We start from the raw sequence: 269,251 nt of genomic DNA, 5'->3' as shown, positions 1-269,251 counted from the left end.
GACAGAACATATGCTCTACCTATTCTCAGGGATAGCTCGGGACCTCGAAGCCACAGAGTTGAGTGCTCTTGAGTGGGGCTTGAGACAATTCCAGACACCATTTCGTCAGCTGGACTTTATACCTGTTGTTGAAGCTACTCTAGGCAGCAAGATGCCTGATTTGTCATTACCAGGCGCTACTGCTCAGGTTACTCAGCTCCTTGTTGAACATGGAATACCGATTCCTACAAGGCCAAACTTACCGCGTCTACTCGATCAGCTCTCTTCTCGTGTCTTAGAACCTCAATGCGAAGCTCCCACGTGGATTATCAATTATCCAGAGTGCATGTCTCCACTCTCTAAATCCTTCACCCATCCTCAAAATGGCCAAGTCGTGGCTGCCAGAGGAGAGCTCTTCATTAAAACGCAAGAGCTTGTCAACACCTACGAAGAAGAGAACTCGCCCATTGAACAACGTCGCAAATTTGAGAGCCAATTGGCTTTCAATGACCCAGAGGATCCACGCCGCGACGTCGATGAGGACTACATCCGAACCCTTGCGTGGGGAATGCCACCCACAGGCGGATGGGGCTGCGGTATAGACCGCTTGGTCATGCTTTTTGCGGGCACAAATCGGATTGCTGACACGCTTTCTTTTGGCACGCTGAAGAACGTTATCGCGAAGCCACAGAGCGACACGAAAGTCCTTCCTCATCAACAAGACTTGATTCTTCCTGATAAGGGTGCACAGTCAAAGGGCCATGATAAACCTGTTTCTCAATCCCTCCTGAGCAGGGTGCAAAGTTAGAGGGCTTTGTGTAACTTCGTTTTCTGGTGTCGCATTAGAAAAGTCCCTCCCAAGCTTTGATAAGAGCGACCGATGACAAATCAGTATTCCAGCATCCCCTACGCCATAATGGCTTTGCGGCCCTCTGGCTTAAACAATACTTCGTGGTGTAAGGCGCCCTTGATCACGACTCGGCTCGCTGTCAGTCCAGTTGCCTTGCAAACACTCTCCAGCGTCTGACCATGAGACGGAGGAACTAGCTCATCATTCTCAGCTGACACAATCAAGACTTGGGTGCTCTTGCCCTTGACAGTCATCTCCTGTAAAGCTCGGCAACTGTCCCAGTGGTTCCAAAGGAAAGGATACAAGTATCGATAAGGCAGCCATTTTTGCGGGTATAGCGTAGCCAGCATATCTCGGACGGACGTGAACGGTGTCTCAAGAATCAACTTGTCAATTGATGGTCTGTGTTGGCTCTCCGCTGCCGCAGATGTCGCTACCCCAGCACCAATACTCTGTCCCCAGAGTGTCAAAGAAGCGCCCGGATGATGTTCCGCCGCCCATTCTATAGCGGCGGCAGCATCGAGTTTGATGCCCTTTTCCGACGGCCGCCCCTCGGATTTCCAGAAACCACGATAGGAGAGCGCGACAAGCGTGTGTTTGACCTCACCTCTCTGCCTTTCATGCAATAGCCTCAAAACCTGCGAGATGGCAGGAAGCCGTGGTGGAATGGACCCACCGTTTCTATGGCTTGTAAATACTCTACTCCCTCGTACATAGACCTTAAGAAAACTCACCCTTGAAAATAAACAATAACCCTTTCCTCCCTCTCCTTCTCACCCTCCCCCTTTCCTGCCCATTCTCTTCGCCCGTTCTATCCCCTACCTCCCCCACCACCAACGCAACTTCCACCCCATCCCTCGCCCGAACCCGTTCCTCCCTCCACTCCACCCCTCCAATTACCACCCTCCCCCTCCCCTCTCCCTTGCCACTCCCATCTCCTTCCACCTCCACCCTCGCGCCATAATCCTCAATCCGCTCCCGCCGGCTGAACGGCGGCATATTAGGCATATAAATGATATGATTCTGAAACACGATCATCATCAAACATTTGTACGCCCAGAGGCTTAGGAGGAGGGATGTGAAGATCAGGGGGCGGAGATTAGGGGGGATACTGTGCTGAGAGGGGTTAGAGAGAAGGAGCGGGTGTGTGTGAAGGGCTGGTAGGGCTTGTGGGGATGGGTTTCTTTTTGCCATGGGGTCAGACTCTGCTGAGGTTTCGTACTATTGTGGCGGGTTGAGGTTGAGGGTTGATTTTTTGATGCCCGACAAAGGATTGGGATGGGGCTGGAGAAGTGGTGGCGTTCAACCCGGCACCGGTAGCGCAGAACGAATCTAGAGCTTTGTTGGAGCGTGTAGCGAGACATTGGTCATTGTTGCAGTCCTAGGCTTTGTCGACTGAAGAGTTGGTTGGATAATCCGGCAGGTGAGGAGCGGAAGTAAGCCTTGGAAAGTGCTATTATGGCATGGATATTCTTTGAAGCCATCTAGTACTTTCAGAGTCTGTGTCTTGCAGGATTTTGAATGCTACGTCTTACATTTCTGAGATTTGATTAGAAACTTTAGGGGCCTGTTTGGAAGAATAGGACATGAAAACGAAGGCGAGAGATCAGGTCAGCATCTCAGTGCCGGGCATTCAAAGTGCACTCCCAGCGGTTCTACACCTGCCAGTGGGTGGTTAATAGGGGCATCAAATAATTATATACAGTTAAGTTGAAGATCATGTCGTTCAAGTACCTCCTTTCTTGAGAATATGGTTGATCTTCCCTGGCAGCGTAACCCTCGTCACCCCATCCGGCCACTGGAAATTCTTCTTCTCCATCTCTTCCTCACAGCGATGCCAGAAAGTCTTGAAGTCGAACAAGCCTGCTGCATTCGCCCAGTCCACCATGTCGCCATCTCCGTTTCCTTAGACGCGCGATTAGCTATCACCTCGAACGCCACAAGGGGTTGGGTAAGACTCACCACATAGACAGGGCGGAAATTCATAAGTCTGCTCCCGCATGCTTTTGTCGTCGGCGTAATTCCAATTCCAAGCAGCTCCCCAAGTTCCCATATCGCAGACAGGTAGGGTCCAAGAGCCAGGATATCGACACGCCATCTCGGTGATTGCTGTATCACCTGGCGGACCGTCATAGGCCTCGCTCAGGAACAACGATGAACCTTCTGGGCCTGGGAAGTTGTAAGGGTCGAGACCGTGCGCCTTTGCCAGCCGGTAGCTCTTGGCTGAGGATTCCGTAATCCACTTGGGTATATTAGCAATGACAACTGTATGTGGGAATTGGTCCACTCACCCTCATATCTATGTCGTGCTTGGACGCGAGATACTCTTCTGCCCCCCAAGGGAAGTTGACCCCACCTAGCTCGTCAGAGTTCACAGTGGCTGCCTGAATGAAATTGTAGGTGTAGTAAACGCCTCCACCTGCGCAGTACTTGAGAGGTTGCGGGCCACTCGTATCGGCCTGACATTTGGTACCTGCAGCATCGTCCCCGAGATCGAGGAAATTGACCCACATCTTATTACTTGGAGCCGTCTTCCACATCGCATTGAGCGAGCGACAAAGTAGTTCCTTGTGCATAAGCTTGCTCATGTCGCTGACCTTTGTTAGAGCTTGATCGCCTATCCAGCCGCCCCCTTTCATCATGCTTTCAAGGCTGAACGATACGTCGCCCTCGCCAATAGTTTCGCCATTGAATATCTTGACAGCTCCATCGTCCAAGCGCTGCACTAAGTCATCATAGAAGCCGCCAATCACAGTGGCGAAATTTTTCTGCGCGATATCAGGGTCCGACTGTGAGGAGACAGAACTACTGATGAAGCTACCCGCTGCAGAAGCTATAGTTCCGGCTGCGGCCAGAAGTTCACCGCCAGGGACGAAGCCTCCAACAATACCAAAGATAGTGCTCATACCTGTGATGGCGTTTTGAAGTTTGAACCCCTGATCCGGACTGGGAAAGAAATCACCAATCGTAAAGGTATCAAGAGCCAAACGATTGAGGGCGTCTTTTAATTCACCGTACTGGTTAAAGAGCTGTTGACTTATCTTCTCTAAAGCGAACAGAGCGTAAAATCCCCATTGTGACTTAGCAACGGCCGTGGGAGTGGTCCCTAGTGCGATCATGGCACGCGAGCCGATTTGGTTGCAATCAATTTGGTCGGTACATGGAGATTCGATGTTGCATTCTAAGTCGGGGGAACCCTGGAGTTGCGAGCCCAAGGCCTTTGATAGTGTTTGCTTCGACAGGTCGGCGCCTGGCCACCAGATACCCTCAGTGTCAATGCCGCCTTTCAAGAAGGTTTGCAGATTGTCATCAACGTGGTAGTCAAGCCACTTTTGGGGTACTAGACTGTATTGATCACTAGTGCAAGCATAGCTCTGCCTCAAATCCTTCTGAGCGTTGTAGAGTTGTAGTGGACAGTTTAGTCCTTGTGCAGTGTATTGGGTGGCAGTAAGGGTTTGACTGACGCAACTGCCAAATCCAAGGTTTTGGTCCGATGGCGTAAAGAATTCCTTGAAGAGACATTGGTAAATTACCTGGCAAGCGGCTGGATCGGAGCACTTTTGGTCTGGGAAGGTGCACTGGTGAGGCTCTTGGAGGTAGGGCATCCTCGTAATTACGTCGGCTGAGCCAAGCCATGGACGAAGTGTGGAAATCATCTGGGGAGTTTTGTTGTTGTCGGGCAGAGGTCCCTTCGGGAAAGTCCATGACAGAAGCACATCGAATGTATCGAAGGGAATTGGTTTCTCGAGCGGCTTTACCTGTGAGCCTTGGTTGACCGGATACCGCCCTGAAACATTCCAGATTACATCCCATGAAAGATCGGTCGTAGGAAGGTCTGGGACTGGTGAAGTGATGATGAGTCTTGAAAATAGCAGGCTGATTGCCCAAGTGGTAGTCGCACGCATATTGAGCTAGTGAGGGAAAGGTCCTTTGCTGTAGATTGGTGGTTCGATATCTCTCGTACACGTTCTTTTCGACCAAGAAATAGAGATCAAAACAGATCAAGGACAGTAATGATTGGCTTGACAACATGCAAATAAGTCGCCGATGAGTTGTTAAAGAAAGACACCGCTAGCTGGTCCCTGAGCTCCGGTTCCTATAAGGATCGTGGAACGTCGAAGATGCTCGTATGCCACGGGAAACATGGGATGGTAGCCTTCTTATGCTTCTGACGCTGGTATAGCGTCGCGAAGAAGACTCTCATACCCGTACTGAAGCCTATGGCCTCGGTCATTCCACTTCTTGGCTGGTGATGCGAAGAGGTGGTCAAAGTCCGAGACATCTTGGCAATGAAAGTATATCCAATGTTTTTGGTCAGGTTTGTCGTACCAAGTCGTGAAGAAGGGGCATAGGACCAGGCACTTCGGGGCTGTGTGGCTGGATAGCGGCTTTGATGTTGGTAAAGACGGGAAGTAGGAAACACATAAGTGGTCTTCCATTGGCGTGCCGTTTATCATGTGTGTGGCAGCTGGGGCATGCTGGCAGTGGGAGATTTGAGTACCATACATTGGAGTACTGTGTGACCCGCATTTCCCCAGAGCGGACCTTACTTCGCCTCCCAATCGGATATTTGAGATATCAAGAGCGTTAGCAAGGCAATGTGTCAAGAACTCGACTGGCTATGTTTCAGACTCATGGATCCATTTAACCTTATCTTGGGACAGGGCGCCCGAGCCGTTTCTTAGCAAAGTGCACCTTTTGGCTATTAATATCCGAGTTGGTGCCAGAGTGTGTCAGAAAGGCGGATCGCCCCGCGACATTGGATTCATGACGAGGGAAGATGTTGTAGCTTTCTCGACGAGAACGATGCGCTTCAATCAAGATTATGGGTCTTGTAGATTAGGGTGGAAGACACCTAATGTTAAGGAGAACTCTGAATATGCGCATAGAATGACGCTTTGTTGTAAAGCTTCGAACGATAAGCCCTTTGTAACAGAAGGATAGAAGGGGCTTGAGGGGTATGAAGCAGTACATGCAGCGCACGACTGATTCCTGTAAACTTACCATTACAGGTCGTACTTCTAGTACATCGAGTCGTGAATCTGGTCGTGGTTCCAAGGTCAGATGTAATCTCCGTGCAAGAAGGAGATACAGTCCTATTAGTGCAATCTGAGTTCTGAGTGGTCAAGTCAGGTCGGAGAGATGTGCCGTCGTTACCACCTTCCCAATCATCATCGCGATCTACAAGACAGGGAAGACATAGACCAGTAGAGCCGCCAAGGTTGATATCTGGACGACCGCATCTAAACACAGATCCGGGCTCGTCAGGATCAATAGTTCCTACCTTGGAGTCGCAAGCCTAGAAAAAGTCCGGGAAGTGGCCCATATACGGCACATCCAGCTGGCAATCTAACAATGTTCAAATAGAGCCCAAAACTGATTGTGTGGTACTCTTGGTCGTGCCTGTCGCAGTCTCAACGATGGGTGTAGGTTTTGTAATTTCCGACCCGACCCGAGTCATCGTAAGAGTGTTTACCGCTCTTATGAAAGGCTTGACATTACTATTGACAGCTCATCGCAGTCCTCATGTTGTTGTACCCTCACAGCAGCATCTGCTTAGAATTTCTCGTGCACCTGTCATTAAGACAATTCTGAAGGCCATGCTGAGGTACTTAAAGTCCTCCAGACAGACTCACACTCATGATTATCCTGTTGAAAGATATTCAGTCAATGAGAGAGTGTGTTATCAACTAAAGGCATTGAGTTTTATCAATATTATGGCAAAATTGCCGGATGTGGTTCAGCCGAGGTATAGCCGATGGACAACTGTCTTGGCACCCTGTAAGGCTGAGGTTAGGCTCGCTTATCAAGCCCGCACCTCAAACCTGAACCCAGGCCGACGACCGACCCCAAGACCATCACTGTCGTGTCGAGAATTGATATAAGCAAAGGTAATTGCATTGGCACTCTCGTACTTGGGAATGACTAACATTTGTAGATGGGTAAGCCGATTTTCCTATGCCGTGTCCTCATGATGGGGAAACGTTTCACTCTCCTATCTCCTCAATTAGAGGATTCGTCTCTGAAGGCATTCGTGTTATCTCTACGATGCCTAACATGTGGAAGAGAGAAAATGCAATATACCTGGAGCGGGAGCGAGAGAAGACCGCGATTTGCGATGAAATCGTTGCGTTAGAGACAGGAGCAGAGTCATTGGTCCTTTTCAGGAGCATAGCTGACAGCGCTTTATCTAGGGCGCCTCAATGAGTACCAGATCATTGGCCGCCATCTGCCTACCGAGACCAATCCCACTCCTAAGCTCTACCGCATGCGCATCTTCGCTCCCAACACAGTTGTTGCCAAGTCAAGATTCTGGTATTTCTTGATGAAATTGAAAAAGGTCAAAAAGGCGAATGGCGAGGTCGTAAGCGTCAATCAGGTACGGAAAGAAAGTTCTAGATTTCGCTGGCCGATATTGACGGGATCAGATACACGAGAAACGACCTACCAAAGTGAAGAATTTCGGCATATGGATTCGCTACGATTCTCGCTCGGGTACGCACAACATGTACAAAGAATATCGAGAGATGTCGCGAGCAGAAGCTGTGGATGCTTTATACCAGGATATGGCAGCAAGGCATAGAGCGAGATTCAGGTCGATTCATGTATGAGGTATCCTCCGTTGATAGCAATATCGCTTACTCGCACAGATCTTGAGGGTTGTTGAAGTTGAAAAGACGGATGACGTGAAGCGTCCATACCTCAAGCAATTACTCACCAAGAACCTGAAATTCCCGTTGCCTCACCGAGTGCCCGCCAAGACGAAAGGGAAGACATTCGCCCCTCACCGACCTTCGACATTTGCATAATCTAGGAGGTGATAGAGGTGTGGACAGACTTATTAGGTCATAAGAAGTACTTGACTGGAACGAAGCGATTTTCAGAGTCATTCAAATGGGATGATACAATAAATCTTGCTCATTCGACCGTGCTCTCTGTGCTTTTATCGATTTTTTCCACGAGACTGTAAACTTCCCAAACGATACCGTTCCAGCTAATGATCTCGCGGATATATTCGTTGCTTAAGCGCCTTCGTGAGATGGTGTCCTGTCTGGGCTGGACGGGAGTACATTAAATGCTAGCGCGTCTTGGCGCAAAACCCCTGCTCCTGCCGAAGTTCGTGGTGTCCTTTTCAATGTTTCGTTTCTCACCACACCTACTTTCTCAACGTGGTTCTTCCTTCGTGATCAGGCAGCAGAATTCAATCGCACACTAGCTGCCTCTACATCCCTACATAATAATCATCATGGTTGGATTCCCTCACCTCGTCACTTTCACAGTCCCTAGAGCTTGCTGCAAGGCTCCTGCTTCCCCCATCATTTGCCATTGAAAGATTCAATCAGACTCTCCATACTAAAACGTGAACCTATAGTCTTCACCCCGCCCCTCCTCCCCCACATCACCATCAAACACAGGCTCCGTGACCTCTGGCCGGCAACTTTCACCTCCAGGTGGTCCCAAGACAGCGATACGGCGGAAAGCAGCAGCAGATCGAGCAGACAAAGTAGCAAATGCGCGACCCACAAGCACGAGAGCTGCAGGCGCGGGCGGAAGTTCAAGTACAATGTTGAGTATGCTACCCCACACTCTCATGGAAGTCGGTCTGCAAGGGTGGGAAAGATGACAAGACAAGTTAAGGGTGCAAAAGGCAGAGGCGAGCAAAGGGAAGTAGAAAGAGAGAGGAAGAGGCTGTCAGAAGGGATAATGAGGTTGGCTGAAGAGACGCTGATCAATTATTGCCCAACAGGATTGTACACAGATGAGTCGCCAGGCTTGAAAGTCGATCCGGTCGTGGTGTTCGTCTTGAGCTTAGGATTCATTTTCAGCGTGGTCGCGCTGCACAGTACGTTCCCTAGCTAAAAGGGAGATTCGATGTGCTGACGGAGAAACAGTCATTGCTAAGATTTCGAGGAAATTCTCATAATGATACAGGGCGTGTTCGAGAAGTGTGAACTGGGTTTCAAAAGCAATATGTGTGTGATATCAGGATTTGTTCATGCCAGGGGAAGCCACAGTATGATCTGAGGCATTTGGAGGTGGCTACGGGCGCTCGCATAGCGGGGGTAAATAGATACCCATGTACTATTAGTGCGGCTTGATATATCTCAAATCATACATACCGCAACTACTATCTGCCTCGATCGATCGTCACTTCAAGGGCATTCTGACGATAATGCGCGCTGACAAAAGCATTTTCGATTTTGGCATTTCCGTTTCGGGAAATTCAATATTTATTCCGCCTCTGACCGTCCAGCTACAACTTCCGTATCTATTGCCTTGATCTGCCCTGCATTCCGATATTTCCTGCGTAAGCCATGGCAGATGCTTCGCAACAGGACAAAGACAATGGAGAAGCACTCCCAAAGGATTCGCATCCCGCAGTCAACGGGTCAGGACCCCGAGACAGCAAAGGATGGGACGGAAAGCTACGAGTCGAGAAGCAAGCTGTGCTAGCAAATCCCGAAGCTCTTTCAGATCCAGACTACTCGGGCGAGGACGCTCCGCCGGTGGAACAGATAGATGCAGACGAAGGTGGGTCTTTTCCAAGGGGGAATGCTCTTGGGGCACTGAGCGCTGAGGTCGAACAGACTTACTGGAGGATTACGAGGATGATGCCGACGTACAGATCACTTTTGAGCTCACATGTTACAAGGAAGCTGATGATGATTCTCTAGGAGATTGACCTCGTCCATTGCCGCATATCCTCCATTCCTGCATTACGATTAGACCGCTTCAGCAAAGTTGAAGTACGCTAGAAGCCTCCAAAAGTGGTACACCTTGGCTGAAGATTGCACATAGAGACTATGCCTCCGACAAAACCAGATCTCGCACATTGAGTATCCCTCCAACATAGGACCAACGTTAAAAGAGCTCGACCTCTACGATAATTTAATATCTCACATCAAGGGTCTAGAAGAGCTGTCACATCTTACGAGCCTGGACTTGAGCTTCAACAAGATCAAGCATATCAAGGGCGTCAATCATCTGAGAGATGTCAAGGACCTCTACTTGCTTCAGAACCGAATCTCGAAGATTGAGGGATTGGATGGCATGACCGTTGTGAGAAATCTGGAGCTAGGTGCGAATAGGATAAAGGTGGGTCGTGAGACGATTCCACAGGACCTCGTTGACCAGGAAACAGGAGATAGAAAATTTGGAGAGCCTTGCAGCGCTTGAAGAGCTTTGGCTAGGAAAGAATAAGATTACAGAGATCAAGGTTTGTCCGGTCCATCTTGACAGAGAATGCGTCTAAGTTTCGAAGAATATATCGCATCTGCAGAACCTCAAGATCCTCTCAATACAGTCCAACCGCTTGCGACATATATCAGGACTCTCCGACCTTTCAAATCTTGAGGAGCTCTACATCTCACATAATGCTCTCACGGAAGTATCTGGACTAGACCAAAATCAAAACCTGCGCGTGATTGACATATCAAACAATCAGATCGCACACCTGTCGGGCATGAAACAGCTCTCGAAGTTGGAGGAACTATGGGCATCATCGAATCTCCTCGCTTCATTTGAGGAGGTTGAGGATGAGTTGAAGGACAAGAAAGAGTTGAACACAGTGTACTTCGAAATGAATCCTTTGCAATTGAAAAACCCAGCGTTATATCGGAACAAGGTCAGGCTTGCTCTACCGCAATTGGAGAAGATAGATGCCAGTAAGTTTTTCTGTTCGGGAGACAGCTCGAGAATGGGTCCAAGTCAGGAAGCATACTAACGCAAGGCAGCGTATGTACGATAATGACTCGAATGTATGGTTATCGAAATGGAGCGAACACCTTTCTTCCCACTATTCCCTTGCAAATGCGGGCCATATCTGTGAACATACAATTGCGACGGTGTCGACCTGGATGAGTTTGTTGCAGTGCGAGCCTCTGAGCCGGAATCAGGAGCCGACCATTTGCCGCGTTCCAGCCTTTCCTGTTCCTGAATGATGCACGTCATGGTGTTTGCGGGGCAGCATTCGGGCAAAAAAATGTTTTAAATGCGGGGTTGGTACCAGTCTTTTTTCGTCACCTCAAATCCCCAGTCCATGAACATTACCAGACCTTTCACTCGGTAGGCAATCATACGCAATTACTGGAGTGCAAGCAATGACTGAATACTGGCTCTAGTCTATCTCCGCCTGCGAGTAAGCCAATCATCACTTTTACCTTTCGTTATACAACGCGCCCGTCAAGGTCTTACTCCAGTATGACTTCGCCCACTGTGAAGCTTAACAGTGGCCATGACATGCCTCTTGTAGGCTTTGGGTATGTAGTCAATCGTTGTTCTACCTCAAACCTCGTATCGAATCTGACTCGCCAGCCTCTGGAAAGTCAACAATGACACCTGCGCCGACCAAGTCTACAACGCAATCAAGGTAGGCTACCGTCTCTTAGACGGCGCATGTGGTACGTGCGACCCTCACTCCCACCTCACCTTACCCTACCATTCCTCAACCCTCACTCAGATCCTACCATCTAGACTACGGCAACGAGACCGAGTGCGGCCAAGGCGTCGCTCGCGCCATCAAAGACGGCCTCGTCAAACGTAGCGACCTCTTCATCGTCTCCAAGCTTTGGAACTCCTTCCACGACGGCCCGCGCGTCGAGCCCATCTGCAAAAAGCAGCTGAAGGACTGGCAAATCGACTACTTCGACCTTTACATCATGCACTTTCCCATCTCGCTCAAATACGTCGACCCAGCCGAGCGCTACCCGCCCGGCTTTACGGACGGGAATGGAAAAGTCAACATTGGAAAAGCGACGATTCAGGAGACATGGACGGCCCTGGAGGGGTGTGTGGATAAGGGTTTGAGTAAAAGTATTGGAATCAGTAATTGTCGTGGGCAGCTTATCATGGTACTCCTTTCCCCTGCCCCCTTCCCCTCCTGCTCATTTCTCCCCCCTGCCCTATTCACCTGCGAGCCCCCCTTTCCTAGCCCGTTATCCCGTTTACTTACTTAACTAGGACATTCTCCGCTACGCCCGCATCCCGCCCGCAACCCTCCAAATTGAGCACCATCCATACCTCGCCCAGCCCGGCCTCGTTAAATACGCGCAAGCCCAAGGCATGGCAATAACAGCTTACTCGTCCTTCGGCCCGCAATCCTTCCTCGAGCTCGACATGAAGGAAGCGAAAGATTGCCCGCCATTGCTCGAGCACCCCGTCATCAAGAAGATCGCGGAGAAGGTGGGGAAGAGCCCGGCGCAGGTGCTATTAAGGTGGGCCACGCAGAGGGGCGTTGCGGTCATTCCGAAGAGTAATAATGAGGGGAGGTTGAAGGGAAATTTGGATGTTGCCGGGGGGTGGGAGCTGGAGAAGGGGGATGTTGAGGAGGTTGGGGGGTTGGATAAGGGGTTGAGGTTTAATGATCCTGTTAATGTGAGTGACGCTTTTTGTGGGTTGGGGAGGGGTGCGCGTGCTGACAGGGTGGCAGTATGGGCTTGACTTGCCGATCTATGTCTAAGGCCAATGAATGGCGACAAGGAGAGGAGGGTATAGGAGGTCGATTGACGGCCTTGAGCGCGCTTTAGATTTCAATAACTTATGGAGAGAGGGAGAGCCGGAACCTGTCTCTCAAGGGAAGGATGAGATCGCCTGACGCATCAGAGACATGAGACGAGCAGAGTATATCTGATGTAAAGCTCTGAAGCGGGCGAGATCCTAGGCGAGATAGCAGATATATTAGACGATCATTTGTCTCGGCAAAGCATACTTCCATTATTTCATACTACAGAAAGTCGTGCTACAGGCTAGAATGCACTTATTTTTGGCTCTAGCTGACTTCCATCCATCATTTCACTCATCTCGCTAATTCTTGTGTATGAGAGCTAGAAAGCGACAGGCTTTGTTCACAAATTCAATGAGATGATGTCCAGATGAAAGATCTTTGGCGTTCCACCTCCCAGTTCATCAAGACAGCCATATCAACCCACCATTCCCTGCCTATTTGATGTCAAAGACATGGTAAAATGCTAGCAAGCGGATGCTTCTCTAAACATGTCTCCTTGGGCGTAAATATGGCAGTCCGTAAGATAGCTTCCCCCTAATGATGCTCGTACATCCCTTCTCGTCCTCGTCGTCTGCATCAGATCCCTCACATCTGGCTCTGTCGGCTTAAAGCCTGATCTTTAGCCAGCGCATCAAGCTCAGGCTGACACGGCCGAACGGCCAGCCCTTCATGGCGAATAGGATCTTGGCCCTCATCACGTTCAAGGCTGAAGCGGTGCAAGGCAGTCGCTTTATCAATAATCTCGAATGATTTGATGGTGTAGAGACCATCGTATCTCAGCCCCTTCTTCGGACGGTAGGTAGTATTCTTGCCTTTAGCTGACCTAAGAACTCGGAGGGATTGGTGTTCCTTGTGGGCCGTGAGCATGAGCTTGGTGCTGGATGATGGTTCTGGAGGGTTGCTGCTGACGGTGCCGCAGTATTGAATGTGGTCGCCGTCATCGATGTCTGCGTAACCGGCACCGGATATCACGATGGAAAGGGCGCCTGTCTTGTTGAGGCCGTGGATACCGGCTTCGATTTCTCCGTGAGCTCCGTCGCGGCCGGCGCAGATCATTAAGGGCCACCATTGGCCGACGTGGAGGTCGCCTTGACCGACGTAGTTGCACGATACGCGGTGTTGAAATTCAGTATCGATGGTGTATGTGGTATGATTTGCGTCTTTTTGAGTCTTTGATGTGGCTCGTTTGATGCCGCGCATGAGGTCAGGATCTGTATCTCCTTTCCACCACCGTTTCTGCAAATATTCTGCGGCCTGGCGGATATCGATTGGCAGCGTACTATGATTCATAATGTTGTGAAGGGAGCCATCTACCAGTAATCTGCTTTTCTTGATGACCCCTTTCTCTTTTCCCTGAAGATTGAAAAGCGCCATCTTTTGCAAGTAGCTGCGGAGAATATTCTCGGGTCCATTTTGTGGCACGGGAGAATCAGTATAGTTATTGAACAGTGTGTTGACTCTTCGTAAAGTCACGCTCTCACTTCTGTACGCGTTCTGAGGAGCAACAACGGTCGGATACCAGGCTGGTATGATGACCGAAGCTGGCGCCTCATCTTGCAGTATTGTAGATTCGGTAGCCGCAGGTCTAGTCTTTGGAGCAGTGAGAGAAGCACCTGTTTTTACTGCTGTCCGTTCTGCTTGCTGCTCAGGGACTTTCCACTTTTTCTTTGCTGGCGCAAGGGCGAATACAGCGGATAATTTCGGCTTTTTAGTCGTCGCTCCCAAGTCACGATTCGTATCTGCTGTTTATTAGAAATGCTCACCATCACCATTGACTTACTTACCAGGACTTTGGGTATTATCAGTACTCTTATTCTTGACTTTCTTGACTTGATGTCCCTCTGATTCTGTGGATCTTGCACGCTTTTTTGTCTTCGCAATGACGCGAGAGATTCTCCGTGACGATTCTCGATGCTCGGGACTTGGCTCGTCTCGTGTAAGCACAGGAATCCTATCTTCATCGTGTTGGACGGCGTGTTCGCTGTATTCGGAGCCGAACAATTGCGACGAAGTATCCGTACGATAATCGACTGGAGTATTTACCTCATTTGTCAGCGATTGAACAGTGCTCTTGTCCGAGGCTGGGACAATTGGTGATGAAGACAATTGAGGCGGACTACTATCGCCTCCATCCAAATCTACAATTACAGGGTTGGTAGCCGGCCGTAGCCCTCTTGAGAGGCGACGGCGGACTGGGGGAGCCGCATCAGGAATATCAGGAGCATCATCCTGTGCTTCGTCATCAGAAATAGGAGATGGCGGCAGCCCTTTTGAGAGACGGCGGCGCACTCGAGGGGCTGCATCGACAGTATGACGCTTTGTTTCTTCATCGAGGACGGCAACCGCTCGCTTAGGGGTCACACGCTCTGTATCGTCGGTAGATTCTGTCTTCAGCGCAGGGTCTGCTTTTGGCGATATGAGCTCTTCCAATCCTACTGTAGTGGAAGAAGAACCTTTAACGTTAGGAGAGCCATTTGAAGATAGACAACTCATGCTCAACTTACGGATGCTGGAATAATCCTCAGGTACTGCGGAGTCTTCTGGCTCTTCACCCCTCTTTTTGCCACGATTGGCCCAGTACTGGGCCTGCTTAGCCCAATGATCGACTTCACAAGCCAACTCCTGAGCTCTCTTGGACCATTTTTCGGCTTCTCTGAAAAGCGATTGGTTGTGCTCACGAAGTAGCTGGACCTCTGCCAAGTTTGCTTCTCCCTTAGAGGTATCTGCGTAGCCTGACTCAGGGGCTTCAGAAGATGCTGCCATTAAATGAAGGCGTGAATGTCTTACCTCGATGTGAATGAGGGACAAACTTGTCCATATTGACTCAGAAAGAGTGGCTTGCTAAGATTTGCGGTCAATGAATGTGTCGGTCTTAGGTGAAATCTCTGTCACTTCTACCACTACATCAACTAGCCTTCTTTGCGATAGCCTTCAAAGGTAGAGCGGCTAGTGCTTTTGATGCTATGAATTTCTTGACTGGACTTGAGATGAGATAACGAACAATTTGATTGGGAGAAAAGCCGGAGGAAGAGAAAGCAGGAAGAGCAGGAGATTGCAAATTGCACGACACCAAATGAGGGGCTAATTTGGAGACTCTGCACAGCGCTTGCGTCATTCGCCACTATGCAGCACGATCCTGAACTTCGTACATCAGAAACATGCTCGTATCTCAACAAATAGCAAATGCGACCATTCAAAGGAGCAACCAGGTAGTAGAGTTAGATAAGTTTGCATCTACAATTCGTCCTGATTTAGAATGACTTAGACGACATTTGAATCGCCTGCCGACATAGCAAGCCTTTCGGCACACTGGAAGGGTGCGTTTTCTCACGAGTAAGAATGCTCTGATTATACAACTATAGTAGACGCATTTGAGAACGAAAGGCGCAGGACGCGCCAGATATCGAACACCAGCAGCGACGCTAAGCCTCCTTTGGCTGCCTCCAGATGCCTTATCTAAGGTACAACCTACAATTCTCCGCAGCCAGCATCACCTAGATTAAGGACTCAGGTGCAACAAGGCTTCGAGCCCCAGATCGAACCGTGAACAAGGCATCGCTAGAAAGACTCAGTACGGTTTCGTGTCAGACGCTATTCTTCAAGGATTCAATGAGGCACGCTTGCGCCAAGCCCTCAACCGAACATCGAGTGAAGCTATCGCAACTTCAGTCTTATTGTTGATACTTTCGATGCGCTTCTTAGCATCTTCCTCTATTTTTTCAATCCTCTCAACTGCCTTTCGCTCGACACTTCCCGTTGCCTGGAAGCCATCAAACCCTGTTTGCTCACGCTTTGCTTCAAGTTCTTTGATTTTCGCCTCAGCTTTTGCGGCCCATGAGCCCCGTGCCGAAGCTTGAGTGACTTTGGCGCGAGAGGAAGCTGCTTGAAGAGGGAGCGTTGAGGATGTAGATGACGCGTGACTAGGCCAAATAGGAGAGGCCACAACTGAAAACGGGCCGCTTGGTATCCTAGTCATTGGAAAGCATCCTTCCTCTACTGTAGCTACTACGAATATCAGCCTGTATTATTGGTGCCATCAGAATGAACAACCAACTTGGCGATTGCTCTTTCGCGAGTTGCGCCTTAGCAATGCCAAATAATCCGTTCATCCGATGCTCGGGGTGTTTCTTTTTGAACTTCTCGAGCCGTTTGATGTATGATTCGGCAGTTTTCCTGGCCTTTCGCCGCTGGCTTTTAAGAGTTTTGAGGTTGGCGAGTAGTCGCTTGTGCTGGGTTTTATCTCCGTCGTTCTTTGCTTTATCGGCTGCCTGACTCAAACGACGAATCTCTGAGTTACGGTCCATAGTATACTTGTCGCGATGTCGAGTGTTGTTGGCTTTCCAGAAGGATGCAAGAGAGATCAACAGCACGAAGAAAATATGAATACCAGTTTAGATCCCCTTCAAAGTAAGGAGATAATTTGAACTTGTAAATGCAGTCACTGCGGACATTCAGCGCTGACACGCTACGGTAAATACAGATGCTCGAAATAATTTCACTCAGACCGTTGCGTCGATGTCAGATGTATGCTAGAGAAGGTGGAAGACGGCGAAGGGGATCTTGGAAAAGGAAGTCGCAGAAGTCTTGGCAGCGACAACACCTGGTCAACAACGACCCTGGTAATTACAACGCCGCATATCACGGTCCCAGATACGTCCTCTCTTGGTGGCAAAAGACAGCTCTGATTCCTCGGGGCTCGACCAACTAGCCATGGTCTTTCAAAGATGAAGAACCCCGACTCCGTTTGAAGGTCCACCCCCATTGAGCCCTTTGAGAAGGCCGTCAAGAAAAGCATGCTGCACAACAGGCAGGACGAGTAGGTAGAGCCCTTCTTTGTGGCTCTGCTGAATCAATCTTCGCGTACGTGGTGCCTCTGCCGAACCCGCCGTGTTGAGGTGAGGATGCGAACCACATTCTTCTTCAATGCTTTTCGCTTGGTTTGCCTCCTCACAGCAACACACGGGCCGGAAAAGTACCGTGAGCAGGTCTCAGAGACCTCGTTTCAGACCCCAACATCCCCTGATTCCTTCATATGTCTTGGTCGGCTCGATGAGGAGGTAGGAGCAGAGGGTATTGTATGAGTTCAAGGCAGGTGGCTTACTCCCGAGTGTTCCTAGGAAGACATCAGTATGCTTCACTTCGAGGCAAGACTCAAGCTATTGGGCACACCTCGTTGGGTCTTGATGGAGCCTCCATGTGGAGGCTAGAGTTGAGGTGCGCATTTCACGAAGAGTCATGTCTGGAGATGTCATTGTGCTCTATGCTTCGTTGTGACAATCTGTGAAGCTTTTGAGATCATGATGTATGCTAGGCGCGAAGAATGATATTGCTGAACACGATCGTTTGTCAAAAATTGTGATGCAAATGGCACTTCAATACCCCCTGTGGTCTTGGCGTCGTTGACGGCGGGATCTAGGATATTATTTTTAGTTCCTAATATTCAGCCAACCTCTACTTTTTGCTTTCATTTCCTTTCCTTCCCTTCTAATCATCGTTTTTCCACAAAACTCCTCTCTACATGCGCATGCCATTACTTTCTTCCCTTTACCATCACCATCTTCCTGAAATTTAGGTCGCTCAAGGGATCCGAATGTTTGTTGCCGATTCTTTGATTGACCGTCAATGTCGAGGCTGCATTTCCGAAGAAGCAGGACAGGATTCGGGAAAGTCAGTGCTGTATTAGTGACAGGCGAACAGGATAGAGTGTCTACGGTCCATCTCACCACCGACGATGACTCGATGTGCAGACTGTCGAGGGATAAAATTGGTATTAAATTATGATTACCTGGTGGAGCGAAGGGGGTGTAATCCCAGAATCACACCACTAATCATTACGGAACGAATATTCAAGCCACGATGACTTCACCAACCCAGTCGTTCATTTCCACCATCACTTTTGTCCCGTCGACCCTCTTCCTTCTGACGCAACCATAAGCGATCCAAATCACTCTTCCTCCTCCCAATATCTCACCATCATAGCGGGCCGAGTTGATAGTACGCAGCTTTCGAGGGATCACCACCAGCTGGCTGGGCGTTGGCTGGCTGGCCGGTGGCTGGTTGGCCGGTGGCTGGCTGGGCGTTGGCTGGCTGGCTGGTGGCTGGTTGGCCGTTGCCCTGTTGAGTCGGATCGCCACCACTGGCATCGCCAGTTTCTGCTTTGTTCTGGGTGGGTTTGACGGCCTTAAAACTTTTGAGTTGCCCGGCTGGCTGAGGTTGCTGGGAAATTTGTGGGGCGGGCTGACCAGTAGCTGCTGGTTGCTGCACGTCTTTAGGTTGCGCGGTGTTATCACCACTACCACCGCACTCAGGTGGTAGAGGTTGGCCATTCGTCTTGATGTGGGCGCACATCTCCCCAACCGTTTTGCAGCCTCTGAAAGGACCGCCTCCATATCCGCAGACGTCGCTGCCGTAGATGTCTGTGCCACCTTGATTACTTGGTTGAGTAACCGGTTGAGCACTGGGTTGACTAGTTGCTGGCTGAGCACCTGGCTGGCCACTGGGTTGACTATTTGCTGGCTGAGCACCTGGCTGGCCACTGGGTTGACTAGTTGCTGGCTGACTACCTGGCTGACCGTTCACACCAGTACCTTGTATGGCATTGACAGCATTACTATAGTCAGTGCCCTGTTGTGCCGTACCACTGGATCCACCGCGCTGGGTACGATCCCAGTCAGCACCCTGAGCCGTCTGCTGTTGGTGTTGACATTGCGTCGCCAGCGTATCGTCGTTGTTCAAGGCATCACATCCTGCCTGGTTGAAGTCACCACAGAGCCTGCTGTCAATACCACAGCAACTGCCAGCAATGTTGGCCCCTGGAGAATAATCATCAGTCCGGCGATTTGCATTCGACAATGGCTGGGGAGTACATACAGTTGTTTTTGTACGTTCCACAATTTGCCGACGGGCCAGTCTTGCCATCGCCCGCTTTGTAAGAGTTACCGGTGCCATCACAGCCGCTGTTTCACCAGTTAGTCTTTCTTCTGCGACCGGCAAAAAGATGGTCCTTACACCTCCAGCTGCTGGATAGACAGATCTGTATTTGTCGGTCAACATGCAAAGCTCCAATAGTTGAGCGGGTAGCTTTGATCTGGCTCATACCTTCAGGAGTCGCGCCGTCACTCTGGAGCGCAGCTTTTCGCGCTCCGCCATCCGGACATGTATAAGTACCGCTTTGTTGTGGGTTACGCTTTGACATTATGGCAAATGACGTTGGCAAAGCATGAGTAACACATGCTTGCAACGCGAGGATTGCAAACAGGTAATGCATGGTGATTCTCAACCTTGTGGAGTACCTTGGAGGAGAGGAAAGCTTGGCAAGCTTCTTGAGGCTGGCTTCGGAAAAGTGAAGTGTCTATCAAAGACTTACTCGGGCCAGCCGTGGTGCACAAAGGACGTACAAGGGCCTGTCTTTATACAGACAGCGCATGGGATTTCATCATCTACTGTCTCGGTAGGTGGGGGTAGAGGATCCCCGTTCTACCCCTCAGTGTATCGTTTCCAGGGGCACCTTGAAAACTTTTGTGATGAGATGGCATTCGAGCATGGCAAGGAAGGAATGCGGGCCAATTGAAAATCTCCGCTCCCAGATCCATAGCTTGTGTAGGGATGGTTCCCGTTTGACATGAGCGGGATGGTCCAGAGGTAGCCACTATCAAGGTTTCCCGCGTGTATCCGAGACAAAAAGCACGGAAGCCAGTGCCTGCAGGTCACCATTAGGCCGATACTACCCTAGTGACCAGCTCGCACTGATGTCAGCAGGAAAGACCGAGGTGAACCACTTTGGTTTCCCTTATTGGTTTGAAACGTGGAGGATGGTAACATATCCGAACTGGTTTGATGTGACAGCACGGTCCATGGCTCTTGTGGGGCGAGCAGACTTGCATCAGACGCGCAAGCAGGCGGATCGAAGCTCCTCTACCACCTCTGTGAGGGCAGGCAAGTAAGATGCCAGGCTGCTCTGTACATTGTTTAGTCAAAGGTATTGCGTCAAGGTCTACTGAATATCGTCATGCTAGCTCAAACGGTCGACTGGCAAGTTTGCTGGAATAGGTTGACGTTCGAGACCTGTAGGCCCAAAAGTGGTCGTCGTTGACTCGAAACTGATTCTAGCCGCATCTGTAAGCGGCACAAACGGGCCAATGCGGTCAGCGCTTGCGCTTGAACGCTTTGATTGAAGCTCGTTTCAGCAGAGCCTTCGCTCAGCAGGGATTCATCTCTGCCCTTTTTTTTCAAAGATTGTGCTTATTTATGGACGCAGCCAGAGTCGCTTCTGTGTGGTCGCGTCTCTTGCGAGAGGGATTTCATTGAGACGATTCAAGAAAAATAACCAAGAACGGAAGAAAAAGCTCACTTGGCATGCGGGTTCATAAGGTGGGGTGGTGTAAAGGTAGACGGCAAGCAAGCCTGTTTCATATATTGGCTCTCGCATGCGGCTGATACGAGCTCTCTCTTATTGGGTCGAGATCAATGCTCTTTCACGTCATGGCAGTCTAAGAAAGCGGCCGCGAAGAAGGATGGCTTCCCCACAGAAATCCGGCCCTAGAGGCTTGCTCGTTAAGCAAGGTAGAAGTTACTTAGCCTGGCTCATCCACGAAGCCCCTTGACTCACGGACAGACTCCCACGCGGTTCATAGACATCAATCAAGTCTCTGTGAGTAAGAACAGAATTTAAGCAAACTTCCTCAACCAGGACCTCCCTTTCACCGACCTGCCGTCTTGGCATCAAACCCCCTCTCGCATTCCTCCCCCATCAAAAGACTGAGCTTTTACTTGAAGGATTCACAAACACCGAGTAATACCCAATTGAGATCCTGCAAAGAAGATTGTGGCTTGTCCAGCGTTTCACTGGATCAGATCCCGTCTCTTTTGGCGGAAGGAGCCCCGCTATATGGAAGCAACGTCTGAAACCTCAAAGGTTGCAAAATATCACTCTTCTAGCCAGCTTCGTCCGTGGTGTCATGGGCGGGGTCATGCGCCCTCCCGATGTGGTCGCTTCTGTGCACACTCACACTCACACCACACCACTTCAGAGAATTCAGAGGATCTAGAACCAGTCCCAGCCTTGATCAGAGCTTCAGTGTCTCCTTCTAGGGCGTTTCGCATGGCCATCTCTCTACGTCAGCGCTCGCATAGTGAGATACCTTCCGTCTTCAGCGGTGTGTATTGGGAACTCCTGATTGTCGCATCGTTCGAACGACGTCAAACCCGATCGCAGTGGCGTCATTGATCGACTCTTATGGACCGAAGCCTTGGTCGTCTGAGGGCCAGATATTGAACTATGTAGCAATGGCGTGCAAGAACAGTACTTCGTTTAGAAAACGTCGTGATGTCTACCTTGCATTTCTTCTCTCGTCGTCGGACTGTGAGAAATACTATATAACAGAGGGGATTTCGGTGGCTCCAAATGGGACCCCGCTTTGAGACCCGGCTTGGTAGTCAAGCTGAGCTGTTACAGCTTCTCGTATTCAGAACGAATGCTTTGAGCTAACATCTTGAGCCGTGATTGTTGAGGCTTTAAATGAAGTTGAAACGAGTACGATGTCATGTTCCCCACTTAATCCTCATAGCTCTGCCGCGAGTCTAAGGAGCTTCCGAGAAATGACACCACGACATTCAATTAAGTTGATAGCTGGGCTTCATCTTACGTGTAAGTGTATTCTGTAGCTATTGAGTGACACCCGCGTCCAATTTTGATTGCACTGGCCGCTGGACATTAGTAAAGGATTCAGACTGGATGCACTCTCTCGAAAGATAGAAGCTACTTGACTCCATCACTTCTTGAAAGTCACTTGTTTAGGGAAGGCCTTTCATCCGTGCTCTCTAGGTGCCCTCAGGCTCCTGATAAAGCCCTCGTGTAAACGGTAGCTGTGAAGCTCGGTCTCATTCCACGAGAGCGGGAGGCCGAGGTCTCGGATATTCAGCCAGAACACCCTCTGCATATACGTGAAGCCTCTGACGGTAGTAGCACTTCGTATTTCGGGCGTAGTTGGCAGTCCGACTTTACTCGACCAGTCTAGTGAATCTATTCCCTCACCAAAGTACACGAAGGACATCAAGCTCGCCTAAGGAGCTGGAAGCATTCTATGTGGTTTCATCTAACGAGTTGTGCACCAACGAGACACGCCCTCGTTCCCTTCGTTGATTTCTGCTCGCAATCATGCGTCTCATATCACGAGCAAAAATAATCTCAAAACTTCCTGCAGTATCTACCACGACAAGAGATTTACTTTCACTCAATAATTGATCTACCGACATCACAGCACCATGTCGTGTAGCGTTCCTGTCTCAATTCACACGAAATATCATCTGGCCGGAAACATGGTTCTATCCGAAGGGCATCGTGTGCGAGCGGCTACATTACCTTTTCGCAATATTTCGGCTTATGCTTTGATAAATATTCGGAGAAGGGCAAAGTATGGAGCTGCACTTTGACAGCTGAAAAGAAAAGATTGATGCAATTTCAGTGAAAAGGTTGTTCAGGAATGATGAATCCTGGAGCCGCTTCAATCTCGACATGCTGTGCTCATTGGCCAACGGTTTTTATTTCATTATTTGATACTTCGCGATATTATCAAATAATACCTTTCATTGGGCAAAAAATAATTCAGATGTATCCAACGTTAGGACCACCGGCCCCCAGACAGGTATGAACGACGCTTCCCTTGTTAGATTACTTCTTTGCATTCGCACCAGGGCCCATTAAGACATCTTTTGCCACATTCATAGCCAGGCCACCCATTGCACCCTGGAAGCCTAAAGCATTCGTTAGTTCTAGATTCTTCACATGTGATTCTGGCCAGGGAAAGAATCATCTCTCCATGCCATATACATACTCTGAGGCTTAGCTTGAGCGCCTGTGGCAGCCCTGGCTGGAGGAGCGGCTGCGCTCTTTGAGGCTGGAACCGCATTGACCGGACCACCACCTTGGGCTAGAGCTCATCAGTTCAGTTCAGTTCTTAGGGTAGTGAGAATTTGCGGAGAGACTTACGGAGGGCCGGTTTCGCCGTGGCAGCAGCTCCACTGCCAGGTTTCCCTATTGACACTGTCCTTTTCCAATAGTTCGCAGTGGACCAGACATCATCTGCACTTGGTTCGTCTGGATTTGGCTGTGCACTAGTAGTCTTGGTGGCTGGTGGTTTTGACGGCGCGTTAGCTGGGGCTGTCGGTACTGGTGCTTTTGCTGGCGTCGACATGCTGTAGAGCCTTTGGAAGAAAGTGTTGTATAGGGACTACAGTCTGCAAGAAGGTTTTATTTTATGTCGTTTCTAAAACTGGGTACACGTTCACTCAAGGCCTGACTAGACCATGTGGACCTCTGCCGAATGCTGACAGAGCTGTAAGCGAAGGGCCAAATTTGGTTGCGCCACTCAGCTGACTAAAGCACCTAACAAACCACCAATGGAACTATATAGCGAATTGATGGCCGACTCGGCCCATGCAACAAGGTAGCATTCGGAGTCTTGCTCAAGGCGCAAAATCCAACAAAACGCCACCGCCGGCCACTCAAGTGACTAAGGTCATTCCAACCAAATAGATAAGGAGGCAGCTTCTCGGGATTCCCCAATTCTAAGGTAGTCGAAGCATCTCCTATCCTACACTGTGGTACTGACTTACTCCTCCACCTTCAGCAATGGCCAACATCCAGGCCCGAGCGTACGCCTCACTGACGCAGGCACAACTCCAGCCAGCCACTTTTGAAAGAGCGTACCAGCTCTCAATTTTGGAACTCATCCGGCGTGAACTGCATACAATGCTCTCAGCCAACGATATCGACACTCTGGAGCAGCATCTCATCGACCCACTCGTAAATTTCTACACCAATCCAGCGAACGACCAAGGTCATCTACACCTCGCCGCCAATCAAGCCGTGACAGTGTTTCAATGGCCTGTACTAGGAAATCAAAGCAAACGGAGCTACCCCATGTTCAACGTCTATGATCGTGAGCTATCCCAAATCAGGAACAGAATTCTCATAACTCACAAAAGCCACCAGTCCTCGCCGTCGCCCACACCATCTTCACGAAAAGGTACGGATTTCTCCCCATAAGCGCCGGCACCCGTGCAAACAAACCAATCGACAAACCCATCCCCTTCGCTCAAATCCCCAAAGCCGGCAAAGAAGACTTCTCCCCCATCAACATCGTTCAAATCCTCGAATCCCTCCGCAACTGCTGCAACGCCTTCTCCTATCCCCGAAACGGCGGTAAGCCCCGCACTCAAAGCATGCCCGCTATGGCCGGCTATTCCATGCCGACACGCTCGTCCGCCGCGCGGCCCATGTTCCCCTCCTTCGGCGTTGTCACCGCCGGGACACCTCAGCAGAAGGCAGAAATCATCACCGCGCGACTCGCCCGCTTCAGTCAAGCTGTCAGAGATATTGCGGCAAACCCTGGCGGGGCGGCGCAAGCAGCGGCGGTTGCGAATTGGGTATGTGGGAACTGCGCGGAGCAGGCGTACTGGCCGATTCCGGGGGACGAGTTGACGGATTATGAGGGGATCACGATTATTATTAGAAATTTTGGCGGCGTGGATAAGATTGCTCCGGGAAGGTCAGCGCAGAATTGTGAGAATTGTAAGTTGTTGAGTCAGCAGTTGGTGAGGGAGGGGTTTATTATGAAGGATATTGCGGCTTTCGGAAGGCCGTAGTCGGCTTAGGAGGTTGGAGAGTAGGGTGTGAGGATGGTAATGGACAGAATGCTGTGATGAGATGAAAGTAGGGAAACCGCTAAGAGGATAAGGGGCTGGTTAGGAGTTGTGGGCTGAGGTAAGGGTGCGTGAAGGGAGGAAAGTGTGGTCTGAATACAAATGAAAAACGGATTTGGTCTATATATTCGACATTGACATGCAACAACGCTCTGTTGCCTGGAGTATCAACCTCTTGAATTGACACAAAGCTCGAATGCGTTGAATTTAAAATCGCCTTACTATGAAGATGCTGTGAAAGTCTGTTCCCCTGAATCTTCGAATTTAAGCCACTAGCCCGAAGAAGTCTAGTGGGTTGGTGACTAGAAAAAGCTGATCGGAGTCATTGTCAGCTTTGATCACTTCCTTGATATCGATGATTTACCATTTCAAATTATTGTGAATACATGTTAAATGAGTCTCACTCCTTGGTCAATTGATGTTCTGTACTTGAAGCCTGATGTGACAGCCATAATTTACGACGGGTGTCAGAAGATCGATGGCTTCCTACACAAGCATTCTTATCTGAGTGATTGACTCACTCGGTCAACAAAAGGATATTGCATTATCTCCATTGACAACGCACGCTTCGCATATACTACGGTCGCGATATCGCACTATTCAAGTTATCGAGTAGCGTTTCACCTGACTCCACCATGCGGCTCCTAAACACCTCGACGCTTCAATTCAAAGAATTCTTCGACGCCGACATACCCGAGTATGTCATACTGTCCCACCGTTGGGGATACGAAAAGGTCTCCTTCAAGCTGATGCGCAAAGGCGCTGCCCCACCAAACTCAGGCTTGGAAAAAATTGAAAGATTCTGCCAAGAAGCAAAGGTCATTGGGTTGAAATGGGGTTGGGTCGACACCTGCTGTATTGACCAACGCAGTAGTGCAGAACTCTCTGAAGCTATCAATTCCATGTTCAAATGGTATGCGAATGCAAAGGTGTGTTTGGTTCATCTGAGTGATGTCCAAATCACGCCCAAGGAATTTGCGTGTAGATCTGTCAACAGTTATGGCATCTTCTGGGACGACTGTGAGTCGCTATGGAGGCAAGTTCGCGCAAGCTCTTGGTTTGAGAGGGGTTAGACTCTTCAGGAATTACTCGCACCGAATGTCGTCCATTTTTATGACGCCAATTGGACAGGGATTGGAGCGAGGTACGAGTTGAGGAGCATTGTGGCGGAAGCAACGACAATTGACGTCAACTATCTTTCGCATGTAAATGTGTTGAACGCGAGCGTTGCAAAGAAAATGAGCTATGCCTCGCGCCGTAAAACAAGTCGTGAAGAAGACATCGCCTATTGTCTACTTGGACTTTTCAATGTCAAAATGCCCTTATTGTACGGAGAAGGTGCCGAAAGGGCTTTCAAGCGATTGCAAATTGAGATCATGAAGGAGTCACAAGATGAATCGCTTTTTGCGTGGACCTCTGATCAGCCTGCATCTGGCATGCTAGCGGACGACATAGCATATTTCCAAGGATCGGGCAGAATCGTGGAATATCGCGAAGTAGACAGTGTTGAGCCCGAGGGTCCGTTTGACACCTCAAAATCGCCGTTCGCTATGACTTCGAGAGGGTTAGAATTTCCAATTCCGGAATACCTTTCGAAAGAGAATGGCTTGATTTCCATTCCGTTGAAGTGCAGCGTTGGCCCTCCAGAAATGCAGGAGCGTGTTTGGATCGAACTTTGCAAACACGGTGACTCCGCTGTTCGCAGTCAATGTGGGTCCTTGAAAGTTGAACTCTACAGCCACAGTAAGGATTCCAGTGGTCCAGTTGCGCAAGCCCCTATGCAGATCCTCTATGTCAAACGACCAACTGAGGTCGACATTGAATACGTCCGTCTACACCACAGGGTCAAAGACGACTCTTCATTTGCCCCTGATCTAATGAAAACAGCAAAGAAAAAAATTGCTTATAGGCGTCAGGAAGAACTAGAAGGAATCACAGAGAAGCGTTGGTGGCGTTATTACTGACAACGAGGGATGCTCATACTTTGACTTAGCACTATGTACGCAACTACGGAGTGAAGCACTCAACTACCATAATTCCCACTCGGATTATTCCCAACATTCACTCCCGTCAACCCACTCTGCACGACAGCCCCAGGCGGCGCATAACCACCTGCACTCGTCACCGCAGCAGCGACATCCTTCCAAAAACTACACCGCCCCTTCCCCGTCTCATCATCCTGAATGACCGAAAAGCCAAGATCGCCCGCATTCAGCACCCCTTTCACCTGATCTCCACTATTGTCCGGTTTCGGCCAGGTGATCGCAGGCGGAAGATTGATTGTCTTCTTGTACGTGTTCGGATCTCCCGAGCGCGCATGGGACGTTAAATAGCTTTGATAAGCTTGTGCAAAAGATCCGAAGCCTGGAATCAGAGGGAATGAGACTGCCGAGCCAAAGACTGAGAGGTCTAGATTGAGGTTGTAGAATGTGGGCAGTAAGTCAGTGGCATGGAGACCGGGCGTGACGGAGTATTGGAGGTTGTAGTTCTTGCCGCTGTAGGCATCCGTGAGGTAACGGGTGTTGCAATAGAAGCTTGAGTCGCCGATGTATGCCTTGAGGCGATCGCGCTCGGTGGCGTAAGGAGAGCCTGGGTTGTTCATGACACGTGGGTAGTGGGTTTCTATTGCTGCAATCACGCCGGCTTCTTGAGCGTGGGCGGGATAGGTGAAGTTGAGGAGGTACGAGAAATCAGCATCCGTAATGGCGTTGGTGGGTATGAATAGGTCGGGTTCATTTGAGACATGGGAGAGAATGATGGAATCGATAGGGTGGAAATTGCCTGAAGCAAGTTCAAGACTGGCCAATTGGCGGACCCAAGCCCCGTCGGCGGCTATACCGACAGCGAATGTACCGCTTGGTCCTCCCTCGTTCAGCTTCACGTTCGCATTGTCGAGGGCATCGGCACTGGCTGCACGCAAGCAAGCGACACCCTGTCCAGCGCAGCCTGCAAGAGCGGTGAAGTTGTTGAAAGTGTCCTGAAGCTGGCCCTTGCGATCGAACTCCAGCGCAAAAGCTGGGCTTAGCAACACAGCCTTGGAAAACAAAGGGTCTTGTTTGCCTCCGAATGCTGTCAAGTGGTGCAAAATCGACCCGGCGCCGGCAGACTCGCCCCAAGCAGAGACCTTCGTCTTGTCGCCGCCCACAAGGCCGATGTAATCTTGAATCCATTGGAGAGCGGCACGCTGATCATACAGGCCAGCATTAGGCAATCCTTCCTTTTCCATCGTTGAACCAGCGAGAAATCCGTAAGCGCCAAGCTAAGGAACTTGTCAACTAGACTCTTGAAAAAGCTCGGTGGACTCACCCTATAATTACTGGAGACGAAGATCACATTACCACCTGATTGCTGCAGCAATCCGACACCGTCGTACAATGGCAAAACATCTCCGAATTGATCTTTTGCCCCAAATATATAGGCCCCGCCATAAAACCAGGATATCACGGGCAACTTCAGTGACGGATCTCGAATGGCTTTGCCGGGCACACGTATGTCGAGGAACAAACAATCTGATCTACGTCAGAGAGAGGGCACCTATTGATGGAAGTCATACGTACCCTCATTCGCAGCCTTGAAACTTGGTATAGGAATACCGCCCAAAAATTGATTCAGCGCTTGACCGATTGGCGAGCTGGCTCCGGGGCCGGTCAACTGAGGTCCCTTAATGGGCGCCTGTTTGCATATCGGGCCATAAGACCCATCTTGTACTCCTGTCTCTTGTGCTGGAGGGGCAGGCTTAGCCCAGCGTAGTGGTCCAACTGGTGGTGCGGCGAAACGGATATTTTTGAAGGTATATATCTGAAGAATGTCAGCCTTAATGTTCGAGGAATACAGAACGCTTCATGGGATCTTACATCACCGTTTGGGTTGTAGCTGGAAGCTCTATACGTTCCATACGGAAGCGTCAAGAGCGGCAGATCAGCTCTTTTCTCGAACTTCACTTCAAGAGGCGCCGGTGCTGCATTGCTCAGAACGAGGTTCACGAACACCACGAATAGGCTGAAGAACATGCTGAATCTCGTATCTGGTGATCCTGCGACAAGTTTCTTCTGGAGAGCCCTCAAGCTGGGCCTCTAGAGGAGCCATACCGCTCATATGTCTCTTCCACAGCATCGAGATGCCTCGGTCATTCGACGCCACAAAGAGCGTCCTCAAAGACAGGAACAATGCACATTTCGAGGTGCGGAGAAAGTCACGCCTTGATTGGCCGGAGGACTCGTATGCGCTCGACGATCATAGGCGATGGAGGGTCAAATGTTTGACTTTGGCGAGGAGGGAGGGGGGGCCAACATTTAACCCGGATCGAAATTGTGCCGAGATGGTACTTGCTGGCCAAAGTCAATACTGCCAAAGGAATGCTTGGAGAACAGACAGCATGCCATGATTCCGCCTCCAGACCTCCCACTCACACTTCAGCCTGTTCATGGCTGTCGCGACGGTTGAAGGAATAGCTCGGGCGAAAATCCATCCAATCGACGACCCCACCCCCCTAGAGCCTACCTATCAAATATCTCCTCGGTACTTACATGCCCGCATCCGGACACTTACTACCAATCCGCTGTCTCGGTAAACTCACGAGGGGCCGTTGTCACCCCAAAATAAGCTTCTCATTGACAGCATCTCCTAGATCGGACGACTGACTGGTCACGCGCGTCAGATCCCAGATGAACAATCTGAACAGCGGAACGGTAGCGACCTAAAGCGGTACCTCCGTCCGGTGCTAGCAGGGGCGGTGGGGGCGGCAGGCCCAAAATAGCGTACCCCGCATTCGCTGGGCTGCTGCTGGAAAGGGGGTGGCTGTGATATGGGCAGTTTAGTGGCTGGAGCGCTTGTTGTCTGAGTGGTGTGCCTCCAAGGGCGATCCATGGATTGAACTCAGGGTTGATTCGTAGGGAGGAATTTTCAATGTGACTTACTTATTGACGTGAGTATAGGAAGTATGCCAACGTCCCACCCTAGATGGCGGAAAACACATCATGTCGCGACATACGATGAAAACTTTGATTTCGAGCAAATATAAATCTGAACACACATAGTTTTACTGATGTGACATAGCGTTTAATGGCTACTTTGGAACATCGAGAATCTGTCCAACCAGTAAATCTCATTCGCATCATCGTCTGCTCAGCGGCTTTCTTCATGGTCTTCTTTCGTCGCGAGACAATTCTCATCCAGTGCAGCACCATTGTGAAGCCTTATCAACTCATCATTTTTTCACCATGTCATCCTCACGACTGATATTGAAGAGACCAGATCAGTGCGCTCTCGTCAGTCTTTACGCCTTTCCAGCGATTCTGTGGTGGACTTTGCGAAGCTCTCGGCAAATGTATGTTGGAACATCACCGGACGGAATGCTGGTTCATCTTCGCAAGGTTCAGGCCCAACGTCGACTTTGATGTCTAATTCTGGAGTGTATGGGAAGTTTCCTTCCTTCTTAGCGGAGCTATCAAAGGACTCATTTCCAACAGCACCCGAAGTCCAGGGCACGCCACGATAATGGCCGCTCATGGGACCGTCGGAAGCCCAAAAGGGATCATCAATTTCCCGCTCCGTCCCTTTCAAAGGACGTAATGTATTCTCATCGACCACATTTACCTCTGAAGAAGCACTTTGGTATACATTGGACATTACATACCCGTCTACCAAATCTGAATCCAATGTTCGTTCAAACGGTCGAGACGTTCGTGGCCGAGAGTCTCCAGCTTCTGGTGGTGGAGTTTGAAACCCGTCTACACCATATTTGTGTTCGTCCCAATGGATACAGCCGTCAGCATGTATACCAGCTTCTCTGCAATGTGTACAGGGTTTATGACCGTCACAATATTGTTTCTGGGCCGTGCATCGCTGACAACCCGAAGGCGCCTGAGTGGGAAGAGCATTCATCTTCGAGGAATCGTCAAAGAGGGGCTCCACCTGGCCGGCTTGTCCAATTTTACTCGAAGCTGTAAAAAATTCTGATATTTTAGGTAGAGGCTGTCCCTTTACTGGGGTCGGGTCGGAAGGGAGATGTGTAGTGAGAATGTCAGATTTTCCCACAGGTTCGCGAGCAGTTGAGAACTGCGAATTCATAGGTGCGCCGCCTTCTTCTTCTTCCAGAGACTTAGCCAGGCTTTCTGGCAAATTTTGATCTTCCGACAGAGGCAGCTTGTCGGGCTGGACCTGACGCGATTGTGGTAGCGCATGAAGTGGAGTTGGCGGGGTCTCAACCCAGAGTGTAGTGTTTCCTACCAAGCTCAGCACCGGAAATGCAATCTGTTCCATGTGCTTTGCCACATGTGTCGCCAACTTCTTCCAGGTATTCAAAATCTGTCCGCAGAATTTGCAAGGTTCTTCTGTGGGGCTAAGTGAATTCTCAAATCTGCATTTTTCAAGCAAATTCCAGACAGGGTTGTGATCAGTCACGCCTTTGCCTTTCCTGGGCATTCGTGGTTCAGGCAATTTGTGCTCTCGCACAAGATGCTGTAGAAAATTGTCTCTGCGATAGCACTTATGCAAGCAATCTTGTACATTGCACTGCCACCATTCCAGCTGACGATGTCTTTCATTCTCGTGCCGAGTCCAATCAGCCCTCCTCTTGAATGATTTGGGCTCATTACATGTCTCAAAAGTACAAGTGAAAGGTTGCAGATCTTCCTTAACATGAATTTTCCAGTCAGTCACCTTTGTGAATTTCCTCTTCTGAGAACAATACGGGCACCTAAACTCTCCAGGCAATTGACAACCTCCTGGCAATGATAGTGGATCTTGAGGATCTTTGAGTTCAAATGCTTCTCGATTATTGGACCAATTCCCTTTGTGCTGTCTCCTGAGATGGATCAATCTCCTGTAACGGCCTTTTTGCTCGTGCGCTATACGGTCAATGAGGAATGGAGGTAAAGTGAGATTCGACTCCTTCACGATATTTTGCAATGCATCTATATGAGGCTGATTGAGAGCAGACAGAAGAGCCTCAGCCTTATTTGGAGCGTTCAGTGGATCGATTACGTCTTCAAGGTCCGAACTAGACTCCTCAGCAGAGTCATTCCCTTCAGTCATACTTGCTGGAAGAGACACGAGAGCAATCTGCTCCAAATGCCGACTGATGTGAGTCACGAAAGAACGTCGATCTTTGAACCCACTTTGGTGACATAAGGTGCATTGTTCTTGCTTGATGTCGCGCTCAACAAGCGTTAACAGAGGATGCATAACGATCCATTCCCGAACGTCTTTGTTCAGGTCATAGTGTTTTGCTCGAACGTGCTCCTTGAAGCTATCGATCGTGTCGAAAGTTGGCTCGCACCTTCCACATCGGTAGATTTCACGATAGCGATGAGTCGTGAATTCATGCTCTTCCCACGACCTACGGGATGAAAAAGTATTAAGACCTTGCTTACAGTCGTTGAAAGTACACATGTATGACCGTAAGTCTTCGAACACATGTATCCTACAAAAGTTAGCGCTCATGTCAGAGTTAGGAGTCCGCAATGCTCACTTCCACTTGACTCTGGAGTCGATGTAGTCTATTTTACGATTGCACAGCTTGCAATGAAACGGAACCCCACTGAAAACTTCGTTGGGGGTTGGAGGCACTCGATGAACACCTTCCGTAGTTGACTTGGTCGACAAGAACGATGTGTGGGATGCGGCGGAAGCCGCATATCGAGACTGGGTGGCAAGGGAAGTACCCAATCCTGAATCATGAAACTTCGACGCAGGCACGAAGTTTGAAGGTTCATCCTCATCCGTGAAGGCCTCTCCATCCTCGTCCTCGGAACTAGCCTCGCCTAGGTTTCGTAACTTTTCATGTCGAGCGAGATTTCTCTGCAAGCGGCGAAACCTCTCCCACCCTGCCTCACCAAGACGCCTGGCTAACGAAGCATTGACAAGCGAAAATTTATCCACAACTTGGCTGATGAAAGCATCCGCTGCTGAAGGCGACTTGGTCGGCTGGATTCTAGACCTAGCCTTCTCTTGGCTCTCAAATACATGTTCGTCATCGCAAAAATGTTGGATAGTGGGCAACAGATCCATGAGACTAGTCACGTGGCCTTCGAGATGGCGGATGGCCTTACGGTGCTGATAGTCACCTTCGCGTTTAGCCTTGACGCCGAATGTCTGACAATTTGACTGGCCGTCATCTGAAGAGTCCTCATCTTCGCCCCCACTTGTTTCCTCGAATTCTTCTCCATTCGTTGCAATTTCTTTGTCTGGAGTGCAGGAGAAATCTAACGCTAGGGTTATTACTTTGTTCCTAGGGGTTTCAGAATCATTTACCGTAGTGAATAAGACGTCGGATCTTATTAAGTAATTGTATGACTTGTCGCTGCATCCCAGTACCCTCATCTACGTGCCGTTCGAAATGATTGAGGTCCAGACCTTGTGCCCACAAGTACAACATACTAAGCGACTCTTCCAAACAGGATCTTTCGTTCATCACTGGGCAAATGCAGCACTTCTTTGCCTGGTTGGCGGTGCAAAGTTCCCGAAAAATCTCATGGTAGAGATCGTGGATCGGCGGCTGCGCATAGGATTGCAAGTCTGATTGATATGGGTATACCTCAAGGTGCTCTTCTGCAGGTGTTGATGCTGGGCTGCTTTCGCCCGTCATGATTACTTAAGTTCTGGCCACTCACATGTAAGATGGAAACATTGCTTTTGAAATCTTCCACGTCGCATTCATGGTATACATTACAAAGCTAACAGCAATCGAAGGACACAGAACTCAAGCTGAAGTGCAGTGAGAGTGGAGATCCCACGAGGAGTCGGCATGCAGAAAATCTTGACTCCCGGGAGCTTTTTCAATAATGCTGTGCCTCGTACTTGCCTTCAACTTGATCGAGCTGGGCCGGGCGGAAGAAGAGGAGTATTGATTCAACAGCTTGGTACAGGCTGCCCCAGCTTCGGGCAGTCGGGGACCAGTCAACTTAAATCGCCTGTCAAGAAGCCTAGGAGGATGCCTAAGTAGACTTACTTGGCTTGCTGTGCTAGTGGGGATCTTCGGTCTAGGTGGCAACACAGCCCCTGTATTTCTCATCACCATACGTCCACCGTGTTTAAGGTCTCCAAGATAGCTGGAGCCAAGACTCAATAAATTCAGAGACAGTGTGCCGACTGCCTCCATAAGGCGACTATGAGGTCATATAAAGCTTTAATCTGTCATCTCTCTCCATGAGCTGGTGTGAGAGAAACCGAGATGAGATCGTTTGTCAAGCTTTGCCAAGGATTCCTTGGCTGAACGCCTCACGCTAATTCCTTTTAGGCAAGGTACTTGCAGAACACTGCCCCCTTCGACCTTGCTTTTTGCCATTGCTTGTCAATCCGCTAGCAACAATGAGGCGCCTGTGTGGAGGCGCTTCCGTGCAGTCGTTTTCTTGCGCTTTTGTCTCTTACTTCGATATACCATCTGGCTATTGCGATAGTCCTTCATCAGAGATGACCTTGGTTCACTACGCAAAAAAAGAGAGAGGAGCTACGAAGACTCGTCTTTCTGATCCTTAACACCTCTTCAAGATGTCTTTACAGGCATGAAGTCTCGAGAAGGGACCTTGCGCATCTCCTAAGTGTAGGGTTCGGCATGGAGATTGCGAGCCTGGCGTTGGGCGTGATGCCCTGCCTTGTAATGGCAATGGATACTTACTCAACTCTGCATCGGCTCCTCAAACGATACAGGAATTATCGAGATGGAGCTCACGACCTCTTGGAGTGTTTGGAGACGCAAGAAATCATCTTCAGTAACGAGACGGTGCTACTACTGACTCCCATCCTCGGTTCACGACAAGCACAAGAGATGATCCGGGATAGTGGTCACCCAGCTTGGAAGGATTCAGCGATCGATCTAGACCTTGTGCTTGGTGAAATGAGAGAGCCACTAACAAGTGCAGCGTCCCGAGTCTGTCGAAGGATGCGGGGCTTCCAGGAGGAATTGATGGGCTTGGACTCTGAGAAATCCCAACCATCGCCTGAAGATAAAACAGAACCTCGAAAGTCATTACGTCGACGTTTCAGGTATGCTTTCTCGGAGAAGAACTTATCGGATCTTGCAAATTCTATCCGAAAGGCGACCAAAGACTATCGTATCTTGCGAGCTCAATTTCAAGATCTGACGCACAGTAGACCAAACAAGAGGGTTGACAGCGAGAAACGATCAGCTGAGCAGTCAAAGCGGGTGGAGATGACACGAGCCGCCGCAAATCAAATGTACAAGGCTCTGTCTAAAGCCTGCACAATACACGTCCAGCATGAGGCGCACGTCAGCCTCAAACCCACGTACGGATCTTCCGAAAGAGCTCAAGATATAAAATTCAAGCTGGCTTTCCGGCAAACACAGCATACGAACACCAGTAGCTTAGATGAAACCTTGTGGTTCGTTGTTGAGACCCTATTCAGTAAACGCACGGAAGCACAGCTTGAGAACCAGCCACAAATGCTGTCCAAGCGTCCAGCATCTCCAGTACTGGGACTTCTACAGGCGACCACACACTTTTCTGCGAAGAGGGTAAGATTCAGTCAGTCAGATCCTGTCATCACTACGTCTTCTTCCAATATCGTACCAATCCCACTGTCTCCTCCGCATCTCCCTAACTTAACACTGAATCATAACTTTTGTACACACCTGAGAAGTAGTTGCGATCCCAAAACATGTCAAGACGGACTCTGCATCGGTCTGTTAGAAGACTCGGAAGAATGGAGACTTCCAGTCTACTCTACTAGAGGGCCTGCATCATGCCACAAACAAGGTCTCAACAAGCTATCAGCCATGCTCATCTCCAATGAGGGACAGTGTTCAAAGCTTGGTCGGATTCCGATCGTCCAGCGATTGCAGTACGCGAAACTTCTTTCTCAAGCGACCCTTAATTACTTTGCAACACCTTGGATGCAATCGCCATGGAGCAGTAAGGACATCATCGTCTATGACACAGCAACTTTCAGCGCAGTATCACCCGAACACATCCAAGAAGCCGAGCTATTTGTCAACTTTTTTGTGCGTGATCTAACATCCGACAACCCCGATCATTGCAGCAAATTCGACCCCCCTTTCATCCACAATGCCACCCTTTTCAACCTCGGTGTCGTACTCCTGGAACTCGCGCACGAATGTCCTATTCAAGAAATGGGCATCGAAAGCGACAACGTCCCCGGCTTACCTCCCGCCATGGCTGATTATTTTGCAGCCTTTCGGCAGACCAAGGAAGTGACCAGCTGCCTGGGACCTAAATTCTCAGACATCGTGCGTAAATGTCTTCATTGCGATTTTGGCCAGGGATGGGATTTGCAGAATCCGAGTCTGCAGGATGCGGTCCATCGAGAGGTTGTGTCGGAGCTTGATAGACTGGAGATGGGGCTTCGAGGGCTCGGTATTGGTTGAGTCTGAGGGCAAGCAAAGTTCTCTCTGCCTAGAGAAATGACCCCAGCCAATCTCGTGGTGAGCAAGCTGTAAGCTTGTATGCACGGATACAACCAAGGCACGCGCTGTCAGGGCGCAAATACTTTTGAAGGCTAAGGACTACTCTCTATCGCTAAAGTGCCAGTAGGAGAGGAGGACCACGGTATCATTAGAACTACCAGCCAAAGAATGGTTCCGATCGGCCATTTCTGAGCCTACTTCAGGCTCTTCAACGTCAGGTGTAGCAAGAGACGGAACCAGCCTTACAGAGAATGAGATCTCACTTGGCAGTCCTAAATGGAGACTCTAAAGCGAAAGCTATCTCCAGATCTGATGTCTTCTATCGTCGCCCTCCTGAAGGATTAGTGATGAGAGAATTTGCTTATCCACCTCTCTAAATCATCTGTCCATTTTCAATCTTTTATCTACATCACCCTCCCCCTTTCACCTTTCACCTTCCCCTTCCCTCCCCCACTCTCTCTAATAAAGCCCATCCCCACCCCCTCCACCATTCTAAAAGCATTGACCCTCCTCCCCCCGTTTCCCCCCTCATCCCCCCAAAATCTATACAACCCATTCCCCCACCCCAGCCTCCCCACGACCTGCCCCCCTCCCCTTGTTGCACCACAAAATGCATCGCCGTCGTCGCCCCCCGCCCCCTCACCCACCTCAGTCCTCCATCCCTCCCCCTCCGCCATCCTCATCAACGGCCTTAGAACCCTCAACAATTCCGCCTTCGAAATAAACGCGCCTTGTGGCTCAGGCCCATACTGCAAAATCTGTGTATTCGACTGGGCGTCTGGTAACGATTCGATCCCACTGAGGTCGATAGTATACTGCGCATAAGCCTTATTAGCATCCCCCGTATCAGCGACAAGCGCATCGATCGCCGTGGCGATGAGCGCGTACATGCTATTCTTCTCCACGCTGATGGTGGTGGTGTAGCTTGTGATCCAGAGGTCGTGGGTGGAGGGGATGAGATGCCCATCGCCATGGGGGCGAGAACGTTTTGCGATTGCGACGGGGGAGGCGGAGGCGGAGGCGGGAGGGAGGGAGGGGAGGGAGTCGGCGTATGTTGGGTTGTCGGGCGCTTGGGAGTTGGGGTTTGTGTTGAGAGGAGGGGTGGCGGAGGGGGAGATGTCGTTCGTGGAGAGGCAAGGGGTTATGAGGATGTCCGCGTAGGGGTCGTGGGAGGAGGAGAGGAGGGTGCCGACGAAGGTTGTGCCATTGGAGGGGTTGGCGAGGGATTGTTTTAGGAGGGTGGAGGCGATGTTGTGGTATTCTTGGAAACCGAAGCGAGGGCTTGTTGGGGAAGTTTTGTAGGCGATTGTCGACAGGGCGAGATTGTGGGAGCAGAATTGGTAGTAATTCTCATTCGTTTCATTTCCGGTGGCTCCGGCTGCTTGCTGCCCTTGTGCCCAGGTTTTGGCGTCTTGGAGGAGAGAGGTTAGGTCGGCGGGGTTGAGGATGTGGATTGGATATGTGAGGCCGCCGCTCGTGGTTTGAACGCAGCTGTCGGGGTCTGATGTGACCACGAGAGTGGTACCTTGGTTATCATTGAGAGCTCTTTTCGACCTTGGGCCTGCTGTAGGATTTGTCGGCAATGCAAGGTCGAGGAACGGCTCGGCTTGTTGCACTAATTGACATCTGTCGGAGCTTGTTTGGAATACGTTATCGAACGCTCCCAAATTATCTTCTGCTAATGTCTCGTTGGGTGTGCTCACAGTGTCTCGACGAGCTACAAGAGAACCAGAAGTTGGGGTAAGACCAGGTGCAGCGAAGGTCTTAGACAGGAAGATCAAAACCGTTACGAGATGATACCTGAGTGGCCGCATGTTCAGGTGCACTTTGCAGGAGCTATTGATCAACTCTATAGCTTGAGAAACCCGTTGAAAGTCGGTCTAGAGACTCTTGTAGTAAGGCAGCTCTTGTTTGCTCTGACGCGAGGGAGATAAACATAAGCATGAGTGCGCACGCGAGCGGAAATCACCAAGCAACAGCAGACTGAGATTATTTGAAGAAACCTTATGCTAGATGCCACGTTTCTGTGGGTATCTCCATCATCTCTCTCTCGTGGTTGGCGCAAATGGCTGTTTCAGGCGAAAGTTGTCTTGGGCGCGATGGCCAAAGTGGGACTCTTCCAGCAGACATGCGCGAAACAGATGTTTCCTTTTTATAGAAACCACAAGCGCTGCATATCATGTTTCCAATACAGTTGATTCCAGTAAGATGAAGCATTAACCGCGATCTGAGATACTAACTGTCTTACCTGAACGTTGATTCTGTTGCGAACACGTGGGGCTGCTTGTTGCAATAAGCCCAATCTGTAGAGTAAGATGGTGACCGTTCGTTTGCTTGACCACGTTGATAATGTCGAATGACGAGAGCTGATGATTGTCTCCATACAGTGGATGTCTCTTCGTTATTTGAAGATGGCTTTCAAGCAGTTGCGACTCCCGAGGGATCAGTTGCCTCCGCCGAGTCCGTTGCATTACCCCTGAGCAGTCAGGTTATCCTGAGCTGAAGTCTTTCTTCTTTTTTCACAAGCAAGGAAAGGAGCCAGGGTAGTCGGGTATAAGACAGCAATTCAGATGGACTTACGGTGATTGCTGATCCTTCAAACCAATGTATCCTAGCGTGTTTTGTGGGGTGTCAATTGTTACAAGCCAAAGGTTGAGATTTTTTGTTTTTGACCCAATATATTTATCAAAAGCTTTGAGTACGATCTCCGCAGTCTCATAGCTAAAAGTCTGTGTCTGTGTCTGGCGCCACATATCGAGCTTTGTGTAGCCAAAGTACCATTCTTGTGGAAAACGCGGGAAATCGTCATGAAAGTTGAACGGTTTTTGGCGCTCGCAATAGTCAATCGCTTGAGCAATGGCGCCTTTGACATCGGCCGGACGCACTCCGACTGGTTTGCCGGCTGTCGAGGAGAATGTGAGTTTAATAGGCGGATTCGTATTTGGAATATTGAGATCTGGATAGAGACTGTGATAGTATCTACATCAGTATGTCCTCGCCCGTACGGATGACGCGTGAACGTACGGTGGTGGGGCTGCAATACAAGTGAGGACATGGTTGAGAAGGACCAAGAGCAAAAGCTTAAGTCCCCAACTGTGATACATCTTGATACTCAGCTGTTGCTTTTCCACGGCTCAAGTCTGCTGAACGGGTAGACAAGCTATAGCTGCGAGTGACCTTGAATTTTGCCCGTAGAAAAACGGCAATGCTCTCATCTTTATATTCAGTTCGTCGTGTGACGTTAGCGGTTAGAAATGGGAATTGCGGGTCGCTTGATTGGCGATTTTGGTGGAGCACGCTCCAACATTCCCAGTGAAAACAGTCTAAGACCACCCTCAAGGCTCATAATGGTGTACATAGCGACGCATTTTGCTTCATGGAGAGCCTTGCGCAAAGCGCCTGGGTGAATCAATCACACGGGAATGTTTTACCTTCTGAGCCGTGGTGTTGGTACTTTCGTGCAAGTTTTATTAATGATCCGCGATTAGGTAAAGCTCAAAGATAGCAACTCTCTTGTATAAACTGCAAGCTGAAGGGTCTGAACCACTGGCTTAATTTGATTGAATATCCAGGCTCCACTTGATATAATTGTATGTCATAAGTGCAGATGGACCGGCCTACACTTTCTGGCGCATGAGGATGGGATCTTCGTCGAAGCGGAGAAAGGCGATAGTATGACAGAAGGGGAGTATTCATCATATCTGTCCATTAAGTGATATGGACATTTGTTGAGGATCTGTGCGGGGGCTGTGTAATTTGCTTCACATGCTTTTCAAGGTTTAGTCGAATTGTCTGGGTAAAGGAACCCTTCACGCCGCCAACTTAGCACCCCATTCTAAAGGTTTCCGATGTGGTGACACTAATTCCAGTAGCTAGGCTCGCTAGGTGGCACAAGGGTCGGCTCTGTGGAATGCCGGTCATAATGGACATCATCTGGCCACAACCTGTGGTCAGGCTGTCTAAACCCCCTGTAGGAACTAGCATACTCCGAGCTAAAAGGGCGGTTGTTCGAATTGAGTGGCTTTAAGCCTGCATGTTGACGGAATAAGTTGAAGCAGATCACATGTCCTTCATCGCCAGCAACATGAATCGGTTGTTTGCCGTCTTTGTTCTTCTTGAGTGGATTAGCGCCCTTCTCTAGCAATACCTTGATAGCATTGGGGCAATCAAATTTTGCTGCCACGTGTAATGCTGTATTTCCATCTTTGCCAGCTAAGTCACGATGCGCACCCATATCAAGCAAGATCCCAAGGGCCTGAGTAGCCTTTGGCTTTACGGCAAGGTGTAATACTGTCTCATCTTTCTTATTGATTGTTTTTATATCGGCGCCTCGTTCTATCAGCAATCTTATGTGCTGCGGACGATTACGCATTGCGGCTAGATGCAATGCTGCATTTCCGTCATCATCAGCAATATTTGTGTGAGCACCGTGATCGAGCAGCAGCTTAAGGGTGACAGGGTCATCGTGTGTAGCACACCATTGCAATGCCGTATTACCGTACCGACTCAAAACATTGACGTCTGCACCTTTTCCAAGTAGAGTTCTAACAAGCTGGGGGCAATTCTGCCGAGCCGCAGCAATGAGGGCTGTGTCTCCATTATGGTCGGCCTTATTGAGTTCGATAGAAGGACACGCAAGCACCATCTCGGTCATGGATGGATCATTGAGACGTAGTGCAACTTCAAGCGGTGGTCGGAGACATGGCTCTTCTAGCGAGACCATTCCAAGCGCATTGACATCGGTAGTAGGATGATCTAGCAAAATGGATACGAAACCTCTGTTCCTCCTCCATATAGCTGCTGAGAGAATGGAATGACCTTGGTAGCACGTATTTGCATCCATTCCGAGCCACAGAAGGGCTTTCAAGACCGCGGTCTTTTCGCTCTCTAAAGCAGTATACAAGACTCGCTGTCGATGATAAGGATTCAATTTTTGAAGTAGACCGAGTAGACGATCAGCGTCTACATTTGCTGCCACTATTTGCAGGTTGGGCTCGTACTCCAACAAATGACCAAGGAATGCTGAGCTCTCGGCGACTGCCAAGACTTGAGTGAACAAATTTGTGTCTCCTCTTTGAAGACAGAGATGGAGGCAACGGCAGAACAGAGCGGGCTCTGCATTTAAGAGACCATGATCCAGGAGGATGGCGGTTGAGCGCGTTTGTCTTTCTTCGATAGCCCACAGGATTGCGCTCTGTGAGCTTCTTCCATGTTGTTGAATCAGCTTCCGAGCTTTACGGGCATTGCTCTCAACAACTTTAGCGGGCTTCGAATGAACAAGGTCGGGCCCAGGACTTGCACCCTCGGGCGTCACAGTGCTCAATCCGGCTGTGGCCTCTGCGAATACGTCTAATGGCCATTCCGATCGAGCCGTACAAGCATAATCATCGTCCTGCGAGGTTGCAGTATGCTCAAGGTGAGGCTGCCACACTGTGGGTTCGACGACAGCGTTCTGTACTTCTGGAGTCGTTGTTGGTACGGTAATTTTGTTGACTGGCTGGGAGGAGACGATATCATTCTCTTGAAGCAGGTAACCCTTCTGAGCTCGAGCGTACGCCGCAGATACATGAGCCACTTTCGGAGACTTCGAGGTCTGCGAATGTCCAACCTTCGCCTTGAGCCATGTCTTCAGCTTTGCCATTGTTCCTAACGCCTCTCGCAAGTTTTTGTCCCTTGGCCTACGTGCCCACCTGTTTTAGTCCCCTATCCCAGGCTCTGGATAGAAGAATTGTCGCATTGTCACACACGACAAGCTCGCCAGCAAGATCGGGCTGAAGGTGGGGGCTCTTTGGGCCGTCTCCCAAGACATCTAGACCTGAGCCTCCACAGAAGCTACCCGGTGAACCCTTCCCATTTCCCCTCTCGCAAACTCCTGTCGTTCCTCTTCCTTCACCGTCCAATATCGTCAGCAAAACGTGATATATGCCTTCACCAAACCAATCAGGATCACATAATCTTGTGTTGGTCGACGTGTTTTCTTACCTCTAGGCCACATACTCACCGTTGCCACTTCGTTGGTCTCGAGCGTCGCCGTCGCATTGATGTTGACGACGCATGTGGACCTTCAAAGAGAAGCGCTGGGACTGGCACTTGTCCGTTCCACGTATGACAGCCCTCAAGTGAAGTTGTCAGCTGTTTTGCAGCAGCTGGGCAGGGAATCACCTCCCTTTCAACCTCCCAATGATTGATGTCTCCAGGAATATTACTAAGCCAATGACGTGCTTCTCATCCTTGCATGCGACCACAATCCATCAGATGTCGTGATTGAGCTCAGCTACCTTCCGCATCATACGCGTCTTTCGGGCTGATACAGCTCCGGCGAGTTTACAATTCTCCATTACCTTCATGATCCTTCTTCCCATTACCCTCATTAAAAGCATGTTTCTGTCACTCCTCGCTTGCTCATTAGCTTTCATCATTTCTTTGTCCATCTAAGGGCGTGCACCTCTGACTTCAGCATCAATGTAAGAACGAAAAGGATTTCATTCAATATGTCTAAGGTTCCCGATGAGCGACAGCCCCTCCTCCACCATGAGCCCGTCTCCCCTAAGCCTTTATCTTCAGCAATCAACCCTGAAGATGGTCCCATTCCGCACCCTACCGACCGCTCCGTCGAGCACGACACCCTACCCGAGACAGCTACCTTCGGCCAAAATCTCACCTGGACCTCCGCTTACCTGCTTACCATCTCCCGCATCGTCGGGTCCGGCATATTCGCTACGCCTGGGAGCATCTACCGCAGCGTCGGCAGCGTCGGCCTCGCTTTGACAGTATGGATCGTTGGCGCCGCGATTGCCTTCTGCGGGCTCGCTGTATCTTTAGAGCTCGGGTGTATGCTGCCTCGTAGTGGCGGCACAAAGGTATATCTTGAGTTTATGTATAGGCGACCACGCTTTTTGGCCTCGACCCTCGTGGCTGTCCATGCGGTGCTACTGGGCTTCACGGCAAGTAATTGCATCGTGTTCGGGGAGTACCTGCTCGTGGCTTTGGGCGCAGAGGTGAGCGCCTTCAATCAGCGCACGCTTGCTGTCGGGCTTTTGACCGCAATTACGGTCGTGCATGGGTGCTTTCTGAAGACCGGCATATGGATCCAGAATGCGCTTGCGTGGGTCAAGATTGGGTTGATGGCTTTCATGGCCGTGCTTGGCTTTGTTTCCCTTTTCATGCCACTCAGGTCCACCCACGACAGAGATGAAGCTCGGTCTTCCTTTACTCGACCTTTTGAGGGTTCGAACTGGGACCTCGTCACTCTGTCGACTGCTATCTTCAAAGTCTCTTACTCATTCGCTGGCTATGACAATGTCAATAATGTCCTCAATGAGGTCAAAGATCCTGTTCGAACTCTGAAGACGATGGCTCCGACGGCACTGCTCACGGTTGCCGTCTTCTACTTGATGCTGAACATAGCATACTTCATCGTGGTGCCTTTGGAGGAGATCAATCAAAGTGGTGAGCTAATCGCCGCATTGTTCTTCGAGAAGATCTTTGGATCAAGCGTTGGAACGACTATGCTAGCATTCCTCGTTGCTATCTCTGCTGCCGGCAATGTAATGGTCGTAACTTTTGCTTTGGTGAGCAGCAAATGTCGTGACCCCTTTCATGGGTAGAATTGATCAATTACTGTCAGGCTCGTGTCAATCAAGAGATCGCTCGGCAAGGCTTCCTGCCTTTCGCGGAATATCTCTCGTCCTCGTACCCGTTCGGTGCTCCCCTTGGCGGCCTGGTAGTCCACTACATCCCTTCGTTCCTCGTGGTTGTACTACCGCCGCAACAAGATGTGTACGCATTCATTCTCGACGTTGAGGGCTATCCCGGCACAATCTTCGTCATGGCGGTCTGCATCGGCACGTTATGGTTGCGAAAATCTAGACCAGACTTAAAGCGCCCTTTTAAAGCCTGGAAGGTAGCGATCTGGCTGCGGATAGCGCTCAGCTCGATCACCATTGTGGCCCCCTTTGTCCCGCCCAAGAACGGAGGAGATGTAGGATTTTGGTATGCCACCTATGCTGTCGTGGGTGGGGGCATGTAAGTTTGAATTTACTAAAGTAGGGCCGTGCATTATGCTGACTATAGATATGCATAGACTTGTGTGTGGTGTCATCTACTGGTACCTCTGGACAATTTTGTTGCCACGATTGGGGGGCTATCGTCTAGAAGAGGAGACGGATGTGCTTGCTGATGGTACAACCGTCACCAAAATTGTCAAGGTCAAGGATAAATGAGATAAGGAAATATCGACGAGGTACTGAGGGTAAAGACAGAGAGCGTGATTCTTTTAATGGTGGATGAGAAAAAGAATATCGTTGAGACTCAATAGTAAGTCGAATTCCGAGTCAATCTGATTGTAACGCCAACGCCACTACAATCTAGTCACTACCCTCAACCCTACAAAACCTACCTTACTCCGTATCGTCAGGATGAAACACCAACGCCCTGACCTCAATACTCTCCCTCGGCTCCTCATGCTCCGTACTCTCATCCACAAACGCACTATGCGGCACCCTCCTCGCCCTCCCATCCGTCTTACTATCAAAGCACTTAATCAACATGACCTCCCCCGGCGTCTGCTCCCTCAAATAAAACCAGCTATGCCCCCGTTCCCTCCCCTCTCCCGCCTCTCCCGCCTTCCCGGGCCTCACCGTAAAAGTCTCCCCAACCCTATCCGGATAGATCAGCTTCACAGGTAGCAAATCCTCATCAGGCACAGAATTCGCGTCCGCCACCCCCAGGGGGTCTTTGCGGATGGTTTTGATGGGCCGCCAGACATTGATGATTTGGAAGCGGCCTTTTAGGAGGCGCTCGGCTTGCTCGGGCAGGTGGTGCGTTACGCGTTGGGGGGCGGCAGTGTAGGATTGGTCGATGTGGACGCGTTGCACGGGACCGCAGAGGGTTTGAGCTGCTTTCGTTTGGTTAGGATCCGGGTTCCGAGCGTCAGCAGGTTGGCGGCGGATGGTGTGGTCGAAAATGAAGATTTGAGATGCACCGGTCCTGTGGTCGTGTTGTCAATATCAAGGTCTCTAGGGTCTTAGAGGGTTCAAGAGCGGTGCTTACGCAGTTTTCAAGATGTGTTCAATCTCGGGATAGTATACTTCTTTGATATGTTCATCGTCTTCGAAGGCAGTCTCGTTGCTGCTATGATGGAAGATCTGGAACCCGGTGGTGTCGAGGCTATACTTGTCCTCTTCGCCACGGATGTCGTGGACGAGTGCGGAGCGAGTATCGGCTGGGCGGAAGTATGTTTCTGGCTTGCCCACGTAGGTTGGTGATGGTTCGCTGCCATCACCGGGGTCAAGGTAGTAGTTGAAATCTGCGGTAACGTCTTTGCGCCCGGGCTTGGTTTTAGAAGCTTGTAAGGTGGTTTGAGGGGCGAGCTGGGGCTCGAAGTTGTTGAGATTGAGGAGATGGGGGGCAGTTGCTGGTAAGGCTGTTGTAGTCGACGCCATAGTAAGCTTTTGGGGGTATGAAATTGAAGGCGTCTCTGATACTGTGATAGCTAAGGAAACACGGTTGGACATTTATAGAGCTTTATGTACGTCATTTGGATGGTCGTATTTGTAATTTGGATGGTAGCATGATTTGAGCTTAGGATGGCGTGCGTGAGTGATTGACGAATCGGAAGCAGCTATAAAGGTACATTGATTACAGCAGCCAGTGAAAAGGAGCAAACATCAATCAATTGCACCGGACAAATAACATTCCACTGGGAACATCCGTCGGCTCAATGCGTGCGTGATAACGGTCTGACAGGCGTATACCGTTTGGTAGCCACATGAACGCACCAAGACGGACGAGTCTCCCCGCTCGAGACCTCGGAATCAGTGACCGACTATTCGACTCACTTTCGATCTCGCAACTTACAGACTTCCTGAGTATGCCGCCTAGTCTTATGCCATTGCATTTCACCGCGCTGTGCACCTGCACTCGTTCTTCGAATAGAACAAGGCTTGCTTATCCAAACAGAAGGATCTTAAATGCTGATGTGAAGCAGAGCAGAACGTCACTCGCGCCGCTAGGACACACCCCCATCGCAGTTCGCGACTTTGTCTTTGTCAAGATTGAGGGTCAGAGGGCTAGGTTCCGCAATCAACTGCTTTCGACGAAATAGCTCGCTCGCGACATGATATCATAGCTTCTCAAGAGTAAGAGTAACTGACATGGAATTAAGGGGTACCTGACCCCAAAAGCCGCAGCCTAATGCCTCGGCATCATAGGGGCGCTAGAGCGTTCTAGACCCCCGGTTTAGGTATGAAGATAAGGTCAAGCCGTCCCGCGCCTGTGAGTGACAACTGACAAGATCAACCTCTATTACTCCTTCCGATCTCAGGTCGACGTAGCCTTCGCCACGAGTGTGTAGGCGACGGAGCTCCGCGAAGCTTTGATGTGGCACGAATGACAAGCTTCATCGATGACTTCCCATGATTTGCTGGCTGCGACGATGGACAGGAGCAAATGGCCAACTTGTCCCGTGCCCGATTGTGGCTTGCTGCTTGAGACTAGGCTCACCAACGAATATGCTCGGATCTGTGTCAATAAAGTTGCACTCTATTTAGTGCGGGGTTGATATCCAGATACGGAGAGTTCTAGCCCTCTTGACTTCGTGGCCACTTCGTCTAAGAAGCACTAATGAGACAGCTTGTTCAATTCGGGCATAGTCTTAGCGCCTTTGATACAATGGCACGAGCGACCAAAATTCAAATAAAGGCAGCCATTGCCTCTGGTCCTGTGCAGAGGACGTTGCAATGCCAATTTGATTTTGTGAAAAGCTCGCTACATCATGCAGTTACTGGCTATACTGCTCTGCCTATATGCTACCACCCCGAGCGTGATAGCAGATCAGTGGCCATACCACCGTGTTGTCGGAGATATAAAAGACAATGGTGACATCGTGCCTATCAAGTCCAAGCCAGAGTTCAAAGAACACCCGGACAATCTCTTCGTGGGCTGGCTGCGTGATGTTCTCAACAACGCAAATGTCACCTCCGTTGAGCATGCTTTCGTAAATGGCACCCTTCCCGACGATGCCAAGTGGTTTGATGATGTGCTGGATTCCATCAAGATCCCTGCGAACTTTACACCAGCGCCAATCAAAGTCAGTCCTAATCTACCCAACTTCCCACTTCGAGAGGCAACGCAGCTATTCAGTCATTTGCAATATCCTTTGGATCCCAGGTGTACAGTTGATCGGTCGCGATGGTTCTATCGAACCGACGATGGATCTTGCAATTGGCTCAAAAAGGATGACTTCAGTACCGGTGCTACAGGGATGCCCAAGGTGAGAGATTACAATCAGCATTATTATGCAGACGGCATATCAAAGCCGCGTGAGGGTCCGAATGCCAGAGCCGTTAGCAATGCTTTCTTCAAACGGAAGAAGGAACTGTACTATGAGCACACACCTCTGCTACTGGGTTTGATAGAGGTGAGTCTATAGCACTGGGACCTTTTCACAGCCCTGAAGATGTACAGTTTATCATGCACGATGTCACGTATAGCCAAGACTCGCCCACAGAGTACGTTGATGTTCCTATGCCAGAAGATGAGAAAGACTACGCTCTAAACACGACGCTGAGAGTATGGCGGACTGCGGCAGTCCCTGGTACAGGCACCGATACCAAGAATCCAAGAGAGATCGCGAACATGGCAACGACCTGGTTAGACGTCTCTGCACTCTACGGAAGTACACCAGAAGTTCTGCGTGGTCTTCGCTCCTTCTCTGGTGGGAAACTTCTCTCACAAGAAGTACAGGCGCGGGGCACTAATGCGAAAGCTTCGTATCTGCCATTCAATACGATGAATGTCCCAACCAACACGCGACCTGGGATAGATCCAATGACATTGTTCGGTGGGGGAGATGCACGTACAAATGAAGATTGGATGCTTTTGGGAGTTCATACCTTATTACTCAGAGAACATAACCGTCTTTGTGATATCCTTGCCAAGCAACATCCTGAGTACGACGACGAGCAGCTTTATCAGACTATCAGGCTTGCTTTGTCTGCCAAATATGCCTTGATTGCCAATTCGTATCAGATGGCATATTGGACAAAGACCATGCCATGGCCTCAAGACGATGGTAAGACGCCCTCAATATTTTTCTTCGTGCTGTCCTACTTTCCAGAGGAAGGCGGTTGCCGTGACTCATTTCGTTAAACCCATGCTTCAATAAGCTTGTCAAAGATGCTCGACCCTTCCCAAGAGTACTTGATTTGATCAAATAAACGTGGCTCACTAAGCGCGCTGTAGGATTCCCTCTCTACCGTCAAATGTACGGACAGAGTGCTCTCAAGATCAATCCAGCCAACACATATCCTTGGCCACTAGTCACAAAAAAAGGCAAGCCAATGGTAGTATCTGCAGAGATGTCGGTTCTCTATCGATTTCATGAGTTCATCATTTCCAGCTTCAATATTACCGATGCTGCGAGTAGTACACTTTGGGTCCAGGATTTATTCAGCACAGGTTTCAACGCTTCAGGCTTCATTGAGGCCGGCCTTGAAAATGTTCTACGAGGCATGGCGGGAACCAATATTCCAAATTTCAAGAGCGGCGTAGACGAAAAATTCCGTTCTGCGGGAAAGTATAGGGGGAAAGCCTTTGATATCGTCACTTGGAGTATCATCCACGAACGCGAGCAAGGTTTGCCCACCTTTAACAACTACTTTCGAGAATACAACAAGCTAGGTACGGAGCACTACCCTCTGCCACATCCCCTCCGCTGATATCGTGCAGATCCTCAAGTAGAAGTTCATATTCGATCAACGTTTGAAGATTTCTCAAGTGATCCCGAAATGGTGAAGAATCTGCGAAAACTGTACAAATCTCCTGACGAGGTGGACTTTGTTGTCGGTGTTCAGCTTGATGAAGAGATGTTTCCTGGAACGACGGTACCGAGATCAGCCCTCATAGTCAGCCTGTTCAGTCTGTTCGGGATGGGAAATTCCGACAGGTTCTCCGTCGGGTTTGCCATGATGCGTTGCTTACTGGTTGATAAACCTTGGGACTGCCATCCCAGCAACGGGCTAGAAGATCTGATATGGGCTCGTAAGAAAGTCGACGGCTTCCCAGACTTCAGGTTCTACGACAAATTTTGGCTCACAGAGCTTGATCTTCAGTCGCACGGGACGAATCTTCTATGGAGATTGATAACAGAAAACACGGAGATCAAGTGCGTCCAGCACTCTCCTCTGTTCCCTGCTGATCCAAAGACCAATCCGATATTGTGCACATTGCCGAAGGCCAAGCAGGACCTCAAATTTCTGGCTCTATCCGTGCTACAACTCATTCTCGCTCTGATAAAGCAACATTATGTCAAAATAATCGTCGTCATTATTCTGCTGATCGCCTTAATTACCTTGATCATTGTTTGGCGGCGACGTCAACCGCGCCTTGCCTTGCCTCCAGCGCTCCAGGGTTGGCCAATTTTGGGCAACGCTTTGGCCTTCCAAAAGGACTCCAAGGCGCTTCTACTTCGTGGTTTCCACAAGTTTCAGCCATTTTCAGGATGCTTTGGTATCAAACTCGCATCATTGACACACTATGTCCTTACGAAGCCGGAAGATCTCGATATCATGAAAGAAGATAATGCCTATGAAGTCAAACTTAATGAGCACGCGTTCATGGAAGCCATCAACATTTCCATCATCACGAAGAAGGAGAATTTCGATTCTGATATCCATAACCGATTGATCAGAAACCATTTCAGTGACCCCTCGACCGTCGCGGGTTTTGCCACTACCATTGAGGAAGCCGCACAGTTGTTCGTCAAAACAAATCCACTATCCACCAGTAAGTCACACGACGACCTCAATGACTACTTCTCACGGTATATTGCATTCGTCGTATCTCGTTGCGTTGTTGGACCCAAGGAGTTCGACCGTAAGGAGCTACTTGACACGTTCCTGAAATTCAATACCGATGCAATCAATGCAATGGGACTTTCCTCAATGCTGCCCAAATTCCTACGATTTCTAGCAGCAATAAAGATCAACAGACACTTCAAAACCATACGCAATATTCTGGTCCCAATGATCGCATCAAGGCGAAGTGACATCTCCACTCGAGAGAAGGAATCAGCATTTGTGAATTTCATCATGGACGTGGTCGATAATAACGATCGCGTAGCAGGTGAATCTACCTCCCCCCGCCGCCCGCGTGGACGTTTTCACTTCCCCTGTACTGACTTCGTAAAATACAGACATTGTGGCAATAGTAGTCTGGGCCGGCCTCACAAACCTTCAAGCAACCTTCTCCTCCACCATCCTCGACATTATCAACCAACCTGGGCTACAAGATACCGTGTTGTCTTCCCTATCTAATGCCACGCTCAGCAATCTTGACGCCTTCACCAGATCCTCTTCCGAGTGGCAACTGCTCCGCAGCGCCACATTCGAATCGATCCGCCTTTCAGGTCCCACCACCGGCCCCGCCCGTATCTGCACCGAAAATGTCCAGCTCCGCTCAGATCCTAGCCTTACTCTCCCCAAAGGCCAAGCGGCAACACTATCATCATACTACACGCACCGGCAAAACTCGACCTGGGGCGATGATGCTGACAGGTACAAACATACTCGTTTCATGGAAGCTGATCCGCCGGTGGGCGAGCCCAGGTTTGTGACGTGGGGCTTGAAAGGTCCGCACGCTTGCCCTGGGCGCTGGTTCGCTGTGCAGACGATTCAGATTATGGTGAAGGTGTTGTTGGAGACGTATGAGTTTAAGCAGGAGAAGGTGCTGAGAGATGAGGAGAAGTATCTTTATAAGGGTGGCATGGTGGAGAGGGCCAAGGTCGGAGTTGAAGTCAAGCGACGGTGATCATGGAGTATGTGCCTACCAAATAGTCTCGACTTATGAGGTGCGATCAATGGTGCGCAGGTAAGTCGGGAACACGTCAGTTCAAAGCCATATTCGACTACAGCAAGCCGTAAAAATCCGCCATACTTTGTGAGTGTACGGTAAGCTCAGATTTAAGGAGGTTAAGTAGCGCAACAAGCCGTTCAAGCATGTATCAGCTTCGAAGTCTTCTTGTCAACCTTGTTCTGCTGGCTTCTCTCAATACGTCCCCAGGTGCAGAACCGAGACCGGTTTTTAATGACAGCGTCAGCAGCCCAGCCAATTCCGCCCTTTCCCTAGGAGGACGGGGAACCAACGTCCCCGCTGGCTTTGACGTCGCAGTCTGTCAGCTCAGTCCCCGAGCAGCCAATCGATGTGGATGACTTCTACGTTCTGAGCATCCAGGCCATAGCCCTCGCATTAGTAAAAGCATTCACAGAGCGTGTCGAACAATTCGCATCAGGCGATGGGTTCCTGCATGTATTCGAAAGCTCTCTAGAACAGCTTCAGGTACGCCATGTCGTCTGGGCTGTACAGCGAGTGGCTGAGCGATTCTTCGATATGAGGACTTACTATACTGTTCTTGGAAGAATTCGAAATGAGGATGGCGGGTCTGAACGAAGTCTTGGGTCTATTTCAATCCGACGACCTCCGGGGGATTTTGAGTCACGAAGTCAAAGAAATTGACGAAGTCAACCGTAGTGAGTCGCAAGACACTCGTTCCACAGGTATTGCTAAATCGGATGCTAGACACCTGAATTATACATTACCAGCAAATGCGACCGCCAACGACGGTGTCCAAGTCCGGGTCACGGGCTCAAGCAGGTCTATCAGTGCACCAAGCGAATACCTCATGATTCTTCGTCTAATGGTCAATTTAGCAAGAAGTGACTACACCGCCTCCACGAACAAACATATTGTCTACCAGGACGAAGAGCTGAGATTCTCCTTCGAGTATCAATTGAGTATATATGATCCGCGGAAGTCTATGGTGAAGAACAGTGATGTTGTACGAACTTTAAAGAGCATTGCGCAGAATATGAGAGATCGTCGACTGTATCCTGAATGGAATGCTCAGTTCTTTGTGAATGAGCCTAGCTTTGGGGTGTTGGCTACTCTTGAGTTGAAGCCGGATGAGCGGGGTGTGAATATGATATAGAAGGAACAACAGTACAGACTTCAAATGAAATTTCTCGAAAAGAGCCAAAAATATGAGAGCATAGTAAAGAAGTTGATAGAACAGTGAACGCTACTGGGAAACCGTTGCCGCTTGTCTCTGTTTGGTAAGGTGCAAGTCTGAAATACACAGATGTGTATTTTGATAGCCTTGTTGCGAAAAATGACACTTCAACCTCTCGTACTGGGCTAGTGTATATGACTGTTGGTAACAACAAGACCTTCAATATTCCCCTTTGAATTCTTCCAACCATATCATCATACATGTTGAGTCGAAAGTGCTTCTTGTAGACATCTTCGATGGGAATCTAAGTGGCGGCTAGGAAGTCTGGACTCACTTCACCATATCCTGTTGTGTGAAAGTCTCAAGCATTCACAAACTCGTATTGTTGTTGGCTTATCATGTGTTTCTTCGATCAATACAAGTACGCTTGCGGACACTTCAAATGGGGTCGATTCAAACAGCATTGCAGCAAAGAGTATCGTGTCGGTGAAACTTGCGGTTGTAAAATTGTGATGTCTAGATTTCCTTTGGATTCAAATTGCAGGGCGTGTGATAAGAGTAACTCACAGCTTCGCCGGCGCGAAGCGGAAAGGCAGCGAATCACGCAATGGCAAAAAGAAAGGGACTCAATCGGAGTTGACAATTTCATCAGCTCGCCTATGACGTCTATGATCAGTGTTGATAGTGGAGATGGAACGATGTCGCAAGTTCCACAGCATCCCGGGAATGCATTTGCGATGAGACCGTATTTCCAGGAGGGGATTCTCCTGTCAAGCACGAAAACAGCCCAGATTCGATCAGATAGGTATCTTGCTGCTTCCAGAGAGGTGCCTCATGACCTAGGGGTTCCTTGCAAAAGCCCATATTTGCACAATGTCAACGATGTCGCCCAATCTATTGCCACTACAGATACTTGCCATCGAGAGGTTGCTGGCAGTTCGGTCGTCCAGGGCGATCTAAACAGTGACAGTCATCCGCCGACTACACAGCCATTCGCAGCGCCTGGAGCATCATTAAAAGATGTCCCAAAACTTCAAGAGAAAGCAAAAAGTGGCTTGACTGATGCATTCATCATCGATGGACAGCGTGGTGAGGTGAGTGTCTCCAGGACACTTTCAACGTCAGTCGCTGATGTACAAAAAGGAAGCAGAGCAAGGGTTCATCATTCGAGATAGAGAAGGAAATTGGCCAGTATATCAAGATGAACGAAATGAGGGGATCATTGTGCGAGACAGGGGGGTACGCAATCGCGGTATAGAGACGGACCAGATGAAGAGATAGTCATCTGTGGGTCAGGAAATATTCAAGGAGCGAATGAGGAGAAGAGCAGATCGAGAGATGAAGGAGAGCAAGTTGACGGAGTCATTATCGCCAACCAGCCAGGCGAAGGGCGGACGCTCGAGGTAGAGATCACATATGATAATGTTGATACTCAGGCAAAAAAGAGAGCGAGATTTGGAGGGATGCGAAACGAGATGATTGATGATGAAGGTAGTAAAAGGGAAGAGGAGGTGCCTGGATTCAGCGACACATGGCAAGAGTACCACTGTCAAGAGGAGGACAGCTTCTTGTCGCCCGGGTCGGACGACATTGCCTTTGAAGATACGCAGACCTCTATTAAACCAACACGGTTCGAAAGAAATACATCTACGAAGGGCTTTCTTGCACCGTCCAATCTTGAGTATCCTGACGTTGCAGACATAGACCGGTTTCTAAAGGAGGGAGGCACATTGGGCTCTCTTCACGTCTCCTCACCCTCAGATTCTGCGGTTAATCTCTGCCAGACGGATCCATCTGATGAGACTGGAAAAGACTCACAGTCGTCGCATAATCCTATTGATTGCCTTGAGAGGGTGAAGCATACACTCTTAGTTACACTAATGAGTGATTTCTATGAGATGCTTAACAGCAAATCAACGTCTTTCGAGTGCACTGATGGAACGGGCAAAGGAAAACAGACCAAAAAAGCGCCGGTACAGATACAAAGCTCGATTGGGAAACAGCAACAGTATCAAGGACAAAAAGACGGGAAAAAGCGTTGGATGGACCGTGGACCGCCGAACGGTGACGATGAAGACGATAACGATAGCGACAACGAGCCACCAACTTCACGTCAAGGCCGAAAGATCCCGCGATACTCAAACCCTCTCGCGTGCCCTTTTCATAAATTCAATCGCGCGAAATACTCCATCAATAATGACACAGGCGGATTGTATCGGGCCTGTGCAGGACCTGGCTTCCAAAAGATCTCTGAAGTCAAGTAAGTCATCCAATTCTTCTTGGTTGTCAAGAGTGTTTAAAGCTTCTCTAGACAGCATCTTCGAAGGAAACATCAATCGATCCAATGCCATCGTTGCTGGACCGTCATGGGAAGCTCAGACGAACTTACCACCCATGCATCAGCTGCAGAGGCATGCCAGGTACAAATACCGCAGCCAGAAGGCGTAGACGCAGTAAAGATGAATCAAATTGGCTCTTGGGGTGTGTCTTGGGAAAAGATCTTTGAGATTATCTTCCCTGGCTGTCCAATCCCAAGTCCATGTAGGTGGCAGCTTTTGACTGAGCACTCAAAACCACACCGTATCAAGGCTTATACGATACAGATTTTGAACCAGATCTACCACAAGAAGAAAGATCAACCAACACTACCTCAGCATTATCACCAGGATCCCAAGAATTACTCGAATTTGAAGCCTACAATCGAACAGCGCTACCGCTTTTGGTAGAAGCTAATCTTCGAACAGTCATTGACTCACAGCTAAAGCCAATAGAAGAAGACCTGAAAGCCGCCTTGACGGACATCGTACGCAGATGCCAGACAATGGTCGCCGATAACTTCCAAGTCATGAAAAATAAAAGCTCTGACGCAACCATTGCTTCCGCAAGTCCGGACCTGAGAAGGGACAGCTCAAACCCCTTTGACGTCCATAGCAATATTGGCAAATCATCTCGACCATCAAATTTCTCACATCCACCGACTGCGTTCTATCAAGAACCACAGCTTCTCGATCCAGAAGCTGCGAATTTTATGCCGATCAACGCAGCCCAAAACGTATATAACGCTGAGAATGTAGACTCGGGCTATGGCAGCCTGACTCGAAATTGCTTATGTATATGCCATGATCTTATGGAATCAAGTAAGATAAACTCTCCCCTCCGCGTAAAGGGATTCACTAATTAGCCAAGACGACTGTTCAAATGCAGAATGCTTGTTTGACTCGTGCGATTGTGGCGGAAACGTAGGATTTCCACGTGATGCATACTAGGCACTTTGAGGCTTCATGTATAACTTCTGCTGTTGTCGCATATCGACCTGCTGGTTCTGAGATGATGGTCTCGAAGCAGGGTCAAAGAAGGGATATGGTGCAACAATGCGGAGGCTATCTCTTGAAGCTTTTGCCCGTTTTAAAGAGTTTGAAAGTGGCCTCAAAGTCCACTCTGACTTTAGCATGTTCCAGCCAGAAGAGCATATCCAATGACGGAGCTTCTCTTCACCACCCTAGGCTTCGAACGGCAATACGTTTGGTCTAGACCCATCATCGTCGTCAATGAGTTGTGACCAGGTTCTTGAACTGATGGCTCGGATACTTGCTTAACAAGACGCGAAGGGTATCTCATCATGTTCTGATCCGTTCTAAAAGGGCTGGATCACCTATTAATCTCTCTGCATCTCACCAAAGCCTAAAATCCTATTGGAGCAGAGGCTTCTCGCAGGTCTTCAAGTTAGCAACTGATTGCAAATTATCACGGAACGTTTCGTGTCATGGCCGCTGTTCAGCCAGCCACCATTCCAAGCCACTATCACAAGGCGACTAGTGTGGCATTAGTCTGGCATCAGTTCGCCAGAAAGGTAGCGACATGGTGAACTAACGGTAGCTATCTTACCCTTTTAGGCAATGCTGAGTTCGGCAACTACTAGGCCACTAGATGGTCAAAAGACGGAGAATTAGAGCGCGTACTAGTCCATCGATAGCTTGACGCCATAATGGGCAGAGATTCATTCGACCCCGCTACTGTACTGTTCTGGGAAGCTTTTCAGTATGATGCTTTAGTGATGCGGGGTGTTGCACAATGGTGCTTATTCCTTTGAGATCAATACCCCGCCTGTTAAAAGCCTCATCTGACCCCCATTCGCTCGATCACTGATGGCGTCCAAGCCTGGCGAGGCGCTGCTCAAGTCCTGGACCATCTGTTCAAGTTACGCTGTCTTATTGGCGGAACGTCTGGGTCAGCTTTTGTGCTCAGCTATGCGAAATCAAGCCATCAATGGGAGAAGCTGTATGCAAGAATGGAGAGCAAATTTTGAGAGCATGGGCTGCAAGCCACCTCGCGTATCACATGCCCCATGTGGAAGGGCAGAGTTTTTGGTCTCAACAAGGCGCGCTGGCTTTGGGTACTTGAAGTTGGCGATCTCCTTGTAGATTTCCTCTGAACTTCAATCTAAACCGATCCATCAAACGAATTCGTAGAGACCATTTGCCACTATTTGGCCCCTACTTCAATATCAGTCATACACATAGGCCTGCCTGGACTAATCCTCAAACGAAATGAAATTCAACGTCCTCGCCGCAGCTGTAGCTGCTCTTTCCATGACAGCAAGCCAAGCGGCTCCCAGTCCAGATTCGCTCCAATTGAAGCTCTCAATCAATGTCCCAGAGCCTGTGCCAGAATCGGAGAAAGAACCAGTGCAAGTCCTGCTAGTCTTTGTGGGGAACCACCCTGCGTTATTAGGCAATTGGTACTCGATCAATGCCACTCTCGACGGTAAAGAATTCATCATCCCTGAGCCGGGTAAGCTACCCTCTTGTGCAAGGCTATTTACACGCTGCTGAGATTGACACTCGTTAGAAAACAGCATGCCCATCTGGTCGGTATCCCAGTATTATTACGGCAATTGCACGTTGTACACCATCGAGGGGTTGAAATTCAACATGATAAATTATGGCGAAAAGATCCCTGTTACTATACATGTGAATCCTGCTACTCCGTTCGCACGAGGAAGCTGCACTTATCCTGCTTTTGGACCTGAAAGCAGCGGAGCCCAGCCTGGATTGTAGATGTATGCATGGTGAGCGCTGCTATAAGGCTGAACCGACGACTAGCAGGCGATCATTGAGTGGGCAGACTTCGTCATCCAGTGACAATTGAGGTGGTAATTGTTAAAAACGGAGAATAGAAGGAATGACTTGAGGTGAGAGAAATGAAACGCTCGTTTTAAATGAAGAAAATGTTGGCACCTGCAAGTAAATTGAATCATTAGCTGCTGGCTTCCCACCTACTTACTGTCCATCTTGATCATGAAATCGAGCAAAGTGATGAAGTAGAGGTAGCGTCGTAGTGACTGTGAGGCGATTTTAAGGAAGCTACCCTAAAAGGTGCCCGAGGGTCCCCGGAAGCATCAATTCCCCGCCCTGCCACAATGCGGCCCCTGCCCAGGAATGAAGATCCTCCTCTTCCATTGTTTTTCAACGACGACATCTTCCCTTTACATCCGCAAACCATGGATCTTCTAGCACGCGACTACCACGCCGCCCTTTCCGCCCAAAACGGGCACCTCCTCGCCGCTACCATCTCCCCTATAGCACCCGCCCGCTACCTCAACCGCCTCGAATCCATCTACCATTCCACAAACCACGCGTCCGTCTCCCAAGACGTCAGCTACGCCCTTACCAAGAACTTTTCGCGCTCCATATCTCAAGAAGACCGCCAGACCATCGAGGCTTGGAGCGACATCTACGTCGCCTACTGGCACGCCGTTGGCGCCCTGCTCGCCGCCGAAGAAGATGCCGATGACGGAAGAGTGTGGAGCAAAGTGTACGATACGTGGAAAGATGTGGTAAATGCCGTCATACGAGGCTATAGCTCGGGCTTGTTCGAGAATTGGACGCTGCCGGTGCTGTATCTGGTTGGCAAACACCTGAGGGTCTTTGGCATAAAGGCCGATGCGACGAAGAGCAGCGCGGATGGGCAGACGGCTGTGGATATGGGTGGGATACAAGACGATATAGCGGGCGATTTTGGGAAGAACGAGAAATTGGAGGATGCGGCGAGGGTGCTGAATCGGATGTTCACGCTGTGTATTAGTGATAGGTATGTAGAGTTGCAGCATCTCCTTCGTCATTTCCATACCTGCCTGCCCTTACGATCTTCACTCAATCTTGCCTTGTCCCTCTCAAGATGATCTTTGGCTGAGCGAGAGATCAATATAGAGCGCCCCTTCCCGAATCTCGCAAATGGGGACTCTACCACGCCGCCAACCTTCTCTTCAAAACCTACTTCCGACTCAACTCAATCTCTCTCTGCAAGAACATCTTACGCGCCATCTCTGCCTCCTCCACCGACATGCCTCCAGACTCCCAGTTCCCAAAATCGCACATCTGCACCTTCAAGTACTACGTCGGCGTCATCCAATTCCTATCCGAGGACTACACCGCCGCAGAAGAGAACTTATTAGCCGCCCTAGCTCTATGCCATCACTCTGCCAGAAGGAACAAGGCATTGATACTGACGTATCTGATCCCAACGAGACTGCTAACAAACCGGTCTCTGCCGACCGCGAGACTTCTGAGGACATATCCAGAGCTCGAAGGTTTATTCGTGCCGCTCATCGGTGCTATCAAGCTTGGCTCGCTAGCAGACTTCGACAGAGCATTGAGCGCAGGCGAACGGGCATTTGTGAAGCGCAGAGTCTATCTCACTCTAGAGCGGGGGCGGGACTTGTGTTTGAGAAATCTACTCAGGCAGGTTTATCTGCAGGCTGGGGAGGACGCAGAAGGGAAGAAGAGGACGAGGATTCGGGTTGATGAATTTGGTGCTGCGGTGAAGTTTTCTGAGGGATTCGGTGGTGCCGGGGCTGATGTGCAGATGAGGGATGCGCTGGGCTTGGGGGAGATGGGGAATGATGAGGTGGAGTGCTTGTTGGCTAATATGATCTACAAGGTAAGTCAGTCACCTTGGTCAAGTCGTCTTTGTCTCTTCTTCACACTGCTATTATCGAGACGGATTGGAAAAGGTGTTGATGAGAAGCAGAATCTAATGAAAGGCTACATCTCGCGCGCCCACGGGATGGTCGTCCTCTCAAAAGCAGGCGCGTTTCCTGGGACAGGTGTATGAAGCATCTCATCTGCTACTTGCCTTGTCGATCTCGTCTCTGAATGCTTCACTATTCCAGAGGCGGCAACAAGTCATGTCAATCGCAGCCTGACGCACCAGGCTCCAACTGCTGCCTTCCTCGGCCCCATCAAGGCATCAATCACCAGCGATTCCCGCGATACAGGCTAGCCGCGCTCATCGAAGACCAGACGTGTGCTTACGGACCCGACTGCCGCCTTGCAGTCATAGTGTGATATGGTGTGAGTCATGTTCACTACTTGGCTTCTCTCTACATGGCTTCCGCTAGCGCACAAGCGCTGTGCGGTCAGAGGGTGTAGTGCTCTGTGAGTCACACTTTTGCCCCCAATGTGTGCCGCTTTTGGAGGATGTCCAAAAACAGGTCACGCGTTTGAGGGTGATGGGTGTGGCCCACGGGGACGATAAAGTGAGGGTTGAAAAGGTGTAGGAAAACAAAGGAGGTTCGAAGGCGCTAAGACTTCATTTATCTCCATGATGGCGAGATGAGATAAGGTAAATTGCGAAATATTCACTTGACTAAGAGCCTGCATCTCAGTCTTGACATTCCTTCTACTTTCCTCGATCTATCATAGCATACTGCTTGAGCCTGCACCAAACATCCTCCACCAAATCTCGATTATCAGCAGATTACTTCCCCTATTTTCAATAGCTCTCAAACTTTCACAGTATATCTAGCATGAAAGAAATAAAATCAAGTCGCAGAAAAGTGAAGCGTCAGAACATCAGACAAATGAAACTCGTTGATGATAATGAAGCACCAACCTTCCGTACCCTGCCTTATAAGCCAAATTACCGTCACCCTCCCTCCACACTCCCATTCATCTTTTCCCCCGCCACTCCCCCGCCACTCCAACATGATGATCCACTTTTTGTGTCGATTTCTTCGTTTCTGGGCGGTTTGGTGTTCCTTCTGTCTCTATCTTGAGAAGGGCTGGTGGGTGGAGGGGGAATGAGGCGAAGACTCGCAGCAACATCCAAATAATTCCACTCACCCCTAAGCCCCTTGTTGATCTGCTGGAAAGTGATGACACCAAGAGCGTCGTGGTAATCGAAGTTGTCGGCTGGGAATTCAGTGGTTAGGATTGCGTGTTTGTGGCTCATCTGCTCCAGGAGGAAGGTTTGGCATGTCAGCGAATTTGAAGGGCCCTTTGTTGACTACTTGCTGGGAAGGTAGGGAAATGGTGTAGGCTAGTAGGAGGGGAAGTAGAAGTGTATTTTTTATGGGGGAATGAAGTTGGTGGTGATTTGGGTGGTGGTGAGATTGGTGGATGGAAGAATGCGAGCGAAGATGGATATGGGAAAGGGGAGGAGTGGGAGGATGTGTAGCATGGTAAGTGGATGCCCAGGGATGGTTTGTGAGGGAGGATCTGAAAGCATAGATGATACACAACTTCTGGCGTGGTTTGTCGCATAGGTCATTGATGTAGCTGTCGGGTTTTTTTTTTTGGTATCTTCTGCTTCCATTGTTGGTGTAGCATCGATCTGTGAAACTGAATAGCTTTGATTTAATTTAGAAGAGAAGTGGTTTGGTTTTTGCAAAGTAATCATTCGTTGTTGGTCTTTCTGAGTAGATAGGCAATCATGATTCACGAGAAGTTGAATGCTTCCAGTGTGTATGGTCGACAATGATTGCGCAGTGGATCGTCTTTCACCATGCTAACAATTTGCGAGAAGTGAAAGGAGAATAAGCAAAGGGAGCAACTGCCTCAAATCTTCCGTGCAGAGTCGCATTGCAGGTATCTCGACCATGACGTGGTGATAGGAAGTGAAAAGGCGAGCAGTCGTGCAAATTAAGTTCTGAAATCGAACAGCAAGATTATACATGCAGATTTTGTTGTCAAGTTGAGACAATGGTCCACATAACTCACGATCTTCAATCAGTCTGGAATGTGGGTCTCAGGATTGAGTACGGAGAAGTCAAAGGTTATCAGCATGAAGATCTTGCATTCTAATGCTATCATGCGACATGACAGTCAAATCACCTCTAGCTGAAGACCAACAAGCATTCCAACACCCAGCGAGTCCTCTCGCTCAACAACTCAGAGTAGATAAATGTACATGGGTAATCCGTTCTGCAAAAACACGAGTAGAGTGCCAGGGAAAAAGAAAACCGAAAGCCGTTGTCAATTTGACCCATCAGCAGGAGAACCAGTCTCTTCATCAACCGAGAAAACGTCGAAGTAGGTGATCAGAAGTGTAACGTGAGGGGTGTAAGTGTATCAGAGTGTACGAGGTGTTCGTGGGCTTTTCGCCACGGCATTGAGGTCGTCCTGTTTCCTATCATCAGTCTTATGCTTTACCATCGGAGGATAGAAGTGGAATATGGATGACGTATTCAAAGTAGGCGACAGCAGCTCAAAGCGATGACACAGAAAGCATCACAAGATCATTGAACGATGACGAGGACAGGGCGCAGGGGATCGGATTTGGTGGAAGCGAAGTGACTTACCAAATGATTGCACATTGCAACGAAGAGATCAAACCATAGCCCCTCCCCTCCCCCTCGCTCCATCTCTGCTTGCATCGTCCCGCTCCTCTTGAATGTTTGTCTTGACCGAATTATTAACGCCAAATAATGTGCCCTCAACTTCGAATCACTCTCGGGCGTATTCGCATACGCATACCTCGCACTGCCAAGTATAGTGCCCACTCCAATCCCACTCTGGAGTCCTTGTTTCCGCAAGGCCAACCTTTTCAGATCTGGCAGATCATACCGATCGGCGGCACAATACACCAGTGTATCTTTCAAGAGGTCTAGATTGGCACCAGCATGCCAGACGGTAGCGTTGGGTGCCGGTGAGACTGGTACTGTGGTGCTAGCGGGTGGGGGAGGAGCATCCTCCAACTCCCACCGATCTCGACGCTTGTTATGGAGGAGTTTAGGGTAGTAGTCACCCTTGTAGAGGTATTCAAGGACAGAGGAGAAGACCTCTGGGAGCTCTTCGGGGAGGGAGATGCGTTTTTGGGAGGACTCGAGGAAGGCGGAGGTGAGGGATTTGTTGAAGAAGGGGGAGCTGGTGAGGATGGACTCGTGAGCTGCGAAGAGCCGGGCGGAGGGGCCGATGGAGAGGGTGATTATGGGTGAGTTGAGATTGCTGGGAAGATGATGAGCAGGAGAGAAGTAGAGTGAGAGGGGAGTTTACTTGGGAGATGATTGTGAGGGCTGGACGGGCTGTTTAGATGTCTTAGAAGCCTTTTCCGTTCGTCGGCTTGTTGCAGTGGTATGGTCTTTGAATGAGCGCTGTGTTCGGCTCTTCGAGACGCTCTTGCCAGCTCGATGCTTGGAAAAGCTGTCGTGTGACTTCTTCGTAAAGCTGTCATTCTGACGAGGTTTCTTGACAAACATGTTGGCGGTTGATGGTTGATGATGTGAGGGGCATCAGCCTATGGGCGGGTGTAGGGTATTTATACCGGGACAGTGCTGCCTGAGTCCTCCCACTGAGGCACCAAAGAATTGACGCAGCATGTCGAAGGAAGGAATCGAAATAGAAGGGGGGGACGCAAGGGTCTTTTTGAAGCTTCGAAGCATCGGCAGCGGAAATAGGCAACGCATACAGCGACCGCGATGATTGGACGCGTCAGGGGCTGGCCGCATCGTTTGTTCTCAACACGATATCACGTGCCGCTAATTACTGCGCTTCACCAAAAGTTGTACTCACATCCATGCAACAAATGCAAGGCAATGCGCGCCATGGCCTGCCGGTTTCACTTCAGGTATGGTCAGAGACTTGGCTCAGCCATAGCACCAGATAGTGCCCGGGGAAGCGCATCCGGCATTGTGATAAGCTCCTGAGACTCATCGGCCTTTCAGGGCCTGCAACCGTCGATCGGCTGGGGGCGGGCTTGGATGTTGCCTAAGGAACAACATGTTCGTTCGCAAACTTGACTTAGCTGGATCAAAAGATACATGACTCATACAGATTACCAGTCGTATACATAATGATGGTCTGGAATCACCCATACTTTATGTGTCCTGCCAAGGGATAGGAAGCCGTAAAAGAGATAGGTCAGATTTCTCCCTCGCATAAGCAGCTGACAACGATCGACAGAAGGAGCGACGGCAGCCATAGCGTCGAGTCCAACACTAAAGCTAGCCAGGAACACTCTGCCGGGTCCTCTAGTCTGTGCCTATCTGTGGAGTACAGGCTTGCTTGTACCCCGCCACCACATGGCAATTCAAAATTGTGACGGCTTGGATTATTTCGGCTGCTCGGATTGGCTCCTTGACCCTGTCGTGGATGACCTGCCGAGATTTGATGGCTGATATCACACGTGGGCCCTGGCCTTAAAGGTGTGCGAGGTGAGACGATTACAAGATTGTATAGCCAGTAGTGATTGCATTGTCAATTTGCACAATGCGTTTGGAAAGAAGACAATGGATAACGTGGTCTCACAGTGCCAACGAACTTTTTATACATTCGTCTCACGTTAACTATGGCTCATAGTCTATAACCAACACCTCGCTTTCTATTACGCTCCGTCTAGCTCTGTAGATGATCGCTAAACTAGGCAAAAAAATCAATCGCTCATCTCCTTCTTCATGGCCTGCTGGCCTGGACCACCCTCTGCTTTGACTTTTGTCACACTGCCGTTTGCAACAGACCCATTTGGCGTCTTGATATTGGCGTCCCCATTTGCCGTCGTTGTCGTTCGACTCAAAGTTACGGACCTCTTTTGCAGCTCTTGATCAGGGTCGATGGCGATCCATCCTCGGATGCCCCCATCTGCAGCCAATATTTTGTGATCTTGCCCCATCATTGTAGTCCCCAGCGCTGTGTGCTCTTTTTGCTCCAATTCATCTGCTGTCTCCATATCAATTTGGCTTGTGTCTGCGACTTCGATGTCGTTTCTTCTCAAAGACTCTAGAATGGCGCGGACGTTGAGCTTCAAGGTCCTTTCTGGCTCCTCAACCTTCAGCGCTTTCTTCGTCAGCCACGGAAACAAGATACCAAAATCCGATTGCGACAAGTGCGCGGATTTTACTGGGTAGGAAATCCATGGTTTTATTGACGAGGACTCTGGGCCTGATATGGCGAGAATAGTCTGCCGAAGATTTGAGGACCACTTGTAGAAGCCTTCAGAAAGTATGGCTAAGGGAGGGGAAGCTGATTGCGATGACTTGGCGGAGAAGGCTGGCAGTCGCTTCGCCCAGAGCGAAGAGCTTTGTGGGAACAAGGGCATTGCCCAGAGGTCAAGCAAGGATATTGACGAAGATGGTGTGATCTGCTTAGATAGCTGACTTTCAGGAGGCACCTTCAACAAGTGTGACCCGCCGTGAAAGATGGACTTGATGAATTGGACGGTAGTCGTTGCTCCAAATGAATGACCTGCCCAAGCAATCCTGCCCGGTGTGTGAACATCAAGGCGACCTTGGAAGTGTGAGGCAACCTCTGTGCTTGCACCAGGAGTCCGAGTATTCGTCAAGGCTCTACCTACGTCAATTTCTAGCAGCGCATGATGAACAAGTGCCAATTCCCAGCACCTGATCCGCAATTGCTCATTTCGGCCCTCTTCAACCTCTGGTGTAGGCTGATGCGCCAGAGTTTTGTAATGTATAGGTACTCCCTTGCTCTTCGTTGTCTCCTTAATAATTGAGATAGGTGCGCTGCCATCTCTATGCTCGGGGGCGACCACAACAAGGCCATGACTTGCTAGCGATCCACACAAATGGCTATAAGTCGTGGTATTTCCTCCTAGACCGTGCGAAAAGATCATGACCGGCCATCTAATCTGGCTGGATGTAGGCTTTGAAAGCCGCGCATCTCGGATTACAGGAATGGTCGTATGTGTTATGAGTCTGAAAAGAGGGATATAGCTAGGACTGATCAGCGGGGCGAAAGGCGAACCTTGTTATGATCGCACCTTAGAAGGGTAGCAAGCCATGGAGTTGCCTGACAAAAGCGATAGAAGGCTCTCAAATGTTCTCCTTGCGGCTCTGGTAGCCAGTGCAGGGGCTTTATCTTTCCTGTTTCTCTCTCGCAAGGATAGAACAAGCGGAAGCGTATAGTAGTGATTGCGGGGTCTGGTGGTGATATCGACTTCGATAGCTCGTGGACTGGTACCTCATAGTCGAAGGTGCCGACCTTGTAGGGTCCTGAGTAGGCTGGGAAGGATGGGACGGGATTGAGCCGGGAAAAGAAGGTCATTTGGAGAGGCACGCGACCAAGAGCGGAAATCTTATGAAGGCGAAAAGCGTTCGTGATGGCGATTCGAGTATACCCTGGGGTGCAGATGACAATGATATGATTGAAGGAGAGTTGAGGGGACTTTTGTAGCCATCACTGGCGATAAAATCCCCTTTTGTTGTCCTTTAGATGACGTTCATCGTCAGAAATTTGCAAGACCTCGGCTTTCGAACGGCTTCTGACCCGACGCCACACCACGATTGGTTTTCGACAGTCATCGTCAACGCCGGCGTGAACACCCACAATTGCGCAACCTCGGCAGCATACTCCAGACGCATCGATGATGGCAGCTTCAGCCTCTGAATCAGGAAGATTAACACCCGTCAGCAGGCCGCTTGAGCTACGTGAGGATATCCACCAACTGGTGATATACGCTGAACTTGTTAGGCTCCCAAACCCCTCATCCTCGAGCCCATATGTGCTAGCACCAAAGGTCACCATTCCTGCTAGCATTTACATCTGCAATCAGGTTGCAGCCGAAGCACATGCAGTCCTACGACCTTCTGCCTAGCTCCAGGTCTACAATGAGTGCACCAGTACTCTGGGGTTCAGCCTCAATATCCTGTAAAAGATGCAGTGCGTGTGGGTCGGATACCTTGATTTGCGCCGGTTACACATCAGCGTTGGCAAAACTACCTCGCACGACTGGACAGCCATGGGCTTAGCTTCTGAGATGGCTCTCTTGAGGCAGAGACTGCCATCATTGCAAAATGCAACCATAACACCTCGACTATCTTTCAACACGCCCGATCTTGCTACTGTGTCGCAGAATGAGAGCGGCGGATCTTATACTTCGGCGCAGCCTGTGATTGAGCTCTTGGCGGAAGGATTCAGGCCTCTGGCGGATGGGCTCAGGTCATTTACAAATGAGTCGCTCGTGATGCACCTAGAACGCGCTCCAAAAGAATACGTACTTTTATGCGGTTGCAGCTGCAATTGTGAAACGACACATCCTATACAGTTGGACTTTGGAAGTCAGATTGTTGAACTTGTCGCTGGTGGGGCCCTGGGACACGGCTTCCGCTAGGAGCCTGAAGATTATGAGCTGCTCGCCGAGCGTATCAATACACGCTTGCAACTCATAAGGTCAATTGGAAGTTGATATGAGGATCTAGGGGCTATCGTGCAGATTGGGTGTCCAGAAATTCCTCATGGCATCTTTCATTATTCCGCACTTCTACAAGCTGACGCGCTCCAGGTTCACCATTGACGTTCTAATACAAGGCCAGTCGCGAAATGGTCCAATGAAGGCCCTCGGCACAGTTTCAAGGCTCTCGGAAGAAATCATTTTGAGTTGACGCTCATTCGTCAAAATTTGTCCACTGACTTTGGCGAGCTGTGGGCAGAAGGGTACTCTTGATCTCTTTCAGTCTGCCTGCCACGTTTCTCAGATCTTCTTGGTATTTTCTTCCGTACTTCCATCTGTCTTGGGTTCGACTTTCAATTGTAGGTCTACGAGGCTTGTCAGATCATTATTATATGTTTCTTTGTCAGAAAGTTTGCGAATCTCCAGCACCCAGCGTCGCTGGTCTTGCACTCCCAGTTGGATCCGCTGCTCCCGCCGTCGTATTTCCCTTCGCCACTAGTGGAGGCACCAGACTGATTCGAATCGTAGCCCTCATCTGATAATTTGCATATACTTGAAAGTGCATGACCTGTTTGGGCCCGCAGTCGTCATCGATTGTCACAATGGCGTTTAATGCCTTTGTAAGTAGGAAACCATGCAATAGTGGCTCTTCTGCGACGGTGGCTACTATTATGCGCATTGGTCCCTCGTTCCTGATCAGACCACTAATCACCTCCAAGGGCTTGTCCTGCAATTCGAGTAAAGTCTGACGAAGCAAAACTTTCAGATGAGCAGTATTCAGCTCGTCGAGATTCTTATTGTCGAGGAAAACGCCCCGAACAAATGAGCTCTCCTTGGTTAGCGGGATTCGGAAGGGAACTTCTGGCCATGGACTGTTTCTGCTGAGATCTCAGCACTTCCATTATCTCACTGTCAGAGGCGAAGGCTTACGCCGTCAAATTTTGGTTAGTAGTGGAGTCGTTGGCTATTACACGTGACACAGAATCTATCTGTTCCAAAGGGTGACAGGAAATGTTCAAAACGGATAGCAAGAGGCTCAGCAGAACCTGCATCCTTCGTTGCCACATTCCGCATGTGCCGGGGAAACAATCACAAACTCTTCCCAGTGTACGCGATTCTCAGAAACAAAGCCCCACGGGTCATCATTCTTATCAATTACATTGTCTCTCCAAGTGAGAAAGAATTGGTCATAGGAAACTGCAGTCCCAACATCACATTTGCGCGAAGTTGGTAATTGCGTCAAATTGGTACTCGACTCAAATTATCGGCAAAATGCCAATTGGTTCGGTGTTTTAGGCGTACGAATTTTGAGACATAACCAACAGCAGAATTTTGTAAGGCAGGTTGCTCCACGGAAGGGTTCAGAGTGACTAGGCACGGTCTTTGTCGTAATGGTAAGCATCTTGGCTTGAAGTCCCCCGTTGTCGATGTGCGATTTGTGGTAGCAATTGGAAATGTCTTGTATCAAACAGCAAGGAGGTTTCTTTCTTTACGATTCATGGACTACCTCATAACGAAATCCCAATCTATGTCCTCATGGCCTTCCCTTTGCTTGATCCTGACTCGCATATCCTGCGCAGGGGGGAAAACATTCGTCGCCATACTCTCCTGCTTCTGCTCCGGAATTATCCAACCCCCCCCCCCTCAACAGGCACCACGTCATACCTCATCACAAAACACGCAACTAGCGCCATCGCCTCCAAGGTCACGAAATGACGCCCTGGGCAGAGTGAGGCTCCACCGCCAAAGGGTCGATACGCAGTGGCATTAGTCTTGTACTCTTTCGCACTATTTGGGAGTTTGAAGAATCTTCTTGGCTGGAATTCCATAACGTCTGCGCCCCAGATTTCAGGGTCGGAGTGCATGACTGCCATTGGGATCTGCACGACCATGTCCTTTTTCAGTAGGTATTGGTCTTGAAGAAGAATGTCTTCGCGGACGTAGCGACTGCTGGTGCCAAGGGCGTGGAGACGGAGCATTTCTTGGAATGTGGAGTGGAGGAGCGTGCACTTTTCTCGCATTGTCGTGACCTTGAGACAAATGGTCTTGCTGCCTTCGTCTTGTCGCAATGATGTGGTCTCGATTTCCTCGCGAATGTCTCGAAGGAGTGTCGGGTCGGCTAGGATATGGATAAGCATATAAAAGATAGATGGAATCGTGTTGGCGAGGATGCCTAGCAGGACGCCGACTTCGAGACGCCCTGAGTTCTGTGGATCTACGCCGTAGTGTGTGTTGATCGAATGTCGTGTCTCAATTAGGGTGGCACTTCTAGACCGCTTTGGATCGTATTGGTTGAAGTACTTCTCGAAAGCAAGGCCAAGCTCGCTCCGAGCTCTGTAGCCTTTCCGGGCGAAGACTTGTGGTGCAATATCGACAATCAGGGTGTTGAGATTTTGATCGAACTCCCTTGATTCGCATGTCAGTCAGCTTGTGGATTTCAATGACGGCTTGAGATTTCTCAGATACCAAAATTGTCTAACAGTTTGCCACTCATCCTGATTGAACGGATTTTCTGGGCCATAGATAGCCCTCGTACTGCACATTGTCACCATATGCTTGATCCAGGCGAATAGGCCAATCTCATCGTCGGGCTTGAGCTTTGCGAAATGCACTGAAGCCTCTGTGAGCATAGTCGCAGTCATGTTCTCAAGGCTTTTGCCCGGAGCCAGGCTTGTGACACTTGCGTCATGGATGTCAATAACATAGCCAGACCCATTCTCACCATTCAGATTGTGCTGAACGATCCGACTGGTTGCCTCATCGTGGCCGGTAATACGCTTCCCAAGTTGGGCAATGAAGGGGTTGAATGATAGCACCTTTGAATTTCGATTGACCGCGTTGATCAAATCGATCGAAGTTACGACATACACTTTGCCATTCAGCATGGGCAGAGAGTATATAGGAAGCTTGCATTTGGCGCTGCTCGACGCTTCAGTACCATCACGGGCTCTCTTCTCAGCCCTCGAAGACCATACCTGAGTCTTTGATAATATCGAGTACCATAACGTAGAAGCCCAATGATATGTCCAACATATGGTATCTTGGAGCGCACTAGCGGAGGCTCGTTGGTAGCATGGCCAGGAATATAGCGATAATTTGCAAATGATAGCACCGCAAGTATCAGTCCTAGAAATAGTAGAAGCATGATCTAAATGAGGCTCAAGATGCAATAAGACCTCGAATCATGCATATAGACCTCTCTCTATCTAGACAAGCCACTGTCAGATCAGTCTGTATTTGCTGGTTGGTGATGGCTCATTATGCATCGAATGATGAGTAGTCATTTCAGGTGGAGCTAAGTTTGAATGCATTGGGGCCGAGGGGGCGGGAAAAGGGGACGGGCTAAAGTCGGGCCGAAAACGGCGGACTTTTTGGGAGTCAAGAAAGATCTCCTCGGTAACTTCTCTCAGGCATGTTTTATCCATAGACCAATAGAGCCGGCATTGCTCTACTTGAAGTCCCTAGACTGCCTCAATGGGATCTTTAATTGAATCAGAAAGAAGTGACGCCTTAGGGTCTCCAGCATTGGGAACTTCAGCAAGCTCGACTCATGATGACGACCGGACGCCATTGCTTAACTCGTCAAATGAATCCAGCCTCTCGTCGCAAAACCCTCTTATGAGTAGTGAACATTCCGAAAAGCCTGGGTTTCTGAGGACTATTGTACTATGCACGCTTTTGATCTTGATAGCCGATATTGGTGGCAGTATGCTCGTTGCGCCAGATGTTCGGGTATTAGAGTTGAGTCTTTGCCGGCAATACTACAAGCGTCATGATCCTACAGTCATCGGTCCACCTCCGTTTGCTCTTGTTGAAGAGCGGCTTTGCAAGATCGCCGACATACAAGGCCCTCTAGCCGAATTGCGAGGCCTGAGAGCATCCCTCTCCGTCATTCCGTCTATCTTACTGACTATTCCTCTTGGATCCTTGGCGGACATCTATGGCCGCAAACCCTTCATTCTTGTTAGCTTCACAGGATTGATCTCCTCGTACCTTTGGCAATGGCTAGTCTGTTAGTTGCCATGTGCACGCCTTGTTCCTCGATTGCTGACCTTTCTAGGCTGGTTTCACAACACCTTTTCTGCCAGATGGATATTACTCTCGCCCTTATTTTTGTTTCTTGGTGGAGGAACTGAGGTATTAGGCGCCTTGCTCATCAGCTCGATTGTGGACGTGACACCCACGCACTTGAGGTGAACGCTATGTGGTATATCAGGCTCAAGCCATCGCATGCTAACATGAAAAAATATAGGACTACAGTCATCTATGTAGTGAACAGTGCCGCCCTCGCGACCGTCATTTTTGCCCCTTTGATTGGTAAAGTTGTGATGGATATCAATGTCTGGCTTGCATTTGCCATCGCCATCCCAATAATTTTATTCTGCTACCCTGTCATCGTTATGCTTCCCGAGACGTTGTCATCAGCGCCCACGAAAGACTCTTCAATGCCACCTCGAGCCGATCGAGCTTCAGAAAATATGCCAGCTATAGTAAGCTGGCTGTTCTCACTGCAAATCATGTGCTGACACACGTTGCCAGAAGGCAGAATCTGCTTTCAACCAAATCGTCTCTTGTTTCTCGACTATGGGGACACGATTCGCTCAACTTACGAAGCAATCTGCAATTTTGGTACTGTTGATCATAGGTTTCCTGCAAACATTTGCAGTAAAAGTGAATGACCTGCTTCTACAATATACATCAAAACGCTTGGATTGGTCGCTTGCAAAGGCTGCGTATTTAATCTCTATGAGAGCGGCAATAGCCTTAGTCTTGGTACTTGGGGTCCTACCGTTGTCAACCCATCTTTTGGGGCGAAGGTTTCCTGCCTCTACCTTCTCTATTGACGTCTGGTTCCTTCGGATTAGCTTTGCCTTTTTGAGTGCTGGTTACTTGATCAATGGAGTAGCGGCCACATCGTGGTTTCTGGTTCTAGGTAATAACATGCATTTTTCAGAGCAAAGCTCCATCGTTTCTTGCCTGTCTTGCTCTGACTTTCGCTAGGTTGCGTAGTCGCCGCATTTGGGATAAATTCACCACTGACTTTGCAAGGTGTTACGGCACACTTTGTAACCCAATCAAATACGGCAGAATTGTACTCTGTCCTCGCACTTATGCAGCTCATTGGGACAATGGTTGGTGGACCTGTCTTGGCAGCTGCTTTCAAGGCTGGATTGCAACTCGATTCAGACGCTAGAATGATCGGACTCCCATACTTCATAAGTGCAGTGAGTGATGCGGTAATGAGTCCGAGAGTGTCGAGCTAATACAATGCGGGCAGCTTATCTGCGTGGCTTTGATGCCCTTATCAATCGCTCTTCGAAAGCCCCAACAGTAGAAGAAGCATATGATGTTTTGTACGTCATGGACAGGGCCTGTCACTTATTCGAGGACCAGATTGGGTCGAGTGATCGAGTCTTGAGTCCAAATGATACTCATGTTGCAGGATGTTTGTCGTCATAAGACATCTGTTGAATGATCCGCTACGGTAAGATAAACGATCTCGCGATCCCATGTCGCCCAGCCTTAGCTTGATGCTGAGCGAGAAAAAGTTTGATTCGGAACTCAGCACAGCTCCCAGGGAATCGCAACAGATGGCGAGTAACGTCAAAGGGGCCATCCTGTCATCACCATGAACAGTGTTATGCAGGTGGGGCTCTCTTGGACATATCAACAGCTTGTTCGTACATGAGATCAAGTTGCGGATGTTGTGCTTCAGCGTCGTGAGGTATAGGCGCTTGATCACTGTAGATCAAGCTGACTCCCTCATTAGACCTTTTGCCAACGGAAGATTAACGGAATTGGCACGGCCTAAGATTAGAACGCTGAGTTCAAAATCGTGACGACTAGCCTTAGCCTGTAGGGCCTCAGTGGGTTTCCCAAACGAGACCAGACGAGTCAGCGGTAATTTAAGTGTTCTGAAAAATAGTACCTTATATTTACTCCGTGCATATTGCCAAGCCTTGAAAAAGGCCCTTGCATTACTCGGTACCCAGCGAGGATGAGTTAATCTCAAAAGCGTTATCAAGATCAATTTCAAAATCAGGATCTCAAATAGCGCAAGCCGTGCCTAGTATCCAAAGGTTTCTTGAGCTCACATAGTAAGGATCGGCAGCCTTCAGAGCGTGGGCTACATCAAGCAGATCGTAACATTCACATGTCCAAATGGTCTTCAGCAGAACAGCCTGCGCATACTGCATCTCCATATCTAACAAGCGTTTCCCGAGCTACCTTTTATGGTCTTTGTCGCAGCATTATTCAAAGTTGCAATATATGATATGTACCTTCACATGTACAAAGACGAACAAGCTGAGGTCATAGTCAAGCAACTAGACTCGGAGAAATCCTATAGGCCCGATCCCAGCCCTTCAACGAGGACAATGTTACCGACCCAAGCATCGGCCCTGCGCCTGGGAACGACGCATACCTAGCGTCTAGGCTTCCTGCAGACTTCATCAATGCGCACCATACGTAAATGTGATCTAGTCATGTGGAAACGTGACTCTTATCGACTTGAGGAGCAGGGTAAGGCATCCTAATACCTCGAACAACCCTCAGAGGCCCCTGGTATCAAGCAAGTCAACTTAATGTTGCTGCTTTCATTACCGAAGATCTCAACACTTTTTCCCGATTTCCTCGAAAGATTCGTCAACGACTGAAGAGGAGGATTCCTGCCCACAGTGTGCACAGGGGACTGCACGCAAGTCGTGCATCATATTGACATCACTCTCTCCTGCCTTGAGCTGCTACAAGTTGACACCAATAGTGCAAAATCTCTCGTTTACCAATGAACCATTGCTTTACAACTACAGAGGTCTTCGACACTCGTGACCAATGCAGCTAGCGCTCTAGTCCAAACGGGTAGGGAGGTTTCAGGACACGTCACCAGCCCCCAGATCCGGCATGTCATGTCTCAGACCGGACATGCCAAGCAGCACGTACTGAGATAAATCGACGCGACGGTCCTAACTCTTCTTCAGCAGTAGCTGTGTTGTTCTCAAGACCAAGGTGCTAAGTCGAACAGAAAACAAGACCAGGTGGTGGGGAGGAATTGGGCTGCCGCACTGCTACCCGATCACCTACGTGGCAGTCCAGTCCGCCGTTCACTGTGAAAAGGCGCTTCGCAAGTTCTTGGCGGCACAGACATGGTACGTATACAGACTTGATATACACTTGGCTTGATTTGACTGGACTTTAGTTGTTTCCGATCAACACAGGGTGGTACGGAAGCGGCATGTTTGTTGGCCTCAGCCTTGTCCATTCACCAACGGCATTCATACCTCCATCACCCATACAAGCCTGTGGCGCTGGCTGCACTATCGACTAAGCTCTTAAATCTGAAGATAGTTCAGAGCTGCTACAATCTCTAGAAGGCTGAGCGTTCATACGACCAAAGATTTGTTCCGGGACTACATGGCAAGTCGAGGAATTTTTGTGGAAGGCACCCGATCGATCTGTTGCTTGAAGTAACCTACAAGTCACCTCAAAATGGGAGCCTTGTGTATCCTCATTGCAATACTCTCTGTTGAACTTGGGTACTACCGCTCTGTCCAATTCGCAATGACTTTGTCTGAGGCTTTTGCAGCTAAGCGTTCAGGATGCTGTCGCATAAAATGTCAGACGCGCCGCTAAAGCAAGTGACTATCACATAAGAGATCCTTTGTGGCGCAAAGAAGAGATAAAGCATTGAGTGAGGAGCAAAAAAGGTTTCAGGATATAAGCGTTATGGACTTCCCACTTCATCTTCAATGGATACTCGGAGCCTGTGCAACAGCTCAGCAGAGAAGCGACCTAGATCACGAGCGAGACATCAGCGAATATCTGTCCACGACCAAAAATCATCGGCAGCTGGTTTTGACAAGGCTCGGGCGTGAGTTGTGCAAATGGACTAGCTGACCATGCATTACTTTACAGACCAATATCGAGGTTTTCATTCCTTTAACGCCTTCCGTACCGCAACATGGGAGGTTCATGCAGCTTTCACATTTCTTTCCTCTGCAGGGTCCACGAGGTGGATTTACTCAGCCACTAAAGATCCAGCAGTCTCAGGCAAATGTAAGACAGGCTTGTACTACTTCGAAGTAAACAGGAAGATACTTGCATTCCTGGATCGCTCTCCTTACCTAGCGGAATGAGGAGGTCATCAGCAATGCTGCGCTCTTGATTGACAGTACATGGATATTATCGTCTTTCATATGTTGGAGTATCGCTGACGCATGAAGATTGTTGGAGTCACGCCCAGAATTTCGACGAAAACGGCTACTTGCATTTCATCCAATCTTGAACTCGGAGTTCGCTGCAGTATGCCGCCGGAGGACAAGAACTTCATCGGTGACACAAATACACTGCTTCGCTTAAGAGGGGTAAACCACTTGGGGCAGCCCATTATCTGCAGCTAAAAATTCTTCGCTTTTGGGCTAGGGAATCTAGTTCGAAAAGGTCTTAGCTGACTGCCTCCACCCACACCGACTGATCTCAAGCTGCTATCCTGATACCATTCATTTCTCTGAAGGCTACTATTCGCTTACATGTCGCAGAGAGGTCCAATGAACAGCCATCAATTAGAAGCAACCACGGAAGACGTTACTGAAGCTGACCACGAACTCGCATCGCCACCTAAGATTTCAAATGAGACGCATGAGGCAGGTCACGGAAGCACTCCTCCCCTCTTCGATCAGCCTACCTTGTTGAGACCTCAGCCTTCTTCGATAAGCGTGTTGGTCCCGGTGTGGCTCAGAAACCTTTTCCACAAGGCCCTTGAAAATGACCTTGAGTCCGCAGTTTCTCTTGTCGAGAGTCATGAGCCAAAGATGGATGCCGTTACGGCTAGTCTAACGGTGTCTGACGCAGCATTAAACTCGTATAAAGCAATCAAGCGTCGCTATGTTGACTACCGAGATGCCGAAAAGCAGACATTACACGCGCAGCGTCTTAGCGAGCAGCTTCGACTGATTCAAACACGCCTAGATGCACTTTCGCCAGCCATAAAGGAGCAGATCAAGCCATCTCAAGCTGCTCTCAAGGACTCCTGTGCCGTATATCCAAGCAAATTACAGCCGAAGGATAGAAAAGGTCGCTTGAAATGGGTCCTCCGAGGAAAAAGAAAATTCGAGAGAGTGTTTAACCAAAGTCTTCAAAGTGAGAGCCTTCTGAACACAAGTCTGCTATCATCATTGATTCATGAAATGTAATGACAAGCCCAAACTTCCAAGGCATGAGAACTGTGGTCTGATCTGACAATAGAGAGCAAACGAGGCTGAAGGATGCAAGCAAGAGCCAAGAGTTGGACAACGTAAAGAGGCTGCTCTGTAGCCTTGCCTATCCCTGCATCAAGAGACGTCAAGCTTCTCATATCCGTCAATGGAAATTAGTTGCTAAGTTTCTGTGCATGAAACTTGGGGTGATCGTCGCAAATACGCAGGACCGGAGTACTTATAACGTGCTGACACGATGGTCTTTGAAGCTTCCTTTCGGACTCAGCCGCGTCGTAAGGGCGCACCTTTCAATCCAGAATGCAATTCCATCGCTTTCGGCGTTGGCTTGTAAACCACAAAACACTATTGCATCTAACTCCGAGATCATTCAAGCTTGCCAAAAGAGTGACATCTCAAAAATCTGGGAGTTGCTCAGCACTGGACGTGCTCACCCCAATGATCGTACACCGGAGGATCTGACTGTCTTTCGGGTAATTTGGCTCTCCTCATTGCACATCACGCCTTCAAATGGTACTGACCCTCAATCTTAGTATGCCATTCGCACAGGTAATTTAACAATCGTGGAAGTAATGCTTCATTGCGGTGCAGATCCGAATCTTTCGTTTGGAGAATTCGAAACGTAGGCGACTAAATGCGCGAATTACTGGACTTATTCTAATAGAGTTCAGGAGTCCATTGAATAACGCTTTCTTCATTGGAAATGTGAAGATCATCCGCCTCCTCCTACTCGCCAAAGCCGATCTTGATTACGAAAACCTTAGATCATGGTCTTCGCTCTCTTATTTATGGGAGCCAAATCGACCGGTGTACGCGTGTTCTGAAGAGGTACTCGATCTTTGTGTGACTGCTGGCTTTTCCGCATGGAATATGACTGACCCAAGAGGGTGGAGTCTGTGCCACCGAGCCGGCGCCTATGGTCGTGGAGAGGACATTCGAAGCTTAGACTGTAAGGGTGTTAATTTGCGCAGCTATACGACAGATCATCTCTGGGGTCCGATGACTTGTGCCGTGTGGAACAGCAATGAGTCTACATTCAATGCGTTCATGACGCTGTTCTCCGAGCAAGAGATATTAGAGATTTATGATAGCAGAGGCTGGACGCTCTTGCATTTTGCAGCACAGAACGGCTGCCGACATATACTGACAAAGCTACTTAGCATTGGAGCTGACACAGCAGCGATGACATTAGGGACTAATTGGTGGGTGCTAGATGCGCTCGAAGATAAGAGTCTGACCGCAGAAACAATTGCACGAGCTTATGGCCATGGAGCCCTTTGGGACGAGGTCATAAAGTCTATGAAAAACAATTGAGCAACTTTTGGCTTACATCACCAAATTCAGTTCACCATTCCCAATATTTCACCTTGACTCCACGCTTTGCAAGTCTTTATCTAGGTTGTACATCCAAGAATTGACTATTCTAATGATTGCAGTCTAGCTTTATCTCACAAGACGAGTCTAAAAATGACGTCCATACCCAATTGGCATTCCTCGGTCACCCCTCGCTCTGGTGATTAGCCAGAATTCATATCTGGGGATGCAATCCGACCATCATTCAATGTCTGTTCTTGGGATCTATGCTATCACCCCGTCTTTGCCCCCGGAGCTATCAGTTGGTCAGTACCAGGGACACTTCAGCTATTGGAGGTTTAGACTGACCCTGCTCCGCCCGATTGGCAGCCTCCTTTACAGCCTGACGTTCCACAGTATTGGCACGCCCCACCATCAACCTGATGTTCGGGATCTAGGGAACGGTGTACTAGAACTTGGAACTTGCGTCTGGTCGCAAGATACTTGAATGACACGACACAGGGACTGGCAAAAGTCCCCAAACAGAGACTAAAGACTTGTCAAATCACATTCCGGTCGAAAAGCTACATCGAATCTCACCTGAAGATGATCGGCGCACTGAAGCTTCCGAAATTGCTATCCGTCCATATCTGCCCAAGGAGAAAACATGGTGAGACCAAAACTGGGATCAGCCATGGACGGACTTTGAGGTGCTTCTGAGTCGAAGAATATAGTTGAGAATCCAAAACACAAAGGGCACTTGATAGCAAGATTGGCAGAAAGAAGGCATTGATTAGCTCGGCTGTCCCGAACTTTTCCTTCTCAATGATCGCAATGACGGCTTGGAGATACCCGTTTGCACCGGCCACACTCGTCTGAAGAGTGGAGAAGACCAACACCACCCAGGCAAGTGCCAGTGACGAAAGATCCCTTCCGTTAAGCCAGTCATTCCGCAGCTGGCCGGTGTGTTTTTCTGTCATTGGCATGAATCTTAAGGCCACTCGCGACCTCAAAGCAGGAAATGGCGATCTCCCTAATGACCATTCGTCGCCTTCCTCGTCCGTATTTGAAGCCCGAAACAGTCCACCTACGCGATGCTTTTGACGGACCGGCTGGTCCTGAATGCCAGTACCATCCTTTCCTTCCCTATACGCGGGATAATTTGGACTATCGAAAGCCTGAGTACGTTGGAAGCTCGGCAGTTTCGGGGATTGATGTCCGTGCTGGAACCGTCCGTCCTTTCTTGCAATATCTTTTAATCCGGAATCTCCACATTGCTTCACTTCGACCTTCTTTTCCCACTCAAATGTCGGGACTGTGGAACCAAATCTTGGGCAAGGAGTGGCAGGATCGGAGGCTACGTTACAGGCGAGCTTCGAGCATGGGAGGGGCTAAAATCACGTCAGCTATTATTGACGGCCTTGCAACGTGTGGGAGACCGGAGCCCATCGTACCAGAGAAGCTGAAGGTGTTTCCTCGCCATTTCCAGTGCTGGCAGTGCAATATGCGAGGGAGTCCATCCTGAAATACGGACCTGAAAATCGCCCAGAATAGATTAGCCTCGAGTGACTGTGTGTGCGCCCTTGGAGCGAAATGGTGGGATGACTACATACGGGGGTGCGCTAGGCACATGCAATCCCTCGAGTCCCGCTGTCTAACGGCTTCTTAGCGTGGGGAACTCTTGGCAGCTAGCCCCTTACAGCAGCCCTAATAGCCTAGCGTCAGATCTAACATGTGTCACGAAACTATATCCGCGATGCATGACACCTGTCAGGCACGGGCCTGGATTCTAACCCTTTCCCCGCATGCCTCTTTGGAATGGAGCATATCTTGAGGCTAAAAGAGTGTGAAGTACGGTGCATGAAATGGAACTAAAGCTTTGGCTTGGAAACAACGCTCTAGCATTCAGACTTACCCAAAAAGAATCAAGTTCTTTATTTTGCTCTAGTAGCATTGTAGCATACATGTTTTCAATGCTCCAATACTTCGCCCATTGAGACGGCAAGATATGGTAGGATAGATTTACGCCATTCATCGGGAATTAGTCCTGTCTCTCTATCCACTCGCGATTGCTCACGGCAAACTTCACAGCCCATAAGATCTAAACATCCGGCCGTAGTCGAGAAATTTGTGCACTGTCGCACTTGTGACCAGTGTTGTCGTAATGATTCCGGGCAAGCGGTCTTTGAACGGATCCAGACTCCTCTCCTGGAAAGCCAGATAACCGCTCAATAGACAACCGCATCCCATCCCGAAAGCCAATATATAATCTTGATATCGATCATTTCTTCGCATGCCATGACACACTACCACAAGAGTCCCGAATCCAACGACAAGGTTGGTGAAGACGAGTGCTGGAGGATTGATCAGAATGCTTGGTATGGGCAGCAATAGGCGGCACGACGAAGACTGAATGAACGCTCGGAGTCAGCCAACTTGAAAAGATCCGAGGAAGAATTGAGATACTGACACGCTCTGATATACACACGTTGGTGAATCCGTCCTGAGAAGTGCGCCGTGAGTGGGTAGGGTCATACTGCTTTATCCCGAAAGCACAGACACTTTGTAGCGCAATCGCGGCAGTCCACGTATAAGTGACTTTGGTGGTGGCAGAATCTTGATCTGGGGAGGGCTCCGGCACGGGTGCCGGGTACGGCTCTTTCTGGGTTGGGTCCGTGGTAGTCCGGACATTTGACACTGGTAACATCTCGCTAGGACAATAGCATTCGCAGGCTTATGGCATTGTTCCTCAAGTGAACGAGGTTTATAGACTTGGTCGCTGCATGCTAGGGGTGATAGCTGGCCGATCGCGGCTAAAGGGAGGCTGGGAGATGGGCGCTGGAAGTGTGGCTGTACCTGAACACATTCTCAGGTTGGACAATTGAGAGTTGAGTCGAGTCCAATGGGGTTCAGCGGCCAAAGTGGACGTTGCCAAGCGCTGTCTTTCCCCACCAACCTTAAGGCCATCATGACAGGATTGGTTAGTAGCAACAGCTTTTAGGTAAGCAGGGGCCATCAGCAATTAAACTTAAAGAAGTCCTATTTGCTAAAGAAGATAAAGCGCGATAGCCTGACCAATCTCGCCACCGCCACCCGGCCAAAAAAAATTATATATTGCCAATACGCAACTCTCTCAGTACATACGACCACAGGACACGGACAATACGGGTTCCCGTCAGCTCACCCAAAGTCAAACCGTATACCGATCGAGTAGCAGTTGGGTCGGTGACGACCAGCGAATGTCGATTGTTGTATGTTTTTGATTTTTCTGGCTAGGGAAGCATATTGCTTGCATAGCACTCGTTCACAAAGCTTGCTGAGATACCATTTCTACGGAATGATGCTTCGATTGGGGGTACGAGAAGTGACTAGACGGGGGGAATACTGAAAAGGAGTATGTAAGATTCGAGGGCTTTTTACTTGGGGTCGAGAGGTTTTAATACGCAGTCCATCGTCGCCTTTTGCTAACGCAGGCTACTAGGCTTTGGACAGATAGCATTGCACTTTAAAGCACAGGAGAAACGACTCTTGTAGAGAGATCATTCATTAGTCACATTGGGATTGTAGAGCACATAGACAGTAAAGGTAAAGGCAAAAGTTATATAACGAGTAGCATTCATAAGACGTCATAAAGACGTGCCTATGTCGCTGAAGGCGAGATGCGAAATCATTCACCCACCTACTGTGGTTCAATTGAAGCCGTTGCTATCGGCTTCCGCCCAATTATCAGATCCGCTACCTGCTCAAACAGCTGCTGTACAGGCGGTAATGCATACGCAGGCCCTTGATCAAAGATTGCTGCCAGCTGTTGGGGCGTGACATTGACGGCATTCTTCCCATCAGTTTCTGAGTTCTCATCCATTGATATCAACGGTCTCTTCGCGTTTCCTTTACCGAGTATATCACTCAGGCCCTTCCGAGGTTTGAGCTCGGCTTTTGGTGGCTCAATCTGCATTATTGGAGCCTGGATCGGGCTCAAGGTGGTGATCTCTGCGGCGGTGTCGACGATGTAGTAGCCTTTTTGACCTACAGCGGGCAGGAGTGCGGTTACTGGATTCTGTAGAGAGCTGATGAAGAGGGGATTTGGGCTACTGACGTCGAAGATGGCGACTTGCGCTTTCAGACTTTTCTTCTGGCCACTGGAAGCTGATTGTGGAATTGCGATGGAGAAAGTGTTATGCTTGAGGTTGATGGCTAGATGGGTGTGAATTGCTTGATCAGCTGGGGAAGACTGATGAAATTTCAACGAGGTGGCATATTCTTGCTTGTCGTTGACAAGATCCCAAACGATAAGTTGTTTTGAGAGGACGATGAGGTATCTATCGATGATGCCGAGGCCATGCAACGAAGAAGCAGCCAGGCCAGTCTGGACCTTCTCTATTATACCCGTCAATGAGTCAATCAGGTATATCGGCGAAACGTTCTGTTGCTTCACTCCCAATGCAATCAATGAGCCATCGGGCGAATATGTTAAGCTTGCCGCCATTTTGTGTTCTTTAGATTGCCCAGTCGATCCAATGGCGGTGGAAAACCGACAATGCCAATTTTTAAGCGGCAACCCATCTTTGCCTCTTACAACGATACCACCGCGACGGCGGGTCACAGGTTTCCAAGCTTTCAAGTAACCATCCTCGCCGAGGGTAGCGAAAGCGGCAGAGCTGGGATCAGAAGCAATTGCCACAATACTTCCACTCTCGTGAACTTTACCTGTCTCCGACGCATGTGGCTGGTCAACCCTAGTGACAAGTTCCCAGACGTTGCCTTTGTCGCTCCAAATCCAGAACTTGAGACGAATCTCCCGGCGTATCAGAGTATCCTCTTGCAACTTTGCCTTGTCGAAAGCCAGAGGTTCCAGATCGCTTGCTGGTGGCATCCACTCATCTACCGTCGCAAGCCATTTTCCATCCTGACTAGTAGCCATGTGTGTAACATTGGGGTCCTCGATCGTATTTGACTCGGGCCCCATGTTTAGATTGGTGGTATTCGTTCGAGTAAGTGCTTGCCTGGCCAGCTGGTGGCCAGAAGTCATGTCAAAAGTCTGCAAGTAGGACGAGCTCTGGGGAGAACGCGAAGTCCGAGAAGATTGGTGGCTAGGAACAGCAAATAGGATTTGATGCATCTTTGTTGTACGGATGCATGCAGCATGACGTAGATCGCTTCGTCGGTGTTCGATCTGATTGCTGTTGTCGACGGTTTGAATTGATGGTATCATCTGCCTTAGGCTTGTGTGCCCATGGATTTGAACACCAGAAATGCTAAAGGAGGGTTTCATTTCCATAGTCGTGAGAATCATTGCAGAGTTGTCGGCCAGACGAATCCCATAAGAAGCTCCATCTGGCGACACAACAATACTCTCTATCGGAGCACCAAGATGCGGGAGCTGATCCTTGCTACCCGTGTCTAATTGCCACATAACAAGCACCGTTTCCAGACCGCCAGAGATGAGGTAATTACCGTCTGGAGACCATTTCACGGTATGTACAGCACTCCTGTGCCAATGCAGGTGGCGTGACATGATATCACCTGTCTTTTTGGTCTGCTGGCCGCTCTTCTGCGTTTGGAACAGGTTTTGCAATATATTGCTGTAGAGGTGAATGCTTCCTTTCAGACCCCCGATAGCCACGTCAATCGGTGGGTAGTTCCGTGATTGATGAGATCTAGCCTGTTGATCAGAATTAAGAGGAGAGGCTCTTGTATCGATGCTGACAATCCATTCAGGACATGCCATGATACGCCATTTGTGGTGCATACGTTGCGAATCAGAATCCTTGGAGGGAGCACCGATAATCAAATCATGTCCCGAGGTGAGAATGATGTGTCTACCCTTATGCAAAGGCTGAAGTGAGGTCAAGGGAGTCTCTGAAGTGTAGAGTGTTTGCATCTCTTCGATATTGCTCTCCCCTTCGGAGCAATTCCAGACGTATGACGACAGCTGCCATTTTTGGTTTGATTCCAACTTCTGAACAGCAAAGACGACCGCATCTATGTCCACGTCATCCTGCGTGACCAGTGAGATGTGGGTAGTTTCGTGCTGTGTCTGCTTGGAAGAGATACGTCTGCCCTCTGACCAATCCCAAGCCTCAATAGAACCTGAACTTAAGGCAATGTATAGCCTGTCAGGGGTGGAATCACACAACGCGACAGATGCGATTCGTTGCCCTTGATCTATATGGAGCTTTCGCAGCAGCAGTGATGTTGAGGTAGCGTAGACGGCAACGTAGGCTTGAAAGGGTATGAAAAGGTACCTATGGGTTATAAGCACATTTACATTGGAATCCAGCTGGAATGAGACTCACTCTTGGTCCAGAGAGAATGTCGGATCCAAGTCAAGCATTTGACCTCCAGTGGGTGGAGACAGCTTCCAACTTGGGGCTTCTTTGTTTGCAGCCACAGTCTGTAAACTTCTCTTCTGTTCGTCATCTGACAGTTTCCGCCTCTCCTCCTCATTCAGTCTTATTAGAGAAGAGGATGTCTGTAGGCCTTGCGGAAGTGGAGTCGCTTGGACATTCGCTGGATTCTTTTCCTGAACAGCGTTGTGTAGCTTCTTCTCCTTGCGTCTGCGTAGATCTGATTCGTCGTGGATTTGACTCCCATTTTTCATTCGTGCTTTTGCTTTGGCTTGAGTATCGTCCACAAGAACATCATCTGAGGCTGTCGAGGCTTGCATTTGCTCCTTCCTGATTTGCCTTTTCTCCTTCTGGAGCTGTTCTGTCGCCATCTTGTCATCCCTAGTCTCTGTTTGGTGCCCTGCAACACTCGAGACCCAGCCGTCCTGGTGAGATGTCTCTAATTGCGCGCTCCTATCATGCGGTACAGAGTCCAGCGCCTTCTGCTCCTCCTTCTTCTGCTTCTTGTTTTTCCTCTTCCTCTCCGATGAAGGTTGTTTATCATCTTCGATTGAACGCTGAATGGCTTGAGGTTCTTGACGTTGCGTTTTGGATTCAATTCCTTTCAATGCTTCTACATTGCCTTTAGAACGCTGCTCTTGCTGTTTCTTCAAAGCTTTCTGAGCCTTGCGTTCCGCACGCCTACTCTGATTTGCTTCGGCATCTTCATCGCCAAGTTTACCATCATGGTCTTTGACCGGAGATGTGAGCTTCGATTTCTTATGCTCCTGATGATCCACCTCAATCGAGCGATCTCCGCGTTTTCGTTTTGCCATTGCAGAGGCAGGCACTTGGAACTAGAGAGTTTCGTCTCCAGCCATGACATCAAGACTTACTGACTGATCCTGCACACTTATACAGTGCTCAATGACTAGCAGAGCTTCTAAGACATTGGTCAAAGGTGCAATGCGCCTTTTGTGAATTGCTCTTCGTTAATTTGAAGATTTTAGGGTTTCGGACATATCTCGGGGTTAACTTTTCCTTGAACTAGTGCGACTTCGAAGTCACAAAGGAAATCCACAACTCATTCATTTTGCCGCACGAGAAGCTCGTAGGGCAGCGGGCCTCGCACTAGCAATATGATCATCCCAGTGCGATGTTTCTCTTGCGGAAAGGTCAGTCACCTCCCCACAATACAGTAGGCTCAACATTTTCGAGCAAGCACTAAATGATCTTAGGTTATTGGGGACATGTGGGAAGACTTCTTGAAGATGCTGGGAGAAGGGATGAGTGATGGGTGGGTGCTCAGCTTCGACAAGTAGCTGCGGCTTCTTCCACAGCCATCTTGCATTTGACACAGCTGACATTGGCGCTTGAAGAGATGCTATGGACAAGCTTGGATGCAAACGCTACTGTTGTCGGAGAATGATCATGACGCATGTGGATCTGATTGAAAAGCTCTTGAAGTAACGCTTCAGAACATATCACGTTTGGCAAAGAGTGCTGACCCATGCAGGTACACGCCCGCGGAGCGAGACCGAGCTAAGGCTACCATGTGAAAGGAGGCGATAGATGATTTTGAGGAACAAAAACCTTGCTAAGTTCGATTAAGAGACCAAAGATATGAAAATGGCGGAGACAGCCTAGTCTACTGCGTTCGATACGAGGAATGTCCGAGGGCTGGCCTTAGACTTGAACATGCGGGAGCATGTCGTGATTAAAAGGGATAGTGAGGACGACCAGATATGCAGCTGCATCCGTGGCCGCGAGTAATCATGAAATTCGCGGAAGGGAATGATAGACCTTATGCAGAAATTTAATGCTAGGATTCGCCTCCATATATACTGCTAAGTTTTATGCACAGTTGATTCATCCTCTTCCTACATCAAACAACATGTCGAGCCACAACTTGGCTTCCACGGCTTTTCTGTCAATATTTCGATCGCTAAGCATGAGTACCTTACGCTCTGGTCCTGAGTATAGGTCAGATTTCGAATGACTTACCTCTTCTCAAATCAAATTCTTTTCCCCTTTCCCTCGGCGTCCGAATAGAGCTATATTCTGACCTAGGAGCCTATCGCTCCTTCATCTCCACCTTCATTGCCCGATCTTGTAGACTTGACTCTCGGTCTTGAGACCTAGGACAGGCTCAAGCTAGCAATTGCAATGTTCAGTCAGTCATGTCTTCCACGTAATCTCACCCCTCACCGCTGCCTTCATCCATTTCTTCCCTAGCCTCACCGCTCACAGTGTCTGCGTTCATTTCTTCTTGCCCTGCATTTTTCCTAAGCAATGGCCCCCTTGGCCGGCCAAACCTCTTCTTATTCTCATAGCATCTCACATCTGCGATGTCGATGCCCAGCGCTTGACTGATTGCCTTAGCCCTCCCAATGATAGTCTGTATCGTACTTCTTGCTATACCCGTCTCCTGCTTCACTACGCTCAACGTCTTCCCCTCGACCAAGTGGCTCAACGCCGCTTTTCTCCGCACAAATTTGTCTTTCTCCTTTCGACCTGAATTGTGAGCGGCACGGCGGGCAGCAGTCTTGCCTAGATTCGGTCGTCCCGAGCCAGGCTTGCGAGGCATCCCATTCTTGCGAAGCTTTAGCGTCTTTGTAGGTGTCGTGGTTGGGCCGAAGAGGCTGGGACTGGAGGAATCAGGCTGTCCAGCTTGAAGGTTTGTATTTACTTTCCAGGGGCGTGCCCAGCCGGTGAAGAAGTCGTATACATCATGTTCTTTGATACGTGAGATAGGGGAAGAGTCTATAAGATCATTGGCACGTAGGAACTCGACTGTGCCTTGGATCTTCCAATTCACTATTGCATCAAGATTGGGAGGCGGCGATTGCGCCTGGGGAGGAGATTCATCAGGATGAGCAGGCGTAGGATCGGCAGCATTGGGCCATCGGGGGTTGTTCGTCGGAGGGAGCGTAACGTGGGAAGGATGAAGAGACGAACTTGGCGAGGAATGCGGGTCCCCCGGCGTCTGTTGAGAGGATTGCGTTGTGTAATAATGCTGTGGGAGGGAAGATTGTTGAAGTGGGAACATTGACAGAGAATCGGCAAATGAAGGAAAGTCCATGGTGAAGCTAGTGCTTGATTAATTGATTAAATGTTAGGACAATAGAAGTGATGGGCCGGACTCTAATTCTACCCAGAATGTCTTGGCAGGGATCAGGGGCGCTCTACCTTATCAGGCTAGACTCAACTAACTTGAGCTGCTAGCGTGAACACTAGCGAAAGTCCATAGATTAGAGGTGCGAGGCAGATTGTGTATGAGCGAACGGGGCCTTGAGGCTGTCTAGCCGCTGCTGCCTCTTCAGTTCATTTACATGTATTGTACGATGGTCATGCCCGAGTCTCATGCAGCTCTTTCTGGTGAGCCATGCGTCGAGGTGCTCAGTGATTATCTTGCTTAGCCAATGGAACCTTTCTTGATGCCCCCTAGCGAAGATAAGGCTGAGTATCGTATAAGATCGCTGCGATCGCACGGTCGCGGTCCGCCCAAGAAGAGGCAAGCAACCAAATGCTCAGCTCTCCTGTATCCGAGAGGTTAGCGCCATATTTGCCCCTTGAGGACATACCTCAATCAAGCTTCCATATCATTGAAAAATGGCCTGGTGAAGAATCCAATGCCAAAACCCTTCCAGCCCCCGATAGCGAGACTCCTTGGGCTTGGGGACAGCACCCGTCACCTTATGAACGGAAAGAAACATTTCCGACACAGCGATTTCGGCGGACTCGAAATCCAAACATGACCAATAGTTCTTCTAATCCAGCGCTCAGCATCGACTTCCCCGTCCCCAGTGCTATCCAAAATACAGTTCAGTCAAGATACAGAAATGACATAGAATCTGGATCTGAAGAATTCACTCACGTTCGGTATACTGCCGCCACTTGCGACCCTAACGAGTTCACTCTTAAGAACGGTTACCATCTTCGACCAGCCATGTACAACCGTCACACCGAGCTTGTTATTGCCATTACTTATTTCAACGAGGACAAGTCCATGCTAAGCAGGACATTGCATAGTGTGATGCAGAACGCCCGCGATATTACTAATCTCAAACGCACCGAATTTTGGAATAAAGGTGGTCCAGCCTGGCAGAAAATTGTCGTCTGCCTTCTGTTTGATGGCATTGATCATTGTGATCAGGACGCACTGAATATACTGGCTACAGTTGGGTTGTTTCAGCATAGTGTTATGAAAAAGGACGTAGATAGCCAGCCGACGGTGGCTCACATTTTTGAGTACACGACACAGCTCTCTGTCACAGCAGAGCAAAATCTTGTTCAGCCTCATGACGATGGGCCCACGACTTTACCGCCAGTTCAGATGCTACTTTGTCTTAAAACACGCAATTCCAAAAAGCTCAACTCTCATCGATGGCTGTTCAATGCGTTCGGTCGGATACTAAATCCAGAGGTCATTGTCACTATTGACGTTGGGACTCGACCTGCCCCAAAGTCAATCTTGGCACTTTGGGAAGCCTTTTATAACGATGGAACCCTAGGGGGAGCAGCCGGGGAGGTTCAAGCTTTGTTAGGACGAAGGATGCGTAATTTGTTGAATCCTATTGTTGCGGCTCAAAACTTCGAATATAAGATAGGTAGTATGCTTGATAAGCCTCTCGAGTCTGTCTTCGGTTATCTTACCGTTCTCCCTGGGGCTTTCTCCGCGTACCGATTTCGTGCTATTATGGGGAGGCCCCTCGAGCGCTATTTTCGCGGAGACCCGGTGCTAGCTGATCAATTGGGGGGAAAAGGTCTGAATAGTATGAATATCTTTACAAAGAACCTCTACACGGCTGAGGACCGAATTTTGTGCTTCGAGCTTGTTACAAAAGCCGGCGCAAATTGGCATTTGGGCTACGTGAACGCCGCAAAGGCTGCGACAGATACCCCCGAAAACATGGCAGATTTCATAGCGCAGAGAAGGAGGTGGCTGAATGGAACATTCGCCTCGACTATCTATTCATTGCTTCACTTTCCCAGATGGTACAAAAGCACTCACTCAATCACACGAATGGGCCTGTTTCATGTGCAACTCGTCTATAATCTGGTGAATCTAATACAAGCGTGGTTCGGACTCGCGGCCTTCCTGCTTACGACGTTCATCATCACGGACATTACTGGCTCCCCACCAAGGACTCAGAGGTCGAAAGCATTTCCATTTGGATCAGCTACACCAGTCATCAATGCAGTGATACAGTGCTTATACATCGCGTTTGTTCTCTTTCAATTCATCCTAGCGCTTGGAAACAAAATTCGGTCGGAACGATTCAACTACATTATGTCATTTGTTCTATTCGCTTTCGTCCAATTCTACTTTATGGTCAATACATTATATCTTGTTATTAGAATATTCAAGGAAAATTCACGGCAGGACACTTCAAACAACGAGTACGCATACATTACCACCTTCTATTCATCCGTTGGTTCGCTAGTGGTGTGGATCACGTGCGGCTCGGTATTTGGTGTCTATTACGCTGTCTCTATTCTATACTTGGATCCCTGGCATATGTTCACATCGTACCCACAGTATCTCTTCTTGCTTTCAGCCTACACAAATATCATTAACGTCTATGCATTCAGCAATTGGCATGACGTCGATTGGGGCTCGAAGGGCAAAGAAATCTCTTTGTCAGAGTCCTTACCCTCAGCTACAAATGCAACGGTAACCACAGCCGAGCCAGAGGATACTGACAGAATCCAAGCGGATGTTGACGGCGAGTTCGAGGCGGTAGTAAGAAAGGCGTTGATCCCTTATCGCGGGTCAGTCAAAAAACACACGCGTACACTAGACGAGTCGTACAAAAGCTTTCGCACAAAACTCGTGGCAGTGTATATTTTCTCGAATTTCGCTCTCTGCCTGATTGTAATGAATGAGTCTTTCGACAAACTCTCGTTTCTAGTCAGTCATCGCCCCTCTTGCCATAGTGCTGTCACTGTATCAAGCTGACGTCGGTTTGAAGGGAGATAGTTATGCCCACAAGGTTTGGTTCTTCCGCATCTGGATGTGGGCCACTTCAGGCTGTTTCCTTTTACGCTTTCTTGGAAGCTGCCTCTGGATGGCGCGCAGTATGATATTCTATTATTTTGCAAGGAGATAGGATTGCCAAGTTGCTGACGGTTTGATTTCATCTGGCGGACCAACCCACAGTCCATCAACTTGGAATATCTTTGGAGAAATCTGTATCATCTGTTCAAGTCCTGATATACCAGCGAATATCTTGCTTCAGTGAAAGTAAGTACTGTCCGATCAGTCACGACTAGTGCGGCCAAGTCCGTTAAAGTAGTAGAGACACAGCTGATGTACTAGCTACAGTCTGTTTGTCTTAGCGTTTACATCTCGTCAATATTATCCAAGAGTGGTTCAGACTCGTAGCCTTCCTGTTTCTCGGTCAGCTTGCTCAGGAGAGTAGGAGCGATGCCGGAGGGACATACCTCTAGCTCGAGTCTTTTGATCCTTTTCTCCACCTTGCATCTCTATTCCTTCGGTTGACGCGGTGTCCATTATCTTGGGCCCTTAAATGCCAGCCAGGAAAATTTCCCGATACTTCCAATTAAAAATTCTCTGGAAATGAAACCCACGCCGAGTGGGCGGCCAAGGACCCTATAAGAAAGTAGACACCACTGATGCAAGCCGAAAGGATATCAGACCTTTGGCAGACATGGCTTACATCAACTTCAGGGATCTACGGAGACCCATGGCTTAGACAGAATCTTTCCTGTGGTGGAAGGTGGAATAACAAAAACTTGACCATCTTATTGCCGCTTTCCTCCTGGCTGGCTGGAAATTTTCCAAGAGTGGGTGGTGGAAACGGAGTCTTTAACGTCTTGTTGCTGCCTCTGGCCTTGGCTGGCTAATGCTCGCTTGAACTTTTTCCGTTTTGAGTGACGGCAGGTTTGAGCTGGTGCCGAAAAACTCTGAAATGCAGGTATGAAAATGAAGGGGATTGGCAGAGACCTCTTGGAACAACTTTTGTCCAATATCGACGGTTTCAGAGCGCTTTCGACATGTAATGCTTACCATGGAACCTAGTCCCCACTACCGCTATATCTCTTATGAAGAGGCCGCTAGCAACTCATTATTGAAGGGCAAGACGCACTGCAATTGTGGATAGGGGAAATTTTGCTCAAAGAAGGGAAAGATATCTACGCGCTGAAACAACCTTCCGGCTTTCGACAAAGTCGATGAATGTCGTTAATGGTCAAGGGTGGGTCAATTCAAAGGTGCCAGACAGTACTTCTTCAATAGCTCAAGCCTGGCCACCCCGACATGAAGTTAACACAACTCTCAAGCTACCCATTGAAGCTGCTTCAGATAGGGGCCACCACTGAGCACTGTGACTCTATAATGATCAAAACGGCCTCGGATGGTCTCGACTAGATCGTCTAAGGTCACTGATGCTTACTTGTAATCAACGAACGGCCCATATATGTTGACCCATCTGTCCAGAAACCCAGGGAGTCTCCATTTCAAGCGCAACCTCATCACCCTTGAGCTCTTGCCTCATATGTACTTGCAGAGGTTGATCAAGCATTTCGTCATGATTTGGCAACTCGAATTTAGCACTGTCCTTTCCCCCTTCAAGTTCGCCTCTCATGTCTTTCGCATCTAGCTCATATCTCCGTCTCTCCTCGTCCTGAAGCTCAGCTTTAGGTTGAAGATATGGTCGGCTTACTCCTGCACTTGAAGTATTTCTCGTCTTGAAATGTGATTGCAAATCTCTCTCATCCCCCCAGCGCTTCCACTTTGGATATATGACTCCCAACAGGAGGACTAGAAACAAAGGTACAAATACAATGATGAGAGTGATACTTATGGAGAGTTTCTGATATAGCGAAAGGCCTGACGACTTAGAGAACGAAGATGACTGATGAGTTGGTGATTGTGTGGCTATGCGTGTTGCGTTTCGTCTATCGATGTAGGGCATGGCTGAATCAAATTTGTATTTGGAAAAACGGGGTATGACACTTAGAGGATCTATGAGACATCTTGTTGGTGTGTGCTGACTTTCCCGAAATATTATCACAAAGTCAAGTGACATCATGTTGGAATAAGTGGTCAAGTAAGTGCTCAGCCCACGTATTTGCCGTCCATTTATCTGGATCGACCGCAGGTGGCTTGAAGATCACGCAGATCCTAGCTATTCAGACGCTTTCAATGCCTCGCGAACAAGAATACTCGAAACAATGACATCATTTCATCATGGACGTGGCCTTAAACAATACTTAGAATGACATCTACTGCGGCAACTCTTGTCCCTGCGCCGATCATAGATAGCAAAGGGTAGGTAGTACTGTCACTTACATGCTCTGCCTCAATACCTGCAGGTTGTTGGTATGGTCCGACTGGCTCAACCTGGGACGGGACTGCATGACATGCATTGAAGATCGCCGCGGAAACGTATATTTACCGAAAACTCACAGCATATCCGGTCAGAACACAGGAACCTTTAGACTGAGCCGTTGGGCTCGCCTATTCTGATTTACTCAGCTCATCGATCCGGGAAATCGCTTAAGTATGCATCAATTCCGGAGCTGTCGGCGCTCTACATGTCCGTCCATTTTCATGAGCATTCAGCTTGACGATCTCGATCACTCGATCATGGAGTGATACCTCTATGAGGCAAGAGGTAAGTTGAATTCTCTCTTATGGCAGCATGAAGATCTTCACATATCGAATACGCTTGAAATCTAGCGAACGACAAGAATGGACGGTACTCCCCTTGTACTCGCAATCTGAGAGTTTCATTGAATCAAAAAGACGTGTGGCAACGAACTTAGAATTTGGAAATGAGGAAATTCGTTTGCCAAAGAGCGCAATTCATCCAAAAAAAAAACATCATAACTACCATCAACATCACCCTCAAATACCCAATGTCTTCCGTAACTCAGCAGCACTCCCCTCCAACTTCTCCTCATAATTAACACCTGCCAATTCCGTCCCCCTAAATCCTTTCTCATCAAACATAGCCGCCACCCAAAGATACTCCTCATCGCTCTTCATCCGATGCACATTAACCGCCTGATTCGTCACGGCGGTAAAACCGCCCTTAACATCAATAACATCAAAAGACTGCGCAGCACTCAACTCCACATACTCAAACGGCTCCTTCGCCTCCACCATCAAATTCGCAATCATGAAATCCTCATGCCGTTTCCCCAGCTCTCGTTTCTTACGCCCGTACGCACCCCCACCCGACATCTCAGCAAACAAATCGCGAGTCGTGGTCTGGTAAAGGTTCGCGAGCAACTCAACCAGGTCCCAGGTCAGTGTGTAGAACTGCCCACTGGGAAAGACGTGCGGACGCGCATACTGTATCACCCGAGTGATGACGGTGCGTTTCGCGTCGCGGTGCGGGACTAGGAAATCATCTCGCGCTTTATTCGCGACGACGAAGGTGTCGTCGTCGACTTTGGTTACGAAATCCCACTTTCGGCCCAGATCGCGCAGGTAGACTAGCATGTCGAATGGTTTGAGTGTTCGCGCGAACTCCTTGTCGTTTTCGTTGTGGTTTGAGTTGGAGATTATGATTATGTCGCCATAGGTGTCGTTTTCTTGCTTTATGACAGGCAGCCATTCATCGCTGGGCGTGCTGATTACGAACCGGGAGGTGAATGGGGTTGTGGGGTGGTAGTAGCTCTGCCAGGTGGAGCGGATGACTTCGCGGCGAAGGCGGAGTGGGGCGGCGGAGCTTGTCCAGATGAGCCAGGATGGATGGTCGTCAGGTGAGGAGTTGAAGATGGAGAACGAAGGAGCTGAAGGTAAATTATGGTTGCCAATTAGTCCAGAATGGTATACTAAACTGCTAGCTGTGATGATTGCGACAAGGGATACTAGAAGAACACGCATCGTGATCAATTGACGCCGAGCCTCACTGAAATTCAAACTGCAAGAAGTACGCATTCATATCGAAAAAGCATGCTAAATGTTCAAAGGCGAAAAGATGAAGAGATGAAAATGAAATCACTTGGTGGGGAGATTGAAGGCGCCAGGTCCTCGAAAAAGGCTTGCAGCATGCTGGTCGTGGGTCCATTGCCTCGTGTGGAAGAGGGAACAAATGCATCAACTTCAATTCCCGATTGGGATGGGTCTCTGATCGATCTGGTTCGATCGAACGGGCCGCTCCCTTACGTGACAACTTTGACTGGACGGATGGCCATGATACCTACATCAGATTCCACTTTTCATGCAGGCACACAGGGCACCAAGACCCTGACCCCGAGTGTCTCCGGCTTGGGCTGCAGCGTGACGAAATCCTCGTAAAACTCCACATCTTCCCTCCCCATTTCATACAGACTGAGCTGGTGTCATCTCATCAGCGCCATCAACATGATTCAGATCTCATAACACGCCGTTTGCATGCTCAGACAGATGCCGTTCCCGCGTCCAAAGACTACCATGGAGCGAGACATTCTTTTGGTGTCGTCGGACCTTTTTGCATTATCCAGCCAGCGCTCGGGTTTGAACCTGTAGCTGTCGGGAATAGAAGCCTACTGCAGTAGGCTCGAGGTTGAGAAAAGACTCACGACTCAACGGCATACTTGCAAATCTTTCATGCCTGAGTGTACTTCACATTATTTTAGACCTTCAGCAGTGGCTGACGTGTCTGTATTGGTCTTGTATTGCGCAAGTATACGTTGCACTGCCGTCTCTCCAATCTAGCAAGCAATGGATTGGAGAAACATGGAAACGACGAATGTCTTATGTACCCATGCTGCATGCTGACCTTCCCACACCTTGTAACGGTAGGAGAATCCACTTATATTACACTAGAGAAGGCTGCGACTTCCATTAGCCAAACGATGTGAATGCTCTTCTTGAAATGGATCTGTAACATGAAAGCCGAACATCCGAGGTCTACGGTGGTACAATCTCTTTGATTGTCTTGGCCACCATAGCTGTCATTGCGCGTCTGATTGTAAGGACATTATCATCTGCTAGGCTAGGCTGAGATGACCTGAGCATAATAATCGCCTTGGTAAGAGAGATGCTTCACAGAAGTAGCCCTGTCATTAATGTGTCACAGATCCTGGACTGGGGGCTCATTTCATGCTACTGGATCGAAATCGAGTTGCTAGGCTGGGTCGCCATACACAAGCAGTGGGAGGTCCCGTGGATAAGAGGGAGCTTCGAACCTATTTCAAGGTGCGCTGAGAATCGAGGAAGCCTATGGATCATTTTGACGGGCCTTCAGATCTTCATGGCGATACAAATTCTCTATTTCTCGTCCGCTGTCGCAAAATCCCGTTGATCTTGCAGGTCAAGTAATTGTTGAGCTCCTTTCTCATTCTGGCGAAAGTCTCGGTCATTCGAGTCGAAAGAACGGTCTTCGCAGGTAGGGTTCTGGGTTGAAGCGTCGTCGAAGTACAGACAATCACGGGCCGACTAAGCGGGGCAAAAGCGAGGTTTCTGGAGGGCATTCATCTGTTGTCTATGAGACTGTACCAGATTTGAAGAGGAACACCAGATCAAAGAATGCCCCCAGCGGGATCCAAGAGACACCCTTCGTGTTCCACATCACCAATCCACACACCCGATGTTGGCAAGAAATATCACACGTGTTCCGCAATACTTGCTCAAACCCCATGCAAATCATTTCCTCCGTCAATGGCGGGCCAAATTACAAGCGCGCGTGGACAGCGGCGACAGAATGGGCTTCATCCAAGATTTGGAACTGACACCCGTGCAACGTCACGCGGTGATGGAGACCACCAACGCATTGAAGGCCAGCAAAACGCTTAGGAGACTCTGTCCAGTGGAAGATCAGTGGATAAAGCTTTGGATGCCGAGAGTGGGGTTTTGCTGAATGATGATTTGGATGGTTTGGTTCATGAGTCTGTGGAAGTGTGACAGAGTGGCCATGATTGGGATGAATAGAGTGCGCCTGAGTTTTTACTCTTTTGAGCGAAGACTATATTTCGATTTCGAAGGTGCCAGATATGCGGGTGGGATGAAGAAGGTCTACTTGTAATCGAGATTACTTTGAACCCCCCTCGCCCCTGGATCTTCGGGTCGATATTTAGGGTTCCGGTTACCGGGCGACCCCGGGGAGCGGACGGATCTCTCCGTAGTGTATTGATTGCCTAAAAAGTCTTTGTCTCTCTTAATTTCAGGTTGTACAGCAGTGGCGGACCAATCTGCGATGGCTATAATCGTTCATTGTCAGGAGGCGAGTTTCGGAATGGGCGATCATACGAGTTTGTTGCCTCAGCTGAAAAATTGAGTCTATGATTGCTATTGTAGGCCACGAATCGCTGGATAAAAGCTTTTTTTACCGTACGATGGAGTCCACGTTCAAAGCTTTGATTATGACACTGCTGTTCAATGAGCCCTGTTAAGTTTACAACATGCTCACACAAGACAAAATTCCTCACTATTTTCCTGAATATTTTCAAGGCAGTCAGCATACTCTCTCAAGCGTAAAACCTCACCATCCATCATGCCGTGAAGATAAGCCTCTCCCACAAGTTTATAGCCGTATCGTGAATCGTTAGCATTGACCGGACTAAGAATAACGGGCACGCTACAGCCGAGCAGAACGCATACAAAGTCGCCAATTTGGGCTCCAGAGGGACCAATACCGAAACAGTAGGATAAATCGCCAGTATCCTCAAGCAGGAAAAAGCGTTTATCCCATATGACCTCTTGTACTCGCGTCAAAAATTCGACCATCCATGGCGGCTTGCCTTGGCGGATCAGCTCCGCTGTATGAATGTCGCCATTCGGATTCCGCCGTTCCATGGCCAAGCTCAAGGCATCTAAGTACGACCGAGGAGGTGGATCACCTTCAGGCGTCTTATTTGCAACAAGCGTTCGCCAGAGTTCTTCGGGGATGGAGGTGACTTCCTCATCGTCATCATCAATCTCGTCTTTACACCCTCCCATGATTAGGCATTCGCTCGGGATCATGCCCTCGTACAGACGGTGCGTGATTTTCGTAATAGCACGGATCCTAAAGCCGCGAACATAGATTGTTCCATCTGATGCACGGCGACTGCTCGTGCTCAAGGTTTCTCTCGCACTTACTTTGTGGGTGGAAGGGTTTTCTGGAAGACTGCGCTTTCTTAGATCAAGAGACGCTTCATCTACATGAAAAGTCAGCCTTCGCGCAGAAATTGGATTGCAAACAGGAGCGCCAACCTTGAGGCTGGATTGCGTCTACTTCCCCGAACGATATCTCTGCTCGACTTCCTCCACACGCATTATATCTTTGGTTAGTGTCCACTAGACTATTGCCTCCAACACGTAGGGGCGGCCCTGAGCGCGGATGTCCAAACGCTGAATCTTGTAAAAGACCGATCCACGACGGAAGCTTGACCTCCTGCACTGGGGGCGGACGGCCACGGTATTTAAGACGTTCTTTGACTGTCAGATGCTTTCTATTGCGGTTTGGTGCCCACTTTCGGCAGATGATGTCTAAACGTGCCGACCCAATAATACAAAAGGCAATGAAGTCCTTGAAAACCTGCAATATGTTTTTCTTGTAGTCAACGACGAAATTGACCTGAGAAGTATTGAGTTGCCAGTCGGGCATTGGGCGCTGCGAATCATGCCGTATATCTCGTGCTAATGCTACTAAAGCGTACACTGTATCGCGAGGATCTCCAGCCTCGAACATAGTCAGCTCCGACACAAGCGCCTCCAAGGATTTGAGGCGGTCTTTAGATCCTCTAACAAACTCGTTAGTTACCGCTATCATTTTAGCAGCGCCAGCAGCTCTCATGTTACCCAACGCGTCTAACCGCTGCTTGAAGTCTGGGGAATCGCCATAAAGGGCAGCAATCGTTTCAAATTGTCGAAAGAAGGTTTCGACGGCTGCACAATAATCGAACCAATCGACTGAAGCATCACCACACATCAAGTACGCTTGCTTGGCAAGTGCAAGTTCTTGCACTACCCAGCGCCTGCGAAACCATTCCTTTCGCATTAAGGCTACGAATGCACCCCACTGCTGAGGGGTTGAGTCTTTGGCAGAGAACATGTCATCACGTTCGTGTTGCGGTACTCTGTTGACGAAATTGAGACCGATACTGCTATCTTCGCTCTCTTTTCCCAGCCAGATGCATACATCGGCTGCACGCTTGTAGATATCGGCCATCATTCTAACTTGTGTACTTTTCTCATTTCCATCGTTCTGGTTGATACATATCCAGTCAATCCACAGGACTATTGTTTGTGGTTCTCTCTCCGCCGGGTCGCGGGTCTCACCAGAATAATTTCTCAGATGTCGCAACGCTTCGCCCAAATTTGGTCTGACGTAGAAAGTCGCATTTGGCTTCAACTTCTGCTTTTCCATAATCGTTTCCCGGGCGTGGTTAATGAATCTATCGATCGGCGTTCTTGGCGCCCGGAGCGGTAATTCGGGTTTGCGAATCCACATTCTTTGGGTAGGCTCTTCATAACCCCATGTGTAGGAGAGTGCCAGATATTGGAGTCGCGTATCATCGAGTCTGACATTCTTAAGTTCGGCATAAAGCATATCTCCCTTGTTGTCAGCTGGCAATAGGTGCAGTAAACGGATCTCGTGAGGACCGAGAGGAATGTACTTATGTGTCGCTTGAGGGAGGATCAAGCCACGGTATAAGGAGTCAAGATTATCCTGCGTGCGCTCCAAGCTTGGGACAACATCCGTGAGTCCGGCGTCTGAAGGTCTGAACCTCGATTTCCCCGTCCGCCTCTCCGGCCTTTTTCCACCTGGAGGCATTGTATAGCGGTCAGAGATGTTGCCAATGGCGATTGCTTTACCTTAATTGGCAAAGTAGTTCCCTTTACTCTGCGGACAGATGAAGTAGTTTGGCTATTGCAGGCTAGAGACAACAAAATGAACTCTTCATCAAGCCAGGTGAATTAGAAGATTGCCGTCTTATCTTCCCTCTCGGCTTTTTATCACACCATCAGACCCCACTGACTTAAGCGCCACGCCCTGGGATGAGGCTCACCTTCAACCAGTCCGCTCACTGGAAAGGAAAGCCCAGGGGCCAGACGCTAGCCTCAACGAAATGGCTGTTGCCGGAAATGGCAGCGATCGCTAAGTTGACTCCATGCCACAAGACACTAGGTGTGCAGCTAGATAGAACGGCTCGAGCTGGCTCATAACTAAGATTTAGTGTAAGGCTCGCCGCCATTTCCTTCCGCCTTCCTCATGGATCCTCATACCATACGAATATAGGGAGGGAGGGGAAACGCCAAGAGCACTCCAACATCCATGAATGCAGATTGCAGTGGGCTTCCTGGCCCAGGTTCCTTTCGGAGCGCATAGTGAATCTGGCTCTCTTAACACCAGAACGTCGTCAACTGGAATATATCCGTTCCAGCGCTGCCACCTTAGCAGCTAATTCTGATAACTTCTGATCAGGCGCTTCCAAGCGCTCAAAGCATCAGGCTGACGTCCGTGCTTCCGCTAACCAAAACTCAGTAAGCCTTAGTTCTTTGACTGGAAAGCTTTAGGTTAGGGTGGATAGCATGTAGCCGCAAAAAGTATGGGTGATGCCATCAAAAGTTTTGGAGCGCTCAGACATTGTCTTGGCATTAGGCTTTCGATGGCTCCATCGCTAGAAGGGATCACCCTTAGATCGGATTTTTTTGCCTATAGGGGTGTAGCGGGGAGCATTTTGTAGATGCGCAGTCAAGATAGAAATTACGCCCAAAAATCCGATCTAGGGGGATTCCTTCTATGTCCTGTAAGGGTCTCAGCCGGAAGCAACCAGCTATACTCAGAGCTTTTTTACATGAATCATGAATTTGATAATTCCGGGGCTATCCCTATTGAGAGAAAGTAAAGGTGAATTCCTAGATTTAGCGTCAACTTAGAGCTTTAGTAGGATGTAGGATATATAGAAACAGCTTGAATATGTTAAAAGCCTATAAGACACCTTACTGCTAATGTTAACCTGTCGCTATTCTAGTGATCCCATTAGGCGACAGATTTATCTGTTTTATGATTCATTCAAAAAAGCCCTGAGTATAAGGTACGCCCCTCCCGCCAAGCACCCTTTACAATGGGGGTCACTCTTAGAGCTATCAGTTTCTGGGGGCCTTTGGTACAGGTCGGCCGAGCTAAGACCAGCAAATATCTCAAGATTTCCGTCTTTGGCCGCCTGGTTCAGTAGCAAAGCCAACTACCAGTAGGTCCAGAGATCTCGCTAAAGTCTCGTATATCCTAATCTAAAAGCTGCTTCCTTTCATACGCCTTTCCCCCAGAAATCGGGGCGTATGGTCTACAAAGACGCTTCAATGATCCCTTCCCCATATCCTGGCGGCATCCAGAATTTAGTCAATTTCAATCCGGCTGCCTCTATAATTGACTGCCATTGGCCTCTGGTTCGCTCCATGCCTGTAAAGGCCATCAACATCTGGATGTCTATCAATCCTTCATACAAACTACATCCCATATCTGGAAGTATCCACTCATTCAAAATCACCTTCGAATACCCCTTGGTCATCGCCGATGCAATTTGCTTGAGGATCAGAATGGACTTCTCGTCATCCCAGTTGTGCAAGATGTAGTGGGTGTGGTAAAACCGTGCACCCTTCACGGGCTGGGCAGTGAAGAAGTCGTGGCTTAGTTTTTCGATTCCCTGCACATCCGTGCTGTCCAAGGTATGTTGTTGGTCCTCCAGAACAAATCTGCCCGGAGCATCGGGGAATTGAGCTTTGAAGGCTGCGAGGTCCCTGCCTCGACCACCACCCAGGTCTACCATGAGTACAGCATTAGGATCGTCCCTGGCGCCCTCAAGTAGTTCTTTTTGGACAGGAAACCTTCCGAGATGCCAGTCAGCGTCTTCAAAGGTATATAACATCATGGCGTTGAGAAGAAGCTCGGAAGCATCGTGGATGAGCCACGGGGAGCCCACTTACCATTCCAGCCAAGTCCCACGTGTCGCTCTTACTCCACCACTGAAATTCTGCGCTATTTCTGGCTTCTTCTCCATCCTCTCGTAATAGGTATCCTCGGTATCATAAGCGTACTGAAACGGTGTCTGTTCCGACATCGTCGTGCTTCTATATCCAATCCTCCGGAAGAACTCTGGAGATTTTTGTGAGATCTGGATGTTTGTGCTGAAGCTGTGTCTCCTGCTCAGTCTCTTCATTCCACCAGAAGATCTTCATGTATACTCACGCATGCGAGAGACCCCTTGTACTCTGAGGTCTCGTCATTATCTCACTCTTGGGTGTAGAGGCGTATGTGGATATTCCAGTCTCTTTGGCGAAGCCAGCCGCCGTCATTACCCTCATGATTCGTACTGTACACCATTCAGCTTATCGTCATCGCCTATGAATAAACCGCTTCACTCGTCCTCTATTAATCGCCTCAAGTATCTGACTGAGCAAACAGATACACAATCCATTTGATAGCGATGAAAGAAGGGCAATAAAGGAAACTGACCGATGAGTTGGGAATCAGCATTCAACGGCTTGCCCAGTTGTGCCGCTGTCCAGGATTTGCCACTCTGCGCGGTAAGAGTATCGAAAATCTTCAGATCTGTTGCTATCTTCAGGCAGGCGACAAGGTTGTGCTGCAGCGCCATTGCCGGATCACAACCGGCTTCGACTGATTTGTCGGCCGCATTCATCAAGACCTTGGATAATTCGAGTACTGAATTCATGCTAGATTCGCTCAATTCACCTGGAGTATCGACAATCGCATTCAATCTCTTGACAAGCTCCCGAATGTACGATTTGTCCGCCGAGTCGACCTCCATCTTGCTTGCAGGTATTATGACTATCGGGTTGAATCTTGCACCTCTAAGTTACTTCAACCGAGTGGACAGTAAATCAAGTGCTTTTCAATTTTCCAGCCTTCTCGTAGCCTTATAAGAAAACCACCTGGCTCATTCAGGGTCGTTGGAGCACAAAATCCTCCTACGCTACCCGATGCGCTAATGTACACTCTACATCAGGCTCATACATGGAGGAACAGCCGACGTGGATTTCGAGCGTAGATCGTCGCAATATAGTCTTGATCTAGTGAAGCTCAGCTACTGGTTCCAGGACGATACGTTTGGATTACGAAGTCTCTGATACTTTCATGTGACACACACGGAACTCGATCTAATGTTCAATAGCAACAAAGCCGAGCGTGGGCGGACAAGTTCGGATCATGGCTGCAGATGTGCATGCCGAGCAGATCCAAAGTTTGGGAGAAGATTTGCAGCATCCCCCCAACTAGTTTTCCTGTTTGTGAATTGAATAAGTCTGCTTCTGCTTCCCTGATCAGTTGCAACTTCGATATTGGTGATGGAGAAAACCAATGTATCACCCAAAACCAGTCCCAGTACTTCCACTCCATCTGTCAGGACTACCAACGATGGTAGAATCAATAAGGAGTTAGACCAGGCATATTGGTTCATCGAGAAGTCTAAAGATGCAGCGAGTCAGAGCGCGACCGTCGACCTCACACATGTGTATCGCAAGGTCGATTGGCGTATCGTGCCAGTGATGTTTTTGTGCAACCTGTCCTGCTTCATTGATAGGCTGCTACTCAATGTGAGGACACCCGCAGATCTGCCTTGCTGTCCGCTTCAAGACTCAATGATTGATTAGTATTCGGCTGTTATGGGATTGAAGAAGGACTTAAGGCTTCATGGTAATGATTTCTCCAACACAGCAACGGCATTTTTTGTAGCATACCTGGTTGCAGAAGTGCCTATCGGTGAGCCTCGACGGACCAACACTCGCATTAGGGAAGCTGAATGACCGTAAGCCTATATATTGCAAGTGGTTTCACCTGGAAAATGGCTCGCGGGCAACGTGTACGTTGAAACCGCATCCTTTTCGTCGCGTCAAACAGCCTTCTGCGAATCTTTTGTATGTTAGATGCATTAGATGTTCGTGTATCTATCATATTATTCGACCCAGAAAGCACGCTCACCTCTTATTGTCGACAGGGTCCTTTGGGGAATCGCAACAGCTTGCACCGCCGCGGCGACTGACTATTCTTCCCTGCTAGCAGCCAGAATCGTTCTGGCAATATTCGAGGCCTCTTTGATTCCGACGCAAGTCACAATTCTAAGTCAATGGTACAGCAAGTCCGATCAAGCGCTGCGTACGGCCTTCTGGTGGTGCAGTGTCGGAGCAGGCCAGATCATCGGCGGTTTCCTCTCGTGGGCTTTTCAACAAGCTGATAATGCCACGTTCGCATCTTGGCGGATAATGTTCTTGGTTGTAGGCGTTGTCACCATCTTCATTGGAATTGCAGCGTATTGGGCAATGCCGGACTCTCCAATGACGGCAAAATTTTTAAGCACCGATGAGAAAGTTGCATTGCTTGAGCACGTGTCTGTTAATCAGACTGGGGTTAGGAACAAGTATTTCAAAGTGACGCATCTGCTAGAAATATTCACGGACGTGCAGATTTGGCTCTTCGTGGTCATCACAATATTGGTAAGGGCTCGCAAAGGCAAAGCTCTGTGATAATACTGACAGCTGCAGGCCGCCCTACCCACTGGAGTAGTAACACTATACTCGGCCACTCTTCTGGCGAATGCTGGCTTCGCCCCAGATATTTCAGCCTTATTGCTGATACCTCAAGGAATAGCCGGGATCACAGCTGCCATCATGTGTGGCTATGCCGTCCAGTACGCCTCACACAGGTGGGCATGGCTCGTGTTCCTATCTATGCTCGGCATCCTTGGCTCAGCGCTCATGTCATTCCTCCCCACAAGCAATCACGCCGGCTTGCTGGCGGGCATATATATTACCAGTGCTGTCACTCCGGCACTATTTCTTCTTTTCCAATGGACCGCCTCAAATGTCGCTGGGTCGACGAAGCGCTCTATAGCCTTACCTCTGATAGCGGGAAGCTTCAGTGCAGGCAGCGTGATAGCTCCGCAGACTTTTCAGGCTAAAGATGCTCCAGATTACCTGCCGGCAAAGATTACGACGATGGCGTCACAGGTCGCTGGTGCCTTGCTGACTTTTCTCCTGTTTTGCTATTATGTCTGGATGAATAGACGAAGGGATCGGCATGCTGCTTTAGAAAGTCGGGCTGTTGAACACAAAGAGCAGGACCTCTGGGAGGATCTTACCGACTCGAAGAATCCTAATTTTAGATATGTCTACTAGACCTCTGGCGCTCACCCAAGCATGATTGAATCCAAAATCATTGCCTAGGCCTACATATAACTGTCGGCTAGGACGATGTATGGTTGTATGCATTACTCACACAGACTCTTTCAATGCTTCTCATTTGTCTACAACTAATCTTATATCTTGGTAGCCTTTTAAAACGGTCCCTAGGGACAAAACGGGGTAGGCATCGTTTTCATCGGAGATTTCAGCCTGATTCGAAGGACTGGAATTCTTTGCACTGGTGTGCTTCCTTACACAACAAGAACACTAAAAGAGGTCTGCCATCCCAGTATAGCTTCCCCAGCACACTAGCCCCTCGATCTAGCGCCTCTTTTCCCTTTAGCCATCGCGCATTATGGGAATAACTCGCAAAGACTTCACTTCACTTACACTTGAGGAGCTCCCCAAAATCTTGCTTTTTGGATATTCAGCCAGTTCCATCCGCTTCGGAACTATAACGGCTGAAGAAACAGAGAGGCGAATTGAGGTAGTAGGCAGTTCAGACACGAGAAGATAAGGCCTTATGCCGACAGCCCTTCTCCCATGCCTGAGCCTCTCCTACCTCCTCATCTGCTCCCAAAAAGCCCCTTCCATGTCCACGTGACCAATCCAACCAGTGCCAATCAGAAAACACCCTGTTTCTACATCCGGAAAGTCTTAGCGGACCACATGCAAGACGTCTGCAAGTACCTGCACTGCATATGCCGGCGACAATAACCACAACCACCACAACAAGGAAGCATAAAATCGCCGATCTGATAGCCGACGTATTTTGCATCCTTATTCAACTTCCCTGAACTAGAAACAGACGATGCTTGGTCCGAGGTCGACCCTAGCCTTTACAGATGTCATCGTTTTGGGAACACGGGTGACTGCGCTCCAGATTGCTCACCACTGGCTTAAGGGTGGAGATTGTACTTGCTTAAGACTACGTAGGCATTTCAAACGCCAGAGATTGTGTCGACGACAAGTCAGTTTGCAACGCTCAACAGCATCAAGCTGATCGCAGCGTATGAGATTCACCAGAGGCCATGAGCGAAGTCAACAACGTTCATTTGACATCAAAAAGGGAAGTAGTAAGTTGAAATCGCTGGTATTGGATGGGGAGGCTAGAGTGGGCGGTATTGGGTAGAGAAATCTTTTCCAACATGTCATTTGCTTTGGGTGTGGCCCAGTAGAAACCTTTATATTAGTATTGTGTCAACATCTTGTAAGAACATGGTCCACATCAAAAACTTCTCGTTTGAGAAACCAGGAAGATGACAACACGAGCGTCTGGAAGTTCCAGGCAGCGCTGGGTGTAAATCTGTATAGTACTGATCAACCATATAGTCTCTACATCGGAGTTCTGCGTGCCGCTTCTGTATTCCCCTTCAGCTGGATAGTGATAATAGTGACCTCAAAAGAAGAATACAAACCTCAAAAGATATCAAGAGGTTTTCGAAGATCAGACTGTAATTCTTGAGGTGGTTTTAGGGGAAGAGAGGGACGAAGCGCGGCGTGTGATATGCAGCCACAGTCTTGATATGATAGCAGGTTTTGAGAGAGAAGATTGCAACAGAAGAATCTGAATCAAAGAAAGACCGATTCGCCGTCCAAGTGATCAATTTGTCTGTCTCGCTCGAACATTTCGACTTGAAGGGACTGAAAAGAAGCATGCTTTCAATTTCATTAATTCATATATCTCATGTAAAGACGGAAACATCCAACCGAGCCAGAACTACGTGCCAGTCCTGAGTATGCCTTGTGGCATTTTTGTGGCTTAGTATTCAATCTACAAGTGAGATTGAACGCAGCATCTTGACATTGATCAGACATTGCCACCAGCATTGATACCATTCTGAGTCAAGCCCGTCCCCTCACCTCTGCCTCCCTGGCTTGTGTCGGCTTTGGTGGTAATTTCGGGGCGGAGTGTGACGTCCGGCGCGTATGTTGGTAGCGCATTTGGAGAGGCAGGAACAGTAACCTCGTTGGTGATGACCGAGACCGTAAGGTCAGAAATCTCGCCTCGGTGCAATGCACTTCCATCGGTCTGATCGCAGTCAGTGGCAGGGACAAAAGATATAAATGAGACAGAGGACGACAGGGAGTACTTACCAAAGCGACATCCCAATGAAGGTTCTCTTGCAGAAATCTCTCGATCACTGGGACTGACAGATCTCGTACGCCGGGATAGCGGGCTAGATAACGCTCCACGAGCGCCAGAGTCAGAGGCACTTGACCGGTCACTTGCATGTCGTCGGCTGCATCAACGATGCATTTTTCGCATCCTGTGCTTTCATTGGCACCTAAAACAGTCAAGGCTCCCACATGGTCCGCATCGATGAGCCACTGAGCCGGACGAGTTTTGTCATAGTCGCCAAGGAAAACATGCACATTGTACGGACCAAGCCCATGCTTTCTCGTCTTGATATTCACGATCCAGTCAAGATACTTGCCATCGCTTGCCAGATTTCCAATATCCGGCGACGGAGGAAGCTTTCTCGGAAGTTCTTGCCACCATTTCGAGGTTGCATGGTGCTTCTTGAGAAATTTGGATTTTCCCTCAGGCTCCTGAGCTTGGTAATTGCGAATGAGCTTCCAAAACGTCGACGTCTTCTTGATCTTCGCCACTGCATCTTCTCTGGCTTGAGAACCCATTGCTAAGATGAAAGCTAAAGAAAATATGGGGGATCGTTCCCTCAAAGCCTTGATGATGGCAGTGTAATAATCTTTTTGATGCTGATATTTCCAGGCTTGCGTCTCTGGATACGCATAGCCAAAAGGCTCAGTCTTTTTGACTTGGGCTGATGTGTAGTACTCGCCTCCAGAAGCGCCGAATGGCGTGAGAGGTGTGTCTATGGACTCCACGCTATTCGGCGTGGTGATGAAAGTTCCCCAAGGATTGGGCTGGGTCGTCACGTATTTTTCAATGCTTTCTTCACCAGGGTTAAGTGCTTGCCAAATCGCGAAGAGACGATCAATATTCCTGCCAAGAACTTAGAGGCTTCACGAATGGGAATCAGTCCAATGTCTTGACTTACGTGTGGTGAAGCCAAAATACTGGATCGAAAGCGGCGTATGGGATCTGGCCCATGTGCCCCCCACCGCCAACATTGCCATGCATCCCATTATGGATATCTTCAAGACTTCCATAGGCGCCCGCATCCTGTCCATTTAAGGCCCATTTGTCGTTACTGAAAGGTTTGTATTTCAGATACGATGATAGCAACAAGAAGCTTGTCTCGCGTAGATTATTGACTGAGCCAGCAACAACATCCTCCACGTCCTTGTGGTTCGAAACGCCCTTTCCGTCAGGCCTACGCACGGTTTTTGGGACTGCTGAAAACTTGACGCGTATATCAGTAACATTTCTAGGCCGAGTTTGATTTGTATCCATAAGTAGAGAGAGAGCTGATGTGTGGTTTTGAATGACTCACATAATCGTCGTCGCGGAAATCTTTTTCTCGGAGGTCAGCCGACTTGAACTCGAACTGATACAATGGATTGCGCAAAGGTTTTCCGTCTCGTTCCTCAGCGGTCTTTTGGGAGCCTGGTACAGGAAATTTCACGAGCGTTTCCTGCGTTAAAATACTAGGAAAGTATGGTTCGCCTTCTTCCGGTTCGACAGTCCAGTCCCAGTAAGGGATTCTGAAACTCCTTGCCACGGCTTTGTACCGTTCACCACTTGCGTTGGTTGCAAATTCATCGGCAATCTTCTGGACAAAGCCATACAGAACTTCCTAGTATCTGGTCAGCAGGCCGAATGTTCCAAAGTCTACCATTCTGGGAGAAAGACGACAAGAACCAACCTCAAACAAGGCAAGATATGGACGATGCCAGGTCGGAAATAAGATTGAGCTATGGGTGCAATAGCCACTGGTCACTGTTTTTGTGGTGCTCGTTCTTTTGTCCCACACCTCCCACTCGACGCCTTTCCCACCGTCCCAAGATGTGTATGGACGGCCATGGATGCCTGCCAACAATATTGTGTTTGTCATTCGATCAAAATAATCACGAACGTAGGATTGAATGGATCTTACCTGCAATTTGGTAGTACGACAATTGGTCTTCCTGTTTGACTTCCTGAAATTCAAGCAAGGCTAGAATGTATAGGTGCCAGAGCTCGGGGTGATTCTTCTCCAGGTCACGGATCTCTCTGCGTACGGGAACAGAGCCTGTAGTGCCAAACCGTCAGCGATAAAGGCTGAGAAGGTTGATTCCATCGTCACCATCATGAGTCTTTTCCACTGGTACTCCAGTGACTTCACGTCTTCCGGTCTTCTGGCCGCTTGGGTGGAGGACCATTTTAACAACGCTTGTTCAAAGCTTTGATTCCTTGGGTTAGATAGGTCTACAGTCGACTGAAGTGTTCTTGGAAGCGGAGAATATCGATACCTTTATGTGTTCTTTGTAGTGAGATCTAGACAGTCGTCTGTCATGCCCCTCATACCCCTCATGCTCAGGAAGCTCTGCTACAAACAAAGTAAGTGGCAGTATGCAACTTGCCGGCCTCCGCGAGGGGATGTAAGGCCTTTGATTGGATAGTGATGTACTATCTTTAAGCCACAGAAGCCATTCCATGCAGCAGGCCACAAGCCCAAGAGGACTTTATCCATTGTGACTCGCTTTCAGCTCCGTGGAAGCTGCATTCATGTGGGGGATATGCAGGATATTTACAAGGGAAGGTGAAGACCAGCATGGTGGTCCATACGCCAACCAGCTCGGTGAGGGATTCGTCGTAATCGAGACACAGAAGGGATAATCAGTACTTCGCCGCACTCTTTTTTTCCTAAAGGAAATATTTCTCAGCTTGATATCGTTCGTGGTGGCTTGCTCGCTAATCTTCAGCCTGTTTGATTGGTAGAATATCAACTACCGAGGAGGTGAGGTGGAGGCTCTTGCATATATCACACGCAGGCACGCGTTAGCCCAGAATTAGAGCGTGTTCCAGATGACTTTCTGTGTGGGGGAACTTTCGACGATCGCCTAACCTACACTGGGTTAGAATGATGCCACATCGAAGATCTGTGGTTGTAGACCAAGCTGAATCTATGATTTGACATCAGCAAGCCATTCTTGCGATGCGTCTGAATAAGACCATTCAAGCACAACAGGATGAACAAGTGAGCCTGGAGAGTAGAAGCCGCGGCCGTTTGCTCGCCTGGGCGACCCATAGTGCCTGGTACCAGAGCCAACAATACTGTGTTGATGATGAGCATATGGTACACAGCCAATTCATATCTTCCAGCGATCCCCTAGAGCCGACGCCGCCATTGCATTCATCGCCATCGTACATCGTTGCAGGTCCAATACTAAACATTTAATCTTGCCTTATGCAAAACCTGCGGTGGCTGCCACTCCTCCTCTGCCAGCCTTGCCCTCGTGTCGTCGAACCATCCCTCCGGCTCGCCAGTGCCTGCACTTCTCCTCACACAAGCGTCTTCACTTTCCGCGCTCTTCCTCACTTCATTGCCTCCAGCATTATACCCCTGTAACGGCAATCCCATCTCCGCCGTTGCTTCTGTGTACCCACTCCTCCTTGTCTCCTCACTCCCACTAAAGCCCTCGGCGCTCTCCCCTCCATCTGTCGTCCCCCCAGTGCTCATCCACCTCGTTCCTCCCGGCCACAAGCGAACCTTGCTCTTCCCCTCTCTGCCCGGTCCTCCACTGCCCTTCGTAGCCACGTACGAACTCCCGTGCGTTGTGCCTTTCGTTTTCCGCTGCAGGCGGCCCCTCCACCACAGATACAGCGGCCGCAGAATCGGGGCGTTGGCACAGACGATGCCGAGATTAACTTCTGTGGCTCGCCACGCCGCGTTCGGAATCATGGCGTAGGTTTGGTCGATCTCGAGGATTTGACCCGATAGCGCGGTGCGGACTATGGCGCAGGCTGCAGTGATGTAGCCCGCGCCCATTAGGATCCAGAGAGCAATCTTTGTGCGGAGGGAGATTTGTAGCCCGCTAAGGAAGAGGAGTGGAGTCGTTGCTAGGATGATGTCGGAGAGGGCGGAGAAGACTATGGTTGTCAGCAAGGTGAGCAATAGATTTGAAACGCTGTGTTTATAGGATGTGTTTGTAGTACATTGGGTGCCGAGTGTGATTATTCCAGATGGATGACAGGCGTAAAAGAAAGCAGGTAGGGAAAAGGGGAAGACTTACTACCCTGCGCAATTACAATGGCCATCTCCCTCTTCTTCGAAACACACTTTCCTTCCTTCCCAACAATCCAATACGCATTTGGCGGGCTACACAGCGCCAGAAACATGAACGTAACCACCACCGTCAGAATCACATTTGCCGCCATCAGACTGTACATAAACCACTTGTTCCCCCTCGTATTCTTAATCCTCAGCAGAAATAAACAGATACTAATCTTACAGAAGCAGATTGTCATAAATGTCTGCATCCAATCGAGCCACCCTATGACCCCAAAATTCTCAATCATCCCTTTGGAAAGGTAATACATATGTCTTCCCTCGCCGTCTTGGACCTCCTTTGTCACAAAGCCGAGACCGACGAGGTTACAGATCATAGTCACGATCATCCACCAGTCATCCGGACCCATATTGCGGGTTAAGCGAGAGCGCACGAGGACGCGGACGACGCAAGAGAACAGCGCGGACATTACGAGGACCCAGGCTGCCGCGACATATTTGTGGCCTTGGTCCTCGTTGCCCGAAGGCGGCGGCGTGAATTTGATTTCCTTGGTCATAGTTGTGGATGGGTGTCAATTGAAGGCGCTCAGTTGGGAAATAGCGGAGTCGCACTTCGACGAGATACTTCTGCGGGAGACTGAATATGAACGCGCCGTCCGTGGAATGCTCCTTCAAGAAAGGAAATGGCCTAGGGCCTTGACGGCCGCTAATGAATTGAGAGGCACAACGTGAGACAACAGGAGTGAAGAGAGACCAAACGAGAAATGCAGAAGGATATGAGAGTCTCTTGCTGTATGCGGGAATTCTCGCAAATGCGAATGACGAAGGGCCGATCAACGCACCCATCACGCCCATGAAACATTGAAATGCCTACCTCTGTGCACAGGTTCATGCGGTATGATGCAGCCAACATAGCTCGGTAAAAGATCCTAGAGGCTGGGGCATGCACATTTCCCATCCTCAAATCGGAATCTCATGCAGGAAAACACGGCTCAAATGAGGTTGATGAGCTTTCGGACTTTTTTGATAGTGGTGGGGTTAGATATGCTCGAGATAGCTTGGATGATAATGCGGTAAGGTTCAAGCCCGTCCACATTAGCTTCCCGGAGCTGACAGATTGGTGCGGTTGAAAGCGAGGCGGTTGGGCATTGGATGCATGCTCACGCTAATGACGTCTTTTGCTGCTCGTGCGATCATGCTTGTGTGTCGATTGGTCAAACTCTGAAGAGAGAGCGTAGAGAATGATCCTGATGGAGGGCATCACACGTGTGAAATGTAGATTGCTGCACAGCTAGAGTAATAGGACATCTCGAGCGCAAGATTCAAGGCGCGTGACCGTTCATTCGGAGTATTGCGATCATACAATCTGTATAATATTCGCTATTGTAGAATAAATCTGTAGCCAAAAATATCTCGGGGCTAGACTTGATATTCCCTCTATTCAAGGGCCAGGTATCGATCTGCTTCCTGCGACTGGCTTGCCACTTATCGTCTCTAGCAAAGTCTGTCGAGACTTGTTGTAGGCAAACATAGCTGTGTTCTGAGGTAGGGTTCAGGAGAATCACAAGGGAGAGTTGCGCTGAAATTCTCCGCTCTCAAGAATGGGCCTCAATAAGGGTGAGATCCACTTTATTCAATTGGACTTATGGTCGTCATGAGTCTCGGCTTTGAGTGTTGTCTCATCGCTAGAACTATGAAGTCTGGTGACGCTGACAGTCTGGCTGTGTTATGAAAATCTTTTGGTGGATTGAAATGGTCAATCTCGGACAATTTACGCCTCTGTGCCGCAAAAGTACAATCCCCGTCGAGCTCGAGTCTGCAAGAAGAGACTCGAGATGCAGGAGCTTGCGAAGACCGTCAAAAGTTCTCAGTTTGCTTTGATCCCTGGAGCAGTAGAGAGGCCATCTATCCTCGGCTCCTGCCTGTTGATGTCGCTTCGAGCACGGTCTTCCACCTGTTGAATTTTCTGCTTCTCCACCTCCGCCTGTTCCGTCTTGATCCTCGCCAGTATTTCAGGATACCATCTTTCGCCAACATCAGGGTGGCTCTTGACGCGATTGCTCAATGTTGCTTCACCCAGATGTCCCCATTTGCCCTTGCTGAAAGTAAACTCCACATCATCGATTCTCTTGCCTCTACTCCGCATTCTCTCATCCATCAACTCCAGTATATGACCAGGTATGTCAACGGTCTCGAATGTGGCGTCGTAGCTCACTCCCTGAAAGAAGGGAATGCTGAATCTAGGACCCAAGCCTGCTTGTGGCGAGAGCACGCGATGTGTCGTACTCTTACATACCCCATGCGTGAGTGCCTCCATTCCCTGGCCGATTGCAACTACAAGAGTGCCAGGGATAGGGGGGCAGTCAACCCAGTCTCCTGCCAGATTCTGTGCTTGCAGGCCCTTATGTGGAGGTACTTGTAGAAGGTACGATGTCAGCATCGAATCCTTGTGTGGACCTACACCTTGACTTTGGGAGCCTGGTAGAGAGGATGCGTCTGGGTACTTGACGATCTTGAGCTTGTGTTGTTGGTCCTTGTCGAAAAAACTGTCAAATGCTGTTGGGGGAAGAGCGAGAGCTTCCGCGATGAGTGAAGTGAAGGATATAGAGAGGGTAGACATGGAACGAATATAACTTTCGTAGGTAGACTGGAAGGCGGGAAGAGCTTCGGGATCAGGCCATTGATTGGGAGCTTTGAGGTTGTAGTAAAGGGGATCTTCTTTTCCTGGCAAAGGATGTGGTGTGGAGAGGTCAATCTGCTCTCGCCAGTCTGTTGCCAATGCAGTGATCTCATTCCCAAGCTTATTGTACCCTGGAGGTCGGTAAGTAAGATATTGGGGAACTATTTTGGACAAAATTGACCAAGGAAGCTAGGTGCATTCTTCATCTGCACCTCCAACTTTTTCGCTTCAGAGAGCTTGAAGAATGCTTTCCCTTCATCGATGACATTTTGAACGAGTACCTCGTCTATTCCAGTGTTTTTGACGTAAAGAAATCCAACATCAAGTAATGCATTGCGCAGGGAGTCAAGGAAAGCAGGCTTCGTATCTATATTTCTAGAGAGGGAGAGATCAAGAACAGGAATGGCACTGAACGACATGTTGATGGATCGCAACGGATCGCAACTTGAGATCTTTGGACGACTATCATCGCAGATTTCTACATTTCATAGCTTGTCGAGGATCTTGAGTTTAGAATGACGTGCCATTGCATAAGAGAGTGATATGCCCACACGACCAGTGATAAGCCCACATCTTGAAGTGGAAATACTAAATCGATTCCTAGGAGCACCAGAAACCAAATCCAACATCATATATGAACTGAACGTACATCTTGACAACAACATCTGAACTCAGAGTATTCTTGTAAAAAGAAGCTTGAAAATGACCACAGGCGTGGTGGTGTGCGATATGACCGCCCTCAGATCGTGATGGCTCGAGAATTGGCCCGCAAAAACGCATGAAATCCGAGACATCGTTCAATACTCTGAGCTTCCTTTAGACTCCCACTGTTGCGCCTCGCGCCCCAAGCTTTACATCTCCAATCATGCCGCCTGCGGTAACCAAGAGCAAGCCCAAGGGTAAAGATGGCAGGCAGTCTCGCAGCCGAAACACGACTCCAGGTTCCGCCGTCAGCGCGCCCCTCACCTCTTCCACGCCTTCCCATTCTGCCATCTCTGGTAACACCGACCCAAATCTAATGGTCCCTTCGAACATTTCCTACGGTACCATATTAGAAAGACATGTTGCCACAACCGGTATCCCTGATCCTTCCCATCTAGAGACTATAACAAACGACCTGAAGACCTTGGCTCAGCTTGCCAGTGTAAGGAGTGATGCCAACAATAAAGGCATGCGTGATCTGTCCGAAAGACGTAAACTTGTCCTTGAAGAAGAAAGAGAGCGAGAGCATGCGCGTATACAAGCAGAAGCAGAAAAAGGAAGGCTGCAGAAAGAAGCGGAAGACGAGGAAGAGCGGGAGAGGAAAAGGAAAGAGCGAAGCATACAGAGAGAAGAGCGACCTCTTAATGTTGGGGCTCATGGGTTGGCAAGGCAAGATGGGTTGAACCTGCCTCTGGAAGGTATTACCCTCTTTCATCTACATCTGCCGTCATGGCAAGTTACAATCATACCCGAAGCTTATAATCTGTCTGTATTGATACCTTTTCTGTCTCCCTCACATTCCGAATCTTGATTTCCATAAGAGCAATATGCCACGGCATGTCAACAACTCCAATGCGCCAAAAGGAAGGCTTGATACAGAGAATGAGAAATTGCATATTCACACTATGCAGCGTCTCCTCAGTGCAGGCCATTCCATTCAGCGAGTAGATGCTATTATGCGCAATATATTTGGAAAAGATTACTACACAATAGCTCCTTCTGACATTGCTTTAGTCTCGCCAAGCCGTTCAGCAAAACATTCAAGCTCGCCAATACTCAAACCAGATCCATCTCATGCCAGCAGCTCTCCTCTGTCCGAAGCTTCGCAAGTGCAATCACCAGCTGTGCCGGCGCCCGCTGCCCCGATCATTAAAGCCGATTCCCCTGATACAGATGAATCATCAGACACCCACCAACCACCAAAGGCGCTAGCAGAGCCTCAAGCCTTTTCATTTGGCGCGAATCCGTTAACATTCGATGATCCAACGATCTACGAGATACGGGATGTAACGGACGATATGACTGATGAAGAAAAGAAGGAGATCTATTGCGTCGCTGCTTTTCCACCGAGCGATCTGCGTGATCTCATTGCCGGCACTCCACCGAACAAGGACTACAGCAATGCCGTCAAGCCAAATAATCAGGTGCAGGCTCATACCTTTGCGGGCTATCTTGATGGGTATCTACGCCCTTTAAAAGAGGAAGATATTGGATTCCTAAACGAGCGGGTGAGTACTTTGGCTTCGTCGAACGACGTAATTACTGATTTCGTAGGGTGACCGCATGAATCCATTTCTCATGCCTCCTCGGGGAAAAAGGCACTACAGTGAAATATGGGCTGCTGAAACAGAAGAAAATCACATCACTTTCGATGAATCCCGAACTGATCGCCTACCACCAAATCAGGCGCGGGGGAGTCTTGAGGATATGGACGATGCAGTCGCAGAGACAGATCAAGTATCCTCCGGTCCCCTAGTGAGCCGCCTCCTCTCAACTATGCGATTTGAGCACCGTACGCCCCCGGAAGAAAAGCCACAAACCAATGGAGTAACAAATGGTGACACGTCTATGACCAACGGCGATCTGCCCAACGGAATGGCAAACGACCCCGAGCCTTCTCAGGAATCTAACACCAATGGTTCAGCCACAAAGCAAGTTGCCATGCCTTCCGCGACATACCTCCCCGAAAATGCCCGTCCACCAGCCAACCTCTCAACGCACTCCCACAGCCAGATCGACGAGCGCTTGAAGACGGAGCTCCGACACATCGGAATCCTCCCACCAGATGAAGAACCTAATTTCGACGCCCACGAAGACGACGAGGTCGCCGAGCGGTTACGCTGGTTACAAGACCGGCTCAAAAAAGTCAGCGTCATGAACGGGGCCCGCAAGCGTCGGGTCCTCGAGCTAGCCGAAGAGCAACTAGCCTACCAAGAATACTCCACCATCCTAGAAGACCTAGACAGTCAAGTGCAGCAGGCATACTTGAAGCGGGCTAGGACGGCAGGGAAGAGCAAGAAGAATACTAAGCGCCCTGGAAGCATTAGCGGTACGGGGGTTGGGGCAAATGGGGCCGGAGGCGCGCCGGCGGTGGGAAAGCCGGGAATTGGAGATGTGGCTAGGCAATTGATGAATCGGCGGGCGAGGTGGGAGGAGAAAATCGGGCCGGTCTTTAGGGAGGATGTCAGGCGCGTGAGGGGGAAGGGGGAGGGAATCTTTGGGGAGAGGGAGTTGGAGAAGTTTACGAGGGCTGAGAGGGAGATGTTCGATGAGGAACAAGACGTGTGAAGGTCAGCTACGGAAGAGTGGAACGGGTTGGTTGAGGTGCCTTGATATTTAGCGAGGCGTTTTAGCAGAGGGAAAAGGGGGTAAAATTGCAGGATTCAGCTTTTGCTGTGCCTGGATGGACGTACGATGGTTCAGATATGCAATGAAGGGGTTGGGGGACTACATATAAGTGCTCTATGTAGGTATCATCGCTTAATGCATCAAAGGGTACTAAAACGTGTCCATCATTAATTTCGTCAAATCTTGTCGATTCCAAATTGAGACATTACTCAACGACAGATGATCTGTACATTCCCATATTTCTTCAACCTCGCCATCAGTTCTCGCTCACTGATTCCCAGGTCTGTGCATATCTTGTCAAAGCAGTGCGTACCGTCTAAAAAGGGAGCTAGGTTTTGCATCTCCCCTTCATCATGATTCTCATCATGTGCTCCGTCCCCTTTTCCCTGCTTCTTCTGACCCAATGGTTGCGTCTCTTGCCGGCGCTGTTGCTGTAGCAAGCCCTTCCCCTTCTTGACGCTCTTGTGTTTGCTGCTAGGCAAATTGTCGCTCGCAGCAGCGTACCGGTGCACCCGATACAAGAATCCCTTTATCACTCCGAAGGTGATGAAGCGTCTGATATCGATAGTTTTCACAAGGGTTTCGCCGCCGTGGGAGAGAATCCAGGTCTTGAGGGACTGGCCTTGGGAGAGGGAGGTGTAGAGCTCAATGAGGCGGGTAGGGGTGATGTCCCCATTCGTGTCGGAAGGAGAAAGAAGTGTTGGCGGAGGGAGGGTAGTGGTGGTTGAGAAAGAGGGAATGGTGATGTAGTGGAGACATTCGTCTTGCATAGCAACGTCGGTGACGAGATTACCGATGGACTCTGTAGGTGCGTAGATGGCGGAGAATGTGAAGATGTCCAGCAGGACTGTGCAGCCGTAGTATACGAGCTCCCTAATTGCTTTTCTGACGAGCTTGGAGTCTGCGTCTGCGAGTGTGGAGATTCTTTTGATGCTGTTCACACCATCGATGTGAGGGAGGACCTGTAGGAGGGTTAGGTCCCAACATTCTTCCTCTTTCATGTCCTCGAGGTTTACCGTTAGGAGAGGGACTTGCCAATCTTCAACTCGAGGAGGGGTGGGGTACAGGGGGAAGAGCTTGATATTTAGGGTTGTAGTCGTGCCGTCGACGGGGATCATGCATTCTGAGTATGTGTTCAGGTCTTCGAGGAGGAGCTCGCAGATGGCGTGGATGCGGCCGGTATTTGGTTGAGGATTGATCTTGAGCTCGGTGGAGAGGAAACGGGACTCTTCCTCCAGGTGGCGGAAGAGGGTTGCGAGTTTGTGGACGACGGGGAGATAGGAGTGGAAGCCGATGTTTTCGGCGAGGACGAGGCTGAAGTTGAAAGTGAAGGCATTGCGGGGATAGGATGGGGATTTGATGGTCACAGGATGCGAGAGAATTCGGTAGCTAGGTTTTCCTGGGGTGAGAAGCTCGAGTGGTCGATTGGAGAGGGCAGGGGCTGGAATGATGTATGAAGATAGCTCAGGGAAGTTGAACAGGCGTGTTGCAGAGGAGGGTTTAGTGGGATGCACGCTGTTGGGTGGGACTTGATGGTGGACTTTCGGGCCTGGAGAAGGAAGGCTAGTAAATACAATCAGACGTTCAGCCAACAGTCGTCATACCTTCATTGACATCGAATGTTGCAAAGAAGATGGCTTGAATCATTGGGCACAGTCAAAAGCAGAGCTTTAATGTGAGCCAGATGAATATTGCATGCTCGAGTGAAAAGGGCACAACAATAAGACACAAATGCAGACGCAGAATGCTAATTAGAGATGGTTGTAAAAGTCGGAATTTCTCGAGAGAGCTCTATCAAGCTTGGGATTCGTTGCTGTCAAATGAAAATGTACACAGAGCCGCACTATCAATTGACATTCACTCCACCTTACGTCATTGCGATATCGGCAACACTTTGAAAATCCGCTTTTCAACAACCGACAGAATTCAGTGAACAAACCAACGATCTGTACAATGGCCTCCACCATGCCGACTCGCACAGTAGTCTCTACTGACAAAGCTCCACCGCCATTGCCGGTCTACTCTCAGGCCATCGTATGCAATGGAATGGTCTACTGCTCGGGTCAAGTGGCTATAGATCCAGCAACGAAGAAATTCAATGAAGGAGGTATAGAGGGTAGGACGGTATGTATTCGACTTTGTTGTTCGTTTCATTCACATTAAGGGTTTTGCATCTACAGTATCTGAATCGAACGCCTGTGAATGCACGAGCTGACCAGACGGGTGTACAGAAACAATGCCTCACCAACCTTTCCGAAGTCCTTACCGCCGCTGGCTCCTCCATTGATAACGTCGTCAAGATCTCTGCTTTTCTCACGACCATGGACAATTTCGCTGCTTTCAATCGCGAGTACGAGAAGTGGTTTGGGAATCTGAAACCTGTGAGTTCCATTGCTTATTCCCATGGATCAGTATTCTCTTTCTTATTTCCTGACAACATCCAAGTCCAGGACGTGCGTGGCAGTTCATCAGCTTCCAATGCAAACGGATGTTGAAATTGAGTGTATCGCGCATTTGTAGGTAGGTGTGCTCATTCCCTCCCTTGCCGATGGGAGAAGGTGCTGATGAGGTGATGGTGGAGCAGGGATGAAGGTGATACCAGATCGATGCTTTGAACATATGCCGTTGACAGGCAAATTGGTCTATGCAAGCGATTGTGTAGCAAAAGATCTCTACATCTGGGATTAGATTTCGGTTTTCTAACAGCTATGAGGACATCTCGCGGCTTGGACTTTAATACATGGTACCATGACGCTACTTATTCATCCCTCATTCACAATAACAGGCGCAGGTAGATCTCTCGTCTTCGATTCACCATCTGTCCGAACCCAGACTTTCTTGAGCTCAGCTTCAATCTCCGACTTCCGGTCTTTCCACTCCTGTACCTTCGCCAATCGCTCCCTTAGACCCTCCAACTCCCTTTCCACGCCTTCCTCTTCTTCCCTGGTTCCGATGCGATCAAATACCCATTCAGTCCCATCTTCGCCTTGTCCAAGGTCGAGATTCCAGTAATGGTGTTTTTTGAGACTCACTCTTGTAGAAATTGTCAATAGAGTGACGCCCTTGTCTTTGCACTTTTCATACAAAACACCTTCGACGTCAGAGCTAACAGCACTTGTGCCTTCGTCCACCACAGCGTACGCAGGTTCATGGTATAATATCCTGGCGAACGAGATGCGCTGTTTCTCTCCACCCGAGAGAACTGAGGTCCAATCCTCACGCGTGTTCCAGCCGCCCTCTCGCTCCACAAGATAGCCTAGGCGGACATCCTCGAGGATAGTCTGTAGTTCAGCATCTCGCCGTCCTGCATCTCGCATGTCCATCTCTGAATGTGGGTAGATTACCTGATCTCTGAGCGTGCCGAGCGGTAGGTACGGTCTCTGCGGAAGAAAAAAAGCGCCGTCTAATCCTATTCTCCTCGGTCTTGATACTAATCCTCGAAAGACAGGCCATATTCCTGACAGAATTCGGGCTAGCGAGGATTTGCCGGCGCCGTTTGGGCCAGATACCAATACATGTTGCCCTGGCGTGATTGTGAAGGATAGAGAAGGAATAAGCTCGTCGCCAGACAGGCTGCACGAGGCGGCAGGCGCCACGATAGGGACATCTTCGAAGCGAATCCCGTCATAACCACGATGCAGTGTACCGCCGACGTCTGATAGTGAGTAAAGCTCTGGTGATGTACCTCTTGGCACTGGATATGCCCTGGCGTGGACGCGGTGGAGTGTCGATATCAAGGAATAAATCCGAGAGGTATAGCCAGCTAATTCCGAGAGATCTTTAATACTATACATTATTCTCCCACCAGCATCAGCTAGAGACAGCATCAGTCGCTTATTGGTAATGAACTGTTGCATTCGTGCGTGCGAACGGTGTGTGCCTGATGATGATGGATGAGATGAATCAGAGGCATTGTTTCTGGTCGAGCCAGCTAGACCACCCCACTCTGGTAGAAATACTGGAAGGGAGGTCACTAGATAGCCGAATGCTGACCACGAGTATTTCAGAATGAAATCCTCAAGCATATTGTAGCGGATTTTGAGATGATAAATTCCTTCCATCCAGGTTTCGAGATCTTTGAACGATTTATCGAGGTATACCTTCTCGATATCTGCGCCTCCGTAGAACGCAATTTCTTCCGCATTAGCGATTAGTCTCGCGTGTAGCCCCCGAAAGTCGCCCTCCCTACGCCCTTCAATGGCTTTCAATTTGCCAAACGGTGGGGAAAGGCGACGCAGAAATGTGGCCGTTGCAAAGTAATTCACGAGAAGGCCTGTCAAAGCGAGGGGGCCAAGGGAGCGGTATAATTGATAGTTGAAGACGAAGAGATCAACGAGTGGCTTCCCAAGGGAAGAGTAGAGCGAAGCCGCAGATGCGGTGAAGAGAGTCAGATCATTAGTGATGAATTGATCAGCGCCCTGACCAATCCCGCCGTCAAGATTGAGGAGCTTGTAGTAATTATGGTAGTCGTTGAGATAGAGGTCATGTATGTATCGGGTCAACCGTGTCCGGAAAGCTATGGCGACTTTGCTCTGCAAGAACTTGATAGCAGCATTCGTATAAGAGGCGATGCCTAAGAAAGTCAGCTTCATACTCTTGCAAGATAAGTTCTCTTCATACCGCCAATGCCACACCACTTCATGATCCCCCAACAAAAAGCCTTCCCATTCCCTGCAACAAGATCTCTGACAATCTCGCCGTCTAACCTGGTGACCACCAACGAAAGATATGTACGTAGAAGTAGAAACATTCCCTGGCTCAGAAGTAGCCCAGACTCCTTGCTGTTCCAGTGGGGTATCATAATGCTTAGAAGACTTAAAAATTGATGAATGAACGCAATGTTGAGGCCTGGCTTGATACTTGGTGGAGGTACCTCGCCTGCTACTGTTTCGCTCAGTCTAGCAGCTCGTGGAGGGTTGAGAAAGAGCCTGCGATGGGCGTCGAAGGTGGTCGGCTTCGTAGGATGTATTTTGACCTCAGCGGTTGAATCACGGTATGGCACAATGACCGTGCGTGAGCCATCCTTGCCGCGAAGACCTGAGTTCCGTCTCAACAACGTCTTCCTCTGTGCTTGTTTTGCGGATCTCTTATTCAACCAATACTTTCCTCCGTATGCGCCAGCGACAATACTGATGATGAATGCAAGGGTCGCAGCGAGTCGGGTACTCCTCGAATTGCGCCGATATTGTGAGCGAATAAGGTGAGCCCAAGGCCCTAATATAGAGAGTAGAGGGTCCTCTGCATGAAGTAACTTCGACTGAGCTGCCATGGTGTGTGATGTTTCACGTTGTTACGATTGGTATGTCATTCTCTCGGCCTCCCTCCCATCTCGGCCGCAAGATGATCCCAGACGTGCGATATAGCCTATCTGGCCTCTCACGAATAAATCATATACGTCGCTTGCACTGGCATATTCATTCAGGCTGCGAATTGGACTTTCAGAGAAGTTAAAGCGGATTTGACGCTTTTGCCGAGGCTCTGTCTCCTCGCACCAAAATTCCTAGGTTTCAACATAATGCCACCGACAAATCGACCACATTCACCACGAATAGTTATCTACCATCAAACCCATTTCAAGGCAAATGGAGATTTCGCATCGCTCCTACCGCTGGTCACTGAGAGCCCTGATACTCTAGGGGTAACACATATCATTATTGCAGCTCTTCATGTCAACGCTCAAGCAGGAGATATAACATTGAATGATGACCCGCCGAATGCCCCTAGGAATGAGCAGTTATGGGAGGAGCTTGCCATCTTTCAAGACATGGGCGTGAAAGTTCTTGGGATGCTTGGTGGAGCTGCAAAAGGCACCTTCCAACGACTCGATGGCAGTGATTATGAATTTGGGCTCTACTATCCTCCCCTCCGCAATGTGATTCGCCGTTACGCATTCAATGGCCTTGATCTGGATGTTGAAGAGCCAATGTCGCTCGGAGGCATCATCCGACTGATTGACTATTTGAAGGCTGACTTCGGAGACTCCTTCTTAGTCACATTTGCCCCTGTAGCCTTTGCTTTGCAGGGTATGGATCATCTGTCAGGGTTCGACTATGAAGCACTGGAGGTGATGCGTGGACACCAAGTAGCATGGTACAATACCCAGTTCTACAATAATTGGGGCTGCTTGCAATCTTTTGCCGACTATGACGCCATCTTAAGCAGAGGTTGGAAGCCCGAAAAGATTGTAGTAGGTGTCTTGACTAATCCAGGCCTTGGTCATGGATATGTTGATTATGCTGAGCTACAACGAACCGTTGCAGCCCTTTCACAATTCTATCCGGGCTTTGGCGGCATCATGGGGTAAAGCTGAGCTAGAAAGCCTTGAGGTTTCTGCCATCTGACATTCGCGTAGGTGGGAATTCTTCAATAGCAAGCCGGGTGACGAGCAACGGCCGTGGGAATGGGCACATGGTCTGGGACGCATTCTCAGAAATGAATAAAGAAGGAGCGAATGCATCACGACGACGTTTTGCAACGGCACCGACGGAAGCACGGACGCCCCCAAGAGTAGTGAGCAGGTGTGTCTCTACCCCAGACCCCAGGTCTTGCGCAACGGGAGATCGTCGAAGTAATTCACGCTCACAGGCCAGCAGGTCGACAGGTCAGCCCGCATGGCAGGCTGGACGAGAACCAATCCAGCTCGGCCTTCGTCGGATGCGATATTTCAATGTTGATGAAGCCGTTGTAATCACGCACAGAGTCACAGCTGGATTCGCTCCCATATACCAGATGCGAAATGCCTCGAAGTCAACCCAATACGGCCTAGAAGAGCCGATGCCGCTCTGACACTAAGGGGACCCGTCGTTGATACAGGAAAGCTTCGCGGAAACAGGCCCTGCCATTGGCCTTGATGTGCCACACCTAAATCTATAACCGCCGGGCGGAAAAATTTTGCTTTTCAAAGCCCATTATTGCGTTCCATGGCCGGCTGGTAGGATTAGGTCAGCTGAGTTGTCGTTGGACTTCACGACGAACAGCAGTATATAGATGTACATAGATGGGATTCAACCTTGCTTGCTCAACACTCCGTCTGGTGAAGGTGCCCAACTGTTGAAAATCGCGAAATCGCTGGCACTTTGGGGGAAGTAGAGCCGACGAAAGATTTTGCAGGGAAGCCCCAGGGTTATAGCGCCCCTTTGTGGCTTGTCCCGCGCTACTCACCCTCCTGCAACCCTGCTCTGACCGTGATCGTGACGACCTTCAATCTCATCTCCACTACCAGCATCCATTCTTGCCTTCTGGACAGTTGACGCATGACGAATCTCCCTCAAATCTGATCGACATCTTTTTCAGTATCCCCACTGTCGCGCAAGAGCCGTCACTAGCTTCTCTTCCAAGCTGCCAGACGGGCGCCGTCACAAACCTCTTCCATCACCGCCCGACCAGCCGATTGACCTTCGACTCGCAGAGCAAAAGTCAGACAGGAATTCATACGCTCGCGTGATATGCTTGGTCGCTTTAGAACTTGCTGGATTCAGTGAGATAGAGGAGATACGCGAACGCGACCACGAGGCTGGCTACCGATCAAGGTCCAAACAAGATCATTCAGCCTTTGAACAAACGTTCATGCACAGAACCTTCTTTCCTATCGGTTTTCCGCCAGCTCATGGTGGTTTGAGATGAGCGACGAGATTGCGCCAGCGCCGAAGGAGGAATACCATTCGACGATACCCAACTCTAGCCTTGACCCCGCTTCGGCTGCAAAAACAGATGCTCACGGTATGTCCAAAAGCCTGCTAGAAGCATCTGCGATTGTGGATGTAACGATGATACTAACAGCCTTTTTAGAAACCACCCCCTCCACTGTCAGCACGTTTCTTGAATCTACACACAACTCTCATCAGCCCGCTCAATCTACATACAGTCCTTCCTCTAGTACATTAGCAGTCGGCAACGAAAATAATTTGACATCAGCATCTAAAGCGGTCACGCAGGGTACATTTCTGGATCCGTCGAAAGCTCAAAATCGCCCTTCTCAGCCAACCTTTCACAGTGATTCAATGCCCGAGCAGCCTGTCATAGCTACAACTATTGGAAAGAGGGGGTCAAAGACCAGCCTAAAACCAAGAAGTCGCACAGGTAGTCCAAAAAGTAACAGCTCGAAGCAGGAGGGGCCCGAAGCCCAGCGACCAGAGGCAACAGGGGCTAGGCGTAAACGAAGAGGGGGTTCTTCTCGCTCTTGTTTTGCTGCGGCGCCGCGGAAAATGAAAACGAAGTCGAACTGGAAGAACAGGCAGTACCGACGAAAAGAACGAAGGTACTTCAATCAAAGCCTGTAAAGCAGTCTACTCCTATTTCCAAATCAGCTTCCAACCCGGAAGGAAGCAAGGCAGACGGGAAGAAGACTGCGGAAGACAGCATAGGAGGGCCCGAATACTCCGAAATAAAGTCTGCAGCAAAGCCTACAATGATTACACGATCTTCGAAGGACAAGATTTCGCTCGACAAACCTGCAAACCCGAGCACTTCAAAACCAAACGAACCCTCTGAGCAAGCAATTTCAAAGGAACCTCCATTGCCACCTCTTCCACCATCTACAAGCGCAGAAACTGATAGGCGTGAGGCCCCAAAAACGGCCGCAGCAACAGAGCCGCCGGTAGTCCTGAACGCGGATGAATCTGTGGCAACACAGGGGACTGTCATCAATGATCGGACAGTTCACCAAGAAGCTCAAGATCATGACGTTGCGATGCCAGATGCACCACCCGTACCCTCGGCAAGAGAAACGACGACGCAGGACACGGCACATGAATTAGCTCAAGTGCAACTGAATCTTCCTCCTCCCCCACCACGTAACGGCCACGAAGTCACAAATAGTAATAATCCCAATGAAAGACATCAATGGCTTCTGCCGCCGTTGCAACCAAATTTGAAAGGCAAGAAGTGCTTAGTCTTGGACTTGGATGAAACCCTTGTTCATAGTAGTTTCAAGGTTTGTCGAATTGTCCTGAGGCTTTAAATACCGCTGACTTGATAGATGTTACACCAAGCCGACTTCACGATACCTGTCGAGATTGAAGGGCAGTTACATAATGTTTATGTCATCAAAAGACCTGGGGTAGATCAATTCATGAAAAGAATAGGGGAGCTTTATGAGGTTGTAGTTTTCACAGCCTCGGTATCAAAGGTTAGAGGCGCTCAATACTTGTCAACATTCGGGGCTGATCTAGTGATAGTATGGAGATCCACTTCTAGATCAGCTTGACATACATAAAGTCGTCCACCACCGGCTCTTCAGAGAAAGTTGCTACCACCACCAAGGCAATTACGTCAAGGTTAGTCACCTTTGCCAAGGTCTGCAATTGTAACTCACATCTTTGCAGGATCTCTCCCAGGTTGGTCGTGAGCTCAAAGAAATAATTATCATCGACAACTCGCCAACATCCTACATTTTCCACCCACAACATGCCGTCCCCATAAGTAGCTGGTTCTCGGACGCTCACGACAATGAACTTCTTGACCTCATACCGGTCTTAGAGGACCTGGCCGGCGGTGCCGTCAGAGATGTCAGTATGGTCCTCGACGTATCGTTATGACACCAAAGTGGTCCAGCATAACGGTCAGCCATGCAAGCCCGTACCTTTCACCAATCACCATACCCTGGACGATCGGTTATCTTAACGCTCACTACATCTTGAGGCGTCTTGTTTTAGTATGAGTCAGGATTGTGTCAATTTACCTTCGGCCATCTCGCCATATCGCAATTATACAGTTCCCCTACTTTGACTCTAATGTATAGATTGGACTACTGAGCAAACGTTGCTTTCTCTTGCGTCGCAAGGTTCCAAAAGTGAAGCAAGTGGTATAGACTTAAGACAGCTCATTGTTAAGGGTAATTAGGAGGAAGAATGCAGCCAGGACAGCTTGGGCTAAATCGAAATGGGAAGTTCTTCTTGGTTTGGCTCACGGGGCTATGGGCCAGATCCGTCCTATCGCATGATCGCAAGGCATCTTCAAACGCGTGGGAAGACGCATAAAATCGATTTCCTTTGTTTTGGGCTGCACCGAGGAGAGATGAACTTCATTGCATACAAGCTCTGGCGTGATTGATCCAGTTCGATGTCCTCATTTTGGCTTAGAGGACTATTTACCATTACTAGTACATTAAAATTCATCATTCATGCCCTTATCCAGTGGATGCCATCGAGATTCCTGAGGCCCTGCGATACATGTAGTAGACAGTCGCTTGGAAAATGAATGCTTATACAGTTCAGCAGCTTACAGTTCAGGGGAGGCCTTAGATAGCTCCCCCGGGTGCTCCGTGAATAAGTCAATAAGGTACCACAATATATGTATGTAGGAGCCCAAAAAACTTTCCGGATCGCACCCTTCAGGTTGAATTGACTGGTAACGTACAAAGATTCATGGAACATCGACAACTAGCATTTAGATCGCGTGTATCCTTTGATTACTGAACATTCCGAGCCGGCCACATTGAGTTCAGGTCTTGCCTCTCCAAGCTAGACTAGGATCAACGACGCAGGTGGCTGACCTGCTTATCTAATTGCGGGCTCACTCATGGTGCTTGAAGCCTCGCCAGATGATTCGATAGCAAAGCGGATCGAGGGTCTACGACGGCTCTGATTTACAATAGTCGCTTAGTCCGCATGAAAGCTCAGGCCACGGAAGTAACCTGTCCAGGGCTTCGTGGATGGGAGTATGTCACTCGATCTAGAAGGATCGCGTTGGAACAGGTATGATAGGTCGCAGGTTTGGACATATAAAGACACTTCTGTCCCTTTCATGTCATGCTAGTCATTTGTGTAATGCCGGGTCAAAACAAGTGAGACCTTCAGCTTCTTCAAGCTAGCTAGCTATCTAGTTCAGCCCTCTACTTCTCGTCACCAGCAGAATTGTAAGTACCCAAGGTGGGCAACGGCTCCGTGGACCACGGGCGGTTTGTGGTTGAATTGCCTAACAGTTGGCCCAAGAGAAGGGTTGAACCGACTCCTAGCAATCCAGGTTGGCTTCAAGACCAAGTTTCGAATTATCGCTCCTGCCACTTGCAATCTACTTTGTGTCCTGAGTTGAGCGCTTTGGACAGTTGCCAGCACTGCAAGTGCCTAAAATACATCCCAATGGATTCCAAGAGACCACGTAAAGGTAATGGTAGAGGAGAAAAGCGTCGCAGCAATCCCGATGACGGCAATCGACAACGAGGCCGACCTCGCATTACACCAGAAGATCAATCCAACGTAGAGCGTCGACGCACACAGATCAGGCTAGCTCAGCGAGCGTATCGGGAGCGAAAAGAAAACAACCATCTCTTCACTAAGCCGCCGAGTCACAGATCTGGAAGGCATCATTGCCGACATGGCAAGCACGTTCACAAGGTTTGAGAGCAATATCAACGAACAGGGTTACCTTGGTCATCAGTTGACGGAGAATCTAAGGCAGACATCAACCCGTATGGCAGAGCTTACGCGGCGCGGAAGACACCAATCCCTGGAATTAGAAGAACCCGAACAAGGGCCGACACACTTAGAGGATATCTTGGGCGCTCGAGAAGCAATTTTGCCACAGAGATCCACCGACTCACCTACAAGCACAATACTAAGTCAGCCATGGGGCTATATTCCTCAACCCGAAGCCAGCGTGGAGGCATCCCAACCTGAAATTGAACAGCCCGTCTATCCACCTTTGGACTGGACAGCCGCCGAAACGACAGCCAATCTACCGTACGAAACTCCTGGTAATCCACCATCCGACTTGCAAGCGCAAGTTCCGAGCTTTTTCAGTGCTCTGGGACAAGATGCTGAGCTACGTGATCACCCTCAGCAGCAGACTCGGGACGAAGTACACGAATATCGCATACCTGATGGACAAATGCTAGCTGAACTTCCTGCGCCAGGTGACTATTCACACCACGAAACTTCTTTCACCCGGCGTTTGTTACGCTCTTCTCTTGAAGCCTCCCTACGCATGCTGTATAACCCTAGTTCCAGCCCCAGCGACGTGAAGCGCGTAGGAAGGTTTTCATTTTGCTATATGCAGGAGAGGGCAGGGCTGGGTGCGTTGCAATCCGTTTGGTCTCGACCCTTGCATGCCAATCTGGAGTACTGGAACGGTCCCCCCTTCTATCATGTTGGCGGAGCAGGCCTCCACTACCCACGCGAATTCTGGGATGTGGATGCAGAGCCCCCGCCATCGAATTGGGCGGCCACTCATTCAATGGGTCCGCAACCGCTGAGAGACCCAAAATGGGTAGAGGCGCTTTCTATGGGCGAATGCCAGAAGCTGGAGCTCGCAGAGGTGACAGGCGAGTGGTTCGACAGCAACGATGTCGAACAGTATTTGAGGACCAAAGGCGTGTTTCTGGACGCTCAAAGTAGAGTTGCCGAAGTTCAAGAGGTAGACGATGTACCTGAATTGGAACCAGAGACCATGGTGAGCCCTCCGGGAAGCACCGCTGGGCCTCGAAGTCCGCAATATTGGTCTGAATCGTTTCCCCCGGACCAGTATCAGCAGCGTGCTTCCGAACCTGGGCTACCAAGCAACGACCCCAATTGGTGGAAGACGATGAGTAACAGTGCCAACCAAAGCATAGATGAGAACGCGATTCAAGATTGGGACCCGACAAATTTCGACTGGGGCAGCGTTGATCTTTCGGATAATCTCAGCGAGCCGGTAAAGCCAAAGAAGATGGTTGATGTAGACGTTTTCCTGGAAAGTGAGTGCCCTCGATCTAAAAGATCTACCGGCGTCATGTTGACAAGCTTTAGATATCAATCAGACCACAACATGCCTTGGAAGAACACTTGGCTTTCGCCGGGTCAATGTGGACATGGCGTTGCGTCAGGCAACGCGGGAGGTGCTGCCAGACATTGTAGGGGCTTAGAATTCTACCAATCTTCTCTTGCCTTTGACCACTGTTATGTGACGATGAAAGGCTATGTAGGAAACAAGAAGGGAAAGAATATGTTGGCTTCTGCATCAGCTCGCAAAAGCATCAGGTGATTTTCAGGGGACGGGGAGTAGGGCTGAGGTCTGAGGATGTACCACCGCTAAAGGATGACTTGCAGACCCAGACGTGTCCAGGCTCAAGACAACGGACAAGGACCGCAAGAATGGCAGTCAGATGTGGGCGCGCACGCGAGCGTAAGACTTCCGGCAGTTGGATGGTGTTCACCACATGCAGCATGACGCTCGAAAGTCGTTCATCATGCGTAGGATCAACGTAATCGATATACATACAGTACGAAAGAATCTCTCCTTCATTCTATATATAAAGGCGGCAAAATCCGAACCTCGTAAAGTCTAATGCTGCAGCTCTGTTCTAGTCTCTGCCCTCTGGAGTAAACCTGAGCACCCAAGCTCGTGCATTGCAGTAGCCAGACCCAGCTTGGTTTAACCCAACTTCCCTCGTTTTCCCCCGCCAATGCAAGGCCTCTGCACCAGGCTGTGGGCATTTGAAGCGGTGTGTGACTCTGGATTCCCCTCCAAACATCAATTGATCATCATCCGATCCTCCATTCTCTTCTTCGCTGTCACCCGTTGTTATTTGAGGAATTGAATTGAGCCCAAACTGGTCGATCATGCACGATAATCGTCTTAGTCTGCTGTCCTGGCTGCCAGATTGGTGAAGATTGGGTCCAGCTTGTTCGACTGAAAAGGCAACTTAGACGCCCAACCCACCACAAATTATCACATTGAGGCTTGCAGTGACCTCTGATACTGGACAGCTGCACAACGCCTCCCTATTTCCCTTACGGCGGCCCTCCTCTGCCTGTCTTTCCTCGACAGCCTCTACATTCGTTATTGTCGGCTCGGCGCATGTTTACGCTCGGCACTCATCACTGGGATTGAAAGAGAAGGAGGCGAATATGCCCGCGATGGCAGCCACTCAGCAAGCAACAAAGCAACCAAAGCACCCGAAACACCCGGCGAAGCAGCCGCCTCGTAAAGTGAGGAACGACTTTTTGGCGAGAATGCTGCAATTAGAGAAACAGAGCATGGTCAGTGTCTCTCCCAGTGACTTGTTTGTTATCAAGCGCGCAGATTCACTATGTTGTACCCTTCCCTATCTAGCTTCTCAGCCTTTCATCCTGCAGTCATTACGACTGAGGAGTGGCTGACTCCCCTAAAGCACCACAGGAGCGCTTCAGCTAGCCCCCCTCATGGACACATCGAACAGCCGCCGCCCTCCAACGAGAACATACATCATCCGCCTTCTACGCAAACAGCTCATATTCCGTCCCTTGTTTCTCCCGATACGCAGAAAACATCGCCCCTCATATCCCCACGCGTGCACCAGACACAGACGCTATCACCCACAGCAGCTCAAAACGGCGTGAAAACTCATGTGAAACCGGCTCCGCTAAGAGTCGAGACAAGGGACATTCCTCAGGATCCACCTCAGTCAGACATATGCCTGTCACCCAGCTGGCTGGGTCATGCTGAGAGAGAACAACAGAAAGAGAAGAAGAAGCAAGATAAGGACCAGCGGGATCAACAACGAAGACAGCAAGAAGATAATCGGCAGCCCCCCAAAAGGTTGAGCAAGAAACCGCCAGCAGCCATGGATACGCAAAAGATGCCCGCTGAATTGAGGAAGCCAAGAAGGAACTCTCTCTTGTCGTTCGTGCCTAGCCGAAGCTCCTCACGCGACCGGTCCCAAGACCGCTCAAAAGATGAGAAGCGCAAGTCGGGATCTTCCATCACCTCTTTTGTCTCCAGACGACGATCCAACTCTACATCTCGCCGCCCGACTATTTCTCCGGAGGAAGAGAAAAGTCTCGAGCCAGAGTCTCCTGGATCTTGGAAGCCCGTGGTGAACCCAATTCCCCCGCGCCTACCTAGCCTCCGTTTCAGCCAGAAGAAGTTCACGTCAAATAACAGCAAATCTGCGACTCCAACTAGTACCGAAGAGGAAAGTGATGGTGAGCTTTTGGCATTTCCATACGGTTCTGATCGACCTATCGCAGAGAAGCTGCCTGAGTCGCCGAAGAAATCTTCCAGATCTCCAGCTGCGGAAGCAGAGACCAACAAGCTACAGCAATCCTCTGAGAAGCTGGCGACGACCAAAAGCTCAGTCCCGACCCCGCCAAAGCCATCCGACATTCCACAGAGGAAATCAGATGAATCAAAAATCTTGTCTGGGCCTCCACGAGGTATTGAGGTACTCCCAAGTCCTCCCAAGCCGTGGACACAACCCAACAAACAGAACAAGTCCCGTCAGAACAGCGATGAGGTAGCTGCGGAGTTGATTGCCATGCTGTCAGAGCAAAAACTCAGGCCTTATCAGCATGCCTCCCCTCCCGCCAGTCCTCAGGGACCGAAAGCTACCTCTCGGGATGGTGGTAGCTACGTCCACAAGCAACGAATGTACGAACAACAAAGGTCAATCGCTGGGTTTCAGGAGCAACAAGCACTGCAAATGTATCATGACCAAGCTGCGGTCGGCGACAATCAGGAAACGTCGAAAGATGTGCAATCTAGGAAGAGTGATGGTGGTACCTCACCTATGAGGCTGGCTAATGCGCACTCCTCATCGCCCTCAGCAGCTAGAAGTTGGAGTGGGAGTCGCAGTGCTTCGTCACCTCCGGCATCACCTTCCTCGAACAGAAGACACAGCGCTTCGCCATCAGGCCGAGCTTCGCTACCGCCAGCGCAGACTGCTCTTTCGCCGCTGAAACAAGTTTCTTCGGCCCCAGACGATGACTTGGAAGAAGAGCAATTCAAACTCCTGAAGAAAGCTGAAAACGCAGCACCGGACAAGGAACAAACGAAGAAGTCGGAAAAGTTCTTCGGCCTTCGACGCCGTACGAAGGAGCTGCCTGCTCCCATTCATGTGCCTGACACCAATGGTCACCTCTCTCCTGCGCAAAAGAATTCCTCGGAACGAACTAAGGAGCACGAAGCAGCGCCTAAGCAGTCGCGGAGAGATCGTATGTCAGCACACATACCTTTCACCAGGCATCGCGCAAGCTCCTCCAATTCTCAAATAGCAATTGTCGATGGTAGCCAAGCTGATACAGGTCCCGGACATTCAAAAACACGAGCATCTTCGCAAGCTCCTCGCAGTCCTTCGGCAATATCAGTGACTGAAGAAACAAGAAGCAAAATGATAGAGCAAGCCTTGGAGCAGAAGAAAAGCAGCAGCGAAAGCAATAGCACCCAAGAATCTAAAGATGGAGTCAATGGTAGACAGGCTACTGCTGACAAGCCTTCGACTAAGCGGCCTTCAGCCAAACCGAGTCAGAATTCGGAAGAGCTGGCTACTGCATACGGCGAACTCATTCATGGCTCTTCCAGCGAAGAAAGCGTGTATCACGATGTTTCGGAGAATGATGAACCGCAGTCTGCTGTGAAATTATCTAGCAAGGTCCGTACTGAATCGGATACACCGATCAAACGCCCGAGATCCGACCTCCAACTACAAAAGCAGAACATTGCTACCCAATCTTTGCCGTCTCTCGACTTCCTCCCACAGCTCAAGCATCAACCATTGACGAAGAACCCCAAGAGATCTCAGCCAGCTTCTGGCGAGCCTTCACCAACCAAGATCAAGATACCGAAACCTGCTAACCTTCCAGATACAACATATAGGTCACCACTTGCTTCTCCGCCTGATATCGCCCTACTACCTCGATCACCACTTCGATCCTCTAGCAACTTACCTGCCTTAATCAAAAACCAATCAGCCACTTCCATCACCTCCTTGAGCTCGTCGACCAAAAACACACCATCAGAGGGTGGTTCAGAAGCAAAACCCATCGGCAAACTCTTCGTCATCTGCTGCAAATGCAAATTTTGGCACGATCTGCCCGCCAAGCTGTACGAAGCGATGGCATTGCCAAAAGAATTGCATCGAAACGACGAAAAGTCAAGCAAGGGCAAAGCTCAACCAGGCAAAAACAAAGTTGCTACCGCAAGGCTGGAGACTGCGGTCAAGTGTCCTTGGTGCGAGCATCCCATGACGACAGCATGCTGTGCAGGCTGGACCACAGTGGTATACATGCACGAGCGACATCATTGATTATTACGATATTCTTTAATACTTGACGTCCTTTTTGGCTTTCGAAGAATACGATGAATGCCTTTTACCCCCTTCCCCTCGGAGGGGAGGGGAATACGAATCTTGTAATCAGACTTTGGAGCGGAATGGAAATGATGCAACGAACCCTTTGTACTATTTCATGCATACGGAGCGAGGGCAAGAGAAATATGATGGGATGGGATTGAAACACATACGTATTGATAATCGCAAGAACATATTGCTTGTTTAATCTAGGAAGATTTGGATGTGGCAACAGGGCAGTCCTCCACACCTTACCTTTTAATGATCGTCTAGAGATGAAAGGGGGAAAAGTGTACATGATAAGATAACATACAGAAATAGTAATATCATATCATCAATTTGCTTCGTTGCAAGTCAAAATATTTCGCTTTCAATATCCTGCGTCCTTTGCCTACCCCTTGCCTAGTGTTTGAAGGTTTGGGACTGGTTGATATTTGCACAAGATAGCGGCGGCGCCTCTGTATATATGGCTTCAATTCCAGCAGAAATGTGATAAAATGGACGTTTAGCTATTGGCCTGGAGACGAGGCGGCTTCCACTGGCGACATGAACTTCGTAAGCTATAGTAAGACGATAAGGGTTAGGGAGAGTGCTAGAAGTAGCAAGAAGAGAATCGAAGCAGCATATCTCGATCGAGATCAATATTATGCAACTAGACTGCTAGCTATTGATACGAGCTCGCGCTTGAGCAAGACGTCTCACATTCTCGAGTCCCAGCAAAGCAATCCTCCACACTCGAGTAGGACTCAATACGCCGCTCGCTAAGCCCATAACAATAGCAATAAAGTAACGACCCAGCCGCTCAAATCAAGATAGAAACAGCAGTAGCATTGGGATCCATGACCACGTACGGCACGCTCCCCTCATCCATCTCATTCGAATGCTTTGCAAACTCCCCAATCAAACTCCTCAGCTCCTGATAAAACGTGCGTGCGGACTGCTTGATGGCAACCTCGTCCTCCTTCCCCTTTTTCTTGTAAATATTCCACACGCTGGCCGCGTATGTGACGAGATTATATTCCTGCGCAACTCGGAAGCTCAGGAGCCAGGGGACTTGGGCGGCCAGGAGCCATTCGCGCTGACGGCTGATAGGGAGAGTTTTAACGAAGTATTTTTCGTCGATGGCGTTAAGGTCGGTGAGGGTGGTGGGGAGGCGCGTATACAGGGCGGGTGGTTTGGCGATCACAAAGGATTGGTAGAAGTTCTGGAGGTAGTTTACTGCTGTATGCTGGGGTGAGGCAATGTGAATGGACATGGTGAGAGCGTCGATTAATTGGGCTCGAGTTTTGATCGTGGGAAATGACGGGAGACGGCCCTTATCTTTGTCTTGGAGCTCTGCGCACCATGAGGTGATATGTTGATCTTCGGATACATACTGGCGATTGCCCTTCTTGTCTCCTGTTTCCTGCTGTTCGTCGGCGTAGTCAAGCGAGACCAAAGAGGTCACGAATACGTGGATTGCATCCCAGATCTGGACGATGTTCCGCCCGTAGGCGTAGTTCCTCAACTTGGGCTCGTCGAGCTTGCCAGGCTCAAAGCCGCGATTCTTGAGCTGCTCAGGCACGTAATTTTCTGTGAAGTTGAAGGTATCGTAGGCGTAGTTAACGAGAGATTTGGCTTGAACGGGCGTCATTCCAACGAGATCGAGTATGATGCTCGGCACCAACGTATTGCGAGCAGCGGCATTGAGTGACAGTGTTCTGAACCAATGAGGCTCAAGAATCCGGAAGACAGGATGATCGGGCGGAAGAGTACGGTTTGCAGCTACTATGACAGCCTCCTCAATCAGATGGGTATGGGTCAAATGGACTGAAATCTCATGCCACATCCCGTCCGACACTTGAGCACAAGTCTTCGCATAGCGCCACGGCCAATCGTTTTTCTCATCTTCGGAAGGCTTCGCGTAGTATGGGTTAGATGGTTGTAGGCGTTTGTTGAACACAACTACTGAGCGATCGATGTCACCTTTCCAGTCAATGATAATTGCTAGCGGGTGCAGTTTGCCGTCGTCGCTCAATGAGAACAGAGTCACGGAGGCACAAGCATAGCGAGTCTCGGTGTCCTTGTCCTGAGATAAGAACTCTGCGTCTTCTTCAATTCCCACGGCCTCGCGTAGATAGCTGTAATCCTGATAGTAGAGCTTATCACTGCTGTCAATGATGTCTACTACATCCTTCCTACCCTGCTTAGTAGCGCCAGCTTTAAAAACGTTGGTCCATTGCAGTGGCGCTACACCAATTGTCGTAGGATTAGTTCCGGTGAAGTACTGCTGTGAAAAACGGGCATCGGACCACCAATCCGGCAGTAATCCGATGTTGTCGCCTCGCATAACATCGGTGCCGGTCTTCTTGTTGTCTCTATTTGCTTTTTCGACATCGGAAATAGTCAGCCCTTCATAGGCCGTACCATGGATTTGGTCATTGGCAGCTTTATACAACCATGTGGAAAAAGCTCCTAGGAAACCTTTCTTAGGCACTATCTTGGGTAGCAGCGTCGCAGTCTCCACAAGCCCCAGTTTATCGAAGATTTCCAATTCGGAGTGCCGATCTTTTGAAGGTATCGACTTCAGGTGTGGCGGATAATCATTATCGGTTGACCATAGATACCGCGAAGCTTTTTGCTCCAAAGTGAGTACCTGGGGAATGATAGGCTTTCAAGAGTCAGCACTATCGGTCCATTTGTAGACCTCTCCAGAGCTTTCCCACCTCAATACCTAAAGTATGGAACCATGAGGCGTAAGATTGTTCAATGCGATCGTAATACTCCGTTAGAGCCAACTGCGTGCCAGCATAGGTGCCCTCCTCGATTTGACCGTCCTCATTCTTATCGTCAGAGGCGAGGGGAGCTATGACGGACTTGAGGAGCTCTTGAGAGAAGGCGCCTGCATCGAAGCGCTTCAGAATGAAAAGGCCGATGTCTTCAGGGACACCTTGGAGTAAGTGTTCGAGCTTGGGCGTCGGTTCTGGGGGAAAGGTGATATCGTTAGTGGCAGCTTTACGCTTGAACAAATTTTGAAAGGCTTGAAATAGGCTGCCGAGCACCATGACGAAAGGCAAAGGGGAGTCTTAGGGTCTACGGTGCAAAGCAGAGCGAGTGAAGCGAATTGGAAGAATTGTTGTTAATGAGAAAACAAAGAAAAGAGGTATAACAGTAACTGCCCAGGTGAAGGGGATGGCGTCAGCAAGTCATCATCTCCAGGTCAGCGGGTCGTTCCTTCTGTCTTTGTCCCATCTACCCCGGGGTCTAGGGTACCATACTTCTATCTCCACAATGTGTGCCCCTTCTCGCCATTCTACCGAATACTGAGAGCCGCACAGCAGAGGATTCGTCACTTGAGGCATTTACGGTACCATTAAGATAGAAGAGCCGCATTGACTCATCACGCAAATTCCTTGACCGCACGCACGGAATCTGACACTTTTGACCGCATTTGATGTGATTTGGTGCCACAACAGTGGGCTGATGCTTAGTCGAAGCACTATCACATGGCTTTGGCCAGAAGCTGGAGGCCGAGATGGACCCTCAAGACTCTGCTTAGAGGTTGGATATTGAGCGTTGGTGCGGTCAGACCATCACTTCTGCTCTTGAGTCCCCAAGGCTTAGCAGCAGGATGATGGATGTCAGCATTATTGAACGACGGTTGTCAGGAATAATCAGAAGAGAAAACTTGCACTCTGCTACTTCTAAGTTCTAATAAGCGACCTACGCGATTGGCCTCCCTGTCGCTGGCCAATGACTGTGACTGGCTTCAGGGGCTGCATTTAGGCTAGTCCTCTAGCTCGCACACCCCCTTTTCTCCTTGAATTGGTCTCCAAGGTATCGTCACCCATACTCATGCTTGCGTTCAAGAGATGAACAGATCCTTGCCTTTGCGATCCACCCTCTTTGCGGAACACAAGAAGGCTTGACTTGACTCAGGCAGGCAATATTGAGACAAATTTTGAATGTTTGAAGCTTTTTCTTATCATTTCGTGTACTCTTTCTGTAATAGCTTAGCGATAGTATTCAGCTGTATATTACTTGTCCCTTCATAGATTGCTCCGATCTTGCTGTCCCTGAAGAATTTCTCTGCGAGACCCTCTCGTACGAACCCCATACCACCCATCCATTCCACCGCTTGGCCGCTTACCTTTCCTGCTATCTGCGATGCGTATAGCTTCGCCATAGCAGCATCTCGCACAAAGTCAAGACCTGCCTCCTTCTTACGCGCAGCATTGTATACTAGAGCACGAGCGGCACAGATCTCGACGTGGGCTTGTGCCAGTTGATGTTGCATGCCTTGGAATGAGCCCACGAGCTGATTGAATTGCTTGCGATCATTCCAGACATAGCTGAGGAGTATGTCAATATCATGCTCCAGCTTCATCGAAAGAACTAGGCAAATGCAGTGCTTGAGGGAACGGGAACTTACTCGGCAGCGTTCTCCCAGGCACCCAGCGCCAGCCCAGTCATCTGCGCTGCGATGCCTATTCTACCCTCGTTCAGTATGCCAATGGCATACTTGTATCCCTGCCCTTCCTCTCCAAGAAGTTGATCCTTCGGTATCTCCACGTCGTCAAAAGTGACCACGCACGTACTGCTGGCCCTAATCCCGAGCTTCTTCTCTTTCTTCGCAATGCTGAAACCTTTCGTGCCCTTCTCCACCACGAAAGCCGAGATGCCTTTGTATCCTTTCTCAGGCTCAAGATTCGCGAACACGATGAATAGGTCCGCTTCCATAGAATTCGTAATCCACATCTTGCTCCCATTGATCTTGAACCCATCCCCTGTCCTCTCCGCTCTCGTCTTCAGCGCAAAGGCATCGCTACCACTAGCAGGCTCGCTGAGGCAAAAGCTGCCTACAGTCGCCGTCGCCAAGCGAGGTAACCACTTCTTCTTTGAGGTTTCCGTTCCGTACTTCAGTATTGTGGTGTTTACGAGGGTGTTGTGCACGTCTACTAGCACAGAGACAGAAGGATCGACTCGAGCTAGCTCTTCAATGCCCACGATCCCGGCTGTAAAATTCATGCCTGCCCCTCCATAATCCTCGGGGATCTCTATGCCCATCAATCCTTGTTCGAAGAGCTGCTCTACCAAGTCTTTGTCCATGCTTTCGGCTTCGTCCATTGCGCGGACTTTTGGAAGGACTGTTTCGACGGCAAACTTCCGGATTGAATCTGCCATCAGCACTTCTGTCTCCGAGAGGTGCGTTATGGGAGTCGGGGGGATCGTGCTGAGGTCCGTGGGATTGGCTGGAGTTTCTGGAGAGGCGGAGAGATACTGTGTTGTAGATAGCGGGCGAGCATTTGGTCTTCGATGAGACCATTGGGCGGGGCAATGATCATTATTGGTATGCCGTGACCGCGACAATGAGTTCATGTGTAAACATCGGGATGATGGTCGAGAGCTGGCGCGTGCAATTGGGTGCAGAGATCTCATCACAGACGCCATGATGGCAGAATCAAAGGTAGAGTCGTAGCTGGCAAAGTCTCGGATCAGCAATATGAAGGTTCATGACATACAATGCAGCATATATAGCGTTCCAAGTCAATTGACGATTTTATTCATAGACCTCGGTACCGTGAACTCCGCTGCTAGCCGTTTTTGCGGATAGTGTCAGTATGCTCACCGTAGAACTAGAACTATAAGTTTTATACCGAATTCGGCATGATTTTAGCGCTGGGCCAAACCTGGTCATGACGAGTCCAGCCCGAAAGGTCGAGCTGATCTGTTGCTTGATCTGGTGTGAAAGGTGGGCGAATGCTCGCGGCCTTGGCTAGACTCACTATCACCATGGTTCTTGCAATGAAGATCGCATTATCGATGCGGTGACCCCACAGATCCTTCTCTCTCCATCGTCTACTCGCATTGGGGGATTGCAATGGGTCCGTTGATCAGATGCACATTCTAGCACAAACAATGCTAATGGCAAGCAGCTGCCGACTCCCTTGATGTCTGGGTTCTAGCATTCACCGACCCTGCCGCAACAGACCACCAACCGCAGCGAGATCGACTCGGTGTATGCATGCGCCTCCACGCCACATGTAGAGCCTCGCTGACCATCTGGTGATTCAAGGGGCCAGCAGCTTTTCGATTGTCTACAGAAAATATACGTACATTATCTACGAATACAATCAATCAAGCCTCAGATGTCGAAGGCCTTCTCTATGTCCCTGACCTAGATCTGGCCGATTCTTGTCGCAACGCGTCCGCAGCGTACGTTCCTAACAACGTGACTCGCTTCAACGACCTGCCTCCCATACAGTATCAATATATATCATTTGCGCCATGGATCTCAGCCGCATGTACCAAGTCCTACCTCAATGCTGCTTCAGGATCGCAGCCAAGTGCTTTCCTTTTCTATAACCCCCTACAGACTACAACGGATACTCCACCCCCCATCAGCGATCAATTTTGGAATCTGAATGATGGGGGCCAATGGAAAAAGAGGAGTGAGTTCCCTGTTTACGCGATTTCTGGACCCAATGGTGCAGGTATCATGAATGCGCTCTCTCAGTATTCCGGTCCAATATCCAGTATACCAGGTGTAGGTCCTCAGCTACAACAATTCAATCCTAACGACTACGTCCGCCTATTCGCCAATTTCAATCTCGACGCCAGTAGCAACCTCCCCACACTTTGGGCTTTTCTCCTTATTGTCTTGGCCATTGTATTAATCCTGGTTGGCATCACTTCCCTTTCCATGCACATAGTCCAACGGCGTCACCGGCGCTCTCTCCAGCGCCGCGTTGAAAATGGTGAGGTGACGCTGGAAATGCTTGGGATCAAAAAGCCACGCCTAACGCAAGCCGACATCAACGCCCTCCCACTAACAACGTACACCGTCGACACAGAAAAGAAACCGCCACAGCCTCTTCCCGCCGATCCTTCCTCTACTGCGCCCGCGAATACCACAACAGCTCCTCCCTCAGACCCTCCGAAATCCCCAACGCCAGCTGCCCCCTCACCTCAGGACTTTTCCCAACCAACGTGCCCTATCTGCCTCGATGACTATATCCCATCTACCAGTCAAGTCCGCTCTCTACCGTGTCACCACATCTTTCACCCCGACTGCATCGACAATTTCCTCCTCACGACCCCACACCCTCAATGCCCGATGTGCAAAATGCGTATAAAAGCCTCAGCACCCATCACGTTCTCCTCCGCACCTGGGGCAATACCTTGCCCACCAATAACGAATGCGATGGTGCGGCGAGAGCGCTACGCGAGACGTCTGAGGGATCGAGGGGAACATCCCAGCAGTACCGACCCTGGCGGTGTACTGAGGTGGGCGAGTTTCCGCAGGCAGTTCAGACCGCCGCTCGCAGGCGGAGGCGGGGGAAGGAGTCATGGAGTGCCGGTTGCGGCTACAGGGATTACCGTCAGAGACAGGAATAGAGAACGCGGCAGTGCAGCAAGGATTGGCGGCAGTAATACAGAAGTCGGGAGCGGAAATAGCGGGACTGCGGTGGAGATGCAGAACGTGCCACCTGTGCCTACAGTCGCGGAACGGCCGCGGGATCTGGATGGAAGGAGAGAATGGGCAAGACGGAGGGCTAGCGCTCTTTTGGGACGGAACCAGCCTGGCGTTGTTGCTGCTAATGGTGTAAGTGAGGATGTGGAGGAAGCGGGAGAGGGAAGGGAGAGAAGAGGTGTGATGAGGAGGGGGCTAGGGAGGGTGTTCCCTGGATTTCGGTAGTGTGTTTGTGGTTTGGATACTGGAGACGTGTACACGTATGTCATTGCGATGAGATATAGTGAAGTCTGTATATATCGGCATCGATCGAGTGACTGGGTTTTTGTGTTGTGCGACGCGTTTGTGAGCATGGCGTTGGTGGAGCGGCATATGTGTATGTATATTGTGAGCATTTAGCAATTAGCAGTGCGAGTCTGCTGCAAACTTGTATATCACGATTATCCTCTAATAAGGCTCAAACCGTCCCTTTCTCTTTGTCTTCTCGCCTTCTCGAGAGCTCTTATTGCTCCCTTTGCCTTGTCTCTGGCGCTCCTCCTGACCATCTCCCTCACCTTTCCCCTCTGCCATTGTCATTTCGATGTCATTCTCCTCGGCGTCACTGAGCGAAGGCAATGAAGGGGCCCGCCACGCCTTTATCATACCGTCCTCACCTCCAGTGTAGATCTTCTGCGTCTCGCCATCCTGCGAAGGAGCGAAACACAGAGTACGGACGATTTCTTCGCCGTGTGCATTGGGGAGGGAGATGGTATTTGCTGTATCAAAAGTGTAGATTCGTGAGGTGGAATGGACCAGAGGTGTGAGTGTGAGGCTAGAGGTGCTGGGAGATGTGATGTGTCAGTTTTAGAGAGGCTTCCCCTTTGCTAGAAAAACTGGGGCTGATGCAGGGTTATGGGGTTGGGGGATGTTTGGTAGTGATGAGATCCAAGTCAGTGGAAATTGTGACACGAGAGTCATTAGGAGGCATTTGAAGAAGAAGGTAGCTCGGTGATCATAATGACATCGACCACACTGGAGCAGCCAAAGGACCGCAGAGTCACGAATTGAGGCAAGCCACCTTTCATGAGATTCGTGACTTTGAGGCGTGCATGTCGAAGACCAGGCGTGATGCACGCAACGACAAAGGGGAGAAATGTTTTATGCGAGATGAAATGGCAGGGCGCCTGACAAGGACGTCGGTCATACCTATGAGACCCGGCTGCGACATACTGTCTGCTTGCTGCCTTGGCAACATCTACCACATACTCGCATTTAAGGGTTGGCCTGACGTCTCCGAAGACGGTCGCGGGCCGATCATCGGTCACGCTGGTGTCGTTTCCGGGGGAATCCATGTGATAGACCGAGAATGTTTCGTCGTGGCTTAAGCCATACATCACAGTGGAGTCGAGATAGCCTGCATGGTGAATTGAGCTCTCATGATTGAACACTTCGAGTAGAGCATCATCTTCGTCATTCAATGTGCAGTCAAAGACATTGACCAGGCCATCGGTGCTGCCTGAGAGGAGATGGGAAGACTTGGTTGGACAAAATTGAAGCTACGCACGTGGAGTCAGTACAGAGTTTCGATCTAAAAACGGACATGCAGACAGCTCGACGGCGCGAAGGATTCCCTCATCTAGCTTGAATAGTCAGGAACACGCGGTCTCCCCAGCCGTTGCTCAATGTACAGTTGATACCTATCTTTCTTCCCGATCTGATGCAAGTACTTACATCTGTTACGTCGTCGTTGTGGCTCTCAACATATTGCAACAAAGTCGTTGACGGATTTCTTAGATCCCTGAAGCATGTAAATATGGGTCACACGTGCAACTTCGCCGAAATAAGTGTACCAAAGAATAACCCTTGCCTGCGAGTGTTGCAATTCCGTTCCGGCGGCCACCGAATGGTTATGTCCAACACTCAACGAAAGCAGAGGCGTGACCTGTGCTGGCATACATCCTATCAGACATGTACAAGTCGGTTTTGCCAGAGAAAGCAGGGAGCCCACAATCCTTCAACTCGGCTACTTTCAACTTTGGAGTACGACAGTCCCACAGTCGGACGAAGCCATCCCTCCCCGCGGTACAGATTTGACTAGATTCTCCTGGAACGGGGCTTAAGCATGTAACGCCCGCATGTACTTGAGAAATTGACTTTTCTTCGTCGAAGGTCTCTGAGTTCACAAAATATAACGAGTCGTCCGAGCAGATGGCGGCAAGTGCGCGCTCCTGCACCGATGGAATCACTTTATAGATATAAGTTGTCTCTGCAGGATTGAGCTGGGATTGCTGCAGCAGAAGAGCGTCTCGCATAGCTGAAGAGAGAAACCGGTTCTTTGAACGCTTAGTGTAGTCTAGTAGTGAAGTCTAGTGAAGTGGTTGGGAGATTACCCTTTAGGGCCAAGCGCTAGTGCGCGCTATACATAATAGCCTAAATCATAGCTTTTCAACGATGCTCCAAGGTGCAGACTGATCGGAATCACTGTCGCAATGCAATTGGACTGACCTGCGTCTTGATCTACTGGCACAAGCCTGAGAAGGTGTCGGTTGGCGATTTTTCCCCCGATGGCAGCTGTAAGCAAGAATAGCGGCCGGACAAGCAGGCCTGGACCTCCACACTAGAGCGTTGCAATCATGCAGCTAACACAGCCTTCATGTAGACCATCTGCAGGAATACGGCTGTGTCCACAGGTGTAGAGTATGAGGTGAGCACCTCAGCGCCCCAATTCCGTCTTTCTACCATTCGACCCTGACAGCGTTGACATCAACATGCTAGAACCGTAGGCCAAACCCACAGTCCGGATCAGCTTTTTGTCACATCTTGTGTGCGGAACATTTGGCGTAGACGAGCTCTGTCTGTTGTACTGCACATGCTTGCTGCACGGGTTTTCCTCTCGCAAGTCTGCTTTCCTTGCTGAAGTCACAAAGACGCAATGAGAATTATGCAGAATGATTTCTCAATTCGATTGTCGTCCATGTTCCGCAGCTTTTCTGGCCGATACTTGCGTCTTTCGATGGCGAGAGCACAATGCCTAAGCGTAGGTCTAACGAGAGCGTAAACCTACTCGAGCCTCATGTTGCTGCTACCCGTCTCTACTTTCGCTTCACATGAGAAATGCTTGTTGAGAAGTCCAATGGCTCGTACCTTGTTGTACCACAGTTTCACAAAGTGGCCCCCTGAGATAATTATTCACAATTTGGTATTGAGAACTCTCCATATTTCCAACCTTTCACATTACGGTCTATTTCTTTACTCTGCCACCAATTCGCTCGCTCCTTGCTATCCTTCCACCCTCTTACAAATTCGTACTTCTTGATAGATGTGAGCTACTCGTCTAGTCCTAGTCAGCGACCACAAAGATCTCGTCTTTTGACGCGATATCATTGTCGGCATAACGCAACGTCCCGAGATGAAGTTCCATGAAATTGTACAAACAACACCACAGCGTCTCTTTGTGTTTGCTTACACAAATTTCCAGCATGAGCGAGAATTGATGCGCATGAGTGGCCTTTGGTACATTGCCAATCTAATACGCAGCCCGAAAGAACTCCACTTTCGGGGAGACGTGGATCCATGGGGTGAGGCAACGCTATATCGTTGTAAACTCAACGATACTAAGGAGATTCCGTACATCCTGGATATTGGCTATTTCGAAGGGGATTGGATGTATGAGATGAATGGGTAATTTCTATCATCATATAAACCTATAGCAATGTTCACTATCGTCGTAGGCGACATAGAGATGCAAAGGTACGCAACCCATCGCTCGTCCTTCGATGACATCCACGCAAGAATTTCTTGCTGATAGAGTGATCAGATATTTGGCATAGATCTTGATCTCCCAAAGTCGGACATGTAGGTGGCTTCCCCATTTCCTGCATTGAGAAATGTCTGATGTTCAGGCTTCGACAACCAAATATCGAATGTAGATTGCTTGCAACCCTCGAAGCTCCTGTTTTCTGGGACGAACGACAACCCTTTGACCTTATCCATGCGGCCTTCTGTTTGGAGAAAGTGAAAAACCTCGAATACATGCTCAAGCAGATATACAAGTATATAGCCACACATTCACTCCTTAATCTTGATGCTGACCTGGTCTAGAAGACTCGTTCCTGGCTCTGGCCATCTCGAAGTGACTGAGGTCTCTTTAAAACCCCGCACAGACGGTACATTGCCAGAGTTCGGAATGGTGATGACATGGTTCGCACATCTAAAGCAGTCCCACCATTTCCTTGATTTCAATGTCAACGAATTCAAGACATTGCTGGAAAATATTGGCTTCGTGGACATCGAGGTCTATACTGACAGGCTCCCAATTGGCCGTAACAGCGAGCCGTGTGACGCATGCAAGAAGATTTCAAGCCCCCTACCGGGATCATATCACTGCTCGAACGCAGAGTGCATCTGGTGGTTGAGTAATCCTAGAGATGTCATTCAGGTACGGGTAGCCGACAAGTACCAAGAAGTGACAGCTGATGAGTCGCATCTTGAGGCCATAAGTCATCGTGCTTTCCGCAATGGACAACACTATGATCACAGACACTGGACTGCGTACTTACCAGGGATCTATGAAGAGCTGACAAACAACCGGTTTCATGCGTGGAATGAAATGTGAGTTGCAGGGATGAGCAGCTTCAAAGCGCTTCTAATCAATGTTGGCATAGATATTTCATCACCGCAAGAAAACCTAACGAGCGAGAATCTCCGCCAGAATACGGCGAATCTAAATCAGAACAAGATACTTATCCTTCAATTCAACGAACAAGGCAAACGTCTCATGAGCATAAGCCACTCATCCCCAGAGATGGCGCAAACTTGTATCGTTGCTCCTGCCAAAGGCCAAGTGAATCCACAAATGATGTGGAGACTCAATCAGCAGATAGGCTTTGCCACGGGAAAAGTCTCCCAGAAATTCTCAGCACACACACACGGGAGTACACTGAAAGATATAATTTCATTTTCGGAGAACCTCGTGACTATTCGGTAAACCTCTCCCAAGCAACAAGGAGTCAAAGTCACTATGAGAATGGGCGAGCCTGATTTTTTCCAATTTGGTTGAACAGATGCTTGAACGTGATTAGTTCTGCATAATTTCTGGATATCTGAAACGTCAATTAAACCGAGTTCACAATATCGAAACCACTTGCCTTGAACCTACATTACTCTTCGCTTCTTGACTTTAGACGGAGAGAAACGCAGACCCAATTTGACCGTCGCTACCTTTTCCCATGATTGATTCAATGCCTAGTTATGTCTCCGCCTTGTTCTGCTATCAAAACATCAAATTCTTTACCTTTCGGCAAACGACTGTACGCTCCCTCTGCACAGATTCAATATAGAGTCTTAATGATACGAAAAGAGGGATGGTATGCACCCCGTTTAGATCCTCAACTCATCCGTAGGAACAGCACAAAGACACCACAACACAACATCAACTCGCGAGTGTCCTACAGTAGGTACAACAGAGTTGGAAACATCTTTCCTGTTTTGTTCACCAAGATCTACACCTCACATCCGCACAATCTAAACTCCTCAACACCACCTCATCTTGCCCAACCCTCCCCCTAAAGTCCCACTCCCGATGCTCGTAAGCTTTCAGTGACAGACTATCTCCATTGCTTAGACACGACCTAGCCTGCCCTTTGACCCATCCCCTTTTTCCTATCCCAATCCTCGTAGACGCTCACGCAAATTCTTTCCACCAAATCACGGTCTTTCTTTGTCAACTGCAGGAACATGAAAGAAACCAGCAATTTGGTATGTATGGGGAGCATCCAGGTGTCCGAATACGAAGTGCCTCGCCCCCTTCTTGTAAGAAAAATCTTGGGAGAACCATCACCCGTGCGTACGTGCATGGGCTGGTCCGAGCTTTAAGTGCAGGGATGGGAAACGATCAGCATGTCAGAAAGTGGCAGCAAGATGGGTCGAGAATCTCCCTTCGCATCTAGGGAAGGAATTCCGAAAAGGTTGGCAAGGCAAAAACGACACCACACCAGCCTTTGTCAATTGACCTATGGGAGTCTCTCGGGCAATATGCAATGAAAGACGTGTCGTATGAAAGGTGGAAAGATCTAGGGCAATGATCTTTTCCATTGATGGATTGATAGCCAACTTATATCGGATAGACTGAGTTTTTTCGATTTACTCGCTTGAACACGCGCTGTCATACATCATTAGCACACTACGCGGATGTCGAATATACAAGCCTTTTTTGGAATGATATGATGCCGCCTGCGCCGCCTCGAGAAATCTATTATTAAGAACAACTCCACATACACCTTCATAAACACCTGAGGTAGACGAATTCCCTCTCCTCCTCCTGTACTTACAGTAGGCACCTCAGACAACTTTTGATAGCTGTCATTGTTGACGTGGTTGACGCTGTTGACGCAAAGCACGGTTGCTTCGTTCATTGATTGCTTGTGTACTGGTTCATCTGGACGGTCTTGACGATCGCACCTGACCTGTTGGATTCAGGATGGTCGTTTTCCCACCCGCCTAGCTCTTGCTCCCTGACAGAGACGCCTGTGTTGCCATCCTTGCCTCCACCCTTGACATGAGTAGTCGTATACCCGGACCCGTATTCCAGATCTTCATTGCTGGAGTCAGACTCCATTTTCTTGGTATACCCCCATTCAGGATCTTTTACCCCAGTGGTTGCGATTCGCTCTTCACTGCCAGTTGGGATATAGCCATCGACATCGAATTTAGTCCGTCGGGCGCTGACAATATGCGCATTGCTACGGTGAGAACGTAGAGGGTATTGATTGGATCCCTTTTGGGCAGAGGTATCTTTGAAGGTGCCAAGTCTGAAGACGCGGGAGATAAGTGCCCAGAGATGGGGAACGTTGGCAACGATCACCGCCGTAGCCGTTTCACCCGCATACCAGTTCAGATAGACCAAAGAGCCATATGGCGCTGTGAAATTTGTAACGCGGTTAAGGATCGCGCAGAGAATCACAAGGGCACCCAGACCGAAGACGCTCACGAGGACAAGCTTCCTCTTCAACGGCACCTTTGCTTTGATCACCAATGGGATGGGTAGACATAGCATGATCGCATCTGAGGTAATGTTGAAACATGCGTCAAGGATCATGTGGTGTCTGTAGGTCATACATTCTGATTGGTCCGGAGGAAGAGGAATCGTGTCGTAGTAAGCGCTGAATGGCTTGCACCAGGCCAGAAAATAGCAGAACATGACGATAACATACCCGACAGCAACGTATATTGCGACAGCCCAGACAGCTTTTCGATACTTGGGCAGACCTTTGGTCATTGCCGCATAGAGTATTAGGAGGCAAGCTTTGCAGCCCCAGACCGTGGACACTTTGCAAACTTCCATCGCAACGCCCCATTTGGCACCTTCAATTGCCCAGTGGAAGTCGTTCGGCGTCCAGTCAACCACATCGTCCGGTGTGACATAGTTGTTGCCCCAGAGACATTGAACCCAGATGGAGAATATGACAATGATATACATAGCCTGCTGCTTGTCAGCATGTATAGGAGACAAGGTAGCCATAGGTAATGAGCTGGGCGTGACTGCAATGACTGGTAGAGCGTCATAATTTGGGGAGACGCACAACACATAATGTCATAAGATAGTCGTCAAACTGGAATTTCACGAACGAGCCGAGCAAGATCCGTCGCGAAGCTCTGTTGCAGCGAGGGAATACTGTCAGTCGATGTTCTCCCCTCATTCAAACCCGAGGGAGGCTGCAAAACGTACATTCTGGCAAAATAAACCAGGAGCACGACCACTAGGAGGGTCCATAGCTCAATGATCACAGAATTTGCACCCGGAATCATGTTGAAGGAGGGAAGAGTATTGTGGTCTGAAGGAGCGATGCAACCATGTGCTGCTCAACGAAACACACTTGCGATAGACGTTCTCACGACAACATTAAAACCGGATGTTCGAATGGGCGATGTTAGGACAACCGCGATCAAATTCCGCCGAGTGGATCAGTGAATGATATGAGAGGGCAGAGACCGCCTGTGACAAGGACCCCTTTCACTATTTGCATAACGTGATTGGGCTCGCTGTTGAACTGGAGCAAGATCGGATCACCTCAACAGCGGACGGCAACAGGGCCAGAGGCTGTCAACCTTCCGTCCATTTCGGTCCGTGATTCTAAGCCTCCTTTGAGTCTAGATTCAGGAACCTTTGAACATCTTCAAAGCCAAAGAACCTGAAGAAGGAGACTTCGGTTGCAAAGTTTGAGCCGATTTGGCTCTTACTGGAGTAAAATCGCCTTAGCCCTATAGGGTTTTCGCGTTTGCCCAATCTCAAAGAAATCTCATAATGTTACTGGCTATAAGCCTCCGTAGGATGAACAAGCTTAAAATTCCTTTCCATTTTATTTCCTTTGCGGCGTCTCCCCATCGATATCCAAATTGAGCTCAAGACGGCCGCGCAGAGACGGGCAGATTACCGTGTTGACATGTCAAGGCCAATCCCGCCGAGGTTGTACCAAGGCGACCAGGCCATCGGGCCTGAGGAGTAACCAGAGGATGGCTCCTGGCTTGAGCAGATTGAGCACCTAGCCTGTCAAGGTTGGGGCTTGGGGAAATATTGCTCCTATATTGTTCAGAAACGCCACACTAATCGATTGACTAGCCGTCCTGACCATTGCTGATATACCCAGCCACAAGAAGTCAACGGCCAATTGCCGGCAGATTACAGATAAGCACCACTCATGATACCAATCAAGTAGTGCTCTAGGCTCAATAATAATGGCCTCGGGTAGCAATACTACTTTTTCAGCATCGCTGGTGTGAACTCCCGGAACTGAGTACTTACTGAGTGAGCGTTCGGTGGATGGCCAGAGTCCACCGGATGCAAACCTAGATGACTAACATAGTTTCTCGATAGACTTCGTACCAGACGTTGTTCAGGACTCTTGATATTAGTGTATTTGATCCCTAATCTCTCTACTTTGGTCGCACCAAGCGATCCACTGCCACGAAAAGGAACTTTGCTTGTTCCGCGACCACTAATCAATATTCACAGGGGAAGCTATCCAAACCCGGCCGACTGAGCACACGACTGATATGTTTGGAATAATGTACGAGTATTCGCTACATACAATTGTCTTATCCCGTCTTTCTGCTTGTGGTTAGCATAATGTTAGGAATTGGAGTGAGGATAGAGTTGTGGGTATGATGTACAATTGGCTGTTACAGTTGGTGTAAGAGCTAGGTGTATATGCAGGACATGGGTTCCCTTATGCGGATCACTGAGTAGTCAGCATCAGCTATTCCTCTATTGCTCTAGTCATACCGCTCATTGACATTGCCAAGCGCGCCTCATTTTGCTGGCTTACATTGACCTCCACCGCGGAATCTGCGCTGCCTTCTACTTGCATTGAAGCCTCGGCGGGAGGAAGCCTGCTATACTGCGTCAAATCCTGCCCCGCCAGCAAACTCGACGGGGATCCTATGGGTCGAGGCCCGGATGCAGTCGCCCGCTCTTGGCGCTCATCTAGTAGACCCACTACCTAAGTACATGTTATTAGCTTTATCAAATTTGGCTTACTTCCTACGATGGCACAACAGAGCGGAGGAAAGCACGCTCTCGATGTCGTTTCTTGTGGGGGCTCCCTTTTGCTCGGATGACCCTTCGCCATACGACTTTTGTGCTCGCTTGCATCCAGTCCAGGGGGGTCGGCTACATGCATGGCAAACATGCCCAGAGTCGAAACTAAGGTAGTCGCCTCTTGCTGGACCAGTCCTGCATGGATGGTCTAGCCATGCAGCACTAGAGCATCATCGTTCGAACGATCCCACGCACATAGAGGCGCCTTGGAGGCTGCAACAAGATGTAGGCTTGTGCCTTCTACGCCAAATCCTGTTGACAATCTCTCTTGCGATGCTGAAACGGGGAAGGCAAAGTTGTGATCTGCAAAACAAAGCCTTGTATCGCTACCACGTTACAGAGACCCAAATCGTAGATCCGGGGCTGCGGTTTCGACTACTACCATTATTAGTCAAATGAGTCGTCCGTTAAAGTCGGAGCCGGCACCCCGCTTACCTTTTAGCACGCCGTTACAGCTGGCATTCTCGCTGCGCTCGAAGTGGTGTTGAGTCTAGCGTGAGAAACCCAAGAGGGCTGGACTGCTGAAATGTCTGATCAGATTTCTGTCAATTCTTACCTCGCCTTTCATCCCTCGTTATTCTCGAAGCACCTTAATCATCATGGTTCTGAACCCTCTCAATCACCCTGGGGCTCAACAGATACCGGAGAACGATGTGGAGAAGCGCGGAGAGTTGAAGTCTGCCGATGTACACGTCACCTCTGGCGGTAGCGATACCTCTCCAAGCTCCATTGATACTCAGCATGATGTTCCTCCTACACCTAGAGTCTTGAAGGGAAAACTTGGCAAATGGAATGACAGGATCGAAGGCCTCGCCGGGCTTGAAGCTCGCGGTATCACGCGTGTCTTACCAGAAGAAAGACATGGAGGCGGGAGAAAAGGATATGGCCAGATGTTTCTGCTGTGGTTCAGTATCAACCTCGTAGCGAACAACATCATCACTGCTATGCTTGGGCCTTTGGTTTTCATGCTGGGATGGACAGATTGCATCTGCCTTGCGATCTTCGCGCAAGCTGTTGCTTGCTGTGGACCGGCATATATGTCTACTTGGGGACCAGCCAGTGGAAACCGAACAATGGCATGTTGGCATTCAGAGGTCGCTTACTCCTGAATCTGTGTGCTGACTCGTCGCGCAGATTGTCAGCCGATTTTTCATGGGCTATTGGCCCGCAAAGCTTTCCGCGATCCTGAACGTCATTATGCAAGTCGGATGGGGTACAATTGGATGCATCATCGCCGGGCAGCTGATATCGGCGGTTAACGGCGAAGGCTTGACTGTCGCTGTTGGATGTATTGTTGCTGCTCTCCTGATTGGTTTGATCGCCGTCTTTGGCATTGGCCTTGTCCAGGCATACGAAAGGTGCGTCCATAATCGTCTAATAAAGAAAGAACTTCCTCGAGCTTATAAAATCCAGATACGCCTTCATCCCTCAAGCCCTCGCCATCCTCGTCCTGGTCGGCTCTTGCGGAAAGAATTTCGATCGCAATGCCGTTTCCCAGGACCAAGCGGTACAGCGACCGCAAACCGATGCTCCTTCTTCGCTCTTATGTTCTCCAGTGTCATTGGCTTCAGTGCTGTCAGCGCTGACTTCTACGTCTATTATCCAACCAATACCTCCAAACCACTCACATTCTTCGCGACCTGGTCTGGCAACTGGATATCTCAGACCCTGCTCAATGTCATTGGCATTGGTATTGCCACCGGGGTAGCCGTCACACCTGGCTGGAGCGACGCTTACGGTATCTCTTCGGGCGCTTTACTACTGAAATGCTATGAGGGCCTAGGCGGCTTCGGATCATTTTGCGTTGTCATCCTCGCCCTGGGCTCTGTAACTAATAACGCGCCATGCTCGTACGCCGCAGCGCTCACCATCCAGACACTCGGCCGCTATGCGAAGGCGATACCGCGCTGGTTTTGGTGCGTCGTCATCACGATTGTCGAACTTGCGCTCTCCGTTGCAGGGCGCGATCATTTGTTCAAAATCTTCCAGAATTTCCTTCCCATTATGGCGTACTGGGTGAACCCGTGGCTCACCATCATAATCATCGAGCATTTGGTGTTCCACAAGTTGAAGGGCAAGGGTTTCGACTGGACAGCGTGGGAGGATAAGGCACGGTTACCGATTGGTGCGGCCGCTCTGTTTTCATGGCTTGTTGGATGGGCAGGCGCGATCATCGGTATGGAGCAAGTCTGGTATCAGGGGCCTGTAGCGCTAAAAGTCGGCAACTATGGAGGCGATATTGGAGAGTGGCTGGCCATAGCGTTTGCAGGTGTTGTATACCTGCCATTGAGGTGGCTGGAGTTGAAAAAGTCCTTAAGATAGCGAGGCAGTACTGTACTCACAGCTGAGGAAGAGCAGAAGAGGGGGGTCTTATTGCTTTGGCTTGGTCGTGTGAATGGAAAAGTGTATCGTTTGGAAAGTCATTTTGATAGCGTATGCCAAATTGGATGATACCAGCTTATTCATATTTTATATGGGAACGATTTCGAGATTGTTACGTTGTACGAGGCTTCAAGCCACACTCTCGATCAGAAATCGTGGATGTGCATGCTTTATACCCAGATTACTGATGTCTTATGGAAAGAATAAGCTTGTACTCTACCCCATCTGCTTACACTTTGGCATCCCCGGTCTGCTTCATGAACAATTAGCCAGCGCTTTCAAGAAGGTTTTCCACTTTCTAGACCTGAACCGGCTCTATGCACCGTCAAGGTCGGGAAAACTTGGTGCACGTGATTTTCGGCTCCACGTTGTCAAGCTTCCTAGCAATTAGCACATGGAGCTATTGATGACCCACAACGGACAATTCCATGACAGACCCATTGCGGTACCCCACAACTGTTGTTGACATTCCATTTCTCTGTAGCTTTTGACCACCAATTTTTCTATTAAGATAAAATCTCCATAGAGTATAGTCTTCAAATGATACTAAAACTCTTCAGCTAAATCAACACTCCCCACTCTCAACATAGAGCTAGAAAACCCTCACAGCCATGTCAACCCAGTACGACGACATCCAAGGCCCCTACGACTACATCCGCACCAAATCTATTGCCCTCATTGAGCACGAAAACGTCCGCGACACCATCGGCCCCTACATCAAAGGCGCTCGCGTCCTCGAGCTCGCCTGCGGCTCCGCCTTCTACACCTACTCCTTCCTCGATTGGGGCGCCACCTCCGTAACAGGCGTCGACATCTCCTCCGGCATGATCGAAGAAGCCAAACGTAATGCCCCCAACGACGGATCGAGCAAGGGAAAAGTTGACTTCATCCTTGCGGATTGCTCGAAACCAAAGGAATTTGAGGGCGGGCCGTTCGATGTCGTATTTGGCGCCTGGTTACTCAATTATGCGGAGGATAAGAAGGGCTTAGTGAATATGTTCAGGAATATTGAGGTGAATTTGAAGCCAGGGGGGCATCTTGTCAGTGTCACGGTGCCGCCGGCGGAAGATCCGACGGAGTCAATTAAGAAGGAGTATGAGGCGAGGCCGCCGCCTGAGGGGTCAGGGGGGCTGTGGTATTGGGTGCTGAAGGATGTGGAGGGAGGTGTGTATTTTCATGTTCATGGAACTAGTCCCATGGGGGACGTTGCGTTTGATTGCTATCACCTGAGGGAAAGCTTGCAGAGGGAGGCCGCGATGGAGGCGGGATTGAAGGTTGTGGAGTGGGGTGTTACGAGCGTGCCGGAGAGATACCTGCAAGGAAGAGGTGAGGGAGGGGCGAGCTTGAAGGAGTTGGAGAGCTATAAAGATATACCGAACTATGGGCTGTTAGTGGTAGAGAAGGAGAAGTAGATAAAGTCTCCTCAATGATGACAAGTACTTGTATCTCTGGGAGCGTCAGTGAATCAAGTGCTACTTATATCCGCTGTTTTGCTGAACTCGATATTGCACATGATTCGGACGCATTGGTTACGATGAGCTCTTAATGGCTCTTCCTCAATTTTTTTCTCACAGGTGCAACTTTCTAGATAAATGAATTGGCCGGACAAACAGTCTCTGATGCCACTTCAGGGCTAGTGATGGCTGGAGACACGCAAGAAATATCAATGACGAATTCTGTGTCGAGACCACCGCCGAGTTGCAATCGAGACAGTGATGGAAGACTTCCAAATGAGCTTTAAAAAGCAAAGGTCGCGCAACCTCCGGAAGTCCCGCGCGATCCGGAGTATGCCCGACAAAGCTCCCATGCTGGCACTGATGCATTTCTTTACTACCTCTGAGCTTGGAGACATAATGTGGTGCTGATCCGTCTTTTCATGTTTGTTATGCCTGAATGTGACTGCATGCAATTACAATCGAGCCATGATGATAGACTTACGCAAGAACGACATTGCAGAGCTGGACCAAAGCTCACGTAACGCTCAATATCGCCTCCTTGCGAAGCTGAAAAGGGATCATCACTATGTTCTCCTAGACCCGAAATGCTACAAGGAGGATGATGATGAGCAAAAAGGCCGTCGAGCCGCCGAAGCTATGAAAGAGCTTGTCAGGGTGCTGGGGCAGATGTACACTGCCGACTCCAGGCTGCTGCAATGCGATGGCTGGTATGAGGATCAGGCGCAGGAGCAATTCTATCTTGTTTTTCGGTTGCCTCCCAATATCGAGGAACCACTCACGAAACCCCTCTTTTTAGACGAGTTTTACAGCACCTATCGACCTGGGCTACACATGCGTTTTCAATTGGCCCGCGCCCTTGCTTCAGCAGTCCTCGAAGTTCACAAACAAAATTGGTTGCACAAGGGTATACGTAGCGACAATGTGATCTTCTTCCACCGCAACAAGAATGAGAAACGCAGCATGGGCGATCCGAAACTGATAGGTTTTGACTATTCTCGAAAGGACATGCCAGACGTTTATTCAGAAAAGCCTATTTTCACCGCCCCTACCACATTACTTTGTCACGAGAAAAAGCTTTACTAATTTGTCTGGGAGTCAGGGCGACGCACGCGAATCTTTACCGGCATCCTGATGCTCTTCGAAACCCGACTGTACATTTCAACCGTCTACATGACTACTACGCTTTGGGTGTTGTCCTCGTGGAAATAGCCTGGTGGAGTCCCATGGAGACTATCCTCAGAAAGCACCAGGAACTTCAGGGAGAAGAATGCCTCGAAACTGATGTCGAAAAGGTCCAGGACACCCTCTTGGACCGCGATGTCTATTCCGCCGAGCAGTATCAAGCGGTGCTTACGTTCACAATGGGAGATATATACAGAGATGTGGTCAACGCGTGCTTGAAAAGTGACTTCGACGTTGGCGTGAACGAATCTATGCTGCTGGAATCATTCGAACGGCGTGTGCTTGGACCTCTGCAAAAAATAGTTGTTTAGCAATAGCTATCGACAGATTGACCCATGGCTGAGCCTTCTTCAACTTCCCGGGACTATAAAGGGCCGTCATCAGCAGTCCTCAACAATTTTGCGACTGTTTCACGGCCCCCATGATCCGCCACCTGAAATGGTGTCATCGCAGCATCATTCTCCATACGAAGCGCTCCGTCGCCAAGTCTGAACTGCAAAAGAGACCTTACGGTCTGCTCGTTCCCTCTACTTGCAGCACAGTGTAAAGGAGTGTCTCCATTAAGATCTTTCGCCTCTAAGAGATCCACTGGAAGCCTTACTTGAAGAAGCATCATGTCCACTATATCTCCCGTCGCGGATCGGGCAGCATAATGCAAGGGCGTCTTGCCATACTCGTCTGCTGTGTAAAGATCTTCAAAAATTTCTGGATGACTCTTCATTGCCCGATCATCTGCTTGAATGGCCGCCATGTGTAAGCGTGTACGGGTGGCGGACGATATTATAAGTGGAGCGTTCATGCCTTCTGGATGCATTTTTTGATACCATGCTCGATACGTGTTAATCGCCTGCGGTAGGGCGGTGGCATCATCTGTCCTGCGACGATTTGAGATAAATGGCCCTAGCATTAACGCTGGCGTTGAGAGGTTGCTGACGCTTGAGTCTTGGAATATATCCACTTCTGTTTCTAGAATCCGTCGGCGAGACAGGTCTCGTTTCAAATTCTCATAGGGTGTCAACGGCACTATTTGCTCTGGATGGAGATCTCGATTGTCTCTAACAGAACTCAACCAACCAGCACCGAAGAGCAGTCGAATGCGGATTGAGTCTCCTCGAGAAGCGGCTCGATGCAGTGGGCTACTTCTCAATGGCTCGTTGAGTGGCGGGCTTTGAATGATGCTTAGTCCTTGTTCCTCACGATCCTGATTCGGCATATCAGGATAAAGCATATCGAAAAGGTCTAGCTGCACCTCCCACGAGAGAAGACGCTCTTTTGGGTCGTCTCGTAGCATAGCACCAACTATTCTCAATATGTGATCCATCCGAGGACTGCTATCATGCTACCTCAGCTCTGATATCCATTCTTGGACAGCATCCATGTGGTGATGAAAGGATTTATCAGCTTTGGGCTTACCCTCAATATCTTTGAGTAATATCCGGGGTCTAGACTGGCGCCTTCTGTCTTCGAAGTGTCTGAGGACGCGGCCGCCGCCACCCCAGCCATGTATAAGGACGGTCAGCAACTCAAGAATGACGCACCCTAATGCCCAGACATCGAAGGCTCGACCGTGTTGAATTTGATTGCGTTGACCATCATTTCGCCAATATTCGGGAGGTTGATAAGTAGGAGTGCCCAATCCCAGCTTTCCGTGGGTTCCAGAACCATCGGCAACTTCACCTAGACGAGATAGTCCGAAGTCGCAAATAAGAAACTCCTTGCCATCCACCAAAATGTTTTCCGGCTTGAGGTCATGATGGCAAGCGATCTCATTGTCGACATCTCTGTGAATATAGGCGAGAGTCTCTGCCAGAGAGTAGATTTTGTCATACATGAAGGCTCGCAAGTCTAGAGCTTTCAGATTGACAGGACACTGATCAAGACTCATCCAGTGCTTTAAAGCCAAATCTACCAAGGGAAATAGGAGGTTTACTGACCGGACATAGGAGCTAGACTCGTCGCCGTCGACCAGATAGCATCCAAGTAGGGATATTATACCAGGGTGCTGCCTTCTACGAAGAGTCGTAATTTCCCGTTCAAGGCCATCCCACGAGTCGTCGTCAAATTTAGGTATTCTTTTCAGAGCACACCACAAGTCCTATTGTAATCAGGCACATCATCTTTATATTCTACAGGGACTCGCTTACAATCGTATACCCCGAGGCGTGGCCTTTCCTGACCTTGACTTTGAACACCTGGCCGGAAGCACCGCTATTCAAAGGACCTTCCGGCCGAAATACGAAAGGCAATATGCTTTTAGGCGAGAAGCTGAAGATCCTATCCTTGCTGAAGACTGGGGGGAAAGGTCCTGAGTCTCCAAGAACCGATTTGCGTCTTCTGCTATTTCGAAAGCAGGTAAATTTGCCTCCCTCGCAGGCAGAAGCTCATCATAAATTTCTTATCCATGAACGACATTATCAAGTGCTCCCTTTCAATGAGAACCAGAGCAGCGAAAACTGCTGGTGCCTTCCAGACTATCGTTGAAACCATGTCAGATTTGGTTGTGATTCCTCGGCTACGGAGACAGTTTTGAACTGTGGTTGTGGTGACCAAAAGTTGCAGACTTGGGGCGGATATATATCCTTCACCGATGCCGTTCTTTTCCTTCTCTGTTTCATGCCGTAGGCGTGCTCGAAGATGCATAGCCCGGACTCTTTCTGAATCAGGCCATATCACGACGTAAACCGCCCCAAGCACGGTGCAATAGGCCCACGGGGAGTAGCAGTACTACGAGAGATCCTGTCTCAGTCTCTGCCGGTGAGATTGAGATTGTTATGCTCTCCTTCTCATGTCTTTGTCAGGTGTCAGATAGACTTCGCCCTTGTCGGCATCCTCAACCTGTCAAACGTGTTAAGAGCGGCAAAGTCTATGGCATTCCTCATACTTGCTCACGTCGTAACGAGGACTGCCACTGCTCGAACCACCTTTCTTGGTGACCTTACCACGCCGCCATTTGCCTATCCTGCCCCGTTAGCGCATCCGGTGGACACCTCGGGAATGTTGAAATATACCACTGCGCCGGTAGTATACCTTTTCACCTGCGCTGTAGTCTTCCGATGTCCACGATCCCTGTGGGGCGTCTGCGCGCGAAGACATCAAAATCTTCAGTGTTGAGACAAGCAATGTGGTTCGATTGATGTTGACTGGATTAAAATTTCCGCCGTCTTATGCTTCGAGCTGAGATAGTCAGTGAGGGAGGGGTTGTTTAGGCTCAGCCTGCTCCGAAGACCTAGCCTCACTTATGTGCTTCACCTGTAGCTGCACGCACGAGGCCCCAAATCACATGAGAATCTGAGCAAGCCACGATGGCGTCCAAACTCATATCTATCCCTACGAACATACAAGATATACTCACGGACAACTGTAGCGAAGCCAGCAAGTATGGCAGATCCCCTCTCGATGTCGGCAGGCTTGGTTGCTTTCCTTGCTGCTGCAGGCAAGACGTGCGAAGCTCTTCATATTCTTTCCGCAGTTTTGATGCAGCTCCGACAGAAATGGAGAATCTACTTCTTGCTTTACAAGCCTTGAAATCTGCCTTGACGAATATACAAGGATTGATAGCCACCTTACCACCAATTCTGGGATTGATATCGGACTTTTATCCACGTACGGATGACTGTCTTAGAGACCTTCGAGCCATCGAGAGTAAAGTTCGTGACACCCGTGGGATGGCCGGGGATGGGAAGGTCCATCAGGCCTGGTCCGGCCTCAGATGGTCTTTCTCTAAGCATCGTTGGCTGGAAAGCTTTCACTTACGAGTCCGATTCTATAATCCGAGTTTCTGTCTCGATCTTTTATGTCTTCAGATGTCGGTTAATCCAAATCTGAGCATTTCATGGGTTGACTCCTCAGTAGCCATCTAAAGCGTCTTTCAATTGAAGTCTGAAGCGCCTACTGCATTGAACGAAGGATCCTTTTTCGACCCAAGAACAAGTCAAGCCAGCTTGGCTTGCAGACTCGAAAGCTTTGACAAATTGGAAAGTGGGAACATTGACCCATCCTCTCTGATTCGTATACAACATCTAAGGCATTGTGCACCAATTGCGAATGTTGTTTGTAAATCCAACTTCATCGATCCAAAGCTCTTGTCTTCAGAGCAGGACAGCATGAGGTCCAGTTTGTCTGAAAATGTAAAAGCTGGTTCCGTGTCCGCGCCCCACCGATTTTCCATGTCAATCAAAGCTCGGAAGCTCTATTATTTAGACTTATACATTGGGGCGTTGAACTTATGGTGTGGCCCTATAAGAGATGATACGTCACCTCGACAAGTACCAGACGAGCACACTGAAGAAAGCCATTCTGGACTTGGTTTCAGCGGATGTATCCGAATGCCCTGGTTTCGTTATGGTGTTCTTGGATTTGACTTGTTTTCCACTCTTTCCACGGCTTGTTCGATTTTCATATCGTCTCTACAGTGGCAGATCTCTTTTTCAACAATTGTGCCAAAAGACGCGAAGGTAATGGTCAACATTCGAGATTCTAATGCCGAGGTCGTCAAGGGTATGATCATTTCCAGGAGTGCCACTCCTCGAGACACATGCATAGACGGTACTTCCCTTTCACATGTGAGCATGTCTCTCATATGAAAGGCTTGAAGCTAATCTGAAAAGCTTGCTGTACGCCGTAATCTTGTGGAGCTCGTGGACTTCCTTCTCAGAGAAGGTGCGGACTCTAATGCCGTTGATGATGATGGAAAGTGAGTATATGCCCTACACTGCGCAAGATATAGATGCAAGATGATCTCATTTTTACAGCACTCCTTTGCACTTCGCGATAAGCCTCAACAGCCCGTACGAAATTGTGAGATCACTCATTCAACGTGGAGCGGACCTCGAGAATCGCAACGTCGACGGCAGAACACTTTTGCACACGTTTTTCAATGTAATGTGGAACATGTCATAAAGTATTACCATCGAGATGTCAGCTACACAACTACCGATATTGAAGGTATGACTATTATTCACTATCTTGCATGGAGCAGCAAAAGTCAGATCGAGCTTTTCCAGATCCTCGATTGTCCAGGACTATATGAAGGGGATGGAAGTGGGAGAACAATTGCTCATCTGGCAGCGGCAAGGGGAAACCAGGAGCTTTTGCAATACTTTCTGAAAGAAAAAAGAAGCTGTGAGGTAGACACAAGAGATCGGGGCGGAAGAGGCTTGATCCACTATGCAGTGTCAACCCGAAGAATCCAGACGATCGATCTTATACTTAGTTGCGGCGGGCGGCTTGATGTTGCTGATGCAAAAGGAAGAACAGCAATGCATGATGCGGCAGTACGAGATGATATTCTGACTGCACGCCACTTGTACATGCTAGGTCGTGTGGGCATGTTGATGCTTTTGGACTGCAATAGGAAATCGCCACTACACTTAGCTGCTGATCACGGGAGCCGTGCAGTCTATGACTTCCTTCATGAAAGGCAGCAAGAAGTAGACTTTGACGGTGAAATGTCGGAATCTCTTGCGTTTTCTACAACCTCAAAGACATACTCGGTCAAACTATTTGAATACTACCCACGCTTATACGGAAAGTATTCTAGGGTCTTTGGCGGTTTCTTTAGGCGACAAGTCACAAAGTCAGCGACGGCGTTTGTGATATGCTACGTAGTTACATTCTATTTTGTTCATAGAACGCAGGTCACACATGAGTAACGGAGTGATCAGATGAGATCAAGGGGGTGTCGACCGTTTGGATCCCAGCAAAGGAAGTGCCTGTATGATTTTCAAATGACAGGCAAGTCACACATCTTTGATGTTGGGAATATACCCTCTGTATTTTGACTATTCCTTTGATTGGTCTACAATGACATTAGTAAACAACTTTGTTAGTGCTAAAACAGGATAGCCACTTCCTTCAGCCTTCTGGACCTCTACACAGGATCAGGCATCCATCGCAGAAGGCGAATGCCTGGCGATCTTACCATCATACTCACCACTAATATGAGATGAACACTATGGAGAGACTTTCAAGACCAGGTTTTGGCAAGCTCGAAAACTTATCGGAGTGTCGCCAAAATCAGTTCGTTCCGTGACTCAGCTATTCCCTTTGTTTGGCGAGCCGATTTGTACCCAACACTGTCTCTTCAAGGTTCCAGACTTCGTGAACGACAATGATCAAGAATTCGACGCCTACTCTCTTTGGGTAATCAGATGGTTTTGGGGGGGGTTCAAAGACTCTGCAAGATAGACGTCAGATGACCAGAGATTTGGAAGACGAGCAATTCGTTTGAAGCCATTCGTTTCAAGGGAAATTGAATGCTCTAAGGCGATTTCTCTAGATGTTCAATGTAGCTCGGATTAAATTATGTCGCAAGTTCAAAGAGCTACGGCCCCATCTCCGACTCGAGAGCGATCAAACATCCACGTCAGAATCCATTTCCCGGTCCCTCCAATTTCTCTCAATTTGAGCAGTTCCCCAACTATACGACGTTCTCAGCATTTTACGCTCTTCCTCTCTTTAGCTTCTAGTATACGAGACAGTATTATTGAGTCCGGCGAACCTGATTTCTCGAACTTTCTTGCGAATATTAGGGATCACGATGTCAATATGTTCACACTCAAGACTGATTTTGTAGGACGAGGCGCAACATTTTCAGTGAGGCGAACCACGATGGAGGAACACCAGAATGTAATTTTCAAAAGCTCCTTGCGTACATCAGCAAGGCACAAAGATCAAGATGAATTTCAACGTTTAGATATCATTTTACGGGAGCTCCGAGTCCTTACACATAGCCCAATTCGCGACCACAAGAACATCGTGAAGCTGTTTGCGGTTGGCTGGGAGGGTGATCCTTCGGACTCCTTTTCTAAGTGGCCTGTATTGGTTCAAGAATATGCTGAAATCGGAACTCTTGCGGACTATTTCGAGTATGAACCTAACCTAGGTTTTAGTGTCAAGCTCGGTCTGTGCACTGATGTTGCAGCTGGAATTCTGGCCCTGCACAACAGTAGCATCGTACATGCTGACTTGAAGGTCGAAAACGTGCTTGTCTTTGCTGCTACTGCTGGAGACTGTGTTACGGCAAAACTGTCTGATTTTGGGACTGCGATGCTGCCCAGTGATAGCACTCGACCTCCGTCAAATTTGACTCGTCCGTGGAACGCTCCTGAGTGGCAGGAAGAGCATCCTCATGCCTTACGATGTCAATCAGACGTCTACTCTTTGGGTCTCCTAATATGGCGCATTGCACTTAATGGAAAAGATCCATTCAAGCTTACTGCGTTCTTTTCTTTGCCAAGTCTTCCGAGAAGATATTATGCTGCCATAGAAGTACAGAAGAAAGGTGATCGAGAGTTCCTGTCTAAAGTCAAGGCGAGTGTGGAACAGCATTTTGACGATGATGAGCGAGCAATTTTTGCCGCTCTATTCGATGCGACAATCAGAACAGATATGGACAACCGGTCCCTTCACAGGGCGGTCAATATTCTATGCCAGCATTTAGACCCTCGGCAAGAAGTGGTTCAAGTCTGTAATTGAATGGTCGTTCATAATGAACAGAAGTTCGAGCAGATCGAACTCGCTTGAGACCAACAGAAGCCAAGAATTCGAAACAAGTTCCGACATATAGGAAGGCTCTAGATTGGCGGTATGTACTTCGAATCAAGCAAGTTACAAAACTTGGCTGACGGTAGACCCAGTCTAGTTTTGCAGGCCTAGAATACAATGGACAGACCGACGTCTTGAAGCCCAAAGTACGTCTAATATACAAGTCGGTGTTGCAACGTTGAACGTGGACAACGCTATTCAAGATTTTGTCAGCTACTGCTGTCTGAAGTCTTCACTGAACCCATTGCAGGTGACACGGCGAATCAGGTTTTAGAATCGATGGCTTACGCCTGTGCCGATTCAGATCCTCACCAGGCAAGAGAAGTGAACACAGCTCTCGCAGCTCTTTATCTTGCTGGCGAAGACTTTGGCTTTGAACTCAATGTGAGCAGAGGACTACGCCATCTCTGCTATGCCGCCAACTTAGGCTCGTTTGAGCATAGAGCATGGTTGCTCCAATTTCATCAAGCTTTCGATCAGCCTGTCCCTGACAATTTGCGATCGAATGTTTTGAGTTGGCTGATGCATGCCGCAGCTGTCGGGAGTATGACAGCAGTAGAAGATCTAGTAGACCTTGGACTCAATCACGTTGAGAATGAGCATGTCCGTGCAGTTCGTGCTCTCAAAACCGTTTACTGTGGAGCTGGAGAGGAAATGTTTCCCAACGACGATTTCAAATCGGACGACCCTGCAATTGACGATGCGCAGGAATGTTATAAGTATATCCGCCAGGAGATGGCAAAGGAGTCTGCGAGTCAGTACGACATTTCTGGCCATCTTCTCCGTCTAGCAGCCTCTTGCGGTAGCCGTCAAGGCATAGATTTTCTTGTGCTCAATTTTCCCGTAAACTCTGATGCTACTGACGCAATCTTGGAGTTCCCCTTACTCTTTGCAGCTCGCTCAGGTCATCTAGAGGCCCTGAAAGGTCTCTTGAACTCTGGTGCTAGCGCACTGCTTGCAAGCAATACTGGCGAGACCGCGCTACATTGGCAGTGTTCGCTTGAAGATAAAGACGTGTTAGAAGCTGCACAGCTGTTGGTTTCTGCTGGTGCACAGATCAACGCCCACGCGGAAAAATATAATGGCCAGAAATGCATTCCTTGGCTCGAGACAGATTTTGTAGAGGGAACACCTTTACATCGAGCTATTGCTCGAAATAGCCTGGGAGCCGTTTGAGCTCTGCTCGACTTAGGCGCTGACATGTGTGCACGAAGTTCGGAAGATGTGGACAGCACTCCGTGGGCATTAGCAGCTCTGCTGCATTACCCCGAAATTGTCAAGACTTTCATAGACAAGTGCCAGGAAACCGGTAAAGAGTTCCTTATTCTGCCATCAGGTGCCTCAGTCTTAAGAGCCGTGATACAAGGAGGGTCGCTGAACGATTCTACGTTTGCGAAAATAGTCCGGCATGGCCAGCGTCGGTATTCGAGAGCAGAGCAAACCATAGACATACTCATGGAATCTGGGGCTAAAGATCATCTTTCACGGCCTCCTGGAACAGCATGTTGCTCGGCGGTATTGGACGCATCACTGTGCCAAAATCATATTCTAGAAATCTTGCAAAAGCATGGGGCAATGGACCAAATTAATGAGCTGGGTTACTTGATCGAACCGGGAGATTCGCAGTATGATACAGATTTTGTTTCTCGACCGTTGTTTGTTGCAATTCAATATGGCAAGCATACCAATGTTCAAAGACTTTTGAATCACGGAGCCGACCCTCGTATGGTCATGAACCCTGAGAATCCCGTCACGATTCTTCAAGCGTGCGCAGAGTGTGGGTATCAAAACCTGACACTGATTGCAGAGTTTATCGAGAGAGGAGTGAATGTCGACGATGGCCCACCTGGATTTACCACCGCGCTTTGCATGGCAGTCACCAACCGCAACTATGTATTAGCAGACTTTCTGCGTGAAAGAGGAGCAAATGTAAATGCGTTGGCTCAGCGAGGTCTGCTTGACAGAAGTGACTACCCAGCTACCGTTCTTAGCAGGATGGTTGTCGAGAATTCCCCAGGTTCCGTGTCTTGCATTCAATTTCTCTTTCGTCTTCGGCCTAATTATGAACGTGTCAATTGCATTGTCGAACCCGACTTGAATCACACAATCTTTCATAGGATCGCTTTGACTTATGGGGATGGTCAAGACAAGTTGGCAACACTGACGACGCTTGACCTTTGTGTGAGCTATTTCGGCAATCCAGAGACAGCGGAGTGGGAAGAAACTAGCGATACCGTTCCAGTCGATGTCCCGGATATCAACCAGCGTTCCTTTGCACCCCCGGATCATGCTAAGTCCGAAGCCGTTGATCGCGGTGGAAACACTGCATTGCACCTTGCGGTGCTTTCAGCCAATCTTGAGGTTTTGCAGTATCTCCTGACGTCTCTAAGAGGCGTGGATACCACTATCCGAAATGATGACGGGATGACAGCTCTAGAAATTGCAGAACAAGCTTATCCGTCCTTTGAGTCTCAGTGGAAACCAAAACCGATTCCTAGAATTCGGAACCGACAGCTTCTCGAAGCTCAGGAACGCCGAAACGCGATTGTTGACCTGCTGACGAGCCACGCTCCTCCAGCAGAATGAGGTGGATATTGAAGCGACTCCGATGGCTTTACTATCTCTACAACACCTTGCCGAAACGTCAATTGATGGTGCAAACGGAGTCGCACGATGCTGGATCTGAGCAATCATTTTGAAATATCCGTGATTGGAAGCCGAGCTAGAGGGAACAGTTTGATTGGTTCTGGTAGGATAGGTGGAGAAAAGGCAGAAAGGAAGAAGGAGGAAGAGGAGGAGGAGGAGGAGGAGGAGGAGGAGGAGGAGGAGGAGGAGGAGGATGATGATGATGATGATGATGATGATGCTGATGAAAAGACGTGCTACAGGAGAATGAGAGGAGGGATGAATGACGATTGATTGAATGGAGGCTGGATTGAGTACGTCGTATAGGTGAAAAAGAGCCTAATGATGGATGCCGTGATCCTGATCCCAGTGCTGTTCATAGGCTTTTCCGAGCTGTGAGATCTGTCCAACATAGTATTGTAGCACATCGATCTTCTTTTTCAAAGAGAAACGCATAGGGTAGTACTTCCTATTGGGTTTACTTTCCGTTTGTGTCTTCAAAACAACCAGATTCGACTATCGATACGAACGAACGAGGTCGAAGATAATCATAATGAGGTAGCATCAATACTTATCTGAGCACTGTCCGTACAACGCCTGCCAAGACCGAAGTCACATGAAATGGCTAACGCGTCCTGCAGAATTGTCAATTGCTACAACCAGCTACTCTAATCTCGGCTTGTAGCTCAACATTGACCATGGTTCCAGGTTGGTGTTGCTCAACTGCTTCAACTCGCATTGAGGTCTGCAACTAATGGCATCACAGACTACAGCCACGATCTCCAGGTCCTGGCTACGGGTAGTGCACTTGATGAGTGTGTGTACCCATCTCAACGATTGAAGGTTGACTGACAATTTCCCCAGCGTGAAGTGGCCTGGGCTCCTCATTCATATCGAACAAAGATTAGATCAGGTCAGTGAAACATACATGGCTATGAAGTGACTATGCTGAACCCTCTCAGATCGTCCACAATGACTTCCCCAGACCCAGAATCCCTCTTCCTGATCCACCGCATCCTTCTCTTGGACAGAACAGATCCCTGAATAGGCCATCTCCACAAGCTGATGAGCCACCAGAGAAAAAGTCAAAACTCTCGTCACCGACAAGTAACGCCCACAGTGCAGAACAAGTGGAAACGTCAGATACAAAGAACGGATCCCCCACCCTCCCACGACAAGACCCAACATCCCAAACAAGAGGATCAGAACAACCTGTATCTGAAGACACAGAAATGAAAGATGCCTCCTCAGACCCCTCCCCAGCCAGCCTTCCCACTCCGGCAAGCTCCCTTCCTCCACAACTGCTCACGCTCCTCCGAACAATTCAGTCAACTCTCCGCTCCAACTTCCCCACCTCCCCACCGCACACCTCTCAACGCCTCGCCGAACTGATCCTTTCCCCCAAACAACACTACCGCAGCCTTCCCTCCTATCTCCGCGCTCTCGACCGCATAATCACAGTCGCCTCCCCACTCTCCGCCTTCCCCCTCCCCACAATAACCGGCCTCAGCAACGGCATCAACCCTGAACCCGTCCTTTTCAATGGCACCTCCCCCTCTCTCCATCCTCCACCCCCAGCTCCTCCATCGAAGAAAACGGCGGCTCAGACTCCACCTTCATCGGCGGCGCAGAACTAACGCCCATCCCCTGGCTTCGGGACTCACAATCTCCGCCCCCTCCTCTTCCCTCTCATTCCCACCCTTCGCACCCCTCTCAGGACCTGCGCACTCAGTCAACAACCCAGATCGACGGCCCCAATGGCGCCGGCAGCATCGAGACCGTCACCGTAAGCATCAACGGGGTCTCTTCCAATGTCCCAGCCGAGCGCGCGAGGGAGGAAGGCTTGCCGATAGCCGTAAGCCAGGGGAGCTGATACGGCAGGAGCAAGAAGCGGGGATTGCGCCCGTGCCTGCGGATCTGAACCATAGGCACGCGAGAGGCTTGGGGGGCTTGCCGACGAGTGGAGCTGCGGCCGCAGCGGCGGGTGTTACTGCTTCCGCTACCCATGGTGACGATAGCGGCGAGGCGGGCGAGGCGGGCGAGGGGCAGGGACTTGCTGATGGTGCGGAGGTGGAGGAACCGGTGCATGCGAGAGGGCCGAGCGTTATTGGGATGGAGGACATGGGTCCACAGACGCCGGGGAGCGGATTGCAGGGGGGCATACAGCTTGAGGGTCCGATGGGGATGCGGAGAGAGGAGCCTGAGGGTTTGGTGGAGACTGGCGATGAGGGTAAGAAGGATGGCGCGAGCAAGGAGCAGACGCATGGAGAGACTGATGAAGCGAAGGATAGCGATAAGAAGGCTGTCACGGCGGACCCGGACGGTGTGGTCGAGGGAGAAAAGGGAAAAGGTGAGACAGGTGTGGAAAAGGGGAGTGATGCTGTTGATGGAACGACTTTATGAATATTAAGGAAATTGTATGTACGACACGCCGTCAAAAGGCGTAGAAGGCTTGGATGTATGTTATCAGGCCAATGCAGTATATATTATTCGCTTTTTCTAAAGCTATCACTTCCTCCATTTCAGTCCAAAAGGGAAGGAAGCAGGTGGTCATCATAAATATCCTAGCACAGTAATCGCAAGTATCCTCCGTCTCCAACAAGATCCATCACTTTGCGCCTTGCGCGCCAAGTATGTCATAAAGTAAAGAACGCAGATATTCCAAAGGGTATCTTCAAATCGATCGCAATCCCACACCTCTTTCTCCTCACATACACGTGCACAAGATGTCTGCACCATGCGCCCTCTCTTGTCTCCTAGCCCTCGCTCAATTGACTTTTCCGCGGTTGAGAATTCCTCCCCACTATCAAGGACGAAGCGTTTGAATCACTCTCCATCACCCCAGCTCATGCGACCACCCTTCTCCTCTAAAGATCATAATTCTTATACCCACAACTACAAAAATCCCCCGCGCCCTTCTGCTCCGCCAGATCCCCCTGCGTCACCCTCTGCCCACCATTATAGCAATCCGGCACGCCCTCCCCGCCACCTACACTCTGCGCCGCATCGACCGCGAATTTCCAATCTGGGAACGCCATATCCGTCGACCCTCCCGCAGCTGGTGGTGTATCCGGCGGCTTCTTCGTATACAAGTTCCCTGAGAAGAGCGTGCTGTTGTAAAAACACTGCGTGCTGAAACTGGCGCTGGGAAAGACAGTTTTGGGGACTGTAGTGCGGAAGGTGTAGCGCTCGGTCGCGAGGCCGGTGTCGAGGATGGAAAGGGGCACGTCTTTGAAGTCGATGGCGAACGGGTTTTGGGTGGAGGAGATGGTGAAGGTGTTGGGGGCTGTGGAGGCGATGATCCAGTTGAATTGGGCTTTAGAGGCTGCTTGGGAGGAGGGTGAGGTGGAAGAGTAGGTCATGCTGGGTTGGCATGTCCAGGCTGTAGATTCGCCCGTGCAGTTGGAGGCGGCGAGTGTTAAGTAGGTCGTGAATGTGTAGGAACCGGCGGGGAATGGACCGGCTGGTGCGGAGGAAGGGGAGGGAGAAGAGGCCGGGGCGGGTGGGGAGCTGGAAAGAAACGGTGTCAGTAACCGGGGGCATAGGAGTGGTAAGAGGGGCGAACTTGTTCTTCTTCTTCTGCGATAAGCCGACGCCTAGGCCTACTGCTAAGGCGATGAGGAGGATGAGGAGGAATGAGAGTATGAGGCATATTCGTTTCAAGCCGCCTCGTTTGGCAATGTAGGCATTATTTCGTAAATCATCAAACTTTTCGCCTTTGGGGCCGGTAATGTCCCAGAAGGAGTACTTCGGCGGCCCATCGCCGTTGGAATATCGAGGCGGCTCTCCGAGACCGAATCTCTGATGAAATGGTCTGTGAGAGGGTGTGCTGTGGGCTTGAGGTGGTTCCGGTGGCGAAGGCTGATCCTCATCGATCACACTGAGTCTGTTGTCAACTGAGCCGGCCAGGGAGGTGGCGCGCGATCTTCGAGTCCTGGGTGAAGGAGCTTGTGGCGAGAAGTCTGGCGAGCCGACGAAGGAAAGGGACATGTCGGTGGTAGGATGTTGTCGCTTCTGAGATCCTGTAAGGAGCCTTATGCGATTGGTGAGAGTGTGCTCATCGTCGCCGGAGATGGGGGACGGGTTGCGATAGGGCGGCGATGGGGCGGGGACTGAGGACGAAGGTACCAGGGGCGATGTTGTAGAGGAAGAAGAGCGTGAGTGGAAGCCGTACATCTTACGGGTTGAGGCAATAATGGCTAATGATCATTTGATGGCTGACAGGACCACGACTCAGCTCATCTTGCAGAACGTGGCTGCAGGGCGGGACAATAGGCACAGTAGTAGTAGGGTCTTGAGGGTGTGTTCGCTCGAGGTTCACCGTGGGAAAAAGGACGAGCGATTGGTTCTGGCAGGGGGATCCCAAGCCAAGCTACAGGACGTGGTGGGTGGGCAGAACGGACCCCCAGCTACTGCCTCTTTGGGGTTCGCGGGATGAGAGGTAATCGAGATGATGCAACTCATTTTCCTCTCATTTCCTTTTCGATCCCGGTCTGATTGTTGGTTGGTCGGGAGGAATTGGCACCAGATCCTTTCAGTCTGGCGTGGTACCTAAGACTTTGCTCTAGCACTTCTTAGGCTTCGTTCTAGACTTCGATGTCCTTGCAGCGGATCAATTGACTTTGCATGCTTATAAGACTCATCTCATGCTGCTCAAACATGCCCTGCCATACTTATCATGGGTCCAGGTATGAGATGTGATTCTCAGTTCTAGTAACATCCTCACCGTTGCTTCCTATCTATCCTTCGTAAGCCATCTTCTCCTTCTCCAAAATTTCTTCCCATTCTTCACCCACATCAAAATCGCCAAATGTATGCAACCCCAGTGCTTCTACCCGGTCGTTCGCCCATAACCATTTGCATACCTTCTGTCCACCCTTCGCGTCCCGATTGAAGTCCCGGATACGTTCGTCGTGGCCGCGAGCGTAAGCTCTGGCCTCATTGATTCCGGACGGATTGAAATTGATCTCTTCGCCGCCGCCGCCTGATCGCAGGTCATAATGTTCGAGGGCCTCGGCTTCGTATAATCGACCGAGAATGAAAGAAGGTGAGATCGAATAAGACTTTGCGGGGTCACCTACAATGTGCCATGCGCCTTGACTGGTATAGCCATGCATAGACCGAGGCAAGGATATGTCATCAGGGACTTCTTTGTCTTCTTCGTTCCTCGTCTGAGAGTAAAGCTTCCCAAGAAGCCTGACCGCTATCCGCTGACAACTGTCCCCCGAGACGCTATCATGATTGGGTGGGTCTGTCTGAAGATCATTGAAATAGAGGATGATCGCGGTAACGACGAGTACAGTCCCGTTCGCGGTAACTCCGGATGAGATCAATCTGATAACGTCACCTACTACAACAAGTTCTGAGCCAACAAAGATACCCCCATGCGAGATGCTTGCGTTGGGCCAAGTGCCTGTGAACCTCAGAGGCAACGCCAGGGAGAAAGTAGCCATAATCTTAAGTGCGTTAGCAATGGACTCGTCCCAATCACTTCGTGGCTGTTTCGAAAGTACTGCTTCGTACAAACACAAGGGTCGAAGCCGCGATAGCGTGCAATACTCCCACCGCATCTGCTCATGTTTGCTCTGTGAATTCGGATCTGACATGGTTTCTACGCGAAAACCAGAGTGGCTAATGCTGATGTCGTTATTCGTGTCTGGCTGACTTATGTCCGAGATTGTCAGCGGTGCCGTTTCTTTATGGGGGACTTGCGTGATGAGGCCGGCTTTCCAATACTTCTTTTCATTCGTAGCATTTGTTAAGAACAACACTACTTCGCCTACTCGAGGGATGAATGCACCTTGCTCTGCAATGACTGGAATCTTGCCGCTGAAATTGTTTTGCTCCATTGTGAAGTCCTGCATGAGGAAATAAGTCTCGTTCTCGATTTGTGATAAGAGTATGCCTAACCACATTCTCCGGATCTTCAATGTGCACGTCTAAGTGTTCCTCTATCAACAACTCGTTTAGAAATTTTGAAAAAAACAATTCCTCTTGAGTTGCCGAAGTAAAGCAGTATTTCTGCGTACGAACCGGTGCCTGGCGTGAGGTAGAGGTCCGTGGTCGAGCGAAGGATTGTTTCCCACGACCTCCTTTACATATTTTACAAGTGCAAGCACCTTCCTTGTTCTTGATGAGCCACAAAGCGTGAGGGGCGAACTGATTCGTTGAATCAAAGCGGGTTCCACTTGGATGGCCGTAGAGGTATCTGTCATACTGATATGAAGTTAGTAGAAACCTACAGGATGAGACGTTGATGAAAGAGCCGTACATACATGTGCACGGGCTGAAGGTTTCTTTCGTCGAGGCCTTTCATAGAGAACGTAATCTTTCGGAAGGCTTTTCAAGATATATGACACGACTAAGCCGTTCATTAGCTTTGAGACAACTTCAATGATTACGTGGCTTGCCAGGAGCATGTGGGCGCGGAAGACGTTTCTTCAGCTCTGGTTCAAGCAATTTGCCAATTTTGGCTCTGTAATCAACCACATACTGGTGTGGGGCAATAGTAAGTCCCGAACCCTCTGTCGGTCGATGGCTTGGGTCACCATCAGAGGTGGTAAACATGATTGACGATGTCATATTTGTGGACTTCGGTATACTTAGGGATTTGCTTTGTGCACTTGAGAGAGAGAGAAGATCGAGTGAAGAGTATTCTGAGCTGGGAGATAGCCTTTGTATGAGGAGCACGTCAAGGTTGCCATGTTGCACAAGATTGGGAGCCAAAACGCTCGCCGGGTTTGCATTCACTTTTGGAGCATCGATATGAAGCAAATGAGACGCGTCGCACATGCACAACGAAGACAAGACTCAAATGAAGCCGAAAGATATGCTCATAGTCATATTCGGGTCGCAATGTTGAAACACTGCACGGCATCGACCCATGATGCAGTCTCCATTGCGTCCCTCAATTGTCAACCTCTGGGTGATATGTGGGCCTGTCAGAAGGATCAGCAATGAAGAGCCAATTATTGGCAGTGAACCAAAGCAATGGCAGCCAGACGTTCTCATCTGGTTCGAGACCGTCCAAATGAGGGTGTCCATTAACCTCAGCAAGTAAAACAAGGACACTCTTATTCGTCCCATCTTTGCGCTCCTAGACGCACTCCATCGCATCAAAAACATTGTGGGTAACGTCAATGTTCCCTCTTGCCAAAACTGTTCCTTTGGCGGGTTTAAAGGCACAGCTATTCGTTGCATCAATCTTCGTTATGATATTGCTACCAAGCTTGGCATGAGAAAACACCCTCTATCTGGTAACAGCATATGCGCCTACATACCCTACAGGACATATAGCGCTGTTCTTAAAGAAAAGCGGTAGAAGAATGATAAATAGGCCGTTAGGGTATCGAGACGAGGGAAATCCCTCAGAGCAATACGCTTAAATGCTTCACTTTCCAAATATGTTCAACCGAAGACTCCTCCAAGTCGTCGTGTTTTGGACAACCATTCCAATCATTTCGTCCTAGTGTTTCCGATTCTTAGGCCCAGTTGAAGCAATTTAGTCAATAGTCATTCGGTTTGAAGCCGGGGCACTTGCGTAATTCAAATGCGGCATTTCCATTTGCATTCCACTGGCGCCCATCGGCTTCTCCTCCTCCGTATCCACTTTTCGATGTAGTATGTAGGGCTTCAGTCCCTTGCCAAAGTTGTAGAAGCAGACGACAGCGTTGATTATTGTGATCACAATACAGATGATCGTAAGCACGGCAAATGTGGTCAATGACTTGCGAGCAGGATAGTAGAGTTGTGGAATAGGGCCTTTCTGATACATTCGTACGCATTTGAAAAGGAAGTATGCAAGGCCCGCAAAATAGAGTATCTGGTGGAAATTCGTGTTAGACTTGCATGTGAGTAGAGAGATGACCGTAGGCTTACGATGATACCTGTCACACCGACGCGATTCTCTTTGCGTGTGAAATACCCGGCGAGCAATAAGACTAGGATGTTCAAAGGCACCGCGGCGATTGTAAGGCCAAACTCCACGTTTTTCTTGTCTTTACTAGCGACAATGACGATGAACTGGACCGTGAATCCAAGAAAGAAGAAGAAATCGAATTTTAATAAGGCAATATAGATCTGGACCTCATCAGTAAAGATTGACGACAGACTTGAAATCGTAATTACCTGGTATGTTAGGTAGCGCCTTTTCATCCTCAGGTCCGCACTTATGTGCTTGTAAATTGTCCACGCAAACTCGTCGTATAGTTTCCGTGCAACGAATGCCATGCAGACAGTCCCGAAGGCAATTATGCAAGGAATTGCGATCAGGAACGGTTTGACTGCGGGATAGACATCCTTGTCGATTGCGTTGTGGTCTATTGAGCTTCCCGGAAAGCTCAAGAGATCTTTTTTGGCGTCGCTGATTTGATCCAGTTGAACAGCCGCGTAAATAAGAAGGCCCAGATTGTACAAGCATAGCCCGATGATCTGAATTGTATTTTTTAGCCTTAGCGCATCCCAGACCAACAGCAGCTCGTAGAGGAAACCAAAGATGTAAAGCACTAGGAAGGTGGGGATGGTCTGTCTGTAATCCTTTCGTTGTCGCAGTTGATCTTTTTCATAATCTTCGGTTGCCTTGTCGATATGTAGACCTTCTTGGAAGAGGGCGAAGACGTAGCTGAAAGTTCATAATTAGCACCCAAACACTAAATGTACGATCATTGTTGGAGTTCGATCGCCAAGAAAAGACGACTCACGATTCAAAGGCAAGAATGATGGCGGCTTGCACGACTGTCACTCCCACGAACGCCCAGGTCCATACGGAATTAGGTTTGTACATTTTAGCCACTGCCTGACCACCGCCCGCGGGGTAGGAAGGAGCGTAATCTCTATTTACAGCTTGACCTCCTAAGAGGGATGCCCGCGCTTCGTGCCCGCGTGAAGGTATTTTGGCGGCCAGGTTCAGAGGAGAGAGGAGGGTATTTCAAGGGTGGTGAAGGGGCAGTCGGCGCCGCGGTGTTTGCTATTGCCGGCGCGTTGGTTTCCGAGCAGCGGTGGATCTGATCAACGTGATTGAGATTGTTTTGGAATGAATCCTGATCTCCCATGAAAGGCCCAGAGAGGTGGCAGTCGTTTGCTCACGTCGTTCCGCAACACGAGGAAAGGCTGTATCCACTTCAGGGGATCAATTATCGTCGAGCTCCGGCCGCTGTTCAACAGTACAAAGCAACCAAAGTGTCTCAAACGAGTGTACGACTATAGGGCTTCGGGACAATTATAGGGTAAGGGCGATATTAGGTTGGGATGATAATAATGATCGGTTTGAATTGTTTCAAACACCGTCTCCTCCGTCTCCGTTTTGTCAGCCCCCGAACTAGCTTGATCAGGAAAGGAGTCTAGACGGTTCATGCCAAGCAAGCCGTGGATCGTATATTCTTGGAGACAACGCAGACAACGCAGACTACGACTCCACAAGCACGTCAGCTGCTTGACATTTCCACATTACTGCCTCGTTTCGTCGTCCCATTCCTCCGCTATCTTCGTGGAGTGAGGCTTTTTGCTACGTTTCTGCCTTGTTGCATGAAAGTAGGGCTGTGTGGCTGTGGCTTAGAAGAGCCATGGAATATCCCATCAATGCTCGAAACAATGTCTAAGCAATATCATTTGTATGTGCATGAGGACTAGCCACCCCAAAACCCACGCTGGAATCCCCCTGAAAACTTGTCAATTCACCAAACCCTTTGGTCCCTGCGCCTTGCTTGTCAATTCAGCTCATTTCCATCCCTTCGTCATCTTGAACATCGTTCTCTTCATCGACCGTAGTCCCCGCCTGCGAGACTGCTCTTCTTCTTGATCCCTCATTACTACTACTACCGGCAGCCCCAACCTTCCCTCCACCCAGACCCCCAATCACCTCCAATTCTTCTCCGCCAATGACCCTTCCTTCCTCGTCTACCACCACACACAATTCCATCATGCTCCGTCGACTGAGTTGGCGGAATCCGTTCGTCCGTACAACTCGACCCCAGTGAGTCATGCAATAGGTAGCCGCTCTTTGCTGAAGCCATGCGTCCTGAGCAATCCCTGCACGTTCCCAGATGACCGCAGCATGCTCCACGTCCAACTCTCGGCTGAGTCGATTTAGACACAGAAGACGAAGTCTAGGAATATCGTACATCTGCGCCAAGACCAGCATCCCAGCAACGTCGTCCAAGTCAGTGCATTGGTCTGGCTGCTTCGAGATGCTGTCGGTGTAGAGGTAATAGAGAAAAGCTCTTACGACAGAATATGGCTCAGGAATGTGCAACTTCTTAGTATGGAACTCAGCCATTTCCGAGTTGTAGAGTCGCTGGAAATGTGGCCAGCGGGCCTGTAATATAAGGCTATGGACATGTATTGATGACGACGTCTGATTGACCTCGTCGTGCGCGTTCGAGATAGTAGCGTTTTCGGTCGCCGCCGACGTTGTCGACATATCGTCATCCACGTCGTCGTTCGAAGCCGTCACGATGAAATCACTTGTCGCTCTATGATCGAACATGCCGGCGAAATCCGAGCTCAGAGTGCTAAGACTAGCAGTCCCCTCAGTTGTAGATGCAGTCCTTCGTCCAAAGCTTTCGCTAGAAAGCGCCGCTGGGTCGTCTCCAAGGAGACCATATCGTCGAAGATCAAGCGGAAGAACATCACTCAGGTATTCTTCAAGGTTTCCTAGTCCATTTTCAGTCTGATCGATTTCACAGCCCAGTAACCATGCTTTAGTGCCGTCTTCATTGACTAGGCAGTAATGCCAACGGTATGATGGGTCAAAGATATCAGGTCCTGAGATGAGTTTTTGCCACTGTAAAGTGCTCAAATCAAGAGATGACAGATTGCACTCCGAATGTCGAACCATACCAGCTGGCGTTGTGAAGTCCAGAAGCGCCCCAGAAGAATAGGCGTGAAAGTGAGTCCCCGCGGCCGGCGCGACCGTGTCAGGTCCAGATGCGAATCTAACGGATGTAATCGCTCCCGGTGCAAGAGACTTTGATGACCCCCTCTGCACGCTACTTGAGTTCGCAGTGTATCCTGTAGAGCCGGTATTTGCGTTTTGCTGGTGAGCTTGATTCGATCTTGCCGGAGCTGCCCTTTCAGCCTGTGGAGATTCTGGGCGGCCAAGAGCTGGTACCGATTTAAATGCTGGGCTGCCTTTCAAGTCGAGCCACCAGATATCTCCACTTCTTTCGTAATCGGGTCCAAGGCCGCCATACACCCAGATTCTACCATCCCAGATGAAAGCAGAATGATCAAATCTCGGCACGAAACTCCAACAGCGAGACCAGGTCCACGTTCTGAGATCAAGGAAGCATATTTCATCTAGGGCAACTGTCTCTGTTCCGGATAGACCACCAACAATGTATAATTTGTCGTCGTGTACCGCTGCTGCATGTCGAGCACGCCCCTTGGGAAGAGGACCACGGATACCAGGCTGAGTCCAATGGGATGTTTTGATGTCGTATATGATGATGTCTGAAAGATATTCTCGGTGTTCATTCTCACCTCCGTAAACGAGCAGTTTTGAGTCTTGCCAGAGTGAAGCTGTGTGCCCTGTATGGCATTAATGATAGACAGCATTGACATTTTCGATGCACTTGCCCATGCGAACACCTGGAATATCACCGTAATTGTCAACCAATGTCCATTGTAATGATGAGAGATCCAACTTTAAAACGTGGTTGTAGACTATCAAACTTCAGCCCATAGCCTCAATTTTGAGAATTTTCCAAGACCTTCGTCTGTATATTGATCAAAGCCTCCAAATGCGATGATGCCATCTTCCCCGCAATATGTCACAGAGGCGTTAACTAAGCACGCTGGCCGTTGACCGCAGGTCCTGGCAATCGTTGGCTTGTAGCTCGTGGGGCGTGACTTCTTAGAGGGGCTTGAAGGCATGAGGTAAGTGTGGTTTGTGGACGCTAAAGAAGCTCGAGGCCCGTTTCTAGTATCTGAGCTTTCGGCCAGATGTGTCGACCTAGCTAAGCCAGCCGGTGTAGAAGATTGTGAACGATGCATTTCACCGTTTGCCTCGAGACGATTTTTCCACCATGATGCGACTCAAATGCTCCAAATGGCAGCAATTGACCCTTGATATATGAGACGTTAGCAGGCCCAATGCATTCAATGACACAAAACCCGTTTACGTTTGCGTTGACTATCGATAATGATTGAATCAAAAATGGTCATGCTTTCCGGATTGGGAGTAGTGGCGGCGTTGCCCAGGAGCTCACCGCTAGCGCCGCCCAGTAAACAAATACAGCGAAATCTTGCAGAAGCTCAACCCTCGAACTTCTATCCGCACATACCACATCTCTCTAAATCTCTGCATACCTTGCAATCATTGCCTACTCTACACGTGAAAGCTCTTGTAATCCATTAGATCATTTCCTTCCGATTTGATCGACCCACCGATTACACAGTTTTTCCGTGAGGCAAAGACGATTAGCAGCCTTTTGGGCCTACATTATATCACAGTACTAACGAACATAATAACCCAGGAACCATTCATTTGTCTTTCTAGGGTACCCCAAGCCGCCCAAAGGCCACAACGATCAACACCACCACCATCGTTGGCTAATCACCCATCACTAACATACAGCGACAACGACCGACACATTAGTTTGTCCAATCGGTCCAATATTCAAGGCAAGATGGCTACTGCTTCCATATCAACACCCCTCAAAAGCCATCATGGTCTCTTCTCCTCCCGTACCGCGGGTGGTCGTATGCCCCTCACACCTTCGCCGCGTACAAGGACGACGAGTTTAGCGACTAATGCGTCCAACGATACCTCTCCCTTCACTCCACCTCGGCAGACGAATGAAAGTACTCGACATGTCTCACGATCGACCTATGGACGTGTCTCGTCAAACTTCCCAAGATCTGCTTCAAGGGCATATCAGGATTCGCCAAAATCAAATATTGCCCAAGGTAGAAAAACTCCGAGGCATCTGGAGCTTGGTGTCTCAGATTGGACTTTGACGGGCACCGGACCTACCACGACCCAGACTCCGTCAAAAAGCGCCAGTCGAAAGAAGGGCCCCTTGCGAACCAAGTCTGGCAAGACTACGATACGTCTTGAAGCCGGCGATCGTTTCATTCCAAGCCGAACAACGAGTGACGCTTTGAAGGTAGATGGATCGTTTCAATCTGATGGAGACGGTTCACGACCAAACACTAGTAGCGGCGAAGGCTCAAGCGTCTTAGCTAATGCAGCAAGTGCTTTCTCGATAGGCGGACAGACCACAGATGAAGATGCCACTCTAGCTCTTGAAGGTCTGAACTTGGAGGACAATGAAGACAGCACGTCATATACCAAGCCAACGAGGGATGCTGTTGCATATCAATCGTCACTTGCTTCTGCTTGTGGTGTCTCGCTCAATCAACGGATCCTAGCCTTCAAGCCAGCCGCACCAGAGTCATCTAAGCCAATTGACCTTCGGTCGCAGTATAACCGACCTCTGAAGAATGCAGCGACATCAGCTCAGTTCCGGCGCAGAGTCTTGACTGCTCCCGAGCGTGTGCTTGATGCCCCTGGCCTAGTCGACGACTACTATCTTAATCTGCTTGACTGGAGCTCCAGCAATCAAATCGCAATCGGCTTAGAGCGAAGTCTATACGTATGGTCAGCGGACAGTGGTACGGTCAGCAGTTTGCTCGAAGCCTCACCAGATACGTACATAAGCAGTGTCAAATGGAGCGGTGATGGTGCGTACGTGGGTGTCGGACTGGGTACGGGCGAGATCCAAATCTGGGATGTTGAAGAACGTACAAAGCTTCGTAGCATGTACGGTCATGACACTCGCGTTGGCGTCATGGGCTGGAACAAACACATCCTCTCGACCGGAGCTCGAAGCGGATTAGTATTCAATCACGATGTCCGCATTGCTCAGCACAAGATAGCAGAGCTTGTCTCGCACACTTCGGAGGTTTGTGGTCTTGAGTGGCGATCAGATGGTCAGCAATTAGCTACCGGTGGCAATGACAATCTAGTTTCAATTTGGGATGCTAGATCATTGGGTGCGCCAAAATTTCAGAAGACCAATCACCGGGCTGCGGTCAAAGCATTGAGCTGGTGTCCGTGGCAGCCAAACTTGCTTGCCACAGGTGGTGGTTCGTACGATCGACATATTCATTTCTGGAACACTACAACCGGTGCTCGAACGAACAGCATTGACACAGGTTCGCAGGTCACAAGCCTACGATGGAGTAACCATTACCGCGAGATCGTGAGCTCGAGCGGATTTCCAGACAATTCATTGAGCGTCTGGAGCTATCCTACCCTGGTGCGTAATGTCGAGATCCCAGCACATGAGACCAGAGTTCTCCACAGCTGCTTGAGCCCAGACGGTCAGATGCTAGCAACTGCAGCAGCGGACGAGAGCTTGAAGTTTTGGAAGATCTTTGAGAAAAAGGCTGGGACAGCATCGGCGATCTCGAGAGAAGGAGGCGCAACAGGCAAGGGTGGCGAGATGAAGAAACAAATGACAATTAGGTAGGCACTGGGAGAGCTGAAATGAGGGTTCACGGCGCATGTGAAGGAGGCCCATGTCAGACGAACATGAAGGACTTGTGCCGTATTTCAAGAAACAAGAAAGCCTCGTCCTCACGTGCAATAGACGAGTAATGTCTACATGTAAGATAGACCTTCATTTGGGAATGTCATTATTTCAAGCTTCACGACATACAAAGACACATTGATCAGACTGTGATGAAAGCGACTGGTGGCAAGGTTTTGGTGCACCAAATGGGTAAGGCTTAGTCAAATTTCTTGGCGGTTGACTCCCTCAAAGCAAATCGCACTTTCACCTTTCCACTCACCTGTACCGATAGAGGCCGCGACCAGTCTTGACCCCAAAGACCATCGCAAAGGTTTGCGAACATTGCCAAACTCTTTCAAGAGCCCATGCGAGCGGGCTGAGATGACTTGACGCTGTACAAAGCCCGCACAAGCAGGCAATTTGTGCGACGAACCCCGCCTTTCACGGCGACTTGATCAAAACCTGAGTCGGACCCTTCTGAACGCCAGCTCTTGATACAAAGCGCTCTGAAGGTCATCACATCTTCATCTGAAGAACAGCTCGCTGAAAGTGCAAGATGTCGAATGCATCGTTGGTGAGCATGATCCTCAAGACATGCCCGGCCCCAGACGCCTCTCTCAGGCTGGTAAGAATTGCATGCTGAATAGCAGAACGCCACACAGGGTCAGGTGTATCTCCGTATCATGGAAGATGTGATCGATAATTGCCAGACCACATTTGAAGAGGACGGGGTTGGCCAGCAAACGCTGGAGGATCTGAGATTGGTAGGTCTTTGTACCCCTCCGTCTTTCTCTTGACTTCTCTCTTTGGTTCTGCTGTCTGTGTCAAGCATCTTTCACTTCTCTTTTCATAAGACGGCATGATATTTTGCACGCAAATACTGTTGCAAAGTTGTGTCAACTGGACGTGGCAGGATCGTCATTTTCTCTGCTGCGAGGGAGACGTGGGATTTTTGTTGGTTTTGGGGGACGCTTGGGCGTGCGACTCATTATAAGGCGGCTACCTTGGAAAATTTCTAAATGGGCAAAACTACCCGAGAACCAATCATCGTCGGCAAGTCTAAGCGGACGTACTTGCGATTGTATAGACCTTTACATGTTATTACCAAGAGCTAGTGAAGAGAGCTCGCTAATGCGAACTCGATGACTAGACCTGGCAGACAAAACTATCAGCGCTAAAAGTTGGCTCTTTTCCATGGGAGCCACCTCCAGCGCCACAACCAATGCCAAACCCAACACTTCCCTCCAATGTACCTCGCCCTCAAGTATCCTCGAGCGCAATACCGGGAACCTCCTCGCCAGGCTCTGGTGTTCCCCCAGGACCACGTATCAAGACGGAGCCAGGGGAGGCACCTACCATCCCAAACTTGCCGCCCAATTACGGCAACAACGACGCGCGGGAACGTGCCGTAGCTCAACTTCAACAGAGATTCGGCGCCGATGCAACTTCTCAAATTAGTCAGATCCAGTCGCAAATGATCCCCAATGGTCAAGCTCGAGTACTTCCGCCGACCAACTCCTCTAGACCCAACATGACTCCTGAGCAACAAAGGGAGCGACAGGCCCTGTACCAGCGTCAACAACACGCAGCGGCATTGCAGCAAATCCAACAGCAGAAAAGTCGCCAACAAGCTGTAAACCCTCCGCAAACCAATGGATCCGGGCAATGGGACGGTTATGTTGCTGAGCGCCGCGCCAGAGCAATGGAGGATAACAAAGAAGCAGATACGACAATTCGGCAAAAGGTCGAGCAAATGAGCCGTGACAGAGAGGGCGGTGGTCTTATCCTGCCCCTTTCAGAGCAGTCAAGCCTTCCTCAAAATAAGCGGAGAAAGATAGACTCCGACCAGTCGGCTGGGATGTCTCAAGTGGATGGGGCGAATGACGATGACGATGAGGATAGTAAATCCAATATCAAAGACGAGAAGGACGAGCTATTCGATGATGACGAAGACGCTATCAATTCGGAACTGGATGATTCGGACGATAATGAGATTGAAGGGGAGCCAGATGATGGCAAGCCTACGCAGGTGATGCTGTGCACCTACGACAAGGTGCAGCGTGTTAAGAACAAGTGGAAGTGTACGCTTAGGGATGGCGTTTTGAATTCCGGAGGGAAGGAGTAAGATCGCTCGTGTCTGGTGGGATTGAGGGAAGTTACTAACAATTATCAGATACGTCTTCGGCAAAGCGAACGGCGAATTTGAATGGTGAAAACATGACGACACAAAAGTCTCAATCACCTTTGTGCCCAAAGATCGATTCTGACGATTTGCCCCCACCAATCAAGATTGCCACAGTATTCATGGCTGCAAGGACATCTTCGAGATGGCATGCATGGCGTTATGGTAGGTTATCAAGACTGCAATGGTTTGTTAAGGAGCTGCTCCTCCTTTTTGCAACTGGCGCATTTGATCTTTGTCTTTGCATTTGGCCGGCTATCATTCCTGCATGACGGCTCTAAAATGGGCGTTTTTGAAGTCCATTTCACGATTGCTGATGACAATTCTGAGAAGGTGTTGTGACTGCTTGCAAATAGGGTACTACACTTGATTATTTGTGTTTCAATTGACAAGACCGCAGCCTGCCTAGCAGCCAGACTCCTTAGGAACTGTCTCACAGCATCTGACCCATGACAGCCCCTTTCACTTCACCACTTTCCCCCCTCCCTTCATCACACCTCCCCTTCACCCTTACCATTCCTCATCAACCCCATCTCAGAACCCATTCCCCACTCGAAGCCCCCTCGCCTGTGTAGTTCCTCAGCCCCGTCACAGCCAGGACGCTACTATTAGTACTGAAGTCCACTTTCTCATTCGGGATGGGGTTGTCGTTGAGTGTGACACTGCTGACGGGGGCGGGGACGCCTAGCACGGTTACATTTGCGAGGGTGTTGGTGTCGTTGAAGGTTCCGCGGGGGAGGCATGGAGGGAAGTTGGGGTAGCGGTGAATTAGTAAGGAGTGTTAGTGATGGTTTAGGTGAGGATGATGTAAAGGGGGAAAGTAAAATGAACGGGTCCGAAGGTTCAGGGTCAGAAGACAGGTCGGGTAGGGGAGAGCAGGGAGGTATTCGTGGGAATGTTGTCTAAGACGTGATCATAGGAAGCACAACTCACCTCAACAAACAGTGTACCCTCCTGCACTAGACTCCATCGTCTACATACAACCCTCCTCTCGCCGTCCCCTCCAGCCCCAACGCGACGATGACTCCCAAGGATTCTTCCGCGCATCCCTTGTGACCATGGCAGCTTCCTGGGTCGGCACCACATAGCCTCCTCTCAAGTAGAGCGGAATATGTCCTAATGGCGCATCGATACTGGCTTTCTTTCCGCCACCCACGGTCGCTGGATCGATGATACTCTGATTGTAACAGTCGTAATAGCACTCACCCTTTCCCACGCCAAGGAATACGCCGTTCACGCTTGTGACTCCCTGTATCAGCACCGGCGTCACCAGAAGTGCTGGACCAAGGAAGAACTGATGGTCGGCATTCGCCAGAGCAGGTTCGTTCGGGAATTCCCACGACAGCGCTCGCATGGTTGTACTCCCCGTCAAGCTCGCGAGATGGAAGAGAGTATACAGGTAAGGCAGCATCAGGTACCTTACTTGTATCGCCATAGGTGTTGCTTCCGCCACAGAGGCCCAAACATACGCTTCTTGCGAATTTGCAGTCAGAGTGTTATGGTTTGGGTAGAACGGGAGGAAAGCACTGAGCTGCATCCAACGATTGCATAATTCCTCATCGGAATTGCCGTTGAAACCGCAAGTATCGACGCCAAACATGGGAACGCCGAACAGGCTGAAAGAGAGTGCTTGCGGGATTAAGAAGACCATGTATGCCCACTTCGAGGCATTGTCGCCGCCCCAGTGGCCCGCCCATTTGCCGCTCCCGGCGAAGGTGGAGCGGCCAATTATGAACGGGCGGCGGCAAGGGATGGCTGAGAGTAAAGCCTGGTTAGTAGCGTTCAGGATCCCGTGGCCCCAGGTGTTGTGAACTTCATAGTCAAGGGTACCACCAACGTGGGTTGCGTTGGGTGAAACGGCATGAACAGCAAGATCGCCTTGAACATTGTTGATCACGTATGGTGGATGATTGACATCCCGTACACCAGGCGTTGGGGTTGTGCGAAGGTATGTAGCGCTGGGATCGAAACCACTGGCCGTTAAAGCTACCGGATATGCTGATGCCTGACTCGCTGATGCTGACGAGGCTGAGGCTGCTTCCGTTGCATTTGTCAAATTGAAGCCTTCGGCATAATCGAGGACCAGATTTCCTGGCTCGCCTGGTAGGCCGAATGGTGGATGAACTGGATTCATTGTGATATTGCCTAATCCACAAGAACCTACGCAGAATCAGGACGCCTCTGGCATGTCAATCCATGCACCGTCAAAGGCTACTTTTCCATGCCACGTTGTCATCTCGTTAATCCACCACTGACCCGCTCCTTCACTGATCCAATCAGGAAACACCGTGTAGCCAGGCCAGACGGATCCAATATAAAGGCTCCCATCCGGATTCTTTAGGAAAGCGCCAAATTGTGTTGCCATTGTTGAATGTCGAGTAAGCGTCACTTTCATTTTGTGGGTTCGGAACATAGATTGCGGAGTCAATGATTGGAATGTAATGTCTGCCAATGTCATGAAGCCCATTCAAGAAGGTCTTGCCTTCATCATAACCATATCTCAGAGCATCGTTTATCGAAATCACGATACTGATTCATGTAGTCAATATCGGTCCAGATATTTTCGAGTGGCATGCCAGCTGCTTCGTGATTATCCACAACTTCTTGCAGCCGAGACCAATTGGCATAGCCCCACCGACATTGGTGATAACCAAAGGTGAGAAGTACTGCTGTATTGCTGGCAATCCAGCGGCGCTCTGCTCGTACGCAGCCGTGCCTTCAGGCTGTGTTGGTCCAGCATAGAAATACAGATCAACGCTACCGCCCAAGAATCGCCAGGTAATGTTCGTAGGCCGAAGGAGGATCTCCTGGCCATGGGTGTTGCGCGAGTAGACCCCGTGAGAATACGAAATAAAGTCGGCGTTTGCACCTGTTTCATTGGTGGTGACCAAGCTCAAGTTGCCAGTATCCGTATCCACCTCGTAATATCTATGCTGGTCAGCCTCGAGCAAGTCCTACTGCAATGCTGATACTTGCCTCGTATCTAGGTAGAACGGATGACTACCATAGATATGTCTTTATAGCATACCATCAGTAGAGTACACCTTGGGCACTTGATAGAAACCTACAGGTCTATTGGATCTCCTACATCTGCTGCGTACATAGTTTTTGTGAAGTTGTTACAGAGTCTTAGTCCATCGATCGACTCGCCCAGCCCATACAGGTTGTAATTCTCAGGTAACGAACTTGAAAACTCTACATATTGATCTTCAAATACAAGCTTTGTCATAGCTGTTGAAAAGATAACATCGCCAGTCGATGTTCTGTACACAGTAAATGAAAAGCTGGGGTCATTTGTCCAAGTCAAGCTGAAGTCGTTCTTCAAGCTTGTAGATGCTGGATCCTCGTCTGCTTGAGGTTGTGTCACAAGCTGATCGGGTAAAACGTAGTATGACTGATTCGACGAATCTATATCTGTTGGCAGAATTCTCACCGCTAAGCGATCTGCAGATTGATATTCTACAGTCAAGTTCAAAGTCTCAATATCATTGCCTGTACATCTTTGCAGTCAGCATAACTTATTAACATCTTGCGAGTCCTTGAGGGTTGGATCGATGAGAACACATCGATGGACCATGCTGGGAATTGTGCCTATCGTACACGTTGCACGCCTGTCCAGCCAACTTCCACGTCGCTGTAAACCCAATGCTATTGAGCACAACATTCGAGGCGTTGTAGCCCGGGCAGGTAGTCTGGACATCAACTGCTTAAGGGTCCTAAACATTTAGTATCAGGGTCACGCCAGCATCAGCCGCCGACGGTACGGTAAAGATATCGCGAAACGAAGCTGGCGTGCCGCTGATCTCGGCGGTAGGGCTGGCTGTCATGGACGTTGTGCTGAGTTGGCCTAGGCCATCTGCGCTGCTTTGGGCGTATGAAAAGCGAGCTAGAGAGGTCACTGTCAACGCACTGATCTTGAAAGAAATTTGCGAGAAGAACATCGTTGTGATAGGAACAGTGTCTCACGAGGAGCCTCAGATTCTCTGTAGTGTCCTCTTTTCTACTGAATATTGGGCTTGAGAAGCAAAGACTATCTGCTGTAGCACCAAGAGGGCTGCAGTGCCCGAAGAAAATGCTTGATGACACTCCCTCGTTTTCAGGTCTCTTGTTGCTTTGATGAAGACTAACTGCCCACGGGCCACTTTCGAAATCCATGGTCACTGAGTCCCGTGGGGCAGAGACAGAGAACAACTTTCAAGTATGACGACGTCCAAGAGTGCTCTTGACTGGCTGCAACTGGAAGCTCTTGTAGGATCAGATGAGCAAATTGCCTGTTAAGGAAGGCGCCAATAGGAACGCTGCGTGAATAAGATTCAGAGCATGCAGGTACGCTGAAAGTCTGTATGAGTTGACGAAAAGTGCTAGGGACGAAAGGACCGAATTTCGGCATCCTGGGAATGAAGGCAGGCAGTTGAGAGAGAGAGAATGATGGAGTGGGAAAAAAGTGATGGAACACATGGTCTCAGTCTTTACTTCGCTGGAATCATAGCCCAGCTGCACTCGAAGAAGGTTTCCTCCATTAAGACTTCTGACTCCTGAGGACCGTCTCTGAGACTGGCCATCCTGGTCGTCATCCTGAGCAACGTGAAGTCATCGTGACTTTGTAGATACCCCCATCTTCCCCGCAAAGTAGATCACGGGTGGTGAGCTGCGGGGCCTGCCGTCAATCGAATGACATGACCGTCATAGCCTAGCCTAGCCTTGAGGATCCAATGTATGTTTGTATAGGCCAATGGTGGCTGCGGGGTTGCACTTAAGGGTCCCGCGAGTGCAAAATCTGAACGAGGAAGCTGAGGCATTTCCAGAAGGGCCGTCTCGTCTTTGACCTCATCAGCAGCCTACGGTAGAATAACAAAAAGGGCCTCGCTGTAGGCATGGCGTAGCTTGATCAAAGTTCCATCACAAAGCCTTCGAATAAACAGCCTCGACCTTTCTTGATGATGAGATTTGAAGAAAGAGTGCGAGCTGCAGCCGTAAACTATGCAAGAGTGGCTGTTGCCTCTGTTCGCGAAGCCTCTGATATGGAACTCAATCAAGGATCTAGGGACAACTTGGTATATGTAATACCTTTGACGAGAAGCAAACTCTTAGTTGCGCTGACTAACCTAGACATGAGCAACAGCTAAGACCGCGCTCACTTTTGTCTCACGCCAACTAAAAAGGTATCTATGTTTGTCTTCGCCCCACAATCGCTCTCAGCTACACCTTCGATAAAAAGACAGGTTAGAAGAATACATGATCCAGGCTCCCGTATTGTTCAATGGGAACTTTTGCCTGCTCCCTCTTTTTGTAATGTTCAGTCCTCCTCTCATTACTCGCGATTGCAAGCGGTCGATGGTATGAGACCAAGCGGCAGAGTTTGCCCCCGTGAAAACAAGCTAGGAAGCATGATGTATTGCCAGTCGGTATGCCTGCCTCTTCCCGGCGCCAAAATATACAGCCACCCTTCCAGATTGCTCGCTATGGTCCAGGTTTTCGATTAAAACTGTCCGTAGTAAGATATATTTGATGAATGTAAAGGTTAGAGAAGCGAAGGATGCTGACGAGGAACGACCACTTTTTGCACTTCAGAATTACGTCTTCTCTTCTCCTGCTCGGGCTCTTCCTCTCCTTCTAAAGAAATCCATCACTCTCTTTGCTGCTCCTGTGGTGCCGGCGTGATGCCCGGAGCCAGAGCCGGGTTCCGGATCCTGCTCGTATGCGTCTGCAAACCGTCGATTACTCTTCGTAAGTACAGCTGGTCCACGAGTAGGCCGAGCCTGTTGCATTGACTTACGAGGTTGTGGTTCTTGTTCTTCGCTACCGAACCCAGGAGGATATACGGGTCGGAATTGTTGGTTCTGTATAGAAGTTCGTGATTCCGAAGGCGATCCCAGATATGGTTGACTTTGTTGCAGGACTTTAGGTGGTGGGTAGTGATCTTGATATCTAGTAGGGCCATATTGGCTTTGAGGAGCTGTAGCAGGTGTCCGTGGAGTAGGATTCCTCCTTCGTGGCGGAGCTGCAGCGCTGCCTCGCCTCGTGTCTCTCTGTCCGTCCAGGTTGACACCAGCGTCAGTATCCTGCCGAAAATCAAAGTCGGATGCTCCCTTCTGATAGTTCATTGTCTGGGGGCGTGACGAAGCCTGACCTTGGATGTTAGCTTGTCTGCGCTCCGAAGCTGGTCTGAACTCTGCAGTTCCATCTCTGCCGCTCCCAGTGCTTGTAAAGCTTCTGAAGGAGAATGAAGCCGGCAGCAGGGAAAACCTGCGCGGCTTGTCCTGCCTTGAAACGTCGCTGTTCTCCCGACTCTTTCTATTGATGCTAAACGACGGACGTCGCGACTCGGAAGATTGCCTGGGGGGGTCTCGACAGGTATGGGAGCTTTCATACTAGTAGGAGGGTATCTCTTCTCTTTCGGCGGCGTTTCATCAGGGGTATGTGGTATCGGTTTAGGACCAGATATTGAGCCGGTCCTGAAGAAATTACCAAGCGTGTTTGCTCGTTTGTGAGTACGTGGCGGATCGCGTGGAGCGGTGACCGCAGCATGTTGCTGTGTGCTCGGACGACTATCGCTTTGAGTCGTCCGGAAAGGTTCGGATAGGGGCATAGGCCCTGATATGTTGTATTTGTTTTCGGGTTTCGGTTGTGTGACTCTACCTTGGGCGTAGGTTGCAGCAACGGTTGGTGCAAGTGGCTGGCTGTAGGAATTGCCCCTCGATGGTAACCTTGCCTGTCCAGTCGATGTCATAGAACCTCCAGTAGCTGGTCTGCCACTTGAGACCGAGATTTGGCCAAAAGCTCCTGTAGAGTCCGAAACAGAGCGAGGATAGTCTTTTGGCGGCCTATCTGGTGGCGCCATGTCTCGTTGGGATACACCGGATGGCTGGCAGCCTCTTCTAGCATCACGCTGAGTATGATATGCTTTCTCGGATCTGTAATTGGGATCTTGAGGTAAAGGCTTCTGTGTGCTAGTGTACTGGCGAGATCCAGCTTCTCCACCATCTGTGCCTGCCCTGACGCGACTTCTTGAAGGTGCAGTAGTAGTCGTAGCGAGTGAATCATCGATACGGGATTTGTCACTTGTTGGCATGGCCTCACCTCTTGCTGTCGATCTTTGAGGTGCAACATATTCAACTTGCACTGTCCTTCGCTTCGAATCACGTGGAGGCTCAGTCTTCTCTTGTGGCTGGTTAGGGTCGATTTTACCCTGATGACTCAAGGCTCCAACGGGGGATACATTAGACGTCACTGGTTTGGTGGGTTCTCGAACTGAATGGCTCCGAGTGAGACCCGGGGCGTCTTGCGTAGCTACATTTTCGTTAGCTCCACTTATGCAACAGTCTCACATGCCATTTATTACTTCACATACCTGATGTAACAGTCGCTGTTGCAATATCTCCCACAGTCGTGGTGCTGCTAGTCACTTGAGCTACCACGTGTGCGTAGTCCGTGAGCCAGCTGTGCCTTGCAACCTCGAATAGGTCTGCGCGTTTTCTAGGATTGGCAACTAGGATCCTCCGCAGCAGATCCCTTGCATGTGGTGTGACATACTCAGGGAAGGTCAATGGTGTTGTTGTAATGTATTTGTACAGTTGATTGATGTTGTCGCCGTCAGGATTTTCTGGATCGTCGTCAAATGGCAAATATCCCGCTAACATAGCGTACTGTAATCTTCGTTAATTGATTATGCTCCCCACACTGCAAGATCACGTACCAAGATCACGCCACAGCTCCAAACATCTACTTTGCGGCCAGTATACAACGAGTCTGTCACAACCAGCTCAGGCGCGGCATAACAGGGGCTACCACAGCTCGTCGCCATCAGATCCCCCCGTCTCACGCCATTGTGAACACGGTCAAGTCCTTTCCTCTTGATGTAATCCCTGTCCGACAATTTCTCCTCATCTCTGAGCTCCAACTCATCTCGTGGGTCAAATGTATTTGCAAATCCGAAATCAGTGATTATAATATTGCGATTCCGATCCAGTAGCAGGTTCTCCAGCTTCAGATCGCGGTGGACTATACCTTTCTTGTGCAGGTAGCCCACACCAGACACGAGCTGAGCGAACAGTTTCCGAGCAACGTTGTCTTTCAGATAGCGTTGATTCAGAATGTAGTCGAATAGCTCTCCGCCAGACGCATACTCTAACACCATACCTATGTATTCACGTGTTTCAACCATTTCATGTAATTTGACAATATTTGGGTGCTTAAGCGTCTCCAAAATCTTGATCTCTCTATGGATCTTGGGAAGGCGGCTGGGATTATTGCCGAGTGACTCACGCCGTATAAGCTTGATGGCAACCTCAACAGACCCATCTGTTTTCCAACCCAGTTTCACTTTTCCGAATTCGCCTTCACCAAGGGTCTGTCCGAGCATGAATTCGCCGAATCGGATATATCTTTTCTGCGGGAAGAACTTCCGGCATTTTGAGCAGAGAAGTCTTGCCTGCTTCGTGCTTGACTCTTTGGTGTAGTTGTAGGTGGAGCAGCCCCAGGGTCCAAGCCAGGCACAGAGTCTAGTTCGCGCTCATGTGCGCGGTGTAGGTCAACAACAGGATCATCAACGACCACCCTGTTGATGACTTGACCGTCGTTATGAGTGGGTCTGGATGAAGTCGAGGAGGTGCTGACAACGTTGATGGTGGCTCTGCTCTGGCTTGTGTTGGGAGTTTGTTGCGAAGAAGGCTCTCTAGTGCTTATTGCTCGTTGGGGCCCTTGAGGCGAAGCGGGTCCTCTTCGCCGTGACTGGGAAGCGCTAGCAGGAATTGGAGCGGCGACATTATTGCTCGTTCCTATTGCTTCGGAATCCGATCGGCCACGTCCGGTGTTAGAGGGTTCGTTATGCGTCCGGCGTGAGGAGAATGCTTGCTCGTCATATCTTTGGCCTTCAAGCTGGGTATTGGTTCTATCGATGAGTTGTGTGTCTGATTGCGAGTCTGTATGTGGGTTTCTCTGATTCGAAGACGTTCTAGGAGGCAGCTGAAATGGCGCTGCATTTTGCTGTGCATCCTGTGATCTTTGGTCTCTGGGCCCTCTATGGCTATCCCGTGACGATGAGGTCGCGGGTAATGGAGCGACATTCGAGGCGTGGGTACTGGGCACGTCTGGCACCCGAGGGGTATTCGAGGCCGAGCGAGTGTCAGGACTGACTTGCTGATTATTGTTATTGCCGCTAGGTCGTCGCGAGGGACGCCTTGAGGAGTGAGGAGAGCCCCGCGTATTCGACGGACTTCGAGGTTGTTCCGCGGAAACAGGTGACTGTTGGTACTGGCGCCTTGATGTAGGTGTGGGATCTAAGGGATAGGAGCTTGGACTGAGTGGTGGCTGTGGTTGCTGAGGGGCAACTTGCATTGTGGCCATTGCCCAGCCTTGACAGAAATTGGTCAAGGTTCGATGGACTTGGTATGACCGGCACCAGGAGGCCAGGTAGGGTTGTAGGTGAGCACGCCAACAGTGCACAGAAGACTGTGATGAGTGACCCTATTCTCCAGTGACGAATTCTGTCTCCAGCAGCAAAGGCCCGGGCTTTAAAAGCTTATCAATATTCCGTATCACCAACACTATCTCGTGTGATATGTCACGACAACCACAACCTATGACCTGCTATTAAAGTTGAGGGCTATCAACTGAGTCTTTGTGTAAAGCTCGGCGGACGAGGTGTACGATCGTAACGCTGGGGTTCCCAGAAATCGACACTCCGCGTTCGAGCAAGCTGAGGACGCTGGTAGGCCTGGTGCCGAGCGTCCGATTGTGAACAGTATTTTTTAATAGCAGTCAGCGGATGCCTTCAAAGCGAGACAGTCAGCCTTAGGATGATGGTCAATGGCTGGATGAGGTGAAGGAGTGTGAGAGCCGAGTTGTTGGGGGTAAACACTACGCCGTGAGCATGCCGTTGCAGGCAAGCTTGGCGCTATTGACGGGACCCTCGATAAGCTGGCGTTGAGCGCAGCTTTGTCTGACGAGGCGGAAGAGAGGGGGGGGGGGGAGGAGGTGGGGGAGGGTTGGCTGATGTTGCGGTGGGTGTGAAGTTGTCGACTTTAGAATTTGGATAATCAATGAATGGAAGAACGGGCTGGGCTGGTTACAAATTAGGTTGGCGCCAACGCAGATCGTGGAGCGGATTCTGCTGCGCTGTAATTTCGCCTACGGACTCTAAGGGAGCTTAAGGATCTCTAGGCTGGGATTCAGCCGGGCCTCCCAGGGACTCCAAGGGATCTAGCAGGGAAACATGCCTAAGGACCGAGCAGGGATGCGTTTGACAAGAAGCAGCTTCAGTCTGTTACAATGCGCTAGAGTCTCTAACGAATCTAAAGTCTTTGACGATAGGTGACCATCCCTCGGCTCTTCTGCCCTGGTCCTGGTGCGGGCAAGCGCGAACGGAGGAGCATGGGGGCTGAATGATAGGGTCGTGGGGTCTGAAAACAGACATATTAGAGACCGTTATCCAATATTTAACAATCTACATGATTCAACTTCAGCATTCAAAAATATTAACATTCAGCGCTTGTTGTCCTCGATTGTCCACTCCTTCCCCTCGTCCTCTTACCTCCGGGCTTGGCATGCTGCTGCAGGTGGTACAGATGTCTACTCTGCGGGTCCCACCCACTTACAGAGTCAAAAAGAATTGCTTATTGTCCTGCATGTTTTCCTCGAATGTCTTGACGTATTCACCCCTCGTTCTCAAAGGCATTCAGCGGCTGCAGCAAACCTACTCGGCGCATGAAACCCGTCTGCTGCAGAGCCAATGCACGTCATTCTCGCGCTGAAAGCTATGAAGACAGGCAGGCGAAAAGGCGAAAAGCGAAACAGAGCTGAAATGCTGCTCTTGCTTATTCTTATGCGAGCACCCCACGTTTCACAAGTGCCTCATCGAATGCTATTCATCTGGTCTCGGAACTTATTTCACTGTCTTTAAATTGAACCATGCGTCCTCCTTGCGATACTGACCGTGCATGACATGATTCGGTGTCATGGATATCAGTGGTCGCACTTGGATCGCAAAGGCTTGAACGGCGGGCTCATTTCAAGGGAGTCATTTGGATCTTTATAAGATTACATACATGATGCGCTGTTCATCCATTCCCGGGAAACACATTGTCGTTCTGAGATATGCCGTCATTCGTCGAAATCCATGCTGACGCCGGGTATGCAGTGCGGCTGTCGGTTGCTTGCTTCAACCCACCTGTCCAGCCCAGGTTCTCCAGGAGAACGGTATCGTCGTCTTGCTTTACAATTCAAGAGCCTAGCGGCTCGCCTAACTCACCGGATTTGGCTGACTTTGACTCAGGAAACCCAGCATTAGGTCCGTAACCAACTTGCTGTCCAGTACCTGCGCCCAAGTCGTTATTTGCGACGCCTGGCTTATCGTCCGGCATGGCCTCTGGTGGAATGGCTCCTCCATCTCCTCCACCAACAACAAGATTGCCGCCTCCCGGAGCTTTGCCAACGACCATACCCTTTGCTACCGACCTTTCACAGAATTAGCACACGTCACAATTCAATCAACGGCACAACTTACTTTATGATCGCTCTTCTTGAGACCCCTGTGGCATCTACATACACCAAGCCGACATTCTTAACACCGCCAGCAAGACTTCCAGCAACATCCTTCGCGTCATCGCCATAACGATGGCCAACAACTTGGGTGGCAGCACTCGATCCGGAATTGAGCAAATTTCGTGAGGCATAGTCTACACCATCAGCGATCGTAGAGAAAGCCATCATCGATTTATTCAGCAAGCCAGGCTTGTAGCCGGCCTTGTCAAGCTTTTTCTGTTTCTCTCCACGACCAGTTAGAGTAGCTCCAAGGTTTTGAGCATGCTTCGTGACCGATCCAACAGTCTTGGCTGACAAGCCGACTGCACCTTCTGTGAGGCTATTGATTTTCCTCACCCTTGCTTGCGTAGCAGGCGTGAAAGTCATAGGTTTAGGATTTGGTTTCGTACTTTTGGTGAAGGTATCAGCCCGTTGAGTCATTTGGTTTGCAACCCAACCTGTACTAGTCACTATTAAGCGAGAAGCCACAGCAGCATTTTGAACGAGTTTCGAGTCCTTGTAAGCCGGATGTTTCGACATTTGAAGGTAGGTTTCCGATGCATTCTGCACGTAGATCTGATTTCCTTCACCCTCCTGGGGTAATTGGATCTCTACAGGTAGCTTTGAACCGGGTTTGACATCCTTTCCTTCGACGAGGTTAAACCCTTGTCCCAACTCACCGACCACAGATCCATTGTCCTCATCTATAAGCACGATGTGGCCTGGGGTCTTCTCACCAGTCCCTACATAGGCTTCTCCTGGGCTGAATTGCGATGGATTGTAGGATTTCACATCCCCCATCGGAGGTTTGGCTCGTTCGAGAAAGGCAGTGCATTGAGCCAGTATGGTCTCGAAGGTATCAATATCCTCTTGGGACACACGATCTGGCCCTGTCCCGATCTTGGGAAATTCTATACGAGTAAAGGCTCCACTGTCGGGACCCAGATCCCAGCGCGGTATGAGATAACTTCGTGGCGGTTGGTGGTATATCTGCGTGGTGGCAGGTAAGGAGAGGTCTAGTTCGGGGGGAAGGTGTAGGTGTAGATAGAAGTCATCTTCTGGCGCTGCACTGGTTGGATCTGTAGCGGAAAGGTCTGAGAAGGGTGAGGAAGTTGGAACCATTAGAAGGGAGAGGGTCTGGGGCCCCGAGTTGCCAATTGGCATCTCCTTGCCATCCCTCAATTCATATGCGTTAATATTGCCAACCGCGTACAGCAACTTTGGGTCATTGTGACCTGCGGAAGTCATGATTGTGGGACAAAAAGCGGGGCAGATTGGTGACTGTTCGATGCGATGAAGTTACACAAATCAGCACGGCAAGATTTAGAGGCGGGTTTATATAATTTTCAAGTCAGTTATGTCTCCTGGAGTTGCGATAGTTCGGGAGGAAAGAGCTGATGTTATATGACCCCCATAGGCATCAAATCTTCCTAACGATCCAGGCGGTTAATCAGTGCCAAGCTTGTGGCGCAGTGGGGCCTCGGGTGGCAGTGCAAGCACCCCTTTTTGAGGTCGAGCCTAGTTCCTGGTGAACACCTAGGGTACATTGGGGAGGCCATCCATGGTCAGTCTGCAGTCTCTTAGGCTGTTAAGAGGGATATACCAACTAGCGACTATACGCACTATTTGATTGTTTGCATTCATTCATGACATATGCATAATGCATAAGCTTTTCCTACATCCATCATAACTCCGTAGCATATCTATATTCCTTCCTCTCGATGCCTAATAGCGATTGTCGTAACTCTGTTGACCGTAACCTTCGTTCTCGTCATCTCGACTCTCATTCCCACCCCCAAAGAATCCGCTACCTCCCCCTCCACGCCCTTCGTCTTCATCATCTCTGCTTCCACCATCACCACCGAAGAAACCACCGCCTCCTCCTCCGCGGCCTTCATCTTCATCTTCACGACCTCCTCCGTACCCTTCACCACCGTATCCAGACGAGGTCTCATTTCCTCCAGAGCCATATCCTTCCTGCTGTCTCGACTCGTAACCTCCACCGCCATAACTTTGTTCTTGCCGGGATTCGTACGCACCACCGTACCCTTCCTGCTGTCTGGATTCGTATCCTCCTCCATAGCCACCACCACCACCGTGACCTCCAGATTCCCCTTCAAACTCCTGCTGCGTAAACCTCTGCCGTTGTCTCTCATAATCACTATCATCAGAGTCGTGATTCTTATGATGCTTTTTCTTTAGCTTGTACAAGTCGTCCGCGTCTGAATCAGAATCATCCTTCTTATGACCAGAGAACTGTTTAGTCTCCTCGTAAAACGAACTCGAGCTAGTTTCACGTCCTTCGACTCGAACTTCCGATTGCCACTCACCCCCGGGCGTTCATAGCGTTGTTCAGTCGTCTGCTCATATCCGCCCCCATACGTTGGCCGAGTCTCTTGAACGACGGATTGGCCAAACCCACTTCCACGACCATAGTCGTCTTGCTCATAACGCTGGTAGGATTCACGGCCACCACCTTCCACGAAATTTGTTTGGCTGTATTCTGCAGACCCGTAGCGCTGGTGACCACTCTGAGGCGCAGTGTACCCTGTTTGTGTGACATTCTGAGTGTAAGAGCCGTCGGACTCATATTGAGAGCTTTGATGAGTCTTTTTCTTCGTCTCAGAGCCGCCAAAGGCCTCTCCTAGAAGATCGCCTCCTACAGCACCTGCAATACCACCAACGATGCCACCAATCGCTCCTCCGCCAGCGGCTTCCCCAACGAATTTGCCGACTCCACCAGAGGAGCTGCCTCCGCCACCGCCTGTAAAGCCGCCGTCATATTTGGATTGCCCGGTCAGGGCGTCGCTTATCTCTCCAAGTACTCCGGCTCCAGCAAGTCCGCCAACAGCACCTGAGCTTTGCGCTGTTTTTAGGTTTGGCATACCCAAAGGCTTACCACATCCATGCCCTGAGTCAATTACACCAGGTTTGTGATTACGACCCTGCTCAACCCCATCGCGACTAAGTTGATCACGAAGGACTTGGCGCTCTTGCTCGCTCTGGTCGCGCCACCATTGTTCGACCACAGAGAACATCCCGCGACGACCATCTACAGCGCCATCGTCTCCGTAGTCACGGAGGGCTGGATGGTGGAAAGTGCCATAAATAACGCGATTGAGGGTTCGTCCAATGTCAATACGCTCATCGTCCCAGCACGCAATGAGCTGAGGCACGACCCTGATAGACATCACGTTAGCGCCCATCCATGACAGCGAGGTCAGAGCTTATTATGCGTCCCGCTTCAAAATCTTCAGCCGCAATTTTGTTGGCTGGGAGCAGCCAAAGCATTTAGGGGCACATACCACTTGAGGACTTGACTAGCTATTTTGCCTGCAGGCTCATTCAACACATTCGAGAAATGATCTTTGGACAACATTGAATGGGTGGGATCGCTGGAGTTATCATCACGGAAGACAATTAATTGTTTATCCTTGCTGCTCTGTATGATTTCGGAGGAGCCAGTATTCAGCTCAGTCTTCACCTGATTGACGATGGGCAGGACAAATGGTGCTAGTAAAGAAAAGACGAAGATGTTGAGCTGCTCTTGAAGATTCTCTAGCAGCTGGGGCAGTACTGGGATTTTCTCTATGGCCTCAGTGATCGACTGCATCATCTCATCATGCCATTCAAGGATTGGATAGATCTGACGCTGAGTCTCATGTAATTGTCGAGTCCAAGCCTCTGGTTGACGTGGGGAGATGTGGGTCTGTTGCATTTGTGCGGCTTGAGTTAAATGTTAGCTTCTATCACGTTGTCAATGCCTGCATGTGCCTTATTTTACTTACCTGTAGCATTTGTTTGGAGTTCATTTGCCTTGCCAGCTTGGTCCTTGTCTCCAAACAGGCCGCTTGGTACTTGATTGAGTAGATCTTGTAGGATACTCGAGTTGTTCTGCTGGTTGTTCGCCATCGTACCTTCAAGTTCTTGAATCTCCGACTGGGTCGCCTTGTCAGAAAATTCGCCCATCACTGAATGCAGGAAATCAACTCCGCCGAAGGTGCCAGTAATGATGGGGAAAATGGGATAGCGAGCGCCTTGAATATCCATCGTAGTCCTTCTACCTACGTGGGGAAACACGTCCCGCTCACCGAGCTCGAGCAAGGCCAACTCAGTGTAATTGGAGTGTGCCGAGAAATCTTCTAGGCAGTGACAACCAGTACCCAACAGGCGTAAAGCTTCGTGCAGCTCAGCTTTATTGCCACTCCTTGCATACCGTCTTCCGAGATCGATGCTTTTTCCAAACAGATTGCGAACAAGTTCTGCTGATGTTGTGATACCCATACCTTCTGTAGCAATATAATTTTTGAGTCCGGTCTGAGGATTGACTGAGAGCTCACGACGCTCATCGACAGGTCCACGAAGGCGCCTATCATATTGGCGGGCATCTATGTTATCTGCGTAGTCTTTTGGATTATCAATGTGCTCTTCCGGTCGATAGCATCCCAGACGATCCATGGTCACTTCGAATTCTTTCGTCCCATAACCAAAGCTCATGAAGCCAAGGACCCAAAGAATGATCCGAATAGCTTCAGCCGAAACGTATTTCACCGTACCGACGTCTACTGCCTGGGAATAGTCACGAAGCCAGTTGCCAAAATAGACGCGTTTTACATCAAGCTTTCCAAATTTCTTCCCGCCTGCAGCTCTTGACATCAGGATGTTGAGAAGTGTATCCTCGATATCGCCATGGCGCCAGTTTTGACCCTCGATGCGAGCAATCGAGGCTACAATGCAGGTCAGTCAGTGCCGTTGAGGTGGTCCTGAAGTGCTCACCGATGTTGCCAGCCCCAAAAGCAGCAGTGGGAGCCGCGAAAATTGCGAGGAGCAGGACTGAGGAGGCCAAGAGAGTGATGGAAGAGAATCGAGAGGCCATGGTGCCGAAGACTAAAGCAGTAGACCGTTCAAATAGCCACAAATACTGCAAGTAAGCTCTGTCTTGGAGTGAGGAAGATTCAAAGCCGTGATTTAGGACGACATTCACGCAGAAAGTGAAATGAGAAGGAAGGAAGGTCGAGAGAGAGAGCAAGTTGCCCGAAGGCAAATGATTGTACGACGGCAATGGGCTTGGCCGAAACAACCAAAGTGAACAAAGAGTTTGTGATCAGGAGACGAGTGGAAGAAGGAAGGTTAGTGAGTGAGAGGACGTCGATCTGTGGGCTGTAAGCTCTGCTCCGAGGCTCATGCAAGATGTGGTATGGCTTGCAGCAAGCGGCTTGGAGTGACAGGAGTGGTTACCTTAGGGATGGCAAGGATGTGTGAGGAACGGGTGAGCTGACGCTTTTAGGCTTTCGACCGCCCATGGATCAGGGCGACAGTAGTCGGCACCGGCGCCATGGAACTCTCGAGGACTCGCCAATGAAGCTCTCTTGTGCTTACGCGATGCGGTACAGTGACGTGGGCGGCAGGCCGCTTCCCCAGACAGCTTAGCCTCGAGTCTCCTTGAATGCATTAGCTCTTCTGTTGTCTGTAGATGGGATTGTTCCTCGTTTTCTGTCTATCTGTACACAAGGGCATGCCATCTCTGTTACCTCGCCTGTCTTTCTGATGGCTGCGTTGCCCGCCTGCTATGATGAGTGCTGATACTGGAAGGAGCTGGCTGCGTGGTGCATCGAGCTCCTCGCGCCTTCCGTGCAATCCTGGCTCCGATTCAATAGTATGCGCTATGTCTCCCGATCAAAGGAATAGATTAAGAGCAACAAGACTATCCACAGACTGCTGATGAATGTACGAAAGGTCAGTTTTCGGAATGTTCGGGCACTGACCAGGGGAAAAGCATGAAGCCCTAAGAGGGACCATCCATTGACCTTGGCTCACCTTCGCTAGATCACACAACACCACACCCTCCTACCTCACCCCCCTCCACCTCCACATCCACGCTCAGTCATTTGCACTTGCTCTGCGTCCGCATACCGAGGAACATACGAAAGAATGTAGACTTGCTGTGTGCTAGACAAGGGAGCTTAAGTCTTTTGGACAAGCTCCATCACTGTTGTGATCTTGCTTAACCAGAAGCATCAAAAGCACTTGTTCACAATCTTTGTCCCTCGTCAACCATTAGCACGATCAACGTTGAAGTAACGACGTCTAGCCTCAGGTATATCTAGTAGCAAGGCCTCCACCAACTCGACGTGGGCGTTTTGAAGAGCACCAAGGAGCAAAGAGTTCTTTCTCCGTTTCTCCACTCTCCGCACCGGGTTTTGCCTCTAGAAGTACAGCAAAATTGTCTGTGCATGCCAAAGAGGAAGACTCTCGAGCGTTTGCGACTGCTAATCCAATGAATGGACGGATGGCTCCCACAATTCCTGTACGTCCAAATGTGATAAGGACGACAAGCGGTACGAGACTTTCTTTACGACCACTTGCCGTAAGAACACGGAGTGTCAATGATCGCAATCACGAGAATTCCAATAGTCATTCTTCAGCGGATACGCTTGCTGGATCGAAAGGTAACGACAGCAGTTTCCAAGAGTCGTTATTCGCCATTCTTGATGGAACCAAGAGAATGACGTTTGTGCTTGATCTGTGCGATCATGTCAACTATGGCCCAGCTTTCTACAGGGTCGTTTTCGTTAATCGAATGTTGCGGAATCGTCCACTTATCCATGACTACATCCAAGGACACTCCTTGAACAATATTTGTGCCCCGTCTCCGCAAGAATTCTCCGATTTCAAAGACTGGGCGACAAGCAGCGATGAAGATGATGTCCATGAAGCTTTTTACTATGCTAAATTTTGTTGGTCTGCCAAAACAGAGCACGGGAGCTTGCGATTCATCACAGCACATCCCCGATCTGGTGAAGTAACTCCGGACGTCGACCCACTTAAAATCCGGTCAGGCCCCAAATGGGGCAAGGAGAATGGCAAGGAGGTAACTAACAAAGATAAAGCTGATGATGATGACGTTGATTATTTCAATCTCTCCGTTGCTCCAACCCTGAAGTCCACAAGAGACAGCGTAGGTACGACGGCAAGTAGGAAATTTGAGCCTGCGACACCTCACACAAGGGATACTAAAGCACAGATGCTTCGGGATACCATCACACCTTCAAGTTTTGAAATATTCACAGATTCGCAGCATTCAATTTTGTTCAAGACAACTTCCCCAGTAAGAGAACATTCGTTGCCATCCGGTTCAGCTCGTGCCGCGAACTTGGATTGGACTCGGCAACCCAATTCATCAGACCTACCAAAGCACATTCAATTCATCAAGAATGTGAATTGGGCGGCCACTCCCTTAGGACCAATGGACACATGGTCGTCGGAGCTTCGTGTGACTGCCATGGACCTTGTGGCAACTCCATATCCGTTGGCAATATATTGGGGACCACAGCTGATCATCCTCTACAATGAGCCATATATCGCCCTGATCAAAGATAAACATGGAAAGTTGATGGGTCGTTCCTATATAGACTCTTGGGCAGAAATATGGAAATTTGTAGCCGACGATTTTGAGAAAGCTTTCTTTGATGGTCAGGCGACACTGAAAGATGACGCCCGATTTTTTATCGCCCGTTGGAATGAGGATGTGCCACAGGAAACTTATTTTCAATTTGCTTTGATACCATTCGTCGGCAGCGATGGTACCGTCATAGGAATTGCAAATCCAGCCTTTGAGAAGACCAGTCACAACCTGGCCGAGAGGCGTACGAACGTACTGCGCGTGCTTGGTGAAAAGACTGCTCAAGACAAGACCTTGCATGGATTCTGGGCCCATACTCTCGAGAGTCTGATGGCTAATAAGGAAGACGCCCCTTTTGTTTTGCTTTATTCCGTTCTTGAAGAAGCAGACAGCGATTCTCAGTCTTCCATTAGGTCTAGCTCAGGGAAGGACAGGAAATTCCTTCTTCAGGGTAAAATTGGTGTCCCATCCGGGCATCAAGCAGCCCGTGAAATCATTGACTTACAGCACGGGAACGATTACTTTGCAAACACCTTCCACAAAGCCATGACGGAAAATGAACCATTACATCTCTCTACTCATGACAGCACTTTCAATCTTGAGATTTTTGACGGCATCGACTGGCAAGGGTTCGGAACTCCCTCACGTGAAGCTGTGTGCTGCGCTATCAATCTTCCAAGTGAGGAACATGAAACCAACAAGACCTTAGGTTTCCTGTTTATGGGTCTGAATCCCCATCGTCCCTATGATAAGGACTATCAGCTCTACGTACAGCTGTTGAACAGACAGTTGGCGACGACGATGGCCTCAATAGTCTTCTTCGAGGAGGAAATTTCTCGTAGCGCCAAGGCTGCTGAAGCCGCAGCGAAGGAGAAAGAGCTTCTAAAGTACGAGTTAAGAGAAACAGCCGAAGCAGCATGGGACACTGAAGACAAATTCAAGATGTTGGCTGACCTCAATCCTTCAGGGTTATTCATCGCCAATTTTGATGGCACTATCATGTACTCTAATCGAACCTGGTTTGATAATATGCGTGTTACCGAGCACGAGATCCAGTATCGTAACTGGATGGGTGTCATTGCGAAGGAGGATAGAGGTCGTTTTGAAGATGCCTGGACGGCGCTGGTCCAAGATAACGTTGACTTAGATGAAGAGGTTCGCATGACCTACAGCGGTGTCAAGAATGATCATTGGTTATCGTTCAAAGCGCAAGTTCGATTTGATGACAAGGGCAAGGCCACGGAGGTTATTGGTTGCGTCGCAGACATCAGCGCTCAGAAGTCCGCGGAGCACTATGAGAAGCAGCGGATGGAGGAAGCCGTAGAGCTGAAGGCTCAGCAAGAGAGAGCTACTGCTATGACTAGTCACGAGTTGCGAAATCCTTTGGGCGTCGTTCGCCAGTCTGCCGATCTCATTGCGGAAACGGGTCGGAAGCTCTTAGGAAAGCTACAGTCCGGCAGCTACCCGCGTGAGCAGGTTACGAATTTTGTGGATGAGACTGTGCATCTTGCGGCCACTATTGGGGTCTGCTCAGAGCACCAAAATCGTGTTGTTGACGATGTTTTGACGGTGTCTAAGCTGGATGCAATGCAATTGCAGGTAACGCTAGTTGCAACCCGTCCTGTGGACGTTGCGACTCAGGCTGCAATGATCTTCCAGCCGATGATGGCTTACAACGACATAAGCTACCGCTTTCATATCGACTCGTCTCTAGAATTGCTAAACATTGACTGGGTGAATTTGGACCCATCACGTGTGAGACAGATTCTCATCAACCTCGCCAATAATGCGGTCAAATTCACCGCTGGCAGGGACACTCGCCAAATTACGATCACTTTGAGCGCGTCGTTAGAACCACTAGACGATCATGACGGAGTACACTTCGAGCCTTTCCGGGATGAGCGATTGGGTCCAAATAATCTACAAGAATGGGAAAATGGTGAAGCTGTTTACATCTATTTTGCTGTGCAAGACACTGGTCAGGGAATGACTGAGGATGAACTACCGCGAATGTTCCAACGATTTCAGCAAGCTAATAGCAAGACTCACGTCACTTATGGAGGCTCAGGACTTGGTCTCTACATCTGCAGAGAACTTTCGAAAATCCACGGCGGCCGCATCGGAGTGAGCTCTGAAGCTAATCGAGGTAGCCGCTTCGAGTTCTACATCAAGGCTACGCGCGCGAAGGCACCACTGGATTTCACTACCAGCCAGACTGACCGAAAGCTTTCCGAAGGTAAGACTGAAATTCATCTAGGGCTCTATGTTTTCTCGAAAAGCTGACAACAGTGTTCCAGACGCTCTACATCCGACTGTTCTTCTTGTTGAAGACAATGAGGTCAACATCAAGGTCGCCAAAAAGTCGTTAGAGCGCGGTGGCTGTTCTGTCCACGTAGCAGAAAATGGCCAACAATGCCTCGACGTACTTCGCCAGTCAACCTTCTGGCCCAGCATCCGTGGGCCAAAATTCAGAATCAACGCTGTACTATTGGACCAAGAAATGCCTGTGATGGACGGACTGGAGTGCATCAAGATAATTCGTGATCTTGAGAGGGAGGGGACCATCATCGCTCATGTTCCAACAATTGCCATCACGGCAAACGCAGGAGGCCAGATCGTTAAACTAATGGAGGCAGGCATGGTAAGTTTTGCATTCGTGCCCCCGCACCTTCTCCGGCGATTCAAGAAGTTTTCTCGCTAAGCAAGTGTAGGACGACGTCGTCTCTAAACCATTTCTATTTCGAGAAATCCGTCCCAAAATAGAGGACCAAATCATGAAGTATCCCGCTCCGGTTTAACGGGGCATGTTTCTCTTTCCCACATTGAGAACCCCCTTTTTCATCTCTCTTATACTGATATACGGTTGGCTACTCAATTCAGTATCAATCTCGTGATTTCTAGCGTAGGCGCTCAGGAAGGCGGTAGCCTGGCAGGAAACCCAGACTACCACGGCGGTTTTACATCTATCAATGAAGTTTGTCACAAACCGTGACAGTACCAGCGCTGGTAGCGCGTGTAACATTACTTATTGAACTCTATAACGCCTGGCAATCTGTAAGACCATCGGCTTCAATGACAATCGATCAATCAATGCAGTGGTCTCCGTCTCCCTTGTCATTTAATCTCAAAGTGATTCATTCTTAAGTTTGCTCCAATCCATCGCCGTAAAAAACGGGAAGTTATGAACTCGATTTGGTATCCATTCGTTGACCGTGTCGTTTCTACGCTTATGGGTGCTTTATCTAAATTTATACTCCTCCATTTTTGTTTGCGGCATCACAGCGTCTACCGATACAACCGCTAGTCTCCGAACCCTTCCCATTCTCCAGCACTGGCTCGAAGATCCCGTTCATCATCATCTCCATCCGCAACATCCAGCACCTCCTGACTTCGTCTAGCAGCGCCCTTCCTCCGATTCTCCACCTTCCGATCATACCCGCTCTTCGTACTGATTCTCGACTTCTTCGCTCCCTTTGGATCGTTCCATGATAGATCGCGTCTCCGACTCTCCACCCCCTTCCGCTTCAACTCCTGCTTCTTTTTCTTACTAACATCCGGCAACGCATCCAATAGCCACTGCTGCTCTGCCAAATTATTACTCAAAGCCTCCTCCCCACGACCGTCTTTCCCCAGCCCCGCATGCGCCTTGTCACTGGCAGCAATTACATTAGCTACACCCTTCACATATGGGATGTCCTCTCGGGTATACAGTGTCACCACCACACCTCCCGCTCTCCCTTGGCGCCCTGTCCTACCGGCTCGATGCACATACGCTGCGCTCGAGGTCGGGATGTCGTAATTCACGACGCCGTTCATACCTCTGAAGTCCACACCCCGAGCGAGCAAGTCGGTCGTGATGAGCACCCAAATCTCACCTTTTCGCACGCCGGCCATGATGTTTGAGCGCGTGAGATCTGAGAGTTCAGAATGTAGAACTGCGATACGTGAGGAGCCACCTGCTTCGGGGGGGATATCGTAGAGGAGCTCGTTGTAAAGGGCTGTGGCGCGGGGAATCGTTTGGGTGAAGACGAGGAAGGGGGTTCGAATCGTGTGTGTGTTTGTTGTGGATGCTGAGGGGGCTAAAGATGGATTGAGGAGTTGGCGAAGAGCGAGAAGCTTCCCGCGTTCCGTGGCAGAATAGACTAAGCGGTGGGAGATGGTGGGAAGAGAGCTGTCTTTCAAGCCGACTACGAGGCGGAGAATATAGTGAGGCGGTGATGAGGGGTGAAGCTTTAGAGACTGCCGGCGGGAGAGTAAGTGCTGCTGAGCGAGACTTTCGACAGAGGAGTTCATGGTAGCTGACCAGAGGGATGTACGCAGGGCCGGGGAGGTGCAGGCGTTCCAGATGCCGAGGGTCTGGTCGCGGAAGAGGGGGTCAAGTAGAATGTCTGCTTCATCAAGGATAAGATGTCGGATCAGTGGTAATAGTCCGGGAGAGCAAGCGTCTTTTGCTGAGATTGCCTGCATGAGCAGCAGCGGAGTGCTTACTACAACATCAGCCTTGATAACAGGTGGAGAAATTTCCAGATGTCCCCCGTCCCCGGTATTCACAAATGATTTGCGCTCTTGGTGATCGTTTACTGGCTCGCTCTGTAGAGTCATACCTTTCCTCATGGCAGCCACTTTAATTCTCGTCCCTGCAGCGAGCTTTCTTCCTTCGTTGACAATTTGATCTACTAGTTCGTGAGTCGGAGCGACCACGAGCACTCTGACTGCGTTTTCTTCTACATCGGACGCACTTGGAATCTGATTCGTTCGATGGCGCTCGTCGAGCAATGCTTGCAAAGTAGGTACAAGAAAGGCCGAAGTCTTTCCACTGCCAGTGGGAGCAACTGTCAAGAGATCAATGTCTGACCGTATTTTCTTGATCTTTTTCCGTGGCTCCGACAGGCCCCTTTCTTGGTCTGAGCCCATTAGTAATGGCATGCTTCCTATTTGTACTTCCGTCGGCTCTTGATATCCCTGAGCCAGAATATTCTCATACAAGCGTCGCGAAATTCCATAAGTAGATCTCAATTGAGTAAAAGCAGTCAAGGGCTGTACGCACAGCTGCTCACGTCCATTCTTGTCTCTCTTCGATGAGCTCTCCGAGGATGATCTTGACGGATCCTTGGGGGTACGCCTGTTTGGTTGACCTGTCAATGCTACGACCTTAAGCTTGTGCTTCCGCATTATTTTTCTGCATTCATCTTGAAGCAAAGGAGACTCTTCTGTTCCCGTTGACGTTGGAGCACTATTAGCACCGACTCCGTCGTGCACAGGCTTCGGCTGTTCACTCCTGCCAATGCTTGTGCTCGTCAAAGAATGGCTGTTGGTAGGCCTCTCCAACCTCGTCTTTTGGACCTTCTGCTCAATGACAGCACCCGTGCGTCTCTTTCGTTTTTTGCCCCGTGGAATAGATGGTTGCACATTGTCACTCCCCTCCCCGCTGAAACCTTCAATCTTGGGCAGGGTTGCCGCGGAAGGTATGCTTTGCTTCTGATATGTGTTGAATTGCTGTGCGCGGGGGAGGTTCGTCGACCTTGTAAGCAATCGAAATGCATCCATTTTTGCTTCGAGGTTACATGACGAACGTCGTCATCTGCATGACATCCTGAAATATCAGCAACAAACGTCAAAACCCCTTCGACCTCTGAGAGTGTAGAGAACGAGCCAGCCCGATGGTCAGACTACCCACAGGCTCGTCATATGCCTGCCTCCTTTGAACATAGTCCTCAGATAGTTGACGGATGGCAAAAGTGGTCCAAGCACCAGAAGTGCTCTGACATCTAGGGTTAGGGTTACAAGGAGACCAATCTAGACTAGTGATAATTCTCCACCCGGAATTCTTACTCACCACTTCTGTGAATAAGACGAATACCAGCTTGTGTTTTATCCTTTGGTTTCGGCACTAGCTGCGAGGGTTGGTATCCGGTTTCCAGCAGATAGGCAGTAATATGCTGGTCATTTGAATAAAAAGCCAAATCAACAACACCTCCTCCACCACAAGCATGCTCTCCTCTCCGAGGCAACTGCCATATGCTCCCACACCATATAGCTACACGCCAAACACAGCTCTCTCTGCCACCATCAATCTAGATCAAGTATGCTTTCCTACGCCAGGTAGGCTGCCATAAGGTCTCGTTTCTCCAACTCAGACTCGCTGCTTAGGAAGTCAAGCTCTCCGAAGCATCCGCAGACCGCGACGTGCGCGACTCTCTTGCAGAAATCTATAGCATTATCATCACCCTCGATGGCCTTGAAAAGGCCTACATTCGGGATTCTATCCCCGAGGTCGAATACACTGAGCTGTGCAATCGGCTGCTGAAGCAATACAAATCCAACCTCAGCGATGAGAAGGTAGCGAAGGAATTTGTGGATTTGGAGACCTTCAAGCGGGAATGGGATGTACGTCTTCCCCACCCCGAGCCAGCACTTCCTTTCATATTCTTGAATGGAAAATCTGAAGATTGATCGATAAATTACTCTCAAGATCGAATGTCCCCGTGCAACCGAACGCCTACGCGTGAATCTCCCCTCCACCATCACTGACGCCTCTCCTCGCCCCTCCACTCCTTCTCGTACACCCCATCACCAGCAGCAAACCTTCCACGCTCCCACTTCCGGGTCCTCTGGTAGTGCGTCCGGCCAACAAATTCTGACTGCAACCGAAAATTTCATTACACTCCTCGATGCCCTGAAACTCGGCTTGCTTTCCAAAGACGCACTTCACCCATTGCTCGCGGAATTAATACAGAGCGTGAATGCGGTTACGACCCAGGAATTTGAAGGAAGGGCTAAAATCATTGCATGGTTGATTAGGCTGAATCAGCTGAAGGCGCAGGATCATTTGAGTGAGGAGGAGGCGAGGGAGCTGGGCTTTGAGATGGAAGGGGCCTATAGAGGATTCAAGGGAACTTTGAGTTGATTTGAACGTGGTCATGGGGGGCATGAACTACGAACATGGCGTCTAGAGGCAAGTGAAAGAGTAGCACGGTGCTGGCTGCCTGGATTATCACTTCGTTAATGAATTGCAGTGATACATTTACAGCTCTATGATGATTGACAAGAGAATGCATAGCTAGACCATGGCGTGCATGGATCTCTTAAAGCTTGAGGAGTCATGAATTGGCAATGGTCTCTATAAGCTTTGTATATATAGATAGGCATACAAATGATTCGAAGTGATCTGCTAGAGATTATCCCTAATGAATCAGGATGTAAGCGAAGGAGACTGTGTCAGATGATGCCTCTCCGATTGTCAGAACGCTCCAAAGGAGCAGCATGCTTGCATTGCAGTCGTTCACATAGTGAGGCATACACATGAAAAGCTCACGCCAACGTTAAAATGAGGATACGTGCGTATTTGAAATGTAGATGTCATGATTTCGGCCGTCATAAGTTTAAAGAGTGTGTATATCATATACGTGTCCGTAACCTTTCCGAGTGTCGCTCCAATTTTTTAGCAAATTTCGTCGGGCATTGTTGCGAGGCCTTTGCAGGCAGAAATCTTCTCTAGCAGAACCGAAGGTCATATGATTCTCCCATTCCTAGCTCACCAATCTATCCCACTCTCCTTTAGATATGAAATTGCATTACAGCATTGCCATGAGCATCTTGTGACCTGCATTAGATCCGGAGATTTTGCTTGTTTCGTCCGGATCAGGGTAGAAGAAAGCAGCGACAGCAATGATGATATATGCAGCAATGAGCAGAGCCCCTTCCAGATAATTACTCCTACCATCGAGGACCAGAAAGTTTACAATGAAAGCTGAAACGAACAAGCTAATGGTCTCAAACAGGGAAAAGTATAATGTCATGGCCTTGCCCATCATCCAGCCGAGCAGTACGATGACAGGAGTGACAAAGAGCGCAATTTGGATAGACGAGCCTACAGCCACACCTATTGCGAGATCCATTTTGTTCTTGCTCGCAACTGTCACGGCTGTGACGTGCTCAGCTGCATTTCCGACAATTGGGAGGATAATGAGACCAATGAAGGCCTGGCTCACGGATGTATTGTCCACAAGGTGGTCGATGCTAGCCACAAGGAACTCAGCGCAGACAGCTACTAGCCCAGTAGAGATGACCAGCAGAAGCATTGCAGCATTACGTGACATGTACTTCTTGTGGGGTTTCACGTCAGCATCATTAGCCGTATCAGCGTTCGTCACAGGGGCCAGATAAGGCTGCGGCTGTAGTGGTGGTGCTGCCGGAGCTTGACGACTTGTCTGACGCGCTGCCTGGTCAAGACGACCGGGTAGCGAATTGGAACGGTGAAGTGCACGTGGTGTGATTCCTGTTACTGCGATTGGTACATTTACTTGACCATTCGGGTTGGCTGTCGAAAAGACCGTGTTCGTCATCAGCTTTGGCATGGCGGGAATTGCAGGCAGGGCGTCGCGCACCGAACGTCCACGGATGTTGAATGGTCGCTTAGGTGAGTTTTCAGCAGCAGTTAGAGCACGGTCTTGAAAGTCGACAACGCGAGAAGTAGAAGGACGAGGTGTAGAGTCGACGAGCGTCTTCGCGTTGGTCCTTTCTGGCATTTGTGGAATTTCGGCTGATTTCTCGTTCAGTCTTTCGGCTTTTCGGTGCTTTCTCTTGGACTTTTTGTGCTTCTTCAACTCAGGAGAGGTCGTGCTAGAGCTAGATGCTGTCTTCTCAAAATCAAGAAAATTGACAGTGGGCTGCCTCTTCTCAATTGAACGATGTGGCGCGGTCCTTTCATCGTCTGCATCTTCACCGCTTGCTAGGATTGTAGAGTTTGAAGTCGAAGTCATAGGGGCGAATTGACTGTGCTCCTTTTCGTCAGCAGCGGGGCTGAACGTGTTCGCCGATGGAGTACGAATAGTTGAGAGTGCGCTAGGAGTATCAGTGGAACCTGCAGACGATTTACGGCGTTTTCTTCCTCGTGTCAAAACACGCTTGATGCGTTTCGCAGTAGTGTTAGACCCAGATGATTCGTCACTATCAGTTCCACTGGATGAGGATGAATCATTAGATGAGCTTGACGTATCGAAAACGTCGTGCAAGAGGCCTGGATGAGACTCCTCGTCAATCACATGCTGTGGGGTACTTTGATAAAGGTATGCATGAGTCCTCAGCTGAAATAGTAGATATAGAACATAAACGAGAAGCAAAATCTATGACTTTTAGGTCCTGTCCAATCTGTACGTATTCAAAGTGCTTACTATACTTGTACCACGGCTGATTTGCAGCACGGCCTGGTCAGCTTTAGCGTTATCGGTGAACGAGGCATGAAACGCTGTCTGGGGCCTTGGTCAGAACGCTTCGTCTTGAATTTCCATGCCTACGGCCACACTCACGGGTAAGAGAAGGCTCATGACGCTCAAGCTGAGCAAGCAAGCACTCATTTGCGTGACGGTGCTGTTGTAGATCTGTTACGATCTCAGTCAATGCTTGACTGGTAAGCTTTGCACAAACTGACCTGCTCTTGGAAACGGAGACCACCAAACAAGAAACACATGCCAAGGATGAATAGCAGATTGGCGAGAATCGATCCAAGAAGTGATGCTTGTACGATACCAATTTCATTCTGTTAAGGTCAGCCTATGGTACAGGATCCAAGATGGAGGACAAACTTTGGCAAGGGCAATGCTGTGATTAGTAAAGTCAACCAGGTAAGCTTAGATCATTGTGTGAGGGGCAACAAAGGGCAGCACGGAATCAAGGCAGGAAACGCAGTGGGTTCGCAGGCGCTGTGGTGAGCAGTCCCTGGTCTCCTGCGCCTGGCCTGATAGGTATAACATACATGCTAAGGGCACGTGTTAGCTTCGACGAGAGAATTGCTCTTACTCAACCTACAAGATAATCAATTCGACCGCGTTACCGAAAGTCACGTTCATCAGGGCGCCGATGGTGTCTCCCATCTCGCTTGCGACACTTTCAGTGGCATAGCTAAGTAGTCCAGCAAGAGGTACGATAGCGATAGCATTCATTGCAAAGACGATGGTCTTATCTACACCAGCCGCCTGGACGACTATGCCTACTGGCACAAAGACCAAGAGTACATTGATCCAACTTGCAAACAAGATGTCCTTGCAACAAGCGTAGAAGCGGAATAAGATGGTCGGTTTCTCCTCATTCTCTTCATCTATTATGGTGGTAGATTCCGCTCCTTGTCCTTTCTCATTCGGAGGAGGTGCTGGAGGTGGCAGGGCTGTAGATATGGAGTCGGCAACATGATGGTTGTTGGCACTTCCAGATGGATTGGTGCTGTTGACAATGCCATCTTTGGCGATGTGTCGCGGTGAGGTCTCGCTATGGCCGATGGCGGGCTTACCGTCTAGGGTTGAGGCAGGATTGTGGCTGCCTGCCCCGAAAGGATTCGATGAGGCATGCGTTGGGCTAGATCTGCTTCGATCTAATAAGCTAGGCTCGTCGGGAGAATCTACCATCGGTGTTTCGAGGTATCCAGGGGACTGCAGATGGGGCGTTTAAGCAGCTTGGTTAGCTGTCGATGGATGACGGTTTAAATGCCAGAAAAAGCCCCGGGCGCGCGACTCACAGCCTGTACTACGATGTACCCGCCAAGTCCTTCCGGGTTTATGAGGACGATACGTTATTAACGCCGGATCTGCCAAGCTTGCTTCGTCACGCACGACGGGAAGAGAATAAAAGAGAAAAAGATCCGTCATCCGTCGGCCCTTATCCGACCCCTCGGACAGCAGACGCCGTCTCTGAATCGTATTCGCTTCCCACAAGACCTCATGCCCGTGTGATGTGAAGAATCCAGGAGTACGCCCTTAGTGGGCTATCGCTGTTCCTGCTCCGAATGTCCTGGAGCGCAGATCCAGCATGGCTGTATGTTTGTTCTAACGATATGGAACATAGCCTCGATCTCACGAGTGAACTGGTATAACTGCGCATACGTCTCAAATTGAGCTTGGTTACGGAACATCTCCGACATCCTGCAACCCATGCCTTTTCACAAGTCCTAGGATCGCATGGCCACTTCGTCGTGAACACTGGATTCAACCTTGCCTGCCTTGTACCGTGCGCTCGCCCTTACAATGGTCTTTTCTAATTCTCGGTCCGAGATATACGACTCTATGCGCTCTACTAATCGGAAGGTTTTAGCAACAAGGCGACCACGGCTCCTTCATCTAAACGCAGACACAACGTGGCTCATTCAACTCCCATATCCTGTCGGAGTCCCGAATAAGTCTCATCGTGCTCATTTCAACATTCTCATCGATCCGTGGCTGCGGGGGAGACAGTCCGATGTCGCCTCTTGGTTCTCGAGTCAGTGGCATGCGATTGATTCCAGTGTCCAAACCATCGCCGAGCTCAATCGCCTCCTTAGACAGAATGAAGCGTCCTTAAAAAACATTGATATAGAATGTCAGGAGCGGGCCAATCATGTCGATGTTGTTGTTGTGTCCCACGAATTCACCGACCATTGCCACAAAGCTACTTTGCTTGAGCTCGACCGTTCTACTCCCGTTTTTGCGACGAGCAAAGCAGCAGTCCTGATTAGATCGTGGAAGCATTTCAAACACGTCTATGAGCCTCCACCTTTTTCCAAGAAGATGTCAGACTGGCGGGCATCTTCGTTGCACTCTCTACCCCATTGGCTGTCAATATCGAGGATTGTCAATGAAAGCGATGCTCTTTACTATCATTCTGCCATTCTGGTTTCCTTTGAACTGGGCACGCGCAAGGTCGACAGCCCACAAGAGAGTTGTGGCCGTGCTGAAGGGATGATATACACACCACACGGGATACATGCGCAAGAACTTAGCTGCCTCAGAGATGCGGACCCACCATTAAACATATTGGGACTCATGCACGGTCTACATGATGTCAGACTTAGCAAAAGGCAATTGAATCTTGGAGGGCACAATGGGTTGCAGGCTCAAAGAATCTGCCAGGCCAAGTATTGGGTATCAACACATGATGAGGTCAAGAAAGCAAGAGGATTGATCGCACCTATTTTGTCTCGAAAGGTTTTAACGCTAAAGGAGGTCTTAGATGAGGAAAAGAGAAAACAAGGTGGAGGCTCTCTTGCAAATAGTAACTTGGCGGATTTTGAAGACGTCGAAGTCGCTGAGCTGAAGAGTGGGGAGTGTCTAGTCTTGCAATAGGAGAGCGGCTGTAACACTTGTTCCAGCAATGTACACCACGCATAGTGAACCTTCTTTTGTGAAGAATATCGGAGAGTATTCACTTGTAAATAGGGGGGACTTTGAAAGGAATAGCAGCTGAAAGCCTCGCAGTCCTCGTGTGCCGCAAATTGCCTCAGATGAAAGCCTCAGTGCATAATTTTAGGCTTGGTGCAGCTTAGCGCCAAGACTGCCAAAAAGCGGTACCTAAGGTACAGATCCTTCTCGTGCACGTTTGTTTTCAACGACCTCTCTTATAGTGCCTCATGCTACGCGAAGCTATTTTTGAATGTGCTCAGTATTTATTTTGCCATTCTCAAAGCCAGCCTCCACGTCTTGTTCAGCGTCATCTATGGGCGCCATATGTGCGTATTCAAATCGCTGAAAGGCTGGCACTCTAAGAAAGCAGAGGCAGAGGGTGAACCGCATTCAAGGTCGAGCGTAGGCAAGACCTCTATGGAAGCTATGACTAGCTATCCAGGACCCCCCGATTACCAATACGCTCCTCCTCCTGGTCCACCGCCTTCACATGATGCTCAAGGCTCACAGTCTCAAGCTTCCTCCAGCCAAGGTCAATTTGCACCACCTCCTGGTCCACCACCATCTCTCGGTGAGCCACCACCATATCATGATTGGACGATAATACCCGACACTTCAACTCTGCCGCCTCCACCTACTACTGGTCATGAGCAACCTGCAAGTAACAATGCGGACTCAATGGAAGCAGACCGTGCCCACGCTTGGTGTGCTGCTCACCCTTTGCTGTATCCTCATCAACCAACGAGCGAACAACATTCTGTAGTTCAGAATGGCCAAGTTCAACTAAGTAAACCCCATGGCTACGGAGGCGAACTCAAGACGATTACTGCTGGCTCTGGGAAAGGTTTCACCTGGTCCAACAAGAGCGATGGATGCCTATTGACTTCCCTTCCCCTGTACTTCGCTTTCATGGATTCACCTGTGCGTACAGGAAGGAGCAAAGTTACATATTTTGAAGTGGAAATATTATCCATAGGGTCAGTAGCAAGTAGCGACGAAAGCACACTTGCACTTGGCTTTTGCGCAATACCTTACCCTACCTGGAGGTTACCAGGTTGGGAGAGGGCAAGTCTGGGTGTCCATAGTGACAATGGCCATCGATACGTCAATGATCCTTGGGGTGGGAAGGATTTCACCCAACCCTTCAAATCAGGCGATACAGTTGGAATTGGTATGTCCTTCTCCGTACCAGAAACGCCACTCGACAACATTCAACCGGCGCAGCCTTTGCTCCAAAACAAAGTTGAAGTAATGTTCACCAGAAACGGTAGAAAAGAAAACAGCTGGGATATACACGAGGAGCTAGATCACGAGACAGATCAAGGTATAGACGGACTTGACGGGCTTTTTGATCTTTACGGCGCAATCGGTGTTTTCGGCGTCGTCAGCTTTGCTGCAAAATTCAAAAGAGAAGAGTGGCTTTGGAGGCCCCATTGAACGTCATACCCTTCAGAATGCCACAATCACTGCTCGAGGATGTCTCCAGCACATCGGAGACTTCAATCCAAAACTCGGGTGGCCAATTCAACAACGCATCGCCATTTCGGGAAAGACGTTACCATTCTGATGGCGGGTGAGGCTCACTATCTAGCGAGCGGGAATCTGCCGAAATATGAAACCTTTCCGACTCTGCGGCAATATTCATATGGAGCTTGCATGAAATGTGCGTAGTGCTGCAATGCAGGTCGTGACAACCTTAACGGGGGAAGTCGGAATCGTACATTGCCGGCCGATCGAAGCGTGTCGACCAGGATTGCACAGCACTGACACATGATGTTGTCCAGAGCTCCAAAACGTGGGGTGCCAGATGAAGAAACGCCAATCATTATGCATCCCCCACCTCGACCTCTTCAGCAATTGCCATCGTTTTGATTACACCGCGACATACACTGCTAGCAGACGAAAGAGAACCTGCCCTATGCTCAATTGGACCAACAGGAATTAAATCAAAGGTGGGACTCACAAGCAGCGCGCCCCGCAAAGCCAGCCACCCGAGATGGCTTTACGAGGTAAGCGCTTCATGCAACGCAAGCGGGCCTATGACCCTAAGTGCAAAAGGGTATGCATTACCCATGGAGCTTTCGGGCAAGTCGCACAGGCCTTCTGCTGCACTATCGGGAGGTGATGAGACCCAATCAGGTTGTGTTCAGTGCAAGCATCGAAGATGAGCTGAACACGATCGAGAAGTTGGAAGTGCCTGAAACAGAAGTTGACTCGAGCTTCCTGGCCATTCGATATCTCAGATGCGCTGAAGGGTCCTGGTCGGGAAATCGCCATTTCTAAAAATGCGAACGGCTCATGCCACGAAAGAGCGCGTGTGGTTCTTAGAACAATCTAACGTTCTTGGACCGGAGTGGCGTCCAACGTGTGGGTCTTTTCTAAGGTACTGGGGCCAAACCAGAAAGATACCAAGACACGCTGCAAGGAGATGGAAAGGAACGATCTATATCGCGCGCGTGGAATTTAAGGTACCACCAAGCACGTCCACGCAGCAGGTCCCACCGTAAGCCGTCAGCTTACGAGACGTGTTGCAAGACCTGCACATGAGCCTCAGGTCCAGCATAACAGCGGCGATAGATCAGACTGCTGGCTTGCCACAGTCATAATGGACATGGAATGGAGGGCGCGGGGTAGTCATCGACCAACTCGGCGACTAAAAAGCAGTCGGCTGCGGCTCGACTGGCTTTCGTTGGTTGTATTACTCAACAAACCTTCCAGGCTTCCAGGTGGTTGCAAACCGCTTCTCCCGCAGGTGCATATACCCTAATGCGCCTGGAGTCCGCTAATTGATCCTAAATCATCCACGGCGAGCGGGACTGGCGATCCTTCAAGACCTCCAAATTCTAGGCTGGCTTGCTCCAGGGTTTTAAGGCAAATTCCATTTCACAAACTTTACCTGCAGCATCCGAGATTGGTTGGTACCGTAGGAGGTACAGTCGAACCAGGGGGGCACTTGCGCAACACGCTTGACTGCACCCTTCCAAGCCACCGTCCTACGCGATGAAGCTAGCGTGGGTGCGTAAAGCCCTTCGACATCATTCCAGCTATCTTCAATTATTAGACCTCGATGGGTCCTCGGATATCCCCTTTGCTGCAGACTCACATCCTGATCATGCTCGTCACCCATGTTGCTTAATGCCATGGTCCTGCCTCACACTCGTTCAGTCTCGTCATGCTTTCCAGCCTTGACTTTTTCCTGTCGTTGTTGTACGTCTGCGCTGATAATGAACTCTTCAACGATCGAGGACCAATGAGACTAACATTCACCATGATAGCGTGTATCGTTACCTCCGTCTGATAGTCAACATCTTCGCTTTTACGAAACTACGGCCAATCCCTACTCCCGACAATCCTCGTCTAGGATCTCAGGATGTCACGGTCATCATCCCGTCAATCGAAGGCCATGGTAAAGTACTCCTGGAAACCATCGAGAGTATCCTCCGAACAGAGCCCTTCGAGATCGTAGTTGTGACCACAGATGGCAACTCAGCAGCAGCTTGGCAGATGGTCAGGCAGATGGGGTCGCCCAGGGTGAGAGTGCTTAGCATTGCTTATCCGAACAAACGCCATCAAATGGTCCGAGCAATTCCAGAAGTGAAGACCAATGTCACCATCTTTGCGGATGATGATGTCTTGTGGCCCGGCAAGTTGTTGCACTGGATGCTTGCTCCCTTGGAAGACGAGAGCTTTGGGGGTGTTGGTACGAATCAGCGCCTTCGGCGTGCAGAGTCCCCCAAATTCCGACAACGGATCTACGCTTATCTCAATGCTCTTTACCTTGAACGCAGAAACTTCGACTGTGCAGCATGCATGTACATGGATGGCGGCCTTCCGTGTTTGTCAGGCAGAACTGTTGCTTACCGCACGAGCATTCTCCAGGATGAAAGTTTCAAACACAGCTTCACACACGAAGAGTGGCTCGGAAGGTATCGTCTGAATGCAGACGACGACAATTTCATGACACGGTGGTTGGTAACGCACAACAAGAAAATTGCTTACCAGTATCACAAAGACGCAGAGGTCCTGACGACCTTGGAGGATAATCCCAAATTTGTGAAGCAGTGTTTGAGGTGGGCCCGAAGCAATTGGCGAAGCAACATCACGAGCATGTTTTGGGACAAGCAAATTTGGAGGTAGGTGGAAAGTCTCCGAATGGTCGTTCGGCGGATGTTGGTCGTTCCTGACTAACGTTTCGACCAGGAGTCAACCCTGGAGCACCTATGCCGTACATCAAACCACCTTACTCCACTGGGGTTTCGTTTGGGATGCTTTGATTATATACTCATACATCCTGTGTTCGCAGTATTGGGCAAAAGAAATAAAAGGGGCCGGGCTGGCAGCTCTGCTTACATGGATGTTCATTAGCAAATTCATCAAGCTATTAGGCCACTATGTCCGATATCCGGCCGACTTTCTGCTATTACCAGTCTCCATCCTGTTTGGGTACCTGCACGGGTTCATTAAGGCTAAAGCTATGCTATCGCTCGATGTGGTGAGTGTTGAGACCCCCTTCTTTCGCCAGACTTTGAAACCTTGTTACAAGTATATTTTCAATGAGGTTTTACTGAATATTGCAATTGTAGACAGCCTGGGGTACGAGAGACGGGGCAGACGCTGAAGATGCCTATCGGATGATCCGTTTCACTCGAAAACAGCAGGAAGTATGCTGTCTTAATAATCAAGGCACCGCTTCTTCGCCCGCACTCTACGAAAAATGCACTTTTCGCGCTTCGGCACCAGCACAAGCACAAGCACCCATGTGATACTTAATTTTAATCTGCGAACGGTTCACTACGACGTTACGACCCTATCGATACGCTTGCAATTAGCACGATTAGTTGCAAGCATTCATTTATGAGAGGATGAGGCGTTTGGGTCGTCAGTATGAAGCCCACTGTACGAACATCTAGACGGAACATGGAACGGAGCAGTTTCGGCGTTGGTTTCTTCTCAAATCAAAAGTCATTTAGCAAGGCATTTGGAGTCTGCTCCGCCAACGAACGTATGGTGAATGTTTTAATTCAAAATGATTGACGAACGATATCAAGCAAGTATAGATCAATGGTAATCAAGGGCCTTCTGCCACGTTTGGCATCGTCTCCTTTAGCGATGCGATTTCCCCCAACAGCACCCTTTTTGGTGTTCTTACTTACACCTACAGCTTAGATGATACATCCACCTGCTCGGGTATCACGTTAGTCACAGAAGGATAGCTGCTTGGTATATCTGACGAATGAATGAATGAATGACATTGGTTCGAGGCCAGACTTGGAAGTGCCGTCACGGTGTGGGGGGTTGCTATTACAAGCACTTTGGCTCTGTAGGACAACGAATGATATCGATACACGAAGATCGCGATGAGTTGTCTTAAAGCGTTGCGGATGTTCTTCTTTCCGCCAAAGACAGGTAATAGCTTAGACCCTCGTAGGGTCGCCGGTCTAGAATACTTACTTGAAGTGTCGTAGGAGATATTGGGTGCATGAAGAACGGACGTGGTTTGCTTTCCGCATGCACACCACAAGTCAACCGGTCAGCTTGTTTAGTCGACTCGCTTCGCCATTGTGGCTTTCCGCGGTCAGAAGCTTAACACGGCGTCTCCGTCGGGCAGCGTGTGGTTTGTTAGCCCGCCCACCCACACCAACCCAGAGGACGTGTACTACTCACGCACACACACAGATAGGTACCCATGCTTTCTCCACTCTGCACAAGAATCTAGCTTGCATTTCACCTTGGAGGTATGCAAGATGCATGAACCTTATTCTATTGATGTCGCTCAAGGGCAGACCCTCCTCTGCATCATTGGCCCACCACCAGCCACTCGATAATGAGGAAGCGGCAGGCACATCCTGCTTTTACACCCTGACAGAAGGACTCCAGACTCGGAAATAGAAATCCATCAAATCGTGAACCGCGGGTTCCCAACCCTGGCCCCCACCAGATCCTCTTCCCCACCGACTACCAATTCTAGGGTTCCCGAGCAGGCACACAACCATTGCCGATACACGCCTGCCCTCATGTACCTTTAGCACCATCTCTGCATACTTTCTATGTGCACAGGAGTAAACACACAACCAAGCCTGAGAAGGAGCAACTACCGCACACCAACCCTGCACAGGATCAATTAGCAGCCCGCTGAGCCGAGACTAGCTGTAGCAGCAGGTAGTGACTAAGGATCCTTGGCTGCACCAAATGATGTCGTGCATTGTACTTGAGTCAGGACTGCACCAAAGGATTACCTACCATTCTCGTCATGACTATTGCCTCAAAGTCAAACCTGGATGTTGTCTGGCAAAACGTCAGGAACGTATGGTCGGTGCGTTACTCTCTACTTAGCGGATGATCGTCAGAGGTGTTGCCGTAAAGATATGATGGGTACACGTATCAGACGCAAAAAACACGACAATGCACACTTGCCTGCTGGGACTACACAATGATGTTGGCATGTTGGGTGCTCTGTATGCGGCGTCCTCCTCAAGGTCCTCAATGCTAGCATCTCTCCCTTCGCGAGACAGCTAACGGGATGGTAGGGCGTCAAAGGCTTCGGCTCCACCACTGGACCCTGCACGAGCCCCTTTCACTGCTATCGCAAGGTAGCAACCGTCCCTTGAACCAACGGATCCAAACTCTATGGCGGAACTGGACCCTGTTCGCCTTTTATCCGACTATGAGGCTTGTTAGCCTGTGCCACATGCCTGGCCCAAGCGTTTTGATATCGGGAAAATTACCTCCAGTCGAAAGGTAGCTTCGAACGAATTACCACAACGGTCTGCAGCACGCCAAGCCCGATTTCTTCCTTGTCATGAATGCAACTGTCGAAAGGTTTATCCAGGCAAGAGTGCCAAATGCCGATTACCAGTGGGTCGTGCGGTGAGTGACATCAAGCCTGGTGTCCTTGCGCACTTGGTTTCAGAATATTTCGATGCCGCTAGTCCTTTCTGAAATACCGTCCTTTCGTTTCACTTCGTTGCCGTTTCCGTCATGCGAAGACCAAGAACGGCCATATTCGTACCCATAGCAAATCCTACTTCTGCAATTCTCCTATGCACTGCAGTAGCGAGCTCGTCCTAGACAGGATGGATTCAATGTATCATCACAGGTGTCTCAAGTGCTTCACCTGTTCTCAAACGTGAGCCTCTGAGCTAAGTCCTACGATGCATTTCAAGTTCTCAACACGTCCGACTGCAATCAACGCCGTCAAATTTTTCTTCTCATGAAACACATAACGAGACGATCTTGTTCGAGATCGATGTATAAGACTTGAAACAATACCATGCTGAAGTTTCCTCCTTGGTCAATATTGACGAAGCACAAAGCGCGTATCTAATCTAGAGAGACCACAGACACAGTGGTTCTGTATCAATTCGATTCCACCTCCCTCCTAGCCCCTGCAAGCGCCAAAACATCAACCCACCTTTCTGCCGCTGGTTTCTCCATTCCCCCATCTTTTCCCCAAGCCCAGTCCTCCCCTACCTTTCCCCACTCAATTAAGTCCTCCTCGTCCCCCCATTCTCCCATCGCCATTAACCCCACCGGCACCCTTCCTTTAACCCCCTCCGCCATCCCGACTGGAACACTAATAGCCGGACACCCTGTGAAATTCGCCAGCCACACGTACGTCATATTCCTCACACTAGTATTTGCATCGCTGACCCCGTACCCACCCTCTCCTAAGCCCTTGACTTCTTTCTCTGACCCTATGGTCCACCCCGCGATTGGCGTTGTGGGACTCACGATCAGTAATCCTGGATGCTGCTTGAATAAGTGGGCTAGATGTGTCATCAGCAGATCCCGCATCTTCTGCGCCAGCAGTAAGTCATGTGCGGGTGTTTGGCGCGCTACTGATAATAAGATTTTGTTAGGGGCGCTGAATTGTGATAGCGAGGGTGGAGCGGCGGCGCTGGCTTCAGTCAGTATAGTCATGGCGTGTGCAAGCTGGCCTTCGTGGAGATATGGGATGCTTATGTCGATCATGTCGTAGCCTTGGGTACGGTAGTGTGATAGGGCGTCGTCGCAAATTGTGAGGACCGCCGGGTCCGCAGCATCAAACCAAGGGCGGCAGATTCCTAGAACTTTGGGATTGGTGGTGAAGGAGGGTAGGGGGAAGGGCGGGAGAGGAGGAGCGAAGAGCACATTGACTCCATCATTGGGGTTAGGCGTGGCCATGATCCGGTAGCCGAGTTCGAGATCTTTCATCGACCCGGCCATCGGTCCTGCGACGCTAGTAGAGAAGGCGGCGGAGATGGTGGGGGAGCGGGATATGCGGCCGTGGGTCGGTTTGAGGCCGTAGATACCGCAGAAGGAGCTGGGGATGCGAATGCTGCCGCCGCCGTCAACGCCAAGGGTTAGGGGCAAGAGGTTGCTTGATACGGTGGTGGCAGAGGCGGAGGAGGAGCCACCGGGGTAGTAAGAGGGGTTCTGAGGGTTCATTGGGGTGCCGGTCAGAGGGTTGTTGCCGCACGTGTCTTCCCAAGAGCATTTGTGAGCTGAAAAGAACTTGCGAAGCGGGGAGGGAAGTTACCAAGCCCATACTCATGCATATTGAGTTTGCCGATAATGATGGCGCCAGCTTCTTCCCATTTGCGAACGCACCAAGATGTGCCGCCTTCTGGGCTTGTGAATCTCATCCTGGAGCCAAGGGCCTTTGAGTGGCCGTCAAGATCGACCTCATCTGCGTTTTTGTCACTGAGGGTACCGTCTTTCCTTAAAAAAGAATTCTGAATGTGCAATATGCAAACCATAAATACATGCTCAGTCGGACTCTGGAAGTCGTCGTGCTCGGCGAATTTCGAACAAAGACAGGCACGCGATCCTCATATCATGACAAAGGCTTGACGAAGACATCAAGTGGAATAATTTGCTTACCTTTCACGGCAACTGGCACGCCATCTAAAAGACTTCTGGCTTTACCCTCTTTGAATCGCTGTGCTGAGGCCTTGGCTGCGGTGAAGACATCATCTCTTTTGACCGAAACGAACGTGGCTTTGTGCGATGCCTTCTCGATCAGATCTAGTACGACTTCAACAACCTTGACTGGCGTTATTTCACCGCTTTGATAGGCAGCGTTGAAATGTTCGATTCTTGTACTAGGACTCCCACTATCTGCCCTGGAATACAGTATTTCGGATTGACAGAGGAGATCCGCGTCATTGGGCAATTGTGTGCCTTTCCGGATGACTGTGGGATCGTAGCGGGGCTCATACTTGATCAACTCGCCAAGTTGTCTCAAAACACCAAAACCAGCGTTACTCCAGAAGAAACTAGCTAAGGGAGTCACGTACACGACACTACCCTTTGTAAGTAACCATAGAGTCTATGGTCTTCAGAACGCACGCTGAGCTTGCAATGGCTAGGGGAATCCCGCTTAAGACCGGATTTGAACCAGTGGGACCTTTGTAAGTGGTTTTTGTTGCTTCAATTGGCTTTGGGTAGTTGATGAATCGCCTATCAGGTACTTCTCTTGACATTGTGAAAGATGAGAAGAGCTCAGCGCTGGGAAACGTGTCAAGGGTGGGAATATCAAAGAAACAGATTGGTCAACATCAACAAGAACTACGATACGGCTGGCTGAACATAGCAATCATTTAGAAGAAGTGTCTTACATAGCAAGAGATAGAGATTCGCAACTTACATACAGTACTGAGGAAATCCGAAACATGGCTGTCAGCGTACCAGCTTTAGCCAATCAAAAATTAGGACTAGGACTAGCCACAGCTAGAAGAGGTCACGCCTAGCTCGGATCTACCCCTAGGTCAGATTCTCTACATAAGTTTTATATTAGTACCGCAGTTCAGAGCATGCATACCCAGACCACCCCATAATCAAGAATCCGATCTAGTGGTAGATCCGAGCTAGGCGTGACCTCTTCTAGCGGAACTGGGCCGAGCGGAGCTCAAATTCCTGGAGGCGGAGAAATCGGTTGAGGAGATTCAATCGTCACGTTCACGATCGCCATTGTAAGATCATACTATGGCCAAACAAGTGCCGGTGCCATCTCTAGCTCTGCTGAGGAGCTTGAGGTCCGCTGAATTGCCGCGACAATGCTTGCGAGCGCCCGTTCAATCATGCGGAAGAGGTATGAAAATACGCACCCCCGAAGAAGATGTGGAACATAAGAAGTCTTTTCGTGCCCAGCTCTACGAATCGATGGCCGATCGTGTGAATAGGGAAAGAGCGGAGGAGACCAGGTATCGGGACAGTGAGCCCATGACAGCATTCGGGAAGAACTTCTCCATTGCCTTCACCACTGCTAGCATTGCCTTTCTGGCTTGGCTAGCAGGAGGCTCCATGCCTTACGAGAAGAACCTGAAGTCTACATTATCGGTCGACGAAGCCGAGCCGCTGTCTCGGACAAATTACAATACGCCAATCAACCTGCAGAATGCTTGGATTGATCTGTGCCTGATATTAGGAGAAGGGAACGTCAGTGAAGCAGAGGACGAGAGAATATCGCACTCAGGAAGCGACTGGAGCTCGTACGTCACTCAGAAAGACGAGCTGCCAAGCATCGTTGTATATCCGAGCACGACAGAGGATGTGAGCAAGATCATGAAGATGTGCCACCGCAGGTACTTGCCAGTGACAGCTTACTCGGGAGGGACTAGCCTCGAGGGGCATTTCGCTGCCACGAGGGGCGGCATATGCATCGATTTTTCAAAAATGGACAAGATACTACAGCTACACAAAGAGGATCTAGACGTTGAGGTACAGCCAGCCGTTGGTTGGGAGCAATTGAATGAAGAGCTTGGGCAGCATGGCCTTTTCTTCCCGCCTGATCCTGGTCCAGGTGCGATGATTGGTGGAATGGTTGGTACTGGCTGCTCTGGAACGAACGCATATCGGTATGGGACAATGAAAGAATGGGTCTTGAATTTGACGGTGGTGTTGGTCGATGGGACTATCATAAAAACTCGACGCAGGCCGCGGAAAAGTAGCGCCGGCTACGATCTTACTCGTACGTTCATTGGAAGCGAAGGGACGCTCGGGCTTGTTACTGAAGCGACACTGAAACTTACCGTCAAGCCCAAGAGCGAGAGTGTGGCGGTCATGTCTTTTGGCAGTATTCGCGATGCCGCAAAGTGTGTCTCGAAAGTGGTCGGGGAAGGTGTTCCAATAGCTGCGGTTGAACTTTTGGATGATAAACAAATGGAATGTATCAACGATGCTGGCTCGACAAGCCGTCAATGGAAGGTTGCGCCTACTCTGTTCTTCAAATTTGGAGGGACGCCGAACGCCGTGAAAGAGCAAATTGACATCGTCAAGAGACTCGCCAAGACGCAAGGCAGCAAAAGCTTCGATTTTGCGAAGAACAAGGACGAAGCAGATGAGCTATGGAGTGCGAGAAAGGAAGCTTTGTGGAGCGTCATGGCTAAGAGACGAGACGACAGTGACCATGTATGGACGACTGATGTTGCTGTACCAATCAGCCGGCTCCCTGATATCGTAGAAGAAACAAAGGCGGATATGACGAAGAACGGCATATTGGGCACAATAGTTGGTCATGTAGGTGATGGGAACTTCCACGGTAGGCTGAAGATTTTCGTCACTTCCTGCGCTCTCTGACCTGGTATAGCAATTATCTTGTTCAACGACAAGGAGCGAAAGACTGTTGAAGACGTTGTACATCGAATGGTAGACCGTGCGATCGAGATGGATGGTACAGCAACTGGAGAACATGGAGTAGGGATAGTCAAACGAGACCATCTGCCTCATGAGCTTGGCCAGTCAACAGTCGACGCCATGAGAAAGGTATGTTGCTCCACACCCTTTTCGATACTTTCAAACGACGTTGACTGGTGGATTTCTTATAGCTAAAGTGGGCGTTTGATCCTTTGTGCCTGCTGAATTGCGACAAGATATTTAGAGCAGAGAAGCCGAAGAAGGATAAAGCTAAGCAGTGGATGCAAGGCGACTCACTGTTGGCTAAGAGTACGGAGTGATGTCTTTGCAGAAAGTATAACACTTACAGCGCAGGGGAACGTGTTCGTCTGACCTGGCGAATGTACCTTTGATGCGGTATGCCTTCTTCGTCTAAAAGCTTGTGCAAATAGAGGTCTGGTTCGCGTCGAATCATCAGGCACTTGCAAGTACTGTTCTCGCACTCGGCTTCCTCGGAGCAACACTCTTCGGCCTGGGCTGTCACAGGACGGTCAAATGCTCTATCCAAATGCTTTCTTATGTCCCCTCGGACTCTGTGGGAATATGTGGTTTCCACACGAATAGACTATTGCTATCGGCTCTGGGGCTTCTGTTTTCGAGCCAGAAAGGCGTCGCATTCCTTGCGCAGATGACGGAAAAGTCCATTCCTAGAGCTGAATACTAGGAAACACTATCGACAGATATGCTGATATATAGTTGAATCTGGGGTAAGGGCATTAGCACCTAGAACGATGCTTTCCCCTTCTTGCTTGAAGTCACCCCGCTGGAGTGGGCCAGCCGTTGATATATTCAACTCGGTGACGCAGTCCCTTTTACTGCCAAGGTGTCTTATCCTTGGCTTCACCAGCCTTGTATTTTCGGAGACGCCTAAACTGACGTATTTGGCACATCCTGGCCACATATCAAAGCCATTATCATTGAGCACAGCTCCCGCACGATTGTCTATACTCTCAAATTCGACAGACACACATTTCAGTGGCACGCTAGAGTCAAGTTTGAGGATCTTGATGTCTCCCTGATTTGGGTTCCTTGCGGCAGTGTCATCTTTACACGAATCATTGCTTTCGATGTCGCTATGAAGGGTGATTCTCATTGTTCCGTCTGGTAGGTGTGCATATTTCAGAGGCTCTGGCCAATTCAAGAAAACCTTTGACTTCAAGTCTACTTGCGGCTGGGTCTGCCTTGCATATATCAACTCAGCACCCACAACGGTTTGGAGCTCTTCGCCGGTATCTTTGTGCTTCACTGGAATGTCGAATCTGAAGACCTCGGTAGTTTGGTTAGGAGGGAGAACCACGTTCTGAGAAAGCAACCTATGATAACCACAGACTCCAGTATCGAGGTTGGATGTGTGGATCTTGATGCCCACGCGGTGAGCTTGGATATCAAAATTACAGACCCACATTTCGATACTATATGTCTTCTTCACGAAAGCTTCAGTGTATTTGTCAGCTGGTGCTTCAGTGATGACACGCTTCATACCAACGGTGATAGGCTCCATCTCCCGCTTTATGGCGTAGTACGCCAATTTTGGTCTAAGATGATAATCTGCAATCGACCACGAGGTACAAGGCCAACAGTCATTTGTCTGCCAGACTAATGCACCGCTGCAGTACTCTCTTCCCGGCCCCTTCCATTGACGTTTCCAAAGTCTAAAGGCTGAGGCGATACAATCCGCCTGCATGACTTGAGTGCAGTACACGTAGCGATCGAGGGGCCTGAATCTATATCGAATATTCTCTGTCAGATATATTCCTAATCGACGATCATGGCCGGCGGCTTTATTGTGGAAAGATACAGTTGAAGACTCGGCATATCGATCCCGTTGGTCATTTTTGTTGAAAAATTCTTTCACTGTTCGCATATTCGGCAGTGCCTGCATCCCAAATTCGGATACAAAGCGGCCAGAGAGCTTGTCAAAGTCCTGATACTTTGCTTGGGAGCCATGCCACACATTCCACTGGTGGATGTCCCCGACCGTCGGGTCAGTACTTGATTGACCTCCCCATGGCGAGCCAGGATGATAATGTGTGTTGGGAGTGAGCTTCGACACAATCTTCGGCAAAATCTTTTCATAAATGTATCTTGCCGGAAAATCACTCTTCAACCAAGCATCTGGGTCAGTCTCTTTCTGATCATAAGCAAGCCCTTCTGATTCTGCATATTGGTAATCTTCATTGTTGCCAGACCACATAATGATTGACGGATGATGTCGCAGGCGCTTAACGTTGGCTACGGCTTCACGCTTGACGGTATCAATATACTCGGGATATACGGGATAATTACCACATGCAAACATGAAATCTTGCCAAACTAAAATGCCCATTTCATCGCATGCACTATAGAAAGCGTCATGCTCATAGACACCACCTCCCCAGACGCGAAGCATAGCTTGATTTCCATCTGCCATCATCTTCACCCAGTCTCGATATCTATCAGTATTGATGCGGGTGAGGAAGCTATCTGTTGGTATCCAATTACTTCCTCCGCAGAAAACCGCCATGTTGTTTATCTCAAAAGTGAAAGTAGTACCCTTTGCATCCTCAAGCCCTTGTTGCTTTATCCTTGCTCTTCGCAATCCGAACCTTTGGCTCTCCGTATCCTGTACAGAGCCATAGGCACACAGCGAAGCCTTCAGAGTATATAGTGGTTGCTGGCCATATCTCCGAGGATACCATAAATGCGGCTTTCGTGTCGTGAATGCGGCTTCTGCGTGCCCGTCTACTACCTTGACACTTTCTTTCCCAACGACATCTTGATCTAACGAGATTTCGAAAGTGACCACGCCTCCTTTGCCTTCAATATCGGCCATTGCTACTACTTCAGCAACGTCCAATGATTCACTTACTACTGACTTGAAATAAAGATCTGAAATCCTCATCTCATAGACCTCCAGGTCAATAGGCCGCCACGGTCCACAAGTCATTAGCTTAGGGCCCCAATCCCACCCCTTTTCCCATGGGTGTCAGTATTCAAGCCCACGATAGAAATCTCGGGCGGTCATACATAATGATACTGAGCCTTCCTGACTCCCAAACGACTCACATCCCCATTCCAGCAGCCCCAGGCATGCTCCGGATGCTCTCCCACAACCTTCTTTCCCTTCAGCCACGCATTCTCGAATACAATCTCCAGTTCATTTAGCCTACCTTCACCCCCCGAAGAAAGCATATTCGTAACATCGACTCTCTCTGGCACAAACATGTTGCTCGACTCTAGTATTCTCGTTCCATTGAGTTTGACAGTAGCATAAGTATCTAGCCCTTTGAAGACCAGGACTGCATTTTCGTTTTCGATGAGGGGCGGGGAGAGGAAACGTGTAGCATAGAGCCAGGACTTTTCGCCTACCCATTGAACTTGGTCCTCGTTCTTGCCGAGAAATGGGCTTGGGATTAAATTGTGATGATGTAAATCTAAGAAGACTTCTGTCGGAAAGCCTTGGGTTGGGAGGGGATGGAAATCTGGGTCGTCGGCTTGCTGGAAAGTCCAGTCTGTATTGAGAGGGATTGTACGTCTTGGTGCCATCCTGGCAATTATCTCTACGTATTATTGATTTGATATGTTTACAGATGAAAGCGCAAGTAGCATCGAATTATGCAATGCTCTAAGTCTCGTTGATTGCTGAGGGGAATGATGATCTGCAATTGTTAAAGTTGCTGATTTGGTGCCATTTAGCGTCTTCCCAAAGAATAAGTGCATTCAGTCGTGCTACGTACTTGACTTCGTCATGTCTCTAGGATGCCTGTTCCCCTTACGTGTACCCAAACTCTCAGAGCACCCGCTAGAACGCTCAAATCAAACGATGCGTCTCACTTTAACAACAGCCACCTCGTCGTTGTCCGTGAATTGCGTCCACTTTGAAGACTTGACCCCACTCTCTCATACCTGAGCCCCATGATGGCCCTTTTCCTCCGCCTTTCCGCCGTCTCTTGACAGACCCACCGTCTTCCGCTACTGTGCCTCGGCTTTTCACGCTGCCACCGTCGTCCCAGGACATGCTGTCGCCGTATTGAATGCCACTCATTGGATCGTCCGGATCAATTTCTCCGAGTTCAATTTTAGTCAAGATTATACTAGCTAGTCTTGAAAAGACGTCGTCCACTCCGTCACCTGTGAAGGCGCTCACCTCGACTGCTACTGGTATTGACGACTCAGAAGCCCATCGCGATGCTTCGCCGAGTGGTACTTCTCTTCCTTCCGATGCGACCGTACGCGTCTGTTGAGATCCGAGGCCGTACCTTATAGACGAGTGGCTTGATCCCAAACGATCATCTTCAGCTGCATTTGATGATAGTGAGGCGGACGTTGGGAGTGTGTGAAACGCATCGCCGTTTTGTGTAATGTTAGCCGTCAGGTCTACCTTGTTGCCAGCAAGAAGGACAGTCAGGTTTGGAGAGGCAAGGGCACGCGCATCGCTTAAGAACGTGGGTAATGCATCGAACGAGGTGTGAGAGGCTAGGTCATAGACCAAGACCGCACCCGCGGCCCCTCTATAATACGATCTCGATACAGATCTGAAGCGCTCAGTTCCAGCCGTGTCCCACAGTTGTAGCTTTATGCGTTTTCGCCGTGCACCAGTGCCGACCTTTACGATTTTGCTCGAGAATTCCACGCCTATTGTTTGGGAGCTTAGGACACGCCCTGAGACCTGTCAATCTAGTTCGCTATCGCTTGGGAAGTTTTGCGCAAACATTCGTTCTTCACCACGCGATGCAGCAGACAGGACCTGATCATCGATAAGCCCTCAGATCGCTGATAGGGCTCGAATGGCGTCGTACTTGCCACAGCCGCTAGGTCCGAGTAGAATCACCTTTGCCAGATAATCGTACATGCTCCCCAGCTCCTGCGCAGCGAATTTCGTCAGTCAGTCTTTGATGAAGCCCAGGCCAGTGGCGTACCTGGTCATCCCGCTCAAGCGTGGATGAATTGTTTGAGACATTGCTAGCACGGCGTTGTCGTGCCATAATTGGCCCACTAGGACACGGTAATAGAAGAGGTAAGGGCGAGAGGCCTTGATCAAGCACCCATGATTACATTCTGAGGCTGCGCAAAAAGTCCGCAAAAAGTCGCTGAACGGTAATATTCAGATGCAAGGCGATGCAGCGAGGCAGCCAAGCCTTTGGTGTCTGCACCCAATCAAATCGCCGTTTGTTTGGCTCCCGCAAAAAGCTCTCTCGGAAACTTTCCACCTCAATATCCGCTCAACTATCCCAATAACGTACTACAACTATCGGCACCTTGGAGCCTCGGACTGTTCCTGACCTTCCTGTGGCTGCAATTGAATGCGATTGAATGCAATTGATCGGTACTGACCGCTTCTCTCCATGTCGACCGCAGTGACGCCGCGGTTGATGCTCCGGCAAACCCGCTTTGTTGGACGACAGCCAACACGACGATACGCCTCCACGCAAGAAACAGCAAGCAATGCTACCTCAAAAGCAAAGGAGACCACATCTAATCTCCAATCCAAAGCTTCACAAGGCCTGTCGAAGGTCACTTCCTCCGCTGGACCCGCCATCAGCGGCGCTGCGGAATCTGCGAGCAAAGCAATAAGTGGAATTGGAGGCCGCACTGGAAGATTGATATCCTCTATACAATGTATGTTTGTAGGCTTCGTTTTGTGCGAACCAGAAAGACGGGTACAGGGGCCGGGCAAGACCACACCATCCAAATTCAGCCCCCTTCGTCCTTCGACATCCCATAAGCTCTTCGAACCTCATTCAGTCCATTGCTCCCACTCCGCAGCCTGTTATCTCAAAGAATGGATGCTGACCTGCTGTTTTCAGCTTTGGTACCTCCTACAATATACTACAGTAGAGTGGGCTTCGAAATGGCCAAAATCGTAGTTAGGGGGCAGAAATTATCTCCACCGTAAGCCGCAGGCTCCTTCTCAGCTGTATTTGATCATGATCGCTGACAACAAAAACCGCAGGAGTGTTTCAACGTTTCAGCAATACTTTCAGCCTATACTAAACACACTCAGAAACCCTTCCCTTCTCACCCAACGGCTTCAACCGGAAAATCTGCAACCGATACTGAATACAGTCCGCAATCTAAACAGGCAACAATGGGCTACATATGGCGTAATTGGGGCAGAGGTCCTAGGCTTCTTCACAATAGGAGAGATGATAGGTAGACGGAAGATCGTGGGTTATCAAGGAGATCCTCATAACAACCATTAGAGGATCGAGTGCTGTTGCGATCGACGCATTTATCCGAAAGGTAAGAAGAGAAGAGTTGTGGCCATGCATGTAAGTTGCGGCTGCGATGTCGTCTGCAAAAATCCTACTGTCTTAAAACCGCTAGATGTACAACATAACATAAGAAGAACAAGTTAAGACACGGAACTTTCTTAGTATTCATCTCGCTTTGATTTTGGCTGCTACAGTATATTTGAGAGTTGCTGTAAGATTGAACCGTCTCCAGGCTTTGCGTTTTCCTTCGTGCGATTTTCCTAGCACCAAAAATAGCTCTTCATATTTGATCGGAAAAGCGAGCAGCAATAACAAGGGCAAGGAATTGGGAGAAAGTGGGGAATCTAAGACATCATTGTAATTTTCGCACTTCCTTGAAATCGTGACTGACTTAGCCCAATTGGTGAAAATGTCGTGTCCTTTCTTTGCTAATCTTTCTCGCGTTCCAAAAGTTTTTTGCATTAGATGTGTCTTAAGGGCCAGGAGAAATGACTGAGCATCCGAAGGTCACGAAAATGTGTGGATCAGTACGTAGTGCGGCAAGTCATAGGAATATGCTTTCGAATATCTAATGGTCAAGTGTAGGTACAATGAATGGCAATTGTGGACAGTGAAACCAATGGCTCATCAATACCGAGCTCATTACCATCCTAAGTTGCGATTCACAATAAAAGTCAATACCACCAAAGAGCTTATCATGATGCTGCAAGAAGGGGTGTTGCATACCCTTGGATGCATTGCGAAAACACACCATCTATGCCTTCACCCAAACATCTAACCCAGTCTACTAATTTCTGAACCGTGTTACCGCCGTCCTCTATGTTTTCCACCAAGGTTTTTCACAAAGACGACGGAGCTTTCATCCGAATCGCTTTGTTGCCATAAAACTCTGGGGCGGCTTCGGCTCCTATGACCTGAGCGTGCTCTGCTCCGGGACCTGCTCAATCTACGGAACGCCGCCTCGTGACTGTCATCGCTATCGGTATCGTCGGCCCAGTGATTCTTTTTCGTCTTGGCCATCTTGATCTGCTTCGGCATCTTACCATGATGTTTCTTTGGCTTCATCTCAATCACCTTGGTCCGCTTGCGTCTGTCATGATTGCCGGGGTGATCGGAGTCACTATCGGAGTCGCTACTGGACATAATCTCAACGATCTGGTCGTCGCTATCATGATGCGCATGTTGCCCGAGTGGCATCTGCCGTTGTTGCCCTTGGTGTGGATGCATGGGCTGCCTTGGGCCGTACAGCTGCTGCATTTGCTGAGCTTGCTGCATCTGCTGCACACGTCGATGCTGATCGAACTGCAACTGTGTACGCTGGAAACGGTTTTGGGCTTCCCACTGGCGGAGATCCCACCGTTCTTGCTCATTGCGAGGTTGCTGATTCGGTGCTGATTTCTGGGCCAAGGCCCACTCGTCACTACGTCGATCGTGGTGATCCTTGACAAAATTCAAGCGCTTGCGTCGTGGTTCGTTCCAGGATTTTGGTCGACGCTCCTCCACGTCGACCTTGCCGACAAGGTGTGGAATTGGTAGACACATGGCCGATATCGGGTTGATGAGCACACTTGTGCCTGATCGGTCAGGCAGTACTGGCACAGGCCTCGTCCAACAGGCTAAGGTATATTGTGAGATGTCTTTCCCAATCTTTATATATATGAAAGGCAAAAACTAGGGTGTAAATACAAGACACGAATCATGCAAGAGGTAAATAGAGCGAGCGATATGTCCTTAAGAGAGTGCTACTAGCAGCTGCACCAGGCTCCAAGGCCACCATACTGAGCGGCAATGAGAGTACGGTGTGAATCATTTGCAGGGATCAAAGAGGCTGATGCTTTCTCGCCGCAAACCACTGCTTTATGCAGGACGTCTTTGACAAGCCTAGCCTTGTGATTAGGCTGCCAAACCCGCAAAATGTAGGATCAAAGCCTTTAGAGCATCGTCTGCAGGAGTAAGCCCAAAGATCCGCTTGACCGTATGGCTTTCCCGGTCATGCGTGCCGATTTGTAATTGATCAATGACAGGATTACCTGCAAGACACTCTGTATTGGCCGCATATCATGCAATGTTCGGACACAGGTTTCTGAGTACTGAGGCACGGACCGTGGCTGAGCAAGACAAGCCACCACTAAGGACCAAAGGGTTAGGTGAGGCAGATTTCCCTTCGCCTTTTCTTCAGTCCTGGATGTGAAAGCCTGCATTATCGTAGGAACTAGCCACAGCTATGGTCGACGCAGGTTGTTTCACCTGGGCGACTTCTTCCGAGAAGGACTGGGTGTGGCTATCCACAACGATCCACCATCTTGCTCGCGAGCCGAGGATAGCGGCATGCTTGTCAGAGCTTCGCGGGCACGCTTCACCTGGAGCAAATGATTTATCAACTGCCTCTCTTCTAAGCCGTTGCTCACTCTCTGTAATACCCTGGCGAGTGCTGCCGAATTTGAGATATCCTCTGAAGCGGCAGACACCTCAATTGCGAGACTTCAAGTGGGCCCGTAGGAGGGGAGTCCACTCTTCTGGGCAATCAGGGCAATGCTTCAGACCTTAAGCATTAGTTGAGAAAGGAGTAAGCAAGGAGATGGAGAAACGTCGACCTCTGGTTATTGACAAGCCCGGAATAACTTACTGTTGAACTAGCGGTGATTAGGGGTGAATTGCAGGCATGACGGGCTGTGCGCCTATCATACATCATACGGAGCCAATAAAGCCCCTAGCCCCCCTTGCTCATCCTCGAGTATTCCATAATCAACCAGCCCGTTCATTCAAAAGATTGAAAGATTATGCTACCTACATCTTCCAACGTTGATGCTGCTTACAGTGCATGAGGGGCCTGGAACATGGACCCGCTGTCAGATTATTCATCTTCAAGCTATTTGACATATTTGCCATATTGCACGGCTAATCTCTAGATCCCTCATGTGAAGATATAAAAGAAGGCATCGCCTAAGGCGATGCTTCCACTTTCATTAACAGCTTCGTGGCGCACATCTCCAGCATTGAGACTGCAAGTAGTAGCCAAGCATCTTTCCAGCACATCCAAGATCATGGCCCCAATAGCAACGCAATACGACTTTATCGTCATTGGTGGTGGTAGTGGCGGCAGCGGGGCAGCAAGAAGGGCCTCAGGTTGGTACGGAGCTAAGACCCTCCTTGTCGAGAATGGTCGCTCTGGTGGGACGTGCGTGAATGTGGGGTAAGCATCCCAGTGACTTGTTCTCGATTTGGCCTGGACGCTTGACTGACGGACATGAAAGGTGTGTGCCGAAGAAGATCACCTGGAACTTTGCCAGTGTGTCTGAGATGCTCAAAGATGGCGTTCACTACGGCTATGACATCCCTAAGGATATTAAATTTAATTTTGCCGAATTCAAAAGGAAGCGCGATGCCGATGTGAAGGGTCTTAATGGAGCCTATGAGCGCAATTGGAGCCGAGAGAATATTGACTTGGTGAGAGGAACGGCGACCTTCACAGGACAGAAAGAAATCGAAGTAGAGGTAGGCGAAGGTGAGAAAAGGATTTATACCGCCCCTCATATCCTCATTGCCACCGGTGGGAAACCAGTCCTGCCAAAAGGAATACCGGGCTCGGAACATGGCATTACCAGCGATGGATTTTTCGACATCGAGGACCTGCCAAAGAGGATGGCCTTTATCGGGGCTGGCTACATTGCTGTCGAATTGGCTGGTGTCATGGCTGCGATTGGCGTAGAGACGCATTTGTTCATCCGCGGCAACACGTTCCTGCGCAACTTTGATCCCATGGTTCAAAACACCATGACGAAGCGCTACGAAGATGCAGGCGTTATCATTCATAAGAGCCACCAAGGCTTTAAAGAGGTTATCCAGGTTCAAGATGGAAGGCCGGGGCAAAAGGTACTTAGGCTGATCGAGCAAGACGGCTCAGAGCTAGAAGTCAACGAACTTCTCTGGGCAATCGGTAGAGCTCCTGAAATCGAAAGGCTGAATCTGTCAAGCGTCGGCGTCGAGCTGAAGCAGAAAGGCCATGTTCAAGTTGATGAGTATCAGAATACCTCTGTGCTGGGTATCTACGCTTTGGGAGATGTTACTGGCCAGGCGGAACTTACACCTGTGGCCATAGCGGCCGGCCGCGCGCTTTCAAATCGGCTCTTCGGGGTCAATCACCCACGCGGAGGCCCTCATCTTGCCAACGCAAAGCTTGACTACACGAACATTCCGACCGTTGTATTCGCGCATCCGGAGGTGGGCACGATCGGCTTGACGGAACCACAGGCTGTAGAGAAGTTTGGCAAGGAGAATGTGAAAACCTACCATACCCGTTTTACGTCCATGTTCTATGATTTCCACCCTGCGGAGGAGAAGAAAATGAATCCAACAGAGTACAAGCTTATCTGCGAGGGGCCTGAAGAGAAAATCGTGGGCATGCATATACTTGGATTGGGTAGTAGTGAAATGATGCAGGGTTTTGGCGTGGCTGTGAAGATGGGAGCAAGGAAGAGAGACTTTGACTCTTGTGTGGCGATTCATCCTACAAGTGGAGAGGAATTGGTCACGCTCAAATGAGCCCTGATAGTATCTCAAAGATACACCCAAGAGGTCTTTGGGTAAGAAAAACCATCGGTACAGCAATTGTGTTTATATCGAATCTCTTCAGCAGCCTGACAAGCCATAGAGTTGTTTATGGAAAAGACAGTGCCATACATATTCATTCACTTCTCAGCGGCCGTTCCTGCAACTTATTAGTATTGAAGCTGCTATTCGCATTTATTTTAGCAGACTTCCTCACCAAGAAACATCGTTAGAAAACTATTCACATACTCTCGCTATCAAGTGGTATCTCATTGCAAACCGTTTCCATACATACAAATATTTACATCGCTCATGATACAAAAACCGTCGAGTCACTTCTCATCAATCATCATTTTCCGATTGTCGGACCTCCTTCCAAGGCTCTCCGACAATTCTTCGTTCTCCAGCTCCTTCGCACTTTTCCTTCCCTTCTCCAGCCTTTCAACCCCCATTTCGATATTCTCAATATGCATCCTCAGCGGAACAACCCCTTGGCCATCCAACAGCTCAACACCGCCCACCCTCTCCCTCAACTCTTCCAGTTCCGTGCCCATGCCCTGCAGTTTTACGAGCGTCCCACTGACATGTGCAATCGCATTTTGGCGATATGTATTAACTTGGTCCAACAATTTCAACTGAGAATCAAATTTCCCCAGCTTTCGTCTATTTCCACCAAGCATAGTCCATAGTTGCGAAAGCACCTCATCTTTCGATGCCTTTGCATGCAGGTCATCCCTTATAGCAATTCCGTGAATTACATCTAGCCGGTCCTCGAGGTTCTGTAGCAGCATCAGCAGTGCCTGCGCTTCTTCAATAAGCCTGAAGACCTCCTCCTCTACCTTGCGTGTATGCTGTATGTACTGATCAAGCAGCATGTCCTCGGTGAACTTGATCGGCTGGAATGGTTTCAGCACCTTGTCGCCAAAGAAACCTGCAATAGCACCCCTGCCAGCATCACGCTCCGCAATCCCATCAAGCACGCGTTTCGTCCAGCGAGCAGTAGCTAGAATGTTATCCACGCCACGTCCAACATGGGAGTTGAACCTCTGCAGGTCATAGCTTGCAATCCTTGCCGTCTCAATAAAGCCATCAAACTCCAGCCCTAACTCGTTTCGTGAGTGCAGCTGGCTAAACCGTACCACCTGCCTCAAATCTCGAATCCCAGTCTCCCCGCGCTTCATGTCTAGCGGCAGACTGACTCCGCCAGCAGCTTCTCGCAAGATTTCTTCGAATTTGTTCTGCACGCCCATCAATTCGTCGAATCGGACGGGAGGTGCGTCGTCTCCATCGTATTCGACTGGAAAAGAGGAGTGGCAGATGCCGAGATTGATAAAACGGACGCCTGGGACGCGGCAGATGGGAGAGAGCGCGGAGGAGACAGAATTGAATAGGAGGTTGCGCAGGAAAAGCAGGAGGCCAAACAGTACGTAGAGGGCTAGTAAAGCGGAAAGAGGGCCTTTGAGATATTGGAAGGCAGAGCCCATGATGTCGAACATCCATCTGAATATAGGTTGGAGGAAGTCGACGGCTAGGTCGAAGAGGTTTCCAGCACGATCTTGCAGCGTAAGTTGAGTGGGCCGTCTGCGAGGGAAACCATCGTCACGATACACTGGTGGTGGAGAATGCTTGCGCTTTGGTTTTGGTTGCTGTCGAAGTTCCTGCTGTGGCTTTTCGCCGTGAAACGAGCCATTCATGTTCCCATTCGGTCTTGATGGCATGATGAAGTCGGATTCCGTCGTACTGGATCTGGTATGCCTTGAAGATCCCTTACGAGGTGTTTCTGCTGGCTCTGCTGATCGTCGCGATTGCCGGATGAAGTCATCCTGTCTTGATCCTGACATAACAGGTGGAGGTGTATATTCATCATCTCCATCGCTTTCGACCACCCAGGAATCCGACACTAGTGGCTTGAGCTGTTTTCGAGCTGGAGTCCTCTCTCGTACCATGTTCGCGTAGGTAGAGTGATGACACCGAAATCTTTGGAGGATGATTATTCCAGACGTAGCAAATCTGCTTGCTCGATGGTTTCAGTTGAATGTGAATCTATCACTTGAAGCTCGCGTTCATCGGCAAAGAGATAGGCAGGAATCTCCTGATCATTCAGCAACGTATTGCTGGGACAATCATATAGCACGCGTTGTACCTCGGCGGTCGAGTGAGCGAGATACTCAGCAAGTCATGGTTACATGTAGGCGAGCAGGCTGTCCACTGTCACGCGGATTTGATTGTGTGTGTTGCCTCACAGATTCTCGGACGCCAAGAGTGACCAAACATATGACGTAGAAAACAAATCTAAAGCTCGCCATTGGCTGAAAGGCGAGGCGCGCTTTCGCGGAGGCAATAGGACCTCAAGCAATGGCTCCAGGGAGCTCAGGATCGAATTGTCCAAGGAACCTCCTCCCTCCTACATGAGGCTTCACTGGCTTCCAAGACCCTCTTCCTTTGCTCCTCCCTATTATCGGAGCCAAGTCTATGCTTCCTGGAAAACACGTCGCTGCTATTCCGATGAACAGGGAGGGAAGTCTTTGACGCTTGCTCGTCGACGCATTACAGAAGGTCAGATATCATTCACTCTTCAGCGCGCTGAAAAGGTGAAAGCTGTGATTGAGAAGAAAAGCAAGAAAAGCAAAGAAAGGTCCTCAAAGACGCCGCACAATGTGCAAGACCAAACTCGCAAACAGAAGACAGAACAGGCGCTTTGGTTCTCACACCCCTCGAGTCCTGGCTCACCCATTTTTACACCTGGTGGGACTTACGTCATTCAAAAGCTACAGGCCTTCCTTAGGGCTCAGTATGCAGAATACGGTTTCCAGGAAGTCATCACACCGCTGATGTACAAGCGATCCCTGTGGGAACAGTCTGGACACTGGGAAAATTACAAGGATGACATGTACAGCGTTCATAGTGGCAAACAATCATCTGACAAAAGCGGAGATAATACTTTTGGTCTCAAGCCTATGAACTGTCCAGGTCATTGCGTACTCTTTTCAAAACAACGTTGGAGTTATAATGATTTGCCAGTCCGCTATGCCGACTTCAGCCCCCTGCATAGGGACGAAGTCTCAGGAGCTCTCAGTGGGTTGACCAGAGTTCGCCGCTTTCATCAAGATGACGGACACATCTTTTGCAGACCGTCACAGATAGAAAATGAGATCGCTAGTTGTTTAAGCTTTACAGATACAGTGTATCGAACGCTTGGAATCGAGGACTATGAACTTGTATTGAGCACCAGGCCAGATAAAGATTTCATCGGCACACGAGAAGAATGGACTCAAGCTGAGAGACAGCTGAAAGACGCTCTTGACCGCTTTGGTAGACCGTGGAGGTACCAGAGAGGCGAGGGCGCTTTCTACGGTCCAAAAATAGATTTTATTGTCCTGGACTCCGTAGGCAAGAGTCACCAGATTGGGACCACACAGCTTGACTTCCAATTGCCCAAGCGTTTCGGCCTAAAGTACGCAGCACCCGCAAAGGTAGAAGGCAGTAGCGGGACCATGGCAGAGGATGGGATATCTTTCGAACCGGTCATGATTCATCGCGCCATCTTTGGCTCATTAGAGCGCTTCTTGGCCCTCTTCATCGATAAACATGACGGGCAATGGCCATTCTGGCTTAACCCCAACCCCGTCGCCGTCCTAACTGTGACTGACGATCAAGGCGTTCGTGAGATGGCTACTCGCGTTGCGCAGAACCTTAGGTATCCCATGAGCAAACGCCCTGATAGCGAGCTTGGAGATCCTTTCACCTTTGGACTTCCACTACCATTATCGGAGGCTGCGACATTCACTCCGGTTCATCTCAATACTAGCGATGAAACGCTGGGCAAGAAACTTGTCTTGACCAAGGACAAAGGAACTGGTCTCATTGTGATTATTGGGCAGAGGAATGTGAAAGACAACACAGTAGACGTCCAAGTCTCGGCGGTGTTGGAGCCAAAGAAAGTTTGGAGTGCTATTGAAGAGATTAAACCAGGCTCGCAGGCTCCTATCAAGAAAGATACAGGTACGGGCAAAGCCCGCGGCCAGCCCGGCGTGAAACTTTCCGTAGTTGAATTTCAAAAGCTTTCGAAGAATCTAGCAGATGCTTACATATAGAAATCTCTCAAGACTTCAAAATCTCTCCTCTATCCCCCCTTCAAACGTCGAGTGTTTGTTTAGAAATGCTTTTCTTTCTTGAAAGTTAGAGTCGCGAGTTACTCTGCTCCAGAACCTCACTTGACATGTCAGCGAAAGCGTCACAGAGGGATGATGGGGCAGCTGACCTTCAACTCGGCAATCTGCAATATGGCCTTTCCGAAGTTTTCGCCCTTTAGCATCCCGAGCAACCCACTCACCGCCTTGTCAATCCCAATGGTGACACTTTGCTGTGTTTTGAAACTACCGTCTGAAATCCACTTCGCCACATTCTTCTGGTGGTCCGCAGAGTAATTTGGTCCCATACCAGCATCACCAACAATGAAACCTTGCATTTTCAACCGCTTGCTAACAATAGCTGGCAAGTTCTTCACCCCGTACCGCTCTTCAGCGCTCGCAGCATTGTACTGTGAGATCATGCCACAGGCGACTGCGGGAAAATTCAGTCTGGCCTATAATTAACAAAAGAAGCAGGGAGATCTCACCTATCCTTCCATAGTTGTTCATTGCCATCAGAGCAGCGTCTAATTGCTCCCCACCAACGTTTTCATAGTAGATATCAATGCCTTTAGGTGCCAACCTTTTCAGCGCATCCGTGGCTGGTTCTTCCTTGTAGTTGAAACCAGCGTCGAATTGAAGATCTTTCGTGATGAAGTCCAGCTTCTCTTGTGAGCCAACACTTCCAATGACAGTCAACCCCTCGTGCTTCGCCAGCTGTCCAACTATTTGCCCGACTGCCCCGCTAGCGCTTGATATGAAAATAGTCTCCTCTCTCTTCGGCTCGCCGATTGCGTAGAATGAAGAGTATGCTGTCAAGCCGGGCATACCCAATGCACCCAGATAGAGTTTTGGATCAAGGTTGTAAGGATTATCAAGCTTTCGGATCATGGTGGACGCTTCCTGTGACGGAATAATAGAGAATTCCTCCGTGGACATCATGCCTGTGACGAGATCCCCGGGCTTGAACATCGAATTGGAGCTTTTCAGGACTTCTGCTACCCCAGAATTCGTAATTGGTTTACCCAGATCAAACGGCGGGGCATATGACTTAATCTCGGGCTTGCGCATCCGTCCTCGTTGGTAAGGGTCAAATGATACCTATGTGTTTCTTCAACCAGGAGGGGAAGACAATGGCGAAAGACGGGAACCAACGTAGTAATTCTTCGTTGTGACACCATTTTCTGGAGGCTCTGCATCTAGGTCGAAGCCTCGATCCTCGATCGCGAGGTGTTGCCCTTCAATGGGCCAGCCACTAGGGATTTCCTTGAAGATAGCGCCTTTGTTCTGAACCATGTTGTCGCGATCAGTGCGATTATTCGAGCAGACGGACGGGTTCAAGGGTATTGTAAGGACGGTTTGAATCGAAAGCAAGCTTCTTCGTGACTCCGCAGGGAACGAATCACAAATAAAGAGCACTAGATAAAGACCACGAATATTGAAATCGAGACAGTCGCATAACGATATGAGCGTGAAGGGAGGGTTTTAAGCATCAATTGATCACAAATACAGTCCGACACGTCATTGAAGTAGATCTTCTTGTCCCAGACTGCTTTGTAAATACACGCCGGAACCTGATCCGTTCCGAGCATGAGGCTGACGTGCTCCAACATGCCCAAGCACAAGCGTTCCAAGATAGAGGCTCGCGATGACTACCACCCCGCTTAAAGGCAGCTCTAGGTGGGTTTTGAGAAGATTAGAAATCGACTCATGGAGAGCAAAAACTCTACGTGAGTGTTGGCTTACGAATAAAGCAGGCGGAGAATAATTCTACACTCGAGGACTCACGGGACTGGCTGGGTGCCAGCCTCGGCACGGGCGCCGAGTTTCTCCGTCTCCTGGATCACAACGTCATCTTGTCTCGTGTAGTCAACCACTAGCGAAGCCATTGAGCTTCAACAATGTCAGAGAAACAATATCAGCCCATCCCAGGCGATCTTCCACCCTCCTATGATGCCGCATCCGCAGACACAAAGAAGTCGCCACCGAAAGCGCCACTTCTCCGCGCCCCTCTTCCTCTCAATCTTCCTCTGATCTCCTCACTCAAAGACAAAAGGGTAATCCTCGCCTCAGCCTCGCCGAGGCGAAAACAGCTTCTTGCTCAGGTACGGTGCATTATCTTTGCAGCCTTTGCGCCACCCATCATCTCTATTAGACAAGCTATTGACCAAGAGCGTGATTTAGATAGGTTTCTCAAAGATAGAAATCCTCCCCTCCACCCTCCCCGAAAACCTCCCCAAGTCCCTCTCCCCTTTCGAGTATGTCTTAGCCACCGCGCGCCAAAAGGCCCTAAATGTCTACACCGCCGCCCTCTCCTCCGAGCGCGAGCTCGGCGCCCCTGCTCTGGTCATCGCCGCCGACACAGTCGTCGTGAGCAATGGCGGCCAGGTGCTCGAGAAACCAAGGAGTGAGGGCGATCACATCGCTATGTTGAAGCGGCTTCGGAATTCCGTGTATCATAAAGTCTACACGGGCGTGGTAGCGGTTGCGCCCCTAGCAAGTTGTCGAGATCCGGGCTATTCGTTGGAAACTACGGTAGAGGAAACGACGGTGCGGCTTGGGCGTGATATTGGGGATGACATGTTGATGGCTTATGTGAGGACGAGGGAGGGGGCAGACAAGGCGGGCGGATATGGGATTCAGGGGATTGGGGCCATTTTGGTCGACAGGATAGAAGGCAGCTATGATAATGTGGTCGGATTGCCGTTGAGAGCGACGTTGGGGCTGGTCGAGAAGGTTTTGAGGGCTGCGGAAGAGGATGACTTGGAGGATGAGTTTGTAGCGGACGGGGAAGATGGTTAATTGGCTCTGTGGCCGAAATAGCCGAAATAGTGCGAATGATATCAGAAGTGCAATTTCGGGCATTATCAATAGTAATGTAAAAGCATATAGACGTTGAATACAACAAAGGTTTGCATTCAAGGCCCCTACCACAGCTACCTGGTCTTCGCTGGCTCTTTCACATATGCAACTGGACAGATCAAATGCACTTCTTCAACCCCTATAGAAATTTGCTGACAGACTATAATCTTCTTAGAGGATAGAGGAGGTAGTGTTAGCAACACTGAAGAATAGAAGAGTTTTGACAAATCCCCGTATCTCTCTAAACACAGTCTTAATGGTTTTGAGATTCTTCGTTATCGTTATATACATGCTTTAAAACGAGGGTTTCAAAGGTCGCTTCCTCGGGCATCAAGCCTTTAGATACATGCTATTGCACTCTCTTGTTTTTGTAGTTTCCTTCAATACAGCCCTGAGCCATCTTGTGTACCTTAAATCATGTCGCTTGTGGGTATCACTGTAAATGCGAAGTTCCATGCAGCGCTCAACGAATGGAGTGAAATGCAACTTTGCCGCAGCAGCCCTGCCTTGTATTACAGACTTTGGCTTGTTGAAAATAGCATGCCAGCATCATGAGCAGACCGAGGAAGGTTGATAATTTTGTAAATTAGGAAAAACCCCAGCCCCTAGAAGTCGAAAAAGATCCCACTCAGGAGACCCTTCAGTTTTGAAATTCCAAAAGAAATAGCCGTTAGCTCGCTGAGTGTAAACATCAAGCTGTGCCGTGATGTATCGTTGCGTATCTTTTTTAAGCTGATCGTCCCACTGGTCGATGTAATTTATGTTGCCGCAGCTTCTACCCGTAGATCCTTGACTCGTGATATAATTGCCTTCATAACGAGAGCCAACGCCGTAGCCGTTCAGAGCAGCCGCACAATCAGTCATGGCAGCGGACCATTCACCGACGATATGCCAATGGTTCACATTCGATACGTAGGTATCTGCGTTAGAACAAACGTAACCAACGTGTTCCTAAAAGTACATCAGTCAAAAGCTCGAGTCATTAAGCTTCATTTCACCCACATCATGCGACCATAGAACTTGAGTGTCATTGAAGACTTGATATTCGTGATGATCAATGACAACGCCTTGCCCATCGGGAGGGGTCAAGATATCATGCCAGAAGGAGCCTGGTTGGAAAGCGTCATGGAGGACGGCGGGTGTGTCGCTGACTGATCGAACAACCCCGTAGGTATCCTTGTAGTATTGCACAACCGGGTCTGTGCCACCTTCGATTTTTGTCGGCAGAGGCTCATTGAGAAGTTCGATGCCGACGACAACGTCCTGATACTCTTGCTTTGCGTACTTGTTCGCGATCAGCTGAAGGACAGCTCGCGTATACGCGATGTTACTGCCATCACCCCAGTCGACAGTTCCGTTGTGACCAGAGTTATCATACCCATTTTGTGATCCAGGTGCACCATGCAAGTCCACCACAACTTTCAATTTGGTTGCCCTCGCCCAACCGATCGCTTGATCAAGGTAATCGGCAGCACCTTCAACGTAGGGATCGCCGTCAAACTTTTTGAACGCCCAATCTACAAGAATCAGCTTGAGAGTATTCGTGTGAGACTATGATTCCAAAAAGCCTACATCCAATTGGTATCCGAACAGCGTTGAAGCCTGCATTATAGATCTTCTGGAAATCATCTTGAGTTGCCCATTCTTGCCAATGCTTTTGCAATATGCTTTTGGCTTGATCCGGATGGTTCTTGCATAGTGTATACTCATCAACAGTGTCATGCCCTTGGAATTGCTGGAAAATACTAGGCGTAATCCATCTGCCTGATGTTTAGCTACAGGTCCACCAAAAACTTATTTAGAGCTCTCACGGTTCTAGCACAAGCCACCCTCCGATATTGACCCCTTTAACGGTGTCTTGCCCCCACTTGAAATCAACACTTCGCGGCTTCAAAGGCGAGCTAGACCAATTAGCCTCGTAGAACAATGTCTTTGCACGTACCCATACCTAGCAACAGAGCCCAATAAGAGAGCGGTTAGGGTAGCTGGAAGCTTCATCATGCGGTGGAGTGTAGCGTGAAAAGGGCAAGAGGACAATAATAAAGAGGAGATTGAGCAGGAGAATCAAGGAATGTGATGACTTTTTGCGGAGTTCCACGTTTGGTGTCTCGATACGCGCTCCAAACTGAATGGTGCTGCCAGAGCAAAGGAAATCGATTCAGAGGGTATGCAAGGAACATAGGAGGACAGGCGGACGAGTGGTCAATAGAGTGAGACAAAGCATGGAACATTAATCGTGCATCATGGCGAGGCGCATACGAGAAAGGAGAAGTATTTGAGGAGATTCGGGCAAGAGTGGGGAAGGGATGCATTTCCCCTTCTGGTGTCCACGTGAGAGCATCAAGACACCAATACTATACTTGCTGTCATACGTGGCGACACCCAAAGCCCCGAAACCTGTCCAGAGGTCCCAAGGTCCCACGAAAGGGGCAAAAAGAACAAAGCTAGGACAGCAAACAGGGGCAACATGAGTGACGATTGATGATGCTGAACGTCAGGTGCTAAGAAAATCCGAAAATGCGGAGTCAGATGGCTATTAGTGCCTTATGCAAGATCCTTCATGAGTGGTGCCCGCCGGACGGAAGGCTTGTTAAGCAGCTTGTTAGCGACAACTTAAATCCCCCAGGGCCTTATGCGACGCAAGCCGAGGGTGTGACCCCCTAAAGCAGGCCGAATCAACTGCCGCTGAGGGGGTTGAAAGGGGGTGCTCACGATTGCCTAAGAGCATTTCTATTTATAGCAAAATCAATACTCAATGTTCCCTATTAACACGAGCATGCTGGCACATGTTGATGCATGCACATCGCAACAGGTCGATCTCTGCACGCTCCGACAAGACCAATGACGCCTTCGCTCAAGCAATATGCAACTGCGCGCAAGATCTTGTGCATGTGCTAATTGCACGCAAGCTAGCACCAGACTCAGATCATACCCATCCACCATCCTCAAAATTTCTACATTACCTCATGGATATCCTGTAGCTTAATGATCGACTTTTGTCGTTCATTCCTCAACACTCGATAGTAGTGATCACAGAAATCGGAGCATCCCATTGATGCCAAGAACTCCTCATCGTGCGTGATGATGATCAACTGGAAATTGGCTTGATGCCGGCGTGTCTGAATAAGATCATGTAGAGATCGTGCCAGCGCGTGAATATTGTCGCGGTCCAGATTCGTCGTCGGCTCGTCCAGTGTGATGAGCCCACAATTGACTCCAAAGCATTCGGCCAAGGCCAATCGGATGATGATGCTAGCCAACACCTTCTGCCCTGCGCTGCAACGACCTCGCATATCCATCTCCGCGTCTTGCTTTACCATACACACTCGGTAGTTGTACGATCGATTGCCCTTGGCGGATTCGTTGTCAGAACGGATCAAGATAGTGTCGACATCAGTGCCTTGATATGTCTTCTTCCAAAGCTCTTCAATGATACGATTAATTTCCTCCATTTTGATGCTGTGATACTTCATGATGGCTCTGAGCACAAATCAGCGTTGAGCTTGTAAGAAATTCTACACCTCACTTATCCAAAGCCCCTCCATATCGTCCGAGATCTTCGATTGCTGCTTTTGTAGTCTGCGGTAATGATCAGTCTATGCTGGAATAACGCCTGAGGGAGCATCGAAATTACCTCTACTTCGATATGTGCCTTCTTGTACTTGAAAGCCGCATCTCTAAAATCGGTCTGCCAATCTGCAATCAGCTTTGCCAGTTGATTGTCCTTCTCCTTTGCTTGACCTAGTTTGCCGGTCTTTTCGGTACTGTACTTGTTGAAGAGATTTTGCCATTTGTTAGCTTCATTCTGCCAATGATCCCGATCAGCCTCTGCGTTCTGAGCTTCTAGATCTGAGATTTCTTTCTGAAGAGTTTCCAGTTCTCGGAGACTATCACGGTACTCGAGGTTGTCTTGGATGATTCGTTTAACTTCTTCATGCCCTCTCATCTCTTCCGTGATCTTATTGATAGACTTTATCACGTCCTTCTGATCGTCCTCGGTCTGACGTATCTCTTGTCGAAGCGAGTCCATCTCTCTCGCACACCTCGCAAGATTGCCTGAGCCTCCCTCCTCTGCGAATTTGCGAATGATGTCCTCGGCCTTTTCAAGTGTGTGAAGACTGCCGGTCAGCTCAGATGACTCTGTTCGAAGATTGTTCTCCTTTTGATAACCTCTGGATTTCTTATCGTCAAGTTGATCTTGGGCAGCTTCCACCTGGGGCAAGATTTCTTGCATGTTTGCATCAACCTGCCGTATCCTGTCTCGTTGCGTCTGATTCAAGACGCTCAATTCCTCGATTTGTTTTTGTTTATGATCCTTTTCCTTGAGATCATGATTAGATTCCGCGATATCACTCTTCGCGTCCCTTAGTTGAAGCTCGAGAGAGCTGATGTTTGAGCGCGCGTTCTCCTTCTCAAGAGCAAGCTTGTCCTTTGCTTTCGCCAGGTGCCTTAACCCGTCATTTGTGCTATCAAGCTGATCCCGAATCTCATCAGGGGTCCTGGGAAGTCTCGTCTCACGTTGCTTTCTCTCCAGACACTGAACCTGACTCGATAGATTCGTAGCCTCTTCGTAATATCTTGCGATGTTTGCTACAGGCTTCGCGAGTGTGTCAACATCGGCACTTGCCTGCTCGTGCTCATTAACAGTAGCGTCATGGTCTTCGAGCTTGCGGATCACAGCATTTCTCCTCGAAGAGAGCTCCTTCATGTTGTCCTCCAGCTTCGGTATCTCACCTTTGGCCAGTCTATTCCATGTCTCATAGCTGATACCAGCATTCTTGGCCTGGAGAAGCTTCTTTTCCACCCTTTCTAGGTCCTTTTTGGCCTCAGTCAAGTCTTCATTCTCTTTCCCAACTTTCTCCTTCAGAAAGTCTACAAATTCGGCTTCTTCTTTCCGTTGGAACGGCCTAGTGCAAAGCTTGCACTTGTGTCTAGTCTCGGCCCGTTCAATCGCTTTCTTCCAATATTCTCTCTCGTGGCCAAAGCCTTCTAAATCAGACTTGATGATGTCACGGCCCGATTCGATGTCTGCGAGCTCAGCGTGATATTGTTCAGGCTCAACTTCTACGTCGAGGCGGATTCGTTTCTCACAAGCAGCGCTCTCCTGTTTCCCTTTCTCAAAGGTCTTCTGCAGAATGCTGAGCTCAAGGTCAATCTGCTCCAGTTCTTTTGAGGCCAGGGCGCGTTGGCGTTCAGCATTTATTAATGACTGGGTCCTATCGTTCAAAACCTTGTCGAATTTCGATTCTAATGTCGAGTGGTGCCACCCGTCGTGCAGCAGTATGTTCAATTTCCCCTTGTGGACGTTTGTGAGCCGATCGAGATTACGCTGGCGGTCAGCTTGTTCTTTTTTGACGTGCTCGAGTTCAGCCAAATTACCAGCTTGTTTAGTGCTTTCAATCAGCTCGTCATTGAGCTGCTTAGCTTTGTCCATCAGATCTCTTATATCCTTGTCATGCTTCTGGAATGCTAGGTCTCTTGACGCTGTCCGAGACTCATTGCGTACGCCTTCAAGGCTAGCTTCAAGTTCCTCCATCTTCGAGTCAAGGATGGCAATCTCGCCTTCGTCAACAGCCATGTTAGAGAGTTCGGACCGGTAGGCTTTGAGCTTTTGGTCGTTCTGCGAGATTTGCTGCTTTGATGCCCTGTGGTCTGCGTTTAAAGTTGACTTCTGATCATTGAGCTTGTTCAGAGACTCTTGCGCTTCTCTCACGTCTGATTCTGTTTCATTCCGAGCTTTCTCTACGGCTACCTGTCGTTCTTTGCATAGCTTACGCATCTTCGCCAAGAATTCTGCGATCTTGGTGTCATTTAGGTTGGTCTCGTAGCCCCGCACGTTATACTGCCGTGACAAATGCTGTACGCGGGTTTTTCGCAATTCGAGCTGCTCTTCATGCGTTGACTTCTGCTGCTCGTAACGGCCGAGTTCACTCTGTTTACGACCGAGCTTATTGCGGTAATCGTCAATTGCCTTCTCAAGGTCTCCATATTGTTCCTTCTGTTGTCTCTGGTGTTCCTGCCTAGTTTTGGCTCGTTGCTCAAAATCCGCAATCTCTGACCGAAGCCATTCATCCGACTCATTTCGCTCCTTAAGATTCTTTTTCAACTTGTTGACGTTAGATTGATGAAAAGAATGCTTTTGTTTGCCTAGATCCAAAGAGTCAACAACATTTTTAAAATTGTAAAATTCGTCCGTTGCTTCCTTAGTCTTCTCTCGGGCGTCCTGCGCCTTCTCATTCAACTCCCCGATCTCTTTACGGAGTATCTTGAGCTGGTCATCTAGATCTCTGGAATTTTTCTCTGCCTAGTGATATTCTAGTAGACTCATTGAAGAAGGGCTAAGGTTGAATGACTTACCTTGTCACCTTGCATCTTGACTTCTTTAGCAGTCTGTTCGTCCTTCACAAGCAAACGAAGTTTGTCTCCTTGGGTTTTGCGGAGCGCTTTGATGTTGTCTATTGCTTTGGTATACTTCAAAGCTTCGAAGATCTCATCGAATCTCTTTTTGAGGTGTGAAGGTTCGCTCATTGGCCAGAGGCTCTCGTCTTGATGGCAAAAGATGACAGATTCAAGTATAGCCTTTGAGACCCCGAGGTTTTCTGGCATGAGCAAGTCTAGTTCAGCGACTCGTGAGGACATTGATGTCCGTTCTCCATCTTTGTTCATTAACAAAGAGCCTTCCAGCGTCTTCACAGTTCGACTTGTCTTCTTGACCGTGAGCAGCATGCTGCGGTTCACTACCATTCTAGACTGGCTAGTACTGCTAAACATCATCCTTACCTGAGCCATGACTTCCTTTTCGCCACATAGCTAGGCCTACGTAAGCGATTCATCTCATATCTTTGCAACGGGCCTACCTTTGGGTCATGGATGAATGCACCACCCTTGCTGTTCGGCGGCAAATCACCGGTGGTGGCATATTTCAGACACTCGATGATGGTCTAAGATTGATTAGAAACAAAAAAAAAACAAAAAAAGAAGATTTCAATGCTGACAGTCTTGCCTGAACCATTCAGACCGACGATTAAGGTCAGTGGCGTCTGGAACTTGATAGTCTCGCTCTTGATGTTGTCGAAAGAACGGACTCTTGATAGACTTGATTAGCAACGGCCTCTCAAATTAGGATTCTATGCCTACCCCAAGATGGAGAGTTTCTCGAGTTTAGCTGGAAGGACTGGGTTTAGCAGCGGCCTACAAGCACGTTGGCTATCAAACTTACACCTAGAGCTTTTCATTAGCATATATTCCCCATGTGCCATAAAAATACATACATTTCGATCGACCTAAGTTTGCCAACCTATTGTAGGGGAGAGGTGGAAAGGGAGAGAGAGGTGAGGAGAGCTCTGAGACTTTTATAGCCACATTAGAACGAAGAGTGTCAGGCTAATGCCACTTCACGCCATGTACCGCATTTGTGTGTTGAATGGCATTGCAAACATAAGGTTACGTCTATTAAATGAGTACGCGATCAAAACTCTAATTGAGCGCGTTAGGGCTGGACTAAGCCGCTTCCTCTGCCTGCGGCTTTTTGCGGACTTTTATTCCGCCAAAGCCACTCCTGGTTGAACATCTGGTCGCATAAGAAATGCGATCAGCCCCGATGCCCACCTGCCGCCATGTCAATGTTCGAGAGCGGCCAAGGCGGCCTTCAGCCTCATCTAGGATCCCAAGTAAGCAATTCCGAGATCGATCGTCGATGCTTGTTAGCCTGACCGCCGACGCAGATGGATAGGATGGGAGGAGAGACGGCGATGCCGGATATGTTAGACCAGGGAGGGGACATTATGGATGGCCTAGATGTGGATATGTTGCCAATGCACTTGGATCTCAACCTTGATCCTCCCAGCCAGGGAATGAGTAACCACGAAGGCCAGCATAACAACCAGCAATCGCAACAGATAGAGAATGAGAATCATGATACATCAGGTGTCGGCGCACACATGTCGGGCGCCGGGGCAGGGCCCCTACCCACCGGTTTCGGCACTCAGACAAATGTCACTGGAGGAAGCACTCTGACAGATTTCACAAAGCGAAGAAATTGGTCACAGCGCGTATTGGAAGAGATGAAAGATTTCCTGCATATCTTGACTCCTGATGCCCGAATTCTCTATGTTTCACCATCGAGCAAGTCTCTCACCGGTTATGAACAAAACGAGCTGGTTGGGAAATTCATAATCGATTTTATTCACGTGGATGACAGCGGGATATTCGTTCGGGAATTCAATGAGAGCATAGCTTCAGGCAACCCACTGCGCTTTTTCTATAGATTTCGCAAGGCAGACGGAAGCTATACCATTTTCGAATCTCATGGTCATCCTCATCTAAGTTCTGACGCACAAGCTTTCGGGGTCAATAACGCCGCCGGTTTCTGCAGAGGGTTCTTTATGATGGCAAGGCCATATCCGACCAAGAATGCGAGCCTCTTGGACTCCTTCCTAGAGCATAAGATCGAAAACGAGCGACTGACCAAGCGCATAGCAGATCTGCGCCGTGAAGAACAAGACGAATTAGAAGCGCAGCAGAGGCATTACCAAAAGCATCAGGATGGGCATGGCAGCGTCACACCTTCCCAAACGCAGACCACAGAAAGTGGCACTCCAGGCTCTGCATCAATGACGTCCACTCAATCTAATGATTATAATGGCATGCCGCCACCTGCAAAACCTAGTGCTTCAAACACTGCGCTCACTCAACAGAACTTGGACGAAGCAAACGCAAGCTCCAAACCCGACAGTATAAACGATAAAATGGCACGATATGAGGGCGCCACTCACATAGAGACAATTGAAATGCTTACGGGGTTGCGTTACCGCGACGGCGAACGCTCGCAGGGTATCAGTACTGGAGACGCAAGCCCAGCTTTGATTAGAGGTGACGCAGGAATTGCAATCCCCATGGATAAGGACAATCGCTTGGGAGACAAGAAGAAGAAGCTCAAGGTAGCCGATGAATATGTCTGCACTGATTGCGGAACCCTCGATTCTCCGGAGTGGAGGAAAGGCCCTACGGGTCCGAAGACGTTATGCAATGCGTGTGGGCGTAAGTCACCCAAATTTCTTTCATAGAGTCTAAGACTAATGCTGCGCTTCACAGTCCGGTGGGCCAAGAAAGAGAAAAAGGAGCGAACAGCCCCGAAGCCTGGACAACCGCCATCTCTGCCCCGCGGCATTAGCAGCGGGAGCTGATGTTGCACATCCACAACTCATATCTTGACCTTACTTTTTACAGGCGTTCGATCTGGCGCCATAATACTACTCTCTGATGATAGGGCAGGTGTCGGCGTTACTGGCGCTCAATAATTCGGAAAAGTCATGGAGAGCAATTCGAGAGCCCCCGAATTGATAGCGTCTTTGAGTCTTGCTTCTGCTCTGGCTCTAAGATCGATCGGAAAGTGCGGCCTCTCTGCGTCGAACAAAGGCGCGCTTGCTCTGTTGCTCAGGGATGGTACTGCTTTTGAGGACTCATTGTTGTCAACTTGTGGACTTGTTCGAAATTGCGAACATAGACCGATCAGCCGAATTTATCGTGTTTTCCCTTAACTCTGACATCTAGAATCGCTTCGTGGAAATCACCTTGCATCCTCGCCTTCTTGAGTCGTCGAACTTCATCGTCTTCCAGATGTCGCCCTACCGCTCCTTCCAACTCCTTACGACTGATCCTCTCCTTCACCTTCTGCTCCTTGTGCGCTTTGTTCTTTGGCTTAAACCTCGCCTGCATCCGTATTCGCAGCGTGGATTTGAAAGATACAGATTCGGTGTCACCTCGGACCTCTAGGCCTTTCACTTCATCCAACGCGTTGAGGAATGTGTCTCTGACGGTCTGAACACTGAAGGCGCAGGGCACCTTGGGAGATGGGATGCAGCGAAAGGATTCCTCAGGAGAAATGGCTTCGCGATTTGCTGAGAGACTTCCAGTCTCGTCACAGCTTAGATATCTGTACATTGTCAAGATTTCATAGCCCAGAAAAGGCATCGAGTTTGAGTACCGGCCGTGATGCCCTTTGAAGCTAAACTCTTCTGTCCCTGCCACCTTGCTCGCGATCCAAACCTGGCGCACATCGTGGGGTTCTGCACTATTGGGATCCCCTTCGACAAGATTTTCCAATTCGCTGGTGAAAACCTTTCCATTGGCATCACACGCGATGCAGTATGGCGGGGAAGAAGGTAAAACGAAGATGATGGGACCACTGACGTCTGTCGCAGCTTCGGCACTCACCCAACCATCCGCTTCTGGGACATCGATTTGATGACTAGGCATCGCCAGTGCCTTTACGTCTGCTGGGTCATTGCGTGTTTCAGTTGAAGGAGCTTTGCGCTTCCTTGATTTCTTCTCGCCCTTGAATAATAATGGCTTTACCATGCTTCGGAGAATTCAATTTCTCCGAGATCTTGACGATGAAATCTACCTTACGGCGGACGAATTTATATCATCACCCAAGGCATTTAATCTCGGCCCGCACCGCAGAAAAGAGTCTTGGCCTGGAACCGATCCTTAGCCTAGAGGTAATAATGTACGGTGAACTACACAGGTATTTTGTTCTATATGGTCCGGCCTTGAATCTTTGCTCGCTCAGACAATCGTGTAGGCGAGGATGACAGAAAGAGATAGTGCTGCTCTTTCTGCAAGTGCCCATCTGCCTGCAGATGATGCCACTAGCATAGATGTGCACACAAGACAGGCTGTTACAGTCAGCCTAGCAGATCTAAAGAAATGTCTGATATTCATTTCTACTTCATTCACACAACTGAGCTAGTGATATAGCCACGGTCAGTCTCGATACTCTTGAAGCAGCATTTGGCCCATCCTCGCTTGGCATCTTGGTCGTAAAAGACCTACCAGCGAATTTTGTCAACCTTCGCGAACGCGTCCTTTCATCTGCGTCTTACCTCGCTAATCTTCCGACTGCTGAACTCGGTAAGTCCTATTGGTCATGCCATTGATGTTAGGCGATTTCTTTTATCCAAGTCTTGCAAAGTTGCCTCGTTTGCTTAAAGGTGAAAAATAGATCAACTTACCGACGCCTCCTCTAGCTATCTCAGCGGCTGGAGTCATGGCAAGGAGGCTTTGAAGACTGGTCAGTACGATACATTGAAAGGCTCCTTCTACGTGAACTGTGCTTTCTATAGTGGACATGACCTTAACCAGCAGCCACAAACATCGGCCAGAAATCATGCAGGGATGCTCGCGCCAAACTTGTGGCCCGCGGAGGAATCCCTACCGGGCTTCAAAAGCGCATTGGAAGACTTGTGTGGCTTGATCGTTGATACGGCTATACTAGTTGCTCAAACATGTGACCGCTATGCCAGAACTTGTGTTCACGATTATAAACCCAATCATCTTGAGAACGTCGTGAAGAACTCTATCACCACGAAGGCTCGTCTGCTCCATTATTTTCCCCCGAAAACGTCTACAACCTCGAACGAGGTCTTAGGTGACCATGGATCGTTAGCTGAATCATTAGCTGATGACTCCTGGTGCGCAACACACATCGATCACGGCTGTCTCACAGGTCTGACATCGGCAATGTACATCGATGAGGCAGCACACTCGCCCTGTCCCCGTGTTGAGCAAGGAAAGGGAAGCCTTTCCCCACTGCCACCACTTGCAGGTCCACCCTCATCTTCGACAGGCTTATACATTCGCGGACGTGAGGGTCAGGTTGTGAAAGTATCGATCCCCTTAGACTGTCTTGCATTTCAGACTGGCGAGGCGTTGGAAGTTATCACGCAAGGGAGGCTCAAAGCCGTGCCGCACTTTGTAAAAGCAGAGAGGAATAGCCCAGGTGGCATGAGTGTTGCAAGAAACACGCTTGCTATTTTCACGCAGCCTAACTTAGACGAGATGATTGACAGTGCAACTGGGCAGACATTCGGAGATCTATGTAAAGAAGTTATGCAAAGATTTCGATGAAAGCCAGCGAAACGGAATCAATCTAGCTGATGAGGGGTAATTGGAAGACTCTGTTCCATGGAACATTCATGAAGATGCCCTTTAATTTAATGTATGAATAAATCAAGTTAACTCAATGCATATTCTCGTTGTGATTAGCCTTACGACAAAAGAGTCTATTGTCATCAATTCGTACCCATTCAATGACGGCTCTGCACCCCAGTTGCGAGGGTCGTTCATTGAATGTTGTGCTAGCAAACGGTGCCGTGACTTGGACGACGATGTAATTTCGAGTCCATTTCTCGACCTTTTGTCCCCCCTAGCATCTCAGTGACCTTGGACAGTAGATGGCAGATTGATGGAAGGTACGTCGAGCTCAGCAGTACTCATTGTTGACACCAGATTTGGATGTGCTATTTGCTGCTCCGATTGCTGGTGTGTCATTTGCGAGATGCTGCTCGCACCAAGGCTGCCGAGCAGTTGAGCCTGGTCTACAGAAATTACTTGTGGAGGGCCAGATACTGAGCTTCGTAGTTCCTGCAGACCAAGAGCGGGAGTCAGTCCTCGTTCGGCCAATTCTTTCAACCACTGCTCCCACTCTGCATCCGTAGTCACCGCTTCGCCCCTTGCCCTCGCCGCTGCATTTGCTTCGGCACTAGCCCTCAGCCTCTCATTCAGTGACAAGCCAACACTTTGTTGCAACTCGTCCTCACTATCGTCTCCGGACGTAGGCTCTTCTTCGGTCATGTAAGTCTCATCTTCACTGACGTCTTCCATGTCTTCGTCCTCCTCGTCTTGCTTTATATGTGGGTTCAGATGGTGCACACCTCCAAGGCTTTGCAGATCATCAACGATCGTGACAGTAGCCTGAGGAGGCGGTTGGTAAGGATGAACCCCCTCCCACGTAGTATTAGGTATTCTCATGTTGTTCTCTCTTTCAAACTCATCCTTGGCCCATTTAGTGCCAACCCAGTTACAGAGGTGGTAGATTTCGCTCTCTGTTAATCTAAGCTCATCAAAGGCCTTGAAAAGCTGTCTATGGGCGTGAAAGTGTATGAGGCGGAGCCGATGAGCGGGTTTGGCATAGTCGAGACCAGGATATAAATATTCATGGTCCTCAGTCGGACCGCAGAAGCGTTGGCTCTCTAATCTGACTTCTGGAACAATGTATTTGTCAATATATCGACGCCAGTCAATGTCGCGAAGTTCGGCCTTCGGGGTGATCAGTCGCGCCAGCACCAGCTTCGAAATCTCAGGCTTCCGCATGATACCCCTGAAATCGATTTGACTCTCGTCCCCAGGGAGGGTTCGAGTCGTCAGGCCCGAGGGTCAACTCCTGAGCCGACAAGACCGAAGGCTATAGCTTGTGTATCATATGGTAGGTTTGTCAAGGTAGATAGATGTAAATACTCGCAACAGGCGATCCGAGAGTTACCAGTCTTGATCGTGCATCAATCCTTGAATACGCTTTCCGAGGCTGGGGATCGGGGTTCGATCGGAGGAAGGAAAATGACGAGATGGCTTGTTGACAGTTGATGGCAAGAGATAGTAGCCTACTCCCCATGCATTGGTTTCATGATGACTGTGTCAAAGAAGCTCGGGGTCTTGTAGAATTTGACTGGGTTGTAATGAAAATGTTCACACAATGTTCTGGGGGTGTGAGATCATGTGGGCGGGACAGAGTGAAAAACGGCAGCTAGAAACCCAAACGGGGGGCTTGCTCAGGGTTGCCTGTAAGCCTTGAACTAAGTACCTTAACCATAGAATAGGGTAGTTTACTGGTATGACTCGGACACTACGGACGAACCTTCTCTCCTACTATCATATACTTGAGTACTACAGGGCATTTAGACATTTCATGACACTGCACAGGGGAACAAAAAGAGAACACATCTTCAAGAACTAAGGATGATAAAAGGTACTACGAGGCTAGCTTTGATTGTACGGGCCAGACGGGACAACCCTAATGCCCCAACGATAGTCTAAAGACACAGTCAATCAACACATACCTGATGCTGTCTTCAAGCGATTCGTGGCATGACGCGAACGGTAGTGTGGCTTACCCTCTACAGCTGCAACAAAACACACTCTCGGAGACATCGAAATTAGAAATTCCGGTCTCAGCACGTCGTGACATACTATTCACACTTTGTAACAATAATAGAATTCCGATGTCAGTATGTGGGTACAATGACTACTTTGGCACATTGTATAACCGCAGAATGTTGGAGAGGAGCAAAATATTCGGTCGAGATTTATCCTTTGAATCGTTCCTCGCACATCCGATTCAACTCCTGCTCCGGGATTTCATCTTGATGCCGCCATTCTTAGCCTGTTTTGAAATCTCAGTAGCACCATGTCTACATTTGATGGCTATATGGAAGAATTTCCTGAAATTTCGATCGACTTTTTCAAGCCTCTTCCTGGTAAAAAGCCCCCACTGGCATGCTTCCTAAGCCACGCCCACAAAGACCACATGCGAGGGCTTGAGTCCTTCAAATCTCCGTTCATATACTGCTCGCCTGCTACACAAAATGTAGGATAACTCGAGCGCAGTTCATGCGGAGATGTAGACTAAACCCTTGTTAGTTACTTCTGAACCTCGAGACACGTGCAGATCGGCAGAACGCCTTTGATGGCATCCTCGAATGCAGAGTCAAGACATACAAACATTTGCGAAAGGTAGTCAAAACTATTCCCGTCGATATTCCAACCACAATTGAGCTTAGGCACGGCTACTCGATCAGGGTCACTTTGCTCGATGCCAATCATTGCGTAGGTGCTGTTATGTTCCTCATCCAAGATGTGTCTAAGACTGTCCTATACACTGGTGATATCAGATCTGAGCCATGGTGGGTCGAAACACTCACACGTCATCCTGTCATCATTCCCTATGCACATGGCTTAAAGACTATCGACAGGATCTACCTGGACACTACGTTCGCGACCAAAGACGAAAAGTATCGTCAATTCCCGTCTAAAGCGGGAGGTATTGCAGAGCTCCTTGAGAAGGTCTTCAGCTATCCTGCAGACACAGTATTCCACTTTCTGGCGTGGACGTTTGGCTACGAGGACGTCTGGCGTGCACTCAGTCATGCCCTAAATTCGCAGGTCTGTCAGAGTTGGCCTCTCAGCCTTGTACATAGGTCTGATTTGAAGCAGATACATCTGGATGAATACCGGTATAATCTATATCAGTCTCTTGCTTTCAAGAATGCCAATGCAAAGTCCAGTTCGAAATTGTGTCCGGACTCAAGCCATAATTTGAATCCATGTCACGAGAGCCCGGCACTTTCAGGCTTCAGTGTAGGTCACCATTCTCAAGAGGGTTGTCTTACCAAAAATGCATCGGTGCGCCTCCATTCTTGCGAGCTCGGGACGAAATGCGGCGCACTAGAGTCTCCTAACACTGTTTTCATACGCCCTATAGTGAGTCGTGATGTGAAGGGCCATATTCTAATAGAGCCTGGCGCTATGAGTGGCGGGAGAGATCCCACTGATGAAGTTGGAGCCGAATCAGCATTGCGAGATCGTAGCGAACAATCTTTGACAGGGACTTGTGTCCCAAACTCCGCCTATACGATTTCCAAGGGGGCGAATCTCAACAGCTCCATGAAGTTTCACCAGATTATCAATGAACAAGCGGATGGGACTGTAGTGAATCTAGGGGGGAGACAACGAGATGTGCAATAAAGGATGCTGAAGCTGGCGATGACGGCCCAAAAATCATAGTACGTAAGAGAACATAGTTCTGTCAATCATATAACTAATGATACTCTATAGAGGTTCCCATACTCTCGCCACTCATCGTATGCTGAACTCTGTCACCTCCTTGAAGTCCTTCGACCGCTCGATGTGTACCCGTGTACCGCGGATGAAAGAAGCTGGTCACAAGGAATGACCATGCAAAGTCTTTTCGGTCAATATTGCCAGCATGATATTCTGGCTTATGACGAGGAGATGAAAAACCGCCAACAGGAAGAATTAAAGACTGCGATAGATGTAGAACAATATATCGTTGATCCTGGCCGCTTACAATCGTCTGAACTGAGAGCTCATACAATTATCCAATCCTGGTCGATGGATAAGGATGGTCAAAGTCTCGCGAAGGCTAGTCATGTCAGATTGCCTAGCAGCCATGACAGCCCAACAGACTATACCCATCATAACCACCAGACAGCTCCAACGAATGTAGAACACATACTTATAGAACTATTCGAATCTTCATCCAGAGCTGTGGAAGTCCCAACCAACTTGCACGTGGAGGCAATTCGTAGCAATTTTCTTGATCGCTTTAGGGTACTATCAGCGGATAGGCAAAAACTACCCCAGAGAGCTACGAGGCCCCAACGAACCAGCATTGGAAGTCGAGAGCAAAGCAGGTTAGAGAGATTTGTCGATGGCCAGCAAACACAGTCCCAGCGCGGAACAGCAACAAGCACGCCCAGAAGATATCTACCTTCAGGCGACAAATCTAGCAATCGGTCGGACGACACGATAAGTGAGATTGCCCAAAATGTAGGGACGTGCGATTCTCTGAGTGACGCAGCGTTTGGTTCACAGACATCAGGATCTTCGGTTGAGGTTCGAAGGAAGAGGAAGCGGAGGAGAACAGTCTATGGGAGCGCGAGTGAGATACTTACTACGAGTAATGTGGAGTTTGGGATTATGTCTGCAGGCGAATTCCATCAAGAGGACGATGACGAGTTGTAAGGTGAGTCAGTCACCACGTACATTGACCTCCATAGGTATGAGATTCCGAAACACGGTACGCCCACACGGTGAGATGATTTCAAGAGTCGTCAGTAGAGACAGAGAACACATTTACATCAAGACCGCGAAGACCAAAAATAAGACATAATATACTCCCCGCATTCCCGCTGAAGTAGCAAGACTGCCCGAGCTCGTACTTTTACATCTAGATAGCAATTGAGGCATAGATCAGCATGAAGCTCTCCTGGGCAATTGGCGTTTGGCTACTGGTATCCTCACAAGATAATGCACAATCTCAAGGCAGTATCAATGATGTTTTACAGCTCTCCAGAGACAATGTTGTGAAGCATTGTTGCATGCCCGGCCATACATTTCGAAGAAATAAGAAATGTTTCCGAGCTGACCTAAGCAGCAAGTCATTGATGTTTCCGATAAGACTTTACAGCCTTTGTCATTCTTTCACGCTTTGATCTAACTGACCAAGACGATGCAACTTCAGTCATTCAAAAGACGTAATACCCCTGGGTCAGCGGCAGCTGCATTGCTGGTTCTGCCTTGCACACCATAGTATCCGCCTCCACGATCTAGAGAGGGAACTTAGCATATGTTGAGGCCGAAACAGAAAGCGGAAATGCGGCCGTCACTTACGTATGTTTCAGCGTTGACTTTCATCTTTGGCATGGCATCATTAAACTTCATGTCCAGCTTACTGATTTTCCTACAGTTTTTCACTGCTTCAACTCTCTTTTTCAGATTGTACGATGCTATTGTCCCTGTGGTGATTGATGCATTTGATACAAATGTGAGGGACGTAGAGGGTACGAGGGTCTATGGACATTAGTAATCAGTAATTTGAGGAAGGCTTGACAGCATTTCGGTGGACTTACTGCAAACATTGGACGCATGACGATTGGTTCTACGGTCGGTATAGAAGCATTTGGGTCACCCTACAGGGTGTCAGGAGGGTAAGCGGCTCAGCGTGATTAGGCACACGTACCATTTGCATATGCGAGATCATGCCGCCTTTAACAACCATAGTAGGCTTGGTGCCGAAATTTGCTGGTGTCCAGAGGACTAGGTCTGCCAGCTTTCCGACCTCAACACTGCCGATCACATGGCTCATACCTTGGGCAATTGCCGGATTGATGGTGTACTTGCTGACATATCGCTTGACCCTGAAATTATCGGCCCCTGTTCCTTCATCTTCCTTCAGCTGACCGCGCTGCAATTTGTTCTTGTGAGCAGTATTCCAAGTTCGCAGGATCACTTCACCGCATCGGCCCATGGCCTGTGAATCGGAAGACATCATACTGATAGCACCTAAATCATGCAGGACGTCTTCCGCTGCAATCGTCTCTGCCCGAATTCGAGACTCGGCAAAGGCCACATCTTCAGGTATGCCCTTCGATAGGTGGTGGCATACCATCAGCATGTCCAAATGCTCATCAAGGGTGTTGTGTGTGTATGGCCGTGTAGGATTAGTGCTGCTTGGAAGCACGTTCTTGTGTTCGACAACAGAAATGATGTCTGGGGCATGACCACCTCCCGCACCCTCTGTATGATATGTGTGGATCGTCCTGTCCTTGAAAGCCTGGATAGTCTGCTCTACGAAACCAGACTCGTTCAAGGTGTCGGTGTGGATGAGGCACTGAACATCATGCTCGTCACAAACATCAAGGCAAGTGTCAATGGCCGCAGGAGTGCTGCCCCAATCTTCATGTAACTTGAGACCGGCGGCGCCAGCTACGCATTGTTCTTGCAGAGCTTGGTGGCCACTGTCATTGCCCTTGCCAGTAATCCCAAAATTGACTGGCAACTCATCACAAGCCTTGAGCATTTGCTTGATGTGCAATTTTCCTGGTGTGCACGTTGTTGCACTCGTGCCAGCGCTCGGTCCAGTGCCTCCTCCGAGCATGGTAGTAACGCCAGAGGCCACAGCCTCATGAGCCTGCTGAGGACAGATGAAGTGTATATGCGTGTCGAGCCCACCAGCGGTTATGATTTTACCTTCCCCTGCAATTACGTCGGTACACGAGCCAACAATCATTGCAGCATCAACTCCGTCCATCACATCTGGATTTCCGGCCTTTCCAATGCCCACAATGATGCCATGCTTGATCCCTATATCGGCTTTAAGAATGCCCGTCCAGTCAATTACCAGGGCATTGGTGATAACCGTGTCAAGAGTATCGGCATCCGTACGACCACTAGCCTGGCCCATTCCTTCTCGTAGCGTCTTCCCCCCACCAAATTTGCATTCGTCGCCGTGCAAGATGAGATCCTTTTCGACCATGACCCATAGATCTGTAGCTCCTAACCTGACGAGATCCCCAACTGTAGGACCAAACATTCCGCAATATGCCTCACGAGTCATAGTGTAAGGGTCGAGTGAATCAAGTTCTGCATCTGGCTCGTCCTTGTGCGCGAAATTTGCATTTTCGATTGTCCGGAGAATGGCATCTTTCTTTGACATGTCTACGATACCAGGAGCAATGCAATTTCCGCCAGAAATGATCCTCTTGCCCCCAATCTCAACGCAAGTTACCGTCTTTGTGTCACCCGGTTCAAAGCGAATTGACGTCCCCGCCGGTATGTCAAGTGTGTATCCGTAGGCTTTGATCCGGTCAAACTCGAGCTGTGGATTTGCTTCAACGAGATGATAATGGGAACCAACCTGAATGTATTAGAAGTAGCCAGAAGCCAAAGGGGAGGATTCTTAGTAGACACCTGTATTGGCCTATCCCCTTTGCTAACGACTTTCAGGCGAATCCTCTTGCGTCCTTCAAGTAATACGATCCTACCATCCTTAACGGTGATCACAGCACCAGGCAATTCCGAGCAGTCTTGCTCCGAGGCATCAGGTAGCGTGAATAGATCCTCTGACGGAACAGGTAGGAAACTGCCGTACAGAGCCCTTTCAATATTTCCATCGTCCGAACTGACGGGATTGTGGACAGTCACTAGATACGTCCCAGAAGGAAAAGTTCCTTCAACCATCAGCTCAGAGAGGCTGGACACGACGGACGGGAGGACATGACGGCGTCCAAGCATGGTCTTTCCCAAGGACATAAGGTCCGCAACCGAATGACTTCCATCACGTATGAGCTGTTTGACGTTGGCTCTGAGCTCAGGGTCCGCAGGGAAGCATGATCTTTACTTCTTGTAAGTTGCTAGCAATCAAAGCCTAACAGGATCCATTAGCAAAGCCCATCACACATGTTACGCAGCACATTATGTGAGCGTACGGTAGCTTCCGCATGGTTCAGCTTGACACCTCTGGCAAGCCGTCGCTGCGCAAGAAACCCCAACTGGGAGGTGACGAGCTTATCAAGCTGCAAAGGAAGTCATTGTCAGTTTCGGCTGACGTCTACGAAAGTTGAGATCGTATACCTCCTTAGGTACGAGTTGCATTTCCAGATGCAGTAAGAGCGATGTGATGTATGCAAAATGTGCGAGAGCGTTTTCGAGCGACGGCACACGATGTGGGGTAGGAGATCCTTCCCCACCTCCCGCATGGCTAAGCAGTTATGGCTTCTGATAAGGCTAGATAGCCATGCTTGCTTTGATAGAGCAAGGTAAATATCAGCCCGCGGTTTACACCCACCTTATGCCTGGAGACGCTAGGTCCGAGACAAGGCTCAAGAGCACTGCCGTCTAGAATGAGGCCTTTACGGAAGAAAGGGTCGCGAATTTGATATCGCATAAGGCGATAAGAGGAAGGCAAACATTGCAAAGCTAAATCAATATCTCGATTTATAGAACCAGGGCATTCAATTACATACATAGGAGATCAGCTTCAAAGCATACACATTTACTGAAGGGAAAGCTCCGAGCTGGTGCGACATAAGGATTGAAAGCTCATATGGACACCCGCACAACCAAGCTTGTTCCTTAAGGGTATACTTTTTCCGTCCCAACCACTTGGATACAATGATGACGGTTAGGACTTAGGAGTCTGTGGCAGTGCTCTTCCGCTGCTTCTTCTTCTTCGACTTTTCCTCCGTCTTGGGGGGTGGTGCTGCAAGCTCAGCAGCTGCTTTCTTGGACTCAGCAGCTTCGGTCGCTTTGCTTCCTCTCTTACCGGGCTTCTTCTTCTCCGGACCTCTCAGGGCAGGATCGAGTACGGGCTCAGGCTCCGGAGCCGCTGCCTTCCTTTTGGCGGCTTCTTTCCCTACCTTCTGTTTCTTAGTGGCAGGTGGCGGCGATGGCTCCTTGAGAGGCTCGGACTCTTCGTCTGATGAACTGTCTTCTGAGGTCTCCGTATTTTCTTCGGCGACCGGCGCGTGCTGTGTTTCGATGTTTGTCGTATCCGGGATCTTACCAGTCTGCTTGTTTTGGAGATAAAGCCTCTTGGCCTCGGCTTCATCTATTTCCGGTAGTGGCAGGCCCGCCTTGTACGCCTTCATGAGCTCTTTATAACGCGCGAAATTAATGCCATATTGCTCGTTCCATTTCTTTAGCATTGACGTTAGCGACCAGGTAACACGTGAGCAGCTGAGCATTACCTCTTTCTCATTTTCGGGCATCTCGCGCCATCTTTTGCCTCCTTCATCCTGAACTTCCTTGGCTGTGTGCCCTGAGCCCATCTCATCTGCAATCATTGGGCGAGCGGTCTGAAGGAAGAGGAAGAACGGGGTCAGCGCGCGTTTAGGCGCGTTCTTGTCATGAGGAGCCCGCTTTCTTTTCTTTGGCTCCTGGGCTGTCTCAATGATAGGCGCAGGCGTAGGGCCCGGAGCACCAAAAATGCCATTGTCGCCACCGATGGGGTTCGGAATGTAGGCGGCAGCACCCGAGCCTCCTCTGCCGATGAGATTGTCGGTATGTGCGAGGTAGGAACGCGAAAGATCGGATATCGCAGACTGCAAGGTAGAGAGCCCGGCTACAACCTAGAACACTGCCGTCAGAATGAATTATGTGAGAGCGCAAAGTCGAATAGACAACGTAGCAGGTAAAGACGTCAATTACGCGTCAGAGAGTGCTGATGATTGAAGGATTAATCAATCGCGTTCGTGGAGGTCTGGTGTAAACATTGAAAGCGATGACCCAAGCGCGCAGTTTGTTGACATGGCGCGATCGGGCAGGGGGGAGAAGTGTAGTTTGGGCGCACGGCGGGGACTTACAGTGTTCCTGGTCTCAAGAAAGTCGTGGATGGTAATTTTGTCATCAGGCTTCTTGTTAGGCGCCATAGTCGACGATGGATATCGACCGCTGGGCGATGTAAATAGCGGTGAAAGCGGGAGGGATGGGGCAGCGTGAGGGTGAAGGTTGAAGGTTCTAGGAGCCAGATTGGGGGCGGTGGCCTCTTAAAGGTGAATGGGGGGGGGGCTGTACGGAGTAGAGAGCCTAGCGCTGCAGGGGCCGGCTTTGCAGGACGCCGAGGGCGCGCTGGGAGATTAGCGCCAAATCTGCGACTAAGACTTTTCCTGCCTGCCTAGAGTCTAATGGATGCGGCCGGAAAGGCTTATGGATGGGAGGCTTCTAGACCACATAACCTGGTGGTGGGGGTCAAGGCGCTTAAATGTTCCCTATTACTTAGGGACTCAATAGGAAGGCATCTGCTTCCGAGGCATCGCGATTTGTCGTCGGGTATTGACCTAGGCAGGACTTTGTGGTCTTGAAGTCTATACCCCTATCCTAGATACTAGATTAGATATTTTCAGCCTTGGAGTGGGATTCTATCTATAAAATATTTTCTTATATAATTAATATAAAATACCTATACTTTGTCTTTATAACCTATATATATTACTTAACTATATTTATAATAAGTTTAGAATAAGTTTTTTATTATTAAGGTTTACTAAAGAAAAAAGAAACTAATATTAAGAAAATAAACTACTTATATATAAGTACTAGCGCCTATTAGCTCCGCTAATCCTAAGCGCTAGGTAACTAATATATATACTTTAGTTAAATTTTTTATAATATCCCCCTTTAAGTAATTACTATTTTTAAAGTAATTAAAATCAAATTCTTTACTAAGTATTATATATAGTTATAAAAACTTATTTAGTATTATATATAGAGTAGTAATATTTAGATTCTCTAAAATTAATATATTTTAATTATATAATTTATATTTATTTTCTTTTATAATTAGTTATTAATTTTTAATAAAATATAATATTTTAAAAAAAATTTTACTACTTTATATATATAGATATTTTTTATATTAAATAAAATAAAAGAAGTTTTTAAAAGTAAGTATAATATAGATTAAAACTTTTAAAAGAATTTTTAAATAAATATAAGCTTAGAAACTATTTAATCTAAGTAAAAATAAGTTAAATATAATTCTAAAAAAGATATTAGCTCCTAAAAGAGAGTATATATAAATATAAATAATAATATAAATATATATAGCTTAGAGAATAGTAAAATAATAAGTAAACTTATTATAATAGTTTTTAAATACTTTTTAAAAAAAGTAATAATAAAGTTATAATAACTTAGAATAATATTATTAATATATTTAAATTACTTAGATAATTATTATTATTATTAAAATAATAGTTTACTATTAAGTTAATATTATATATAATTTAATACTTTTTATTAATATAGCTTAAAAACTTTTTGTAATAAATATTAATTATAGTTTTTAAACTACTTTATTTTAAGTTATTAAGCTTTTTTTATTTAATAAAATATTAAATTATATTACTATATTTAATATAATTAGAAGCTAGCTTAATAGATATAAAACTATATTATAATATAAATAGAACTATATCTTAGAAAGTAGCTTTTACTATACTTAGAAAATCTAAGCTTCTTATAACCTACTTAAGGAATATCTAGACTATATTAATAGTAATAAGAATTAAATACTTTTTTAATATAATAATATTTTTTATTATTATTATTAATCTTAGATAATAGAAAAGATAATTATTAACTTAATAAATATAATAAATCTATATAAAATATATTATAATAAGTTTATATAGTTAAAAACTTAAACTTATATATATATAAATTAACTTTTTTAATAATTTTAAATAGTTTATTAAACTTCTTATTAAGTTTTTTATTAGGATATTAGATAATTAAAATATTATTCTTTATTTAATAATTAAAGATATAAGTATACTTAGTATTTATATACTTTACTTAATATATTTAGGCCTAAGTTATATAAGTTATTTAATAGCTATTAATTATATTTATTTAATTATAAGTTTTATTTAGTTTTATATTTTTATTAATTATAAATAGTTTTAAGCTAGTTTAAGAATATTAGCTTTTATTTATAAATTAAAAAGTATATTAAATAAAGTTAAAATACTTATTATTTTTAATAAATTCTATAAAAGATAGTTATTTATTTTAATTATATTAAAAGTAAATATAAAATATATAAAAATAATATTCTAAATCTTAGTTTATATACTTTATTATATTACTAGTTTATAAATAGAAAGTAGTACTAAGTTTAATATTAATATTTAATTATTAATATATTTTATCTTAAAACTTAGAAATAAATAATTTTAAGGGATTATAGTTCTTAATAATAAGTTTTAAAATAATTATAATAGTTCTAGCAAGGCTTATATATATATAATTGCTTCGGAGCGGGCGCTAGCCTAGTTAGGCTTAGTATTATATATATATTTATTACTTTTATCTTATTAATTCTTAGTATAGTTAGAATTTTATTATTTTTCTAAATCTCCTTTTAAGACTTTAATATAATTCTAATTATTATTATTCTAAGAGGCTAAATACCTTTATTTATAATAATAGCTATAAAGATACTATTTAGCTATTAGTAAATATAATAGAAATATATAAATAATAGTTATAGATTTAATATATAAAATAAATATTATATTAAAATATAACTAAGTAATTAATAACTTATATAAAATATATAGGTAATATAGCCTATAATTAAGAGGAGGATATATAAGAGACTATAGGAAAAATTATATACTTTATAATTTATTATCTTTTTAAAGCCCCTTCTTTTAATACTTTTTTATACTTTAATTAGGATTTTTAATTAATTTTATAATAAGGACTTTAATATAAATATAGCTATAAATATATATATAAATAAAGAACTAAATTATATTATAGCTAATAAATAATTAACTAAGCTAAATATTTTATAATATATAAAAATATAAGAGGTAAAAGTTATTAATTATAAAAATAATAATATTAAAATTTAAAGAATTACTAAAGAAATAATAAATATATTAATAATATTATTTAAAAAAATTAACTAAGAAAATATATTATACTTTTAATCTAGGTAAGGATAACTTAGTCTTATTTTATAAAATAGATAGAGATATAGTAGATAAAGTCTAAGATATTTAAAAGTTAATAAATTATATAAAAAGTAAAAATAATATATAATACCTATAATATAATTAATAATATAATTTTTTAAAACTATAATTTTAAGAATATAAATTAGCTACTTATAAATAATACCTTTAATATAAAGTTTATTCTATTATAAGAAAAAAAAAGACTTATAAACTTAAGAAATTAATATTTTATATTAAAAAGATTATTATAGCTTTAAATATATAGAAAAAGAAGATATTATTAATTATTTAATAATAGGTAAATAAAATCTAGTTTATATTTATACTTTTTATAAGTTATATTAAGATAAGTTAAATAGTATAATATAATAAATTAAAATATTAAAAATAAAAGTAAAATATTTATAAAAAGGTAATAATAAAGTTTTATTACTTAATATTAATAATTTAAACCTAAAAAACTAAAAACTTTTAATACACTAATAATTAAACTATATAGACTAATATAGCTAATAATATAATAATATTTAAAAATAATAAATATTATTTTAACTTAGGTAAATTTAAAAAAACTAATAATTATAAATAATATAAGGTCTAATAGTTAAAATACTTATTTAAATTAATATATAATACTATATTCTATTCTATTAAGCTTTATAAAATTTGTTTTATTTATAATTACTATAAGGAGTTAGCTTTTAATATAGTTAAATTATAAGCCCTTATTAAAGTTATTTATTTTTACCTTAAGATTAATAAAGTTTAATAAAATTTTAATAATATATTTAGTAAAACTACTAAAGTTATTAAAGTAAATACTTTACTATATAATTTAAAATTCTTTATAAGTATAAGTAATAATAAAGATAAAATATTTAATAAATTTTATATATATTTTACTATAATTATTATACTTTTTAAGTTTAATAATTTAATAAAGATTTAAAATCTAAAGTATATAATTGATAATAAATTATATTATAAGCTAGCTAATAAAATTATTACTTACAGCTATTATAATTATATAAAGTATTATTATTATTATAATATTAAAATATAGTAAGCTAATAAAAGCACTAATAATAAGTTTAATAAAAAAACTATCTTTAAGCCTATCTTTAAAAGAAATAATATATTTAAGGTAATAATATATATTAATTCTTATTACTTTCTATAGATAATCTAATAGCTAAATAAAGAGAAGCGCTATTAAAAGTATATTAAAATAAAGTATTCCTTAAAAGATAATAATACTCTTTATAAAAAGGGCAAATAGCTTATTAATAATAAAATTGCTATTTAATTAAAGTTAATAAAAATAACTAAGTTAGACTTTATCTAAAAAGAATTAGAAAACTAGCTACTCTTAGGAAAAAATACTTCTAAAAGCTAAAATAAATATAAAGTAAAATAAAATAAAATAATTAAAATAATCTATAATTAATTTAGTTATTATTTAGCTATCTTTTAGTTATATTGACTTAGATTAACATTTATAATATAATAAATAATTTAACTTTAAAAGAGAATTACTTTTTAAAAAAGGTAATAGCTTAACCTATTACTTAATTAATATTAAAGCCTCTATAATAAGCTTTATTAACTTATCTTTAGTTAAAAGATATAAATTAGATATTATATCTTTTATAAAGCTATATAAACGAAAACTAGTTAATAATAAATTAATATTAAATATAATATATATAGCTTATATAACTTTTTAACTAAAAAACTATATTAATAAAATATAATATATAATAATAATACTAGGAAAGTTTAATCTTATCTTAAGTATATTATAGCTAAAACTCTATAATCTTAATATTAAATTTTTAACTTAATACTTAATATTTAATTCTAATTATTATATAATATATTATTTAAAGTATTATAAACTTATTATAATATTAAGTAAAAGCTTAGTTAAAGATATAAAATTATTTTTATAATATAATATTATTAAAATTTTAGTAAATATATTTACTAAGATAATATTAAATATAAATAATAAAGTAATTATAATATAACTTAACTATTTTAAATAACTAGAATTTAATAAGTAGATATAAACTATATTTATTATA

The 269,251-nt window shown here is 48.8% G+C and overlaps 94 protein-coding genes across 94 annotated transcripts in view; 45 read left to right on the top strand and 49 right to left on the bottom strand.

Moving 5' to 3' along the window:
• Nucleotides 1–787, top strand: part of KY384_001652 (uncharacterized protein) — a gene marked incomplete at both ends in the record, with an annotated part of 1,566 nt that extends 779 nt beyond the window's left edge. Inside the window, one exon of the mRNA XM_044810182.1 lies at nt 1–787. This exon is cut by the window's left edge and continues 82 nt beyond it. Within this exon, the coding sequence (XP_044673194.1) occupies nt 1–787 (787 nt within the window).
• Nucleotides 788–885: 98 nt separating this feature from the next.
• On the bottom strand, nt 886–1,828 carry KY384_001651 (uncharacterized protein; the record flags this gene model as incomplete). The annotated part of the gene is made up of 2 exons (XM_044810181.1): nt 886–1,526; nt 1,564–1,828. The coding sequence occupies 2 exons, from the start codon at nt 1,826–1,828 to the stop codon at nt 886–888; spliced, it is 906 nt and encodes a 301-aa protein (XP_044673193.1).
• Nucleotides 1,829–2,555: 727 nt separating this feature from the next.
• KY384_001650 (uncharacterized protein) lies at nt 2,556–4,734 on the bottom strand (the record flags this gene model as incomplete). Its single annotated transcript, XM_044810180.1, has 3 exons — nt 2,556–2,734; nt 2,792–3,071; nt 3,121–4,734. 3 exons carry the CDS (start codon nt 4,732–4,734, stop codon nt 2,556–2,558), a joined length of 2,073 nt encoding a protein of 690 aa, XP_044673192.1.
• A 2,143-nt stretch (nt 4,735–6,877) lies between these two features.
• On the top strand, nt 6,878–7,638 carry RPL20A (60S ribosomal protein L20A; the record flags this gene model as incomplete). Its single annotated transcript, XM_044810179.1, is given in 4 exon segments — nt 6,878–6,985; nt 7,005–7,208; nt 7,258–7,434; nt 7,480–7,638. 4 exon segments carry the CDS (start codon nt 6,878–6,880, stop codon nt 7,636–7,638), a joined length of 648 nt encoding a protein of 215 aa, XP_044673191.1.
• An 811-nt stretch (nt 7,639–8,449) lies between these two features.
• KY384_001648 (uncharacterized protein) lies at nt 8,450–8,753 on the top strand (the record flags this gene model as incomplete). Its single annotated transcript, XM_044810178.1, has 2 exons — nt 8,450–8,672; nt 8,722–8,753. The coding sequence occupies 2 exons, from the start codon at nt 8,450–8,452 to the stop codon at nt 8,751–8,753; spliced, it is 255 nt and encodes an 84-aa protein (XP_044673190.1).
• Nucleotides 8,754–9,144: 391 nt separating this feature from the next.
• On the top strand, nt 9,145–12,354 carry KY384_001647 (uncharacterized protein; the record flags this gene model as incomplete). Its single annotated transcript, XM_044810177.1, has 10 exons — nt 9,145–9,361; nt 9,418–9,449; nt 9,505–9,576; nt 9,629–9,925; nt 9,972–10,046; nt 10,110–10,494; nt 10,716–10,894; nt 11,218–11,679; nt 11,789–12,202; nt 12,250–12,354. The coding sequence occupies 10 exons, from the start codon at nt 9,145–9,147 to the stop codon at nt 12,352–12,354; spliced, it is 2,238 nt and encodes a 745-aa protein (XP_044673189.1).
• A 563-nt stretch (nt 12,355–12,917) lies between these two features.
• On the bottom strand, nt 12,918–15,095 carry KY384_001646 (uncharacterized protein; the record flags this gene model as incomplete). The annotated part of the gene is made up of 2 exons (XM_044810176.1): nt 12,918–14,071; nt 14,117–15,095. 2 exons carry the CDS (start codon nt 15,093–15,095, stop codon nt 12,918–12,920), a joined length of 2,133 nt encoding a protein of 710 aa, XP_044673188.1.
• Nucleotides 15,096–15,930: 835 nt separating this feature from the next.
• KY384_001645 (uncharacterized protein) lies at nt 15,931–16,636 on the bottom strand (the record flags this gene model as incomplete). The annotated part of the gene is made up of 2 exons (XM_044810175.1): nt 15,931–16,337; nt 16,387–16,636. The coding sequence occupies 2 exons, from the start codon at nt 16,634–16,636 to the stop codon at nt 15,931–15,933; spliced, it is 657 nt and encodes a 218-aa protein (XP_044673187.1).
• A 1,669-nt stretch (nt 16,637–18,305) lies between these two features.
• Nucleotides 18,306–19,527, bottom strand: KY384_001644 (uncharacterized protein; the record flags this gene model as incomplete). Its single annotated transcript, XM_044810174.1, has 2 exons — nt 18,306–19,348; nt 19,431–19,527. 2 exons carry the CDS (start codon nt 19,525–19,527, stop codon nt 18,306–18,308), a joined length of 1,140 nt encoding a protein of 379 aa, XP_044673186.1.
• Nucleotides 19,528–23,001: 3,474 nt separating this feature from the next.
• On the bottom strand, nt 23,002–23,524 carry KY384_001643 (uncharacterized protein; the record flags this gene model as incomplete). Its single annotated transcript, XM_044810173.1, has 3 exons — nt 23,002–23,102; nt 23,165–23,260; nt 23,320–23,524. 3 exons carry the CDS (start codon nt 23,522–23,524, stop codon nt 23,002–23,004), a joined length of 402 nt encoding a protein of 133 aa, XP_044673185.1.
• A 437-nt stretch (nt 23,525–23,961) lies between these two features.
• On the top strand, nt 23,962–24,977 carry KY384_001642 (uncharacterized protein; the record flags this gene model as incomplete). The annotated part of the gene is made up of 2 exons (XM_044810172.1): nt 23,962–24,271; nt 24,325–24,977. 2 exons carry the CDS (start codon nt 23,962–23,964, stop codon nt 24,975–24,977), a joined length of 963 nt encoding a protein of 320 aa, XP_044673184.1.
• A 692-nt stretch (nt 24,978–25,669) lies between these two features.
• KY384_001641 (uncharacterized protein) lies at nt 25,670–26,998 on the top strand (the record flags this gene model as incomplete). The annotated part of the gene is made up of 2 exons (XM_044810171.1): nt 25,670–25,963; nt 26,108–26,998. The coding sequence occupies 2 exons, from the start codon at nt 25,670–25,672 to the stop codon at nt 26,996–26,998; spliced, it is 1,185 nt and encodes a 394-aa protein (XP_044673183.1).
• A 59-nt stretch (nt 26,999–27,057) lies between these two features.
• Nucleotides 27,058–29,044, bottom strand: KY384_001640 (uncharacterized protein; the record flags this gene model as incomplete). Its single annotated transcript, XM_044810170.1, has 4 exons — nt 27,058–28,293; nt 28,341–28,543; nt 28,592–28,832; nt 28,889–29,044. 4 exons carry the CDS (start codon nt 29,042–29,044, stop codon nt 27,058–27,060), a joined length of 1,836 nt encoding a protein of 611 aa, XP_044673182.1.
• A 1,258-nt stretch (nt 29,045–30,302) lies between these two features.
• On the bottom strand, nt 30,303–33,621 carry KY384_001639 (uncharacterized protein; the record flags this gene model as incomplete). The annotated part of the gene is made up of 4 exons (XM_044810169.1): nt 30,303–31,493; nt 31,695–32,373; nt 32,506–33,309; nt 33,467–33,621. The coding sequence occupies 4 exons, from the start codon at nt 33,619–33,621 to the stop codon at nt 30,303–30,305; spliced, it is 2,829 nt and encodes a 942-aa protein (XP_044673181.1).
• A 1,011-nt stretch (nt 33,622–34,632) lies between these two features.
• Nucleotides 34,633–36,378, top strand: KY384_001638 (uncharacterized protein; the record flags this gene model as incomplete). Its single annotated transcript, XM_044810168.1, has 1 exon — nt 34,633–36,378. One exon carries the CDS (start codon nt 34,633–34,635, stop codon nt 36,376–36,378), a length of 1,746 nt encoding a protein of 581 aa, XP_044673180.1.
• A 443-nt stretch (nt 36,379–36,821) lies between these two features.
• KY384_001637 (uncharacterized protein) lies at nt 36,822–42,058 on the bottom strand (the record flags this gene model as incomplete). The annotated part of the gene is made up of 3 exons (XM_044810167.1): nt 36,822–38,217; nt 38,998–39,384; nt 40,404–42,058. The coding sequence occupies 3 exons, from the start codon at nt 42,056–42,058 to the stop codon at nt 36,822–36,824; spliced, it is 3,438 nt and encodes a 1,145-aa protein (XP_044673179.1).
• An 850-nt stretch (nt 42,059–42,908) lies between these two features.
• KY384_001636 (uncharacterized protein) lies at nt 42,909–44,639 on the top strand (the record flags this gene model as incomplete). Its single annotated transcript, XM_044810166.1, has 3 exons — nt 42,909–43,988; nt 44,045–44,442; nt 44,501–44,639. The coding sequence occupies 3 exons, from the start codon at nt 42,909–42,911 to the stop codon at nt 44,637–44,639; spliced, it is 1,617 nt and encodes a 538-aa protein (XP_044673178.1).
• Nucleotides 44,640–44,816: 177 nt separating this feature from the next.
• On the bottom strand, nt 44,817–45,860 carry KY384_001635 (uncharacterized protein; the record flags this gene model as incomplete). Its single annotated transcript, XM_044810165.1, has 2 exons — nt 44,817–45,405; nt 45,469–45,860. 2 exons carry the CDS (start codon nt 45,858–45,860, stop codon nt 44,817–44,819), a joined length of 981 nt encoding a protein of 326 aa, XP_044673177.1.
• A 1,331-nt stretch (nt 45,861–47,191) lies between these two features.
• KY384_001634 (uncharacterized protein) lies at nt 47,192–51,225 on the top strand (the record flags this gene model as incomplete). The annotated part of the gene is made up of 5 exons (XM_044810164.1): nt 47,192–47,836; nt 47,884–48,490; nt 48,661–49,098; nt 49,147–50,541; nt 50,612–51,225. 5 exons carry the CDS (start codon nt 47,192–47,194, stop codon nt 51,223–51,225), a joined length of 3,699 nt encoding a protein of 1,232 aa, XP_044673176.1.
• A 622-nt stretch (nt 51,226–51,847) lies between these two features.
• KY384_001633 (uncharacterized protein) lies at nt 51,848–52,402 on the top strand (the record flags this gene model as incomplete). Its single annotated transcript, XM_044810163.1, has 1 exon — nt 51,848–52,402. The coding sequence occupies one exon, from the start codon at nt 51,848–51,850 to the stop codon at nt 52,400–52,402; it is 555 nt and encodes a 184-aa protein (XP_044673175.1).
• Nucleotides 52,403–52,821: 419 nt separating this feature from the next.
• On the top strand, nt 52,822–57,480 carry KY384_001632 (uncharacterized protein; the record flags this gene model as incomplete). The annotated part of the gene is made up of 6 exons (XM_044810162.1): nt 52,822–53,517; nt 53,659–54,683; nt 54,735–54,958; nt 55,027–55,560; nt 56,996–57,214; nt 57,272–57,480. 6 exons carry the CDS (start codon nt 52,822–52,824, stop codon nt 57,478–57,480), a joined length of 2,907 nt encoding a protein of 968 aa, XP_044673174.1.
• Nucleotides 57,481–57,842: 362 nt separating this feature from the next.
• Nucleotides 57,843–59,536, top strand: KY384_001631 (uncharacterized protein; the record flags this gene model as incomplete). The annotated part of the gene is made up of 2 exons (XM_044810161.1): nt 57,843–58,513; nt 58,633–59,536. 2 exons carry the CDS (start codon nt 57,843–57,845, stop codon nt 59,534–59,536), a joined length of 1,575 nt encoding a protein of 524 aa, XP_044673173.1.
• Nucleotides 59,537–61,773: 2,237 nt separating this feature from the next.
• KY384_001630 (uncharacterized protein) lies at nt 61,774–62,900 on the bottom strand (the record flags this gene model as incomplete). The annotated part of the gene is made up of 3 exons (XM_044810160.1): nt 61,774–61,824; nt 62,004–62,649; nt 62,698–62,900. The coding sequence occupies 3 exons, from the start codon at nt 62,898–62,900 to the stop codon at nt 61,774–61,776; spliced, it is 900 nt and encodes a 299-aa protein (XP_044673172.1).
• A 1,172-nt stretch (nt 62,901–64,072) lies between these two features.
• On the bottom strand, nt 64,073–65,700 carry KY384_001629 (uncharacterized protein; the record flags this gene model as incomplete). Its single annotated transcript, XM_044810159.1, has 2 exons — nt 64,073–65,225; nt 65,417–65,700. The coding sequence occupies 2 exons, from the start codon at nt 65,698–65,700 to the stop codon at nt 64,073–64,075; spliced, it is 1,437 nt and encodes a 478-aa protein (XP_044673171.1).
• Nucleotides 65,701–68,451: 2,751 nt separating this feature from the next.
• On the bottom strand, nt 68,452–69,711 carry KY384_001628 (uncharacterized protein; the record flags this gene model as incomplete). The annotated part of the gene is made up of 2 exons (XM_044810158.1): nt 68,452–69,232; nt 69,293–69,711. 2 exons carry the CDS (start codon nt 69,709–69,711, stop codon nt 68,452–68,454), a joined length of 1,200 nt encoding a protein of 399 aa, XP_044673170.1.
• A 733-nt stretch (nt 69,712–70,444) lies between these two features.
• Nucleotides 70,445–70,722, top strand: KY384_001627 (uncharacterized protein; the record flags this gene model as incomplete). Its single annotated transcript, XM_044810157.1, has 1 exon — nt 70,445–70,722. A coding segment is annotated over one exon (278 nt), but the record flags the coding sequence as incomplete, so codon positions are not given.
• Nucleotides 70,723–75,360: 4,638 nt separating this feature from the next.
• On the top strand, nt 75,361–76,014 carry KY384_001626 (uncharacterized protein; the record flags this gene model as incomplete). The annotated part of the gene is made up of 1 exon (XM_044810156.1): nt 75,361–76,014. A coding segment is annotated over one exon (654 nt), but the record flags the coding sequence as incomplete, so codon positions are not given.
• A 4,993-nt stretch (nt 76,015–81,007) lies between these two features.
• On the bottom strand, nt 81,008–84,490 carry KY384_001625 (uncharacterized protein; the record flags this gene model as incomplete). The annotated part of the gene is made up of 2 exons (XM_044810155.1): nt 81,008–83,573; nt 83,625–84,490. The coding sequence occupies 2 exons, from the start codon at nt 84,488–84,490 to the stop codon at nt 81,008–81,010; spliced, it is 3,432 nt and encodes a 1,143-aa protein (XP_044673167.1).
• A 1,361-nt stretch (nt 84,491–85,851) lies between these two features.
• On the bottom strand, nt 85,852–86,736 carry KY384_001624 (uncharacterized protein; the record flags this gene model as incomplete). The annotated part of the gene is made up of 1 exon (XM_044810154.1): nt 85,852–86,736. The coding sequence occupies one exon, from the start codon at nt 86,734–86,736 to the stop codon at nt 85,852–85,854; it is 885 nt and encodes a 294-aa protein (XP_044673166.1).
• Nucleotides 86,737–87,180: 444 nt separating this feature from the next.
• Nucleotides 87,181–89,616, top strand: KY384_001623 (uncharacterized protein; the record flags this gene model as incomplete). Its single annotated transcript, XM_044810153.1, has 1 exon — nt 87,181–89,616. The coding sequence occupies one exon, from the start codon at nt 87,181–87,183 to the stop codon at nt 89,614–89,616; it is 2,436 nt and encodes an 811-aa protein (XP_044673165.1).
• A 2,913-nt stretch (nt 89,617–92,529) lies between these two features.
• Nucleotides 92,530–93,516, bottom strand: KY384_001622 (uncharacterized protein; the record flags this gene model as incomplete). Its single annotated transcript, XM_044810152.1, has 1 exon — nt 92,530–93,516. The coding sequence occupies one exon, from the start codon at nt 93,514–93,516 to the stop codon at nt 92,530–92,532; it is 987 nt and encodes a 328-aa protein (XP_044673164.1).
• Nucleotides 93,517–95,628: 2,112 nt separating this feature from the next.
• KY384_001621 (uncharacterized protein) lies at nt 95,629–98,371 on the bottom strand (the record flags this gene model as incomplete). Its single annotated transcript, XM_044810151.1, has 3 exons — nt 95,629–95,813; nt 96,099–96,752; nt 96,808–98,371. The coding sequence occupies 3 exons, from the start codon at nt 98,369–98,371 to the stop codon at nt 95,629–95,631; spliced, it is 2,403 nt and encodes an 800-aa protein (XP_044673163.1).
• A 1,513-nt stretch (nt 98,372–99,884) lies between these two features.
• KY384_001620 (uncharacterized protein) lies at nt 99,885–101,369 on the bottom strand (the record flags this gene model as incomplete). The annotated part of the gene is made up of 4 exons (XM_044810150.1): nt 99,885–100,425; nt 100,525–100,731; nt 100,787–100,910; nt 101,054–101,369. The coding sequence occupies 4 exons, from the start codon at nt 101,367–101,369 to the stop codon at nt 99,885–99,887; spliced, it is 1,188 nt and encodes a 395-aa protein (XP_044673162.1).
• A 535-nt stretch (nt 101,370–101,904) lies between these two features.
• On the top strand, nt 101,905–103,731 carry KY384_001619 (uncharacterized protein; the record flags this gene model as incomplete). The annotated part of the gene is made up of 3 exons (XM_044810149.1): nt 101,905–102,113; nt 102,555–103,050; nt 103,099–103,731. 3 exons carry the CDS (start codon nt 101,905–101,907, stop codon nt 103,729–103,731), a joined length of 1,338 nt encoding a protein of 445 aa, XP_044673161.1.
• A 1,816-nt stretch (nt 103,732–105,547) lies between these two features.
• On the bottom strand, nt 105,548–110,284 carry KY384_001618 (uncharacterized protein; the record flags this gene model as incomplete). The annotated part of the gene is made up of 7 exons (XM_044810148.1): nt 105,548–105,769; nt 105,835–106,705; nt 106,761–107,065; nt 107,157–107,459; nt 107,868–107,894; nt 109,062–109,773; nt 110,139–110,284. 7 exons carry the CDS (start codon nt 110,282–110,284, stop codon nt 105,548–105,550), a joined length of 2,586 nt encoding a protein of 861 aa, XP_044673160.1.
• A 1,457-nt stretch (nt 110,285–111,741) lies between these two features.
• On the bottom strand, nt 111,742–112,973 carry KY384_001617 (uncharacterized protein; the record flags this gene model as incomplete). The annotated part of the gene is made up of 2 exons (XM_044810147.1): nt 111,742–112,685; nt 112,736–112,973. 2 exons carry the CDS (start codon nt 112,971–112,973, stop codon nt 111,742–111,744), a joined length of 1,182 nt encoding a protein of 393 aa, XP_044673159.1.
• A 446-nt stretch (nt 112,974–113,419) lies between these two features.
• KY384_001616 (uncharacterized protein) lies at nt 113,420–115,824 on the top strand (the record flags this gene model as incomplete). The annotated part of the gene is made up of 3 exons (XM_044810146.1): nt 113,420–113,954; nt 114,271–114,764; nt 114,811–115,824. The coding sequence occupies 3 exons, from the start codon at nt 113,420–113,422 to the stop codon at nt 115,822–115,824; spliced, it is 2,043 nt and encodes a 680-aa protein (XP_044673158.1).
• Nucleotides 115,825–116,093: 269 nt separating this feature from the next.
• Nucleotides 116,094–117,531, bottom strand: KY384_001615 (uncharacterized protein; the record flags this gene model as incomplete). Its single annotated transcript, XM_044810145.1, has 2 exons — nt 116,094–117,433; nt 117,489–117,531. 2 exons carry the CDS (start codon nt 117,529–117,531, stop codon nt 116,094–116,096), a joined length of 1,383 nt encoding a protein of 460 aa, XP_044673157.1.
• A 318-nt stretch (nt 117,532–117,849) lies between these two features.
• Nucleotides 117,850–118,546, top strand: KY384_001614 (uncharacterized protein; the record flags this gene model as incomplete). The annotated part of the gene is made up of 3 exons (XM_044810144.1): nt 117,850–118,008; nt 118,065–118,265; nt 118,517–118,546. The coding sequence occupies 3 exons, from the start codon at nt 117,850–117,852 to the stop codon at nt 118,544–118,546; spliced, it is 390 nt and encodes a 129-aa protein (XP_044673156.1).
• Nucleotides 118,547–118,646: 100 nt separating this feature from the next.
• On the bottom strand, nt 118,647–121,153 carry KY384_001613 (uncharacterized protein; the record flags this gene model as incomplete). The annotated part of the gene is made up of 2 exons (XM_044810143.1): nt 118,647–120,457; nt 120,505–121,153. 2 exons carry the CDS (start codon nt 121,151–121,153, stop codon nt 118,647–118,649), a joined length of 2,460 nt encoding a protein of 819 aa, XP_044673155.1.
• A 246-nt stretch (nt 121,154–121,399) lies between these two features.
• On the top strand, nt 121,400–122,188 carry KY384_001612 (uncharacterized protein; the record flags this gene model as incomplete). The annotated part of the gene is made up of 1 exon (XM_044810142.1): nt 121,400–122,188. One exon carries the CDS (start codon nt 121,400–121,402, stop codon nt 122,186–122,188), a length of 789 nt encoding a protein of 262 aa, XP_044673154.1.
• A 1,417-nt stretch (nt 122,189–123,605) lies between these two features.
• KY384_001611 (uncharacterized protein) lies at nt 123,606–125,420 on the top strand (the record flags this gene model as incomplete). The annotated part of the gene is made up of 5 exons (XM_044810141.1): nt 123,606–123,876; nt 124,101–124,816; nt 124,862–125,011; nt 125,061–125,159; nt 125,208–125,420. 5 exons carry the CDS (start codon nt 123,606–123,608, stop codon nt 125,418–125,420), a joined length of 1,449 nt encoding a protein of 482 aa, XP_044673153.1.
• Nucleotides 125,421–126,962: 1,542 nt separating this feature from the next.
• KY384_001610 (uncharacterized protein) lies at nt 126,963–128,841 on the top strand (the record flags this gene model as incomplete). The annotated part of the gene is made up of 2 exons (XM_044810140.1): nt 126,963–126,987; nt 127,175–128,841. The coding sequence occupies 2 exons, from the start codon at nt 126,963–126,965 to the stop codon at nt 128,839–128,841; spliced, it is 1,692 nt and encodes a 563-aa protein (XP_044673152.1).
• An 875-nt stretch (nt 128,842–129,716) lies between these two features.
• Nucleotides 129,717–132,862, top strand: KY384_001609 (uncharacterized protein; the record flags this gene model as incomplete). The annotated part of the gene is made up of 2 exons (XM_044810139.1): nt 129,717–129,862; nt 129,913–132,862. The coding sequence occupies 2 exons, from the start codon at nt 129,717–129,719 to the stop codon at nt 132,860–132,862; spliced, it is 3,096 nt and encodes a 1,031-aa protein (XP_044673151.1).
• Nucleotides 132,863–133,706: 844 nt separating this feature from the next.
• Nucleotides 133,707–135,948, bottom strand: KY384_001608 (uncharacterized protein; the record flags this gene model as incomplete). Its single annotated transcript, XM_044810138.1, has 2 exons — nt 133,707–135,554; nt 135,610–135,948. The coding sequence occupies 2 exons, from the start codon at nt 135,946–135,948 to the stop codon at nt 133,707–133,709; spliced, it is 2,187 nt and encodes a 728-aa protein (XP_044673150.1).
• A 920-nt stretch (nt 135,949–136,868) lies between these two features.
• On the bottom strand, nt 136,869–138,262 carry KY384_001607 (uncharacterized protein; the record flags this gene model as incomplete). Its single annotated transcript, XM_044810137.1, has 2 exons — nt 136,869–137,235; nt 137,316–138,262. 2 exons carry the CDS (start codon nt 138,260–138,262, stop codon nt 136,869–136,871), a joined length of 1,314 nt encoding a protein of 437 aa, XP_044673149.1.
• A 502-nt stretch (nt 138,263–138,764) lies between these two features.
• Nucleotides 138,765–140,582, top strand: KY384_001606 (uncharacterized protein; the record flags this gene model as incomplete). Its single annotated transcript, XM_044810136.1, has 3 exons — nt 138,765–138,768; nt 138,820–138,902; nt 138,960–140,582. 3 exons carry the CDS (start codon nt 138,765–138,767, stop codon nt 140,580–140,582), a joined length of 1,710 nt encoding a protein of 569 aa, XP_044673148.1.
• A 222-nt stretch (nt 140,583–140,804) lies between these two features.
• KY384_001605 (uncharacterized protein) lies at nt 140,805–142,648 on the bottom strand (the record flags this gene model as incomplete). The annotated part of the gene is made up of 2 exons (XM_044810135.1): nt 140,805–141,112; nt 142,345–142,648. The coding sequence occupies 2 exons, from the start codon at nt 142,646–142,648 to the stop codon at nt 140,805–140,807; spliced, it is 612 nt and encodes a 203-aa protein (XP_044673147.1).
• Nucleotides 142,649–144,048: 1,400 nt separating this feature from the next.
• Nucleotides 144,049–145,376, top strand: KY384_001604 (uncharacterized protein; the record flags this gene model as incomplete). The annotated part of the gene is made up of 4 exons (XM_044810134.1): nt 144,049–144,086; nt 144,266–144,388; nt 144,438–144,947; nt 145,001–145,376. The coding sequence occupies 4 exons, from the start codon at nt 144,049–144,051 to the stop codon at nt 145,374–145,376; spliced, it is 1,047 nt and encodes a 348-aa protein (XP_044673146.1).
• Nucleotides 145,377–146,745: 1,369 nt separating this feature from the next.
• KY384_001603 (uncharacterized protein) lies at nt 146,746–147,855 on the bottom strand (the record flags this gene model as incomplete). The annotated part of the gene is made up of 1 exon (XM_044810133.1): nt 146,746–147,855. One exon carries the CDS (start codon nt 147,853–147,855, stop codon nt 146,746–146,748), a length of 1,110 nt encoding a protein of 369 aa, XP_044673145.1.
• A 2,675-nt stretch (nt 147,856–150,530) lies between these two features.
• KY384_001602 (uncharacterized protein) lies at nt 150,531–152,253 on the top strand (the record flags this gene model as incomplete). Its single annotated transcript, XM_044810132.1, has 2 exons — nt 150,531–150,890; nt 151,066–152,253. The coding sequence occupies 2 exons, from the start codon at nt 150,531–150,533 to the stop codon at nt 152,251–152,253; spliced, it is 1,548 nt and encodes a 515-aa protein (XP_044673144.1).
• Nucleotides 152,254–152,924: 671 nt separating this feature from the next.
• KY384_001601 (uncharacterized protein) lies at nt 152,925–153,725 on the top strand (the record flags this gene model as incomplete). Its single annotated transcript, XM_044810131.1, has 1 exon — nt 152,925–153,725. The coding sequence occupies one exon, from the start codon at nt 152,925–152,927 to the stop codon at nt 153,723–153,725; it is 801 nt and encodes a 266-aa protein (XP_044673143.1).
• A 510-nt stretch (nt 153,726–154,235) lies between these two features.
• On the top strand, nt 154,236–155,263 carry KY384_001600 (uncharacterized protein; the record flags this gene model as incomplete). Its single annotated transcript, XM_044810130.1, has 2 exons — nt 154,236–154,830; nt 154,866–155,263. 2 exons carry the CDS (start codon nt 154,236–154,238, stop codon nt 155,261–155,263), a joined length of 993 nt encoding a protein of 330 aa, XP_044673142.1.
• Nucleotides 155,264–155,316: 53 nt separating this feature from the next.
• Nucleotides 155,317–156,273, bottom strand: KY384_001599 (uncharacterized protein; the record flags this gene model as incomplete). The annotated part of the gene is made up of 1 exon (XM_044810129.1): nt 155,317–156,273. The coding sequence occupies one exon, from the start codon at nt 156,271–156,273 to the stop codon at nt 155,317–155,319; it is 957 nt and encodes a 318-aa protein (XP_044673141.1).
• Nucleotides 156,274–156,291: 18 nt separating this feature from the next.
• KY384_001598 (uncharacterized protein) lies at nt 156,292–158,680 on the bottom strand (the record flags this gene model as incomplete). Its single annotated transcript, XM_044810128.1, has 3 exons — nt 156,292–157,047; nt 157,097–157,242; nt 158,560–158,680. The coding sequence occupies 3 exons, from the start codon at nt 158,678–158,680 to the stop codon at nt 156,292–156,294; spliced, it is 1,023 nt and encodes a 340-aa protein (XP_044673140.1).
• Nucleotides 158,681–159,685: 1,005 nt separating this feature from the next.
• KY384_001597 (uncharacterized protein) lies at nt 159,686–160,603 on the top strand (the record flags this gene model as incomplete). Its single annotated transcript, XM_044810127.1, has 1 exon — nt 159,686–160,603. The coding sequence occupies one exon, from the start codon at nt 159,686–159,688 to the stop codon at nt 160,601–160,603; it is 918 nt and encodes a 305-aa protein (XP_044673139.1).
• Nucleotides 160,604–161,255: 652 nt separating this feature from the next.
• KY384_001596 (uncharacterized protein) lies at nt 161,256–163,673 on the top strand (the record flags this gene model as incomplete). Its single annotated transcript, XM_044810126.1, has 3 exons — nt 161,256–162,416; nt 162,590–162,643; nt 162,711–163,673. The coding sequence occupies 3 exons, from the start codon at nt 161,256–161,258 to the stop codon at nt 163,671–163,673; spliced, it is 2,178 nt and encodes a 725-aa protein (XP_044673138.1).
• A 24-nt stretch (nt 163,674–163,697) lies between these two features.
• Nucleotides 163,698–165,083, top strand: KY384_001595 (uncharacterized protein; the record flags this gene model as incomplete). Its single annotated transcript, XM_044810125.1, has 1 exon — nt 163,698–165,083. One exon carries the CDS (start codon nt 163,698–163,700, stop codon nt 165,081–165,083), a length of 1,386 nt encoding a protein of 461 aa, XP_044673137.1.
• An 87-nt stretch (nt 165,084–165,170) lies between these two features.
• Nucleotides 165,171–166,759, top strand: KY384_001594 (uncharacterized protein; the record flags this gene model as incomplete). Its single annotated transcript, XM_044810124.1, has 3 exons — nt 165,171–165,376; nt 165,866–165,965; nt 166,085–166,759. 3 exons carry the CDS (start codon nt 165,171–165,173, stop codon nt 166,757–166,759), a joined length of 981 nt encoding a protein of 326 aa, XP_044673136.1.
• A 120-nt stretch (nt 166,760–166,879) lies between these two features.
• Nucleotides 166,880–167,525, top strand: KY384_001593 (uncharacterized protein; the record flags this gene model as incomplete). Its single annotated transcript, XM_044810123.1, has 2 exons — nt 166,880–166,908; nt 166,943–167,525. 2 exons carry the CDS (start codon nt 166,880–166,882, stop codon nt 167,523–167,525), a joined length of 612 nt encoding a protein of 203 aa, XP_044673135.1.
• Nucleotides 167,526–167,989: 464 nt separating this feature from the next.
• Nucleotides 167,990–169,298, bottom strand: KY384_001592 (uncharacterized protein; the record flags this gene model as incomplete). Its single annotated transcript, XM_044810122.1, has 2 exons — nt 167,990–168,632; nt 168,688–169,298. 2 exons carry the CDS (start codon nt 169,296–169,298, stop codon nt 167,990–167,992), a joined length of 1,254 nt encoding a protein of 417 aa, XP_044673134.1.
• A 563-nt stretch (nt 169,299–169,861) lies between these two features.
• Nucleotides 169,862–170,971, bottom strand: KY384_001591 (uncharacterized protein; the record flags this gene model as incomplete). The annotated part of the gene is made up of 1 exon (XM_044810121.1): nt 169,862–170,971. One exon carries the CDS (start codon nt 170,969–170,971, stop codon nt 169,862–169,864), a length of 1,110 nt encoding a protein of 369 aa, XP_044673133.1.
• A 1,652-nt stretch (nt 170,972–172,623) lies between these two features.
• On the bottom strand, nt 172,624–173,904 carry KY384_001590 (uncharacterized protein; the record flags this gene model as incomplete). The annotated part of the gene is made up of 4 exons (XM_044810120.1): nt 172,624–172,944; nt 173,001–173,201; nt 173,250–173,742; nt 173,822–173,904. 4 exons carry the CDS (start codon nt 173,902–173,904, stop codon nt 172,624–172,626), a joined length of 1,098 nt encoding a protein of 365 aa, XP_044673132.1.
• Nucleotides 173,905–174,831: 927 nt separating this feature from the next.
• Nucleotides 174,832–176,875, bottom strand: KY384_001589 (uncharacterized protein; the record flags this gene model as incomplete). The annotated part of the gene is made up of 2 exons (XM_044810119.1): nt 174,832–176,595; nt 176,831–176,875. 2 exons carry the CDS (start codon nt 176,873–176,875, stop codon nt 174,832–174,834), a joined length of 1,809 nt encoding a protein of 602 aa, XP_044673131.1.
• An 873-nt stretch (nt 176,876–177,748) lies between these two features.
• Nucleotides 177,749–179,596, top strand: KY384_001588 (uncharacterized protein; the record flags this gene model as incomplete). The annotated part of the gene is made up of 1 exon (XM_044810118.1): nt 177,749–179,596. The coding sequence occupies one exon, from the start codon at nt 177,749–177,751 to the stop codon at nt 179,594–179,596; it is 1,848 nt and encodes a 615-aa protein (XP_044673130.1).
• Nucleotides 179,597–180,321: 725 nt separating this feature from the next.
• Nucleotides 180,322–181,763, top strand: KY384_001587 (uncharacterized protein; the record flags this gene model as incomplete). The annotated part of the gene is made up of 2 exons (XM_044810117.1): nt 180,322–180,402; nt 180,789–181,763. The coding sequence occupies 2 exons, from the start codon at nt 180,322–180,324 to the stop codon at nt 181,761–181,763; spliced, it is 1,056 nt and encodes a 351-aa protein (XP_044673129.1).
• Nucleotides 181,764–182,793: 1,030 nt separating this feature from the next.
• On the bottom strand, nt 182,794–185,975 carry KY384_001586 (uncharacterized protein; the record flags this gene model as incomplete). Its single annotated transcript, XM_044810116.1, has 4 exons — nt 182,794–183,944; nt 184,210–184,349; nt 184,422–184,748; nt 185,731–185,975. 4 exons carry the CDS (start codon nt 185,973–185,975, stop codon nt 182,794–182,796), a joined length of 1,863 nt encoding a protein of 620 aa, XP_044673128.1.
• Nucleotides 185,976–187,393: 1,418 nt separating this feature from the next.
• KY384_001585 (uncharacterized protein) lies at nt 187,394–191,156 on the bottom strand (the record flags this gene model as incomplete). Its single annotated transcript, XM_044810115.1, has 5 exons — nt 187,394–187,927; nt 187,951–189,110; nt 189,172–189,466; nt 189,517–190,266; nt 190,317–191,156. The coding sequence occupies 5 exons, from the start codon at nt 191,154–191,156 to the stop codon at nt 187,394–187,396; spliced, it is 3,579 nt and encodes a 1,192-aa protein (XP_044673127.1).
• Nucleotides 191,157–193,039: 1,883 nt separating this feature from the next.
• KY384_001584 (uncharacterized protein) lies at nt 193,040–194,588 on the bottom strand (the record flags this gene model as incomplete). Its single annotated transcript, XM_044810114.1, has 2 exons — nt 193,040–193,274; nt 193,324–194,588. The coding sequence occupies 2 exons, from the start codon at nt 194,586–194,588 to the stop codon at nt 193,040–193,042; spliced, it is 1,500 nt and encodes a 499-aa protein (XP_044673126.1).
• Nucleotides 194,589–195,065: 477 nt separating this feature from the next.
• On the bottom strand, nt 195,066–198,216 carry KY384_001583 (uncharacterized protein; the record flags this gene model as incomplete). The annotated part of the gene is made up of 5 exons (XM_044810113.1): nt 195,066–195,578; nt 195,623–196,520; nt 196,646–197,066; nt 197,129–198,067; nt 198,117–198,216. 5 exons carry the CDS (start codon nt 198,214–198,216, stop codon nt 195,066–195,068), a joined length of 2,871 nt encoding a protein of 956 aa, XP_044673125.1.
• A 1,401-nt stretch (nt 198,217–199,617) lies between these two features.
• KY384_001582 (uncharacterized protein) lies at nt 199,618–203,540 on the top strand (the record flags this gene model as incomplete). Its single annotated transcript, XM_044810112.1, has 3 exons — nt 199,618–202,978; nt 203,040–203,383; nt 203,454–203,540. 3 exons carry the CDS (start codon nt 199,618–199,620, stop codon nt 203,538–203,540), a joined length of 3,792 nt encoding a protein of 1,263 aa, XP_044673124.1.
• A 502-nt stretch (nt 203,541–204,042) lies between these two features.
• KY384_001581 (uncharacterized protein) lies at nt 204,043–206,289 on the bottom strand (the record flags this gene model as incomplete). Its single annotated transcript, XM_044810111.1, has 1 exon — nt 204,043–206,289. One exon carries the CDS (start codon nt 206,287–206,289, stop codon nt 204,043–204,045), a length of 2,247 nt encoding a protein of 748 aa, XP_044673123.1.
• Nucleotides 206,290–206,732: 443 nt separating this feature from the next.
• On the top strand, nt 206,733–207,649 carry KY384_001580 (uncharacterized protein; the record flags this gene model as incomplete). The annotated part of the gene is made up of 3 exons (XM_044810110.1): nt 206,733–206,825; nt 206,893–207,129; nt 207,215–207,649. 3 exons carry the CDS (start codon nt 206,733–206,735, stop codon nt 207,647–207,649), a joined length of 765 nt encoding a protein of 254 aa, XP_044673122.1.
• A 667-nt stretch (nt 207,650–208,316) lies between these two features.
• KY384_001579 (uncharacterized protein) lies at nt 208,317–211,142 on the bottom strand (the record flags this gene model as incomplete). Its single annotated transcript, XM_044810109.1, has 6 exons — nt 208,317–209,867; nt 209,916–209,993; nt 210,051–210,122; nt 210,173–210,280; nt 210,327–210,342; nt 210,550–211,142. 6 exons carry the CDS (start codon nt 211,140–211,142, stop codon nt 208,317–208,319), a joined length of 2,418 nt encoding a protein of 805 aa, XP_044673121.1.
• Nucleotides 211,143–211,757: 615 nt separating this feature from the next.
• On the top strand, nt 211,758–212,831 carry KY384_001578 (uncharacterized protein; the record flags this gene model as incomplete). The annotated part of the gene is made up of 1 exon (XM_044810108.1): nt 211,758–212,831. The coding sequence occupies one exon, from the start codon at nt 211,758–211,760 to the stop codon at nt 212,829–212,831; it is 1,074 nt and encodes a 357-aa protein (XP_044673120.1).
• Nucleotides 212,832–213,314: 483 nt separating this feature from the next.
• KY384_001577 (uncharacterized protein) lies at nt 213,315–214,325 on the top strand (the record flags this gene model as incomplete). Its single annotated transcript, XM_044810107.1, is given in 2 exon segments — nt 213,315–213,865; nt 213,881–214,325. 2 exon segments carry the CDS (start codon nt 213,315–213,317, stop codon nt 214,323–214,325), a joined length of 996 nt encoding a protein of 331 aa, XP_044673119.1.
• A 1,688-nt stretch (nt 214,326–216,013) lies between these two features.
• On the top strand, nt 216,014–217,025 carry KY384_001576 (uncharacterized protein; the record flags this gene model as incomplete). The annotated part of the gene is made up of 2 exons (XM_044810106.1): nt 216,014–216,031; nt 216,144–217,025. The coding sequence occupies 2 exons, from the start codon at nt 216,014–216,016 to the stop codon at nt 217,023–217,025; spliced, it is 900 nt and encodes a 299-aa protein (XP_044673118.1).
• Nucleotides 217,026–220,244: 3,219 nt separating this feature from the next.
• KY384_001575 (uncharacterized protein) lies at nt 220,245–222,352 on the bottom strand (the record flags this gene model as incomplete). Its single annotated transcript, XM_044810105.1, has 4 exons — nt 220,245–221,350; nt 221,407–221,583; nt 221,751–222,149; nt 222,277–222,352. The coding sequence occupies 4 exons, from the start codon at nt 222,350–222,352 to the stop codon at nt 220,245–220,247; spliced, it is 1,758 nt and encodes a 585-aa protein (XP_044673117.1).
• A 502-nt stretch (nt 222,353–222,854) lies between these two features.
• Nucleotides 222,855–224,824, top strand: KY384_001574 (uncharacterized protein; the record flags this gene model as incomplete). Its single annotated transcript, XM_044810104.1, has 3 exons — nt 222,855–224,409; nt 224,458–224,633; nt 224,696–224,824. The coding sequence occupies 3 exons, from the start codon at nt 222,855–222,857 to the stop codon at nt 224,822–224,824; spliced, it is 1,860 nt and encodes a 619-aa protein (XP_044673116.1).
• Nucleotides 224,825–225,213: 389 nt separating this feature from the next.
• KY384_001573 (uncharacterized protein) lies at nt 225,214–229,507 on the bottom strand (the record flags this gene model as incomplete). Its single annotated transcript, XM_044810103.1, has 5 exons — nt 225,214–227,433; nt 227,589–228,034; nt 228,429–229,184; nt 229,248–229,269; nt 229,442–229,507. 5 exons carry the CDS (start codon nt 229,505–229,507, stop codon nt 225,214–225,216), a joined length of 3,510 nt encoding a protein of 1,169 aa, XP_044673115.1.
• A 2,034-nt stretch (nt 229,508–231,541) lies between these two features.
• KY384_001572 (uncharacterized protein) lies at nt 231,542–232,279 on the bottom strand (the record flags this gene model as incomplete). Its single annotated transcript, XM_044810102.1, has 1 exon — nt 231,542–232,279. One exon carries the CDS (start codon nt 232,277–232,279, stop codon nt 231,542–231,544), a length of 738 nt encoding a protein of 245 aa, XP_044673114.1.
• A 1,502-nt stretch (nt 232,280–233,781) lies between these two features.
• KY384_001571 (uncharacterized protein) lies at nt 233,782–235,279 on the top strand (the record flags this gene model as incomplete). Its single annotated transcript, XM_044810101.1, has 2 exons — nt 233,782–233,930; nt 233,992–235,279. The coding sequence occupies 2 exons, from the start codon at nt 233,782–233,784 to the stop codon at nt 235,277–235,279; spliced, it is 1,437 nt and encodes a 478-aa protein (XP_044673113.1).
• Nucleotides 235,280–235,617: 338 nt separating this feature from the next.
• KY384_001570 (uncharacterized protein) lies at nt 235,618–237,231 on the bottom strand (the record flags this gene model as incomplete). The annotated part of the gene is made up of 1 exon (XM_044810100.1): nt 235,618–237,231. One exon carries the CDS (start codon nt 237,229–237,231, stop codon nt 235,618–235,620), a length of 1,614 nt encoding a protein of 537 aa, XP_044673112.1.
• A 462-nt stretch (nt 237,232–237,693) lies between these two features.
• On the top strand, nt 237,694–239,379 carry KY384_001569 (uncharacterized protein; the record flags this gene model as incomplete). Its single annotated transcript, XM_044810099.1, has 1 exon — nt 237,694–239,379. One exon carries the CDS (start codon nt 237,694–237,696, stop codon nt 239,377–239,379), a length of 1,686 nt encoding a protein of 561 aa, XP_044673111.1.
• Nucleotides 239,380–239,519: 140 nt separating this feature from the next.
• Nucleotides 239,520–240,711, bottom strand: KY384_001568 (uncharacterized protein; the record flags this gene model as incomplete). The annotated part of the gene is made up of 3 exons (XM_044810098.1): nt 239,520–239,848; nt 239,904–240,516; nt 240,571–240,711. The coding sequence occupies 3 exons, from the start codon at nt 240,709–240,711 to the stop codon at nt 239,520–239,522; spliced, it is 1,083 nt and encodes a 360-aa protein (XP_044673110.1).
• A 605-nt stretch (nt 240,712–241,316) lies between these two features.
• On the top strand, nt 241,317–242,217 carry KY384_001567 (uncharacterized protein; the record flags this gene model as incomplete). Its single annotated transcript, XM_044810097.1, has 2 exons — nt 241,317–241,520; nt 241,600–242,217. 2 exons carry the CDS (start codon nt 241,317–241,319, stop codon nt 242,215–242,217), a joined length of 822 nt encoding a protein of 273 aa, XP_044673109.1.
• A 609-nt stretch (nt 242,218–242,826) lies between these two features.
• Nucleotides 242,827–244,275, bottom strand: KY384_001566 (uncharacterized protein; the record flags this gene model as incomplete). Its single annotated transcript, XM_044810096.1, has 4 exons — nt 242,827–243,228; nt 243,280–243,794; nt 243,850–244,037; nt 244,226–244,275. 4 exons carry the CDS (start codon nt 244,273–244,275, stop codon nt 242,827–242,829), a joined length of 1,155 nt encoding a protein of 384 aa, XP_044673108.1.
• A 956-nt stretch (nt 244,276–245,231) lies between these two features.
• KY384_001565 (uncharacterized protein) lies at nt 245,232–249,021 on the bottom strand (the record flags this gene model as incomplete). The annotated part of the gene is made up of 4 exons (XM_044810095.1): nt 245,232–245,757; nt 245,804–245,856; nt 245,912–248,581; nt 248,635–249,021. 4 exons carry the CDS (start codon nt 249,019–249,021, stop codon nt 245,232–245,234), a joined length of 3,636 nt encoding a protein of 1,211 aa, XP_044673107.1.
• Nucleotides 249,022–249,893: 872 nt separating this feature from the next.
• KY384_001564 (uncharacterized protein) lies at nt 249,894–251,462 on the top strand (the record flags this gene model as incomplete). The annotated part of the gene is made up of 3 exons (XM_044810094.1): nt 249,894–249,947; nt 250,002–251,316; nt 251,371–251,462. The coding sequence occupies 3 exons, from the start codon at nt 249,894–249,896 to the stop codon at nt 251,460–251,462; spliced, it is 1,461 nt and encodes a 486-aa protein (XP_044673106.1).
• Nucleotides 251,463–251,787: 325 nt separating this feature from the next.
• On the bottom strand, nt 251,788–252,636 carry KY384_001563 (uncharacterized protein; the record flags this gene model as incomplete). The annotated part of the gene is made up of 1 exon (XM_044810093.1): nt 251,788–252,636. The coding sequence occupies one exon, from the start codon at nt 252,634–252,636 to the stop codon at nt 251,788–251,790; it is 849 nt and encodes a 282-aa protein (XP_044673105.1).
• A 1,857-nt stretch (nt 252,637–254,493) lies between these two features.
• KY384_001562 (uncharacterized protein) lies at nt 254,494–255,432 on the bottom strand (the record flags this gene model as incomplete). Its single annotated transcript, XM_044810092.1, has 1 exon — nt 254,494–255,432. The coding sequence occupies one exon, from the start codon at nt 255,430–255,432 to the stop codon at nt 254,494–254,496; it is 939 nt and encodes a 312-aa protein (XP_044673104.1).
• Nucleotides 255,433–256,522: 1,090 nt separating this feature from the next.
• Nucleotides 256,523–258,879, top strand: KY384_001561 (uncharacterized protein; the record flags this gene model as incomplete). Its single annotated transcript, XM_044810091.1, has 5 exons — nt 256,523–256,702; nt 256,756–257,277; nt 257,329–257,727; nt 257,862–257,897; nt 257,950–258,879. The coding sequence occupies 5 exons, from the start codon at nt 256,523–256,525 to the stop codon at nt 258,877–258,879; spliced, it is 2,067 nt and encodes a 688-aa protein (XP_044673103.1).
• A 503-nt stretch (nt 258,880–259,382) lies between these two features.
• URE1 (Urease) lies at nt 259,383–262,290 on the bottom strand (the record flags this gene model as incomplete). The annotated part of the gene is made up of 8 exons (XM_044810090.1): nt 259,383–259,463; nt 259,528–259,707; nt 259,767–259,826; nt 259,877–261,553; nt 261,607–261,984; nt 262,037–262,063; nt 262,125–262,211; nt 262,270–262,290. The coding sequence occupies 8 exons, from the start codon at nt 262,288–262,290 to the stop codon at nt 259,383–259,385; spliced, it is 2,511 nt and encodes an 836-aa protein (XP_044673102.1).
• Nucleotides 262,291–262,826: 536 nt separating this feature from the next.
• On the bottom strand, nt 262,827–264,065 carry KY384_001559 (uncharacterized protein; the record flags this gene model as incomplete). Its single annotated transcript, XM_044810089.1, has 2 exons — nt 262,827–263,765; nt 264,000–264,065. The coding sequence occupies 2 exons, from the start codon at nt 264,063–264,065 to the stop codon at nt 262,827–262,829; spliced, it is 1,005 nt and encodes a 334-aa protein (XP_044673101.1).
• Between the last annotated feature and the right edge of the window lie 5,186 nt (nt 264,066–269,251).

The sequence above is a fragment of the Bacidia gigantensis genome (assembly GCF_019456465.1).
Source record: "Bacidia gigantensis strain McMullin 20006 chromosome Unknown contig_132, whole genome shotgun sequence".
Lineage (NCBI taxonomy): Eukaryota > Fungi > Ascomycota > Lecanoromycetes > Lecanorales > Ramalinaceae > Bacidia > Bacidia gigantensis.
Note: the sequence above shows the minus strand (reverse complement) of the source record. Positions and strands in the feature narration are given on the sequence as shown.